At 51.7% G+C, this 288,358-nt stretch overlaps 4 protein-coding genes across 5 annotated transcripts; 3 read left to right on the forward strand and 1 right to left on the reverse strand.

Annotated features, from left to right (window-relative positions):
- The first annotated feature begins 16,384 nt into the window (after nt 1–16,384).
- Nucleotides 16,385–19,761, forward strand: LOC128277930 (protein G12). Its single transcript, XM_053016538.1, has 3 exons — nt 16,385–17,146; nt 18,527–18,699; nt 18,982–19,761. Exons 1-3 carry the CDS (start codon nt 16,753–16,755, stop codon nt 19,087–19,089), a joined length of 675 nt encoding a protein of 224 aa, XP_052872498.1. The 5' UTR covers nt 16,385–16,752; the 3' UTR covers nt 19,090–19,761.
- Nucleotides 19,762–77,950: 58,189 nt separating this feature from the next.
- Nucleotides 77,951–236,831, forward strand: LOC128279148 (semaphorin-2A-like). Its single transcript, XM_053017866.1, has 14 exons — nt 77,951–78,164; nt 146,005–146,092; nt 167,521–167,572; nt 192,550–192,618; nt 209,870–209,977; nt 216,033–216,170; nt 216,912–217,044; nt 231,557–231,913; nt 232,371–232,599; nt 235,264–235,600; nt 235,670–235,986; nt 236,052–236,160; nt 236,628–236,703; nt 236,773–236,831. The coding sequence occupies exons 1-13, from the start codon at nt 77,951–77,953 to the stop codon at nt 236,694–236,696; spliced, it is 2,220 nt and encodes a 739-aa protein (XP_052873826.1). The 3' UTR covers nt 236,697–236,703; nt 236,773–236,831.
- A 26,228-nt stretch (nt 236,832–263,059) lies between these two features.
- LOC128277808 (gamma-1-syntrophin) lies at nt 263,060–268,942 on the forward strand. Of its 2 annotated transcripts, XM_053016336.1 has the most exons (8): nt 263,060–263,131; nt 263,202–263,357; nt 263,877–264,035; nt 266,872–266,998; nt 267,350–267,490; nt 267,557–268,125; nt 268,209–268,412; nt 268,701–268,942. In XM_053016336.1, exons 1-8 carry the CDS (start codon nt 263,063–263,065, stop codon nt 268,809–268,811), a joined length of 1,536 nt encoding a protein of 511 aa, XP_052872296.1. In that variant the 5' UTR covers nt 263,060–263,062; the 3' UTR covers nt 268,812–268,942. The 2 variants fall into 2 exon arrangements, with proteins under 2 accessions (XP_052872296.1, XP_052872295.1); XM_053016335.1 differs by lacking the exon at nt 267,350–267,490 and having other exon boundaries at nt 263,063–263,131.
- A 4,239-nt stretch (nt 268,943–273,181) lies between these two features.
- LOC128267612 (mitotic spindle assembly checkpoint protein MAD1) lies at nt 273,182–275,837 on the reverse strand. Its single transcript, XM_053004492.1, has 5 exons — nt 275,719–275,837; nt 275,465–275,637; nt 274,290–275,394; nt 274,076–274,207; nt 273,182–274,011 (listed from the first exon to the last, which is right to left on the reverse strand). Exons 1-5 carry the CDS (start codon nt 275,762–275,764, stop codon nt 273,308–273,310), a joined length of 2,160 nt encoding a protein of 719 aa, XP_052860452.1. The 5' UTR covers nt 275,765–275,837; the 3' UTR covers nt 273,182–273,307.
- Nucleotides 275,838–288,358: the final 12,521 nt, after the last annotated feature.

Here is a 288,358-nt window from a genome sequence, read left to right on the forward strand (position 1 = left end):
GTTAAAAAGGAAAACAAGAGTGGGAAGAAATCAAATTTAATTTACACAAACCAGTCCGATGCGTTCTCAAAGCCGGCACCAATCAACGCGCGAACACGAAAGGACCTCACCAACTGCTCCGTCAGGGGACGGTCCAACGGAGCCACCGGACAGTACTTGTCGCATTATTATCAGCGGAATTATGAATAAACTCCGATAAATGTCCCGGTGCGAAACCAGGAACCACGTCCACGGGACCAGGCGAGGCCACCTTATGGTTGGCTTTGCATTTCATTGTTTGCGGCCGTCTCCCGGATCCGGTGCCGGTGGCTGGTTTCACATTCCGGGCGGATTGCGTACGCGCTTCGACCGCACCGGCAAAAGCAGCCAGAGAGTTGCAGTGACAGTAAACAACGGCATCGCTCGGCACTGGGCGGTAATCAGGATTCCATGTTTGCGTGCTGGCCGGTTTATCTCCCAGGTGTACTGCCAGGGTTCCGGGACCCCGAACCGACCGGAAAGATCAGCCCGGGCCGTTGAGTTAAATTGTTTCCCGACCAACGGTGGCCGCCTATTTACTTTCGGGATAACTTGCTTGCGTACCGGGGAACTCCGGGAAGCTAATTTTATGCTGCGTCCGGGGGGTGGCGGTTCGTGTGAACATGACCAAACATATTCTCGTATCTACCGCCGAGAAACCGGACGGGGGCTGTGCACGTGTCCCGGGCCGATGCGCCGGCGATCCACCGGACCGGGCGCGGGCCGGGGAGCAAAAACCGTTTGTCAACACGTTTTCTTAACCGTTGCAACGTTGTCCTGTGTGATTGCACCGGCGGCCCCCGGGTGGTGTAGAACAACTTAAAACATAGCACCGGGTGCCACACACGTCGTGACCGGGGCCGAGGGCAAACGAGCGCCCGGGAATCAATGCTTTAGAGCAGCTCTGCGCTCGTGACACGTCCGTCGACCGTCGAGACCGTCGCGTTTCCGTGTTGGGTTCCGTGTGCCCAACTATTATTGGCCATTAGTGCGAGGAAATCGTCCGACAGCGCTACCTACGTGTGTTCCGCAGCCGGTCGTCTTGGGCCGTGTGAAGAATATTGTTTGAAGATTTCTCTGAAAACCGCCAAAACCGAAGAAGCCCCGCGAGAGACGCATGTTGTCGAACGCGCGCGCGCATCGCTTCTCATTTGCGTCATCTCGTGACGGTAGAAAAGGCGCCGTGCCGTTGTCAGTGATTAGAAGTCATAATGATAAAAATTTATGCTACACGTTCTAAGCAATGTCCCACGGCAACGCACAAAAGGCCCGGCCTCCTCGAGTTGCTCCGCTCTGGGTGGGAAGCTCATTTCGGAGACGCTTACCATCCCGAAAGGGTACTCCCGGGGGTGTTTTTATTTCGGCCCGTAAATAGTAACGCCACATATGCTGCGGGCGCGCCCACACCGTGGCGTTTTACGGCTCGGTGGGCCGCGTTTTCGGTGCTTACGAACGGAACGAACTCGTCGCCATTTTTAATGACAATTAATGCCGCCACCGTTGTCGGATTGAAGTGTTTAAATGCTCAAACAGAGAGACATGTTTAAAGATGCTACACCGAGTATTTGAATGTCCTTTGGCGAAGAGTACCGTAAGATCCCAAGTAGTTTTGCTAATTAATTGAAGTAGTGTCAAGACCCAGGCACCATTGCCCAACAGTGATCCCCGAACCCGAACGATCCGCAAGAGACCACCGAAGGCGAGATGAAATTATTAAACCACACATCCATTAGATGTGACTTAATTCAATTGCCGACCGGCGACGACGATAAGACCGGCTAATTGTGCCCATCGTTGGTGCTCATCCTCAGAGTGGTGATCCTTTCGCGTGTTGGACAAAGAAGCCGGCGCTGATGGAGTAATAAGGAGCTCACCGTGACCCACCGGGCGACTCATCAAACTCGAATCGTCCTGACAGGACACGCGGACAAAAGGAAAAACGGGAGAAATTATCATCCTTTCTGGTGACGCGCGTCGTGCATTACAATGAGCTTGAGTGGAGACATTTCAAAAGCCGACCCACGAAGGAGAGAGAGAGAGAGAACTCATAAAACGGGGGACGCCGTAAAGCGCCCTCATATTCCATTAGGCTCAATGATCGCACCACCCCGAATGGGTCGCTTTCATGTCGCAACGCCAGCATCAGCGACTGGCCCTGCCATCTGTCCTGACCGTGTGATGATAATTTCTTGTGGGAATTGAACTTGATACCTCTTGGGCTGGCTGACGGGTTAACAATTAGCCACCAGTGAAGGCGCCGGTCAGAAGAGTTCAAGAAGAGAAGCACACAACTTTGGGCGTAAATCAATTACGGAGAAAGTTGAATATTTTCGTAATATTAGCCATCGAATATCACAATCGCCACACACCCGGACACCCCGGGGTTGTGGTTCCGGGTTGTAATACTTTTGAGTGCAATATTTCACCCACAACAACACCACTTTCGGTGGGTGGATGATTGGCCCGCACCGGCCCCGGGAACAGAAGGACCCTCGGTGGCATAAAACAAAGTAATAATCCCCACACCAGCGACCGGCGGAGGCTGAGAGATAAATAAGGGACAATGCTAATGCACCGACACCGGCCACCGCGGTCTCTTCTCGGGCCCCATTCAGGACGGGGCGAACCGGACGAACCTCAAACTCGTGTCGTGTGGTCAGTGTTTGAGGTTATGTCGTTAAAACGCCATAAAGCTCGGCCGCGTGCCCTCTGGCCGGTGGCAAAGAAATGGACAGCATGATCCGTACGAAGCACTTCATGCGGTATGCAGTTTTGTCGTCGTTGTGTTTTAGCACACTGGCCCCTTTTTAGGGCCCCTGTCAAGTCCTAACGGCCGGCCGGCCGGGCCCTGGTTTCCCTGCCACGGTCACATATTGCAGTAATGGGTTAATTAAATTTCGCATCCACCACCAGGAAGCGAAGCAAACCTCCGGCGAATCGGCCCTCCGTCGGCACACGGAATTTCCATACTAATGCTAATAATATGTTAATCATAGTAATTGATGTTGCTAAAGTTATCGAACGATTTCACCTGCTGCTCCGGCGGCGGACACAGTGCGTCGTGGTCGTGCGACCGAACCGAAGGCTACCAAAGCTTGTCAAAAGCCGTCCCCGGCGTCCATCCGGCTCTCGAATTCCCCGAAGCACGGCCCGATCGATGATTGATCCCGGTGATGCCAGCTCAGGTCCCTACGCCCACCCGGCCCCCACCCCGGGGGGCAACTCAGTCACTCGAAACGGTACACGCATCGTCAAACGCGTGCCCCCCACGTCCTGATTAAATTCCGAGCCCTCGGTGGCTCGGAAACTTTGCGCCCGTTCGGTACGGAAAATAAATTTGCCACCACGCATGTAAGTATGCAAATTAGGGGTCCTCGTCCTCGTTGCCGGGCCGCTATTTGCTTAGCTGGCATTCGGCGCCCGAAACGGCCCCGGACACATGTTCCGGATCGGGTCCCGTCTTCCGGAATGAAGCAAAACACAGAAGGAAAGCATAACAAGTGGGGCCGGCTCCGGTGGCCGCGACAGTTGGGATGCGAACACGCATCCTTTCGCATGGTACGCCGGTCGCTCCGGTCACCGAACAGCGAAACCGGACACAAACATCAACAGAAGCGGGGGTTTGAAGGTACCGGGTTGCTCGGGTGTGGGCGTTCCGGTGCAGGTCAATAGCCGTTCGATGAAGCCGCTAATGATGCTCCGCGGATGAAGTTCCGGTCCGCACCGCGTCGAGTTCGCGGCACGGCGTCACCGTGCTGCCTGCTATTTATCAGGCTCATTCTGGGAGTAATTATTTATGCAATTTCAGTTTCGATTCGTTTCGATTTGGGAGATTTTTACTGTCAAATAGAAGCAAGACGTCACATTTATCTGGATGTCGCGACGCTGGCCGCTGACATTAATTGATTGTTCGCTCATTTGTTCGGATCGGGCCACATCTCGGGTTCTAATCTTTCCTGCCACGTGCTACGGCGATTCAATTGCCAAAGAAAAGTCACATACACGGGGCTGCCGCTTCCTGCCGTCAGACTCGAACCTTATCAAATCAAAGACTCAAAAGTCAATACTTCAAAGCCGGCCGGCGATCCTTCCGCGCGGGGAGGGCGTTAGCAAAACATCCGGCCGGGTGGTCCGGGGCCGCGCAAAAAAGGGGAGTTCGTCCGGCCCGGGGACGAAACGGAAAAGCGATAGAAACAGTCGAAAAAAACGGACCCAGCCCGTCGGTACCCCTTGACGGAAATCTGCCGTGATGAAGGTAAATATTTGTTTTCCACGCACCGTTTCACTTTTAATCCGCCCAATCAACGTTTTCCCGCAGGGGCCCGGAGCCCGCTGTCCGGGACTTCCCTCTTCCCCCCAGGCCTGTCTAATGGATATCCGATTTTCGATTTCCCTCCCCCGAAGATGCCAACCCGGAGATGAGGGAGGTAGATTGACCGGCTAAGATGAAAGCCCTACCTTGAAACAATTACAAACAATCGATCAGAAGCGATTGTGTGCGGCGGACACGACGGGGGAACGCAGCCAGCCCAACTTCCGGTTCGCGGCCAGTGTGCAGCGGAAGGCGGAGCTGCCCGGATTCTCGGAACTAGCCCGGCCCACGGTTCACGGTGCCGTCGAACCCTTATCAGTTTACGCCACGTCAAGCGTGTTTGACAATTTTCGTTAAAGTTTAATCATGTCTACGGTTCGTGTTCCGGTCTCGGGAACCGGCTTACCACCACGACGCGAGGCCACCGTAAGTGGGCTGATTATGTTGGCGGTAGGGTTGCTCACCCCAGCAACAACAACAACAACGACGGCGACGGGACGAGGGCGCAAACCGACACAGGCGAGAACAACTCACATACGCCATCGGTTGGGGCAACCCAACCTATATTTACATGACAACATGTTGCCAGCATTCTCAGCCCACAATCTGGCCACCGCAGAGGGGAAACTGCAGAGGACTACAGAGGAGAAAAACCCAAGACACTTTTCACCGTGAACTCTACGGGAGGCCGTAGTTGGACCCCCTTTTCGGGAGGACTCATGGTCCCGCAAAAACTAATCCTGCCCCAAGCCGAGCCGAGAAGGATCGCAAACAAGGGCCACAACTTCCGTTGCGGTATGCGTCCGGGGGCCCCGAAGTAACCTCAAAATATGGTATGACACTCCGCCCGGCCCGGCAACTCTCCATTACTTATTCAAAGTGTCGTTCGGTGAAGATTTTTACAGTTATTAAGCCGCACGCTCTCGGAGCACGAGAGAGGACAACAAATATTCATGAAAATGGCTCACCGGATTTATGCTGATAACAAGAAATGAAGTGCATCGATTCGTTCTTATTGCACTTGATTTGAAGATATTGTGCCCATTTCGGTCGGGAACCTATTTGGAAAGTTGATGGAAAAAGCTGGAACCGTGCTGAGCGCTGTCGATCGGAGCAACAGATAGGGCGGTGATCCCTGACGGCGAACATTCGGCGCGAGGCTCGGTGGGCCAGTCGTTGGCCTCCCAGTTGACACCTTGCTAACATACGCCACTACACTTGATCCACACGTCCCCGGGGTCCCGGGCGCGCGCGTGTGTGAAGCGGAAATTAAAAAAAAACCCCACCCAATCGCGAACCGATGACAACGGTCCCGAGAACCTCACCGGGTTTTGGCCGCCGGGTCGGTCGGTCGGAAATAATCTCGCCCCGTTGACCAAACGTCGAACCCGGGGGGGGCTGTTCCTGGAACGGCAAGTCGATTTTGAAGCACGTCCCACTGACCGCGCGTCCGCTTCGTGGGACCGGAAATCGAGAGGGTCCCGACCACGAAACGAGATACCGAGAGAAAGAGCGAGAGAGACGAGTGTGGCCGGCGTTTTTCCGCCACCGCACCCTGGAGCGAAATCTGGGAAATTTTTATTTCAACACTGTCGAAACAAAGTAATTTATTTGCTTAAGAGGATTTATGTCTGCCACGTCGCCACGGAGCGCCGGAGGTCGTTGTGCCGGAATCCTCCGGCACGAGGTTCCGTTCCCGCCCGTGGTGTGTGTCTGTGTAGAACGCTTCTTTTTTCGAGAGCACCATCCCAAGAACTTTGCCGTCGATGTAGACAACACAAACGAAAACTACCGGAACCGGGAACGGGGGCCGCCCCGTCGGTGGTCCGGCCAGTTGGGCGTGAAAGAGTAACGGGAATTTATGCGACTCACAGCCCGGGAGCCCGGGACTCGAAACGGAGCGGCACCATCAGCGGTCGACACAGGGCGACGATTACCATAATGTATTTTTCGATTCCTCCTCACGGTACCGAAATCGAGACTGGGACTTTTTTCACGTCCGAATCGCGGGATCCTTATCGCGGAGAAAAGGGAGCCGAGAAAAGGTTTCCATCAAGATGGGGTTAATTATTGGCAATAATCTCAGCAAAAAATGTGTCCGTTCCGTGCCGGGTATTGGGGCGGGCCATAAATTATTGAACTAGGACCGGAAGGACTGCTGCGATGCAGTGCGCGATCGACAGTTTTTCTTAGCCTTAGTCCTACGTGGCCTACGCGCTTCAAACGGCATCGCGGAACGAAGATGCGTCGACCGGACTCAGGGCAAATGTCATTCGCCGCCGGCCCGAGACCAAAGATGAAAGCAAAGGTTCGGCCCGGGAGAAAGTATCTTTGATCTTTCCATTACCGGCAATCGGCAAACAACCCGACGATCCCGGCGAGTTTACGGAGCAAATAACTCGCCGAAAATATGGCGAGTGGCCCGGAGAAAAACAGAAACAGAATCTCTCAACTCCACGCCTGTGTGCCGAAGCTGCGGAAGGATTGAATATTTTAATTATATTCGGTACACTTTAAAGTACGGAGTACGGAGCGCCCCCGGAGGCAACACAACTCCGTACACAGTTCGCACAGTTCGTAACACAAACCGAATCAATTGGCACCGCGAGTGGCTTTACTTTGATGATTGGTACGCATTGTAGTACCGTTGCCGGGCGGCACTTGAACGGAAGCGGATATCATGTTCAGGTCGCGCCACTTGGGAGTCCCGAACCCGAGCCACATGTTGCCAATCGAGCACGGGCCTGTTGACAAGCGTACCGTTTATTAATAAACGGTATCCGGGACGGTGCGTCCATTATACCGAGGCGGCTCCTTCAAGACGGCAGGCACTGGTGGGCTGCCTTCGATTGCTGATTGAGCTGATCAAAGGAGCGGCATCCCCTGCCAGCTGGCGCCGGGCGTAATCTTTTGAAATTCAATTCTTGCCAAACCAAACATCGACTCCATTTGCATCGATTCGCTGTGCATACCGTGTGCCCTTTCCTTGCCAGCATGTCGCACCACGCGCTCCGTCCGTACGAAGCCATCTGGATCGTGTGGCGGCTCAACACAACACAACTCCACAGTCCTGGCGGACAAAGTTATAATTAATATTCATTCCGTTGCCTTTCATCATCGCGGGCTGGGCCGGGTCGAGATGCTAGAGCTCTCCTGGACCGGAGAAGCCGGAAATTCGTAGCCGGCCATCGGAGCACGATGCAACCACGGCCCACGCGGTCTGTGTGTGTGTGTAATAGTATGTTGCCCACAATCGCTGCATGATTTGTGGGATTTCAATTTGCATCTGCACCGGATCGGATGCGCACTCCCGGTGTCGGTCCTCCCACTCGGGAGCCCAGCGCCAAATCACTTCACACACGTCCTGGGCCCGCGGGCCGAATCGTTTGCCGGATTTTCCCGGAATCCGTATTCGATCGACGGTATCCGATGGGGCCTATCGGTGGCTCGGATGGTGCAACAAATGCACTCTCCGCCCGAGGCGGCTTAATCCTTCGCTTTGGCCCGAAACTTATGCTAAATACTGAAAACGAAGTGCAAGAAAGTGGCGGATTTGGTCCGGCGCCCGCGGTGCGACACGAATCAGGTATGCAAAACAAGATTAAAATTCTTCGACACTTCCGCCGCCGGATCCTAGTGGCCAGTGGACAGCAGGCCCGGTGTGCCACGTCGGAAGCCCGTGCTCGTTCGCTAATTCGCAATCAATTATGCATGAATTGTTCCGGAATCGCGATGTGCAGCGCGATGCAATGGAATTTGGGATTTGTAAGAATACTTTCTTCTTCATTAAAAACCGGGCAAGGGCCGAACCGGGAATGCGCCACCTAAAAGGTGCCGTTTTAGTTGATTGCGAATTTCCGGTGGCGGCCCGTAAATTTCCACCGGCGGACACTGCCGACGGTAAGCCTTTGTTGTGCGCAAATCGTACTCGCGAAAAACAATTATCGACAACTTACAATGGAAAATACATTAACGAAATTGGAGACCGACTGGGAGCTGACAAAGATCCGGTTCCCGGGTGCCGACGTTGTACGTTTTAATGAAAACTGTCCAAATCACCGAATGCCGAAACCCTTCGTGGAACCCTTCTCAAGGCGCGGTGTCTGAGCGTCTCCGCGCGCACCCTCTGTCACTCAATCCGGAGAACCGGGAGCCATTGACGAACCGTTTCCGGTTCGAATCGTGAATTTAGTTTAATTTATTTGAAAAAGGAATCATGCGCTCCAGAAGCAATTACAACCCGTCCCATTCGGCTTGGCTTTTTGGGCAAAAGTCCATTAGTTCGCTAATTAGGTGGTTGCGTTTATTAATCCCCGGCTGCCGGACACATAATTGAAAACCGGAGAACAACACGTCAACGCCTCAAGGGGGCCAATGGCTCAGGAGAAGCACTTCCGTTCCGGAGCTCAACTCTTTCGATTAGCATGTGTCAACTTATCACAATTACCGCCAACCTCATAATTAAGCCCAGTGGCACCCGAAAAAGTGCTCCGTCGAGTGCAACTTCTCGATCCACAAACTGCAACACACACACACAGTCACACGTTGGCATATCCGGCCCTGCTGGTGAGGCTAAAGGCCAAAGCATCGGTCGGTATGTGTCAAAATCGTTGCAAAGTTCACCGGGTTTGGATAGTGGCATAAACGTGCATAAATCCAGACTCCCACGCCAGGACAAAGCATACGGACTTCCCCCTGGACAGAGAGAGAGAGAAGGAGCTAGTGTGTGTGTTAAATTTAATCCCGTATGAAAATAGAAGTAGATTTGAATAATTAAAACTGACAGCGCCCCGTGTTGGGCTGTGTGTGGGAAGAAAACTTTGGCGCAGCAAAGTCGCAGAGAGCAAGCTGCGGTTGCTATGGTTGCATTCCCAGGTCCTGCCGCCCGCCGGTCCCTAAAATGGCTTCCCATAAACGAACAACATGCTCGAAGCGACCCATCCACTTCACGTATTCTGACATGGACCCTCTCGAGGCGCAAATCGGACAGACAGGCCCGGGGCAAAACTTTTCCTTTTCCCGCATGTGTGCGTAAGGCTCTCACACACACACACCCTGCACTCAGGACCATGTATTCCCTCGGGGCGGGGGGCTGAACCACCATAAAGCCTAAAGCACATAACACAATTAGCGAATGTAATTTGCTCTCATTACTTCCGTTTTGCAACACGTCTTTGCTTCTGCTCGCAGGTGCTTCTTGCGCCGCGCCGAGCCGCGAGAGGTGTCCCGTGGCAAGGAGCCCGAGGAATCGTTTGGCCAGGCCTTGTAGCCGTTTTGTAGTACCGTTCACGCGGAGGCTTACAGTGAAATGCCGCGTTGCCGGGGCCGGGAAAAGCATTTCGCTGTCGCAAACCATAAACCGGCGAGGTGCGTAAAACCGGAACCTGCGTACGTACTTTCTGCGACTGTAAGTACCACTCGGTTCGCCTTTGTTTTTTTGTGTGTTCTTCCTCTTTTCTGTCACAACCCAAGCCGCGGTGGTGTTGGGAGCCAATGCGCACGTACCCTTAAAGATAATTTGAAAAAGTTGTCTGTTTTGTTCCTAAAACAAATCTCAAGTACCAACAGAAAGCTTCTGTGGAAGTATAGGCCACAAGTCACAAGTTATGGGCTCGATTTTTCCGTGATCTAATTCAACGCTACCACTACTGATTCGGAGTATCAATCAGCTTACTAAGTCCTCGGTAAGCAAAGAAGTGGTTATGTTTTAATCGTAGCATGCTGAGAAGCACCTAACTTTCCACCATTTTTCCGTTAAATTGTTGCTCGTTTCAAGTGCCTTTTTTCTGTGCAAATCTTTGTCCAATTGTCTTTCCAGTCATCGGCTCCATTCGTCATCAGCCATAAAGCCTCCGCAGAAACATATCGCACAAATTCTATGTAGCTTGTTCTCAGGCGATGTTTTAGGCGATGAAATTCGGATCGAAGCGGTTTAACGTTAATAAACGAATATTCTTCTACTACTAAATATACTTTGGAAGTTTGTCAAAGAATGATTGAATTGTAGATCGAACAAACGCTTAAACATAAATTTATATTTTTTCAATTGCTTTATTCGCACAATGATAAATCGGAACCGATCGGTAGAACGATTACAATCGACCGCCCAGTCGGAACCGTTGCAGTTGCACTATCATCACAAACACTGCACGTCGCATCGCGTCGTCGAAAACACACAGAAATGGCCTTGTCCGCAAATCAAACATATCGAAGCGCTTAAATGTTGCCCCTTTTTTCCCTCGGCCGTCCAACGGCCGCCGGCATTTTAATGATGAGCGGCAACCGGTCGCCTCACCGGGTGCGATCGGAGTGTGCTGAGCGGCCTAGGGTTGCCGGTTTTTTTCTGTATGTTAAATATTGTGACATGAGCCCACCTTTTCAGCGCTCGGCACTCGGGTCCATTTGCGGGACCCGACCTTTTCCATTTTCGTTTCGCCGTCGCGGGCCCGTCACCCGAGGTCCATCCGTCCGTCCGATTGAGTTATGAGGAGAACACGGCTACCGAAACGCGGGTGGCCACAGGCGCTTGACCGCCCTCCCCACCCCTGGTCGGTGCAGTAATTTCGAAGGTAGTTGATGACATTTTAATGACATTCACATATTTCGACCGGAAACCGGGGCCGGGCCCCCGTGGTGGATGAGGCAGCGATAATCAACGGTAATGGGAAATGCGACACTTGCTCCACGATGCGTCACGCGTTCACGTGTCTCATTTCCCCCCCCGCCCTTCCCCATTCCGACGGTCCATCGAATCGGTGCAACGATCTGTGATGCACTTTGCACTGCAGATATCACTTTCCCGGCCGCATGTCCTGCCCGCTATCGGGCTCCACAATTTACACTAAATTTTAATTATTTATTTAAATCAAATACACTCCGATGGGCCGGCGGGCGGGCGCCCGGAATGGATGGGCGGCGTGCAGTGGACCAGCAAAATGGCCGTTGAATAATCATAAATCTTTCCCACGACGGGCGCACACACTTGACGCCCGCTGCCGCGCGTGATGGATTCCGCTTTGAACTCTCGACTACATTCCGCATGATAATTATTATTGATAATAAAATTGAAATGAAATACTCACGCTGGCTGCCGGTGCCGGGCCCTAGCTGAGAGGCTTCCGAACCGAAACTCTGGCCCAAAATGGTCCAAACATAATTTGAACCGTTCCGTTCCGGGTTTTTCCGAGTGATTTTCCTCGACACTTGGCGCTGGAGAGTGTTGTTGGGGCCACTCTGTTGATGTTAAATCGCGAAATAGACGACACCGGACCGCGAAATAAATAAACAACCGACCGAAAACACTTTATCTCACTTGTTTCAGGCAGCGCGATAAAGACCCTCGTGGTGGGTCGCAGATGTTGTGCGGTGCGGAGCACAAGCACAAGAAAGTCCTGCTCTCTGGAGAGGCCCCTCCGTCAGCGGAACGCAAAAGTTCTGAGTCTGCTGATTATTTGCTGTTTGGGGTCCGCGTCCGCTTCGCAAATGAAGACAATTTGAGAAAGCTTTCAGCGGTCAGGAAAAAAAGAGAGAAACCCCCCACCTCCCGACAAGCGCGGCTGGGGCGGAGTTCTTGCGGGCGAAGACCGAAATTATTTGTCGCCACGCCGGCCGGCTGATGAAGCTGTCGATGGAGCGGTGGAGTCGAAAGCCGGGCGCCAGCACGAAAACAATTTTGCTCGACGATATTCAAATTGCGTACGACCCTTCGGGTCCCAGTCCGGGTAACCGGCGGGCGGAACTGACGGGTGCGGAGGAAGAAAAACAAACCTTAAGACCGGCTCTCTGTTTTGCGCCCAGCGTCATCGTGCCCATTTTTGACGCACAACAGCCCCAGCCCCCGGCGAGTAGTTGTCGAAAGGAAGGATTCATTTGATTGTCGCTTCATTTGTGGTCTCTTTTCCACCCGGTTCCACCGAGCCCACCCAGCTGTCCAGCTTTTAAGGGATAAAGCCTCATTATAGAAATAATATGCAGGCAGCCTCCGGTGGCCCACTGGTGGCAAAGGAACAAAGCAACCCAGCAGTGGCTCAGCTGTCAGCTGAAATAGGAGACGAAGCCGAAGACAACGAATGCAAATGTTGGCCCATTTTTCAATTTAGTGCCATTTGGCGGTATGGAACATGAATTAGTTCCAGGGGCTTACGCTTCGTGAGCTTCTTTTGAACAGAAAACTTTCAGAAGGCACCGAACTGCACTGCAACGGACATGGAAATTGTTTTATGAAAATGCGTACCACCCCCGGGTGTCCAATTGATTTGGACGGCATGTGGAAAGATATCATCGAAAAAGTTTCTCAAAAATCCAAACCCGAACATGGAAACGAAATGGAAAAAAGCACCAAACTTTCCACTTATCACCGCCAACGGAAGGATCACAACACGAGCGCGGCGCTCGCGCTTCTAATCCCGTGAAAATGCACCCATCAAACTCCTGCTACTCTGACTGTTTATCGGTTAGCTTTTCCATCCGCCGTGCTCGGGGTCCGTCGTAAAAAAGTCCCCGACCGGTTCCGAAAGGACCGAAAACCGTTTTCCGAACCGTTGCTCCGGGTTGCTTTTGTTTCAAACGCCCAACACACACACACACGCACCCCAAATCCGTGAAAAATGGTATTATGCTTTGTGTTATTGCTTTCATTTTTGGCGCCTTTTAGTGCGTGCCACCGTCCCCGGTTGCCCCACACCCCGCCCCTGGGGTGCGGTTTTATGTCGTCCCCACACTCGGCCCTTCCAAGCGATGGGATGGATCCGATGGATTGACTTATGCCTGTGTGTGTGTGTGTGTGTGCTTCGAGTGCCGCTTATGTTGCCGGAACGAAATTGATGCGGGAAATGTGGAAATGGTAATGCGGTATTGAACGGTACGGGGCCAGGGCCGGGGCCATAAGTTATTTCGCCTTGGGCGCCCGACTTTTCCCGGACCGGGCACTTTTACAGCTTGTTGCGTTTTGCGGTTGTTACAGACCGAAGATCGAACGAACAAAGTCGGATCCAATCACCGCGGGGCACCGGCGAAACGGAGCCCGAAATTTATGAAATCCTTTTCCGCGGTACATTGCTTCTTCATTAACCTTTTTCCACTTTCTTCGCCGGCCGGCGGATACCTGCCGTCCCCGGGTTCCCCGGGGGGGCACAAGTTTATGCGCCACGCACCAACGGCGAGTGACGGAGCGGAGGGCAATAGATTTATGCTAAGGTGAGTGCTAAAAATATGATCCGAATGGGAAATTGGCCCGCACAAAGTAATGCAAATTGAAAAACCCTATTTGGCGATTTTTATGCTTTCATCAGCGACGCCGCGGTTACAACCCTGGCAAAGTGTTATTTTATGGGCCGCGTTGCCCGTTTTGTTTTCCCCATCCAAAAAAACCTGGAAGGGATTCGAATGGCCTGTGTTACTTCGCGGCTCATCCATAATACAACTCTAAATCGGGATTTTCGGAAATTGCCGAACCAAAACCAAACCGTGTTCAATTAAGTTTTATTCCAAGACAGAAAATGGCGCTTTTTGGTAATAAAAATTTCATACCACACGTCACCACTTCCGGAGTCACTGGCTCATCACTGGCTGAACGCCTGGCTGCTGAAGCGCTGCCATCGGCGTATTAGCACCGAATTCCGAAAATGGTTCATTTTCAACACTAACAACATCCGACTTGGGCCAACCCGGTGACAACGGCGGAAGGGGACAAGTCTGAGGAAAACATGACACTGCCAAAACCTGCCTGCCTGACGTCGTCACTCAACGGCAGGGCCCCTCCCGGAAGCGGGGCCACTTCACTAGGGCTAGGGCTGCTGCGCAGTGAAACAACATTCCGTTTCGGGCCGAAGTGTTATCGGCCGAAAAATTCGATTCTTCCATCGTTCAGCCCGTCCCCAAACACGGGGACAAGATCAACAACACTCACACACGCACTCACACGAACACACATGCACACACACACACTCGTGTTGTGTGGAAAATTGGGTAAACAAAAAAAGGAAGTCCTGGCCCAAAATTCCGCCACCAAAAGAGCTCGTGTCATTTGGCCAAAAAAACGTACGGAGTCGCTGCCGCATAATGAAGAAGATCCCCTGCGTCCGACGCCTTTACCGGCGCCCGAGCAGCGAAGAAGCGTGCAGAAGAAAGAACGAACCACTAGGCGCTAGCGCTCGGATAGGAAAATTTCATTTTCCAAACTTTCCACAGCCCACCCCACGGTACGGAACCCGAAACCCGGTTGCCAAAGCGATATGCTAACGAGAACTTCTGGTTCACTATTTTGTTTGGGCAATTTGGGGCGGGTGGCCCACCCTCCTTCCAACACAAGGGGCCCGGGAAAAGATGCTCGCCGGGAGAAAGTCTGCATGTGACCGGTCCCGGAGCCAGGGCAAGCCTCTCCCCCCGGTCCAAGCGAGTTGCGAAAGTTTCCCCTTACGAGCCCGAGGACTCCGCCTCCGCACACACACACACACACCGAGGGAGAAGGCGTCTAAAAAAGGGATTTTTAATGAACTTTTCTTAACAGCCTGTCCGCCACACCGGAACACGGAGCTGCGACACAAAAAACCTACGACGACGACGACGACACCGGCGAAGGGATCCGAAATTATTAATAGCGATAATAATAAAGGGACCGTGCTAGGCGCAGTGTTCTTCGGGTTTGGCCCTCATATGGGCCACCCACCCTCCTCCGCCACAGCACCCGAACCTGTATTAGAGTCGCCGAGCTCCCGGGGTCGATGATTGGGCAGCTGCTGACGCCTGACGTGGCTTTGGATGTTGGCCGGGGATCGAAAATCCTTTTCCGAGAAGGAAAAATTAACCCAACGCTCAACGTCATCGAACATGGAGTCTAATGGGGGGGCGGCCGCGTGTGCGCCCCTCCGCCTCCGGATTAAAAACCCGGGCTCTGGCCGGCGGTTTGAATGTTCTCCGTCAGTAACAATGAGTCCTGGGCGCCCGTGTCGGGGCACTGTGCACTGTGGTGGGCCCCTAAGCCAGCGGGCCGTGCGATCCGGGAGAGGATATCTGCACAGGACCTCCGGGTCGAGCTTCGTCTGGCTGAACCTGAACGGCGAACGAAGGTGATACTCAATTATGACGTTATGATTATTGCGGTTGCATGTGGAGTGGAATATTCAATTTCCCTTCCAATCGGACTCCGAGGCTCCGATGTTGTCCTAATGCCATTTGTTGCTTCCCCGCGAACGCCACCCTTCCCGGCGTGGCTTCCAAGGGATGCCGGATGCGGTGCGTGTGTGAAGATGGAATTAATTAATATTGGAAAGAAGCACCCGGCACGACCCGGCGTCTTTTGCCGCACAGCTGCCAAGGCATCGAGTGGCCTTCTGTCTAAGGAATCTAATTTAATTACGGCTCAAGAGTGCGGGGAGAGTCTTTCCAGAAGAAGGACACTCTCAACCGTAATACAAACTCTCGAGCGGTCTTTGCAGTGCTTCAGATTCAATTTCTTCATGGCTCAAGCTCGAAACAAACAACTTTCCATCGATTATCGGCGTTCGTTAGGGGCGCTGGCATTGCAAAGCTTGCCGTTGGCGGCCGTAAACCGTAAAAAATTGTGATAACAGCTGCGTGCCAGGTTTTTATGACTCACATAAAGCGCCCGCCCGACGGGAAAAAGTCCACGGTCGGACGGAAATCGGACATGCAGCGGCCTTCGAGCCCTGCATAAGCCCAAGATGCCCGGAGCCGGACGCCACAGTCTTATCGTAAATTGGATAATCGAATCAAACAAACGGCCGGCGGGGCTGCTACTTAACGACCTGGCCCAGCCGCGGGTGCCTCGTCGTCGTCGTCGACGACGGCCTAAACGGCTTATTTACCCAAATCACCCGAAACGGTCAGTTGATTCAATTTAGAGCCCAATCAACGCGGAACGCACTTGACGCGGTACCAGACGGTGACGTTGACGTCGGCGTCGCGATGTCTTTTTTCTGCGACTCTGACGTGCCGAGGATGCGGACCTCGGCACGACCGAGGGAAAGAGCAAAAAACTCACGGACCTCCCGGCCGGAACGCTCCAAATCGGTCGGTCAGTTCGCTTCGCTTCTCGTTGCACTGTGGTCCGAATCCAACAACGCCGGGTCCGTCTTCCTATCGGCACGATCTTCGGTGAGGACGCTCCGGTTGAGGAGTCAGTCATTATCGCGAGTGTCCCCGTGAGCATGGATCAAGCCCCGAACGGTCGCCGTGAGCCGTCACCGTCGCGTTTTTTACCGTGACTCTTCCGGGACCGAGCGCGTTAATTGGTGTTTATGCTGGCCAAAGCAAACGGACCACCGCAACAAAACCCCCGCACCGGATCGATGTAGTTTCTAGCGGAACGCTTTGCTCTTCCTCCAGTGCGCTTCAGTCGTCATACGGTGCAGTGATAGTGATTAGTAGTGGATCGTGAGTCGGGTCGCGGCCCGCACGGAAAAATGGAACCCTCGGCCATCTCGTTGGTGGCGCTGCTCACGGTAACGGTCGGGCCCGGGACGTGGAGCTATCGAATCCATCACCTGGAGCCGGAACCGCGCCACCATCTGCAGCAGGACCTGATGGATTTCATCGATCTCGTGCCGTTCGATGACGTGCAGCAGTTGATGCAGTATTACTACCACTACGACGCCGAGGTGGAGAACGCCATCGACTACGTCTCGACCGAAGACTACACCCAGATCCGGCTGGACATCGTGAACCTCAGCGAGGTGCGCAGCTTCCGTCGGTATCTGGACAGTATCGGGTTCAGCGTGGAGAAGATGTGGGCCGAGCTGAACCAGCGCTTCGACGCGGACGACATCTTCGTCGAACCGGACGAATCGCTCCGAACGTGTGAGTTTTGGGAATGGCCGCTAGTAAGGAGTGCAGCGAGCGCGTGTCAGTCAGCCAAAGTAACTCCATTATTCAATCACTCAGCGTGGTTCGCCGTTTTGTGCCACCCGTTCGAAACAATTTCAATCTAAATTGATTCCACAGACCGCCTTTTAGTGCCCGGCCGGCCGAATGCAACCGGAAGGAAGCGGACACAATTACTTGTGTCCCGCCCGGTCCCGCCCGACGTGGTAATCTTATTCTCAGGCGGCTGCGTAGAAGCGTGTCCCCTCCTTTGACACATTTCCGTTGCGTTCGACGGCGACGACGGAAGTCGAATCAAAGCGCCGGATATGTGGCCGCCCGGTGGAATGCACTGGAATCGAAATGGAATAATATTCAATTAAATTATTTACGATTTAATCCTTACGTCGGGTTGCCGAGGTCCGGTAGTGTGTGTAATTGAGGCCGTTGCATTTCATTGTGGTCGGATCTCGGTCTCCCACGAAGTACGACGATGATGATGATGATGATGATGAGGAGTGTTTTCTACAACCTCTGGCCAGGTACTAGCCAACCAATATGCGGACCGATAGATTGAGTTAAGCTGTCGTCATACAATTACGATTCGATAGTACTCGAAGTTTGCGCCGGAAATCTGTCAACAGTGTGGGACACAACGCTGGCCAATCGGTCGAATCCTTTATGGGCAGCAATATCGGACAGACATTTTTAACATTCAATGCAAGCCGTCTCGATGCTTAGGAACCGGATCTCTATCTTTTCTAAATTTTGTCCACCATTTTCCAATCGGTACTGCAAAATATGTCACCAACACCGTCGGTTCGGGTCAGGTCACCCTCAACCAGTAACCGACCGCAATCGCCATCGTGCGGTCTGCTCGGCGATCCTGGTTGATGACAATTTGCTTGATTGTATTTGATGACGCTGATGAAAGTTGTGACGATTGCATTTCGGTGCCAGAAGGCCCGGTCCGCTCTGCGTTGATTCGTTGCTTCGAGAACCGCAGCTCGCAGAAAGCTAATGAAGGCCGCCCGTGTAGGGCCCGGCGGCCACCGACACTCACATACGCCCGGCCAACATAATCCAGAACGTCGCCGTCCGCCAGAAGTCGGCCGAAGTGAGCGCCCCGAAGCAAAGTGTACCAAATTAAATTATTAATCAATTACTGTTTGCTATCGGCCGAGCCAAGTCAAGCCTCGCAATGGAACGCAATCAGTAATGGTTGCGCCCGGTCCCGATTGCCCGACCCGAGGCTGTCGGGAGTAAAAATCGAAAAACAATGCACTCCGGGTAGGGCACTTGGGGGCACAGGGTCCACAGTTCCCCCACAATCATAGCTGAACCCTGTCTGTCCTGTCCGTATCGTATCGATTGCAGTAAATCTCACCACCAGGGGATTGAACGGATTAGTCGATGACATATTGGCACTGCTGCCCCAGGACGAAATAATCCTGCTTTTCTTCGACAAGCTCGAAACGAGCGACGACTTCTCCCACTTTTTCGAGCAGATCGGGAGCGGCGAGTTCGAGAACGTGCTCAACACGCTGCAGGTAAGTTCCTGGGGCGGGTCTTCTTTGGGCGACCGGCGATAGTAAAATCAAACCCACTTCCACTTCCCCGAAGCCATCCACCGTCAATCAACGGGATTGATCCCTAAGCCCCGGGTACCGGGAGAAAGGCCACCTCCGGGCCAGTGACGGAAAATTGATTCTTGGGCAAAAGTTTTCCCCCCTTCCGGGGCCGGCCGGTGTTATGATTACGGCCATTTTGTGAGTCGTTTTCTGTGGACAGATTTTTTATTCCTTCTTCGGTTTTTTTTTTCCTTTTGAAAGTCTTCACAGCAGCTGCGGATACTACTCTGGCGACTGCAGCAGCACGGATTCGACATTCCCGGCTGGGTGCAGCTGGTGCAGAAGTATTTCAGTTTCAGTAGCTTCTGAAGCACGACAACAACAACAACACGCCCAAACTGCCTAAATTATGACCGTCGATTTAAGTGCGAGTTAATAGAGAGTTAATAAAAATCGAAATAATAATTAGCGACAGTGAAAGAAAATTACCACTAAACTGGGCAGCTTGGGCCTCACCCGGATACGTATCGTTTCAAGGCTACTGTGAATGTGAGGCCCATGGCTACCAGATGTAGATGGCCTGGAATTGTTCCATCATCCTTCATTTATTGTAATCCACTAATGTTCACACTCTTAGCCTTAGCCAAATCAATTGCCCCGACATCATGCTGGGCCATTATTGCGCGCCTAACAACCCGGCCTCAGGAAGCCATTAGAGTTGAAGGAAGCAAGAAAAAGGCAGCATTCAATTCCGTCGTTACCGGGATCGTGGCCCAAGCGGAGGGCCATTATTTTCGCTTCGCTACCCGCCATTATTCAGTTCCGTTGGCGTTGGTTGGAGTTGATCAAAAGCGCGTGCGACATATGACGGCATGGTGTTTGCGTGACGCAGCCGACCCCCGGGTTTAAACTGTTTACTTCCTACAAACACGCCAGACGCAACCAGCCAGCTGCGCCGGGCCAGGGCAAGAAGCATGAAAAAGAAACAACAACTCACGCCTCACGGGAGAGTAAACATCGAAACCCGGCCCAGCGGTGGCCCAGCCCACCACTACGTTGGTGTGTGTGTGTGTGTGTGTGCAATAAACACTACAAAACTCCAGCCAACCAAGGAGTTCACGCTATTAACCCGTATCTTGGCCGACCGGATCCGGATCCCCGTCAGATCGTTAGTTTCACGGCGGCACGAACTTCCAGGAATTAGTTGTGTGTGTGTTTGTGGCGGAGGCGAAGGATAAACTCCTGGTGCCCTTCACCGAGAAAGCTTTCTTCGGGCCGCGCGTAGCGACCACCCAGCTTCTTTTTAACACCCCCCCGGGGGGGGCGCTAGTTAGTTAGCGAGCTTAGTGCACCCTTTTTTCCCCCTTTTCCCGGGCGAGTTAATCCAGCCAGCATGCTTGTTAAGTCTATTTAACGGCCGCGCAACCTCGTGGCTGCTCGGGACCCTGTACTGTAAATCTGCAAACCAAGCGGGTTGCGACCCCTTTCCGGGCAGGGCAGGGCTGGCCCAATAAGCTTTTCACTCGCCGCTCGCCAGGAGAGTGCTCGAAGTGCTTGATTCAATTTATTATGCTTTGAAAAAACGAGGCACAAACGTGATGGGGCGGCCCATTGGGAAGTGTGCCCTTCTTTTAACGGCCAGCCACGACGACGCTCGCGCCACACAGATGTTCCCCGTCGCGATGCGCGGCGAGGATGTTTCCGACGGTGAAAGCTTCGGCTCGGTGGCCACCCGGTGTACGACTTTGTCTTTCGGTTTAATAAACTTTCGAAATTCAACAGTAAACAGGCAGCGGTAAATTAAACGGCGCACCGTCGGGCCGGCGGCCGGGAGAGCGAGCGGGCGGAGTTTTCCGATTTTCCTAAACACCGACAGCGGGCGCGGCAACGGAAGAAGAAACAAAAACCACACCAACAACAGAGAAACCATTTGAAGTATCGCAAATTAAACATTGACTGCAGGCGAAACGGTTCGGTAATGAAAATTATGCCACACTGGACCGGCTGGGTGGCAGCGTGGCGTGGCCTTGTTTTCCGGAGATGTCACCGAGAGACAGAGAGAGAGAGAGAAAGCCAGTATTTAATGTGAATTGTAGCGTGTTTGCTAAACAGAAATATTAACTTCAGCTCAGCAGCATAATTAAAAACACCGAACTCGGAGCAGGCAGATCCTCGTGACGGTGTTTGTGTTCGGCCGCTCGGTGCACGACATGTAAATGTCACTGAGCAAATTTGCCCGGCGCCGACATTTTCGTGAGGGTTGTTGGGCTGAACCGCGCCAGAGTCCACTTTTATACCGAGCACGAGGAATCGTTATGAGCTCGTTAAACATTGATTCCAGTTTTTGGCGCACGAAATCGGTGCTAATTGAAGGATAGTCCGGCCGTTTTTGCCAATTGACACGGGCATGAAAACAAACGAAACTCCGGTTGCATGTGGACCCTAAAAGGCCAATTTTTCCAATCGAAACTCGATGCCGCCCCAAAAGTAATCCTTCGATAACGAATTCACGACTCACGGACGGTCGCTTTGATCGGACAGGCCCGGTGTGCCGTTCGGAAAGCTTCGCAGAACGGCATAAATTTGACACGGGCCGTGCCCGTGACGATAAGTTTAGTTTCTGGCCGCATAACTCGTACTCGAACTTCTTCGGTCGGGAACGGCGCGAAAAAGGGCAAGTGACCCCATTTGCCGGGCCCATAGATAAAGTCCATTTTCTTCGACGCATATCCCGAGCGACCGGATTTGTGGATCTCCAGGTGCGCCCGGATCGACGAAATGTGAGCTACGGCATACGGGATACGAGGGGACATCCTTTTCACACTACTTAAATCTTCTCCATTTTCAAAGGGAAACTTTTTTTTTCACCGGAATCGGAAGTTCCGATACCTTCGGGCGTTTCGCTGGACGGAAAGTTATTTTAATTTCCCCGTTCTTTATCTGGAAGCGATAGGAAAATACGTTTTCCGACCGATGGGCCGATGGGGCATGTTGTGTTTCGGGGCCACTACCGGTGTGATCCGGAATTTATAACGGTCAGTTCGATCGGGACAGATCGGGGCCTCCGATTGCAAATCGCGGAGGCGATGAGTTGCGAGAACGGTCACCTCACGCCATCCTATTTGGTCCCGATCGACCCCAAGGACCCTTTTCACCGCCCCCGGGGGCTGTCGTAATTTTCCGAGGCAACGACGGCGATGAATTAACACACTGGCCGGTGATGATAAATTCCCGCACTGACCATCGGCCACGACGAATGCTTTTCGACACCTTTTTGGGCACGGAGCGAGCGGAAAAGCAAACATTTTCCTGAATGGACCAACACGCGCGCATTAGTCCGGCCGAGGCTCCGGATTCGAACGAATCCGGGCTCCCATGAGCACTCCGTGAATCGTTGACGCGCGAGTGAGGGCAGCAGTGATTGATTCCGAGCGTCAGCATCGATCGGCTTTCCGGTGGGGCCCCTTTTCAGTGTCCTTTTTCGGAAAATATTGTTAGTGCGCGCCGTCGAAAAAAACATTCTAAGCATCCGACGGTATTCAAACGCCAAGTGGCGCTCTCGCTCTATCTCTACTTCTCTCGATTTAGAGGATCACCCACAAATGTGAGTTAAATTGACTAAACGATGTTTCCATAAAGTATAACGTTTACTTGTTCTCACTCACTCGCGCTTTGAAGGCATTTTTTCCACTCATTTTCCGGGTGGCGGACCGAACCGAACCTCGCAAAAAACGCCGCCCGTGGTTGCCTCGCTCTGGGCTGGGTAGTTTTTTGAGGGTTGCCGGGTTTCGTGCCACATTACTGATGCTCCACAATGAAGGAGCCACAAAAAAGCCGCCACGAAGACTCTCCGGCCATTGCGGTGGGCATGCGGCCGAGCGTATAAAAGAGGAAAGCCCGAAAAAATCAGTGGCCACCAGCCTTTCAGCTGGCGGTGCTTTTTTCACTTTCGGGAAAGCTTGGCCAAATATTTATTAGAAACCTTGCGAACGGTTCGATGTCGAGGGTATGTTTGAAATTGGACAGAGTGAGCGGCCATTGAATCTACACACGATTGGTGATGTCTGTTCGGTGATGTTGAATGTTTAGAAACGATTCCAATAGATATCGCAACTAAGGAGCGTTTTCGATTGAAACAAATTCCTCACAACAAGTACCCTCAATTGAGACGTAGAGGACCGCTTACACCAATGGCATCTTTTTATACAAAAAATTCACCGTTTCGCTACATCCATTCAAAGTTCATAATGGAACATTCTTATTGCTGTCTTCGAAATACGCCAGATGAGTTTTGTGCGCCTTCAGGGATACAGTTACGTGACCAACGGTCCACATCCGACAGAAGTTTGTCACCACATCCGTCATCGGAACCGTGCCGCGCTGTGCCGGGACGGTGCGTTTTGCATCCAGCTCCGCTCCGGACCAGTCTGGACCAGGACGATTGCATTTCCATGCTGGCGTGTGCTGAACGAATTCCATTTCACGCTTGCCGCTCGAAGCCGTGGTCGTCGGTCCCCGGCGTAAACACCCGGGAGTGAGTCGATGTCGGGATTTACTGACGGGTGGCCAGGCCAGGGTTTTAATTTATGTTACAACGTCGCAACGGCGACACATAAATACATTTCCCTCAGGTGTCATCATCACACGGCCACACGGTAATGGAACCATTTGGCCACCACAGAGGCACTACTGGATGTACTGGTGGCTCTCTTTGCTGGATTCAATAAATGTCTGCTCGCGCGATGCTTATTGCTTCCCAGGAAAAAAAATAGTAAAATAATGCACAACATTAGCTACGAAAAAAAGCAAACGCAAAAGACGATTTAAATTAAACTCTTGCCCATCACGCGCGATACGGCCTCGGCGTTGGTTTTTTGTTTACTTCTCTTGTGCGGGCACTCTTCGAGTTTAACACGAAAGTGCATGAATAATGCTCACCGCGTGATTCGGTGGCATCAATAATAAATCCGTCCGCAGCAGCAACAGCGGCAACCCGGAGAATGCAGCAAAAATCGAATTTATGCTGCATATAAAGCAGCACCGGCGAAAGACTGGATTGTAAATTATTCTTTCTGCCCGGCTTCCGAACCGCCACCGCCACTGTCATCACCATCATCGTCATCATCGGCATGACGCACGCACCCGGCATCATCCCTTCTGATCCGCCGTCAGTTTGCACGGGCGGTCGCGAGTTGCGATGTTGCGATTTTTGCTGTGTGACAAAATCGGCCCGGGCCCTGGCCGGCGTGGGGTTCTTTGGGTGGAAAATCGACCCCGGCGTGGGTTGCCGGGTTGGGAAAATTTATTAAACTTTCGAGTGTTTTTAATTACAAATTGTCGAACAAAACGGGTGCTGGACGCGAGCCTGCCTCCTGCCTTCTCGATATCCCCCGGGAATGGCCGATGAAAGGGAGCGAAAGAAAACACACACAGCCTGTGCTTTTATTTTCACTGTTTTCGAATTTTAATACTGTTTATGCCTTTAGCCGGCATTTTTCCGCGATCCGCGATCGATCGATTATCGTTTTCCGCTGAATATTCATGTGGCTCGGTCGGCCGGCCGGGACCCTGCATAAATGCAGCTTACCTGCTGCAACGTCGGTGATGACGACGATGATGGCGACAACGAGCCACTCGGTGTGTGTGTGTGTGTGTGGGTATTATTGGATGTTTTAAAGTTGAAGATCCTGTAATTGAATATCGGTTATTATTACGACGTGTTTACCGTTCAAGGCTCGCTCGGGATTCCTCCGGAGGCTGGGTAGGCGAACGGCGGACGAGAGATTAAAAATGATTTCCCACCGAATCGAAACGGAATGGGTTGGCCGATTTTATTGCGCTTCGGAAATGGTGCACAAACAAACGGAACACCCCGCACGGAGCGCGACTGTTGAATAATGTGTTGAGTTTACTCACCGATATTTCAACACACGAGACCTATCTCCTGCGTCTGGGCCACAGGAAACGACCCCATACGTAACCCGTGACCAGTGACAACAGTGATTAATTATCCGGTCCGGTGACGAACGCACTCGCCGGGAAGCTGGCTGCCAGCGAGTCGACTTCCTCGAATTAATCTGCCCAGACCGGAGCCAACGAAGCCACCATTCTTTGCGTTTGATGTCGCTTCTCAAAGTGCGACTTCGGAGAATTTCCCGGAATTCCTTCGACCGGCATTCCCGAGCCAGTGCTGCAGTTCATAACTCGCAAATGCAACCTCCGTTTTCGAATGTCCGATTTGTTCCCGCGACTGGCCCCAGAAGGGAAAACAATTAATTACGGAACGCTTCGGACGTTAATCTACGCCGCGCCTTCGAGGAGGACACCCTTTGGCGCACCGTAGCCGGTGGCTCGTAATTTCCTCAATTTAATTTTTAATAACCTTCCACAGGACTCTCGGCAGGCAGGCAGGCGCAACGGCAACGGCAAATGATCAAACTTTTTAAATTAGCTTCCGAATTGTGGCTTCCGTTGCAAGAACCGTTACCGGTACCGTTCCGTCCCCGGGGCCGGGAAGATTGGAAAATAATGTGAAAAATCAACGTACCAAACGGTCCTCGGTGACGGTGTCCGTGCGGAAGGTCCTTCAACCACCGCAAACGGCCATTGGTCGTCCCCCGCAGCAGCATCGGAAGCTGTTCCGGTGCGAATGACGCTCTTTGCGCAATGACCAAAATGGAATGCCACTCGGATCGTGAGTCTGGTCGATTAGAGTGCCGGTCTCCTGCGCCGACGGGACCAGACCAGCTACATGCTATAACAACCTCGTGTGGATAATACAATGAATCAACATAAATCCGGATGCCGGCGGAGGAGCATCCACCCTCGATGGTGGCGAAAGCGTGACGAGATTTTAAAAACCGATTATCATCTACACGGGCCCCGGGAATGGGCTGCATCGTTGTTGTTGTGTGTAAATGCAAATCGTACGCAACCCACCGTACGGGGGTGGTGGTGCCCACTTTCAGCACCGAAATCATCGTTGTAATTATGAACCGTTATCAGCAGAACCAGCAGCAGGAATAAATATTTGAAACAACAGCCGGCACGGTGCAGCTCCCGGAGCCAGCCAGCCAGCCAGCCAGCAGCCCGAGATGGGAGTGAAGGATTACAGACAACATTTGCATTTCGCCGATCGACATGTTCGGTGGCGTAGTGGTGCCGGGACACGCGCCCGCGCCCGGGTACTTGTCGTGTTTGTTTTAGCAAAACGTGCAACACTGGCTCTGGTGCGCCCGGCATTCGTTTGCATTGCCAGGACGACCGCATAATCAGATTCCGCAAGGCGGCCACTGGCGGCGGGACGGTGGACATAAATTTTACACCCCGCTGCGGTGCGTCGGAACGACGGGCTGAACAGGGGGGACCTTTGCAGCATTATGCTGCGGGTGTACTCTGTATGCCAACAGTCGAACCTCGTACCTTAACGGTCAAACAATGCGGATGGTAACTTATGCTATTTGGGCAATTTAAAACCAACGCTCGGCTTCGGAAAAGGTTATCGCACTCGTTTCGATTACGTTCACCTTCCTCGGTAATCAAACATAACTCTCCAGCAACGCCCCAGATCAAAGCGGAGCCAATTACGTGCCGGGAGTACGGCAGTAATCGCAACATCGCCATGCTCGATCGACCGGATGGAGATTCCATTGCAACGGGGAAGTTTCATTTCCCGCCAATTCCAAACATTAACAACCAAACGGCAAACCGGAGAACGATGGGAAGCGTGTGGCCCCGGCAGCCCCATACTTCGGGCGCCGTCTTCACCGCAGTCGGCGCAGTCAAGTGATTGTCACTTTTGGCAGTTAATTTCCCAGACTTTGGCTTTGGCGCCGATTGACGCGATACGAGCGGAGGTGACATTTCAGTCGGCAACATCCGAGGTCTCACAGGAAGCCCAACGTAGAATTTTCCCCGACACAACGGTGACTCACGAACTGTGGATTTTTTTATTCACTTCACGCTTTTCTGGTTCGAGCAAGAGTCACACTCGATTTTTCGGAGGTTTTAATTTTCCACAATATGCTCCCTTATTTCGTGCTACATTTCCCTGCCGCTTTTGGTTTAATCTCGAGGCACACACACACATCACGCCATCCTGTCGTGTCTTCGTGATAACCCACCGTTGCCTAAAAAGAAAGCGAATCGTACTCGCGTCTAAATGCGTTACAGGGTTTCAAGTTCCGCCGCATGTGGCATAATGGAGCTACTTTCTCGGGCCCGGTCGTGCGTTGCGTGCGTCCCGTAAAAATCGGTTTCACTTTCTAGGCACGTTCGGCTGTCACCAGCACACACCGATATTGGCGCACTAAGTGGAAGTTGCTTCTTGAGCGACTTGGCCGAAGAAAGTTCTGCTCTGCGGCGAGGCTACCGACAGCGACAGCCAACACTATCCCAATTTGTCCACTCCGCCGGGGTTCACAGGATTGTGTAATGTAAAACAATATAAGGCCGCTTGATAGATTCAATTACGATGTCGCAACGTTCCGTCTTATGCTACAGTACACGAACCTAATCGAATCTGGATCTTTTTGGCATTTCAAAATCGGAATCGACCTAAACGGCCACCGACCACCATCAAAATTCGCTCATCGAATCACTGATCACCGATGGTTGTCCGGACAAACTTTCCACCATCCGCCAGTGGTGTTCCCGGTTCCCGGAACCCCGGAGAACTCGAGCAGGGAGCAAAATTGAAAAATTATCATCATCTTCATTGCCGAAACGGGTCCGCCGCAGCTTCACCCACCGTGCAACGGAATGATGTAATTGAAATCGCGACGACAAACTCTCGTTATGTTAATCGACACACACACACACACACACCGAAACAGAATTTGAACAATTTCAACAACTCCACCTCGGGCCATGCAAACGAATCGAATCGCTCTGCATGCATCAGGATGCACCCCGGATTTCGGTGGCCGGGCATACGGGTGGCGGGTGATGTGATTTTTATCGTTCACTCCACTCCACGTTTTGCGAACGACCGGAGACTTCCCCGGGAAAACTCCGCGCCTCGACCGGAGAGCCAAAATCCCGGACTTCCGGGCGGCAGCAATTTGAAAACATGCCAAACAACAAAACAAGCTTACGGGCGGAACCATTATGGAGTGTGTGTACCAACCATCGAAGTGTGTGTGTGTGCAGATGTTCCTTGTTTTTCTCCTTGTTCTGCTTCCGGTTCCGGGGTCCGGGGTCGAATCGCGAAATCCGACGGAAGGAGGTTTGTTTGCTCAACACATTGCCTCGTCGGGCTCGGGCTCCGTACGGTGCAGCAGCTTATCCCGTTCGGCCGGGAAGAGCCTTCTGTGCCGAACCTCAGGCTCAGGCTCGCAAAAGCAACGAACCCCGCCGAGGAAGCCGCGCTCGGAGGGTGTGGACAAGTGATAAAAACATGTCGACATGCTTCGACTTAATTAGTGCTAATGGTTGCTTTTTCTCGTCACCATTTTATATTTGTGCTTCCCGGCGTCGGCGGTGCCATCTCTGGGCAAACATACGAAGCGCGCTCCCGAAAATCCGGCTCAAGAGGTCCGCTCGCTGGTCTATAAATAAAGACTTTCCCCGAATGGTGGTCGCTTCTTGTCTTGGCGCATCGAAGCATACGGCGGCGCTATTGTTTAGCCTCCTCCTCGGTTGCCGCCTTCACGCGCCCGGGAAACAATGGACAAGACAAGACACCAGGGCCGACTGGTGTCTGGTGCGTCCGTGTGCGGGCGCTCCCGGGTGTCCTCTGGCATCTGTCAGCCGGGCCGCCCGGCAATGAATTTAGAGCCGAAATTTATTGTCACAACTTCTGCTGACAGCCCTGGCCTGGCCCGGCCCGGCGGCTTGGTCGGCGGTTACGGTCGTGTTCTGTGGTTTCGTCGAGAGAAACTTTGTCGTCGTAGGTCGATGTCCAAGGCGTCTTCGGGTTCGAACCCCCGAAAACTGGACCCCCCGAGAGATGAATTAGTGACTTACGCTTCCAATACCGCCAGGAGTTTCGGTCGGCGCACACACGCAACGCGTTGCGGAAACTTTTGTCCCAACTCACGGGCTCACGGGCGCAGAATTTGCGATGGAAATTACTTTCGCGAGCTGCGAAACGCCTTCCCGAAAGGGTGGCCATTAATATTTCACTCTCACATGTGGAGTGCGGCAGCTGACCAACGCAGGCGGCAGACCACTACGACGTACGGGCACGTACCGGCGGTCACCGGCTACCGGAAGTTGAAACTTTCTTCGGGGAAACTTTCGGAGGCGAACTCATTAACTAATTGAAATGTGACTCCAACGTGTCGAAACGCGGGGGGCGACGTCACGATTAAATATTCAATTAATTCCGGCCCGACTTTCACCGAAATCAATGCTCGATCCTCCGCCGCTTACCAAGTTGTAAACCGGGGCCCACTGCATTGATTAGCCAACGCCGGAAGATAGCGCAGCCACCGGAAATCGAAAGCAAATGGCTGGCTGGCCAATCTCTGGCCCCTAGGGCCCCTGCTATGCTAATGGGGCTGCCGGGATGCGGAGATTTAATGGCGCCACAACAGTTAGCTGCCGCTTTACGAGCGGACAATCGTAAAAATCGTTCCAAACGGCCCACCCGAACGGCCAAGTGTCCCGCACGACGATGTGCGATTTATATGCGGAAGGTACGTCGTTCATAAATAAATTCTCGACCTCGGCCAGCCAATTATCCGGCCGGAACAACGACCGGGCGGAGCAACATCGGGTGCAACAGAGTGGCCAAGACAACGGCAAGACACCGGCCAGACTTTCGGCACGGGAACTTTTATGTGGCGCAACCAGTGCACCCTGGTCGGGTCAGATCGGGGAGCACACAAACACACACTTCGGGCGAAAAAAGAAAACAATTAAACGAATTTATGCGGCCCCGGCCCGACCCACGGAAAGGATGCCACGGAAATGCGGTGGCAGGAAGTGAAAGATAAATTTATTCCCATTTAATTCTTAATTAAGATCAAATGACGATAATAGGATGGAATAAAAGATTTTTGTTTGCTCTGCGCCACTCTGCGCCGGCTCTGACACGGACTCGGGCCTCTTTTCGTCCGATTTTTGGGAGGAAATTAAATTAAAGTGAAAATCCGTTCCCCGGTTCCTCGGTTTTTCACGGCGATTTTTGTTGCTGCCGAAAGCGCCCAAGCAGGCCACTCACCCAATTTATGTCCAGCTTTAAAGGCGGCCCAATAAATAATTGGCCCCACGGCGGGGCGCCGATCGATTGCGCGGAAAGTGATATGCTGGCGTGTTAAGTGGGCGGCTGGATCGCTTTTTATGCGCTCCACCCACTAGAAAACCGGCCACGTGGCCATAACGCAGCGATTAATGATTCCGTTCGTGTTTCTTGTTTTCTTGTTCGTAGATTAAAATCGAAGTGCCTCGGATCGGAGCCACCAACTGCCAACGGCCAAGATGGCGCCTCGCGTCCGAGGAGTGTCCAAACTTCTGCCCAAAACTCGAATAAAAACTTTTCTTTTACTCAAATCGAAGCAGGCTTTTTGCTGCTGCCTTAAAAGCTACTTCGAGCGGCATCAAACGACGGCACCTGGATTCCCGGGGCGCGCTCTCAATCTTGGGCTCACTTTGAAGATTAACATTCCCGGGATCTCGACGGTGCCCTCGGCCTTCGTTGCAGCTCGGGCTGCTGCGCCGTGTCTGTGTGCGAAACAGTTTTTCGCAGTCCCCTCACGAACGGACCATTTTGCCGTACACAAATTCTATTCCACGACGGTTGCAACCCCGACGTATTGGCGTACGCCACGGCGAAAACCCATCGAAAACCGATCCGGGGCTTCCGGGTTACCGTCTCGCTCTCGCTCTCTTTCTCTGCTCTGTTTTGCGCGAAGAAGATACGCGGACCACGTGGGCCGAAAGAATTACATCACTTGGAGGGCATGAATTATTCAAAACATATGGCCACCGTCGAGTGGCCCGAGCCGATCGACTTTCGGGGTGTCTTTGGGGTAGATGATTTTTATGTTTCCCTAGCAGGCGGGCCCCGAGTTTTTCCTTCTTCCGGGCTGCATACATTTTGGGGCGCCCATCCGCCATTAGGGGCCAGCGCCTTCATCTCGTGTCCATCCTCCGATGGGGAGGCTCGGACTCGTATCTCATCATGGCCCGAGACCCGTGCAAACCGTGCAATATCCATTTATCTCTAATCAAATAGAGCCACTCGGCTCGGCTCGGCTCGGGGCTCGGCCGAACGCACCTTGCACCGCCATCCCGATTCAACGCGGCGTGCAACGTGCCAACATTTGCATAGCAGCATAAAGGAGCGCCGAGGGTATGCGTAAGTGAATTGGGCAGTTATCGGCACCACCACCACGGCACTTCACATCAAACTCGGCATCCGAATCCAAATATGCCTTCGGTTCGCTCCAACTCCAGCCATCTAATTGGTTTCCAAAGATTGGGCTGGGTTATGGAAAAACGCTCCTTCTCGGTCCGATACGTAAAACACAACTGCTGCATAATTTTTACTTCCGGCATATTGCATTGCCCGCCAAACCTTGGCGCAAAGTGCGCGAGCATAAACATAAATAAACACATGAGCATAAAATTCGACATTTAGCGGTGCCGGTGTGCGGTTAGCGCGAAGCAGGAAATATCCTTTTTGGGCCGGAAAGAAATGGAATCGGTTCGATTTCTTCTCCTCGGCGACCGGACGGATTTCGTTGTCGGGGAGTATCTGCAGCAGCACGTCGGAACGGCTACCGAACAGGATGTAAATGTGGCTCCACCCCCCCCCGGGCGGCTGTCGCGGACGATCATGTCGCCGGCGGTGGACCCCTCGGGAGCCGAGCAGGGTTATTTTATTAACGCGCTTTAACATTACCATTCCGAAGGAGAAGCGGAAATAAAGAACAAACCCCCCATTCGAGAGCCGGTGCGCTGCCTCGATCGGCACCCTCCGATACACGTTCCACGATGATGATGGTTCCGGATTTGCATATTAGGATTCATTTCGGGGCACCGTAGAAGCTTGGCGCCTGACGCCGACCGAAAATGTTCAAATTGAATTTTATTGACAAAAAACCCGTTTGAAGTTGATGATAGAAGAATGGGACGAAGAGACACTGGAGTGCCTCAAGATCATCCAGTGGCCCAAGCGAGCATTAAGGCTATCGTATGAAGATATTAATTTATTCCTAATGCTATCGGGGACACCGAGCAAAAGCCGATGCACCGAGCTCGCTGCGATCGAATTTCGTCCCTAAAAGGTAGCGCAGTCGAAGTGGTAAATCCCCGGAAAGGTACTAATGCGGATAGCGAAAAATGCGCCAAACGACTGTCGGCAAGCCATTCACGGGGTGCTCATACACGGTTTTCCACTTTTGCGGTTCGCTCCGGGGTGTAGTGCTTTGCCAGTAGTGGCTTGTCGGGTGAAAATCCGCCACCAAAAAGGGTGTCTTGTTTTGACGGCGAACCGGAAAGCGGATGTCGGAGAAGCATAAATTGGGAAACGGTGAAACCAACTTTGAGTTGAGCTGAGTAGTTTTGAATTTTATAGCTGATTTTAGGGCAATTCTTAATCCTGATTCGTGGGTCCTAATCCGTTGTAAACCACTGGGCGTCTCCATCAGATCACCGATCTCGTGGAAACGCAGAAAAACCTTCATTAGTTCGCCACTAAACGCCAAGACAATTGATTTAGAAGCTAGCAAGCATTCAAAAGTTGATGAAATTTGAAACAATTCCTGCTTTTTTCGGTTCGGCCACTAAGGCAAACGATAACTTGCCGGAAACAAAAGAGCAAAGTCCTCCCATTGTGTGTGTTCCCTTTTTGTTCTGGCGCGTTCGGAAGGAAAATTCGCCCGCCGAAAGCGCCGCGCCAATTAGGCCCATTTACAACGGTCCAACTACTTCCGGTGCCGGCGGGGTGGCGCGTCGAATGGTAGCCAAATGTTTCCATGCATCCGGGCCCAGAATGCCCGGAATGGAATGTAATTTTCGACCACCATTCGACGGGCCGCCTCCCCCCCCCGCCGCTTCCGATGCAGTTTTGTGGGACGATTGCCAAAAAGCAAAACTCATTAAGCGTTGCGAGAGAGCGCGCGCACGGGTCGCGCGTTAGCTGCAGCTTTGTCCGCAGCCTGGCTGTTGAAATCCCGGCACAAATCTTCAAGGAAACCCCAACCCATCGTCATCGCCACGGATCAAGGGAACGCAACCCACCGGAAGCCGATTGACCCCAGGCCGGCCCCAGGACGCCGGGGGTGGCGGACATTGGCGGGCATAGTGTGCATAAATCATGGCCCAAAAGTAGCAATTAATTAAATGAACTATGACTTCCGTATGTACAGCAGCGCGCCATTTGTTATTCGGCGGCGCAGTCGAGCGTGAACTACTTAGTTCGGCAACTTTTTCACCTTTCACCGCACCGTGGACACGGGCACTTTGGCAGATTTTCTTTGCGCCAATTTTCACTTACCACCCGGTGGGCCCGCCAGTCCTCCAGAATGGGCCGGAAAATAATTAGAAGTTATGTAAACCGCAAGTGGCAGCGGCTCAGGCTAATAAAGATGATGTAGGCCTGGCAACAGGAACTTCCCAGCTTGCTGGAGGCCACCGACACCGACGGTCGGTTGCAGGCCATTTGTTTTTCCCGGGGATGCTTATGGGACGTTTGAGGGAGCCAAAACTGCCGACTGGAGTACCGGCATTGACGGCTCACCTGGAGAGGCTATTTTTACGGTTTAACATCCATGCCATTTGCCCGCAACCGGGACGTGGCCGAAACAAGATGGGATATTTTTATGCCGACCGTAAATTTCGTCCTGATCACTCCGGGATCACGGTGCGCTCCATTACTATTTGCTCCGGAAATAGGTGCCCGAAAACGAGGCTCCCACAGCGATGCTTACAAATATATTGGATTATCTGCCCGGTAATCCTCCCAGGCGTGGCCCCCGGTTGGTCGGTACCGGTCGACGCCGTTCGGTGGCCATTTCCAGGCTTCCAATTTTTCCAACATCTATCCTTACCCATGTCACGTGTGGTAGAGACGCCCGGCCCGGTCAGCTACCGTTTACCGCTTCGATACCTCAAACGACAATGGAATTACAATATCGGCGGAGACTTAACGTGGCAATTGATCCATGACTACAGCCGCTCGCTATATTCGACACTAATCCACTTCATTCGGGCCCGGGGCGGGCCCGGGGCCACTGGCAGGCTCAGCTTAACAGCATTTCATTTGCAGTCCGGTAATATTCTTGCGGACCGTTTGTCTTGTCCAACGGTTCTGGCCGATGGCCGTGTGTTGTTGCCCGTGTGTTACCACATTGTACCATTTGTCCTGACCGAAAGCCGAGCCAACAACGGTCGAGGGCCAGAGCCAGCTTTGGGCAGCCAGTCCAATAAAGCAGTTCACCGTCCAGTGTGCGCCACGCCTGGAGTTGCTCGTCGTCGTCATCGTCGTCGGTGAAGATCCGCCCGCAGCAGCATTCGAACGTCTTTCGGGGCGATAATCCCCTGGAAAGGGCAAGGATGTTCAGCCCGACCGTGCATCGTAGGGAACACACGCACGCAGACGCACGCACACTCGCACAACACAATTGCAAATCGGCTCACAGCATGTTAACAGATTACGCCGGTAATTCTCTTCATAAAACCCCTCGGCGTCCGGCGATGTGCACATTCCTATTCATTAGCATTTATGAGGTGGTCGAGCACGGGCGTTGCAAAACGGGTCCGCTGCCGGTGCTGCCTACATCGGGATCATTATTTGCCATGTCCCGCCGAGCTACGGGAGCCCGGTACCGGCCACCGAGTTCCCGGTGGCCAAATCCGATCTAGAACAATATTCCATCAACAACACGGTACATGGTCGTCGTCGTGGCCGATGTTGTCCGCTGCCCTAGAAATCTGGAGTCCCGGTCCAGTTCCCACCGGACCCCCACCGGATGCGGCTCCACGGATAAGCCACCGTCGAACGACGACGATGGTGACGGTGACTCCATTTATCCTTATGAATCTACTGTTATGACAATCAAACTCACTTCTGGCCCAGTCCGGCCGCTTCTGGAGCACTCGGACTGCTCAGAATCATTTATTTTCCCTCCCGAACGATGCTTCCTGATCGGGCCCGAAGAAGCCACCTCGAAGACTTCGAAAGCCATCCTCGACGACGACGACGACGCAGAATCTCTGCGGAGCAACACTACAATTTATTTTATGTTTGTTTCGCTACGGCCCACTGGCCATCAACTGGCCAAAGGTCGGTCGGAACTGCCACCTCCCGGGCCGGGGGTCGTTCGAGTGCAGGGTCACTCCCGTTTCGATTAGACCGCCCCGCCATACCCCGCACGCCAGTGCCAGTATTTATTTACAGTCCAATCTAAAAATGCTACCAAGCCGAGTGGCCGCTGTCGAAGTGTCGTGCTGTCCGGACGTAGTTCGGACAGCCGGTGGCCGCCAACCAGGCTTCACCATTTTCGGTGGTCTCGCGTTAGCTCGCGCCGTGCACGGCCGTCCCCTTCGGGGAATCACCCGACCGGCGTAGAAGGAACCGGTGGAACACTCGAAACCCGGTCGAAATGCATTCTCACAGCGACACGCTGCAGTAAGGGCCATTTCGTAAATGAGAAAATGTGTTCGCCGGCCCCACCGATATGTGTTTCCGTTTTCATGACTTCAGCCGAAACCGGGCTACGGCCTCGAGCCGCTAGCTAATGGATATCGGGGCCAGAAAATGTTTTTATCCCGTCCGGCTGAAGCGTTGAGTGGCATTCAAAATTAATATTTAGCCCTCGGCGACAACCGGCGCAAGATGTAACCGAAACGGACCGTAATTGAATCCTGTTCCGTTCCGTTGTTCCAATTTGGGCATAATCTTGGGCCCAGCATTTCTTAACCTTCATCCCGTCCTTTGCTGCCCCTGCGAAAACCCGATAGAGTCACACTGACACAGTTTCTTGGAAATGTCCTTGAAGCTTTGAAATTCCAGATAGGTAAATTAAACTTGTCTTCCACAGGTAGCATTTGTCCATTAAGCCCGAAGGTTACGCAGACATCCGGTCACGGAAATGTTTCGGACACAAATCGTGAATGTTCGAAGTAATGTGTCCAATTGAAACCAAGAACCGGCGAAGGTTTCTCAAGGGCATCGCAATCTGATCAGCTTTTCAGTGTACTCGCTGTGTTTGCCCGGCTCAATATACTTTTAATTAAAAAACATAATTTCCTTTACCGCGGGGCCGGCTGGGCCTTTGATGTGCCCGCCCGATTGGCAACGTCGTGCCGTTGATATTCGCCTGGGTCTTCGAGGACTTTTTACTTTCTTTCTTCCGCTCGCTGAGTGCACTTTCAATTTGATGTTATTCTCATTAGCACCCGCTTCCGGTCCGCCACCGAGGGTGGCCCCGCAATCGGACATCATTAGTGTACTTACAGCGGTGGCCCACCGCTCGGGTCTCACTTCAAACAAACCTTCGTCCCCGTGGTGCTTATGATTGCGGAAATTACTTTGATTGATCTTGAGCGCGCGCGAAGGAAAGAAGGCTGCCCTGGGTCCGTCGGAGGGTCCGGGCCCGGCTCCCGGGTGTTTGGCCCAGCATTTCTTCCGCCCGGCCACATAATTATTTGCTACGCCTCAGCCGACGGTTACCGGCCGGCCTGTGGGGAGCAATCGGTGTAATGAGACCGAACGTTGTAGCGAAATGTTGTTGTTTTTTTGTTTTCTCCCGAAAGAATCTCTTTTCTTTTCCCCCGAACCGAACGCAACATAACACCCCGGCAGCGGGTGGCAAAAAAGTCGTTAAATTTCCTCAACTGTGACTTTCCGTATCCCATTTCTTCGACCAAAAGATGACGGCGCGGGGTCGTGGGGTGGGTCGGGTTCGGAATGTGCGAAAAGGCAACTGAATACTCTCACCTGCACGCTGAACTTTCTCAAGAGGGCCCCTGCTGGCCCCGCTGGCATTACGCTCCACCGGCCTCTGTCACCATCATCGGCATCAGCATCTTATACGATCGTGAAACATAACACCGCCACGTCACGTCACCACATTTAGGGACCTTCGTCGTGCCTTTTTGTGCTCGTTCGATGCAGCTGCTGCGGTTGCCTTCCTTATGCAGGCCGCATGTGTGACGCCGCTGACATCGAACGCTGGGGGATTGCATTTATGTTTTCGCCCGTGTCCTTTTATGGGTGGTGCAGCACTTTTATGGGGAAGAATTTCACGCCTTGTGCTGTGAAAAGGAACCGAAAAAATTGCAGAAAAAAATTCAAATCGACACGTCCGTTCCCATTTTTGACGCGTCGTAAACCGTTAACAGATGTTCAATGATGACAGCCGTCAGTTATCTGTCAGAACGCAATATTTAAAGGAGAAAGAGGACAAATATCATAATTCCTGGATTCCGCCTCGATAGAACTCCTCATCTTTAGAAAAGCAATCCAATCAGAGATCCAGTGTTCAATACTTCATACAAGTGAACCTGTGAGGTGCGGCCAAATCGTTACTAATGCAACGGAACAAGTAGTATGAGTCCGAAGGAGCAGCATCTGTAGTAACAGGTTCCACGCGATATTTTCTAGATAAGTTTTGACCGGTTTTACGATGTGGGGTCGAGCGTTGTCATGTTGAAAAGTCAGTATAATATGTCTTTTATCCCATTCATTAGATTTTTAAAGCTCACAGTACACCACACCTTTCATATCCCACCATATGCACTGTACAAAGGCTTTTTTGCGTTATAAATCCACTAGTTTCTGTTTCAATAAGCCCATCTAACTCATAGGGCTGTCAATTTGAATGGTTGTTTCAACTTTGAATCGTACGTCGTGCAAGTCGTGGCAGTTGTCGATTGTTTATTTAAATATCAACTTCTAAATGTAAGTAAACTTAATTAAAGGTATTAGCAATCCAATGCGCCTTCCATTAGTTTTACATAGGAAAACATCCTGTAACCAGCCTTGAACAATGCCGCCATTGCAACAAAAGAGCAAAAGAAAACAATGCCAACAACAATAAGCGGTACATCATCTCCCGAACCCAAATCCACACGGAGCGCCAAAATGTCGAGTCGACTCAAGCGATGTGGCCCCCCTTCCGACACCGGGAACGTAACGAGCGCCGTCGTGTCGGCCCCAACTGTCCCACAGGAGTCAACTCGATGCCCGCCGGTCGTGACTTTGGCGTGAAAAAGGGGTTACAATTTTCGCCAACCAAACCCGTACACACACACACACAGACAGAAGCCGCATACAGCAGCAGCACACCGCAGAAGATCGGAAGTGCGATAAGTCCCCACCCAAGTGGCGGTTTGCCTCGCGGTCACATCCGGTGGGTAGCGCGCGCGCTGAAACCGAAACGGATCGCGCACCGGTGCCCGCTGTGTGCTGTGAGCAACGGTTGCATAATTAATGCATCCGGCGGCAACGGCGGCGTCGGCGGCCACCACGTGGCACACGCGAATGCACCCCCTTTCCCGCGGGGGCGGGCAACATTGTAACCCCAACCCCAAAGCGCGCCGCGACCCACGATGTTGACTCGGCGATAACGAATCCGCCGTTCGTTTGGCGCAAAATGGAGATGCAACATGTGAGGGGGCAGGCAGCTGGGGTGGGTTGATAAGTGAAATGATACACTATTAGCGGGGCATTAAGCACACGTCGCCCGAGTCTACTAAGCCCGAGCGCGGCTCAGGCTTCCTGTGTGACTGCCATTTTTTGCCTCCCTCCCACAAACGGTTCCCGGTTATTGATTTGTACATGGGGGGGCTGCAGCTTGGGGCAGCATGGCTGCCCGGCGGGCGACTGTTTGCCAAGTGTCAGCACTTCATAACTCCCAGCGCCAAGCGCGAGGAGGCACAGGACAACGATGGCGATTATGACGAAATCGAACCGCTCTTGTCGCATTTGGATTATGCGTGAAATGACATCAACTGTCTGGAAAAGAAGAAATCTATTCATCGGTGATAAGCAAATAGAAGCCGAGTGTCGTCGTGGGTCGAGAATGAGGTTCGAACCGGTGATCGCTGCGTTGCAGGCAATCGCGCTCCCTTCTAGGCCAGCGAGACTTCCCCGTTCTGGTCGGGCTAACTTCCACCAAAAGACGATTGTATTTGCTTGATGTTTTTCTTTCTGTTAATTCTACAAATGTGTCAATGAACTCGGCCCGTTAATGATGTCAATAAACTCAACCGCACGCATCGCCGAGCATGTCCTTGGATGGAGAGAGAGAGAGAGATGTAATGAATGTCTGAACAAATAGAAAAAGAAACCATACTCCTCAGCAGTGGCTTTGTTTGCCGTGGCTGACGTTTTGTCATATGTTCGTGAAATCATCCGTTGTTCCCTTTGGCTGCCACCCAGACCGCCCTGTTTTGACAGGGCCTCAGCGCCGCGCCCCCCCCTCCGGGCCCGTTAAGCACACAGATAATGATTATTGTGTCGATAAATACATAAATTTTCACACTTAGGGCGTTAAAAAACACGAACCGTGCGCTCCCTGCGCGGCTTACACAATGAACAATAGCTTCTGGGGCCAGCCTGCCGGGAAGCCAGGAAGCTGGCTGGCTGGCTGGCTGGCTGGCTGGTGGTGGATTTTGTGCCACGCAGCCCGCCGAGTGCGCGAGTGAAAGAGGAAGTCCCTCAATGGGACTTCGAAAGGCCTCTCGACGTGTACCGAACACAAAATCATTTACAACCCCCCCCCTTCGGTGTGAGCGCAAAACGCGGGGTAAATTTTCGCACCACCACGCGGAGCGAGAAAAAGGAAAACACAGCACTGCAGCCGGAGCAGGAGCCGGGCACCGCGGAGATGCACCGCGGTGCTGCACTTTTGCATTCGCGCCACTGAAGGGCCGCGACGGCGACGCGACAAGTAATTGCTCCAAACGGCACCACTCGAAGCAACCACCGTCGAGCGCGGGCGAAAGGCATATCATCTGCACACACACGGGGGTGACATCCTGGCAAGAACATCCAACACCACCCGCGAGCTCGAGCGACCCTTCGAGCATAACAAGCGACACCCTTCCCGGGTGCATTCGGTGTGCATTCGGAGGAGTAGTTTGCTGTTTTGTTCCGGAACCCTTTTCGGTTCCTTTTCTTTTGCGTGTGTGTGTGTGTGGGTGTGTGCGGTGGCGTCCCAGCGATAGAGGGAACAGACAGCGCGCGAGGTGTGACTGAGTAACACTTCACGGCGCGGCAATTCGCTTATCGGCGACACGCCCGGTCCCTTTTCAGCCCGCGATCCGCCCGATACGCTCCATTTGTGGGCCCTTCGGCAGCGATTTTTCTTATCCTTTGGAGGATTAAAACGCTACAACGATGTGCGGCAATTGATGGACCTCTCCCTCGAGGAGAGGGTTGTTCCGACTGACTGCAATTGATGGTCGACGGTTTTAAAGCCAGAACTTATTGGCGTAATTAATCACTGCTGAGAGTCGCATAAAGGACATTGGATGGAATTAAGTAAAAATGAATGCACGCCAAAATCAATGCCTGGAGAATCGATTTCTCTACTTCATTCAGCTGCGCACCCACACACACGCGCGCGTTCGTGAGTAATCAGCTGATAGACACGAAGCGAAGCGTCCTGTGGCGGGCAAAACATCCCACACAGACCGTTGTGCCCGACCGTGCGCCGGGTGTGTAGATATGTGTACATTAACGCATCCCCCCAAACCGGTGGCCGAGCCGACCCAGGCCCAGACGGTACCGTCTGCTCTAACTTCCTGCTGCACTTGAGCTGCACAGTGAAATAAAAACGACAACAACTTGGAGCAGCGCAACAAAAACCGCCAGGAACGGCATGCAGACCGCGAGAAGGATGGAACTGGGGAGCCGCAGCCGGCCAAGTGGGTATTCATTGCCGCCGCGTGAAAGGCGAACGACGAACGGCGACACCGTGTGTGGGGACCTTCAACATGTGCTGCGCCATGCTGCTGCTCCGTTGTTTCGGTGCATGCTCCGAACAGTGTGCCACAAAGGCACGAAATCCTTAACACAATCAGCGGACAAGCTAAATGCAAAAGGAGTTTACATTGTGCCACCCTCTTAGTGGGGAAGCATGGGAAATTGATGAACTGATCATCTTCGTGCGACGTTTGCTTGCTTCGGTCGGTCGAATCGGACAACTCTATTTTAATATGCAGTTTAGAGGAGTGGACAATATTCTGAAAATTAATTTGTTCGCCTTAAACCGTCATTGTTATTAGATGTTTTTTTATTTCAATGATTTGAGCAAAGTCTTACTAATGTTTTCCAGTAATCGACGGCACATCAACTTCGTGTGCTATGGATACGAAAAGGTTAAGATATTGGGGTACGCTATAACATTAATCTGTGTAAAGTGGCTTCGGAGACGGGTTTTTTGGGTTATTGAAGGCAACTGAGCGCCAGTAAGTTGTGTAAAAAACGTATCTGTGCAATAAAAGCGAAATGGTGTCCGTACCGGTTTGTTGACAATAACACGTGATTTTGACAGTTCTATCTTGGCCCTGTGCAACTTGTGGTTGCATTAATAAAACCGTCTTCTGTCGTTTGTATAAAAAATCCAGCTAACAAGTAAGTGGATCGAAAGATCACAAGGATTTTTGACTGTACAGTGAGTAACAAAAAAGCCCATTACGTCATTTTTCAGTAAACGTCAGTCCGGTCTGTTGGTAAACACGGCTGTGTCAGTTTCGCCAGACGCTTTACCATTCGTCCCTCCGGGGGTAAGTTGAAACCGAGCCCGACCCGGCGGCCGCCTCAAGCCTCCCTCTCCCACGGAATCGCTCCACGGGACGAGAGTCTATGGCCGCGTCTGTGGCAAGAAGGCAGGGGGCAGCGGGGGAACTCGTCGCGCACGTTTCTCATCCCATTGTTCCGGGCGAACGAGGTGTGAGTAAGGACACACATGAAAAGGCTCGCAGAACGTGGCCGCGCACCCCAGCGACCACCTTTTTCGCGTTGCTCACCCGGGAAGCATGTGAGTGTGAGCGAGAGGGTGCGCTAGCCCATCGATATCCATTTACGAACACCTTTTTTCCATTCGGCGGCTGTCCTTTTCGTTCGCTCACCAGGTTTTTGCACACCGGCAACCGGCTGCGACACACACATGCACGAAGGAGGCCTCGAAACAACCTCTCCCCTAGCAACCTCCGATTTCCCCTAGCAACCGCGCTACACAGCTACTTACCGCGCGCGTATCCTTGCACTCTCTCTCTCTCGCTCTCTCTCTTAAGGTTTGGTATCGCTGTGTGTGTGGTGGTGGTGCCGTTCGTTGTTTGCAGATTTTTTGCGCAACAACCCAGCCCACCAACACACTCACCGTGTGACGTACGCACGCACACAGTGACACCCCCCGTGCGTCCTTGTACTCTTTCTGACGCACTCTCGCTCGCTCGTTCGCTCTCCGTCCCGCTCACGCTCTCTGGCGTGCTGCGGTGTCTGGCCTTACGGTGGTGGGGTTCACGTAACCCACGGCACAGGAAGCGTCCGATAGTCTGCTGGTGTCCTCGTGATTAGCCAATTCGCGTGCAGCGGAGCGCCTTTCGTTCCCATTTGTGACGGATTTTCACGAAACGGCACGCATTTCGTGAAACGGTCGCGGTGATTCAATCCCCGTGCCCCGTGAGCACACGGGTGACGAGGAGTTTTCGGCCCGAACCCGAAATGCCAAGTTTTCCGTGATACTGTATCGAGGAGTGTAAACAACAACAGTTCAATAAACGGCATTCGCTCGTCGGCGGCTGGTGTGTGTGTTTGTGTGGAGTGGTGAGTTTGGTGCAAACTTTGACAGTTGTGGACGGTGAAGGACCGAGGTGCGGAGCCCCTTTCCGTGAGCTTCCGGTCAGCGGTCCAGTCCAGGCCATCGAGAGCGTGCATTCGAAACTTGCCGGAGAGCGCCACGCTCGCTCTCGGTGGGCCACGGCCCCCAGGATCTCGCTCTCTCACCTACGCACCACCGCCGTGGTGAGCTGCACACGGACCGCAGGAGCAGTGCCAACCCGACCCATCGGCGGCTCCGTCAGTTGGCTTTCGCTAGTGGAGCGCGTTACAATCGCCCGTTACACGGCCGTGTCGGATTTGGGTGTAATTTCCGGTGTCCCACGGTTCCCAGTGTGCCCCATCAACGCTGCCAAGTGACCACCGCCAGCGGAACCGGAAGTGTGGTGCCGGACGGGCGTGGACAAAGCTCCCCTCCCCAGTGCGGATCCTACATCCTCCGCGGATGTGAATGCTCCCCAGCAGCGGAAGTGGGCTATTTGTGCGCATGATAACCGCCGCCGCCGCCGTCGTGTCAGTGGCCGTTTCTCTCCGGCGGCAGGTGAGAACACGTTGATTGGCAGGCTCTCGGAGCTAGTGCAGCACAAAAAAACGGATCGGAAAAGTGAGCTCACCAAGCCTGCTGTGTTGTTGCGGAATTTGTTGTGGTGGAAAATTCGGTGCTGACCGCTCACCGTTGGGGTGCTCATTTTCACCGAGTGCTCACCAAACGCTCTTCCGTGTTATCAGCCTTTGATCGAAAGACAGAGAGAGAGAGAGAGAGAGCACGCGCTGCAGCAGTCGTGAGAGTAACGAGTGAGCAGTGAGAAGGTGAGCTTCGCTTCGGGCGCGAGATGATTTAAATCGCAGTTCCAACACCTTCCAAGTCAATGGGGCGTCTCGCGCGGCGCATTGTTGGGGGATGTAATTAAACGTCAACCAAGCGTGAATTCATTAGTCCCCACGGGTTTTACGAGACGACGATCTCACTCATTTTTCTCATCCAATGAACGAAACATACCGAACGCATGGAACACATGGCAAAGAGTTGACATTCAAATTTTGCATGTATTTTTACCTGCTTTTCTAGGCTAAAGAAACTCTCAAAACAACCACATCGAAACCCGAACCGCGCTCCGGTTCACTCGAGAGCAGCTCACTCTCACCGCCCGCTGCTCACCATCGGAAGTGGCTGCTTTTCTTTCTATGCTGTCCCTCTCCGTCTGGCTGGCTGGCGGAACTTCCGAAACATTATCGAGCAGCACGTGAGCCAGCGGCGCTCTGGCTGTGCGCCACAACGAAAGCGAGAGGGACAGCAAAAAAAAGGAAGGAAGGACGTCAGTAGACGTCGCGCTGAAGTGTTGCGGATATCAACAAAACAAAAGGACCCATGCGCCCCGCTGCTACGCCCATCCGCGGGCGCGCTGGGTGGCGGTTGCGGTCTGGGTTTTGTTGTCGGTCGTTCGCCGCCGGTGGTGGTGTGTGTGCGCTGTCGCTGTGTTGGTATCGCACCGCTCGCTTCTGGCTTCTCGCGCCTTGTAACGGCATTTTCTTTGGCTCTGAGTTCGAGCAAGGTGTGTAGTTTCCATTCGCACAACGCCTTATAATGGGGTTTTCGGTTCCCATTGCGCGGCCGTGCCTTGGCTCCTGCCGACGACGACGCGCCAAATGATGGAAATTAATTGAACAGAAAATTAAGCTTTTCCGGCACGGGGCTCGCCCCAGGGAGGGGTGGGTCGGTGTTTGTGTACGGAATGAAAACAAATCCGCTGCTTGCGCGAACTCGCGTCAAACCGGGAAAAAGCCGGGAGTCTAGACAGCGGGAGGACTGTGAAGAAACTTAACGCGCGCGAGACGGTGGAAAATTGATTGATTGATGGATGGGGCCGGGTTGGCGCGTGTGGGAAGGTGGTTGTGAACCATCAACCTTAATGTTGCGGTGGGGGCGCAAATAAATCTAATTAAAATGTCACGGAGTTCAGCGAGGCGCGCCCGGTGGTGAACAAAACGGCCGCCATCACAATGGACCTTCGTTCACCACACATACACACACAGGGATGTGTGTGCCACATTCAGGGGGCCCCTTCTGATTTCGCACCTCACGGAGCCCGGGAAAACAAAACTCCCATAAACATAAATCGAACATAAATGGCCCCAAACACACACATATGCGCTCAGGCGGCCCGTTCCCCGTTCAGCCTGCCAACGGTAGTGACCTACGACGATACCTACATAGCGGAGCAGTTGTAAGACTTTACCCGATACACGGCCCGTGCCTTGCGAGGGCTTCGTTCCAGTTTCACTGTCGGTTGCCCTCCATTCGTTTTTGGTTGGACTACAGAAAAAAGGGTTAAGGCGTAGCAGTAACGGTCAGGTGAAAACAGGCTGCTTTCTCCCATTTCCAGTCGCACACGCACACGGCGAGGTGGACACGCACACACACACTGCACCGTGTACGCGCGGCCGGTACCTCCATTACAGCTGCTAATGGGTTCGAGGCTTAACGAAGTCGATTTTCACAGGTTGCGGTTATGGTTCGTGTGTGCGCGTTGTTGTTTTCCTTGTTGTTTTATTACTATGCCCGATGCCGTTCGATGGCCACCCCACACATCGAGCGCTAGCTGGCCATATCTTCGCACCTTCTGAGCCGTTTATATCCTTTGGGGGGCGAAGAAACGCACGGGTCGTACGCACATAACGCACCGCACGCGGGGGCTTGTTGGTGCGAGAATGCGATTAATGTACTGCTTCGGTTCGGTTCGGTTCGGTCGGTGCGTTCTTCGGTGCCCAGCACCAGGAGCGCCCTTGACGTGACGATGCTCTTGATCGATATTTTGCCCGATTTTGCCCCCTAATCCGGCTGTGCGTGTGTGTGTGTGTATCTGGCCAAGAAGTGTGCAAAGCCGGTGTTGAACGACGGTTCCCGTGGCCCATTTGGAAATTGAGCTGTCTGGAGACCGTTACATTCGCCCCCTTCGGGACGGGCAAAAGGTGCAGAAAATGATAATAGTTATTGGACCGTAATGGACCCCGAACGGGAGCGAAAGAGACGGCTCCCTATTGCTTCTTGGACATTACTTTGGGGCCCGAACCTGTGCGACACAGGTTCGCTTTCGACAGGATTCGTTGAGCTGCACCCACCATTGCATACTTTCAGGCGTATAATGGCTTCGCGCGCAAAAAATCGGAGCTCACGGGCGGACAGTCAACCGTGTGCGGCTGAATCGTTGATGGGAGCAAATATTGAACCGCGGGACCACGCTGCTGTGGCACGCCACATGAACATTGTTCGACCACAGTGCGCCCGATGGCTCATCAAGCATTGATGAAGGTTTTAAACTTTATCGCAACTTTATCGACCTATTGCTCTTCAGCTGGCCCATTGTTGGTTTGCATGAGGCATGAGGTGACCACTCCAGCTAGTCAATTATGCATTGGCCTTTCTGGTCCATGACTCTCGGGGATCGAATAGGGATAAAGATTAGCGAAAACGGATAATATTGGTCATGTTGCCACCTGGACTCGAAGTAAGAAATAACTGTGTCACTCCACCACGGTAACCTGCCGGTTGGCGTCAGCCTGGAACAATGGCCTTGGGAGACCCCACCACGGAAGGAATCATTATCCCTAGCGGCCGACCCTAGAAGCTAATGCGCTTGTAATAGCAATTTGTACATACGCAACCCTCGGCACGGACGCGAGCCGCACCAGATGAGACCCGAGCAGCGGATCTCCGATGTATCTGCCACGGAGAACATTAATAATAGCCAGACACACGCACGCACAGAACTTGGCATCGACGGAGTGAGGCTGTGTAAGAGGATTTTCGTGCGGTAATCGCAGCTTTGACGGCCTCGGAGTCGGACTACGCCAGACAAGGGCCGAGCATCCTTTTCCTCATTAACTAATGTGACTTGAAATGGGCCGGGAGTCGAGGAGTCGTCCCTCGCCATCAGGATTGTGTAATTGTGTTTACATTTCTTTCCCATTCCGGCTCATTCCAGGATCCGGCTCCGTCCGGTTGCCAATCATCATACATCATATTGCGACGCCCTCCTGTGCTTATTGCTTACTATCAAGATGATGATGATGATGGTGATGAGAATGATGGACTCTTGAAGTGACTCTTGAAGTCGAATCCAGCGCGCACGGGATCAACATATCCCTTCGAGAGTCGAGAGCTGGCCAGGAACCGGCTTGGAAACCATCACGTAACGTACGCGGCGGCAGTGATTAAGTACCCCACCCGTGTGTGTGTTTTGCAAGTGTTTGCGAACCTCGAAGTTGTTATCATTCTAAGACGCTCGACGGAACCGCATATTGCCCGAACCAAACATTGCACGGAAAAAGAAAAGCTCCAAAGGAAGAAAGCTCATCGTTGGGTTCAACTAATTTGCATATCACCGTCGTCTACATATCTACCGGAAAGCGCCAGCCCCAGCAACAGGACATCCCGGGACACAGGACTGGAAAAGGTACGGCATGAAGCACATCGCCCCGTTGGAGAGGGGTCCTCCGATCGATCATCCATTTATGGAGCCCTCCGACCGAATCGGGCTTATTAATCAAACAATCGATAGGCTCCTCACAAGGCACTTCATTTCCGAGTTGCCGGAATTACCGGAACGCGTTGCCCCCCACCTCCCAGGCAAATCTCGATGCTCGACGACGACGATTTGTGTGTGTCAACGAGTGGCCATCTATCTTTTCGGCGCCTTGCCACCGGGCCGCTTTCCCGCATTTTCTTCATTCGGTCTCACCCTCGCCGCGACATCGTTACCGCGACGACGTCGAGCATAAAAGCGAGCATAATGCCTAATATTTGGCCATTTGTTTTGATTAATACAACCCACGCGACGAAGACGACGGCGACGTTCGTTCTGTCCGCGCCCGGTCGCGCGTCGGTCGTTGATTAATCAAATTTAAAGAGCTTCCCGTTCGTCTAGAGTTCGCCTTCGTCCTGGTAGTAGTCGTCGCCCTCGTCGCCCAGGTAGCATTCGGTCGGGCGTTGGAGCGGTTCCAATTACCGAAATCACGAACCGGTCATTTCACGGCCTGCTGGCGGCGCTACCGTACCGAGAAATGTGTCGCAATTGACCTTTTTATGCTGATGCTATGGGACGGCGGTGAGTGATGGCCAGTGGCCGCCGGTGACCGGCCGGAATTTCGCACGCCTCCGACCGAGAGCGCTTCAAAGCATGCTGCGATTAATTGCTGTGTTTAGCAACATGATAGCCTTCTGGCATGCAATCTGGCGGCTGATCCTGGTAAAAAATCGGCAACTGATTTGCGATGTCGAACATCGCATTACAATCGCCGAGCAATTTAGGATTATTAGTTTCTTTCTAAGTTCAACGCAGTAATCACACGATAAGCTTGAAAGGGATGGGTGCGATTTTTAAACCATAATTTATGGGCCTTGCCCGAGTCACAGCTCCCTTTGTTGGCGACACACATCTTGCAGCCCATTTTTTTGGCCCATCCCTGCTCCGTTGTTGCGTGTCGCTAATGGGGATGAGTCATGATCCGGATCCGAAATGGAGCGGAAACGGAATCAACGGGTGTACGGCATCGGCACGGTATGCCCGGCCAAGAAGTAAATTGCTGACCCAGACCCCAGAGGGAAGTTGCTGCAAATAATTGGCGCTGTCGGTCGGTCGCATACTGCAGTGTGTCGCCCCGTCGCGAAGCCAGCGGCCCAGGCGACGGCCGGTCTGGACGGCCAGCAACGAATTCGTCCTTTTATGAATATTAAATCAAACGCATACAACCTCTTCGGGGGGACGCTGCGGGGCTGCGGTCCGTTTGTGCGATTATCGGCCAAATGAAAATCCCCGTAACTATTCCGCCTTTTTTGTGTGTGCTACTTTCATGTAAAAGCAAAATGTAATTATGGTTTACGCTGCCGACTAGCTGCCGGACTTCTGCATCTGCAGACCAGCGACGCTAAATCCAGAGCCGTTTCGATTGCGAAACGGCGCCGCTACTAAATTGCTCTCCGGCTCTGTATGCTTTGCATCTATTAACATACATTTTTCCCCGGTGTCGGGCCAGTGTCGGGCTTCGAGGATTCGGGATTAGTTCCAATAATGAAAACAACGCGCCGGCCGTGCCAGAACCGTATGATTAGACCGCAGACGATTAGAGGATTGGGTTGAAAATTATAATGCCCTGAAACGGGTGGCGGCCGACCCCCGGGGGTGCTCCAGATACCGCGGATCAGGGTGGCCATTAGGCTGGCGTTCAGGAGCTGATTACCATCGGGTACCGCGTTGGGTTAATGGGGTTCAATTTTGGGGCAAGTTTTCGGAAAATGCAATGCTTTTCTTAAACACACTGCAAATAGTTATTGAAACTACTCACGCCTGTGATCCTGAAGTGTAAATAACGGACTGGCTGGAAATGAATCCACTGACCAGCGGCTCACTGGGCGCCCCGTCACGGCGTCATACTCCGACCGGCCAGTGACTACTGACGATTTCAATCAATCTTATCATATGCAAATCGGACTGGGCCGCTGGACTGGATGGCAACTTCTACGGAAACTTTATGGGCCACACAGAGGGCAGTAGTTCCGTGTCCGGGCGGACGGACGGAAGTGGCCCTGACGGAGCTGCATGGCGCGTGGGAAAACTTTCTCGGGCCTTCCCGGCCCGAAACATTTCCATGTCGCCGTCCGATCTGTTTATAGTTTTTGAGGAGTGTTTAAAATGAGTTTGTACCCCTTGTACTTGCTTCACCATCCCCGCTATGGGACAAGAACTAACAACTTGCGCCGGGGTAAACCAAACAAGACCGCCGCCGCCGCCGGGCCGGGCCGGGCCGCCCAAGTTGGTGGGCCCAAGTTTTCCGGATGTGGATGACGGTTTGCTGCTGACTCCTGCAGCATACGTATCCCATCCCGGACGGACGGCATCCCCGTTCACATTTGCCCGAGATGATGGGGTGCGAAAAGTTCGTCTGAAGTTTTAAGGGCAGTATGTTCCTCTGGGTTTCTTTTTCCCCTTTTGCACCACACAGAAAAAAAACACCAACACGACAGAAGTTCAGCAGAACGATCCGCGCAGTTCGTTCTGGCCGATCGTTATCAAAATAAGTAGTTTGCGAAGTTCGTCTTCTTTCTTCGTGTGGCCAGTGCCCAGAAGGAACGGGGTTGTGAACCATATTTTCTAATGCACCCACCGTTCATGTTTAGGGCCCAAGGGCTCACCAGAGCTGCTGCTGCTGCTGACCCACACAGATGGTTGGTTGCCACTGAATTGGTTGCATCTCTCGATCTCCCAGAGCGCTGCGGAAGAAAGTTCGTTCTTTCTTTCCATTTGGAGTCACACAAATCAAAGGACTCATCAAGGATGGGACGAGGATTAAAACCGCTCGGATCGAGGTCAGTTGGCGATGGTTATCGCGGCGCCACCACAAACAAGCTGCGGGCACCGTAGTCCGCAACGCTGCGGATTGCTTCGAGTGTTTATCAACATCAACCCGTTCTTGGTTTTTCGTGTGTGACCGGCGTCTCTCGAACTCGGTTCCATGTTTCAAACATTAATATGCTCCCCGCATGCAATGCCGCGAGACCAGCGCCCGGGTGGGGGGGCGCATAAATCCAGCGTTTCCAAATTAATTTACTCTGTTGCTGAAAGGCCTTCGCGTTGGAGCTCCTGCGAAATGATGGATCACCAGCGGAGCCTCAGCCCCGAAACGATGGTGATAAAAGTTTAATGAATTCCTTGCCCCAACTTATCGGCCATACCAAGTCGCCATGCTGATTTGCCTTTTCTTGCGCGACTAAAACACGACTCCGACTTCATCGTCGTCGTCGTCGTCGGCTAATTGTAATTGATTGCCCGTGGGCGGCCGTGGACATGTTCGAGTTCGTCACCATGTAATCCACCTCGCTGCTCGCTCGCTGGAACTAATGTTTGATTCTTAGCCCAATGAAGGCAGCGGATTGAATCGTAACGGTCCTGGGTGGTGAGTTCGAAAATGCGATAAATGAAGGCGCTGTTGGTGAATTACACATGAGCGTGACCTGAATCTGCGCTGTTTGATTTACGACAACAATCGATGGGGTCCTGTGTTGGTCTTGTTGATGATCATCGCTCGACCGACAATCCTTTGGCGTAGTTTATTAATTTTCAAACATTTTTTCCTTTTCATTCTTTGTGGTGAACAAACTTTTGAAATGTGGCGCTTAATTGAATTTACATCCAGCAAACGGTACGACGGTTCGCGCAAGTATGTCTTATCCGTATCGTACCCGTGCCTCCGGCGCAGTCAGCATGAACTTGCGGATCAAACGGAACGGCGCGCCACATTCCGTTTCGGAACGACATCCAATTCATTAGGTCGGTGGCCGTAGTTTCCGCGCCAAATAGCTGGAAAACAGCAGCTCCGGTTCGGTTTTCTCATAAACGCGCCCCGCCCAAGCAGAGCGTTCCGAGCAGCAGGGTTTCTGCGCTTTATTAACCAGAATATGCCAGCCCTGACTGGCGCCCCGGAGACGTGCACTTTATGCTGCAAGCTATTTTACAAAGTATGTTTTGCTTCGCGGATGATTGACATTACTTGACTCGGTCGGTTGGCGTACACCAGCGAAAATCTCGCATCGTCTTGCAGACTCCACTCCGCTGGGAGGAGTGCTGCAAATGCAAGTTTTCCACCACGACGACGAGTGTGTGTGTGTGTCCCTGCCACCGAATGGCAATTACCGGCGGAGTTCCGTGACAAAAATGGGCGCCGAGGCCAAAATCACATCATGGGCCCGCGCGTCGACCAAACTTTGTGAGAGCTTTTCCCAATTCTGCACGCCGCAACCGTGGACTTCCTTCGCTCCGTCAGGCATCTTACGGGTTTCTCGGTCGGGCGCGAGCTTTCCCCTTTTTTTCGCTGCTCCCGACTCGCTGGCAGCCAATGATGGTGTTGCTCCGCGAAATTGGTTGCCCTACTTTTGGGCTTCCAGTGCCCGCGGGCGAAAGTTTCGGAATGTTGCGTCCACATTTTCGCACCGCCTTGTGTGGTGTACGTATTTTTGAATTTCATCCACCGGGCTTCAAAGTGAGACGCCGCGCACCGAGCTGTTTGATGGCAACCAGTGACGCTTGAGTCCGTTCCGTTTTTCTTCGTCCGCTTTTTTGTTGTTGTTTGCCGCGCCCCAAGAAGCGGTTTGTCCTTTGGTGCGTATGCCGTTTACTTTCCCCGCCCGCGAAGGCTCAGCGCGTGACGGGTGACGCACAATAAACGACAGCTGCCCGTGAAGCTCCTTCGTCCCAGGTAGGCGCCTGGGAGTCAGGGAGTTCGTTTGGTAAGGAAAATCACGTACTCGCTTTCTCATTACTTGGGCCCCCGCGTCAGGATGTGAGTCAACAAACACACGACGCGGCTCAACAACCGTCCTCCGTTCACCGGTTCTTGGTTGGTGCAGTTGTGATGTTTCATCAAAGCCCGTCAGGGACCAGCCAGCCGCTGGCTAAGCCCGCGATGCCGCGCAATATTCAGGAGGATCAAATAAAAAATCGATTAATCTCCCTCGGCGACTGCGGGTGACGTCTGCGCCCGGGACCAAACCCAGGCTCAGGGCCAGGCCCAGGCCACGTATTACGTATGCTGTGCACGGCTGGCGCACTGGATGGCTCGCCTGGCTGCTGCGAGGCTCGACTCGACGAGGGTTTCGACTCGAACCGGTGCCGTGTGTGTTTCGGTGTCGTGCAAGGATTCTGAATTTTCTTCCCCGCCACTCACACACACACACACACAGAGCTGACGCATCAAAGGGCACACGCGAGCGGACGGGCGAAGGCGAAAGCCAGAGCCAGCCTGTCGGTTTGGTGCACTTATGAAACTGACAGGTTTTCTAAACTAAATCCTTCCACCGAGTCAGCCAGCCAGCCAAGTCCTTTTTACATCCAAATTGCGGGTATTGTGGGGTCGTGTGTCACCCGCCACCGCCGCCATATTGCTGACGGCGATTCACAGTAATCGAAACGAATCAATCAAACTGCCAACCGCGCTGAGCCGGGACCGGGCCGAGCTTTTCGGGTGGCGAACGCACAAACACACACACACTGACCCGGACGGGAGACCTTTTTCCCGACCTGTCACCAGCAAATGCGTGCCGCGCGCGCTGTGCCAAACAGTGGTGGGTCAGCTGAATATTGGCATAATTTCTTGGGTACAAGAAACGCACGATTAATTGTCCATTTGTGTCGTCCTTTCCGGAACTGTGAACAGACCTGCGTTGTGGCCACAGTTATGGCACGCACTGTCGTGCCAAAAACCCGGGACACCCGGGGCCCGGTTGCGGTAGTCCGCACCCGAGCCGAGACCGTCAACAGATTACGATGGAGCATATTTAAACCTCCATCAACGAACTCCCTGGCCCTGGCCCGGCGACCCGTTTGCGCCATTTACATCGCCCCGCCACCCCCCCCCCGAGAGGCGCCCGCTCCGGGAGGGACGCTCCATTATAAAGACCAGGCGGCGGCAATCAATCATTTTTCACCCACTTTTCGGATTTAATTTTAATCACCAACTTCCTGCCGGTCTGCCGGTCTTTGTTTCCCGCCCGTGCTGTGCGTTGTGTTAACTAATCTATTGCTTCTCTTTGTGGCCCACTTTTCCACACAGGTTTAACCAACAACCCCGGAAGCCCTCTTCGCGCGTGGAGGGCCACTAGGAACACGGAACGGTCGGTTCGCGCCCCCGGAATTGAGTCCTTCGGTGTGCGAGCTTTGCGAGCGAGCGAGTGTTGCGGGTGCCGCATCGGGAGCTGGCTGGCGGCGACTCCGTGTAAGTCCTTGGCCAGGGTTTTGCGAGCTTATTTTGCAACAGTGTGTGGTAGCAGTGCAGCAGTGCTAAGTGGCCCGCAGTGAGGACGCTCGAAATCGAAACAGCAACCACCCCCAGGGAGCGAGCGAGTGAGTGGTGCTTGTTGTGTAGTTGGTGTAGTTGGTGGTTCCAGCCGCAGCGGGCCAGCAAAAAATGGCCAGCACCCGAGGCACGGTGAGGCGCCCGGCGCCGCCACTACGCTGGCTCACGCTGGCCATCGCCATCGGAACGGTAGCGTTCCGGCACCATCACCACGTCGATGCAGTCACCGAGGAACTTTCGCCAGGTGAGTGGAACGCCTGGGGCTGTCCCATTTTAAAATCCTGTTCCCACTTCGTTCTCCGTGTGTTAGCGTGTGTTTTTTTTCGTTAGTGAACCATTTTTCCCACCGACCAAATCGTGGGGAAATTGCGCGAAAATCGATCGCCGGCCCCGGAGCGCGCCATTTTGTCTGCACGCCATCACGCAATGGGCGCGTGTGAACCCGTCGCGGCGCGGCCCCGATGCCACGGAAGGGCACGTCTTCCACACCACGAACCTCTCGTGCTCCCCCCCCACCCGCGCTAGACGATGGTGATTGATGGTCTGCCGAACTTTGCCCTGAAATTGACAGCCATCGCATCGCAGGTCAGAGATTCAGGGGATTCAATTTTGGGGCCAGCCAGCCAGCCAGCCAGTGGTTCGGGCCTTGGGCCAGCTTTTAAACGTCGGACGGTCGGCCGGAGTCCATTGGAGTCCGGTGGATTGCGTGCGCTCGCCGTCAGAGGGCGCCGGCGGCGAGTGGATCGCATTCGCACACAGCCGCCCGTGGATTGATTTATCGACTTCCGAGTGCGGGAATAAATAATTCTTCCCTCGGCGCTCGACGGGATGGAGCAGCGCTGGGTGGAGCGACGGCTGCTGGGGTGCTCCCGTCCCGTCGTCATCAGCATCATCATCGCCGGGCTGGGCCGGGCCGGATCGATTGATGAATCGACAAGGTTACTGGTTTAGGCGCTGATTGGGATCGATGGCGGAGACGCGATGCTGTGCGCGATTATTACAGGATGTGTTTAAATATGCATATCGAATCGAGATCGTAGTGACACTGGCCGGCCCGGGGTGGTCGTAAATTTATGACGGGTGACCCAGTCAAATGTGGGACCGAGATTGGGGGCGCCATTCCTTACTGACCCCGATCTGACCGGGCGGGACGAGCCGTTGTTTGCCAAATGGCTCCCCGAGGGAAGATATTGGATTGGAACAATTTATGGAAATTAGCCCTTGGTGGGGTGATGAGCCTTTTTTGTGGTATCCCCCGCTCACGCTGTAACACTCTTACTACTAACTGGCAGACTTTAGTTTTCGGTGCGTCCCGGAGGCCCACCACGAACGCCGTGTGTGTGTGTGTGTGTGTGTGGTTTGAGGTGACATGACATTGATTTATGCAAACATCTCGGTTGTTTGCATTGCCGGACCACGCCGTGTTTGCACACAAGCGGGCGCCGTTTAGCTTGCCGTTAATGCTAAACCTTTTGATCGGCTTCCGGATTATCCGGGGCCCGGGGAGGAATACCCACCCCCCGCAGTAATCCTCGTTGACCGCCTCCGGGTCGGCAGTCCATCGAAGCGCATGATGTGGATACGTTTCTGGGAATTCACGGCGTTTTAAGTTGAAGTGGGGTGTGTGTGTCCACTGGGTGAGGTGGGTTACACGCTTCGATTTGCCTCGCATGAGTGGCTGACAAGTCCGAGGGACTGACCAGCTTCGAGAAAAGTATCATATTTCTCCCTTGGAACGCGACCGCGACCGACTATGTTTGGATGACACTTGAAGCATATAAATATTAATCTGCGCTTCTCGTCCATTGCTCGCTATAAAATCATTAACGCGCCCTAAACACACTCACAAACCCAGGGCTCGTGGAGTGTTGTGTGCCCTGCGAACAATGCGGCCCTCGTCGATGCCGGCCAAAGGATTACCACACACACACAGCACAACAGCGGACGGCTAACGGCCAGGCCAGGGCCCAAAAAGGGCCTCCCACAACCGGGCTGCCGAGGCCACAGGCCGCAAGCTGACAGAAAAATGCAGCAGCAGCAGCAACACCAACAACGCACACACACACACACGTCGGGACAAAATCCACCGAGGGACAGTTTTAGCTTTTCACACTTGGTTTTGCTTTTCTCGTTCGGTGTTCGGTTATGCTGCTGGCCACCACCACCACCGTCGGTGGGGCCCCTCCGGGTCCCAGCTGGGCTTGCATAACCTGCCTGTGTGCCTGCCTGCCGGCCTGAAGTGTGCACCGGGTGGGGCGGCCGCGCGCGCGTATGCTTCTTTTCGCATCGCATCGGTTTGGTTTAAGTTGCAAAACATCGGCATCGGCAGCGGCAGCGGTAACGGCAGCGGCATCGATCTAATGCCCGGTGGTAACGGGTTCCCGCGCCCGGCTCACCCCATGGGCCATTCGACGGCCATTCGTTATCCGACCGACGGAACGGCGGTACGCTTCTTATGCTGCCGCCGTGTGTGGTGCTGGAATCGCTAACAATCGGTTCCGTGGAAATGAGATGGAAAAGTTTCCAAATGCCTTGGGGTTTTTTGGGGGCGCGTCAGCAGTTGTTTTAAAATCGTAAAGTTGTTTTAAATGTTGTAATTAATCATTAGAAATGTTGCTCTGTAAAAGAAACAAAAACCTCAGAGTGCTTTTTAATTATGTCAATAAATTTATTATTATATTTTAATTATATGTATTAACTTTCAAAGAAATAGAACTCTGGAATCCGCGGTGTTTTTCCCTACACTTGCGATCTTTCAACTGATCGCTGTTGAGAGTGAGTTAAGTTAAAATTTTTGGGTGAGAAAGCTTTTCATTTCATTCACACGAATTCGTAATATACTTGTCGCCAAGCACTTTGGAATATTTCTTTAACTTTTCGACCGTGTTTATATGCCGCTTAGAGTCCATCCAGGAACTGATAGTGTTCATGATCGATCTTTTCCGCCAATAATGCATCTCTCACTCCTGAGATCTCACTACTGCTCACTGTGCTCACTTAGTACAGAGATTGGTCCTTTTCACTTTTGAGTTTATACAACCAAAATTTGGGATTAAACAACATCCATTCGACGTTGCGGCAGAAAACCTTCCGCCTCGGTCCGAACCCTCTAGGGAGGTCGCCCGCCGGCCAATTCCGGACCGCTCCGGTGGTACTTCTTTGGGTTCTTTTCTTTTTAATGTTCCTTTTTTTCGCCATCGCCATCGTCGTCGTCGTTCCATCCGCTTCGTTCCTGTTTTGGCTGCAGACAAAACGATCTGCCCGTAGACGGCCCGGCCCGGCCCGTCCGTCTGTCCGTCCGTCCGTCTGTCCGTCCGTCCGTCCTCGAGTCCTTAAAAGCCTTTTTCACACATGGTCGTAACGCAGCGCTACAACCCTTTTCCGCGGAAAGGGTGGCGGCGCATGGCACAGGGAGGGACAGGGAGGTAAACCACCCGTCCACGGGCGCGCTCCTCCTGGCCCTTCTCGCTCTGCCGTCGGCGGGGTGTTGCTGGCCATTGCATTGGCATTGTGCTGCCAGCACCGTTTCCGTTTTCTTCATCGATCCCGCCGAAGCACCGGTGGGAGTTATGGACGTGTGAGCGGCAACCACACACACACACACACACACAGACACGGGACGGTGGTCTGAAGTGCAGTCTACGGCACCGTCCGCCGGTCCTGTCTCGGTGGGGATTTGCTTGCCGCGCGCCACTAGTTTACGTATGCACACCATGCAGGCACACATACATCGGAGGCTCTCCGGGACTCGAAGGACACCATCCCGGGGCTGGGGGCGGGTGCTGGTGGGGTGCTGATGCTGGTGTAAAGACTCTCGACACACGTCTGCCTTACGACACGTTGCGCTCCGAAGCTGCTGCGGCTTCCATCGCCGCTTTCGGGCGCATCCTGGTCCGCCTCGTCCGCGGAACCGGCGCAGGCCAGGATAAGGCCAAAGAAAAGGATGAAATTTGAGGATTAATATCACATACCACATATCACACACTCACTCTTGGGTCTGGCCCCCGAGAGCGTAGTGTGGCAGTGTGTGAAGGGGCCTTTGTTGAGGTTTGAGACCGGGGCCGGAACGCCCAGGCCAGGATGCTGGAACCTGTCTAGTGATTCTGCGGAAAGAAGGGAGGAAAGAAAAAACCGAGGGGTGGACGAGCGATAAACCACGAAGACAAATGCATGAAATTACTGCCGGCCCTGGCGCGGTGGTGGTGGTCTAGGAATTTTAAAAGGTCTATCGGCTGTTAGTGCCTCCGACGCGTGGCGCCCCCTGGCGGCGGTGTGGCATCGCAACTAACTGCCGCTCACCCGAGAGGCAAAACAATTAAAATCGGACAATAAAATCGCACAATTGGGGTAGTGTTTAAAGTTTGGTGTAAACAAAACACCACCAGCCACCGGGCATCGGGACGAATGGAATTTCATAAAACAAATCATAAAAAAGCGGCTCACCGGAAGTGGCGCAAGAGAATGGCAAAATGAGTGCTGCTGATGTGTGCTGTGTTGTTCGTCGTTCCGTTTAGGTCCCCCCTTTTTTCCCAATGATATCATTACCACGGTGACACACGTATGTGAGGCCAAAGGCGTCGGTTCGACGTCATCTTTCGGCTTCGGATTCGCTTTTGTGCTGCCTGTTTTATTGCTCGTCCTTCCCAGCACCGGAGCACGCCATCCCTGTTCGGTTGCGGGTCCTTCTCGCTTTGCTGCTTCGGGACAGCAGGAACGTAAGCCCGGCGATCGCACAAAACGCGAAGGATTGTTTGACTATAGAGGTGGAAGTGTGAAAATACACTTGTGTAATGTGATACCAGTGACACGCTGGCGCGGCTGGCTCGGCACGGCGACGACGGTGCTCGATTTCTGGTGCTCCTGCGTCGGTCGGACATCTTTGGCTTCGTTGGCGATGCGTCGGCCTTCGCATTCCGTTTTCGGGTTTCTTGAGTGCGGTTTTTATATCCTTTGTCGAAACTCAAGGGTTTTGACAACGAGTTTAAGAATCGTTTCGGCATAAAACCGTTTGTGATTGATTTGCTGGTTTTAAATATTCAATCCATTTTTTATATTACATTCAAAAAATGGATTATGTTGATTGATTTGTTTGAGTTGGTTGATTGTTCCTGTCTTTTTTTAGGTTCATAATGTATTCGCGTTTACCCAAAATCGGGCGACATTTAGAAATTTTGTATCGGGAACGTTGAGAGCTTTTTCAAAATGATAAAATGGATTTTATGCGTCAACTCATCACTATTGGTGAGACTTGGGTTTATCACCATGATCCTGAATCAAAATAAGAGGCTAAAGAGTGCTGCAAACCAGATTCTTTGCCTTCGAAATGAGTTCGTATCCAGAAATCGGTCAAGAAGGTGTTAGCATTGGTTTTTTGGGAAGAAGGAGAAAATTAATGGAAACGCTGGGTGGTTCACTCGATTTCGTTACAGGTCTATCTATGTAAAATGTTTCAACGTGTTCGAATGAATATATAAATCGTTAGACAAAAGCCACACATGTATGTATCATCTAATAAGTTTAGATTTCTATTTGATCGGCACAGTGGTTCACTTTGTTAAAAGGCCAAACCGCGCAACGGGCGCCCACAGGAAGCCGTCATTAATCATCCGATTGAGTTCCGAAGCTCCCAGTAATTGAAGGCCCCGGCCTAGGCCTAATGAGATTCTTTTGAAGTGCGGTGTAAGTGCAAATCCCCATTACTAACCCCAAAGCGCGGCGGCCCACGATCTGGCCGCTCCACTAATAGAGTGCGGTCGCGGTCCGGTGGAAAAGCCTGCATTTTCCTGTTGATTATCTCGGGGTCCCACCCTTCTAACGATTACGTTAATTTGGTTCCGCTCCGCCGTGTGTGGCATCCGTGGGAGGCTTCAATTGTGTTTGGTTTTATATTTGAAACGGGGGAAAAAAATGGCGGAACGGATCATCAGCTGGCTGGTTGGCTTGTTTGCATGTCGCGCACCGGACCAACCAACCAATTACGACGCGAAAGGCAACAAGCCAGGCGCGGGCCATGACGTAAATGTGGCACTTGACAACAGGGTTGGTGGCCCACCGCGGGACTAATCCCGAAAGTAATCAACCGCCAGCCAGGTCCCCGTTCCAGTTGGTCCCCAGGTGGCGTCATGGCCATGGCAGACAAATCATCGTCGTTTGCCAATAATTTGGCAGATCGCACACATTCTTGTCGGTGTGTGTGTGTGTGCAGCCGCGGTTGTGTGTGTATGAACGTTCAGGACCCCCCCAAAAAGCTGACCAGCTCGATCCGCGCCTGGCTGGCAAATCAAATCAGCGAAAAAGCAATTAGCTTACCCAAACGGAATGTCCTGGCCCGGGAAATATGCTAATGAAACAAATAAAACTCGCCCAAAAAGTCCCTCGGCCGTGACGGTCGTGCCAGCGGCCCCCCGCCGGTTGATGCCGGTTGACCAATTGTCTTCGAGTCGAGGGGTCACCGTGAAAATGCAACCGATCCCTATCGTGAAGTCCTGGAAACGCACCATCCCCCGCCGACTAGGACCGGGACGGTTCCATCGTTCGGTGTGTGAGTGTGGCCGGATGATGTCCCGGCTTTTTTCCAGTCCGTCGCCACGCAAGTCCTCAACTCCCTCGGTACTTTCGCTTTTGAATCGTTGGGACTTCCAGCTCGCTGGACTCGAGCGAACTCGGGATGCATTTCTGCTGCTGCTGCACACACAGGAGGGGTGGGGGAGACTGGCCCCGGAACTGGCCCGGTGTGGAGGGTTCGCAAACATGCCTCCATCTCTGCGCGCGCGATGGACAATGGTCGAGATGGAATCGACCCCGCAGCAAACATACACACTCGACTCGACCCCTGCGACTGTCAACGCGGCCCGTAAGGGAGCGCTCGTCCGCGGCGTACGGACGCGCTTGGAAAGGACATCGGCCGTATCGGCTTTAACGCCCCGCTCAGTGAACGGTCGTTGCTTGCTCCTTGCACTTTTGGGGGACGCGCCCTGTGGCGCTCGTCTACGCCACGCGGATTCCGATGTCTGTGTACTGTCCGCTGGCTGTAGAAGCGTCAGGTATTTTGTAATAGAAATTCCTGCTTCCGAAGCGAACGGGCGGCTCCTTCTCTCCTGCGCAAGGCACGCGGAGGCCCCAGTCTCTGTTTACCTAGTCATCGCGCGTCGTGCGTTTCCAGCCGGGTCGGCTCCCAGACGAGCCGGCAAGGACACGGGGCAAGTGTGTCATGAACCGTCGGCCGAGAATGTCCGTGCCCGGGTGCTGGGGCCGGGGCGAGGCGATTCTATTCGTAGGCATGTTTACTGAGGCTCAATAGAGACTCGCCACAGGACACTTGTACTCCAGGCTCATGGCCGGCGCAGACCAGGGGAGATTCCAGAGCCCAGGTTGTGTCCTGAGGCAGAAGTTGCCACTTAACGGAATGGAACCCCCCAGCCGTCGGTGGGGATATATGAAAATTGATTTCAAATCTTGCTGGATCTCTCTCGCTCTCTTACTCCCGAACTGCAACATCCGGATCCGAGTGCTGTTTGCCTCTTTTCCACAAGTAGTGGGACATTTTTATGGTCATTTCTGTAGTGCTCGACCATGAACCGTTTTGGACGCTTGGAAACCGAAAGAAGTGTTCAATAGAAAAGACTTTAAATCAACGAGTTCCTTGAGGACGATTAAAGGTATCCCCTTTTCCCATTAATAGCAACAGACCGTACCGGCGAGCATGACGGCGGTGGGATTGGAAGCTGTCCCGCACACGCTGAGGAGGGTCTTAGAAGCCGGAAACCGGAAACGAAAGATCTGGCCAGACGGCCGGACGGCTGGGAGTGAGAAAAGAGAATTATTATTAAATTCCTCCTTGCAGTTTGACCAATCCCGGATGCTGGTTCGGACACTTCGAGACGAAATGAATTTGTAAATTTTATCCTCGGCCTCGGCGTTCCGCGTTTCCCGTGTGTGTCCCGGAGGAATGCTGACTTTCCGGGTGGTTTCCCCTGCATGCACTCATTCCCGGAAAGCCTTCGAAGGTTGGAAGTGCACAGATGGAATGGCTTCGAATCGATTACATTTCATTTGCGGTCGGCCAGCCCTGGGCCGGAAGATGAAAGAATCCTAAACCTCTCCGCCCTTTGCGCGTGGGGCCGAAGAAATTGGGCGAATGCTCATCAGACGGCCACATTCTTGGCTGGACGGGAGCTGCCCCCCAAAAAGGAGGGGGTTTCTGGTTCGGGGATGTGGGTTTTTCCAAAATCAAAATCCAACGCGGCCCCCGAATACATCGTCACCGGAAAAGGGCAACTTCTTGGCTACCGACACACGCTTCCATCCGGTGGTCAGCAAAAAAAAACTGAGCTGCCCACGACATGTTGCTTCCAGACAGTTCGTTGCGTTTGAAGTGCAGGGCCATGGGTTCGAGCTACCGAGCCCTTTTTCGAATTAGTTGTTTCCTTTGATAGTTAACGACATGACGTCCGAGCGAGTTCGTTGGACAAGTTCGAGTGAGAGAGAGAGAAACCACATCAAGGCTCGGAGCGGCCATGAATGGCCACATGACTCCACATGACGTCTGACGACGTTCGTTTCGGGGTTCGGCCCACAAAATGGTGCAGGATTCTTGTGGTTATGTATTGTTCCCCTAGATCCGTGTACCGATTTGTGAGGCTTTCCTCTGGATGGGCTTTTAATCTGCCATATTGATATTCAATAACTTAGCCATTCACAACAATTACTCAACTAGAACACGAGCGTTATCCGTAGTTTTATGAATATAGTGGTCTCGAGCATCAGTAAATTGCCTCAATAAGTTGATTTCAGGATCATCATGACCGACACAAGTTATTTATCGAAAATAATGAAGATTTCATAATTGAATGGATGAGTGTTCCCCGTACCTCTTACTAAATTGACAAATGATTCCTCTGTTGATCAGTTCTTGATTTCTGAATTTAAATTGATAACATTGTAAATTAGTAATCCTTAGAACCATTACTTTACAGTCATATTAGGTTGATAAAAAGAACTCCATTATTTTTGCGTGAATTTCAAAACATTATTGAGGATGTTTTCGATGTTCCGATTTGCGTCAAATATGCACCGTTTTGTTGGAATTACCTCACAAGTTAATGAAACAAACAAAATATAGATACCGAAATATCACTCGATATCGATCAGCACAGCCATCTACCGATAAAATATTGCATTTCTTTTTAGCCAACCTAATATAATTAGCAGTCATACTCAACATTGATTGAGATGCTCAAAAAGTACCACACAACAATCAAACTTTTCCACTAAACTTCGTCTACGTTACGGTAGAAGTTGACTAACCAGTCGCCCAACTTGCCACTCTGCTCGGTTTCTGCTGCAAGCAATTCCGGTGCTCTACACCTAACCCGAATCGCGGACACCTAATTTGGACTTCTCCTCGCCCGGGGGTCCTTGTATAATTCGCTCGTTTATGATGCCGACCACACAATTGCCCCGGCGTAGTAGTTCATCAGCCGTCGACCGACCACCAGCAGCAGCCGGATCGGATCGTCGGACCTAATCGCATCTCGGGCGAACTCTCGGCTCGATCTTTCCCTTTCAAGACGCGGCGCGGTGTGGTGCTCATTTGAAGCAACGCCGGGACCGGGTCGCCGCCAGTTGTGTCAATTTTCATAATGCAAATCGGACGGAATAAAATTTGAATTTTTATGCTACCGTGCAACATTTGTGTGGCACGCTTGCGGGCTTGGCGACGCTGGTTGAAGTTGTAAAAAGTGGTACTTAGCCCGCGCTCGACGACAGCGGGACATCTTGGCCGACCGACCCCGGGCGGCCGTCTTCCTCGGGCGCGAAACGAAACGACGGCAATGGCAATTAGGGGCACCTGTTGTCTGTGGGTGAGCCGCGAACTCCAATACCCGTCCCGTCGGTCTGCTTCGAAAAGTTGGTCCAAATCCAGCACTACTTCGTAGATCGACAGCCCCGCAGGTTGCAGTTATTGAAATCCGTTGCCTGCCGGCTCCGGCTCCGGATTTCCGGCTAGTTCTTGATTGCAGTTCGCTAAGGACTTCTGAGACGAGCGCCAGTGATTTATTTACCATTTTTATCACGCAAAGTGCAGCAACTCGGCGAAGTTCCGCCGCTACGTGGCCAGGTATAACTTCACGGGAGGGACTTCAGTTCCGGTCGAGAGGACCGATACGGAAAGGGACCGCCGGCTAACGGTGGCTAAATTTTGATCAAAATTTATGTCCAGGCACTTCCCGCAAGAAGGTGTCCTTCTCCGTTCACTTTTGGGGAGATCAATTTCTTGGCCCTTTTTTTTCGTTTCGCCCATGACTTACGGTAAATTACGGCCCACGATGCCAATTATTTGCACCCCTCGGTTAATAAAATAAAATATTAACTAGGAAATTATGCCCCCTGGCCACCGTGCCGTTCTGCGCCAAGTCAACAAGTCTCCTGCCCCTGTCCCAGGTCCGTCAGGGCGCCTAATCTCGCCGCCGACCTACCGGTTGCTTGTCTCACGTGCGCTTTACGAAATTTTTTTTCCACCGTTCGCGTCTTCCGGTCGTCCGGAGTGCCGGTCGCCGGAGCTCCTGCCTTGTAAGGAAGTCCGTCTTGTTGTTGCCGCCGCCGCCACTGTTGTTTGGCGTAATCATCTTCGGTGGCGCAACCTTTGCAACACTGACACTTCACTTGCTTGCGGGGTCATAAATTACTGGCGCGGCGGCCCGTCTGCCGCGCCGAGAACGTTACTGCCGCAGCGAGGATGTCGTTTTTCTTCGTCTTCGTTTTCCGCAGGGCGCGGATTTGACTGCGGAACGGAATCACATTTGACGGCGCTGAGAGATGGCACTGGCTGGGTGGCTGAGACATTTAGAGGTATTTGCATAATTCGGCGCGGTCGGAGTCGGACGGTGCGGTGAAATCTCCGGCCTTCCGGTAGCTGATGATAGCTACGTGTGATATGGCTTTTGGCGTGCCCTTCGGTTAAAAGTTTTCCCCCGTCATTGGGGAGTACGGGGTCCCACCTTTCGCTTGGTCATTTGAAACGACCACCGAGGAACTTCCCCGAGGACGAAAGTTCCGTCGAAAGTCGTCGTCCGGGCCGGGGGGATTGAGAATTGAAATGCGGCGAGATACTTGAGCGGTACGCTGCGGTACACGCGTGTCATGCACACGAGGCACTGCCACTCGTCACCACCAATCCCCCGCGGAAAACCCGGAGCTTCAGGTTCCGGCTACCGATACCACACCCGCCATATGTGGTTACGGGAAGGGGTCTACGTTGAATAATGAGACAGAGACTGTAAAGGGGTGCCGCGCCGTGACGATGATGGAATGGAAATTGTGCTGCGGGATTTGAGGTAAGTTCCGAACAACGTTTTACCATTACCACCACGCTCGGCAGAGGGCGCTGCAGTAAAACGTTGCAAAAAATCAACGAACCGAATCCGGGCGGAGGACATCGTCGTGGAGTGAAAGGATCGGGACCCCGGCAGGAAAAAGAAAAGTCCGCCACCCTAGATCCTGGATTTGACCGCAGAGTACGAGAGAGACAGCAATGGATATCGAATTTAGTTACTCATGGATTTTTAAGTAGGTCCAACTGCGGCATTCCGGTTTTGGGTCCGAAACTCTTCTTGGACCGACAACGGGGGATGTCGGCGTCGTCGTCGTCGTCGTTGTGGAGCTAATGAAATTATTCTGCGGCGACCCCGGGCGAAGTAGTTCCCTGAGAGCGAAGTGGTGTAGTGGGCAAAAAGTTTCAAGTCCACTGACCAGACACGTTACAATTAGGTATGAGTATCGGATTGCAACACGAATTGGCGATTAGGTGACCAGTTTTGGGAGTTCAGAATTTTACAACTGCACCGAAACAATTCAAACCGATTCGAACGATAAATCCAACGAATGCCAAATGTCATTTAGGAGATCAACACAATTTATGTTAACACGGAACCGAGCGCTATCGTTCGGTGATTTGTGCCCATTCCCAGAGGGTCTCAAAGTGTAAAGTTTCTGCGTGTCCCATGTGGCTCACACAGGACCTTCGCAGGGATCCCTGTGGTCGCCGTTGGTAACGTACACCGGTGGGCAATCAGCGTCGACAAGTGAAAAATAATTACCGCGCCCACACCACGACCGAGGAAAAGGAATGGCGCACGAAGAGCGCCGACACAACATCCGTCGGCGCTCTAAAAAACCAACCGACCAGAGACAGACACGCAACATAAATAAATTAACGTCTCCAAGGCCGACGAAGGATGGCGTCGGCGAAGCCTTGCCACCATTATGATGATGCACGTGCCGCCCGGCGGCATTCATGTACACGGGGCACTACGGTTTGCAACATAGTTTTTTTTATTCCTGGCCGTCTCGCCCGTTAGACGGATTCCGAGCACGTGCGCGCGGGGCCCATCAGAGCGCCGGGGTGTGCAGAGGTGTCGCGCGGATGGGCCCATTGCCGGGCCCATTTAGGGACCCGAGACCCTCACGGTTCGACCACAGGCGTCGGAATCGCGGGGAAGGGTTTCGGCTTGATCGGCAGCAGCCCGGCATTCAGCGAGCGTCCTTTAAATCAGCTTCATCCTTCAGCTATTTTCGCCATTTTGTTTGGCGTGGCTCACGCGATGAGTTAAGGACCGGGGCCAACCGCTTGCCTCCGAACGGTGCAAGATACGCCCGGGCGTATATTGAATTAAGAATAATTTGTCTCATTAAAATGGCAGCTCCGCGACTCTCGCGGGCCTCGGTGCATTGTCAGTGCCGGCTCTGTATCCTGGCGGCGCACTCTGACATTGAGATAGTCGTCGGGGTCCTGGAAAGGCAAATAGAAGCAAAAAGCCGGGTGAAAATAGCTCGGACTCGAAAATTGGCGCATCAGAGGTACGTTGCGCTCCTGCCGCGCGGTGGTTGACGTGTTGACCTTTGCAATTAGGCCGCCGCCTCAGTACGGGAGGAATAATTAAATTGAATTATACATTTTACGCGAGAAACCACTTTCGTTGGATGCGGTTGGCCACGGGACCGGGATTGACACCGGGAGAGGTTCTCGAGGACTCGTGAAGCGCACCTTCGCTCTGTGTGTGTGTGTCTGGGTAATGAGCATAATTTCTTTCTTCCCCGGACAAGAGTCTCGAGACCCGGGCCTTTTGCATAGCGGCCGAGCTCTAGTTGGTTGCTCGTTAGTTGGCGGGCAACCCTTCTGTGCCCCGCTCAGATTGGCCCAAAACCAACCCACCTACCCCACCGGGAAGGGCCTATTAAAATCCGGTTCGGGTGTGTCGGGCGATCGCATTCTTTTGAGCCATCCCCCGCCGGGGCTCAAAGTTTCCTGTTGTTCATTGAAAAACTTCCACATTGATCCCGTTAAGGACCCGGTATGATCCACATCATCAGCCGGACTTTGGCCCGGAATTATGGCGTTTGATGTGCAAACTCGCTCGACCACGTTGTTGGCGCCTCCGGGCAAGGTATGTGGGGCCTCTGCGTCGAACGGCAGATTAGGGATCGAGGTTTTTTTTTTGTTTCGCCCGTTAGTTGGGATGCAAATCTAAATTGGGTGGAAGCCTGGCAATCCCTCAGGCTCGCCGCGCGTTATCTGCCGGGCCTCTCCCCGGCAGGTTGAAGGGTACTCGTTCCGCAACAATGTTGAAACGGCAACGCGCCGATAGCCGATTAGAGATGTTTGCCTGTCGATTAAAATTTATCAACAAGCTGCAAAGTAAATGGAGTGAAAATGGAGAACGGATTCGCTGTCCGTACCCGTATGCTGTTCGCTTGTTTGGGTGTTTGTTTTTTTGGAACGCGGATAAAAACTTTGAGTCTCGTACGCCCGCGACGCGAAATCCCGGACCGTGAAGTGCATTAAAAGCGTATTTATTCACGCGAAACTTTCCCATCAGCGCCAGCACCGCCAGTATGTGTTCCCGGAAAACCAGCTCAGGAAAACCAGCTCCGGCGCTCCTCCGGCAGGTGTCCGGCATCCGTTTCACGCGGTTGGTTTCGGTGATCGGTTGGTTCGTTGTTCCAGGTTCGAAGGAGCAGGTTTTAAAGCACGGCACCGAATAAACAGCTTCTTCCGAGTTTCTTCCACTTCATTGGCAAACTTCTGGCAACACACACACACACACACGGGAAAAACACGGGAAACTTCTGCGCGAGAGATGGCCCGTGAGCCGGCGCTTTTTATTATGGGGTGGCCACCGCTTTTTGTGAGCCTCGAAACTCGCTCGTGGCGTGCGCAACGGCGCCGGCCATTACTTAAACTCACGTTCCTATTAAATTTATGTAAATTAGATTGTAAATTTAGTGGAATCTTTTTTGGTTCCTCTCCCGGGTACTCGGTGACCAGCCCACCAGGTGCACACGGGAAGGAAGAGCCACCGCACACTCACACACACAGACAGAGGGTGATAGGTTTTTGGCACACCATAACACCGGGCTAGGGGCCAACGCGGGGAACCGAAGCAAACAAAAAATCCCTAAAACTTACTTTTAATTTTCCCGAATGTTGCCCTTTTTGTGTAGCGCCCTGGTCCTGGCCCTGGCCCCTGCTGGAACACAATTGAATTTCTTATGCTTCACGTGTTGGGGAATGTTCCACCGCGATTTCTTCACACACACACACACACTTTTGGCCCGTTTTTGGTCAGCTTATAGCCACTTTCGGGCCGGGCGTGTTTAGACAAACGGGGACCACCACCGGGCGCCGGGGGTTCGCGTAATCCTGTCCCGGGGATGCTGGTTTTCCCGGGCCCAGGTTGATAAGAGATTTAATTTGCTTTTTCAGTGTCCGCCTTCGGGGTTTTTTTTTTTTCGGGGAGCTGGCCCTGGTACCTTTCTTTCGAGCAAAGGCAACGGATGGTCGCATTTCACGCGTCCTAGAACGCGTTTGATTGGATTTTTCTCGTGCGGCCCAAGAGCCGGCCCGTTCTCCCGGCTCTGGGTAATTGGAGAATGATTGGATAAGCATTAGTTCCCCGGGTAGTTAGTAGGTTAGGCCCTCGGTAGGCCCTGTCCCCGAGACCGGGTTCGGGAAGATCCGTGTCCTTGCGAAGCGATAAGACGTGTGTTGGGTCACCCGCCCGACGTGGAGCCGATAATGGAACTTTGCGCTGCGGATGCAAATCGGTGATAAACTCATTTTTGATGAACAAACACTATTAGGGCACGGTGCTGGTTTGCATTTTAATGTCCTTCTTGGTGGCCGTGCTTTTCGCGAAGGCTTCATTATGTAATTTTCTAATAGCGTTATGCTGCGTGGTTCTCAATTATGCCGATGCCGATGCATAGACATTTTCTTCAATTCAACCCAATCTGGGGTCCGTGGCTCCGGTCTATGGGTTGTTAATTCGAAACTAACGCTCGCTCGACTTGCAGGCACCGACCGCGCAGTTGCCGCCAATGCCGGCCACCAATTTAAACTCCTCCCCACCAAAGATCGCTGTGGTCGACGATAAAGCGGATTTGTTGTTTCTTTCGTTTGCTTTCCGCCGGCCGGACTTTGGTTGGTAATTTGTTGGAAACCAACCTGCCGGGCTACTTGGGCCTCTCGTTGGCAACGACTCTCGATGGGCAGCAGCCTACCGTACCTCTCTCGGCCGGCCGTTCTCCTTCGCTACCTGTCGTAACATCTCATTTAGCGATCTCGCTTCTTCTGTTCCGTTGGCTGCCCGGTAAGACTTCTTAACAAGATTCGAGTACCGAAAAATTACTTCTGTTTACCGAATTTCCATTTCGGCCACGAGTTGCGGTCCCGGGGAAAATGAAGGGAACCCCCCCGCTCTCGCTCTTTCTTGGTATGCGGAACCAGCGGCAGCGGCAGTGGCAGCGCCGGCGGACGCTGTGTGTGTACACATAAAAACTATTTTAATTAGTTTCGCTAGACGGTTTGGCAGCGGTAAGCTAGTTGCTGGCCCAGGGAAGACGGCCCCGGAACGGAAAACTTGTTTCGGAATCTTTCTCCTTCGAGTCTCCAAGACGGTCTCGATGCTGCTGCTGCGCTACTGCCCTGGAAAAGAACGGCATGTAAAGAAATTAGTTGACGGTGGAGCTTTCTTCTGGGCCGCAGAAACCGTAACCGGGTCGAAAGAAATTGAACGAACAACGATCACCCATTTAGCTTTTTTCTGCTTTGCTCTGCCTTGCGCGCCCCATTTGAAACCCCTTTTTATTTGGCCACGAAGGTTGTTGTGGCTTCTTCGGCGCTGTGAGGGTGCTTCGAAGGACTTTCGTGGCTCGGGTTCCGAAAACATGCCACCAACATGCCACGCGATGCAAATGAACCTTTAATTTGTCCTGAGTGGTTTGAAATTTTAATTTGCCGCCTCGTCCGAAGAAAGTGCAACTTTGCGGTGTGGTGCGGTGGTGGTGTTTTACATTTTCCGATTTTCCATGCCGTTCGTTGCTTCGGACGAGCCGGCGAGATGGACGTCAATGACGTTAAAGTTCACCACAAAAATGTTGCCCCGGATGCATCTTTAACGCGACTGTGAGTGCTTTCGTGCAATCTGCGACCGCGACGGGTGAAAGCCGGCTTTCTAGACAGACGGAGCAGTTCTCAAGATCCTGAGTGAAATGGGAAAAAACAAGCCATTAATTAACCGGAACCACTCGTGTGAAGCAGAACGCAGTCCTTGAATCGAAGCCGCTCCAGGGTTCTAGGAAATACTTTAATTCCACCGTTTTGCATCCTGCGCTGACTACTTTCCCATCTCGGATCCGGTCGCTCGGATAGATAGTTGACAAACTAATCAGTTCTTGCAAAGATGAAGCCACGCTGCACCTGCCTTTGGCGTGATTGACACACTTGGAATGGCGCTCGTTGGCAGCTTCTTGAAGTCATAATCTTCGTACCCAAGGAACGACGTCTCGACGAGCTGAATCCCCGATGAAGGTGCGCCCATCCGGTGGGGGGCGGTGTGCATAAATTTCTGCATATGCCCTAACCAAACCTGGGCCGCCCTGGGTGGCGACAGATGGGATTGACTTTATTGATATTGATGCCATTTTACGATGGTTGGCGCTCAATAGTAGATCCCCAGAACGACGACGACGACGGCGGCTTCCCATCCCGGACAGCCGATGTCGAAGACAGAAGAGGCGAAAGAAAAACCGGTGGGAAAATCATCGTCGCGATGGATGGATGGAAATTTCATTGTACCTTTTTGGTCTGCAACGCCGCAACCACTTGGGTGGCGTGTCGTTCTGTGGTTCAACCGAACGGAAGAACAGCAACAGTATCCGGGGTCCCAGCGGTCGGCGTCTGGTGTGAATTGATTCATATTCAATTGTGGCCAGCAGACTCTATCTTCGTTCGCGGCACGGTACCGGAACGGATCGAGTAGTTTATTCTTCCGGGAGCCCGGAGCATTGAGACATCATCGGCACGCTGGCCCAGGCGTTAGGGTTGCAGCAACATAACAAATCACACTGATGGCATCTTAAAGATTATTGCTTTTGAGGAATTTCCTTTTCGTCAGCTTCTGATCTTAGATAAGAAAGAAAAGTATAACACATTTCAAATGCTTCTTTCTCTGTTTTCAGGTGAGTGAAACGATTCATCAAAGTATTTTTGGGTTGCATCGCTGTTATGAACTCCTTTCGGTAAGTAGCTTAGATCACGTTCCGGCTGGCGTGGTATGTTTCCCATTTTCCCAAAATCGAGCAGACGGCCACTTCCGGAAATCGCGCGTGCAACACGTCTCATCGCGGCGTCGATGAACACCAACAGCGGCGTTCACCACGATGAATGCCATCTAATTCACCGTCGCCGACGGATGAATTTCCCTTTTCCGTGGTGAGAGAGCGCACATCAGCAGAAACATTCTCTCTCTCTTGCCGATCGGGTTTTGCGCTGAATTGCTGAATTGGTAACTTCAATCGGGTTTTTTCGGCCCTTGGTCAGGTTTGTCATCAGCGGGGAAAGTCACGTTCCAAGGTTCATAGTTGGGTTCATCGGTTGGGATTTTCAGAGCCACAAATATTTTTTACAAATTCCCAACTTTTGCCGCGGCCGGACGTGCGCTCGTGTGTGTGTGTGTGAGATAGATAATTTTACGTCGAATTTTTCTTTTTCCGTTTGTTTTATTTGTACCAAATGATGGACGCATAATTCGGTCTTTTCGTGCGTGCGTGCGTGTGCGCTGGTGTGTGTGTGTGCGTGTGTTGAGCCCATGGGGTGTGTGTGTTTGTGTACGTGCGTGCATTGTTTTGCTTTTGTTTATTCGCACCGCGATCCGATTTTGGTGAGTCACAATCGAAGATTCAGTTTGTGGTCTGCAAATAAAAACGTCAAAAAAGGATGTGGTGAAGTAGGCGACGAATTGAATTGATCGTAAAGCTGTGTGTGGTGATCTACGTCAGCACTGGCGGCCAGCAGCGTCGTCGTGTTCCAGATTCGGCTTCGAGACTCCAGCGATATACACTGTCGAAAATTTGGCCTCCCAGCGAGTTCGCTTCCGCTTTCGATAAGTGCAGCGAGGCGCGATGCACTGATAAATGTGCATCTCGTGCTCGCCTGTTTCGTCGTGTTCCTGCGGCGGCGATAAGTTGGCCCCAAAAACACAGTAACGAGCCAGCGGTCGTGAAACTTCACGCGAAAGGGTTTCACGCACGTCACACCGATCGATCGTTCGCCCCGTGCGTGTGTGCATGGAACCAAACGTTCACATTCACTCACACAACGAACAGCGAAATACTTTCCTACGTGCCTGTGTGTGTAGCAGCTTACGAAGGCGTCAAACCGGGCGAAAGAGACGGGGAAGGAGCGAAAATAAAACTAGTTTCTTCATCACCCAAACCGCGGAATCGTTGCTGCTGTTGCTGTTGTTGTTGTTGATCGCGGCGGCCGCGAGGATGTGTGAGTGAGACAGAGCGCGCCGCCGCGATCACCCAGCACGCGCGGCAAATAGTGTTTGTTTATGTTTGTATCGCTCTCCTGCTCGCACCGGCGAAGCCGTGTGGCACGCGAAAATGGGAAAAATGAGAAAAAGGCAGGAAAATAAATTAATGCCTACGTGTGTATGATGAATCCCGTCGTGCGGTGTGCCGCACACACGCGCAACGTTGCGGTGCGTGAACCACAACACACACCAGCGCAGCGCTAGTTGGCTTGGAAACCGAAACAAAGTGTGTTTTTTTCGTCTCTCACTTGGCATCCAAAATCGGTTTTACGACGACTCTGCTTGAACCTGTCAAAAGAAAACTCTTCTTTTCGAATTCGAGCCCATCAAATTTCGGCATGCTTAAAACAGGCCCAAGCCATAATTATGATGCGGCCAGATGCGGCGAGAAATTAGTGTCCATTGTGGCGTGTCGCGTCGCGTGGAGGGTGTTCTTAAAATAAAAAACGTTCAACGCGCCCGACCCGGCGCGTTCCATCCTTTCCGCGAGCGCCATTTTATGGTCCTCGCGTGGACGACCACGTTTCGACCATTTTATATGCGCTGGCCGGTGCGAACGGGGTGGAATATGTTGCATTTGAATAGTGTATCCTCTTCGAGCGGTTCGTTTTTATGTACGGGGCACAACGGCACTGCCACACACATGTGTGGCCTTTCGAGTGGGAAAACCTGTCCCCGGCGGCCGAGCCAACATTGTGTGCGGCTTGTGTGTGTTTCCCAATTTGGCCTCTCGACAGCACCGTCCGCGCGAACCGGTGGGGTGCTGCTGCTGGCTGAGAATCGGGGAAACGGACCGAAACAGACAACCTTCTTTGGCCTCGGAATTGGTAATATCGGTTCGCGGGGAGAAACAGAATTGGAAACAGAACTGATGCTACGCAGATGGAACGGCCTAAAACAAAGATAATAAGTCGAAGGGGCAAGAAAACCGAATGCCGCAGCCGCGGGCTGGAAAGAAACTGCTTTTTGTGTGTGTGCCGGGGGTTCGCGGAGAACCCGAACGAAATGACTTAATTCCGACCACGGGGCCAGAGGGTTAATGTGAGAGGTAAAAATGTCTCAACGACCGGTTAAAAGGTGTCGAAACACGGCGGATAGGATTGGAAACAGATAAACGGACGGATGAGTAGGAACCGAAACACAGTTAACGAGGCTTAAAGAAAAGTAATAAATGGAACCGTAATGCTGTAAACAACACAAAGGTTCGGGTTATAAAATGATGGAAAAAGAACTTTTCTGCACTTTGAATACATTTTATTTATTTGTAAGTTTAATGAAGCGACAAAGGGGGCGCTCGCAGATATTATTGTCGGCTTGTTGAAACGGCGGCCATGAAAGAACGCGGCCGCCATCAAAACATCAGGCCGCCACTCTGACAGCATAAATCTTAATTATGCCCACGATGGATGGCCCTTGACCACACACTCGTCGTGGGCTTTCATCATCATCAAACGGTTCCGCGCCGGAGCGCGATCTCTCTCCGTTCGCCGGAAGAATCTTTCCCGGCGTCCCGAAGGATGTGAGCGCTTTGTTGTGCAAAATTTCCATCTTCTGCGCGTTGATTTCGAGTGAACGATACGGCCAAAGAATGTCGCCACGTTGATTGCTGCGCTGATGACCGGCCACTCGAGGGGGCGCTGCGTCTTGAGTCCAATCCCTTTCGCCAGCATTCGTTCCTGGCGCTGTCTGTTTGCTAATTTTGGTATTCTTCATTTTTTGGCCAAGAGTTTTTATTCTGAATCACGGCCAAACGGGACAAACATATTTCGCCATCAACACTGCGGGGAAGATTGTGTAACAAACGGGTGATAATTAACGAACACAGTAAATGGAAAATGGTAAACACAAAGCGAACCATTTTCTTGCCGTCCCGCAAAGAAAGGTACCCCTGAAAAGTCGCCCAATTCTCCGGCAGCCCGGGAGAGATGTCCTTCACCGGCTCGACCGGTGGCGGCTGGTGTGAGTGACACTGCCGAAAAGAAAGTCCTTGTGCCGAAATTCCCCGCCGGTCGACGGTCGCGTTCAGTCCGCTTTCCGCTTTAAAGAGGCAACAGGCGAACGAGGACGAGCGCTGCCAGCGGCTTCCTGGACCCTGGGTTGCCTCTTGTTGCCGAGGGATCGAAATAAATGAACCGACGACCGTCCGTCCGACCAACCGACCGACCGACGAGAGGATGTGTTTTGGGTCCGGGCCCGGCAATCCGTGTGTCCTCGCGGTGGGACGAGTTTTTCGATGAAATGTCCCCGCAGGCAGGCAGCCCGCTGCCGGGACTCATCGTCGTCCTCTCTGTTTGCTATTGCTGCCTTGTTTGCCACCGATCGTTGCTGCTGCCGCTGCACAAAAAAACTGAGGTCCTTTCGTGGTGAACAAACTGAGTGCTAATTGAGTCCTTTCGGGGGATATCCTTCTGTTTAAAACGGTCCTCTTACTCTACCTTTGTTGTCGGTGAATGATTAAAAATAAAGAGACAAACTCACGGCCCGTGACACTGCCGGGGTGTGTGTGTGTGTCTGTAGGCGAGCTGCCGAAATGTTCCTTTAATCAGCAGCAATTTTCCACGGCAGTGGCACTGTCTGGGTTTTTGGGTGACTTCTTTTCGCCGCTAAGAAGGGCAAATGGCGGAGAAAAACACGGGCCCAGCAATTAATTGGGAGGACCCCGCACTCCGGGGTGTATCCGTTTTCGTTTCGGAAGAAATGCAGAAATGCGAAACGCCATACCTACCGAAAAGTGGCCTATTATTTTAAGGAGGCAAATATTGGACGCCAGACGGCATAAATTGTGCTGATAGCCGGGCCTTTCGCTTGGAACAGGAAAAGCAACGGACTCGTGGTATCGAACGTGATAACCACTTCCTGAGCAAATCCTTGTGGAAATTTCAATCAAAACTACGGCTTTGATACGGGATTCAAATACCGGATGGCCCTGTATCAATTACCGTGCCTTTACTGGGGAAGAACGAGATCGATGGCAAATTTCTTACCACAGTTTACGGTTTATTGCACCGAAACCCGACCAAACCCGGGCATGTTTGGTTAATTAACATTCGTCCCCGTTTGAGGCCAATTAACATGTTTACCCATCCACAATCTATCACACGCACCGTGTGTGCGATGATGGCAACCAATTAAAATACTGGCTCCGCGTGCCGCGAGTTATGATTGCGTTGGGTTAGTTAAATAGTTGCTTTAATTGGCCCGGTTTTGGGTCGTCATTCCTTCCGTGAAGATTGCTTAAAGTTGGGCTCAAATCGGAAGGCCAAAACAGCATGGCGCACCACGGGGGGACCACATTAATTTTTGCGGCACGATCTCCGTTCGAAGTGCTGTGCCGTTCCACATTCCATCCCCGGTTCGAACCACCCGCCTGACGGAGTCGGAGAGCGATCGATATTGGGACCCCCCAAACCCCTAGCCTGGCTACGACTCCGACCGGCAGGGAATAAATTTGTACTGGATCTGCTTTTGTTTTGTGAAGAAAACTTCTTTAACCTTCCGCCCTGGATGGGGGAAGGAACTTTAAACCCGTTCCAAAGTGGTGTCTGCTTTTTTCGGGTTCGATTCCGTTCCATGCAGATGTTCCCAACATGGGCGCTCCACTTCGAATCTGAGCCAGAGCGGTGCTGCGTCCACTCTCGGGTGCCCAAAGTATTTCAAAGTGTTTTATTCCGTCGCAGGAATGTGCACGTGGAAGGTTCCACGGTTCCGGAGCAACAGTGACCCGGCGGATGACCATTTCGTAATTAAATCGATATAAAATGTCTCTTTGCACTCATTTGGGGTAGAAATCTTCTGCCAAACCCTTTTTCGATTCGGGAGCCTTTCCTGCTTCTGCGGACTTCTCCGGACTTGATACGGCAAACTGAGGCCAACTTTTCGAAACACCCGCCCCCAGAGAGGTTCAGTTGTGACTTCGTGGCTCGATTCGTGGAGTGCCGACCGCCGGCACGCCGTCGTTTCCATGTAACCCGAGAGCGAAACCGGTTCTGCCGATACCCAGTGGTGGTGGTGGGCACATTCCACTTCGCCGCAAGAAAGGTTTGGCGGCTGACTCTCGAAGCACACAACTCCCAAGACAACCGATGAAGTCGCGGGTATTCAACTTTCAACCGCCGACGCTCCCGCCCGCCGTGAGTCACCCTGGGCCGACCAGCCAGCGTTCAACCAACCAGCTAACTTCTCGGCGCTCGGCGTCGATGTTGGGTGGCTTTTCGACGGGACCGACCACAAAAGCCCGATTCCTCCTTCTGCCCGAGGAGCAATCGATATGGAAACGATTTTCCACTGCAATCGCCGGTGGCGGGTTCCGTTGCCATGAATATGATTCGCCGTCGACCGGCCGGCGAAAAGCGGGAGTCGGACTGACTTCGATTTGATCTCTTTAAATCCACATTGCAGTTTGGCCCAGCCCCGGGGTCCCATCCCAGCCCGGTGCAAGTCTGAAACACTGAAGAGGAGAGCGAGCGTATTAAGCAATCCTGCCGCCGCAGCCTCGTAAACGAGCTGCTCTTGTTAGCTGGTCGTCCGGTGGCGGGGTTTCCCTCGCAAGCTGTTGGGCAAAATAGATTTATGTTGAATTTAAAATAGATTTCCACAACAACGAATATAGACATCTTCGTAACGACGTTACAATTCTAGAACTTCCAGTCGTCAGCTGGCGCCCCGGGAGCGGGAAGGCGAAGGAAAAAGTTAATATCAACAATAAGGTGAATCTTTGATGTTGTTGTGGAGCTCACGGAGCGCCGGCTTGCGCTGTTCGTTTCACACGAGTGCATCGCAAACTCCTCTGAAATCAAACTTTTCATTAGCGACGATGGTCTTGGATAAATTCTAATATCCTTCGCCAGGCCAGGCGAACCTTTTTAACCTGCCTGCCGGGGGCACTAAATTGCATTTCTAGCCAATATTAGTTTAGTCTTGAATTACTCGAGGTAATTTTCTTTCCCTTTCAAGGACTAACTCTTTTGCGTGACTCCTCCGCATGGTACGGCAGACTTCGGCAGGCGATGCACTTGTAATAATGAGGTGAAAAAATGAAGGCATGAAGGTTTCATGAAATGATTGCATTTGATTGGGTTTGCGCGGCACTGAATCCGGTGCATGGGCGGCGCATCCGTTAGACGATTGTTTGTGGAATGCAATCAATATTGGCCCGCTTGGTGGTTGTGATTTGATTGTACGTTCGTAAGGAGATGGTATTCCATTCCGGATAAGAGGGAAGGCTCCTGCGGATGATGAACCCTTTCGGAGCAATGCTTTGTTGGTATTTCCTAAAAAAAAATCTTTGTAGGAATAATTCAGAAAACTAATAAGTTTGCGAACGAATCTATTTAAAATGAAGAAATGTTGTGAACTTGATTGAAATTGCTCGAAAAACATTAGAACGACATACTTACCGGGGGCCTACTGCGTCGGGTAGTGTCTTTCGCTTCAGCGACTACGTGTTATTGCTAACCACAGTGCGGTAATATCGATTAATATCGTCTTCATTTCACTCCACAGTCGAAGGTTGTGACTGACGAGTGACACACAATTCGTATCGGTTAAATAATGAGTATCGTGTGCATTTATTGTGCGTGTTCAAGCCCTTTTGGTGAGTGAAGCAAAAGGGTGCGTGCGTGTGGTTATAAAATAATCCCCAGAAAGTTATAAAGTTCCGATTCTATTTTGCGCTGGAATCAGCGATTACGGCGTATCACATCGCGTCATCAATCAGCAGTGTAAGCAGTTCCTGTTTCAAGCATCCCTTGAAAGAATCAAATACAAAATGGCGTCTCCGAGAACTAGTGAATCGGTCCGCAGCAGCATCGGTGGCTGCGGGCTGCTTCTAATCACCTCGTTCATGCTGCTCCTACGGTGCAGTGCGGGGGATTATGAAAATACGTGGAATTTCTACTACGAGCAACCGTGCTGCGGAAGCGGCCAGTCGTCGAGCAACGGAATTGGGCTTAACGGCCAGCATCACCTGCGACATCACAGAGGTAAGGAATGGACGGCAAGGATCAGATCCTTCGATTCGCGTCCTCTTCATTTGGCCGTAATTGCCAGTAAGCTGTGGCGTAATCCACAGTTTTTGGCCAAACATGCTTCCGTTTAGCGTTAGTGGCAAAAAAAAAAACAGAAAATCCTCATTATCGACAATTTAATGCTGCCAATCTCGAAGCATTTGCCGAGAAGCTAAAAGTAATTTTATGACCACCAACCAACAACCCCTTTTCGGTGGATCACGGACCGGCAAACGTTTTATGATTTTTCGCCAGGTTTTCTGGCGATTAAAGCGACGACCGCCTCGGCTGGCCGGTCGGCCGGCCACCGCCGCTCCAATCTCTCTTCGCCTATCGTGTCTATCTCGTGTGGTTGATGATTTTTCCTTTACTTTTTAATTAGCATGCCGGCCAGCTGGGCTCCGAGACTCGGCCCATCCACCCACGGAGCGGTGCCATAAAAGGCTCTTTTCTGCTCGCTTTTGGTTCGTTCGCATTCGGTTTCTCGGAGTAGTCGGCGGGCAGGCGTCCTGGCCGTCGTTCGTTGAGCTCAGCTTTCGACGCGCCTGTCTGAATGGTACCATAAATTGACCAAAATGTTCCACAAGCAATCGAATCATGCTCTCGTTGTGTGCGAGGCGCTTGTTTAGCGTCATGACGAGGAGAGCGCTTGTTGCATCGGGCCAATAGAGAACAAGGGTTTAGGCACGAACGCCGGGAACGGCGCGCAAAGGAGCAGATTGCCCGGTGAAGGGGGCCCGCGCGCATATCAACGTCGAGCGCGGCCCGGCACGCTATCGTGCGTTTTGAGGTAACGTAACTTTTTAGATTGGCTGTAAAATTAAAATTTACAACCAATCGTAAACGTTCGCCCTGCCCTGTCCGTCCGCTCTTCGGGATGAATTGTTCTGGAGGTTCTGTGTTTTTTTGTTGTTTCGGCTAGAGCTTCCCGCGGAATATGCCGAACATTATGCCCGGATCATCGGGCCCGAGTCAGCGAGCAAGTAAATTAATAATTTGCCTAAAAGCCCACGGCGGCCCCGAAAAACCGCACAGCAAATGAATCGATAAAAGCGCCCGGGAAAAGGGCTGTCCTGACAGATTTTCAAACCCAACCGTTGGAACCTTTCCGTTCTGTGCTTATTTATGGACAAAGTTTTTCTTCGAATCCGTTTAATTAAATAGTGCAGATCCGATCATTTTTGGGCGATAACAAAAAAAAAGGAAAAGCTTATCACAGCGCCACAGCGCCTGTCAGCGCCGTCAGGGTTCGTCTCGCTCGAGAACCGATGGCAATCTGCCGACGTGGCCAAAAGTTCGATCGATCCGGAGCCGGCGGACGGAGTGAATCAAATTTCAATTTAGAATCGATTCCCGACGCCACAGATATTTGCAGATGTCATCAGTGTGTGGCAACGCCGGGAACGGGAAAGGATTCGTGTCCGCAAAAGCACAACTGTCACCACCGGGGCCATGTGTGCTGTTTGATTCCCATCGACACTTTCTTCTTCGTCCTGCCGGCGTCGTACGCTGAAGGGTGTTCCGATTGAATTTTGGTACCGTTAACCATTTTGTTTCCAGGCCAGCTTTAACTCGGAGTTCACGTAACTTTGCAAGAAGTTTTTAGAGGGCAATTCAGTAAGAAAACAGTGACGACGACCGACACCCGACAATCAGGACCCTAATTGTAAACGGTTTTGAGCCCCGAAATGGGAAGAAATCAATTCGTGACGATTTTGTTCACCCGAATCACACCGAGCTTTGCTTTGCCACGGCACGGGCGGCACTCTGTTCCTGGTTCCGTTGCCCCTTTCCACACCACGAAATGTGGCCGACCAAAAGGACCGATTTTCGGCAAACATTTCGACCCGGCCCCGGCCCGTCGGGACCAGAAACCTGTCCCACCGAAACGACGTCGGTGGCCTGTGTGTCGGGGGGCATTACGCCGAGGATTAGCAATTTGTTGATTTCCCGAGTTCCCGGTCGTGAAGATAGTTTCTCGCTTCGCAGCGTACCGGAACGTGCTCGCTGGTGGTGTCCCGGGTGGGTCGTAAAATATTGTCATTAGAACTTTTTCCCCGGGCGGATTTCGCGAAGGGTCAGAAGGCAGCATAAAAGGATAATTTTGGCACACACACCGATTCCCGCCGGGGAGTCGGTCGCTCTCTCCTTCGGCGATCGGTTTCGGTTTGTGTGTGTGTATGTGTGTGCGGCACGTTTCACACTTCGCGACACGTGTCAATATTGGATTGTGAAGTCCGGCCTTCCACCAACACACCCTTCCACTGGCGACTTTGGCCATCTTTTCGGAACCATTCGCTTCTTTCTTCCAATCTCGAATCTGCCGGCGCTGTCGGATTACGTCGGTAAACGAGTTTTCCGAGTGGTGAAATTAATTTCCATGATTTCTTTCAAAAGCAGTTCCCGGGTGCCCCGATCGATTGATGGGAGAAACATTTCACGATTGAAAATCGAAAAGAAAACCCGGAAGAGGGCCACAAGAGGGCTGCTGCACTAAAGAGGCCCTTTTCCCGGTCCCGCAGGCTGGCCCCTTTCGGTTCTTTGTGTAATCTTCGCACCAGGCCACGGCGGGTGCGCCATTGGCAATCGTTTGTCGAACATAAAAATTTAGAAAACAGGGGAACGCATGCAGCACTGTTTTTTGCGACGGAAAATCGGTCTTGAGCCTCCCGTTGGTCTCCTTGGTGGTGGCGATAATGAAGTTGTACGACGATGGGCGTGGGGTGGCGATGCTGGTCGATTTATCTTGCGATAGCCGACGGGATGTCAAATATCAATCGCGAGTGTGCAAAGAAGGGGACCCTGTGACTCAAGAGTGCGATAGGGGATAGGGATCGATTCGGGATCGAAACCCGGACAGAGAATTGCTTTCTTTGGCCCGCCTTATGTTGCTTATGTTGTTTGGATAGCTCGCGTGCCGTTGCGTGCCTGTGGCAGACGCTATAAATAATATTACTCTCTCGGTTGTCCCCGTGGTCTAGCCACCCATGGACGTAATACGGCCCTTCGGTGTCCGTAGAAATGAGAAGCGCTATACGCAATGCTCCATGATGGATCGAGTATAATGAACCGATCCGGGGCGTTCGGAGGGCCAACGGAATCATAATTCATCGGAAAACTATAAATACCGTTTTGTTTCAGTCGCATTCGGCGTGTGAGCCTCATTAGGACCCGTACCATAATTCATGCGTAAGTTAACACGCCGTGCGTTATTACATCTTACATGCCCGTTTTATTGTGGGGCCAACGAATCGCTTTTGTGGATTCTTTGCGTTTAGCACACAGTTGTTGAAATATTCGCGCTTTTTTCGTATCACTTTTACTGTTGCGCTTGTGCCCAACACCGTCGTCCTGCGCACTTTATGGTGTCGCGTTCTCCATTGGAGTGTCCACTTTCTTCGGTCCGAAGAAAAATGGTAGCCGAGCTGTAAATTAATTAACTTTACACGATAATACCCAAGAAACGCGAACGTGTGATACATTAATCGGGCCAAAGAATGGGCGTCCGCTGGCTGGCTGGCCGATTCGGCTTCCGAAAAGGTCCGAAAGCGAAAATGGAGCAAATTGATAAAGCGACCGAAAAAAAAGTTAAGCAAATATAATTAAAAGTAAACGGGGAAAATGGGAAAACACGCAACGACGCGTGGAGGAAGGGCACTGAGACGCCACATTAATTAATTCCCCGAATGGCGATCGAGCGCGCCTCATTTCGCTTTGCTCCGTTTGATTTATATCGAGGCCGAGGCCTTCTTAACCCTTCTGCTCGCTCTGACGGTGGCCAATCTGCCCAAGTCAGCTGATGGGAGGAAAGTGTTTGGTAAACTCCGGCCGTTTCTCACATCGGCGGAGCGGGCGGGATTACGGGGCACAAAAAGAAAGCCGGTGGGTTTTCGCGCGCCCCCAAGTGCGGGAAAGCACGCGACATCTCGCGCAAACACCACTCCATTTGCGCTTAAACCGGCATTCCGGGAGGGTTCTTACTTTGTTGGAGTCGTCGTCGTCGTCGTCATCGTCCCCCTCATGGTTTCTTCTGAGAAGAGGTTCCGAGCCGGCCATAAAAGTGTGCACCGAAGGAACATTCCGTAAGGACGACCGGCACACACACACACGTACATACCGTACCACAACCGGTTCGCGTCCTTGCGCGCGTGTAATGAAGTAGAGTTCGCTCGCCCTGAAAGGCCGCCTGGATGGCCGGGAGCATGAAACGGAGAAGTGGGGGACGTGGGCAGGCACGGTCCCCCTTTATGATATGCGTGTGTGTTAAGCAAAAAAAAAAACCACGCACGGCCCTAAAAGGTGTAAGAAGTGAAATCATATTAAGACGGATTTATGTTTCATGTGATTCCATCTCGCCCCCCGACCGCGACGCCGCCGCTTCTCACGGGCGCGCCGATGGCTTCGCTCGTCAACGGTCGAACGACATTTTTTTGTCGCTGCCTTTGACACCTTAAGTCAGAGACCCGGAGACGGTTTGCTTCCTGTTTCTCGCGCGACGGTGGGCGAAAGAAAAAAGGCCACCCCGAGTTCGGTGGCAGCAGAAACCGTGACGCGCACAGAACGTGTGCGCAAAATTACCATTTTGATTTGATTACTTTATTTCTGCTGTAATTCGGCCGTGGTTCGGGAGCGCCCCGGGTTCTGGCGATCCTGGCGGCTTAAGGAACGATCCCGTCGTATAACGGAGACGGCTTTATGATGGGCTCGTTTACACCTAGCAGCGTCTATTTTGGGTTTTGGTTTGTTTTAGAATACCACCAAAATGTGAAACGTGAAACCTCTTGTGGTTTGTTTTATTCTCTCGGTGGTTTGTATTTGTGTAGCAATAGACTTTTTAGATGATTTTGTTTTTATTATCTTTTGAGAGATTTTTCATTCATCTATTTTAATGAGTGTGTTTGTTCAATGTTTATTTGTTATTTGTTGGTCGGTGGTTTGATTTATTTCTTTGTTTATATTTTACAAAAATGGTTGGTTTCTTGTAGAAACTGTGTTACGGTTTTTATACTACCTGAGGTTTTGGATAGACCTGTCGTTTGTTCATTTTTGTTGGGTCATACACTTTACACTCAGTGATTCACACAATAAACTGCGATGGAGCACCCTCATGTGGGACAGCTTGTGGTATTTTGTTTGCCTTTTAGATGTGTTTTTATAAGCTTAGGGGTTTATTAGATCTACTTTATGTATAATATGGAGTTTTCTCATTTGATGAAGCATAACTTAGTCAGATTGGGGCATTGCACTTATGATTATACATCTGATTACGGCTGAATGAGTAGTTCGCCCGAAGGTTCAATAGGGTTTCTTGCTCTGTTTTCTCGTTGATTCGAAAGCCACCTCTCTTAAAACACGCATAACACGAAAAACGATCTTTCCGTTGAGCACCAGTCGCACCAGGGCAGCTCATAAACATTGGTTCCATATTTCCCCCCTGAATCGACTCGGAATGACTCGCGTTCGGGGTTTCCCTTTAATCCGTCCGTCGGCGCGCATTTCCACGCGCTTCCAAAGGCGCGACCAAAGCCAACACATTGACATTTTTGATGTTTTGGGACGGGTGTTTTTTTGTGCATAATAATTTTGTGAGCCACCCCCCGAAACCCGTGTACCGAACACGTGTGTGTGTGCCGCATGCCCTCACTCTCTGCTGTGGCTGGCGATGAAATGGAACCGGTAAATGGAAATTTATTAACCTCGGCGAGCCAGGTTCGATGGGATTTCGGGCGACGACAGCCGGGAAGGTCTCCCAGCCCAGGTTTCCCAGTCGGCCGTCGTCGGCTTCAAGAACGGGATTTCCCGTTTTTTTCTTGTTCGTTTTGGGAGGGCCCCAAGCTTACCGGCATGTGCGCCAACATGCCGACGGTGTTCTTGACTTTTTTGCACTCATTTTCAGCGGCCTCGGTGATCAGGCCGCCGTGCCGTGCCGTGCCGTGCCGCGCACGGGTAATGCCAATAAATTTTAATAACAAGAAATGATTTTATTAAAATAAATGTAAATTTAGACATAAATATTGCCAGCCTCAGGCACGGCAGCAACGCCTCTCAGCACCGTTTGTCGCCGTCGGAGCACACGCGGAGGTGGCGAAGTAAAAATAGCGCACCGGCGCGCGCTCCCCCCCCGGGGGGATTTTCCCTCCGGCAAATCTCCGCTTTTCACTTCAGTTCAGTGGCCGAAAAAAAAAACCGCATGTAGACACGCGAAAAACTTGTTGTGCGATGGAGATTGAAAATATGCTTCGGCCCGGCACGGGCGCGCGGTTCTCGCGAGCGATGGTGGTGCATTTTTATTTTGTGTACAATTCCGACCATTTTCCGGGCGAAGAAAATCGGCGATCTTTTCTTCCGGCGAAAGGAGTGGGTTTTGTGAAGGAGCGTCTGCCGCCATGGCGATCTTGGGGCGCGCGCTATGCGGTGCGCCATCAATTTGCCGGTGCAACATATTTGCAATCACGACGCGATGCGTTTTTGTTGTTTGTTTACCGTCGCGTGGTTTCGAAAATTTTATTGCGAAATTATTGCGCCGCAAAGAGAGTGCTGCTGCCGCCGCCGCCAACTCGCAACATAAAACTGGCTGCCTTCCGGGAAAGTGATTCCGGATGATACATTTGGTGGGTTGGTTTTTATTTGCACCGAGAGTTTCATTTCGTGCGCTAAGCGTCCCCAATAGTTGTGCGGAAAGATGCAGCGGACAGGCTTGCTGCTGCCGCCGACGGGAAATTGCAGGAAGCTTGGTTGGCACGATTTTGTTGACTCCTGTTACTACCACTGGCGGGTTCGCTGATAACGAGCAAAATGTTAATAAAACAGACCAAAGCACTTCACGACTTTTAAGTCGTTTTTTATGATTAATTTGTTTACCAAACTACCATAAACCATAACAGCCTCGATTCGAATAGGCCTCTGCGGTGAGGCACACTTCGCTTGAGCTACTTTTGTCTCATTACGTTACATAGTGGTTTCTTTTTCGCTCTTTTTGGGACTCCGCTTTGTCTTGGAATATGTTTGCAATTATGAAAACCAGGCAATTCATCTTTTCCCCTTTGGCAATTGACTAAAAACGTAGCAAAGAAAGCGAAGGAGAGAGGGAGAGAGAGAGAGGCGAGCTCTTGCACCTGTCAAGACTTGGTCGGAGGCCCTCAATCATATTTTATGCTCCTCTCTGTGTTGGTCCTTCGCATGGTTCTATTTCGCGTCCGCTGTTTGATCTTCACGGGGGCTCTCTAGACATTTCGGTTTAGGTCGCTGTGGGACCAGAGTTTTGGGCGAAGGTTAAGAAGATAGTCCCAAACAGACAAACACACACACACACACACGCTCACGGGCAGAGCGTCACGCGTGTTTGCCCCGTTTTTTAGAAGGTTCTGTCGTTCTGTCCAACGTACCTTTCGTCCCACCTTTCGAATCACACAGAAAGTGGAGAGCATTCGTCGTCGTCACCGCCGTTGGCCTCTGTAATGAAGTCATCAGGAATGGATATGCTTGGCTAAGCTCTGTTCCATCCAGGGTTTTCGGTCTCCGAGCTCTGTGCGTCTTAATTTGGTGTTTTCGCCAGCATTTTCTTCCCAGCATTTCCACCACCGGCAGTGTGTCCGCCCGTTGCGCGATCAGCAAATCCCGTAATCTTCGTGCGACGGTGGCGACGGGCCGCGGTGCCAGTGTAATTGCCGGTTCGTGTAGAGTCGCCCGGTGCTGTCCGTCGGTCGGTTGATGTGCGGAATTGGACGGAAACACCGGGACTTGTCCCGTCCGACCGAGCGACCGACACGAACACGCGCACCGCGGTCCGCGGGAACGGTTCTCTGGTGGGCATTCCGACCGCGCCGGTGTGTGACGAATGTTCGCACAACTTCATTCCGGGAGTCGCCACGGCGAGCCCCCCGTTTTCCACACAACACCACGCCACGGACGACGGCCAAAGTATAGGTTTCGCGCGCCGGCCCCAAACGTATTAATTAGCGTCTTGTTTTGGTGAAATGGCGCCGGAGCTCCGATGGTTCCGACGGAGAATTCGGGCGCGATGTGAACTCTTGAAGGCTCCAGAAATGGCTGTGGTTTGCTGGCGCTCCTTGCGACGGGTTGCTGGTTGTGGGCTTTCGAAGCCCGCCGGTGCTTTGCTTTGCAGCGGGCAGTATGTGGGAAGGTGTTGAGGTTGCGGGTTGAACATGGACGGGGTTTGTTGTTGGCATATTTGGAGATTTTAGCTTCTGCGGTCCACTGTGGTATGTGGTTCGTGAAGGGCACAGGCACGGGTTGTGTTTAGATTAATAGCTGCCTCGTTTGTTTCGCAAATGATGTGTGCTTTTTGCAGTACACGAAGCCGTTTCAAATGTGGAGGGCGTGGACTGCATGGGCTCTTAAGTATGGAGTTAATTTTTCGAACTGTCCGAGATGTTTTGGTTTTGAAATGTCCTTTCAGCAATCTATCAATCGACCCCTTCTTGTAGAGGGTATATTTATACCAATATTCTTAAAAAGCGCTGGTGTCCGGTATTGACATAGATGTTGATGCCAACCAGTAACTATACTGTGTTGCGAAATGGATCGATTTAAGTCCTCTCCGCAGTACAATATTGTTACATACATTTGAAACAGGTATTAAGCATTTTTTAATGTCACCCGTTCGTTCAAGAACATAAAACAACATAAAGCAACACAAAACTAAAACATAAACCGATGAACCAAAATGCATGTGTAAGTAATCAGTAACTTCATAGATAGGTAAAGAATTGATTTTTTTTTTCTGCAGCGGCAAAGCATTAGCAACTCGTTATGCAAATGCAGTCTACGCGTTGTTGTTTAGTTTCTGGTTCGCTATATGCCAGCGCTTCTTTCACCAGACATAGATGCATCGCTAGGGAACCAAAAAAAAACCGGCATCTTTAGCGTTAAAAAGTGTGTAAAAGTTTTTCTCGCATTCTTCAGCGAACACGGATCTCGCGCCTGGGCCCAGTAGATGAAGCCTTCCCTAGATGCTGGCAATGAAGAAAGGTGTGTGCTTTCGCGTATGTGTGCTCCCTCGGCACGGCCCTGGGCCCCGCGTTTTAGGACAACGGGCTTACGTTCGCCTCGCAGCGAAAGTATCGATGGCGGCGACGGAAAAGCCTCGAGAGGAGGTCTCGCGCTTGTAGTTGTAAACGGCTTTCGATTTTTTCTCTCGCTTGCTCCCTCCTCTCTCTCTCTTTCTCTTTTTTCCAACTCTTTCCTTTTGCCGAAGCTTCTTCTTCTCCCGAATGCAGTTATTTGGCTCCGTTTTTGCGCTCTCGGCATCCATCGAAGATTGTTTTTCGCCACGAAACGAAAGGGAAAACTTCATCCCACGCACACAGACATACAAACACGTGTGTGTGTGTGTGTGTGTGTAATTGCACTTGCAAGAAGGACCCGGTGCACTTTTCGAACGACGTTTCCGAGGCTCGCCTCCGGATTGGTCCCTGGGCCCCCCTCCGTGGACAGGTCCGCACCGCGAGGAGGACGGCCCAGGGAGTGCATTGTTTTCGGTGCACCAGCTCTTCACACGTGCGTGTGTGTGTGTGTGTGTGTGTGTGTGAGCTTGTATTGGTGCCGTACGGTGGAGTCCTTCGGAAGCAGCAATGGCCGCGGATTATATAAAAATACACGAAAAAGTGGAAACTCCATGTTTTTTAAAAGCGTGTTAATGTGTTGGTGTTTAGTGGGCTGTAACGAGCCTAGAAACTTGTTAGGATTCCTTCGAGAACCCCGAGACACGCCGCAGACACACGGTTCTCTGCCCCGGTTTGAAGGTGCCATTAAGCAGGGTGAAGGTGCTCGGTTCTCCTTTCCACGGTTCAGTTCACCAAATAGGCTCCGCGTCTGGGCTGTGCGGCTCCCAAATCTCTCTCCCCCCGGATGGTCCGATAGGACGGATGACTGCAGCATAATGGTGGCCACTTTTATGCACCCATTTGTTTGGTGTGTTGTGTCCCATGTTGCGTCTCGTTTTACCGGTCCCGTTTTTGGGAGGGAAGTACAGTAATGCTCCTCTACTACGCCATTTACGAAAGGAGTTTTTTTTGCCAATGCTTCACTTTCGCCTTATCCCCTGCCGAGGTCGTCTGCGGTGGCACGCAGGGCAGGCAACGGCCCCTCGCCGGGTGACGGTCGTCTCGCCGTCGGGGCACAATTTCCTTGCTCTGGTTCTGGGATGCTCGGGACCAAGAGGGCCAAGTGACACGCGTGTGTGCTCTGAATGCGCCACTCGTCGTCGCATGCATAATTATGCACCGATGCCCCTCGCGCGCGTGTGTGTGTGTGTATGCGACAGAAATTATGCTCCGCCCGTTTTGGTTGTTTGTTTTGCGGTGGTGCACCGACGATGCGTGTGCATCGGTGTTGGGGCAGGAAGCGAGAAAGGACTCGCCCCGGCGTATGTGCCGCTCGTGGTGCAAATTTTATGTAAAATCCCTCCGATAATCCCTCCCGTTTAACGGCGCCTCTGCCGCCGTGGCCCGGCGGGTGCACATGAATGCTGTCCTCCTCCCGGTCGGGGGTCGCCAAGTATCGGACTGCCATGTTGCTTGTCGCTTCGCTTCCTTTTGGCCTCTCGCCGATGTCGCTTACACAATTGGTCGTTTCGGCCATGCCGATGATGTTGATGAGGCGGCAAACACGTGTGAGACGTTGTGTCGCCATCATCATCGCTTTTTTTTTGCTTCTCGATAGCACCTTGGAACGCGCCGTTTTCGGGGCGGGGTGCACAAAGGCTGCGAGAAGGCTTTTCCTTTCGATTCGGAAGGCTTCCTTTCACGCCGGCAACCAGCAACACCTTCAAGGGACGAAGGTCCCTGATGGAGGGTCTTTCGAGTGGCCACCATCTCAGCCCGTGGCGGTTACAAAATGGAGTCATTTTGTGGATGCTTTTAGCTCGCGACAGTCTTTGGTGCAATTTCTGCATTCGTCTTAAGGTGTTTGAGGTGTATCGATTTGTATGAGTTTATCGGTAAACGGCTCTGGTTTGATTTGTTTTTCAACACTTCGCTTCGTTTTTAATTCTATTTGCACATTCTAATCGATTTGCATTATTTTATCCTTTTTTACACTGTATTTACATAGCCTTTGGATTTGTTTAGTTGTTCGTTTTGATGTTTGATATTTTGCTTTTGAAAAAAACACTCACTACTTCACAGTTTTACAAGTTTATCTACATACTTTTCCATGGTTTTTCGAATAGCGTTCGATAATCTTCTTCATTCCAGAGGCGCATTTTAGGGGGTCAAAGGTAGGGCATCTCCCTCTTGACCCGCTTGTGGGCCACTGACCACTGACAGACTGAAGTAGCAAAACATGCTGACGAAAGGACGAAAATAGTTTTGTGTAGTACAGCTAAACAACGGACAGCAACGGAAACGACCAACTGACCTTACAACCAGCAGCAGCAGCAGCAGCAGCAGCTCTAGATGCAGCCAACGGACCAGAATGGCGGCCTCGTTTTTTAAAGGACATTACCGCAAGCTGCTGTGGGGCATTTTATGGGTCGAAGCCTTTCGAACACAAACACCCCGGCTCCGAGTGTCGCGGGAGTTATGATGTGGCTTCGGTAGCCGGAACACGCGGGGTCTCGGCCCGGTCTCGTTCCCGATGCCCATTGTGGGTATTTATTGTTTGACCATGGCGCGGCATAGCTTCCGGGTCCGGCTGGTGGCGGTGGTGGTGGCCGGTCGCTTTTTATTGCCGATGACGGCCAGCGGACCACCGGTAAGAACACCGGTCTGCAAGACCCCGCCGGGTTTAGCGGTCCGTGTCCGAAAAGGAGCAACAAGGAGCCGACCGAGATTGATTGACGTGACTTCATCAAGCGCAGCGTCGCAGGGCGCATGAAATCGATCGATGCCGGCAGCAAACACATTGTCGTTCGCGGGAATCGAAACCCGGTCCCGAATCCGCGCGCTGTCGGAGCCAGCAGTCAATCAGTTGATGACGGAAGTCACTTATGTTCACCCGGTGGCGTCATTAGTTAGTCGCGCGGCGCAGAATAAATGTGCCAATGTGCAGATCTCTCTCGCTCTCATTCGGCCGAGGTCGCCAGGATCGATGATGCTGCTGATGATGATGATGATGATGCAACCCCAAAGCCCCGGTCGATGACAATGATGAGTGAGCGCGACAATGCACTGCCGCCCGAGACTGCAATTGATGTGTGTGCCCTCGAGTGGCGGAGTCTGTCTCTCTGTTGTGGCCATTGGCACTGCTGCTGCCGGTGCCGGTGCCGGTGCCAGTGCAGCATCAATTGCACTGATGTGCCAATTAATTTTGATTGATTTATATGCGCCGCGATGCACCAGCCCGAAGAAGATGTCGGACGGGACCGCCCGATGACAGGGGAGCATTTTTCAATAATTTAGCACACACTCGCGCTTTTCGAGGCCACCGAGTGAGAGCGAACTCATTTAACTACTGCCGGAAGTGACCGACCCGGAGGTCGGGCCGATTAATGCACTGCTAATGGAACCGCGCGCGACTAATGGGTTGATAATTACGACGTTCTGTAAAACGTAATGAAAATACCAATGAAGAGATATGGTACACTCCGCTGCGTCAGTCACGTTGACCTTCCTGTCATCGTGCTCGCCTAGGAGTTGAGCGGGCGGTTTGAGCAAACAAATAGTACCGGACCGAAGGTGCTGACATCGGATCACAACGTCTTCACTTTTGAGGCCACGGTGCGTCGTAGGCAGGGCGGCCTCGAAGGGGCCCGACCAATGCCACCAATGATTCGGTATCGATTTTTCCCTCAACTTTCGGTTTCTAGCGCCTCGCCGCCACCCCCCACGGAACCGGCCGAGTTCCTGAGACACGGCGCAGGCGAACGATACTAAAATTGATTATATTTTATTTATCATCACGTGACTGGCCCCATTTTTCGTGACCACCCTAGCTACTAGGCCCCCCCCCCCCCCCCCTTCCGGTCGGGGTGGTAAAAATTCGATCGGAACCACGCCGTGGGTCGGTCGAAAAAGAAACAGAAACGAATTGGAATAAAATAGGGATAATGGGTTTTGTTCGACAAACTAATTATGAATAAAAAATAAAGTAACTCGACGCGGGAAAAACTCGACCGGGGGGGCTGGTGTCCGTTTGCGTCGCGCTGCCGCGTCCATCGTTGGCCGCCCATTTTTCTGTTTCGTGTGCTGCTTCGAATGATGTCCCGTCGGCCGGTGGAGGTATTTTTCACAATAAAAAACGCCGGATACCACGCACCACGTTTGGAGGTGAATTTTATGATCAGTTCCTTGTTTTTTTCACCCCCCCCCCGGTTAGCCAAACCCCGCAAGGGGAAGGATAATATCACCCCGTTTTTGTTCTTTGTTGTGGCGGGTTGTGAGGACGTCATCCCGCGAACGCCCACAGAAGAGGATAAGTGGCGCCGGCTATTTGCAGGCATTAGGTATAATTAGTATATAATTATGGGCTCCGCGAGAGGGTGTATAATTTTAATCCTCACGCGTCATTACGCCGTCGTCCGATTTATGTTTCTGTCCGCCGATCCGTTTGTTTATCCAACGGCACGAACGGCTCATTTTGTGGTGTCATTAGTCAGTGTGTGGAAATGGAACTCTCCATTAAAGGTTTCGGAACGAACTGAGTTTCAAACCTTTTAAACTTTTGCTTAAAACTTAATTAATAACACCGACATCCATCGTAGATTGATTGCACCAGATAGTCGTGGTCGCTTTTTCGTTCCTGTGGCCACGGTTCGAACTGGCCGTTCTGGCACTAATTGAAACTTATGCTTCTTCCCAGAACATCGCACCAAATCTAAAGCACTTCACAGTTCGAGTTGCAAATTCATTTCCAACCCCGCTCCGGTGGCTGTGCCCGATGGCCCTGGTTCGTCCTGGTTTTTGGAAAAGGCTGCAAATTAACGGCCCTGCAAACGGCAGATCGAACGGCAATTGGCGCCCAGCTCTTTTGGGTGAGGTTAGAAATAATTTTCCGCGAAAGCGCGATGCTGCCTGATTGCGTTCGCTCGCCTGGTTTGTGTGCTCTGCCAACTGCCACCGCCAATCTGAAGATGCACTGTTACACACACACACACGCGGGCGCGAATTCAGTATACAGTTCCGAGGACGCGCGCTCTCTAATTTGCATCCAATTTTGTTGTTGCGTCTGGTCCGGTCCTCGAAACAATTGGCATCGCGCCCGGGTCTGGCCCGGTGGCCTGGTGGTCTGGGGTGCAAATTAATTTTGCTGCAATTAAAATTATTCTTCGCGAATATTACACACACACACGTGTGCGGGCGGGCAATACCTATGAGGAGCCGGACTGTCTCTCTCTCTCGCTGTGGGGCGTCGTTCTTTCGAGGACGCCGTCTCTGGTTCTGGAGCTCTCCCAGGCGAGTTGTTGAATGCCGAATACCGTTTCTGTTGGTGGTCCACTAATTACCGACGGTCCGGGACCGGGTCCAGGTCCACGGTTCGCAAATTATGATTATTGCAAGGTGCAGTGTTTATAGTCCTGTGGTCGTCCGGCTCCGGCAGTCGGTCAGGTGTGTGGTGTGCGTCTTTCGCCGTTAGGGTGCGGCCAGACATGTGGTCCTCGGGAACCATCACCACCGTATGTAGGTGCCAAATAATTGGAATTCGTGGGGAGTTTTAATTGGATGTGTTTTACGGTGGCCAGTAATGTGGCATTTTAAACGAAATTGCAATCGACTACTAAATCGCACCGTGGCGGAATCGATTTGTTTCAATTCTAAACTGTCCGCTTTCGGGGTCCGAAAGCGTTGACTAATTTTAGTTACTTCATGCAAACCTGTAACGCAGCAAAGTTTTAACAGCATTCTTTCTTCCTCTCATTGCAGGTTGGTATCATTCCACTCCAGCCAAATGGTGGCTCACCAGAGGTCCCATCAGTTTCCTGGCCGGGCATCATTCGTTAACGAACTACTTGACATCATTTCCGAAATAATTCCGAACCTACTTCAGGGCGCCCTCAGCGACAGTTAATATTGATATCGCTGCCAGCGAGCTTGGTGCGCCAACGACAAGCATCCACTTAGCGTCCGCCGTGACATTCGAAACTTTTCGAGCTCTAATTTCGGGCGACAATGTGCTATCACTGTCGGGTCATACTTTTCTACGTGACGAAAATTGAGCCACAATGGAACGGAAAGTTTGTCTAACAAAACTTGTGTTGTAACCGCCAATACTGTGGCATGTATTTGCTTGCGGAAAATTCCGGTTTTTCGGCTCCTCACGATCGGAGAGGACGCTTTCCTGGGGCGGGGATAAAACAGGGATAAAACCATTTAATCGCCTCGGGAAACCCATTGCTGTCCAGCGGCTCTCTCTCTCTGTCTCTGTGCTGCACAAACAAATTAATTATTAATTCTAGCATCGCTCGCCACGATGGATCTCGCCGCGAGCGGTTGGCAATCCATGGCACGGCCCGGAAAATTTCATCACCATCATCCGCCCGTTGCCGTGGGTAGCCAGAAGGCGACTCGGCATAATTTTGTGGTACTACAATTAATTATGATCAGGTAATATTAAATTTCCCCAAAGTGGATGAATGGCCAAACGAACCGAGCCCGGCGCTTCAAGGAGGACCAATCTCGCGGGCGAAGATGATTTCCCCGAATACCACTTGAAACTAACAACTGTGAATATTCCACTGTCGGCGTGTGGTTACGGAAATCACGGTTAGTTTGACGCCAACCAACAAATCCGATCCGTCTGGCGGAGCAGAAGAGTTTCCGTGGAAAACGCTCGAAATAGGTATTTCCGCGGAACCGATCCAATATTTTATTGCTATTTACGCTAGTTGAAAACAATATTGAGCGTTTCCCACCGGACTGTTGAACTCGCATTCAATCATTAGAATAGAAACTTGCAATGCAGAATAGTTGGGCCGTGGCATTCGGAACCTCTTGGGTCTGAATCGGTCTTGATCCGTAATTATTTTTCCTTTGCATTTCCGTTTCGACTTTCGGACTTTTCCGAAGCACCTGAGACCTATCGACTCGGCGCGTTGTATTTGTGTGCGTGTGTGGGTTGATTCGCTCGCTTAATGCCTTTGCCATTTCCTAATCCTTCGCTTGATGCTGCGTCGGACACAAGCAACCGGACGATGCACAGCAGCGCCCGTTGTTGACCGATGGAAGGATTTAATTTAATTAAAATAATTAGCGATAATTGGTGTAAATTGTGCAATTTTTCCTGCAGAGCACAGCGGTGGCGAGACCTTCTGTCCGCCGTTGTGTTTACCGTTGAAACGATAATCTGCGTTGTGCTGTTGAGTGCTACACGGAGCTACTAGACTGCCGCCCCCCTTTGGACACTATTGCGCAAATGCGGTCAGCGGCGATTTTTAGCGTTTTTGGGGAACGGAAAGTACCGACTTATAATTATCGCCCCAGAAGCGAAGCAAAGCGAAGCGTGTCCTGGGTGGAGCCGAAAAAGGCATGTTAGTTGGTTGTTTATTATTCGCTTCGCCCTCTGGGTAGCTCCCGTGTGCCGGAAACCGGAAAGGTTAAATGGCGAAAAGGATTAGCATAGGCCTGGATGCCCTAATAATAATGAATAGTGTAACACCTTCTGGTGGTGCCCCCGGAGGCCAGTTAATGACGCCCCCGGGAAAGTGGTACGTAAAGTGCCCCGAGTGGCCGTATGCCTTTTCGGGGAAGGATTATAGGATCAAACGTTAAGTTTCTGTTTTCGGGGTCTGTCCCAAGGTCGCACGGCTAGAGCACCGGCTCCGGTATATCTTCCGGTCAAACAAACAATAATTTCTGGGCTTAGGGCTTATCCCTAATCTAGCCTTTCCCGAACATTCATTTATTGCACGCGGCCCGACGGGGTCCCTATTGCGGCCGAGAGTTGTGCGGTTCTTAAAATACACTTTGATTTAATCAGCTTACGAGCGTCCCGAGGGAGCGCGGGAGCGTTAATATTTCAAAACGTTAATTATGTTTGTGCCTGTGTTTATTTGCAATTCAATCGAGGTTGCGTTCGAGGCGTCGGCAACACAAAATACGATGACAGATATGTTCATGGCGCCTTCTCACGATTCTGCCGACAGCGATGGCGACGTGATTGTGACGTGATACTTCGAAATTTGTAACATCCCTGAAATGCCTTCTCAAACACAAACGAGAGCCGCCGAGGCCCCGGTTGAGACGCTACACTCACTTGGTCCGCGGTAGGCCCTGTTATAGGTGTAACTTTGCGCGCCACCTTCAACCAGGCGCAGGCCTGACTTTGGTCTCCATTTCCGAATCCAGTCGCCGGTCCAGACTTTATAACTTATGTATAGAGTCGAACGCACCGGCTCGAGCCTCGGGTCGATGGTCGATGGTTTTATGTTTTATGTATAGCCATTACTGGTGCCGCACGGTGCCGGTAAATGGAAGGCCTATGCGTCGTCTCACGTGTTGCTGGCAACCCACCTGACCCACCGGGGAAGGTGTTCGGGCCAAGCCCGGGTCTTCGGGCAGAAGGGATCCAAAATGACGAGTGGATCCCTCGAGGTATCGCGACGGTCGGGGGTGCCTTACTTCCTCTACATGTGTCATTCCGGGCGGGCCACAAGAGATGGACACATCTCAGGCTTCATGCATAAAAGAAATCCCCGGATGCTCCCGGTGGCTAGCGTTTAGACTGCCACCGATCTCCGGCCAACCGGGTACTTCACCCGGAATAAACCGACTTCCAATTTCCGACGACGACGGTTTTTAATGCCCACCACAGCGAGAGAGAGAGAGAGAGAGAGAGAGCGAGCGAGGCGAGCCTCTGATTTATTGGTTGGCCGGTTGTCGAGAGGGACAGGTCCTTGAGTGACGCGCAGACCACAATTGAAGCCAGCTCCGTGTAATACCCTGCCTTAAACAACAGACCCACGTTAAGGGCCTACGCAACGGTGGCAACGATCCCGGAGCGCTCCAAAATGGCGTCGCTCCTTCTTCGGCGCTTTCACAGATCATTAAACCGAACCCCCCGTGTGTGTGTGTGTGTGCCGTGGTTGCCCAATTTTGCGCTAACCAATTGTTGCGAACCGGCGGGTTCCGGAAAATCGATCGCCCGGAAACGCCCGCCCGCCGGTCCGTCCGGGGGAGGGGTCTCGAACAGAATGCGTCTCCGTGACCGAGGGCTGGGTGTAAAATTCATTCGCGAATGGAATAGCTTGGCAAGAGGCGCCCGGCAAAGGAAGTGGATCGATATATTCCCACTCATCGCAGTGCTTCAGGTTGCCGCTCCAGGAGCCCCCTGCTCACACTGCTCTCGAACCCCTTTCGCACTCCGGTGTTAATGATTGACAGCTTTGCTAAACGATGAGCCACCCACTGCCTGCTGCTTGCCGCGGGCCAGGGGGCCCTATATCCTGTTGTGGCGTCGTTGTTTGTGATCCCACCCCCGGTTTGACACTGATTTTCCATCGCGAAGGAACACAACACTCATCGTGCATTGTGTAGAGCAGTGACGCGCCCAGCAGGAGCACGACGTTCCGGAGTGAAAAGGATACACGAGAGCCGGCGCACGGATCTCCTAAAAATATCCTCGCAATATGTGGCATACCCGCAGCGCGTTCGGTGGAGCGAGCGGGGCAAGTATTTAACACAATTTGCGGTATTCAAATGCCGTCCCGGCTTGGCCGGCTGGGCCAGGACCCCTCAAGCTCATACATCACTCGGATGGTTGCCGCGTCATTTGGCCATTGTAATATTTCCTTTTAGATGACACCATGAGGAGCGCTGGATCGGGATCCGGGATCGTAAAATCGATTGTCACACACGGACGACGGATACGGACCTCGTGGGAGCCCCTGGTTTGGCTCAAAAAAGGATACCCGGACCCGGACACGGCGAGAGATTCGATGAAGTGATCAATTAGATTGAAAGATAAATTGTTCCAACACCCGAACGGGGTCAGTTGACGAGATAAATCTTGGGTGCATCTCACCGTGTGTGTGCCATGTGAGGTCGATGAAAGTGGTCCGGGTCCGGGGTTGGTCCTCCTTCTGGCCGTGTCCTTGGCCAATTTGCTTCCCCGGAAATTCATTGGGAGCCGAGCTTGAGGCTCTTAATTAATTGCGAAGACAGCGCCGCATCGGCAACCCAACCGAAGGGCCTGTCCCGGACCACCATCAATATCGGGGACCCGGATCCGGAGCTGTGTGTTGATTGGAATGTGCTTCCTTATTGATTGATGAACTAGAAAACGACGGCCGTTGCGGGTGGCCCTTCCTTTTGGCCGCTGGGCGATACACGGCTAATGCAATTAGGATAATTAAGAAATGTGTGTCGAGTTGGTCCGCTCCCAGAGAGGCGGACAGGCAATTGTTGTGTTTTCTTGGAACTCCGTTCGGGGATTGGCAAAGCTTTGGCGCAAAATTCGACGTCAAGGAGCAGCGTTAACGAAATATTGACCAAGGACAAGGCATCGGCTTCTTCCTGGCCGGTGGCTTTCCCCATCGGAGAGCTAAATGTTGCAAATTAGTTAACCAGGCCGATATCCGGTTTGGAGCCAGTGTGGAGCAGCCGTGGAAAATCCTGTCGTGGAGCCAACCGGAGCGCCACAATAAGGGCGGTTCGCAGAATATCCTTGCGAAGCTGTGCACTGGCAAGCAGGCTTCGTCTTATCCTGTCTTGGCGTACGGCACGGGGAGTTTGAGCGTATTTAAATTAAAGGCTTAAACAATCTTCGCTTTTTTCGGTTCTTTCTTCTGGCTTTGCTTTCCCGGGATCGAGCCGAGCTCGAGGAGCTTCCACCCCGATAAAGAGCGATTCATCGGCGTCGTCGTCGTCGTCGAGGTCGTTATGTTGGTTTATGCTGTGCGCGATGTTTCTCATTCAGTTCGGAGGGGCAGGGCCACGCGGAGAGCAGGGCTTCTTGGCGTGGGAGTGTTTGGATATTTTGCTGAAATAATTACCAATAAAGCCGGTCGAGTGCTGGCACCACCGGGTCGTGTCCCGGCCGCCGCTTCTGTGCTGCTGGGCGTGTTGGGTGTTGGGAGTTGAAGAATTATGAGTTTAATTTTCAGATTTCGCTTGTAATGGTGGCGCGCGCGCAACGTGGAAATTTCCTCGCTTTCGAGAGCCTGTGCGGTGCGAATTACTTCAATCGTCTGTTAAATTCCCGGTTCCTGGGCTTTGCCGGGCCGTTTTTGCTTGCCGCCAACGTACACCCAGAGGGAAAGAGTTATTGTTGGTTAAAGTTTATTGAAATTGTTGGCATGATTTATGATCTCTTGCTGGCCGGGGTGGCGCCGACCTCCCGGGCTGGTTGTAGCGAATTTTCCACCGACTTTTCCGGGCGGAGGGGTTTTCTCTCTCTCTCTGCCCGTCGAAAGCACGCTGGTTTTATTGATCGCTTAGCGCGCAGCACGATGAACATGTTTCATTCGCGGCAAATCCTTGTTCTTGTTTATCTCTAGAATAATCCCAAGACCGTGAAGCGCTCAAAGAATCAAAAGCTACTGGTTCAGTCAAGCCGGTCCGCAGTGCATTAAACAGGCCGATCCGTCGGGCTCTGTCACGCACTTTGACAATCCTGTGCGCATTGTTTATTCAAAGATTTGTAATTTGTGATGATTTTAACGACCCACCCGGGTCGGGTTCCATCGAGTCGAGCGGGTCGTTTGCAGAATATCAATTTCGAATGCTTTTAATTAGTTCGGTTCGACGGGACGACCGGGACTGCGCCGGATCTGCGGCCGATGAGAGTACTCCCGGGGGGAGGGAGGAGCCGCCACACATATGTGACTTGCTCGGGTGGTTTTATTACTTCCTCCGCTTTCGGAAAGCCACCATCAAGGAAAGGTGCCGCTTCGCTCCTTGGGAAAGGACTGGCAATAACGTGGCACGTTTAAAGAACTTATGCTACACCAGCTCGAGTGGGGTTGGCGATGCGGCCGTGCGGGCGGAGCTAATGTTGGCTATTTGTATGTTGATGCCGTCGTCGTCGTCGTCGTCGTTGCCGTCAGCAGCGTTGTCATTTCATAACTATCAAGAGACGATTAATTAAAATTTTGCTTCCTTTACGATGCGGCGGCGGTGGCAGACGGTTCAGAAGTGTTTCTATTTGCCCAGCTTAGGCCCGCTCGGGGCGGAAGGGAAGGGGCCTGGCTGAATGTACGGGAACCGAGATTTTATACCCTCGCTCACAGCCGTCCTCGGTCGCTCCTGAGTTGACGGAAGACGTCTCGTGGCGTCTGGCGGAACAAACACAATGCGCACGGCCCCGAACACGAGGCGCACCTCCTTGAACACGCAGTTGGAATCATCCGCCAGCTCGGCAGCTCGACTCCAGATCCACGTGGAAACAATGGAACACATCAATCATTATGTTTGTCTCTCTGCATTTCGTGCGCCGTACCACCGGCACCCACCGATACCGGCTTATGCTGCGGGAAAGGCGAGCTCCCGCTCCGAAGGCATCCCGTTGTTGACTTTCAACTGCTGGATCTCCCCGCCCCCCGGGGGGCAATGGTGCGGGTGGGCGATGCGAAGACGATGCGACTGATGGGAACGAAAATGACAATTCAGCGAGAAAGCACTTCCGCATCAGTCGTGCACTGATGGCTCGTTGTCTTCGCACACTAAGAGCTCACAGCTTCTTACCTGTTGTCGTCGAGTGGAAAATGATCATTTTCTGGGTTCCCGAAGGAGCGCACCGAACCTCCCGACTGCTGAAGGTTAGGGTTGTCGTCGAGGTTTTTTATGTTTCGCCAGAATCCTAGAATCGCCAGAAAGACGACTGCAGGTCCCACTCGCTGCGTTGGCTTTCCGGCGGCCGGCACATTGCAAACCGACGGGAGGGCGACGGGGGCGCCCCCGTCATCATTACGGGAAAACATAACCACCAAACATGGCTCCACTCCGTTACGACCGGGGGGTTCTGAGGGCTGCCCCTGGTCGGGCGGGTCGACTCCCAATCGATCGATGATTGAACGGCAATGGAGACTTCTTCGACGTCGGTGACTTCCGAGAACCTTCCGCCGGTGGAAGAAGTAATCATCCTGCTTGTCCATTACATGGCCTGACGAGTGCTTCTCCGAGTACGCCTCCGGTTCATAATGCTTTGCTCCGAAATTCGAAAGACCCATCTCGTCGGCCTCTCGTTTCAAGACGTTCCAGGCTGTTCAAGACTTATAAAAAATCGTTCGCTTTGAGCCGCGAGAACCATTCCTTGAATAATGTAGATCGCACAAAAATGCGAAGTAATTCTGAGTCATTAAAGGGCAATGAAACACTTACTGATATCCTGATTCGGCCGGGGCCCTGCGACACGGAACACCCTATTTGCTCTAAGTTTGTTGACTGGATATAAATATCTTCCTTACCGTTCACCAAATTCCCGACCGCCGGCGACTGTCACCCGTTGTTATCCACTTCACTCGGCAGAGATTACGCTGTCGGCGGCCCAGCGGGCGGGTGTTAAGTCTTGTCTAGCTTCCTTCGATAGGGGTCGCATTACACACACACACACGCTCCATTGAAAATCAAACCAATCAAAATAAACCTCGAGAGAGAGAGAGACGGCGATCCGACGGAAGTGGCCGGAAGTCTTTCCGGCGGACAGCACACCCTAGACACGCGGGATACGGCCACCCGAAACTCAGCAATTGCTTTTCCTGTTGACATTTGCAACTACGCCCTTTTGCATGATTAAAGCGGGTGAGTGATTGAGTGAGTGTCCGGCGTACGAACCGCTTTTGCCGTCCGCTTTTTTATGGCCCCCCCGCCTGATCGGGGGCCGGCCGGTTGTTACGATTTGTCTTTGCTTCCGCGGGTCGTCGGTCTGCTCCCTGTCGCCCCCCAAAGGAAACAGTTGATCCCTAGCTGCTTCCGGTCCGGGGTCCGGGCGGTAACAACCCAAGAAAGTCAAAAAACAACCCCCAAACGCGATGTTTGTCATTTCTTTATTTTGAAGGAAAAGAATTAAACCGCCCGCCCTCCCTCCCCCCGCTCGAACTGTCGCTCGGCTCGAATGGGAAAAAGTCGGAAAAACTTTATCCCCGTTTTCGGTTTGAGTTCGGTAGTTTCGCTGGTGCGTCGTTTTTATGCTGCTCAGTCCCGGCAACCCCGCCAATAAATGTAGGAAATCGGTAATAAATGGGCTAGGCCCAAAGAGGGAAAAAGAACACCCAAAGTAACACCCGGGGGGCCGGACCCCTAGTAAGGGAAAAATTCGGTTCGGTCAGCTCAGCGGAGAGTGTGTAACATACGCTTCGTGCCCCGCACGCCACTTTCGCCCCGATTAGTGGAGTGGCCGGGGAAAATTCGGCACCAAAATACCCGGCCTCGGTCCCGAAACACGGGGTGCGAGGGTGCATATTGAGCAGTTTGTTTTTGGGGGGGGACCCGAGCCGACGATGGAAAGCGGCCGATAGTTGGAAAAGTCGTGGAAACTCCGCCGGCGTGTGAGACAGGGCTGAGTAACTTGGCCGGAATTTGACGAGAGCTCACCGAACGGTGCACCGAAACTTAATAAAGTAAAAATGACGCATAAATTTCGATTATATCATAAAATTGGGTGAGCTCACTAGGCACGTAAGCTAGGAGGGGTAGCTGGTAAGGAGAGGGACCCCATTTAGTTCCTGGTCCGAAATTAGGCAATGGAATCCTGCCACCGGCCGGCCACTGGGTGTTGGCGGTCGGGCACTGTTTAATGGTGGCGGTGGTAGATTTTTACGGCGCCTTCCGCCGTTCGGATTAGAAACATATTTTCGTGTCCACGGGATCGGGATCTAATAAGCGAAGAACGACCGACCGACCGGGGAAGTGAGGGGTTCGTTTATGTGCGCCACTGATGGAACTCCATTATTTTGTGTGTTTGCGTGAGGGCGGTGATATCCCCCACAATTTGTGCCGATTGCTCATCGGTTTTTGTGCGCCTTGGTGAGCTGGTGGCACCAAGAAATCAATCTCTGTGAGAGGGTCTCCGGTGCCGGTTCGTATCACCTACACCCAGGAGTCGTTTAGTCACCTGCGGTTTGGTCGTTTAATACTCGGTGGCTCGGAGGGCCCGGAATGACTAACAAAATGAGGGCGCGTAACGACGGCGGGGTTGCTGGTGTTTTCGGTCGGGTTGTTTGCTCTGAGTTTGGCTGATCGCGACCGTCGTCGCGATTTGCACCAACCTCAAATGTTTGTGATAATATTTACGATGACTCACGTCAAGTGGCGCTGCGAGGCGCTCTGTGTACATCGGTGGGTTAATTTGGTGAGGGAAAATCCTGTTCCAGTGAGTAATAAATTATCGGACTTCTGCGGAGCGCACATCGTGTTGCGAACATGACTGATTATGGCGACCCTGCTCCTGGAGAGCGGGGTTCTTCTCGACTCTTCGCGGGTGGACATGATAAAACCACATCAAGCAACTGCTATTAATCACACCCGGAAGGATCAAGCGCTCCCCGGGGGCACGATCCCAAGAAGAAGGGGTACTGTTCTAAAAGGTCAGGCTCAAGCAGCAGACTTACAGCCTTGGGGTGCGGACCCACCGTTCCTTGGCCACCGTCCGAAGGTCACCGTCAGATAGAGCCATTTTTTTTTAAAGTAGATTATTCACGAATTGCGTCAAATTCCTTGGCGATGGCACGACGCCGTTTTTGTTTGTGGCGGCCCGGGACAGGACGCGGAAAAGCCACCCTAATGAACGTGCACGCGCACCAACCGGGGAAAGAAGTTCTCGCGTCCCGCAATTTGTTTGCTTTAATAAATCAGTCACGTCGCGGAGGCGGTGGCGGCGCCGGTGGTGGCCTCGACGTCCGCGCGCGGTTAGGTCGTCATTTGCCGCTTTAATCAAAGCCAAAGACGGACGGAGCTTTTTTCTGTCTTCACCACCGGCCCGGGTGAGAATGTTTGCACTCCACCAACGAAACACAGGACACGGCGATGAAGAACGATGGCTGGCCACGTTTGGCTGGACGAAAATTAGGTCCCGCCCGCCCCAGCTCGGAAAACCTGATCCTTCCGAGCGGGACCGCTCGGACGAGAGGAAAGAGCGGGAAGCCCGGGAATGGTGTTCCAGATTTTTACTGCTGTTTGTTGTGTTGTGTTCTCGCTTTCTCTCGCGCTCTCTTTCGGGCCGTGTCCAAACTCATTTCCAGCACGCCGGAAGTGACGCCATTTTCTCACACCCCCCCGGCTACGGCCTGTGTGTGTGTGTGTTTGTGTGTGGCGCTTGTGTTTCGCTCTCCGTGAATAAATATTTACACTCGACAACGAAAGGGTCCGCCCGGTCGGTCGGCGAGAAATGAGAGGAAATTGCAGCTGGCGCTGGTGGTCAGTCTTTGTCTGTGAAATTTCCTGCCATAATGGCGTGGCGCGCACCAGGCAGGCACTGGGACATAATCCTTAATGCCTTTCCTGTCATCGTCCTCCATCGTCGGTGGGCGACACGCGCGACAAGCACGGTCGAGCAGAGGGCACGAGCTTCTTGCGGCCATCTTATCACGTTGCCCCCCCACCCTGCCCGGGCACCAAGTGCCGCCCGGTGATGTGCGGTGGGATGTCCTGCTGCGAGTGGCGCCGTTGATCAGAATTCAAATCTCGTCGCCGTGATTTGGCGGGAATGAATTTAATTTAAAATTCATCATCATGACATCGTGGTGCACAGTAGGGAGAAAAAGAGAGATAGAAGAAGAGAGAGACAGAGAGATGGCTCCCGTTTTTGGAGTGTTAAATCGTTCAACAAAAACCGGTCGTTCCGGAATTTGATTTAAAAATATTTGTCTCGGTTCTACAATTGTGGCTGTGGACGGAAACTATCTCTCTCACAAAAGTGCCGTTCGAGTAATTATGTTACACTACACCACGGCGCCACATGATGGCTTGGGCACACCGCAAAGTGGATGCACTTTTCATTAGTACGGTTGCCCCGTCGTAACACTAACCCACCGGCCGGCCAGCCGGCTGGCCGACGGATGACTTCTTGAGTAAATTAAACTACTTCATTTGTGAGTTATGCGCGGTTCTCGAGCTCTCGAGTCGAGAAATGTAAATGGCACCGCGCCTGCGGTGGCCCCGTCCGGGATGAAGTGCAAACAATTTAATTTTCAGCTTTGCCTTCCGCTGGCCTTTTTTGACACTTTTCGCCAGGACAGCCGCGCCAGGTCTGGTAGGCAGCCGCAGGCAGGTAGCGCAGACCCTGCGGCCACGGTAACATAGAGCAGCATAGTTTCTCGCGCGCGCAAAAAGTTTGCCAAATTGTGTGCTGTTGGTCCGGATGAGCCGGGCCTGGTGATCGCCTCTTCGGTGGTGGTGGTGGTGGTGCGCCACCCAAAGAAACCTAAGTGGCACTCGAGATGCCAACTGGCGCGTTTTTCGCCCACTTTCTCGGGCCATTATGATGATGCCATTTCTTTGGCCACGTTGATAGTCATGAGTTTTAGGTTCGCTCGCTGGCCGCTCTCCATTCTAAACCGCCGCTAAGTGGGGCAGAAGCGACGCCCGGCCCGGCCGGGGCTTGAGTAATGCGAAGGTCCGTCCCCGACTACACGAACCGCTTTTTAGTCTGCTAGCCCGCGCCGGCGGGCGGCGATGCGGCGATGTAAAGCATAAAAAAGTGGCCCGACCATTTGGCCCGACTAAGACCTTCCGCACTATTATTGACTGCGTGTGTTCCGGTTGTGCTCCGTGTTTTTCGCCCGGCTGCAGATATCCTTTCTGTGTGTGCCGACGATCCGGGTTTGGTTGTCGTTCGAAAACGGGGAACGATTTAATTTATGGAGCCGATCCGATGTCCTCCGGCCACCGGACGGCGCTGAGAAGCAATGACGGGCGGGTTATGCTTTTTATGTTGGACGACGGGCACACTGCGACGGAACGCGGGAACGTTACAGCCCGCCGGGACCGGATCGTTTGGAACGAAATCGTTGCAGCCGCCCGAGGAATGCTTTCTGCTGGCGAGTGATTTACGGTCGTTCGAGAGGTCGCGTCTCTTCAAACACACACACACACACACGGTGGAGTTTTACTGCCTTTTGTCACCACAAAACCCGGAACTTGTGAGCTGATGACAAAGTTTACTTAATGCTGTGATTAGTAATTGGTTTTTGGAATTGTTTAAATTAGGTCCTTCCGGTTACACTCTATTCGGAGGTGTATTTTTTATTGGGTTTTTTTACAATAAAAGTTCATCAGAAATAATGTATATCAGGAAGAAAGGAATCGGTGTTCGTAAAATTAAACTCATTTCCACCTCAGCGACGGTGTGTTCGGAACCTTAACATTGAAATGTGTAAAGGTCGCGGTTAAAAATGGAGAAAAACGGATCGATCCGGAGGGTGTTATAGAAGCAGCTGCTCGGGGAAACCAATTTTGCCGGATTACCGTGGATTCATTTCGGGATAAATTTAAATCGGGAATTATACGAATGCGCCACATCATCCCGCGGCCCGGAAGCCCTCCACAGCCCCAGGGCCTCCAGGGCTCCACAGTGGGTTAGGAAAATCATTTCCCAACCTTCGGCGCGCTTTTCGGGCCAGATCCGCGAGAGGTCGCCACAGAACGCTCCTGCGGTTTCGGTCGCGTGTAATCATCCTGCGCCAGAATCCGGATTTTGACGCCGAATTCCGTGTTCGCCGGCACGCCTAGACCACAACTTGTTAGCGTTCGGGCATTCCAGGGCACTGTCTGAGAGCCTCGCCTCGGTTGCCCCAATTTGCAGGCAGTACTTTTGCTTCTTGAGGTCAGCGTTTTGAAGTGTGTGTGTGTGTGGCGGGGTCTTGTTTTGCCTCGGCACGGAGCACGGACCTTCAGACGATGATTTTGCATAAGTCGACGGATACGGAGTGCGACCTCTCCGCTCCGCGGTTCCACACTCGACCGCCAGCACCGATTGGGACACTCCGGTGGAAGCCGAATATTATTTTTGCGGATTATAGGATCGCATATTTTTTCCGTTACCTGCCACGTCGAAGCAGCAGGCGATACTGTGGAAAGCATACTTTCGTCGAAAGCATAACCGAAAGCTCCATTTCGGTGGTCACCACCGCAAATCCCCGTACGCTGGCCGTCCGCTGGCCGACTGAAGCGTCCTTTCCACAATTTATCAGTGCCGCCAGCCAGCCCTGGGAGGTATGGTAAATAAAATGGAGCCAGGAATGGAAAGTGAATATGATGCCGACTGGATTACAGCTGTAAATCATCGGCTAAACTTTTCGGGGCTACCCACAGCCCGGTGTATGGTCCGGCGCGATTGTACGGTGTGACGGAAGCGCTGTGGCCGTATTATGTGCTTTCCAGCGTTCACCTCACGCAAGGAGGATATTTTGTGGCCAAACATGGCGCTCGGTGTGGGCTTTTTACTCTCTCTCTCTTTCGCTCAAAAGAGGTGGACATATTTCAAAAATGCAAATGCACGTGGATTATGAAGCTGCCAGCGGCGCCTAGCAGCGGACGGCTAAGCGGATACACGTTTGCGGAAGGTTAAATCTTGTCGTTAGCGTAGCCCGGCCAGCTGGACAGTGGTGAAAAATATGTCGACCGCTTTTATCTCGTGGCGTCAGGGCAACGGCATATGGTATGTTTCGAGCGTCAACCTCCCGGGCGCGAGCACGCTATCCTGCGCTGCGCGTCAACTGGTCGCTGCGTGGGCTCACGAGATACGCAGCGTAATAAGTCCTGTCACTTGGGTAATTAGCTTTCCGTCTTCTATCTGTCCACCGGCACAAGCCGAAACGTCTTGCCTTTTGCGAGTCTAGCAGGTGAAACTCAAGAGAACCTTGAGTTTGATATGATGCTGTATTAAAAAAATCTGGGATATAATATACTATTTTTACCCTTGAAGAACCAGTCGAGCGCTTGGACCGTATATTAAAACGTCTGCGCTTATCAATATTTATACTGTTTTTGTTGGAGTTGGAGGCAAATAGTACAAAAAATTTACATCATTAGCTTCGGTAGAATCAGCGATTTGATTCTGCCGTTAGTGGGGCAAAAGGGACTTCTGACGTTTTGCTTTTGCAAACAAATCTTCTCAAACCCATTCCAGTGAGCTGCAAAATGTTTTCTTTTCAAACATGCGATCTCAAACTGAAACCGCAAACCGGTTCCGCGTAGCGTCAGGACTTGTGGAGCGAACGCGAATGGAAGCAGGGAAACACTTCTCCTTTAAATCGACCACAATCTTCAACGCTCGTCTCGGTCTCATCTTTCGACACGATTGGTTTATTTTCATTCCGCGCCTCCACCAGACTCCAGCGTGTCCTCCTTCTCTCCCTGCTGGAGGGGCTTCTGGTTTCCAGCGAGCGGTCGGTTTCTCGAGTGCTGATCAAATAATGATTGATTTCATTTGGTTGGCGCATTTTCCTCGATCCGACGCGGCAAGGGCTGGTTATTTTGCTTTGCCTGCCTCTCGATAAATCTTGCCCGCCACGTTCGGCGGTTCGGTGGTGTACCGTGGCTTCAAGGGGTTTTCTGTTTATGCTTTTTTATGCTCTCCAACGCTACTCTGCAAATGTGTGGATAAGCAATGGAACTGGAGAGCGAAAGCAAAAAAAAAAAAAGGTTTGGTGAAGAAGGCCTACAACCGGCAGCCAACAAAACAAAGGCAAATTGTCGTCCTTCGTCCCACTTTGAAATCCATCCATTTTGTTTTCCGCTAGATTCGTCAGGGGCCGCCGTCAGACGCGGCCGGTGGGTGGACGGCGGGTGGTGGCTAATGGGAAGAAAATTTACTTAAAATCCTAATAGACTGACTCGCGTTTCGCGCGGAACCGGGGGATCCGCAAGACATCCATCTCGGGAGTTTCCGTTTTTCGTTCCCCCCTTTTTTCTCTGCCTTCGATCGAACCGTACTTTTTTTTCCGTGCCCCAAAACCGTCCCCGTGAAGGTGACGTGTCTGGAGTTAATGGACTTCTGTTTCGCATCGTGTCGACCTTTCGCAAATGGCCGTGGCCCCGGGAACGAAAATTGAAATCCCGAGACCAACGAAATTCCGTGGAACCGCGTAATGAAAGGATGTCAATCATCGTGTCGCTCGGAGAGTTTGACTGTCAGTTTCATTACACTTTAACCGTGTGTTCCACGTGTTGGATGTTGGATTTAAATTTTGCCTTCGATCGATCGTTTAAAGAAAATTGTACAGAATTTAAAAGAGCAAAATGAAGTTTTAATTTTTATTTTATTCACACTTAACACGGCACAGCGGTTGAGCGCTGGCGGGTTGGTGCGAGGAGAGTGCCCAACCGTGCGCCGACCCTATGCATTTAGCGAGCCGAAAGAGTGTTGTCGGATAAATCAGTGGGAAAAATACGCAAACGCACGCACTCAAAATATTGATTTATTTTGCATAATTTAACGAAAACATGCAGAACTGGCGGTCTCGCGGGGTGCCCGGGCTTCGCGCTGGACACACGGAACATGCAAAACGCATCATCCGCGCGCTGTATTGCTGTTTTAACGGTTCGCAAAGGCAGCACAGTTGTTTTATTCATAAATAATATTCACCGACCGTTGGGGTGGAGTCTGTGTATATCTCGCGCATCACTGGAAATCGAACGCACCACGGGAAGGCCAGACCCCCACCAGTTCCATCACGGCCTCCCTCTAATGGCCTCCCTGATGGAGGCGCATGGTTACCGCTAGGGAGTCGGTCGGTTGGCAACTGTTAAACGAGCAGCAACCGAAAGTGAATCGGAATCCGGTCCGGTGAGCGGTAGGAAATTGAAAAATTGTCGGGAAATCGATTATTAGCCAAGTCAGACGGTTGCGACTGCTCGGCTTCCCTGGTGTGGTGGTGTGTTGGTCTGCTGGCACCACCGCGTGTGACGTGCTGATCCGTTTCATAAATCCACCTGAATCCGTGCGCCGTGCAGCATTCAGAGCCAGGATTTTGAATATACTCCGCTGCCACGTCAATGGCCACTTTCAACCCGTCGGGCCGTCGGGATTGTTTTTATTTCCGACCCCCGGCCAGAACTGCGCACCATTTGTATGCTACGCACCTGCACGCGAGCAACTGCAGTCCGGGAAAAGGGTCTGCTTCACATTCATTATCGAGGGTTCTTTAATCCGCTGCAAATCGACGATTTTTATCAATTCCTCACCCTCCGCCGGATGGGCCACGTGAATTTAAAATCGAAAAGACCGCAGCTCCAACCGGGGGGTTGAAGTGTCCCGTGAAGTGCAGAGTGTAATCCGCTGCGCGCTGCCCCTAGAAGGGCTCTCGCCTGGCAACCGGCCGGCTGGTCTGGTGCGAATGGTCGAAGAATTTAAAATGGGAATGTGCCTTCGGACAGCACACACAGCGAATGGAATTCGTAACGCTTGAACACCCGGGCGTCCCGGGCGGGGCGCTGTAAATTGATTGACCGTCATATATACTCGGCTGTCCCAGTAGACGGCGATGATACTCTGTGTTGTTGAGAGGGCACATAAAAGTGCGACTAAACCCGGGCCGAGCGGTATTTCGAACAAAGACAAGTGGCAGCCGAGCCGTCGGGCAGCATAACCCGTCAATCAGAGACTGTCCGTCGGTCCGGCGGCATTGGATCTTCGACAACATTGGATTACTTTCACTCTGCGGCGCCCAAAACGATCGTTTGAACGCAGGAATTATCCAAAATGCCGCGCCTTCCCTTAGATTCATTTCATTTAGTTTTCCAAAATTCAAATAATTCCAAACTCCCGAACTCTGTCCGGGATAATAACCGTCGTCCCCTACGTTCGACGCATTCCGACATTTGCCTGCATTCTCCGGGGGGGATGTGGTTGCAATTTTATGTCTGCCCCAGCCTCTTCGATCAACACACGGCACGGCGGCCCTCTCTTCAAGCTGTCCGAGTACGTCTGACCGTTGGCGTTGATGCGTCGGAGCATCATCGTGGAAGCCACTACCGATGCCGAGTCAAGTGTGCTCGTTGAGCTGAGTTGTTGAGCATCCCAGGCCGGGCAGCAGAGTAGGAAGCGGCAATTAGCTTCAGGCTCCCGGAAGGGGAACCGACCACTTTCGGGGCCAGATGCCGCCGGAATTTTTCGTTTATCGAACAAAAAAGTAAATCCCGTTTCCCCCATCGCCGGCGTAGGTCCTTGCGCGCTGAATGATAAATTCATTTCACTCGCTGCTTTTCGCGATATAAAAAACCAAAGCATTAAAACCGGGGGTAGTTGAAATTTAAAACGAGAAAAAAAACGGGTCCTCGTCAGTATATCAATATGATGGCTGCCACTTTCTTGTTCGCTTTTTTTTTTTTTTTTAATGGTAACTTTCTCATCGCCCGTCAACAAGGACATTCCGGTGACGCGCTCGCGCACAGCCACACATCACTCACAGTGACCGCGGTGTCCGCACCAGAGGAGAGTAGAGTATCCGTAGTCATCTGTTCCGTTCCGTTCCGCGATCTGAATTTGCAATTTCAGTAACTAACCTTCCGATGTCCTTTTTTTTGCAAATCGACAAAGCGACCGTCCTCGATGTGCCGGCGGGTGCCTGTTTGTCGCACATTCCCGCTCTCTATATTTATGATCACCCTCACCATGCAGGCCACAGTGCACATTGTAGGGCGCATGTGTATCTAATCTAACCCATCTAGGTCCCTGGCTCGGTCGCGTACCGTGGATGATAGGTTTCCATCGATAGTGATCGTGGAACACCGGAAACAGTTAGCGGGTGTGGTGCCGTAGCCGCGAGAGCTCTCACCGATGCGGCCAATGTTGGCACGTTGTGCTACATAACAATAAATTACAGCACATTGGCGGTGGTGCACCGATGGAGTTCTCTGTCTGTTTTTTTTCTGCTTCTGCTTCTACCAAACATTTTTTACTTTCTCTACACCATTTTCCACTGGCTTAGGCCCGGACGGCGGACGTTGAATGCGGGTTTTTGCTCACTCGAGCCCGATTTTGCATTAAAACAATCACTATATCTTCATCAACTCGGTCCACGTCTAGTGAGGAGCTGTGGTGCAGCAGCGTGCGCTGATTCATCAAAGCAACCATCGGAGGGGATGGTCGCCTAATGAATGGTTGTCATTTATCTCAATCCACTGCCGTTGCCCCGGCCAAGAAGCCATTCTGTTGAGGTGCACGCATTCACGAGCCACTTTTCGTTTGGTCACAAATTTACCGCAAAATTAAATCCCGTTTCCTTTTTTTTTGCGAATATAAATTAAAAACAATGTCAGGCGGATCCCCGGGGGCCACTTTTGTGAAGCGGAAAACTTTTAGTTATAATGCCGCACGACTTGGAATGACCTCCGGGGGAGTTTTCGCCCATTTGTGGACAAAATCGATAGCCACCGCCGGGGGCCATGGAGCCATGGTCTGCAGCAATTTCGATTGATGAAAGGAAAACTTTGGCACGGCGTGCGGTCCGGTGCTCTGCTCACTTTGGCCGCCAGCCATTTTGTTGTTACCGAGAAACGTGTTTAATGGAAAACTTTTCTCCACCTTTCGGCGACGACGCGCACCGGTTCCGAGGATGGTCACCTTTTCTGTTGGGTGAGTTTTTCAAATTAAAAAAAAAAAGGAAAATGAGTGGCGGGTCCGTTCCAGTTCATCGGCGCTGGCAACATCGATCTATGCTCACCGAACCCGGTCGGAAGGTGGTTGGGTCGGTGGTTCCACCACCATCAACTCTTTTCATTGGGCAATGTATCACAAATAACTGTGGAAATTTTGGGTTCGGGTTCACATAAAGGGGGGAAAAGCTTCAAAACGCACCGGGATGGAAAACGACAACGAATTGCATTCAATTGTTCCGATTTTTCCGAGTGTCACCAGCACAAGACCGAAGCCCCACCATTGCAGAGAGTTCCATGGCGTGTTCGGTTTCATTTCTGCACTTCGATTCCGGTTCAGTGGAAAATCGCTTTTCTTTCTTGTGCCCGAGTTCTGCCTTCACGTTTCGGAGTGCCAGAATTTTCTTCCCTAGCGGAAATGATGCCGCTTCGTCGTCGCCAATGTTTGTAAACGCGTCATAACTTGGTGGTGGTTGAGGATGGCCGAGCGAACGAGAGAACGATTAGATTTTCCCGGCGTCCCGCTTTCGGGACCCACTTTCGTTGCTGTGGGACCGCTGTGAAAAGTGAGAATTCGGACACTCTCGTTTGGCAGAACGGGACAGAGGCCAAAGTGTGTGTTTATGATACTTATCAATGCGCTGGGAAGCGGTGAACCGTGCGCAAAACTTTTGGCGCGCTGATTTTAATTCACTCTACACGGACTCGATCGTGGGACTTTTCCGACATTCACAAAGGGCGGCAACTGCAAAGGCGTTTCCTCTGCGACATTGATTGGTGTCCACTTTTTTGTTGCCTGAGACTTTTGGTAGAAGAAAAAGATCTTAAACTGGATCTGTTTGAGGTTTTTGATAAGTTTTAATAAGCATTATTGAAATATTTGTTAATTTATCAATGTTTTCATGGCGATTGGTATGATTTATGTTTTTTTCCGTTTTCCACCAATTTGTACTGTCTTTTCCGTACATCCAAAATGCAAGAGCATCGCTCTCCGGGCACCCGCGGCTATCACGAAAACTTGATGCCGAATTAACGCAACTCAAGCACCGATGTTGAACTCATTTCGCATCGCAAAATGTTGTAGCTCAGCGTTTTTCGTCAGCAACCTGTGAGGTGAGTTGGTCCTCCGGCGCTTCAAAAATGAGTTGCGGTCGAGGTGGTGGCCAAACGCTTTTTGGCTTCTTGAGCCCCGATTCTCCAGCGTTGGGAAAATGTGTGTGTGTGTGTGTGGGTTGGTGGCCAACGGAAACTCTGGGCTTCCGATGGAGTGGGCAAGAAAATCCAGTGTGCTTTCCGAACTTTTCGCCCAGAATTAGCTCTCCCCATGTCTGTGTGTTTGTGTGTCGGGTGTTGTTCCTGATGGACGGATGGATGGACCTTCCCCGTGCCACCACCTCGTGCGGTCCGATCCGTTTGCTGGGGGTGTTTTTGTTTTTCTTTAGCTCACTTTGCGGTCAAAAAAGTTTTCTCCCGCAGCAGCTCATTTCGTCGGGGCTTTTTGGGGCGCCCGGGATGCTGTTGTGGATTCGCTTCGCCGCTTCTGACGCTGGGTTCAAAATACGGCGACGTGGCGGCCCCAAAGTGGGCTGATTGCTTGGCGCTTTCCACCGCTCGGACATGGACCGGACGTTGCACACCGCCCACCCACCGCCAGGACACCGGAAGAGGAAATCGAACAACAATTTGTTGGCGAAAGTTTTTCTTTCGCCAAAGTCAATACTTGAAAGTTCGCGTTTAATTTTAACGTCTCGCGGGCTTGGGATAATGTTTTTTTTTCTTCCTCTCCTCTTCTTGCTGATGGGAAGGTATTTCTCCGAGTGAAATTCGAAGCACCGAAAGTTGCTGAATGCAGAAGCCGGATAAGAACAACACAGTGCGCGAGCTTTATGATTTGCAAGGAATTAATAGTAATTTCTCGTAAACAAGCATCGGTGCTCGATCTTTAAGCCTGATTGTTCTCTCTCTTTCTCTCTCTCTTTGCAGGTAAATCGTTCAACGCAAGAACCTCCGAAACGTGGCCCGACACGCGGCATCCGATGCTACAGTAAACTGCGGACCTTGATTCGGTTGATTAAATATTCCATTTGGAAGGTGATCAAACAGAGCGAACACTTCGGGTACGCTGCTGCTGCTGCTGCTGCACTCGAAAGGAAGGCCGGTCGAATGCAATGGTGCATAACGGGGCCGACGAATTCGCCTTGTGCCAATGCACAAGGTGCCAAACTATGATTGTAAATCATAAATTTCAATATTTGCTCCACTCGGGTCTCGCGGGACCTCGAGCGCGAATCGAGCGCGCAAAACTCCCCTCCGATCGAGTGCCGCGATTCTGGAACGCTCGAAGCGGAGCATAAAACATAAACACACTCCGGAGAACGGAGAGCGTTTTGGAACGGATTTTTTTTTTCCACCGAGCACAATAAGAAAACGTTTATTTTCCATCATTTCCTTCGATTGGCAGAGCTTTTTTGCGGCCCGGTGTCCATTTTGTGTAGCTTCACCGGCGGGAGCTAGCGAACCAAGTTCTTAGCCCGCGCGGAGTCCCGACTTACAGTAGTTGTGCAGCACCGGATTAAAGGACCCCACGCCCACCCATCAGGATCGAGTGCGGCCTGGCTTGTGGAGTTTGGTTTTTTATTCCGTTTTGGGTTCTACATTTTCGACTTGGGCAAAACTTTTGCTTTCCCCAGTATCCGGCTTCCGGCAAGGGCCCGGGCAGCGGTGCTGAATGCGAGTAGCTCAGCGCAAGAAGCTCGCGATGCCGCGAGAAACAAGAAATCGTGACTTATGCTGTACGATGATGATGCTGCTGTAAAAGCATCGCGTTTCGCGCCCCTGAAGGAGTGAAGCCCTAGAAGACGGACCATGGCGCTGCAGTTGGTGTGCTCGGAATGAATGCATTCGCCTTGCAGCAGCAGCAGCAGCAACGGCAGTCTGTTTGTTGCGTGGCAAAGGAAGGGATGTGCATTCCTGCCTCTCGGGGTCGGCTCGCCTCCCTCGTTTCGTCCGGTGGTGGGGCTCGCCCGGAAATCGGAAATGGCAGCGCACATACTCTGCCCCACACGCGGCGGCGCTGAGTGCCGTATGCAGTCGGGCAAATAATACGATTTTCGCTCGAGTGATGATGTGACTTTTCAACTGCCGCGCCGAGGGGCGGGCCGCCGCCGCCACCTCTCTGCTGGTGTCCTTTGCGAGCGCACCTAACACCTTCTGTTTCTCGGTACCACCCACTCTGACCACCGCTTCCGGGGCTGTGTGCGCGGAAGATGTAGGAAGTCACTGGGAAATAGTTCTGGCGCAAAACTTGTAACTCCACAGCAAGTTCAGTGTGCGCGCACGCCCCTTGCTCTTCCGAAGCCGCCCGGGGTGAGCTTGGAACTCCAAATTGGAAATTCGAGACAGAAGTTCAAAGTTCGTGCAGGTGTGTGTGTGTGTGTGGGCAAACTGATAGAAAAGAAGGATTTCTTTTTATTACACCAGAATTGGCTTCCTGGCTCTCTGGCGGGCGAGTGTGTGCCCCGAACTCGACTTCCGGATGCTATGCTGGCGCAGCGCGCACCGCTGCACAGGAAGTGAGGTGTGAATTTTGTGCTCATCATGCTCCATTGACTCTCGCGCGGCAGCCGTCGCGTGTCCTCACCTGCAACGGGGGTCGGGACTTTCAATTGCGAGGTGAATTATTTTTAACCAAAATCCGGAATCAATCATCCGGCTTGTGACTATGCTTTGGGCGAGCTGTAGACGATGTTCCTATATTATGCTCGATTGAGATAGCCCAGTAAAAGGGTTTATGCCCTTACACTGTGTAAGGTTAACAGTGAAATATTTCACGACCTTCCAACTGTTTTTTGGATATCGATAAAAAATCCTTTTTCTGTATGATCTCTTTACTTAACGATTTGATGTTTCTTAAGTTCAAATTGCGACCTTTCGATGTTTAATGTCAGGTCGGGATTGAATCTTTTATTCCTTTTCATACGCTCCGCGAAAAGTATTAAAAATATAAGCTGTCACTGCCGCCATGCCCTATGTTTACGACTACTGATTGACTCACCTCGTGCCCGTGTTTGTGAAATATTAATCAAGCTACTAAACTGGCGCGCTCTTCGCAAGAAATGCACCTCGATCCGTCGGAGTGTCCGGTGTGAAAAAGGGCAACTGACGGCGACGGTCCGCACCGAGTGACATTCGCTTTCGCTGCAGGTTGTGATTAAATTTTCACAACTTCACTCTGCCCAAAGCTGAACTTGTCACGGCCGCATGGGCCAACCTAGAAGAAAGTGAACCACGGCGCAAGCGGGGCAAGTTGGCGGCGGACTGCGGTCGATAAATGATTGGTTGCAAACTCTGCCGTAAGTCCGTGGCCCCGGGTGACAGAAGACAGAAGTCAGAGCGGACAAAGCGTCAGTCACCCCTGTCACGCCGGTCTGAGTAATAATTACCCAGCCGCCGGACGACGGTAAGGACGGTGCCTCACTCAACTATGCAACGCGCCGGCTATGATGGGCCGACAGTTTGGGGTAAATCGGTGGTGATTGCGGTACTGCCCTGACCGGCGGCGATGGTGGGGCCTACCGAGAGAAAGAGAGAGAGAGTGAGAGCGAGCGAGTGGCTGGTGTCGAGACCGCCTGTCGAAGGGTATCAATTATTAAATTTTACACTTTTCCAACCATGACAACGGCGAGCGCCGGAGTAAAGCCGTCTTACGGTGACCACCCTTTTGCCCAGGCTAGATCCTATGCTCCACACGGGCTTGTGTGTGTGTGTGTGTGCGGGCGTACGTGCGACAAAGTTGGCCATTTCTCCCGCCGCCGCCGACGAGACAGGTTGCTGGTGTCTTCCTGCCTGCAGTCCTGCAGCTGCCAATCCGATTAGAGTCGATGAAAAATTAATTATCGGCGCAGGCCGAAGGTCCAAAGTGGCATGTGGCCACCGTCCGACGGCCGCCGCCCGCTATCGTCCTTAAATGGTGGAAAATCATTCACTTTAAAGCGAGCAACGCAAATGCTCTTACTGGGACCCGAGTTATGAGCAACAGCCCCAACGCACCGGTGGTGTGGAGATTAAGCCATTCTAACCTTTCGCTTCATTGCCAACTAGTTATTGCCGTAGGTCGCAATGGGTTACCGGGCCCGGTCGGAAAATGTGGTAACATTTTAAACTTTCAACCTCAACACCTTTCGCCCTCCGCCCCGAGATATGGTTCTGGATCGTATGTAACAAAATGGTTCATGAACAGGAACCATTCTCCGAGGCGAAACAATAAAAAGATGACACTAAAAACCCGACCCGGTGAGAAAATTATGACCCGATCGAATCGAAACCCCCCCCAACCCGCAGAAACTCGCAAATGTGGTGATCGCCTCCGCGAGAAAACCCAAAAACCATCGCCAACCAGCACCGGCAGGAGGGATCACATCGCAAAATAACTATCGCTCCGAGGGCTACGAGAAATTCCGTATCCCGGAGAATACGGGCGCACGGGAACACACCCGCACGGTTCGATTCGAGTTTTCCCGAAAACTATGCTATGCGCTGCTCCACCGCAGCGGAGACCGCAGCATTCTTCCGGTGTTCGGGATTAGCGAAAAACCGAACCAACCGGGCGGTGTGTGTCATAAATATTTCATGAGCCAACGAGCGACGCGCTCCGGGGCAAGTATTTGTCAATGTCGCGGATGGCGCTCTGTGTGTGTGTGTGTGTGTGGGCCACGGGAGTTCTTATGTTACTACCTTCTGTTTCGTTTCATAGCACGGGATAATTTATAGATGAGTGTAAAACTATTTTTTCGGCAGCACACGGCACAGTTTGGTGCTACCATTTGCTAGCCACGGTCGCCGCGATGCTGCGCTCTGCCCCGGGAACAAATAACCGGCTTCCGGAGAGCATCATCATGATGATGATGATGACGGTGGTGGTGGGCGGTTCGCTGTGGTGGCCCCACGCGAGCGCGGTAATGATCCTCTTCTTTACAGTGTCGTAAATACTTTTTGTTGTCGCTCGTCGCCCGCTGCTGTGTTTATCGTTAGACAAATTCGCTAACAAGTTGACAACACGGACCAGCTACTGGGGCTTTGTTATTTATGGTTTACAGTCGAGAAGTCGAAGGATCGAACTTTTCTAATGGAGATTCACTTGTAGATCTCCACACACCCGCACAGAGAGCAGAGAGAAGGGCACGAATGTATAGGGTCAGACACTGTCGGCCTGTAATCCATTTAATTGAACCTTCGCTTTGAAGCTTAACTGGACTGGTAAAATAGCTGGCGGCAAAAGTAGGCAAAGCGATGACGAAAAACAAAAGAAAACTTTGGTCAGCTTCGCACCAACAACAAACACGGCCCAAGCAAAGTGGCCCCCGGCGCAAACGTGTCCGAATATCGATGAGATTAGGGGCAGGCGTTCGGGCAGCGTGCCCGGGGTTTAATGGTGGGGCCTAATTCCTCAAAACAGAACGCGGCACACACCGTGCTTGCTCCGGGGACACCACAGAGTTTTAAAGTCCCGAACAACCGATCGACGGGGTTGTTTATTGTTGCTGAGATTTTTGTCGGCTCTCGGCACCGAAACTGTTAAACTAAAGCAGCTGTTTGTGTTTTGCTCTGTTTCCGTGTTTTTTTTCCTTGCAGAAATAGGCACTGGATGTGACCGGCCGCACTCCGAGGCACTCCGATTGGGGATTTTCCCACTTTTTCCGCCACTTGGGCCGGAGCGCTTAGGGTTCGGGAAAAATTATCCTAAATAAACAGAGTGGGACTTGGGTGGCCCGAGTGCGCTTCTAAAGAAGGAGAAAGAGAGACAGAGAGCGAGAGAGAGAGGGAGAGAAAACCTGTACCATAAGTCATCGTCTCGGCGTCTTGGCGTCTTGTGTTTAATATTTTTACCGAAACCGAGAGAGCGAGTGATAGCGGAAGGAAGGAACGAAGGATCTATTTGTGGCTCTTGGCCGCTCTCTGTGACGAAACTTTTATCATCACTCACCGGGTGGAAAAAAAAATTAGAAAAGGACGGTTGACGGTCGGTGGGTGGCTAATATGCTGGCCCAAAGGGAAGGGACCCCGAAGCAAGTGTCCATCGCGCGCCGGATAAACCAACACCTTGGCTTCCACCCGGCACCCGGCTGCCCCGTGTTCGGGACAACTTTTCGGAACCGAAATGCGCGCGAAAGAGGGAAAGAACAACTTCTTTCGCCTATTTCATATCATTTGGAGCATAAAGTCAAAAGCAATAACCAAACCCATTACGCTACCGCCACCCCCTCCCGGGTTCGCCACCACCCAAACCCACTGAGGAGAACCCGGATTTATGCCACCACCCACCCCCTGCCGGTTGAGTGCAGTAACTTCTGGGGCACGGAGGACGTAGCGGGACACAGCCGGGGAGGTTGCTTAGACCGGCGGCCGGGCCCTCATAAACCTTGTCGGGCCTTGTTATGGGCGAAAAACATCCCTAACCTGCGGTGGCAGCCCAACAACAACACACACACGCGCGCGCGCGGCCACACTCGCCCATTGGTGCTCGTCTTTTACCATTTCCCGGCTCAAAGCTTTTAAGCAGATTTGAATTTGAATAATAGATTTTTCTGTACCGTTGGCGTCGTCGTCGGGCTGATGCGTTGCGGGCCAGCACGGGCCAACGGAGGCATTTCCGGAACGCCGTGGCCAGTGTATGTCGCCGCCGCCGCGTACCCCCGGCGCAGCATAACTCCGGTGGGAAATGTTATGGAAGTGACTCCACCCAGCAGAGCGCGATAAAGATTCGTCGCCTTAAGGGTGGCCGCATTCGGGTTGGGTCTACCCTCTGGATTAAGAGGAAGTAAAAAGTTTGCTTGTTTCTCGTTTCGTTTGGTTTGGTTTTTTTTCTCTCTTGCCACACGGTCCATCGGGGCCCAGCCAGGATCCGGGTAAGCGGTTGTGTCCATATTTCCTTATTTCAATCAGATGCTTTTGGGCTGTTTCCTATTTATGCTGCCTGCTGCCTTTTGGGAACATATTTCGGCCGGCCGGCTCGGCTGCTTCTGTCGGCCCTGTTAAATGGTTTTTCTCACTCAGACGCAGCGCTAGGGGCAAAAGTTTAAAGCAAACCGGCGCGCCAAGTGTGGCCAAGTAAACTTTGGGATTATTTATTCGCCAGTGCACCGCTCCTGTAGCAGCCGGCGAGTCAGCGGCACAATCCGACTCCTGTCGCCCTCCTTAAGGGGTTTCGCTCGTTTCGGTGACAGAAGGCGAAGATATACCCCCCGATCGTAGAAAAAGCCAAAGATTTGGATAAGAACCGTCGTCTTGTGGCGTAACCGTTGTAACGCTTGCAAGTGAATGATTTATTTCGTGTGATGGAAATAAATAATAAAATACGGTCGCCACTAGCTTCGCTTCGCCCTGCTCTGTCGTCCGCCCCGGGGTGGGTATCTTTTGGGGACTCCTGGGTCTGGCTGTGGCATCGCAGCAATGATCGCAGGCAACACAGATGCAACAAAGTTGGCCAGTGCAGCGGGAAACGTCTGGTTCAATTGACTACGGTTTCCCAATTTGACGGCACTCGGCGTGACAGTACGGCCACCCGGGAAGGTGGACTACCATTTTATCTGTATTTGATAGACTCCCTGGAACGGACCTTAAATAACTCACGGTTTCAATCGGGTGGTCATTCATTTATAACCATATTTCGCATGGTCTTGGCTGTTGGTTTGCATATCTAAGACTATCGGATCGTTGTTCTGAAAGCTCTACCCAACAAAGACGCCGGATTCGTTTAAAAGGCGCCCAAGAAACAGCATTCCAAAGCCTAGAGTTTGTGTAAGTGATGCAACGCATAGAACGTTTCTTATGAAACCCCGTCCTAAAGCGGAAAGGATAACACGGAAAAGTACTTCAAAGGTGACTGATAAACCGATACGTGGCGTTGAAAGACAGACTTCCATTTAGCTTTCCCACAAGAACCATTGTCTATGGGTTTCAAAACGGGGCCTCTAGGCGCTAGGCACAGATCGGTCGTGTGTCGAAACACCCCCGGAACCTGTTGCTACCTTCGGTTACTTCCCGGGCAGGTCCCGACGGCCCGGAGCGCTATCAACATTGTCCGCACAGCAACAACACAGTGCACTTTGCCCGCTCCAAAGCTGAAAGCTGCAAGTCAGAAACTGTCTGCTCGGTCGTCGCAATGCTGCTGCTATTCTTGCGAGCTCAACGATACCTTTGTGTCACACTTTGCAGTTCCTGGAGTTGCCAAATTTAGAATCACCAATTCCCAGAAACAACAGGACCAGGAGCACCAGGAGAACTCTGGGTACGTAATTTGATCGGGTCTCCCCGTATGCGGTTCACAACACGGGACGCGGTTCGTGCGGCTGGTTGCGGGCACCACCACCGCGATTTGGGTTACTTTCGGAACTTTCGGAACCTCCGAAAATGCGCCTCTAATTCTGCGAAACACGGGGAACCCGCCAAGAACGACCTTCTACGCGGTGTGTCCGTGTGTGTCGTTAGTGTTTCCGCCTTCAGCAAGAACACTCCGGTGCTCCGGTGCCGTGGGGGTCGATTTAACACCGTTATGCATCGACAATCCTTCGCCGCCCGTGTGGTGTTGGCCATTTTGCCACCGCTCCTCAAGTATCAAGTTTTGACCGAGAAATTCCACGAATTGTGAAAGTTTACACCTCGAAGTCTACACACCAGCCATCCTGGAGCTGCCGGTCCCTGGTAACCTTAAAGCTGCACTCGTCCCTCGACCTGCTGCGGTTATGTCCAAAAGTCCCTGCTGCCCTGGCTGCCCGGCTGTCTGATATTCTGTGACACGGCGCGAAACATGAGCCGGTCCAGAAATTTAAGTAATTGAAAACCATCGCCAACACGGACCGGGTCGGTCCACACACCCCACAACACACGCCACACGGCACACGGTGGTGCTGCTGTCGGGTCCACCTGATCCCCGTCGGCTTTCAGATTGTTGCGTTCTGCGTGGCGTGGCCTTTTTTTGCATCGCTCCTGCCAAGCGGTAGTGTCCATGTTGTGTCAACTTTCGCCAACAGATCGTAGATAAAAGCCTTTCACGCGCCACCCGGACAAGAATGGGTTCGCCGAGTTTCTTCAGGACGCTGGTGCTGCTGCTGGTCCGCGTCCTACTTGTGACGCCATGTACGACAGTCCGGCATCCCGGTCTCCTCCGGTCCTATCCGTCGGGTTGCCTCTTCCGTGTGGCGTATTGTTTATGCTGCAGTCTCTCGCCAAGCCGGTGCGGACCCAACCAAGCTCCCTCCTGAACGGGGCCTGACGTTAACGCTCCCTATTCTAACCCTTTTTTTCCTCCCAACCACACCGGTCCGTGAAGGTGGCCGTGTGTGTGTGTTAAGCCGCTGTGCGTGTTAAGCCGCTGTGCGTTAATCGCTTTTCACACCGAGAGGAAAACATAAAAGTTTCGCGTTCCGTTTCATCAGCGTATCCGTTCCGGGATGGTGACCTTAGCGCAGCATGCTCCCAGGACGAGCTCCAGCTCCCGGGCCCGGGCTCAGTCGGGACCGAGGGCGTGCGCCACCGCTGGTATTAAAATATGGAAACACACGCAGGAAACTATTAAAACCGCACGCGCGAGATATCTGACGAGATATATACGTCGTGCCGTCTGGTCTGGCGCTCTTGGCATAATCAACACACTTTTCAATCGCTTCTTTGCTATTTGCTTGCGTGCGCTCGGTGCGTGCAAAACGCTTCGAATGGTGTCGAGTCCCTGGGCGACACGAGAAGATTCCCATTAGCATTGCTGCGGTTCTATAGCGCAGCGCATCGCTGCGGAACTGCACTAGATAACCCCAAGAGTTTATGGCACCTCGTCTGAAGCACATTTTCACGATTCAGTCCCCCGGCATAAGAACTCTGGGTCTCGAAATCGGTCGGTTGGTGGGTTGGTGGAGATCCTTGTGCTGGGATTTTGAAACGATTAAGCGTGACGCAATGTGACTCTTTTCGAACACCGTTGAAGCTGAAAGGCTCTACTGTGTGTACTGAACTGCGTCAATAAATGGGACGCAGGTTGAGCCGATATCGAGTTACAACTGAACATCACACACCGACGTGTCGTATCAACATGATACGACCCCGGCACTATAGGACAAGCGCTGGCTGTTGATGAGTGCTGAAGTACACAGTTTTTGCAGGGAAGTCTGGACGTTTCGCTGCCCGTTTCGTTGTTCCTCCGATTCGTTGATTTTGTGGTTTCCTCCGTGTCTGGTTCGCGAAGCAACGAAAGGACGGACGACGAACCCAGACGTCCGAATGCCCCGTTTCTGCATATATTCTTATGCAATTTTGGGGTTGCAAGGTCAAAAACGGACATCGGAAAACAAAATTCCAAGAATCGCGTGAGACCTTAGTGCCGCTGGGTCCGGTTTGCGAAAATCCGCACTCCAAACGCGTGATTGACGTGATGCCCAGTTTTTCGGCTGCCCGCTGCTGCTGTTGTTGCTGATGGTCTCAATTTCCTGCGAGCCAACATTCTGATAGGCTCCGATGGCAACCGACCGCGCCGGTGTAGCCGGTGTGTGAACCTTTCGCAGCATTTGCACATTATGCACGGCCGGGGGCCGAAAAGCGAGACTATCTTACTTTAAAATCAGCCAACCCTGCAGCCGTGCGCGGTGTGTGGCTGACGCGAGCCGCCCGGAAGCCCCTGGGGTGGACTATAATTATTTTGACATCGCACAGCACCATCACAGGTACCCGGTGGTTTCGAGTTTTGGCCAACTGCCTTATGATCAATAGCAGCTGGGTCCTCGGCCTCTGGAAGCTGACCGTTGACGACCTCTTTCGGACGCGCGCGCGCGCGGGCGCGCTGACCTGGAAAGTGTCGGATCACCACGAAAGGGCAATGCCGTGCTTGGGAAGCTGTTTTTGGAAGGAAATTTAATTTATGTATCAACATGAACCATGCTGGACCTAAAACCAGATCGCGAACGACCGCTAGGTCTAGGTGGTCTTGCCGGTCTGCCTGCCTGTGAGGTCTTGGAAGGTATCCTGCGAGTCGGCCGAGCCCGATAACGATAATAAACATCCCGGGCCTTGCTTCCGTCAAAGAAGAGCGTCGGTGGTGCGTAGATCGCTGCAAGATAGATTGGAGGTCCCTGGTCTGGGAGTTCGATTTCTCGTTGGCAATGTTGTTGCCAGCTCTGGCGGCAGCGAACACCCACGGGACCTCCAACGGGACCCCACCCTGCAACGTGCATCCATCAATGCCTTTTTCGGAGCAACCAAGGGCAGCGGTCGAATCGCGAATGCACTCAGGATAGAATGTACTGACGGTTGTGTCAACCTTCGGTGTGTAGGTCGGGACACCTTCGGGTCTTGGGTGCGCAGAGTGCAGATCAATGCCGAGCATAATTTATGTAGATGAATTACCGTGTTCCGTTGGGAGTTGCCCGGACTTGTCGGAGTGGATCTCGTTCATCACTATCAACGGGCACCGGGACGGGTGACACATTTGTGTTGACGGTCCGTTCGCATCTTGTTGCCGTACAGAGTGTCCGCTACGATTGAATATCTTTATCTGTTGGAGTCCAATTTTGCGATACAAGTTTTACCTTTCAATCACTGGTACAAAATATTGACAAAACCCCGGAAACGTTCGCGTGGTGCTCTGATGTGTCGTTATTATCTCACTGGCCCCCCAGCAAACGCCAATGGTTTCGTCAATGTCACCTTGTGTTAGGTATTTTAAATGAGATGTTTTCTGTCCGTGAGACCTCGGGCTCGCTGTTGAAACACTTATCAGGACTCCACACAGGCTCGCACGTCGCCGAACAACGAGTTTGACACAGAGCTGATGATGATGATGATGATGATGATGATGATGTCGGTGTCGGTCGGTGGTTTCGTTTTCAGGTCCACCACGCGGCGAATGACGACAGGTCACGTTATGAGAAGCGACGTGACGGAATTATGTCAAATTTGCGTGAACGCATGCTCGCGGGGAAAAGAAATCCCCCGAAAATGGGAAAAGGGACTCTGAATGTCACTTTTGGGGGCCCGCGCCCCTCCATGTGTGTGCGTATGTGTGTGTGTATGTGTGCTGTGCGATAAGTGGGAATGTGAGTTTCAGGCGCGCAACGCTCCGGGAAAACAAAGTGAAGCCTCAGCTTCAGCCTACGAAAAAGAAGCTGGCACATTCGCCGAAAAGGCACTTTAGATTTTTGACAGCCCAACTTGGGCTTGGGCTTTTTCTTCTTTTTATTTTGGAGAAAATACTTATATCAATATCCTGGCGTGTGCGCACAGGTGAAGCAGGCCTTATTGAGAGCACATCCAAGCGGTACCGCTTCGTTCCGGAGAAGCCGCTTTTCTTTGGTCGCTTCTTTTCCCGGGAAGATTATTTCAGCCAACTAACACACACACGCCACGTGTGTATGCAAACAGAATCACGCCTCGGAATCAGGACGACGTTTGCTGCTCCATCGCGCTCGCGTGCGTGTGTGTGTGTGCGCGTTTCGCTTGAGTCAACTTGGGTTGATTTGTTTTCTCACCCTTTGCCCGGTCTGTTGGTTGGGGGACTGAGGCCACCAACGGCGGTTGCCACAGTCGGCCATAATCATTGACAGCTCCTTCGGGCTCGCCGATCGTCATCATCGCCGTGTGACGATCGGTGTGCCCATGTTCGCTCAGAGCAGCAATATCTGAGCACAGGACTGGGACTGTTTGTGGTACGTGACAATTCGAAATTATTGCAGCTTTTCCGACGACGACGATGACGGGTCGGGGCCGGGTGGTCTGGTGGTGGATTGATTTTCCTTTGGGGCGCAAGTGGGCCGGACGCAACAGAAGGTACGACTTGAGAAGCCGAGAACCCTGTCCGTTCGCTCCGGGAGCCTCATATAACTCAGTGCTCTGCCAGAAGGACGACGAATGGGGGTTCATTTTTGGTCGTGTTGGATTTTTTTTCCCCATCTTGTGTGAAGGCCGCCGAGTGCGCGTCGTTATTGAAATGCTCAACCGACGGCGACACTGGCAAGAGTGCAAAGCAGCCCACTGTTGTCTCATGCTGCTTGGCCGTTTGTTTAAAAATCGTTCCTTTTTGTGCATTTATGTGGTGCCGAACTACTAAGGAGGGTCATTATCACTCTCTCTCTCTCTGGTTCGGTCTCAGACTGCCGTCGAATTTATGTTGTGCGATGTTCTAACCACCAACCAAGGTGTGCGTGTTGCCCGGTGCTAATGATGATAGATCGGCGCAGTTCTCTGCCGCTTATCCGGTATCACTAAATCGCAGTCAGCAACCGGCGACGGCGACGGCACTGCAGTATTTGTTCGGGGTTTTTGGTTCCCTTCTCACTCGCTCACACACCGGAAACGGCGCATATTTATGCAGTGTGTTATTTACACTGAACCGGTAACGCTCCAACCGTGAAATGGATCACGAAGGATCGCCCCGGGTATCGTGTTAATATCCATGGCCACGGCCACAGAACATGGCCGAGGAAGCGAAAACCACCGATAATATCCTTCCTTCCGGTTTCCCACCGGGCACACACACGTCGTTAGAATTGCTGCACCAATATTAGCTCTAGTGTGCGCGCAAATCCTGGTGGTCCCGGGATGCCCCGTTTGCGCCGCATCGATACTATTTTATTGCTCCTCTGGTTGCTTTATGTTGGCATTACTTCGTGCGAACTTTCTTCCGTTAATGTCGCAACATAGACAATTACACACGTCGTCCGGGCGTCGGGTCTGCGTGTAAGGTAGCCATTCATTTTCCGCCACCACATCATTTAATTGGAACGTGGCGCCCTGAAGGCAATATGATATGATGGCCACCGACAGCAGCACACTCGATGGCTCGATTGATTATGTTCTACAACACATAGTCCTTCAAATGCTGTTTGATGTTACGATGACGGCAACACACCATAACCATACAGTTTTTTATTGTTGGTTGATCGAACGGTTATTCTTCGAATTTTATTTTGAGCTTAAAGCATACTCGTTTTTGTTTTTGGACAATTCTGACGAAACGAAGCTTCATAGGTGGATTGGCTTTATCAACAAACACATTACCATCGAATTGAATTGAATGTTAAATTTGTTTTGCTGTGCTGCGCTCTGTTTGACTCCAATGAAAATGAACAAACATATTGCGCCCGACAGGGAAACGTACCGATAGTGAAAGCATAGCTCCTCTTTCCAGCCGGCCTTGAATCACCTGAACGTTCGCCTTAAATTGTTTTGAACGTAACCTCAATAAGCATACATCGTTCTGCAGACGATTGTTTTCACTTTCATATACCACACACCACCAGTGTCGGGCGCAGTTTCCAGGCGCCCGACGACGGCCAGAAAACGGCGAACGATTGTCGCTCTGATATTGTAGCAGCATCCAGCGAACCACCGAAATGCAGGCGCGCTTCCGGTTTCCGGCTGCCAGCGGATGGAATGTTATGTTGCACAATTTCATTTTAAATCTTCTCGAAACCCACCCCTACGGCGGCGGCGGCGGCGACCGGAGCCCCAGACGATCCGGTGAGGCCCGGAAAGAAAGTGAAGGCTGCTTTTTGGTTTGCATAAACACACACACACACATGGGCGGTGGTATGTTGCACCGAGAAGCTCCGTTTCCGTGCGGCGCGGTTGGCGACGAGAATTTTCCTTTGTCGACGACGACGACGACGACGTTGGTGGCTGGCGAATTTTTCGCCATCCAACATTGGTTTTTCTTTCTCCAGTGGTTAAGTTTTCGCTCCCCGTTGGCTCGTGAAAAATTCACGCATGTGATTTCGATATGAAAATTCGGGTTCGCTCGAGGTTTCTCGAGCGTCGTCGTTCCGTTGCAAGCTGGAAGCGCCCGGGCCCGGGCCTTTCGTATTAACAGTGTGCGGTGTGTTAAACATTATCCGGTACCATTTGATTGCTGCGGTTTGCCATGGGACTTTTTCTTCCGCCCCATGGTCGTCGTTCTCGGCGCCCGTTTCCTTACACACGAAGCACAACTGATGGAAGGAAGCGTTCGCTGGATGCAAAAGTCGAAGCCCTCTGTTGTTCCGTTCCGGCTTTTTCCGCCCATTCGGTGGTTTTCGCCAGGAATTTATGGTCGAATTAAGCTGCTCGTTGGCTGCTGGTTAGGACTGTGTGCCATGTTTTCACGACGTCGACCATACGTTGTTTCTGTCTTTTTTCGATTCGCCGTTGCTGCATTGGCGCTGCCGCAAATCCTGCCGAATCGGGATCGGGTTGGGAAAGGCCAACATTTTCCAATAAATACTGCAACACCGGGGGGCGTTCGTTTTTCCACGAAACAACGAACTACAGATCGGTCGGCGTAAATCTCCTGTATCTCCGCTAGGTTGCGCTCGCTTGGAAGGAATTTAATGTTTGGTCTTGGGTGACAGGTTTGTGGTGCGGTGCTGGCGGAAACTCTGAAACAAGAGCAAAATGCCAGCCACTAACACACTATGCATTATCTTTTCAAGTCGTCGTGTCGTCGACGACGACGACGACGACGATGACAACAGCCAGGGCGCATAATGAACGGAACACGCGGGCTCGGACGAATATCCTTTTTAATCCGCACCATTTCCCTCGACGAGGCGACCTATTTCCGTTCGTAGCCACCCAACCAGCCAGCCAGCTCCTTCATTACGGGGTCGTTTAGGTTGGAAAATTTATTCGATCATGTAAATGACACTTGAGCGTTTACACAACAGCTTTGCATCCCAAAAACCCATCAGCGGGGCCGGGAACGGCATCAACCGCCGTTCGCGTCACTGCGGCGGTCCACTCCCAGCGAAGGGGCATTAAAATCGGGCAAAATCGATGTTTGGAAGAATGTTAATTAGCATGTTAATCCCCGCCCTGCTTGAAGAGCGCACGCGAATCGCGGGCTACCAGGGACGACCGACCGCTCCGTCTCTTTAGGTCTCTTAGCTTGATGTAGCGCCGCCGTTAGCATAATAATGAACCCGTCGGCCAGCGAGAAGTGATTGAGAAACCTCCTCCCGTTTGACTGGACTGTTGTCGTAAATTTCGTTGGATGCGCCCGGCCACGAACCGGGCTCGGTCACGTCTGGGTTCGTGCAGTAAGTGATGTTTACACTACCGGCAGAGAGTGTGTTAGAGAGGGAGAGCGAAAGAGCGAGGCGCTGTTATGGCTGAACCAGGGTGGCCTGACGATTTGCCCACTTTGTGCTCACTTTGTCTGCGAGCTCAAGAATATTAATTTCTTCCACTCTCTCGCCAGGTTGTCCCTGTTTCGCTGTGCTTAAAACCTTCGGTGGTTGTGAGATTTTAGTGTGGCGAACTTAAAGATGGAGATGGCGCCCATCGGGTTACAGCATATTTTGGCAACGACACCAACCACCGCGTTTACGCTACCCTACGCTAAACAACATGTTCGTCAAGAAGATCATCAAGAGCTCGGGGCTTCCATGATGCAGCGGTTTTGTCCCTCACGGCGTCGTTATCCTTCGACAGCATCGCATGTAGAAAAGTGCAACATCTTGCTTATGTGTGCTGAGCTCAGACTCAGCAGCGGCGGAGTCGTGGAGCGTTGTTTGCACTTTCCATAATCCACACCCGATTCGTGGTGTGCCGTCTTGTTGTCGTCGGCAAAACAGACTCTTCTACGAGGGCGACGACGGGGGCGACGAAAGGCATTAAAAATTTCGCCAGACATGTTTCGACTTAATTAGCGTACCGCTAATGGTGATAGTTTTCGGCAGAGTGATTCGTCGTTCAACAGTTTTGCTCGGCACGATTTGCCAAAGGATTTGCGGCACTAAAAGCTCTGCGGGTTGCGCCGCTCGAAAGCAACAGACGATGATCCTGATGATGATGTGCGGTTGCGTGGCGTGCCTGATTTGCTATCATCGATGCAAGAGACGTGTATGCCACAGACGATCGCCACTTATTTTGATGCAGATGCTTGAGCTGTAAACAAGTTTGGCTTTTTGTTGTTTGAATCTTGAATTATCTTAAACTTATGCCTTCTTGTGTTAGGTTTAAAGTAAACACTTGTCAACACTCGTAAATATGAATCTCCTTCCCAAGTAAATCCGGTTGGGATTGGCTAGCAAAATAACTCATTATGCCACTGCCAATGCTGAGCTCATTTATTATGCCATTCCACAAATGTTTGTATTTTGTAGGCTCGTTTTATTTTTCTTTCAAATTTCCAATCCCCTGCGTATTTAGGCTGCCGTGTCGCGTGCTCACGACCAATTTTGTCTTCCAGCGGACGAAGACGAAGCCCCGCAGCAATAGAGCTCGAGCGGTGCTGGACTGGACTGCGATTATGATAAAAACATGTAAGGAGCCCGGGTAAACAAAAAGGAAAAACCTTGTCAGACGCTCGCATCAGTTTGGAATAATTGCGCTGCTGTCACTATGACTTTGGAGTGAAACCCACGGCAAGGAAAAACACCCAAACCCCTCCCACACTGCATATGGCGATGCAGTAAAACGAAGCTCGGAACGAAGACGGATACACACAGCACCACTCACACAGCCACACACGATACACGCCTCACCTGGCACGTAAGAAGCAATGGAAGATGGTGGGTTTTTCTTTTTCGGCGGTGGCTGAATTTTGTAGCATCTTTTTATGGCTTTGTCAGCTGGTGTCCCTTTCACTCGCTGGGGGAAATGGCTGTGGTTCCCCTTTATGGGACCCCCCATTCTCTCCGACCCCATTCTCCGTTCGTCTCATTAGGGCGCAGTGGCGTGCGAAGTTCTCGTTTCCGTGTCCGTGAGTTCCGGGACATTAGCGCACACCCGCCGCCACACCACACCCGATACCGTGCATACTCGTCGCATCGTCGCCGGGGCGGCAGACTTGAGCCGTTGGGTTTCGAGACTGGAACGCGAGCAAGTTCCTGCTCACTAATGAGTGTAACTAATAAAAGAAGATACAGAAACTCACTTCCTTCTTTAGTTCGTCAGGAAGAGTTCGAGCACGACGATGTTTACGACACCACACCGCGGACCACCCGCCTCGAGGGGATTCGCTTCGGGGGCCATTCCAAACTGCGCGTCTTTCTGTCGCCGTTTGCTTCAACCACATTCCTGCGCTGGCAATGGAGACGCCTGGTGGCTTACAATGTTTTTATGCGACTAATCCGCAGTTGTGCAATGAATGAAGCGATTGAGAGCCCAAAATAATGCGGAATATTTTTCAAAACTCCTTCGCGCCCTTCGCTGTGTTGAAACGTAACTAAATAAGTAATTATCCTGCACCGTTTCGCTGAATCTTTAGCTGATTTATTTTGGTGGCATTCCACGTACCGCCCTACTCGTTCGCCTCTCATCTTTTCACCATAGCGAGCCCACTTTTGGCTTGTAGGTTGTTAGTTTGTGGTGGTTTCCGAAGCACAGCTGCAACTCTGTTACCCGATGCAAGTTGCATTTGAATGCACTTTGCGATATTCCACCGGGGCTTGACCTCATCGGTGTGCTGTGCGGCTATTATCCGGCCAATGTAAACTCTAACCCCGTGGGGGTCGCTCGCGGATACGAGATGGAGACGGCCACCAGCACCTACCTACAGCACCACCACCTCCACCGACACGGGCAGAATGATTTTCGCATTAAATTAATTTGTAAACATTTTGCCCATTTCCTTCATCGTACGCCGGTTTCCTTCTTTTTCAGCCAGCGTGATGCAATCACATTAAGGTCAGCAAGAAAAGCGGTGCAGAACGTAGCGACGAACCAACCGCGCCATTTGTGGTGGGGCTGTTGGGCTAAAGCGAGTAAATATTTAATTTAATCTTCCGGCGAGACTTGGCAACTTCTTGGCTCGGGTTAAGCCGGTCGAAAGCCGAAGGGACCCACCGGAACCCGGAAGATAAAACAACCCCGGTTAGTGCAACGGTTTCCATCTTGAAATAGTTTATTTAATTTGTTGCAAAACCAAATCCGCGTAACGGTTTTTGCACGGAGAAAGAAACATGGCCGAACAAAGGTTGGTGTAGTTTTTGTCCAATTCTTGCCATGAAACGTGGCATAAAGGTTCTTCATCGGAGTTGGAGTAGTCACTAACGAGAACCACCGGGCTTGCGATGATGCCGTCATTATATGCGCTACCGAGCGATGTTGGCGTCGCTTTCGTGCTGTTTTATGAACCTCTCCCGGCTAACTTTCTGCGATCGTGAATGACAGTGATTTTCTGCACGAAATAATTAATTTTACAACCTAGACCACTCACGACGACGACGTCCTGCACTTCTGCTAACGTTGGTTTCTTTCTGTTCTTTCGTCCTTTCGCGCAGGTACGCCACTTTGACCCGCCAAACGGTGAAGGAGCAGACGAAAACTGTCAAGTTGTCAGATGGAGTAAAATGTGACATTGGCCGCGCGCTGCGCAAGCTAAATGGTGGACGTAGAAGGGTAAAGCAATCGAAGCGAACTGCTCTTTCACAATACTACCGATCAAACCGAGGCGAACGCCGAGCGATGTGTGGAAACCGAGAGACCCGATGGAGCCTTTTTTGCCCGATTCTCTCTCCGTCAGCATTGGCCGTGTAAACACATTTTCCTTCCGAGCTCCACGTCGTTCCGGAGACGAATCCGGTTCCGGAGAGAGGGCGCAGAACTGTGAACCCCCCTCCCCCCCCTTCTCAATGTTGCTGACTAACATCCGTCCAGGTGGACACGCCGGTTTGCTGTGTCCCGTTTCGCTCCATCAGGCGTGGAAATGGGAAATAGGCGACTGGCGATTCGGTCGGTGGTCGGTGTATCTAGTGCCGGGGTTTTTTTTTTCCCCCATTCAACCGTGCTCATCTGCACCGTCCGTCCGGAGTGAGGCCAGTTGGGTTCGCTATCTGCACCACCCACCTGTTCACCTGCGGGAACGGCTTCGGGACGCTCTCGCATTCCACTCGTACGCGTCGGTAAATCATACACCACCAGCCAGCCAGCCATCCAGCCAGGGCAGCTTCTTGCCGGGACAGAAATGGATGAAAAATGCTGCGCCGGTCGGTCGGTCGGTCGGTCGTGAAAGCAACAGCATAAAAGAACACATCCTCTCGCGGGTGACAGGACACGTGCGTGTGTGTTGGGATGGTTGGGCCGGAGGAAAATTGCTTTGATAGTGTCACTTCTCCTTCAAGGATGAGTAATTTTTCAATTTTATTCAATTTACTGCTCGCTTCACTCACGGTGGGCATAGGCCGCCGACGCACCGAAGAAGCAGTAGGATCCGAGCCTCTTTCTGAGGCCTTGTCGCGTATCGCCTTGAATGTGATAAATGAAGCCTTGACTTGAGAGGCACTGTTGGGTGGGCAAATGCCGCGTACCAACCGCGTTCATTGACATGCTCTGGTGGAAGACGAAAAAGTTGCATTTTCTTCCGTTAATGCTATATCAACTAGCCTGTCAGTAAAACGTTCGCAAAGTGTTTTTAAACATGCAGCAATTATGATGAAGTGAAACGGAGCGAGCACCACCACAAGCTTAAATGCTCGGTTCCAGCACTTGCTCGAATTGCAGTAGAGCATTCTCCACAGACAATACAACACTTTTCTATCGTTTTCCAGGTCAAATGTCAATCTGCTCCTGTTTATCTGCTTAATCACTTCAACAGTGTCCCTTTTTGTATCCCAACGTCCAACAACGGGCGAGCGGTTTGGATCAACGGATTGGCATAGATTGGAGCCCACGTGCTAACGAAGTGGACACCGGACTCGCAGCCGATTGTGCAACTAATTCTCGGTCACCATTATTCATCTTGCGACAGTAAAAGCTGCTAATTCCTAACTGGAATCAAGGCATAATCCATCTCAACACACACCCATACATTCACTATCTACAAACTGGAAATGTTGTGTCAGTTTTTAGTAGATGGCGAGAGACAGAGAGAGAGAGAGAGAGACAGCGAGAGTGCGGGGTCTGGAATAAATCACTTTCTTGTGAAGCTCCGATGAGAGGGACCATCTTCGGACTTCCCATTTCGGGGCAAACTCACAAGGCGGTCTGGTGATGACGGATACGATAACGATGGTGCGATGACATTCGAGATTATTGAAATAATCACGTGAACGACAAAAGGAGGGCACCGAGCGATGAACGGTGATGATGGTGATGATGTTGGAAAGAACAACAGTAACTATAATGAATTATGATTTAAATATTATGTAAATCACCTTTTAATTTATATTCATAACAATCGTAAGCCGGTGGATAAAGTTTTGCTAATCTACTCTCTTGCCCCACGCTCCGGCGCCTGGCTTCGGCTTGGCCTTCGCAGCTTTCTTCAAGCTGTGTTTCATCACCGACAGGGTGGCGGGTGGATAGCCTCAGGCCCGGCTCGGCAAGCGCTGTGGAAGGAGGTCTTCGTTCTTCATCAGCTCATCAGTCATATCAAGCAGAGGGCCGACGTGAAGACGGTGTTTGGGCATCATCTTGCTCTACCCGTGTGCTCTCGTCTCGGAACAGCAGCCGGAACTGCTGCTGCGAAGATCCGTGGTCCTTGTGCCGGAGAATGCTCCTACCACAACACCTTCTCGTGACCGTGTTCGGTTTATAACGCTTGAATGAATCCCTGCCGTACGCGTGTGGAGTGTGACAGAGAGCCCTTTCATCAATCCGGCTGTGCCGTGGTGCTCCGTTCTGGCCTTTGGTTTAGTAGTTTTCGACAAGATGTTAGATTAAATAGCAAATAAGAAAAGTGTCAAGTAGCGCGAGTCATTTCGAACGGCTTGTTGTGGGTGAAGCAAATAACTTTGCGTGGAAAGCGTATGCGATAGGATTAGGTTTAAGACTGTTCCTCGGTTTGAGTAGCTCGTACATGCTCCATACCATAAACTCCATCCGCCGGGCCAGATGTTTATAGGCCACCCGGAATGCAGCGCTGTTTGGAGCACGTACGACAAATGATCCACATAAATAAGCGTGATGATTTGTTGTGTAAATTCGCGTCACGAGTGCACTTTATGTGGGCTGTGGTGGTGCACTCAGCGTATACATTTCTTGCTTGCTGAACTCCCGAAGTCTTTCTTTGAAATGAACGATTGTGTTCCGGTCTGGCGAAAGCCTGGCACATGCTAGACGTTAAATTATTTCCTTCTCCGTGTAACATCACGCAAACAAAAAACCGGGAACCGCTTTGGAGTATGGGACGCCAAAAGACCTTCCACGGAGTCAATGAAACAATCTACCGAGGAGAGAGCGGGCAAAAAAAAAACAGCAAATTGAAGGAAGTCGTCGTCGGGGGGGGGGCGCACAAGAAGGGTTGCCCGCTCGGTTGCTCTGCGCAGTGCTAAATTTTCCTACATTGTGTAATTTTTCATAAAATTAAACATTTATGCAAATTTCTCCCAACAAGACCGGGCACCGTAAGGGAGCCGCACGGGCCCGGCAACCCCCGAACGGGGAGCATGAAAAAATCTAATAACCGACTGCCGTAATGAATGATAATGAGAATCGGAAATATATCATTCATATAAATACCGGCGCAACCCGCCGGGGGTCGATGGGCGTTCCGTGGCGCGCACGTACTCGGTTGGGTTCGCCAGGATACGGAACGTTCTTTTTTTTCCCAGGGCCAAAGTATCCTTTGTGTGACATTTGGTTCGCCTTCAACAACGTAAAATAGAGCAGACTGAATTTGCTAACAATTTTTGGCAAGATTTTTGCTTTCAAGTTGTATGTAAGACTAATTGGCGATGCTTTCTATAAATTTCGTATCGAATAAGGTATTGATATAATTGAAAAAAAAATCAAATAAAATTTGTAGTTTTCCATAACTACCATCGCCGTCGCTCGGTTTCACCCAGAACCGTCACCAAAGACTGTCATCAATTGTTGGACCGTACCAAACAACAACGGCAACGGCTGCGGTGGCAATCGATATTCGAATAAATTAAAATACCCTTTTGCGCCGTTTCTCTGCTCACCGAGCACAAACTTTGAAGACATCGGCACGGCACGACACGATGGTGGCGTTTCTTCGCAGGGGTTCGGCAGTCACCAACGAACGAACGGGAAGCAGCCGAAAAGTTGAAAGTCAATTTGGGTGAGTTTAACTTCACTTCCGGTTCCGCGGTCCGCGAAGGGCGGGGAATCCACGCGTGCCGTGCCGCGGTGGGCTCAGCCGGCGCTGGGGGTGTCGTTTATTGTGACCTTTCGCACCCGGTGTCTCGGTGGCGGAACGCAATCATTCTCCACAATCTATCAATTCCGACCGCACGCCCGACGAGTCCTGAGGAGCTGTCGCACCAGACCCTCGCACAATTATTCACTGGGCCGTGTGGGCCGTGTTCCAGCCAGTCGTGGCCAGATCCCCGTGAAAAGAGGCTCGCCTTTTCTTCGGGGGTTCGGGCCTTAGGGTCGCTCGAGCCGCACGCCACAGGGCACTACGGGCCGCAGGTGAAGCTCATATATTTACCTTTATTGCTTCCCTCCAGTCTGGGCCAAAGTGATTGGAATCGCGGATTTTGTCGCATCACCGGCTTCCCGTGTTACTTACCTGTCGGCGGCTCTTTGCTTCGATGCATGAAGCAAATCAACTTCCCCGTTGCCTATGGCAAGGCCCCGGAAAAGGGCGTTGGACAATTCTGCGGGTAGCATATTGCACCGCGCAATGGCATTAACATTCAACCTTTTTGTTCAGCATTTCTATTTAAAGGCCATGAAATCCACTTCAAAAGTTTAATTACGTACTTCTTGTTTGTTTGTTTCACGCTTCGAAAGTGTATCACCCCGGAAATACCAACTGGCGATCCTATTATGACACCTTCCAGGATCTTCCTCGAAATGTTTTCCGTGGCCTTATCTCTTTGTCGTGGAAAATTCCGGAATCACCAACGCAGAAACCCGGGAAACACTGCGTCGGTCTGTGATGCCTGTCTACGTTCAGCCACATCCCACCGAGGGCCATTGTTCCGCCCCCGGGAGCATTGTGGGTTTGTTGTGTGCTTTTGAAGGCCCACCCTGTAGCATTTCGAACGCTCGTTTAATTTGAGTCGCACATGTCACGGTATGTCCAATTCGCAAATTTAAGAAAATTTATTTGCCTTCACTCTGCGAAGGTCAAAGAAGGAACGGCACGAGCAGGAATGGCACACACCTACGTCACCGGTGGTTCGTGCACCGTAAACGATGTCTCGACACTCGAAACGATGCTCCGGGGAAATCAAGGGCTGAGCTGTAAAGATGTTTTGATTTTCTTCTGCCGTGACGTGTGCTGTCGTGAATAGAATAACCATTCACCATCGCCGGGCACGTGTTTGCAGCGCTTGCGTAGGGTTTGTGCTAAAATTTGCCAGAAGAAAAAAACGTGTTCCAATGAGCACACACGTTACGAAATGGATTGTTTGCTGTAGAAGCTAAATAAATTGACTAAATAGACGTTTGTGGCCCGGTCGACTACGCGTGCTGATGCCTGTGCTACTAATTAATTATTTAACCTGCTGATTATTTAAATCATTCCTCGGATTTGCTCATTTAACTATCAGACGCCAACGATTTCGATTGCGGCACCGGTCGGTTGATGAACAAACATGACCCTGCCATAATTCAATCAGGACACGGAAATGTTGAAAGGTTTTTTACACTCCCCATAATTCCGGGCGCCCTCAGGTGTTGTAACAATTTTCGCCACCGAGAAAATACGACCGAACCCTCGGGACGCTAAGGCACCAATTTGAGGGCGATGTAAATCATAATAAACGTGCGTCGATATTAGTGCCCAAATGTTGGTGTAATCAAAAATGTATGAACCCCGCAGGGACCTACGCTAGGGTGACTCTAATGGCTATTGGATTTGCAGGAGCGACACGTGCAGCCAGCGTAATTTCCTAATGCTGCGGAACAAAGCGCGTTGTTTTAATAAAACACGCTCCTTCGGTGCCGCTTCTGAAATTACATTAAAAGTTATTGGCAATCATTTCTATCGCCATTTCCCTAATAGATACATTTTTTAGCGGAATTTACAACCCGTTCAACAAATGCGCCGGCTACCACCAAATTTCATCTTTTAATTACGAAAGTAATAATATAAGCCGTTACCGTTAATGGAGTGGAACCGATCGGTGGTCAACCCGCTGGAGAAGCATCCTCAAAGTCCAGTTTTCCCTTCCAGGCACACTCCGCACGACTCGAAAGCGGGGCTCCATTAATCCTCGAGCCTTGAGCTCTCCCGACTTTGATGAATTAGTCTCCGGACCCGACCGGGATCCCGCTGACCCGCCGCTGTTCGGATGGTTTGAGGTTTGGCCGGCATCGGTCATCGGGGAGCGAAACCTTCGGTGCGCGTGTGTTTTTTCCCCGCTTCCTTCTAATGGACCAAAGTTGTAGGCATCGTTTGCCAAACGTTATCAAGGTGTCAGGAAAATCCTACTAAATAAATTCACTCCCATTATTTATTTGATGAAAAATGAAAAGCTTGCTTCATCCTGACAAAGTTTTAACACCGCCGGAGGGTGGCTGACTGACTGACGCCGTCGGCCGTCGGTCTGTAGGATCGTGAGGCGTGGAAAACGGCGCTCGGTGGAGGGCTCTCTGACGAAGGCATTAACTCCTGTGGCCCACTGTGTTTGACTTCATCATCGAGTGGTGACTTCGAAGCGACTTGGCTCGGTGATGGTCCCCGGGTCTTGGTTGTCCGACAATAAACACGACGACGACTGTGGTCAGGCGGTGCTGCTAGTCGGGAGCAGTAAAAATGTCACTCAATTTATTTGAGAATTAGGAAAGTTTTATTTTCTTGCCCACACACGCGTATGTGTGGACACGTCCCCTTTTGTGTGTGCTCGGTGGAGCACCGATCCCGGCTAATGTTGCTTTTGAGTGACATGGTTTTGTGGGTTCGGGGAACAGTGGTCTTGGTTCGGTTGGTTGGTGGCGAACTCCTAGCGATAGTTTTGCGCGCTCACCAATGGTCCTTGTTGTTAAGGAGTGGCCACTTCTCCGAACGGTCTAACGCAAATCCAAAGTCCCAGGCTTCGGCTCGGTGTGTGTTGTTTTATCAAAACCAACTGTTTGAGTTAAACTGTCGCCACCGAAAAAGTTCGGTGCGAAAACCCATGCGTTTATGCTTATGCGGCGACCGAAGAGGCAAGTTGAATGCGGACTGTCACTTCGTTTAACATGTCAGATAAATGGAATGGTGAATGTTCACGCCACTTGTCCGTTCTGTTTTTTGTCCGTTTGGTTGGCCTTTCCTCGCACCGAAAGAGCATGTTGATGCCTGTGCGCCAGAAAGTGCCATATGAAAGTTTTTCCTTTTATTTTCCAACGGTACACGAGTTCGTCATTTGGAGTTTCGTGGAAAAGCTTGGCCGGTCCGGGAAGTAGATTACGTAAGTTGCCGGAATTAGTGACAGGAAGCGGCACAACCGGGCAACCGGTGAAAGGATCTCGGGTCAACATCATATCACCATCCGGCAGCAGCATTCGTGTCAACGTGCCGTTTCACGGTACACAATCGTTAGCGGAAAACTTTCCTAAGACAATTGCCAATCTTTTCGGATTCCTCGGGCCCGGGCTAAAGTTTTCTCGAAACGTTGACCATAATGTCTCCGTCGACGGGACTCTCCAGCATGACATTGGGCCCTGTTTGGCTATCACTGAATTTATGAGCCGAGCTGGCTCGTGGGGCACGGGAACGTGTATAAACCTAAAAAAATGGGTCAAAGGGAAGGTAAAATGGAGCACACTGATATTTTTGTTTGTTGCATCATGATGGTTGACAAATGTGTAGTTCCTGTGATGCTTCCCAGTTTGGCACGATACTTGCTCTCTTCAACCCTGCAATTAACGTTGGCCCATGTACCTTTCAATCTGCTGCTGCAGCTTCGGCTGCTAAGTGCGAATAGCACTTTCGATAAATTAGCATAGCGACGGCTTTCGGAAGACAGTGTGCATTCCATTAATACCTTAACCCGGCCCCAGTGTCGGCCGTCCCGGAATGCATATTGCATTTTATAATCCTTCCACCGGCTCCGGTGAATACCCCCCCTTGGAGTGCATTCAATTAGAGGGCCCCGAAATGGCGCCGGAAATATGATGCTACCACCACTCGCTGCCGCAAACCACTTGGCTGCGCGTCATCTCGATGGCAGCAATTAAAACGGATTACCGATGGTTTCCGGCGCGCGCGACCGGAACCAAATCAACTGGAAAACTGTGTGCAATCGTCCACTGCATCCGGGGGACACGACCCCGGTTAGCTGGGGGTCTATTTTTCGCACTCTCGGTGTCCTTTGTTTTCTCCGACAGGAAGCGATGCGGTCCTATCACATCCACATTACACCAAATTTCGGGCGTGAGTGAAACAATTCACTCCGGTGACTCGGTGTGGCGGAAAATTGAATTTATTTGACGAAAGAAAGTGAACAGACAAAAAAGTGCGCTCACTAAATGTGCGGTAATTTGCGTTGCGTGTGTCTGTGGACGCCCCCGTATGCCTCCGTGTCACCGGATCCGCGCAGGATCGCGGATCTGTATTGTTTAACATTTATTTTCCATTTTTCCGGAAGCCCCAAAACGAATGCTGATTGTGTTCGTTCGCTGACAGTTGTGTTCGTTCGGAAAAGCAGATTATCTTCACTGTGCGTGTGCCAGTCTCTCTCTCTCTCTCTCTCTCCCTGGGTCTTTTCGATGCGGCCGCTAGATTTATCGCGGCTGTAAGCTCTCAAACACAAACACCGATTCGTACTCCGATCGGTCGGATGTTAAGTCCTGCCCGGTCGGCCAACAGTGTGCGCGGCAGCCGGTTGTGTTGGAACATTTCATTTTCATTAGTGTTCCAAGTATGATTAACAAGGTAACAATTGATATTGAGTGGTTTTAATGAACGGCGCGCGGGCGCGTCTGCCGCGGGCATTGTTTCCGAGTGCGAGTTATCGTCTCTGTCAATTTTCCGGCGCAATTGCTGCCCCGTCCCGCCCGTTTTTCCGAAGGAAGAAAAGAGACGGCCACAGCACGGTGGCGCTGTGGTTTTCTCTGTGCGGCCCACAACCGCCACCGTCCGGTGGGAAGTAATTAATCAAATGAAAATTATCGATATAATTGATTAACATTGCCACGTTTTGCCTGCCAGCGGACGGATGCAAGTAATTTGCATACAAATGCGCATTTGGCACACAGCTGTGCGCGCGTGTGTGTACGTAATCGGTTTGTGGCTGGCCCGGGCTGCCGACGCGTTTGGCCCTCTTTTTCGTGAAAAGCAATCCCCGCGCGCGTCATTAATCATTACTTAATCCGTGAGACCTGCGGTGCGGCTCACCGCCACCGCCGATCGTAGCGCCCTTTCCTTGAGGTCAAGCTGGTTGTTTTTAGTTCCCATTTCATTTGCCGACACAGTAATGACAGGCACATCCGTTTCCACTTAAAAGCCGGGGCCGAGGGCTTAACCCGGAATTTATTCTCGTTATTTGCCCGGCCAGTAGCGACGTTAATCGTTTATTAAGGAACAGATTCGCTGTTTGTTGAGGAAAAAACAACCATTCCATTTCGCGAGAAAAATCCTCACGGGAAGACGTGGGAGCTTCCAATTTGTTTGAATATTTAATGACTATGGGCAGCCGAAAGCCCCAAAGATGAATGTCAATGCCGATGAAGGCAATTGTTTCAAAACTTTCCTAGAATCGCAGCCTTGTCTTCGATGCTGGCGTGGAGCATCGTTCTGGGATTATCACTCGTCAGAGACAGGGAGCATCTTCAGTCGTAGACGAGATTCGCACACGCGTCAGCAACAGAGTGATACCTGCCCGGAATAATGAGTGTGGGCGCGTTGGGCCCAGCCCAAACCCATCGCTGATAGGGGGCCACCAAGGAAACGATGCTCGTGAAAAGTGAAAATCGAAATTTGTTGCCAAGTTGCTGATGGCTGTCCGCGTGTGTTGGGACTGCCAAAGGAAACTTACGGCTCTTCCGGCTCGGAGTTTGTTGTAACAGTCGGCCTTCTTAGCCCGTCTTTACACTCGGGAAATATGTTGGTGGGCTCTTCATGCACACATCCATAAATTTTCAGTCCCAATATTCGCCGCCCACAAAAATTCCATCAGCTGCCCGGCGGTGCGTGGAAACCGAACAAGATCTGAGAGGATCTGTCGGTTGTGCTTTTCGTTTTTTCTTCCTTCGTTCTATTGCTGCCAAAACGTGTAAGACACGCACGTCGTGAAAGCTCCGGAGCGGCCAAAACTTAAAAGCAAAATCCTTTGATAATTTTCTCCGAACCCAGCAGCTCCTTTCGGGCTCTGGGCACACGGCCCAGCAGCAGCAGCAGCTTTGGTTTCTGTTTTTGGGACGTGACGCCACGGCCTCGTCCTGGTGCGGGGCCTCCTTCACGCACGCACGTGAAGAAAACTTCATCTCATTGGCTTCGGTTCGTCTCCTTTTTTTTGCTGTTGCATGCTGCTGGAGGGAAATTTTTGGGCCACCCGTGTACTTCCTGCCCGGCCGTTTCCGGCTGCTCAGGTGAGGCGGAAGTGGAGACTCGAGAAAAGAAGAGCTTTCCGTATCGGCTCGTTCTCGTTCACCGTCAGCAGTAACTTTGTGGCGGTTCGAGCACGTCAATTTTGAGCAACTACCTGTTTATGCTCTCCGGGCACGTCGGTCGTATATTGACTATTTCATCTCACGATGAAAGTGCTGCCCATCGGAAATGCGCCACCGGCCGCCCCTCCCGGTCGTGTTTCCGTTCCATTTCGGTGGGTTTCGGAAAATTGGGAGCCAACAACTTTCGCTCGGCGACCGACCAGGACCGGCACCAGGGAGCTCCACGTGTCGCCCACCACCGAACGATGGTGGGTTGTTTGCTTTGTAAAGCTGCGAGTGGCAGCGGTGTGAGTGTGTGTGTGTGATACGCGCCAACCGTCAGTTTTCGCAACAATATAACACACTCCAGCAAACCGGAAGTTTGAGACGAGGCGCCCACAGCCTAGCTGAACGGCAAAAAGTAGTGGAGCATCCGGCGAAAGTCAATGATATCGCCTTGTCGGGCGCGCCAAGACAGGAAGAGGAACTGCCAAGAATCGTCGATAGTTGTTGGGACTTGGCTTGAGTGTTGGTTATGTGCTCCGCCTAATGGATTGGGACGCGATGCTGGGGCGCTGTTTTGCGCAGATCACCGTTATTGGCAGCAGAAAATTGTTTTCCCATAAATAGAAAAGAAACAGACGCTACTAGACGCCTGTGATGGTCGATGCAGTTTGCTTGTGACTAACGCTTTACTTTACTCGGTGAATTTAGTTCCGATATCAACGAGGCGTTTTGCACTTTTATTAATTGTTTTTTAACTAATTTGGCATTTACTTGAAATAATACTTTTCAATTTATCATATTTTTATATTTTACGATACTGTTTCATAAAACCATAGAGCCTTCTTAAGATGGGAGCTACTGCTGGCCCATAATTTGTACTTTCATGAAAGTTATCTTATGCTGGAAACAATTGAGGTGCTCTCTGGACTGTGCTCCAGAAGCCATCGTTTGCAAAACAAACACAAATCCCCTAAATGAGGCCAAACTGGTGCCAAACAATTTAAATGACACAACAACTAAACGGTTGTCACTGAGATGAGGCAAAAAGGGCAAAAACAAACACAGGCAAACTGTCTTCCGCCGTTTTGTTGCACTACGAATTGACAGTGTCGTCCTCCGCCCGGCGTCCCTGGGGTTGTTGCAGCGAAGATATGATAAAGTCCTGGTCATTTGTGGTGTCCGGTCATACTTCTCTGGACAACCGGACCGTTTGCCAAGTCGAGCAGTGTTCGAGATGTGCTCTTCCCCCACCGAAACAGAAACTTTTGATCGCGTCTCAAATCGTCAGCAACCACCATGCCGAGCCGAGGGTTTATCTTGGGAAACGCGCTTCACCGGAGTTGACAACGGCCAGAGAGAAAAAAAACCGCATCGGCAAAATGGCATCAGAAGATGGCTCAAAGTTTGAAGTAGTGCTCGCCGATGCCACGTTAATAAATGGTCGGTCATTTATCAGGCGGTCGGCGGCTTCATGAACCGCTCTCGAGTTTCCGCGCTGCGAGCAAAGTTGCTGAATTGAGTGAAGGCAAAAAGTGTGGACTCTTCGGAATCGGAAAGAGTCGGCGGGTGGGGCACATCGAATCAGCTTACGGTGAAGGCAGTGGCCACAAGATAAAAGACCTTAAACTCAAATTACACTTCTCAAAGCCGTTAAGCAAGTGGCGGCGGCGGCGGCGACGGCGTCTTGGCTCCTGCCACCGAGGGGAACACCTTCGTCTTCTAAGAAACACCGCACCGACCGCAAAGTGGAGTGAATATTTAATAATGAATCGAATGGATGCGTAAATAAAGGTCGGCGGTTTAGTCATCAGCTTCCTGAGAAAACGTCCTTCGTCGCACAAAATGGAAAATCGATTTTTAAAGACGGATTACAAAGTGAATACGGTTCCGAGTGATCGCTACCTGGAGCCGACGCCACTTTAAAGTCCCGATGATCAATGTGAGGGATCGGTTGTCAATCCCGGGATCGGTTTGAATCCCGGGATCGGTTGTCACTCAACCGGCCATGGTTTCGATTCCCGATACCGGTGTGACAGGGGGGTTGGCGCGGGGCTAACAATCCCGCCCGTAAAAATGAAATGTTAGAGAGAGCACCAGAGATTAACATTGTCTCTGGTGCAGGCCAAGACCGCGCAGCGGTTGTAGAGCCAATTAAGAAGAAGAAGATCAATGTGAGGTGAGATTACAGCTGGTTCCGGGGTCTGAGATTTGCCTTCCGGGCAGTCCACATTCCTCACTGCTGCGGTGCAACTTGTGCAGCGTTGCAAGGCATCCCTCTTGCTGCTCTCTGACTCCTTCAATTTCCATAATCGGATAGGGCGAGCGAATCTCCGGACGCAATCCGGACAGTTCCAACGGTCTTACCGTAGCCAGCTATCCGGAACCGGATATCGTAACCACACTTTAATCACAGTCTAGACGAGGTATCTCTTCTCTATTGCGAACGCTACATATGGTCGATGTGCCTGGAGTTTTTTTTTGCCTCGAAGAGTCCTTTTCTTCTTGTCCCGTCGATAGTATCGGGTGGTGTCCAACTTGCGGATAACTTACTTGTTACACAGACCATCCAACCGGCCACCCCCGACCGGTTCAATCACACATGAGAGGCGGGCTCGGATGGCGATTCGAGATTCTGTTTCCCGTTGCCGTGCCTAGGCGTTGAGGCAAAACTTTGCTCACCACCGAGTGGGCTGCCGGGCAGGGTAAACCCGAAGCGTCATCGAAATCGAAATCCAATATAAGACAATTCCCAGATGACGACTTCCCAATCACCCGCAGCACCGCAAGGGCACACACGCAGGACCGGACCCTTCGACTTCGGCACGAAGCTTGACCGTTGTTCGGTTGTAACAAGTCGCTGGTGGTCCTTAAACAACAAAGAGGACCATCCTCTTTGTCCATCCGCTTGGTGGTGTTGTTGCGTTGCGTTATTAGTACCGTTGGGGTTTCCGTTTATGTGTGTGTGTGTGTGTGAGGGAACGACTTCCCGACCCTACTACTCCACTCCATCGCCACCGAATGGGCAATATCTGGTCGAAAATAGCTGCAATTGCGGCGTTCCCAGGCGAATATGGCTTTTATGTCCTGTCCGGTCTGCAGCGGGGTCCGGTCGGTGCTGCACAGTCCCGGTGGTGGGTGGCAAGATCTGTTTTTGGGGTCATTAGATGACGCCCTAACCCTTATCCCTCCCGGGAGATAAGACAGTTGGATCCGATGGCGGAGGAGGATTGCGTCAATAGCGTAATGTGATTTCTTTATGTCTCATTCGCCGACGGAATGGGAAGGATTATTTCGTCCTTCTGCGAGGGAATGGACACCCTTGCCCGGGGCGTTAAGTGCAACCGAGGAACGAGGACGGGACCGGCACCGGTGCTGGAGGTTGACAATTGAGCGACTTCTTGCTCAATCATACTACGCGCCGAGCACTGGGATGGGTGGACTATTTTTCGTAGCGCTGCGGAAGAATCGCTTTCTTTAATGGATTCCTTTATTGAATTTAATGCATACCAAATGAGCCAGCGGACCACGCGGCCAGGAAAATGATAAGAAAGTAGGATCCAGGATAAGAACAACAAAGGGCACAGCAGGAAGGGCGAAGCATGTGCGGATTCGATCTGGCGGGAGTGAGAGTGCGATGGACACTAATGGATAAACGATGTCTCGCATTCTACGCGCCCGAGTGCGACTCCCGTCGAGTTTATCACCTTCGAACTCTCCAGTAAGATATCAGTGTTGTGCCGTTAATCAATTCATTCAATAATTAATGACCCTAGAAAATAAAGACAGCCCGAAAGAGACTCGTAGGGCGATCCAAGTCTCCTGTTTTTTCCCCATTCTTCTTGCGAGAGTCACTTTAATGTATGGAAGTTGCATACAAGTTCGACCGTCGTTCGGCACCGATTTATATAATTTTCGGTTTCTATTTATTGCAGATCACGTACGAGAGTTCCAGTGCGGCAAGTTCTACTACCGAACGTTCTACCTTGACGAGGAGCGAGATGCGCTCTACGTTGGCGCAATGTAAGTATCGGGCCAAGAGAAATCAGGGGTTGGGAAGGTACTTTGAATTCTATTCTCAAAGCGCAAAGCGACAGAAGTTGTCGCCTTTAAATGTTCCAACGTTTACACGCGCGTCCCAGGCGTTCCATTTCGTGTCGGTACCCAAATGTGGGTCTTGCTATTTAAATAGAGCATCTCTAGACCGACCGAGCCCCGTGACGCGAAGAGAACTGTAATTTCTCTGCGCCCTGTCCTGCGCATTATTATCATTTTCTGGCCACCTGCAGAGAACGCAGAATGCTGCAAATGAATGCCAGGGACAAAAAAACGGAAATTCAAAATCGATAGCAGCTCCTTGATTCCACTCCAATGCGCCGCACAGTGGCACATCTTAATGTAAATTAGATTTACCATACTTGCGCCACGCCTTTTTTTTTTTTCGTTGTGGCTCTTCGCCCCGATGTGCCATAAAAAGTCGACCAAAGATCAAAGGATGGCGACACACAACTACAAGGCGTACTGCTGCTGCTGCAATGCTTTCCAAGTCCACGTTCCGTTTTCCTCGAACCTCCAACATTTTCTATGCAATGGAGCGGAAACGCTGTCCAGGGAAAACTTTTCCCGGCCCCATTTGCGCACCGCTTGGTCTCGCTTTCTTTATCAATTTCGCCCGGAATGCAGTGATTTCGGTTGCTTCCTGGCGGCGGGTGCGCACACTACTAGAATCGCAAAAACCGATGCCGCGATGCCGCGATAAAATTAAGAATTCATAAATTGAAAAAAGGTTTTCCGTAGCGCGTCACGGTCCCGTTCCCGGTTTTCTTTCACCGCGTGATTTGAGAAGGCGTGAGCTGCGTGCGTGACCCAGACGCTAAGTTGCTACATTTAGCGACAGAACTTGGTGTTTTTATGGCGAGCATAGTGGCAGTAAACATCGACGCAACATTGGCTCCATTCGGAAGGGACACCGGGACGAAATAATGCAAAATTTACCAGACGATATCCCGTAGAAGAACTTTTTTTGTATTAAATAAAATGAAACTTTTTTTTGCAACGGCCCGTCTGAATTTGGAAGACGTTCGCCCGGGCTACGTAGCCGTGTCCACGGAAAACAAGCAGCATCGACTCCGGCGGTAGTGGAAATTACATTTCCTTCGCCACGTACTGCGAAACCCTACGCGGGCGGGCGGGCAGATCGTGCCCGTGCGCCCGCCATCATAATCAAATCTGTTAATTTTCAACTATTCGCACTGAATCAACTCATTATTCATCTACGGTTTTGATATTCTGGGCGCGAATCGTGGCGGGCGCGCCCCCAAGCAACCGTCTTTCTCCGTCCGAACGAAAGAAGTGGTCTTCCAACACTTTAAATCCGTTTCGTTCACGTCTTTGACACGTTTCCGTCCGTCGTCGGCGGTGGTGGTGGCGGCCGCGACGGCGACGTTGACTATCTGTGTCTTTCCACCCGATTGGAGGAGGAAAAAGCATCTCTCCCACAGCTTTTAAGTGCCGTCTGTTGGTCGGAAACTTTGTTACAGCTCGCCGTCTTCGTCGTCGTCGTCGTCGTTGCCGTTCCGAAGAAGTGCACAGTAACTGAGTCCTGTTTTGCACGGGAAACGCATCCCTTAACCGGGAAAAGACTGGACTGGCTGGAGCGTCTGGCAGAAAGGCACGACGTTGGTGGAAATTTTTTGCTGTTCTTTGGAAACGCAAGTTTTCCTAGGACGGGTCCACGAGACGGCGAGAACGGTTTCTTCGAAGGCGATTAAAAATCTACGAAAAGACTCATTAACAATTTTATTCAACCATAATTATATATTGCCCGATGAATTATTCGGGCCGGACCGAGCCAAATGGGTTTTCCATGGTTTTCCAACCCGTCGCCCGGTTGCGATCGGGGGTTCCGCTCCGAGACGGCGGTCGACATGGTTGGCCCCTGGAGCCACCGCGAGATACACGTCCAATTGAAATCTGGAGCCGCAGTTCTCGTGTCACGTAAATTTAGCATAAGGACCCCACGCGACGGGCGTCTAGGAGCTCCGTCTTCTGCAGTCCTTTCGTTTGCATGAAGAAACCAAAAAACTAAGACGCAACCCAACCTCATTCCGTCATAACTTTCACCGGCGAATCCAGGCGGGCTCCCGACGGAATGCAATTTTCTTGAAAACAAACTTTTCCCTCGGACGTGAATTTTTCATTAGGACATTTCGGGGCACAAAGATTTGCGGCCCAGCACACCGCTTGCGCTAGTGATTGAGAAAATCTGACTTGGAAAGCGTTTGGCTGACAGTTTTTGAGCCCCACTCACCGGCGGCCAGCGAGTGTCGGAATAGTGTCCTCTGTGTGTCATCCATTATTTACACAGCATTTTTGTTTTCCTCCCCGTGTGGGAGCGGATAAAGTTTTGTAATCGCGCACCGCGCGATGGGGTAGACACGATAGTCGTTAAACTGCAGCGCAGCGTTGCATAAATCATTACCGAATGTGACGCCGCCTGCCAGTGACAGTTTAGTTCACCTGCCGGTTGAGCAGCCGGTTCAGATGTTGGCCCAGCCTTCCTGAGGAACAGTAATTTCGGTGATCCGTTCGAGAAGTTTCGCGACCACTCTCCCGAAGACGTGCCTCTGGCGCGTGTGTGTGTGTGTGGTGGCTATGGATTGTTGAAATTCCGGTTGCGTGCGTCTTTTTTCCCTTTGAAGTCGACGTTACTAGAGCCGTGCCACTCGCGAAGGGATAGGACCGCCATGGAAACCATCCTCCCCACTCGGTGGCCTAATTGAATTTATTTTTAATTACACCATCGCACGTACTGCGGCCCCCGTACACGGCGGCGCACGTGTAGGGACATCGGGTCGTGGCGGGCCCCTTGCCACTTTATGGGAGGCCTCCCGACTCCCGTAATCCTGTTGATGTTGATTTTGTGAACATTTTATCACGCCAACGCCATACGCCGCCCGGTTCGTGACTACAGCCGGCTCGGACTCGGGCCCTTGGCCTGGTCGTCAGCCAGAGTGTTGCTGACGGGACCGACTGGTTGCCCGCTGCCGGAGTAGTAATTGAACTGCAAACAGAGTGCACTCCGCGCCGGCCAAACGCCGGCCGGGTTGCGTGTATGTCGTGTGGAAAATGCACTACGGTTCCTCGGCCCGAGATCACTATCCACACGCCGGATGGTTCCGGAAATAATTGCGAAACTTCCTGCCGATCGGCTATTGCGCCAAGCCTAGGGTGCCCCGTACTTTTTGTGGCGGCGGCGGTGCAAATTCTGCTTCTGGCGGCAAAAATTTCCTCGGGGCACGGCGGGGATAAAGTTTTCCGGCGGCCCCCGCCGGATCGGCGACAAAATCGTACATTTCCTCGACGACACACACACACGCACGCATGGCGGCAGCAACAATTAGTGTGTTGTTTCTGTGGCCCGCGTTGGTTGGTTGGTTCGCGTATCAAGATGGCTACACGGTTGTGGATTAATTGGGCCCAACATGCGCTAATGAGCGCCAATCTCGCCACAAACGCCTGGGCACGCCATCCGAAGCCATCGGTCGTGACGGTTTGATAAATGACTTAGTTTTATCGAAGTTGTACATTACACTGTGTTGTGCTAATACTCTGGCTGGCTGGCTGGCCGCCTAGGGCTCCTCGTGGGCCTCGGTGACTTATGGGGCGTCGCGTTCTATCTTGACGATGCTCGGAAAGCATAAATTGTACCGAAATTATGTTATTAAGCGCATTCGACACAAAACGCTGTGAGGGATTTCTTGGAATAAATTAAAATTTACAAGGCAGCTAACAAAAGCGATCTGTGGCCACTGGTTCCTTGAAGGACTTTTGAATTTAAGCTCAAACCAACGGGCTAAAATCCTGATCGCAAATAAGCCAAAGCTGCATTTCGGAGCTATTGAACAGTTGGTCTCAAACACTAGCCTTCGGTCGTATCTCTACGGCAACATTACTTTTCTCCACGTTTTCGTCAAACTTTGAGCTTGAAAACTGTTACTTCAGGTCGGCGCCCGCCCCAGGTGTATAGTACCACGCCGGCAAAGAACCCGGTTGGGCGACGAGGTCCGACGAGTTTACGGCAGAATCCTTACAGTTTATGCTTGAACGGAGCTCTCCGGTGGCATGCTTCGGAGAGGTTTCGCGAATGGGCACCGGGCGGGCCAAAGTCGCGGGCCGGTATAAACTTATCCAGACCTCCGAGGACCTCCGAGTCCACCGGGTTGCCCTAAAAGTTGTCTTAGTAAATGAGGAACCCACGTCTTCTGCGTCGGCGCTTTTTATTTCACTCGCCATTTTATGGACGAGTCTTGCGACCATAATCGTGTCTCGTGCTGGAGTGCATTTATGCAAAACCCCTGTCGCAACGCAGTAGATGGACGAAACAGCTTTTCGTGTGGCGGAAGCTTACGCGCTCGCCGTGTGTGTTACTTCCGCTGCAGTAATTTCCGGCTCCCCGGCGAGCGCGGAGGGCAAAAGCTTTGGCGTCTCATTTGTAAAATATGGTGATTTAAATTTATACTACACTCACGAATGGCGGAGGAACCATGTCACGACGCTGCACGTTTCTTGTGTCTGGTCTGTCTGTCCGGGTGATCGGGAGACGCTTTCCAACAGATTGTTTCATGCTTCTTGGCCACTTTTTATTACTTGATGGCGCCAGTACGCGCCCAACAACCAACACACGCTTTATGAGCGGTCGTAACTCGAGGCGGATTCTTCTGCGGGCTTGCCTGGCCTGTTTTTGCGGAGAAAGCGCGCCACCATTCAAAAGTCCTCCGGTGGCTCCTTTCGGGCATGCTGAGAGTGTCGTTCTCGGTCGTCGATGTCGGCGCAAATGGGTGGCCTTAAAAACAAACGCAAGAAGCACATTACGATGTGATAATCTGGGAGCCGAATAAAACTCGGATCGTTTTTGATTGTTTTATACGAGGCGAGTATGCTGCGCGATGATGATGTGCGTTCGGTATGTAAAACACAGTCCCCGAGACTTCCGTTTATGGGACGCGTGTGCGATTCTCTGCCGAAGCTGCCGGGCCATAAAAGGCAGTTCTGATCTATGATACGGTTCGCAACGTAAACAGCACATCGGCTAAATGATTTGAAAGAAATCTGTTACTTTCGAGCGAAACAATAAAAGGACCTGTTCGCTCGCAGGAGTTTTTGTGGTATCGCTTTTGTTCGAACTTTGGACGTAGTTCACTTCCCATTAGTGTTCTGAACAGCTTGTGAGTTCGTTTGATCCATCATCGGTCTTCACTGTTCATCTTTTCGGTCCCGCGAAAGTTTATGTGATATTCACACTTGCTCCGGTTATCGTATTCTAATTTTCTATTAAGCGCGTCAAAAGGATTTGCATCCAAAGTACGTTTTTCCTCCGCATTTCTATTCGTTTTCCCGGCCGACGGTCGGTTATTATCTTGCTCGGGAGATCGTTCGAAAAATAATTAAAATTACCTTCGTTAATACCAAGTCCCGGGGAAAGCCCGGGGAAGTCACGGGTAAAAGGGCATCCTGTTCCTGTCTGCGCGCAAAATGTGGAGGGATAAATAAATACAGGCCCCCGGACCGAAACAACCCTTGCCGGGGGATTACGGGAAACTCACCGGGCCACCGGTGGAATCAAGTTTCGGGTTTCTCCCATTCATCAGGACGGAAGTAGGCTCTGTGTGTAGTTAGTGTCTCGGTTCGTTTGAGGGTCTAGTTAGATTGGAAATTTTCGAAAATATCTCCACAGAACCGACGCACCCTATTACGGAACCGTGAACGGTGGTGGTGGCGGCTTTGTGGATGCTGCGTGGCCGTCCGGTACGGCGAAGCGACGGCAAACTTTGGCATCGTATCCAGTTTCGCAGGTGGGAGCTTTCCGGGAGATTTTGTTACCAATTAGAAGTTACGCTCCGTTGGTGGCTGCGCGAAAATAAAACATATCGATCTCTGGGACCGCGTGTGTGTGGCTTCCAATTTAAAGACGGCCCCGAGTTGCACGATGTGCACCGGAACCGCTCACAGATCATAGCGATTCATTAGATTTCACTTTCCGATCGATAATGGGACTCTCCCTTCTTTTGAAGTGCACAGCCTATCGGCTATGTCCGATCCGTAGGCCGGGCCTACAAAGTCACCCTTTTAATCAACATATTGTTCAGCCGGGCGTAGCAATAACACAACACTCTTCGAGGTTAACCCTTGATCCTTTTTGTGGCGGCCGTTCAATCATTTCCGTTGGGCCCACTGGGAAAAAAGGGTGACCGCTGCTGCAGGGCTGCTTTTCCCGTCAAACGCACCGGTAAACCGGAGAAGAAGGAATCGATTTGATAACAAAACGCCCGCACGTAAACCATTCCGGTAAGCAGGAAAATGGGCGGTATAAAATATGAACCCCCCGGCCGGCCGGGCAGAGAGCGGCCGCGCGGAACAGCGACGCAGGAAAAAGCTGCTACCAGCCAGCAACAAATGGCGAGGCTGTGTGTCACCTAGTTAATGGTGGCTCTCCGAGGTGGATGTGCGCGCACGAAATAAGGTGATAACGGAACGCCTCGGGGCCCCCGGGAAAGGATGGCTCGAATTTTCCTCCGCGTAATGGTTGGCTGCCTCGGGCGTGAATGCGTACGGTCGGTATCGGATACCGGAAAGGGTTTCACGGTGCGATGAATTAAAACTCCGCTTCGGTGGCTAAGAAGAAGTCCCTTTGGGGTTGGTGAATCCTTCGAAGATGGATCCTCGCGTCGGTTGGCACCGTTGATAAAGGCACAGCGCCAAGGCGTGCCGACGTAGGAGCGGGCTGTAAATTTCATGTCGTTACCATAAAACATCGGCACCCAGGACCGCACACTCTGAGATTAAACGCGTAGAGTAAGGATAACTCAAGAAAGAGTGTACAAAAGTAAATTTGTGGAACATTCCATGTGAAAACGGCACCCCTTGTTGGAGTTTTGAAGTGGAAATCGAACGCACATCATCAAACTCAACGGTGACGTCGTGGCGGATCTGTGGCGCAGGACATGCGTGTGAAAACGGACACACGCTCCTAGTTCACACCACGTGTGAGAGAGAAGGCGCCCGGCTCTGCCCGAGTCCATTATCCATTTCGTTGGGCAGTGTGTAAATATTGCAAGCAAATTTCCCTTAATCTTCTTGCTCCTCAAACCTGTGAAGCACAGGCTGCACTAATGAATACAAATCGGTTTTCCGCGTCTGCTCCTTCCAGCCTGTGGCCGGCCGTCGGTGGAGTTCTATCGTCTTAAAGGATGGTGGACCATTTGTGGATCGGTTTTTCCGGTTTTCTTTCCATACTCGAACGCCACCTCTTCCGGGGCCACCACCACTGTAAGGAATGGCAGGACATTTAAACGTTTGAACGACAGGTACAGATCGTGGCGCTCTGCGCACCTGCTCTCGCTCCGGTGGCGTCCGGAAATGAACGTTTGTTTTACTGCAGACAATGTTGATTTTCCTTTCTGCCAAACGGAGGACGCTATCTTCGGAACGTCGCGCTAGACGTCGGTTGCCAAACCGGATGCCAGTTGCCAGTTTGCCGGCATCCTCCTTACGACGGTGGCCGGAGAGATGTGGTTTCGGGTCGCACAAAAACGGTATTTAATGAAAATCTATTCACTTTCTCCAGGACGACATTGTTGCCAGCCAGGAGATAGCTTGCTTTCGGTGGCTCCCAATCACAATGATTCCCGTCCCGCGCCGCGCTGGGCCTTTATTAAAGTCGACTGTTTCCTGTCTCTAAAGCACACCATTCGGAAATCTTTTGGCCACGCGTGTGTTAAAGAACGGGATCGTTAATTACTTCCTGACGGCCTTTCTGTCGGGCCGGGCCCACAGAACAGGGCAGTTAAGAAAACGAAAAATAAAATCATAATCCTCGTGAAGCTGTGATTATTTCTTTTTGATGATTTTGATTGCCGAAGTAGTAAATCTCTAGGTCCGGATGTGTTGGCTCTTATTGTGTCACAAAAAGCAACAGCATCCAGAAAAAAAGCAGTTATCACTGCCCGCCGCCGCGCGTCACCTTAATGCTGTTTGACAGCCTAAGGGCTCGATAAGGATCTCCGAAAAACGCCCTGATGGAGGAAGGGTGCCAAAACGAGAGCGCCGCCGCCGCCGAGAGAGATAGTTCCTGCCGGATGTGAGAATCAAATCGCATTTGGCAATAATCACTGGCCGTTTGCGCCCCGAAACCCCGAAAATCCAAAACAATGTGCAGCAACAGACGAGCGCAAAGCGAGACAGGAAAAAAGCCGTCACCCGAGCGGGGCGGGGCGACAAAGAGTCCTTAAACGGATTAAATGATCTCGGGAAGGGCGATTGTAGTAAAGCACAGGATTTACACAGCAGGACTCGTCTGTCGCACACGCCGCCGACGACGACCCCGGGTCTGTTATCAATAGCACTCAATCTTTTCCTCAACTTCAGCGGGAAGATATGGTCGGCTTCAGATGCGCGCGCCCTGCGCCGCCTGATGGTTTTATTTGGCTCCTAACGATTTCGGACATTGTGCTCGTAATTGCGTTAGGGCGTGTTGGGAGCGTTGTTTCGTTTCGGCCCCGGCCCGGAGTCTGCTGTTGGGTGGGTTTTTCGTTTTGTGTTCGCTCTTTTTAAAACTGGTTTCATCATTTAGCGCCCTCCCTGTCAAAGGTCACGGGCCCGGGGATTTCCTCGATTCGTTGAGAGGTTTTTGCGGGCACCGAACTGGAATCGTTTGCTTTAGATCCTCTGCCCGGAAGTGAAAGAAGGGAGTCTGACCAGAAAATCGAAGCCCAAAGATTGAGCCCCGAGTTTCGTGATCGATGGACCAAGCCCCGGGCTTCGCTAATTCGATTTATGCTAATTTGATGATTTTCAATATTCTTCTTTTGAGGCTCAGGAACCGGGCACGAGGCAGCAGTGGTAGGCCGCATCCGCTCACGCCAGCTGCCACGTCGCTCATAATTGAGAGTAGATTTTATCAATTCCATCTTCACACATCGTCACTTTCGAGTCCCAAAAAGTTTGGTCCATTTGTTCGCATTTCCCTATTCACCGTGTGGCCCCTATTCAGGTCCCGTGCTCCCGTGCTGAATTGAAAAGGAAAAAGGTTGGCCGATAGGAAAAGTAAGTGATGGAGTATTTCCGCATGGCTGACTTTTGAGGCGCGTCCTTACGCTGACTGTGCCGTGTTACTCCATTAGTAGCGATGATCGGAACAGTAACAATAGCAGCGCACGGTGTGATGATGGACGATATTCCGGCGGGGTGGGTACGAGTGACGTTCGGATACGAGTACCGTAACGATCATATTATCGATCGAAGGAAGTTGCTTTATGATGCAAATACAACCTTCTCAGCAAATAATGTCCTGCCTGTTAATCTAGTCCCCGAATGAACCTTGGTATGTTCTCCTTGGGTCCTTGCAGCCGGGTCCGGGGCTCTAGCGGACCGCCGATCTCGGCGGACAGCTTCTTCAGCTCCACTGGCTAGCATTGTTTAATTCCGGTCTCAAGTGTGTCCGGGCGACGAAGTAATTAAAACTTTCCGATGCCGCCGCTGCTGTTGCTGCCGTGCTCTGTGTGTGTGTGTGATTTTGTATCGTAAAGCACGCTTTCGGGGTGTAAATATGGGAACCGGTGGCACGGTGTAGTGAAACCTGGAAATTGCTAAATAGCTAAAGTTGAGCCATAAATCCTGTTCCACGTACCCATAAAGTCAGGTTGTGCGGGACAGAGCCTTGAAATGAATCCCTCGCTACTACTATTGTACGGACCCGCTAGTGGTCGACGGTACCATGACTCGGAAAGCACTCGGGCTGACCTTTTCTCTGAGAGGCCCTTCTGGCGTCCATCGGCATTCCCATTCGCCCTCTTCAGAGCCCCCTCTTATCCCGTGTGGCCAGTGAAGAGGATTCAATTAAAATTTGCTTCAAATTGGATTATACACGTCAAAACAATAAATAAATTGTGTCCGCCGTGATCGGTGGAAACCGTTGGAACTCCGGTCGTCGTCGTCGTGGCCTGGGCCCGGAGACCGGAAGGAAACGGCATAGGGAGGTGCTTCGAGTGCGCCCCGTTCCATTTTGCTTTGGCTTATGATGGAATTAGCGGCGAGCAGTCCACTACGGGGTGTTTTCTGGCGAAGGTAAAGGTGTAAGGCCCCTTTTCTTGAGCGCTGAGAACGCATTGCCAAGGGCAGCAGCTGTACGTTTCAAATTAAGATCGGGTTCCATTGCGCTGTAATTTCTGTGATTGTCACGACCCCATAAAGTGTGTGCGTGTGCGAGAGAGTGTTTGTTCTTTGGGAAACCCGAAGGGTCAGTGCCAGGAAGGGAGGGCCCAATTAGGACCCGTTTTGCAGCGGTTGTGCAGGGATCGGACATTTTACGATTCTTGAAAACTCAATTACGCAGAAAAACGATTACATTTTCTTCTGTCGCTGGCCGTGAGTTCGGTCCAATGTATGGAACTGTGGGCCGCCGTTTTTTCTTCGTTTTGCCTTCAAATTTACCCATAGAAGTGTTGAAGCTATTTAGTCTGTTGTTTCTTTCGCTTTATTTGCAGCCATCCCACATTTTTAATGTGACGTTCACATTTGATTGTTTTCCAAATCAATTTTACCGTAAAAAGATTTAAAGCCCCTTTTCTCCGGGACGTGCCCAACGTACGAAGTTAGTCAACTTTTCCTTCCTAAACGGAGCCTGCAAACGTTACGCTTCACTTCCTGATTGCGTATTTGATTTATTTATGTATTACCAAATCTTCAGGGTCGCATTTATCTACTTCCATTTCTCGCCCTTTGCCCCATCACCGAGCCGGCAACCGGCAACGCTTCCGCATCCTTCCCGGGGGTCAATTCCCTGGTGCATGATACATTTTTTCCAGCATCCAAACATAAAAGCATCGGGCGGTGCGTGCGTTTTATGACACAAACACCCATTTTGTTGTTTCGCTTTTCCGCTGGGGCGTTGGCCAAAAGGAAAAAAAGGACGAAACCGAATCCCTTAGGTATGGGCCAAATGTCTGCAACAAATAGAAACGTCATTGAATTGTTAGTCAATTGGATTATTCATCTGTTTTGTCCTTCGGGTTTTTCCCGCTTCTCGAGCAAACAAATGTTTGGAGTTTTCACTTACGCAAACCGTGAGAATTAAATATTGACCAGCCCGGTTGAGGGTCCAACACGTGTCCTCCGGGAGTCCGACTCGCCGTAGTTGTCCGCGCTGCCGGTTCCCTACAGACCTCGCGCAATAAATTTAAATAAAAGCTGTCCGTTTTGACAGTCCAGCTGGCCGGCCGACCAAGAGTGCAAAAGTAATGAGCGCGCCCCCGAATCGCGAAAGTGTCGCATTTAGGAGAGCGCGGCATTTACTTAGCGCCGCCACACTGCGGTACACCGCCTCCGCCGCCGCCGCCGCAGCCATTCGACTTCGACTAATTTGTCTTAACGAATCAGTACTCGCTGATCCATTTCGGAATGAAAAGTTTCCACCCATTTTTGCCCTATTTCACGGGCACCGTTCGTCCTGCCGTTCGTTCTTATCCGGTGCTTGGTCTGTGCCCCACACCCCCACTGCTCCACTTGCCGAAAGGTGAAGATGACGTCCGGAAGACAAATGGAGTTTTCTGCGGCAAAGCAAAAGAAAACCCGACAACGCTACCAACGCGGAAAAAGCGCACCGGAAATCCCTCAAGGAGGGGACGAAAAATTTTAATTGAAATTTATGACAAATTCTTCCACCAACACGCCGCCCTGGAGAGATCGTCCACCGTTTCTTGGTTCCGAGTGTTGTTTTTTTTTCGCACGCCCGGTCCGCGGCCAGCCACTACTCCCAATGGGGTGGGGGGGTTCGCGGCCCGCTCGCGTGGGTTCTCGCGTAAATTGGATAAAAGCAGTCAAACTGAAGAGGATATTCATGTCGCGTCCTGGGAACCGACCAAAAAAAAAAAAACACCCCGCCTGGCCACGATGTTGTTAAATATGAAAGACGGCTTCTGATCCCGCCTAGTGGCCGGTCGCCACTAGACGTAGGGTCACACGGTGCCAAAGGCGCGCGGAAGGTCCGCCGTTGGAAGCCAGGTGGGCCATTCATTTTCCATCACTTTTCAGGGGCGGCCTTTTAAAGGACATTTCGCGGACACGACACGGTTGCCCATTAGGTTACCCATGGAAAGGCTGCAAATTTATTTTAATTTGTCAATCCTGTGTTGTCCAGAAGCAGGTGTTGTAATAGCAATTGCCAGTGGCTTCTTTGTCGGCTAATGTTTGCTCTCAATCATTAATTTGGGGGATGATTTGTCGAGCAGTTTTAACAGTTGAAGTTGTTGAGTTCTCACTGTTTTTTGGGGCAAAATACTAAAGCCAACCATGACACCCATCCTTGAAGGAAGGATAATACAAAGCGGCTCTGAAAATAGGATCTCGGATACTCGTGGAAAAGGCTCGCGCTCGTCCGCCCCACGACGAGAGAGTTGTAATACGCTGGGGAATCGTTTCAATTTTCTTCACTTCCGTGTTTGTGGCCGGTGAGTTGGAATAAAATACGGGAAACAAATAGGTCGAGCTGAATAAAATATCAACTAACGACCGGCGCGCCGTGGTGTGCGATCATCACACCGGACGGCGGTCCGGTTCCGGGTTTTCCACCAGCAGTAAAGCCCCGGACCGGACCGCACAGTAGTTTGCAGCATATTTTGTCAGGTTAAACATCGATTTAGCGTAACACGTAACACGTACGGAGCTTCTGCACCGGCGAGCGGCGCACCAGAGACACGACCTAACGAGATGGTGTGTCTGCATGGCACGGTGGGCGGTTATTTGCTCACCGAAGCGAACCATGAAAAATTAACCTTCGTTGTGGGCAATCTTCTTGGGTTCCATCCCGGGATGCGAGTACCTACCGGGCGTAGGGCCAGGCCAGGCCGGGCCCGGTACCGAGCGTGATACACTCCCGGGCAGAAAAAAGGGTTCCTGTGGACAGTCGGGGATGGTGGAGCGAAAGAAAAAATAAATGGCAGTCTCATCCGAGCGCCTACACTGCGGGGTCGCCCACGAGCGCCCCACCGACCAGGCGGGTCTGAAGGGATACCGAAATATATGACCCCTTGGAGATTCATAAACGCAATTATTTGCGCTTCCACACTCACCTGTCTCTCGGCAGCTGTTGAATACGGTCGAAGGGCCGTTAAAACAAGCTCCTCCCGGGCAGGCGAGTATTTGCACACACACATGGCGGAGGTTTCGGATTAAGACCCCCCGCAAAACGGGATGGGATATTCACCCTCGGCTGCGGTTGAGTGAGGCCAAAGGTAAGCGCCTAATAAGACATGCTTCAAATAAATAGCCAGGGATACTACAGGGCGGCACTACTGGGAACCGTACCGCGACGCCATCACCCGGGTTACGCTTTCGAGAGGAATCCTTTTACTTCCGATGTGATCATTGGAGCTCTGCTCAGCCTGTCAGCCTGTCCGGATGTCGGGCTTGTGCCGCCACAGGCGCTCTGTCAATTTCCCAACTGCCATCGCTTAATTGTGGTGGTACACTCTCCTCTCTCTCTCTCTCTCTCGCAACCGGGTCGCTCTCCGACACTAACCTCAAATAATCGTTAATCAATTAGTTTGTCCCCCATCTTATGGTGGGACAAAATCTTAAGACCAGAACGTCACGGCCTCTCTGGCACTACGTGGAGTGTCCGTAATCGAGTTTACTCTTCCATTAGCTCGCTCCAGGAACGTCACTTTTGAAACCTTCTTCAACCCGGTGGTAAAGTGCCCGAACGCAGCCCAGGACAGGATGCGCATCGAGCGCACGCACACACACGCGATGTAATAAATAACCCTGATGGTGGCCCCCCTGGAGCCGGTGTTTGGATCGAAGAATCTCAAGAAGAACAATCGGGAAGAAGTTTATCCCCCGTTTTTGTCCCAACTGGTGTGCCGGAAGTATCGCATAGAATGGATCACCCCGGGTCCCTTCGAACGGTCGTTAGAAAATGAAAGTCCAACAGCCCCCGAAATGGGGGCGATCTTTCTATAGTAAACAAATAATTTATTATCCTTTTCGCCCGTTGTGTTTGCATTTCCGGGGCGTCTTGGTGGGAGCCCGTTGTTTTTCCGATTGTCATTTTTATCATTCCCCACCATCCGCCAGGGCGGGCAGATGGTTTTTTCCTGGACGAAAGCTGGAAAAGATTTCGGTGATAAAACCCCCGGCGCAACATAACATTTGTCAATTTTGCGAACATAAAAGTCGCATTTTATGCGCCGGCCGCGCCGGGTGGGGGACGGGTACATTTAGTAATTTTTGCTGCCAAACAGAGCGAAGATAGATTGCTGATGGTAGAGAGAGAGAAAAAAGAGTGGGATTTTGATGTATTGTAATTTTTAAATTAGGTTTTTGTGTGCGCCTATTCGGGCAATCCTTTTTTATGTCCCGGATCGGTCGGGAAATCGGTTCTGGATAGTTTTCCACCCGAACAGCTTCGGATTGTGGACAGAACACCCAGCTTTGTCCCGGGTCGTTGCGTCAACACAGGGATTAGCGGCATTCGGATACGTCCAAACAACGAGCGCAACGAACACAACACGCTGCCGCTGGTGTGTGCAATGTTCATCTAGGAAGCCAATCGGTTTTCCGGTTCGGCACCTTGCTTGCGGCGGGCCGGGATCACCGTGCCCCAGCCAACCAACCGTACGTGTGTGTGTGTGTGTGTGTGCAATAATCAGCAACGCCGGTGGTGGCACCAACATTCAATAATCGCCCGAAACCACCTTAATCAAACCATAAAATTATAATTGCGCTATTGAGTTTCCCTGTCGATTGGCACCAATGCTCCACTCTAATTGGCGCACTGGAAAAGTGCACATTGTGTTGGCCCGTCGGCAGGAAGTGCCGCGTTCTGGCGGCATAAATATCGCATCCTTCCTGTAAGCGACAGAAAGCCTTACTGCGACGGAGACCCCTACCGTGGCGGCGTGATGGTAGGATGCTTGCGCTTTGCGCAAGCATAAATTGCTTTACACCACCACACGAACGGGAGTCCACTGGAGGCGAACGGAGCGAACGGAGAACGCGCGGGTTAATTATTGAGAAGGATTATTTATTCATCGATTTGCGATTGTTGTTTGTGTGCTGCCTTCCAGCGGCCAATGAAGAACCAACAAGCATCTTTCACGGGTTCACCGGCCAATGACTGCCGGGTGTTCGCACCGTGCGACTAATTCTTACATCCTCAAACTACAGATGCATTCTACTGATCTGTCTTCGCTTAACTGCTGTGAACTCGAACGTTTGAACGAAAGAAAAAAAAAACGGTCCGCCAGATGCAATCCACCGTTCATCATTTGCATTCGACGCACTCGGGTCGCATCCAAGTGCAGTGGAGTGGGTTTGTAATTTGATTAAATTTTTAATTAAGCAATTTTCTCGCGTTTGCGTTGTGACCGGCCAATGAATAATGCACACTATATGTAAGGCACTTGTTGGCCTGTTGGCCGGGATAGGCGTCGTCGGGATTCAAAAGCAATGCTTTACACGGATCACGGCCTTCACATAAAATGCCCGTTTTCCAACAGTTACTAAGCATTAAATAGGATAAAAACAACATAACAAAAGAAGAATGGCCAATGCTAGCTCCTGAAGGACGCATTGAGCCAATAATTAGTGATAAACCGTTTTCCATGGACTTTCAAACGCAACTTCTTCGGGCCCGATAGCAGTTTGGAATGTGTCGTCCCCTGAAGAGCTCTCGGATTCAAGGATTAGTTAAGGTATTCGTTTCATGATTGCACTCTCAAATCGTCGTACAAGACCAACAGGAAGCAGGTTCATTGTTTTACGCAAGTCCTTGCAATCCTTTTAATTATAATTCCAAGGAAAAGTACTTCTTTGTATCGCCGAAAGGCACAACACCATACATGAAGCTGCATGAATGAGTGCCCTTGACGCAACCGGACGCTTAAACAAAGGTCCTTGAAATAGACTCGGTGCTTAATTCCATTCGCCAGAACGGGAAATCGCCGCAAGCTAGCGGAAAGGGCCGTGATCGATTACGACTCAGCCTTCCGTCATTTCGCCCAGCGGCGTGGAAAGTAAGCAGCGAAATCTGCCCGGCAGGAAGAGGGATAAAATACTTATTACAGCTAATAAATATTTTATAAATTCTGCAAATAGATAGCCCACCGCGATGCCGGTAGAGGTTCGGTAAATTACACAGACCGCACACACAAAGAGAGGCTTCAAAGGGGCGGACGATTATGTCCCTTGGTGCCGGGCCGGTTGTTTCAGGTCCGGACACCGCAGACCGAGAACACTGCCCCGTCTCGAGTAGAATTAGCAAACGGATGGAAAGCTCACGTAGTTCGCGTAGCAATATTTCGATAAATAATTCATAAAGCCCACCGTCGGGCCACGGAACGCCACCCATTTCTTAAGCAGCAACAGCAGAAGCGCCAGTGTTTGCTCGGCGAACCAGTTGGCGAATTGTGGCCCCGCTGGCTAAATAAAACCGACCTTTGTCTGGCGGGTGGTTCGAAGAATTTCGGGCGGGTTTGGCTGTAATTACGTCTTGGTTTTTCGGGGTTTTGCTATGATTTTCCCCCGAGCGCCGCAAGGTGAATGGCCGATCGCATTCCTTAGCGTGAATCCTATGCCCAAAATAGGGATCGATTCCGTGAATCAATACAATCTGTTCAGGCTGCTGTTCAGAAAATCGCTTTCGAAATCGGACGGAATAATTTTGATACACATTTCAAACACACAAACAATTATACAGGTCCTCGACACGTGTGGACCTCTTTGAGGGCTTGCTACTTGCACTCCCTCAATCACGGTATGATAAATGAGGAATCACGTTCACGTTCGCAATCGCCAATGACGGTGTACGTACACTCTTTATTAAATTTGCTGTTTGTTCAGAAACTAGTTCAAACCGCACACAGCAACAAACACATAACTTACAGGCCTCTGAAGGCCACCAAACGCACGTTACGTCGGTTTCTTGTTTTTTCATGCTTTTCTTCACCTTTTCGTATTGGAAAACTAGTTCCCTAGCCGGGGAAAATCCGGAGAACGATCAATTTTAGCACAGATTTTCGCAATCGACTGCCACCGGAGTTCTGCGTCGAAGTCGGGCGAAAGGTTTCGCGTGAATGGTGTTGTACAAAATGAAAATGTCAAAGCAGAGGCCCACCGCCACCGCCACCGTTGGCCAGCACCGAAAACATTGCCAAACCGAGCGAGCCCCGGGCGAGAGGGTAGTCAACAAGCGGGCAGCAGCTTTTATCGAAAGTAAAATCGCCGTCCGTCTTGGTGCCCCCGATATGGTTTGCGCCAGACATGCCACGGGGTCCTGCGCCATAAACCTGATGTGTGGTGGCCTGAGGGAGGGCCCGGGGGGTCTGCGTGTCCCCTTCGGTCCTTCCGTTCCGAGCGGTTGGTGATGCGAGTGAATTAAAATATGTTTTCCACTCGATTAGCATCAGAAATCATTTCGCCAATTCGTCGACCGACGTCGTCCTCTGGACGGGCGAAGATTTTCGGTGTTCCGTTCGGGTGGACCACCCTTCTTTAGGTGAGGGGGGGAGACAAGAACCGGTGGCGCTGGCTGCTGCGCGGGGAATTCAATAAATTTTATGCTTCGACTTTTACTTGCATCCGGACCGGGGCCGACTTTTACGGCGCGCGTGCCGACTTTTACCATGTGTTCCGTCACACCATTCCTGATATTTGCCGAACTTTCCCTCGAAGCTGAACCCGGTCCCAGCGCTCGTTTGGTGGGTTGTGTAATTGAATTTTCCGCTACTTTCGGGAAGGGAAAATAAATTTCACCACCACCGGGGCCGGGGAGTCGTGAAAAGCGCCACGACGAGTATGACGTTTAGTGAAAGTAAAGATTTGTTATTTTCTGTCCGACCGATTCCGGACCGGACCAAAAGAAGAGTCCCGAGGCCCGAAGGGTGGAATCAGCTTACGTCATCGATGGACTCCGAACCGTAACGCCACCAGGCAACGCAACCGGAAACGCTCTCGCATCCTGAGAAAAACGGAAAGAACAGTCGCCTGGCCCTGATTTCTGGCGGCAATTAATAACGTTCACCAGCGGAACACTACGTCCGACGGGACGCGGTACGCTACTTGTCGTCGATAATTGACAATTGACAAGTGGGAGTTATATTTAATCCGCGCTCTCGAAGATGAGCTAGGCACAAATCAGGCCCCCTTTCTGTCTGGTCATGACAATCATTAATTATTGGACCGGTAGGCTCTCAACACTCCGCCACACGGGCACACGGAACGCGCGAAGTACAGCTAGTCGAGGAGCCTGAGACAACTTGGCGACTTTTATTGCGCCCACCACCCCGCGGGGAAAACTTCAAAGTCTTCCCGGGAAAGGCCGCATCTTCAAGTCGCGCAAGCTCGCGATCCTTACTCTCACTGTCCTGCGTGATGAATGGGCCGGAAAGTTCGGAATTGCAAACCACTTTGGATGGCGCGCGCGCGCGTCCGCTCGCGTGTAATGCCATCGTGATTTATAGGCGGAGGCTGTGAAGAGAGCCAGCAGATCGGTGGCCCACACCATCCATCACGATGGCACACGCCCGAACCCGTCCGCCAGCCCGCCCGCCCGCCAGGGTTCGAAGAATTATCGATACAATCTGTTGTTCACGGGCTTGCTCCGGGAGGTCCCCAGCCCGAGGTGGGCCACCCGGATGACGGAGTATGTGCGAATTAAATGTGTTCCCAAATTTACACCACCTTCCGGGTCGGCGCGGCGCAGGTCCATAAACGCACAAATCGCATCCGATTGGCCGCGCCGGGTGCCCGGAACGGTGTAAATCCTTCCTCGTCCTCAGAATGGTTCTAATTTTAGCCCTGAACGCCCACAGACAGGCACGGTTGGAAGGTTTGAAATATTTGGGCCCCATTCCTGGGAGCTGAAGCGAAACAATGTAATTGTGTGTTTAACAGTGGCAGCATACAGTTCGACGCGCGCGGTGCCTGAACAAGTCATGCGGCTGAGCCTGATGCGGAGTGCGTAGGGACGCTAGAGGTGCGCCACACTCTGGACTCTCTGGATGGTAATTTCTACAATTTCCTGCTAAATGTAAACGAAAACAAAAGCCATCGCAAACCGACCGGATCTCCGGGACACGACAATGGATGGACTCGGGACGACCCGCAGAGGACCCACTCGATGTGCGGCCACTCAGGACGACTGACGACCGCCATCCACCATCGTCCGGAGCACTCGTCCCCATCATGGGCGGACAATGCGAGCGCAGAGCGCATAATTCAATTTATATTTATGCATTTGCATCTGTAAATATATGTGCATTTCGCCCATTTTGTTGTCGGCTTTCCACAGATTTATATGAAGTGATTATTTAATGTACGGCCCCGGCCGTCGGTCCGTCCGTCTGTTGGCCATTGGCCGGTGGCCCAGGAGTGTGCGTATGGGCAGCGAGCGAAGCGGGTCCTGGGCTCCAGGCCAAGTGGCCCGTGGCCATCCATCTCTCGGCCTCGGCCTGTGGCTGGATCAACTGGACCGGAGGAGGCACTTACACTGCGGTAGGATTACGAAATGTATTAACGTACCGGCCTCCGGTCAACGGGAAGCCATCGACAAGCTTCTGCCATTTGCTGTAAACCATAACATCCATTGGTTATTAATGTCTGGCTGGTTCTGGTGGTAAGTGGCCAAAAAAAAAAAGAACCCGACCCGTTGCGCTGGATGGACACATCCGAGTTTAAGCCGAGCACTTTAAGCGGAAACATTTTTGCCGAACTGAAACCTTCAATCGGCTTATCGAATCATCGGGCGTTTCTGCGATCGGTCGTGTTACGACGCTCGGTGTCTGGAGCAGAGCAGGTCGTAAATTTTAATACAACTTTATAGTCAGCGAGCGGAGACGCTGGCGCATGCTGGCGACTAAGCAGCGGTAAACACGCGGCGCCGGGAGCTCCGCGGACTAACTTGTGGTTGCTTTTAATTGAATTCCTCCGACTGGACGCGGGCGGCCAATCCGATCGATCGATCGCTGGTGCTTGGCCAGCACAAATTTCTCGCACGGACATGGCTGGCTGCCGAATAGTTGCCGCCATTAATTGCGCACATTTCTTTATTCTGGTTTGGTCTTGACGGTGCTTTCTTCGCCACATCTCACAACACACACGCCGCCGGTGGCCGGCGGTGGTCAGCTATTGATTGCTTGAAGTACGTGTCTGGTTTTAGAAGTTCGTCTGGAGCCATGTAACATGCTGCACACAGACACACGGGCCCAGGAAGCTCGAGGCGAACAGGACTTCCCTCGACTTGCTAGCCAATTTAAGGGCGACCGAGCGACTGGCGTAGACCCAGCGTTAGCTAAAAGAAGGGATTCACGAGTTTTATTTGCGACCTCGTTACGCTGTCTTGTTGGCGGTCGTAAAGTCGCCGCCGATCGCGGTGTGTGCGTTGTTCCGATAATCAATTTGCTCATTAGTGTGGAGTCGCTTAAATTGTATGCCTTTCCGGCATGCGCAGATTAATTGCTCGTAAAAAGTGATGTTTTAGATAGAAACTAAAATGGTGCACTCATCGCGCTCCTCGTTGATGAATGTGACGCAAATCAACATTTCAACAACCTTTTCAAATGTGTGCCGCCGTCCAGCTTTGTGGCTGTTTCTTTGAACCCCATCGTAAAATAAACTTCCTGGACTGCGTTCAAGGACACCTCTATTTGCCGTTCGTACGTACGGGTGAAAGGGAAGACCAACGAGTGCAACACACCGATCGGTCGATGCATCCGCAGCTCTCGTCGGGAAAACTTTCATCGTGATTTGATTAAAATTTTCCCCGTCCCATTCCGGGCGTGCCCGAGAACCGTCGATGACTTTCCGCTTAACCTTCCGGACCAGCCCGCCACTGAAGTGTGTCGAAAGCCGCGGCTAGCGGAGTTGTGGTGATAGAGAAAAATGGTGAAAAATCGCCACCAAAAATATGATGCAAAAAAAGGCACTGCGCTCCGCGGCTGTCAGAAAGCAAAGTGACTCCGTTTTTTTTTTTTTGGCTCTGCACTTCGTTCGCGAACCGTGAACGAGCGATGGAACCGGAAAAGCGGTGTTCCCCGGATATTAGTGAAAATACGCGAAGCGAAGTGGATGGCAGGATCAGCCGGAGCAGAACCAGATCCGTGGAATGAAGCGTTCCGCAAAAAGTGCCATCTTCTTCAATGCGATGTATGGGAAACTTTATCCCGTTTTTGGGGTTTTTTCGATGATTTCCAAACCTGCAAGTTGCACCCATATTCCTGTTGGCCCTCACATCGACACACGGTTATTTGCTGATATTAATAAACAATTATGGCGTTTTAATTTAAGCTTTATTTTACGCTCTTTGGGATCGCTCTTAATCACTCGCGGCATTCAAAATGTATGCGCAATTTTCATCTCTTTACCCACTAACCGTTTTTCTATTCTTTTGTTTTCAGGGATCGCGTGTTTAAGCTGAACCTGAAAAACGTCAGCATGACGCTGTGTGGGGTAAGTCAAAAAATTCCCCTCGCTGAGCCTTCCCATCCCGTTGATTATTCGTAGTGTAAAGAACGGTAGAAAACTTTTGGCAATTTAATATAAAACAATCGACGTCCCGTAGTGGATGTGTATCCTTGAATAAGCAAATAATGAAATAAAGGAAAATTCATCTCCTGAAAGAAACGGCCGGCAGAGACGTGCCCCACCGTGCCAACACAGCGGGTCACTCCACCGGAATCCTCCTCGACTGCACCGGGAAAGTGTCGCTCGCAGCCAAAAGAGTTGAGCGCGAAAGGCGACGCGTAGTGTCCAAATTTTTCCGCCGGCTACGGCGAAGAAAAAGGAAATTGTTGTAGCAAAGCGTGAAAATGGCGACGATAAATTAGATTTATGATTATTGTTATTGTTTTCGCTGAGCGACCGCGCGACACGCTGCCAGGAAGACCGTCTTCGTCTTCGCCATTCTTTGGCCGACGCGCGAAGGGCGACAACTTCTCGGTGCCTCGGTCGTCGGTCGGAAGGGTTCCGGCGGCTTCAATTTCCACCACCGAACCGGGAAATGGCGCGGTGTTGGGAAGCTGGAAAAATTTAAATTACCGGACGTGCCAGCATGTTTTGGGTACATTTTTCGAGTGCGATACTCTGTGTTGGCTGGGCGTGACGAAAAGGCGTGATCGGGCGCTCGCGAAACGGAAGCTGTAATGGGGCAAATTATTCTCTTTCTCACTCGGTGCACCGTGGTCAAGTGCAGCCGTCAGTTGTGTATCATTTTGGTGCCCGGCTCCGAAGTAAATTACCGTCTCCGGGTGCGACGGTGCTAGGAGCCAATCAACATTATTTTATTGCTCACTTCGCATCACACCAAATCGAATACGCTTGTGGAATTGGCCAAATTATGGCCGTTCCGGTTCGCCCTCTAAAACACGCCCGGTGGGAATTTGTGATTAATGATGGGGACCTCTTCAGAGCGGGCCGGCCATGGCCATGTTCTTGTTGCTGTACCGACGACGGCTGTACAGCGCAGGCCATTCCGCTATGCGTCATCGCCCACAGCAACTCATCCGCAGCCAATGTTTCCGGTTGAGGCCGTTTGTCTTAAACACCATAGCGGCAGGCTTTTCATTTTGTCTCAGAAGCGCATAAATTCTGAGTTCGGGCTACAAATAACAATTTTTCAAACGCAAATAATGTTGTCCATGGGATGTCGGAAAATCCGTGCAAAAGCCCAACGCCACACACACAAAAACATTAAAGCCAGACTCTAGTGAAAAGTCAAACAGATTTCCTGCCTTAAGTCGGTAACATATTTAATGCCTTCTGCAAATTCCCGCAGCCTGCGGCCGCTTCGAAAGAGGGCCGCCCGTTAATCGATACAAAGCCTACGGGCGTGTTGGAAAAGTCTGCCTTTCTCCCAAAATCCGCGGGATTCCGGTATCCCGGTACGTTGCCCCGGTTCACGGTAGTAGGGGAGAAAATTGAATACCAGCCCGTGCATCGGATTGGCACGCGGGGCATGGCCGTACCACCGGCAGCACCAACACCACCAGCAAACGCCCACATTATCCGTGTCCTTCGCGCCGTAGAGTAGACTGTCGACACTGTCTCGAAAGTTTGGCTGGCACCACATATCATCATCCTCTCGGCGCCCCATGCCCCGTCGTGTGTATTTTCACTTCACAAAAGGGAAATTGACTCTCCCGTGGAGAGTGCTATCGCGCGCGCCGCGGAAACACCGAGCCGCCGAGCCCCCCGAAGAGGATGTTTGCTCATTTTTCATCAATAAAAGCCGAAGGAGATTAGATCAGGACCGAGGCGATAAGTGGCATCAAACGGCGGGGATGGCAACAGGAGAAAAAACCCGAGATCGGGAAAGGGGTTCCAGCATGTAAAACATCGTCGTGTCACCCCGAAACGAAATGGCGTAGAAAATGGAACCCTGGAACCACCGAAATCTGGAATCCATCGTTGCCAAGCGAAAACATTAATCCAAAAAGCAAATCTATGCTGTGCACTCTCTCTTTCTCTATCCCTCTCTTTTTCTCTCTCTATGTCTGCGTCGTCAAAATCATCCGCAAGGCGCCCGACAGACACCGACAGGCGACGGCTTAGAGGAAGCGCAACAACTACGCTCCCCGGCGGACGATGATTTAAAATCCGAACGAACTATTTTTCAGCCCCGAGCATCCACGGGCACGGGGTCTGTCACAAGGACCGGTGCGCACCCGCCGCCGCTGCCATTTTTTTCCCACTACACTCCTCTTCAGTGCATTTTAAGCCATTGTAGAGGTTTTGGGCTGGGGGGGCGCTTGGGGAGTGAAACCCATCAACGGGTGAAATATGTTCTCCCGTTCGCGGTTCTCCGAGTATCCGATTTTGGAGAGCTCTGACATACCCAGTGCCGCCCAATTTTTTACCTCCATCCGCGCGGCCCGTGGAAAGCTTTAAATCCTTTATCGATGCGCACCGCGCGATTCGCTTTCGATTCGGGGCTGTGACGCCGAAGCAGGACCACGACGAGGACGAGACTTTCCGGGATCCTAAATAGGATCGCTGGCCCAAAAAAAGCCACCGGTCGGGCCGGCGCACTCGTATTAGACATATTTTCCGGAGGGGTAAAAACGTTGGATGCCGTGGATGGCTTGTTGATTCGATGGTCCCGGGTGTGTTCTCGCCACCGCACCCGGTGAGCTTGTAATTGGCGCAGATGGGGCTTTGTAAACGATTAACTTTTGAATGGCTGCGCTGTGTTGGCGAGTCAATTGACTGTCGTCTCGAGCCTTCCGGTCCATTTTTTTGGTTCGCTTCTTCTGCCAAACGATGGCATCCAGTCGGCTTGTGGTGAGGGATTAAGCACAAATCGTTAGCTCAGAGAATCAGTCATTTTTTTGACGCCAACCTCTAGTGCATTGTGAAACACGACCAAGTCCTCTCAGTCGTCTGGTTACTCGCTGCCTCAACAGAAGTCAGTGCACAAGCGAGAGCCTTCTGATCTGTTTATTTGTTTGACCTCTCAGATGGGCTCAGGAATCAAGAATAGTCTATTTATATAGCAGCACTTGATCGTAACTCTGGGCGCACTGAGCTGTAAGTAAGGTTTTGATGTCCTTGACGTCCATTCGAGCTCCTCAGCACACCGAGCACCGCCCGTAATGGCAGACGCATGAATCTCTATTGATTACTTGAGCTTATAAATGACTCAACATCGATAACATTATCAAACCGGCCTACACGGCGCTGCCTACTCTGGAAGGAAGATGTTTCCCACGGATCCCGAGAGGCCTGCTGGGCGCTCGGCAGGACTCACGTTCCTTGTGGCGATGGTGGCCCAACACTTCACCACCAGAATGCTATAATAGACTACCGCCGCACCAGCTATTTGGTGGAAGCGCGCCCAATGGTATGCCTACCACCGTGTTCTTCTTCCCCCTGGCACTACGTCCCACAGCCTAGCTAGCCAGGAGCAACTTGGCCACGCAAAAGATATTGAATATTGCTTTTTTCGGAACACGCTTTTCTCGTTCTTCTCGAGCGCGCGTCGAGCGTCCAGATCCAGGATATCCGGGGTTTTGCTGCCCATCATCACACGCTGGGTTTATTGGCATCGCGCGACCAGTGTGTGTGTGTGTGTGTGTGTGTGTGTGTGTGTGTGTGGGCTGCCTTTCGGGGGAGTAACTTCATTCATCGCCCACCGTGTGGCGTGTGAAACGTGTTTTTCACGCAACAAACTGCGTCGTCAGTGAGGAAGATTGCGCACTCAGCGGGAGACGATTTGCCGGGTTCTTGGCGTGATAGCCTGACATTAACTTCTCTCCCGGGTCTCCCGGGTGCGGGGAGGGTCCAGCAAATCGGAGACGATCTGAAGATTTGCTCCGAATTACAGCCGATCCGTTGCGACCATTTTTTGCCGTTGTCTGCCGCCTCGACGAGCTGATGATTGAGATCTCTTTTCGGCGTGTTTTTCGGTTTGTCTCGTCCGTCGAGCTGATACCACATTCATTTTCCAATTTTCGCACCTCCCAACAACTCCCGGCACCAACCACGACACTCCGGCCCCGCCACTGCGACGAGACTCTGGTTGATGCTGTCGATCGTCGGCCATTTGGTGGCTCGGCCAAAGTGAACCGATTTTTGGGTGATGGAATTTCGGACGGACTCTCGTCCTTTTTGTGGGGCTCAAATTGATTGACTCGGGGCGCGGGCGTGTGTGTATGTGTGTGTGTGTTATACATTGCTCTGGACAAATCGTCCTTCGTCCGTGAATGGCCCGAGGGGCACTGTTTGTCTACTGGTTAGTGTGTCTGTTTGTCTGTAATTTCAACCGGAAAATCGATACGGGATCGATGGTGACGGGGTTTTTCTTTCGTTCTGCGGCCTGCGTCTGCCGTGCATGCTGATGAGCTGTGGCCCAAGCTGCGCTGGCTCCAGCGTGTGAGACACACGAGAGATAGGGAGACACAGGGGAGCTTAGCCACCGAAAGTACTTATCCTTCCGAAGCCAACTCAATACCTACATTTATTTGCGATCCGAACGAAAACGACGATGATGCTGATAGCCGACCATCAACATTCAATCGCTGCGCAGCAGCCAGACGTATGTATGTGGTGCCAGCATGTTGCTGCTGCCCGTTACTATTGCCCGGGCGTCCCAGATCGCTTTGCAAATTGTTTACCCGGCCTTTTGGGCGTGAGCGGAATATCTCGTCCTTTTATTCCGATGCCAATGTGCGTGTGCCCCGATATCCTTCCCCGAGTGAACCAGCCAGCCGTGCCGTGTCGTGCCGTGTAGTGGAAGAAATAAATAAATTACTGCCAACTACTGGGACTACCGGAATGCCGTAACAACCCCCACCCGGGCCGGCCGTTATTGATGATTGGCAAAATTTAATTACCATTTATGATTTACGATTCAAGCCGATCCCCCGATGATCGAGCCCACTCCCAAAAGAGCCATTTAAATCGATGTGTCCTGGGCCGTGTCCTGTGGAATCGTTAGCACACAACTCGATGCCACAAACGTTTCCATCCGGCCAGACCATGGAGTGACTGACTTCATCCTCCGGCCCAGGTACGGGTCCCCGTGCCGATGGCGGCGGGCAGCAGCGCACAATCGGTTAGCTTTGCCACCGGCAACATCCGGGTTTCCGGGTTTTTCTCCCGGCACGGGAAACTTTTCCTACGATATCTCGTCTAATGAGTGCAAACAAAAGAGCGGGGATTGTTGTTCAGTTCAGGAAACAACTAGCCGTGCCGCTTCCTCCCGCTTCGGTTGGTACTGCGGGCCGCATCCGGCGTGGACAGGTGGCAGAAGTTTTTACACGAGCACCATTCGACCGGTTTCCGGAGTCCTTCCGAGGAGGGACAGCAGCAGCAACAGAGCAACGTTCGTTAGAGGTCCGTGTGCCGTGCCGAAAAAAGCGTTAACGTAGCGATTGTTCCGGTGGCTTGATTTCTGTGGACACAGTTTTGCCTCGAACTTCGAATTTATTTCGTATCTCGGCCTCAGCCGTATCCGTTTTCGGATGGTGCGGGTTTTGTACGGCAACCGGTTCCGGGATGGTTCGTAATTTACAGATTTTATTAGAGGTACCGTTTTTTGCTGTAAGTGGGTAGGACCTCTCCGGTTGTGCGGAGCTAAATTTACTTTGGGATTGCTTCGTTAGCGTGTTCTCAGTTGTTGTGATAAAAAGCTTCTAATTTACGGTCTTGCCGATAAGGGCCCGATTTGTGGGGATCTCGGTCGCTTAGCATCCCTTAGTTCGTCAATCAGCGCGCTGTGATCTGAACATTTCCACGGTTATTCAGCATTTTCGTTGCATTTTCCCATCAATTTGTTTGACACAAAATGGACATGCCGCATGCCGTCCTCTGCATTGCCACGATTTATATCGATGACATGACAGAGCGGATGTCCTGATTGAGTGTAGAATGTTTTATCTTTCATTTCAATTTGCGCCACTTTTTTGCGGTCCCCAATTTTCACACTCACTCAACAAAATCAGCAACTCATCATCGGCGGCAGTGGCGGCGATGGGCAGATTTGCGTGCGGTCGTCCCCGTAGCACGCCACATCATCCCTTCACGAACACTCCTCGTTTTTTTTGGGTCATATTTTCCCGAACGAATCGAACCGAATGCAGAGCGGTGTTCCTGAACGCAGGCAAACGGACGGATTGCCGTGGGCGTGAAAATGAATCGCAAAACGAAGGAACAGATCAGCGCGCCACGGGGAGAGCGGAGGCAGAGTGTGTGTCATCCGCAGCAGCGGACCATCGGACAGAGACCACTCCGGAACTCAATCGCTGCGGGGCAACCCGGCGCCGGAACCGGCGCACGCGGACCGATGTAAATTGATCGAGAAAGGGCCGGAAAATGCGGACCCACCCACCGAGAATCGTCCGAGGCGGCGGGTGGGTCTTCCTTTCGCTCGTGGCGATTTTCAACCGCCATTTTTCCTTCTTCTTCTACCGGTCCACGGCACACGGCACCGGCGTGTCCGGTAGATTGGCGCTTGTCGTCGTATTGATCCAAGCCGATTGATGTCAACCCAAACCTCCTGTACCCTCCTGTTTCGGGTGGGTCGTCTTTTATTATTTTTTAATGTGCACAAAAAAAACCACCCGAACCCTTCAGCGCGGTCGGAAAGGTCCAACCGCAGGCTGGATGTCCTGCCGTCCTGCCCCGCGGCTAGTGCGCGGTGTTGGTAGTTATCAGTAGCAGGGGCAGCGGCAGCAGACAGCACAAAATGCTTGCGGCTCTCCCGGGCGCATTCATTTGTTGTTTGGTTGGCTCATCATAATCACCGGTCGGGTCGGGAAAAAGGGTCGGAAAAAGGGCCCGGCCAGCGAGAGGGGGTTGTTCTGCAAGACAACCGCAACGATTGCGAATTTTCTCTGCGGCAGTGCGGTGAAAAGTTGGCCGGAAAAACTTGCTCTCACCCTCTCTCAGGGCCCCGAGCGACCCTCTACGGAGAATCAAAATCCATGTTTTCCACGGAAAATCGGTTGACACATCGCCTTGTGCCGCAGTTCCGGTTTTTGGGCGGAAAGAAAGAATAAAATATGGCTCAAAGTTTTGAGCGGACAGAGGCAGCCGAGAGCGTTTGATTGATCTGACGTCTGACAACACACACAGAAGGACACCGAGCTCTCGATCGCACAGCCCGTAGCAAGTGAATGGAAAATCAGCATAATTTAGAAGAAAAAACCAACAGTGAGTCATTCCGGTGGCTCGCTCTTGCATTAGGGGATGTACTTTAGCTCGCGGCTAGGACATAATTATTCATTCATCTGTTCTACGCGCAGCAACAACATCTGCAAGGTTTTTGGTTGGCCCGTTGCCTTTGGTGTCTCTAATTTGGTTTTAATGAAGACGAACAATCATCATGATTCGTTCAATTAAAAGAAGCCCGAAAATATATATAAACGCATCAGACAGAAAATAGAAAGGTGAGCTAATATTAATTTTGGAACAAAACATTTTGCGTAAACCAACTTCCAATTGGATTTTCACAACCAATTTTAAGGAGTCCTTGGCCTTAAAGCTCAGCTTGCTCGCTAGGGGTTTCGGAGCATTGTAACTATCGTACAAAAATATGCTAAAACCCGTGCAACCGTTGATTGGCCATCTGTATCAGTTTGAAAAAATTTAATCTATACAATATGCGGAACCCTCGGCTGTGAAGAAGTAGCCGAGTCTCCTAAACATACGTGCACTCCGCGGGAGGGTTTTTATGATTTATTTGCCGCCGAGACACCGCAGTGAGCAGTGTCAATTCACAACCTCACCCGAGAGAGCAAAAAAAAGGGCGCCCGCACCACTCGCCACCACCAGAGATCGAAATCGTGAAATGGAAAATATAGATATCCGAATAATGAAGAATGGCAGTCGGAAATGAGGTTTTCCACTATTGCCTGTTCCGAAGGGGCCGCCGCTGCTTGGTTTTGGGTGGTCTCGACGCTGTGCGTGTTGCCGCGCTTACTTCATCGATGTCGACAGTTTTCCTTTTCCGCCACACCGGAACTCGGAGAGAAAGGAAAAAAACCCGTCTATTGCCTCGAAACATTCACCACACGCTATGGCCGCGCGCGGAGCGTTACTGTGTGCGTCGGGGACTGAAGTCGAGTGGTTTTTTATGGGTCGCTCCGGGGTTTGGGGTACCCATTTTTTGTCCCCCTTCCTGGTTAAATGTTTTGTTATAGTTACGAAAATGTTGTTGGAAAATATGACAGCTGGGACGCCATCGGCGGCCACGTCACGAATCGATCACTCGAAGCGCACAACCACGGGGGGAAACGCGACGCGTGCAGAGCGTTGATTTGCTCCGATTTCAATTCCAATTACGGTATGCCCTTCGCCGCGATCACATAAATAATGCCACCGAAGGAAGGGTGCTTCATTTTCGGAAAGTATTCTAAATTTCGCACAAACTCAATCGCCCATTTATTTCTTCGCTCGGAATGCGGAATGTGTGACATGATAAAACGATAAGCATGACCCCCCCCGGGGCATGACGATTCCTGGCCGGAAAACTGCTGAGTCTGGGCCACAACTGGAGCGCTCCCGGTTCGAGAGCATTGCGGGCACACTCCGGCCCCGCAAACCAGCTCTCCATAAACGGGCGGAAAACATGGGAAATTAACTCCATTAAATGGCGAATCTAAACCGCTTATCTGCGCCGCTCCCATTACAGGAAGTCGTCCGAAGAAAATCATTTTCGTAAACAGCGCGCACGGCCGACAAAACCCCGGCAGACAGGTCCCCGTGACCGGGGATAATGAAGCTATTTCGGTGTTCGGGGCCGTCACTAGAATCTTTTGCGGTAATACTATCCCTCCCTCTCTCTCTCTCTCGGGCGCGCACGCGAGCACCAGAGAGATAGTCCTTGTGCCTGTCCCGGGCAGTAAAACAATCTCGTATCGTGCACAGTCATCAGTTTTTGAAGTGTGAATTTATAAACAATTTTCGTCGCACTCGCCCGTGGAGTGGCGTGGAGGACCGTAACGGGGCTCTACTGGTGCTGCGGGCTAGGTGTGACCATACTTCGTCCCAACTCTGTGGCCCCAAAGTTCTCCCAGCACCAGCGGCGGTGTGGATGCGGTTTCATGCGAGTGAAACCGGCGACCGGAAGTGAGATATGCCAATGTTGCTGTGTTTGGCCGTCATCCGACTCGGGGCTTTCGGGACCCACCCTCGGGGGCCATAAGAGCCGGGTGAGCCGAGTGTCCTGTGTCTGCAGACGAAACGGAAATGTTGCTGTCTTGCCGCTGCCTATCTCACCGGCATCCGGTGTGTCCTGCGGGACAGTGGTAGGTGCCCGTCGGTGAAGTCTATTTATCATCTGTCACAAAATGCTGACATAGGGAAATCTCATCCGCAGGTCGGGCGCCGAAGAGAATTCGTCCAAAAGAAGAGGAAAAAAAACCAAAACCAAATGCGGAAAGATCGGTTTTCCTCCTCCGACGGTCGTGATTGTCCCGGCCGGCCCCGTTGTGGCATCAGGAGTTGCCCCGTGTAGCCGGAACAGATGTAAGACAACTGATACGGTGTCTGAGGCGCCTCTGAGGGGCATTTCGGTCGGAATAATAGAATAATATTTAGATAGAATTTAAATTAGCAACAAGGCGGCGGGGGCCGCGGGCCGCTCTCGCACCACCCACCCTTGGTGGCAGAGTTCCGTTGGGAAATTCGGGGCCCCGGGAAAAAAAATCATTTCCCGTCGGCTAATGTGTATGTTGCCGGCACGTCCCCTCGGCCCGGCTCGGCTCGGCTCGGCTCGGTGTAGAAGATCAAGAAATCGCTCGAGAGCTGACGCTGATGAACTGGGATGTGGCAGCTCGGATTTCGCCGCAGGGCCCCGCGCGCCGGAAGACCACAAAACGGTTTACGAAACCGTCGACGGTCGGTGGGCGATGGGCGGTTATGGCCGACAGCGTAGGAGGAGGCCAATTTTCCTCTCCGTCCGCCCACTCGATCTGCACTCGCGCCCTTGGCCGCAAAATTTGTTATTCCGGAGTCCTCACCATCTTTACGTTGATGCCCGGGGCCGCGGCCAATGTTGGCGAGAAAATATGATGTGTTCATTGTGCGTGAAACGATGCGAACTGGCCATTCCCCGGCGGCGCCGCATAAAAAAGTATGTTGCGTTATTCTGCGTCCGTTCGGGCAGGAAGCGAAATTCGAGACGCAACAAACATAATGCGTCCTGGCGAGAGAAGTGCGGATTATTGAAAACGAAATGTTAAAGATCCTGTACGGGGTGGGAGCTGACGTCGTCGTCCTTTTCGGTGGCTGCCAGGCATTCTGACGAACCTCTAATAGCGCTCACTGCTCTCAATCGCTTTCGTCCAACGAGTCGGCGGAAAACACGCGAAGGACATCCGGGCGCTTCCTTAAAGCATCGACCAGAGGAAACTCTGTCTCTCTCTCTCTCTCTGTCTCTTGCACGGGTCCTGTGGCCGTGCGTTTGAAGTACGCCCCGTCTTAAGTGGCATTATGCCGTTTGCGTGTTTACTGACGCGCTCCATAAATAAAAGATGACTCAAAATATTTACACTCAGCGAACGAAGCAAACAGGATGGCAAAATGTATCACTCGCCAGCTGTAAACGACGCTGATGGTGCGGCGACGGTGGACGATGAAAATGGGCATCGTTTTAAGGATATTTGATTTCGCTCACCGGCAAGCGCGATGGCGTCGATCGATTCCCCGCTCAGGAAGATAAATGCGAAATTAGCTAAACGACTACACGGCAAGGTTCATTGCGTTCTACGTCAAGGATCAGGACAGTCGGGCCCGCCGGAATGTCGTTCCGAATTGCCCTTATTTGGTGATACCGTTTCTGTTGGTTTTTCCACGCAGCATCGTCGTCAGCCGTGGCGGCCGATTTCCGTTGATGGCTGTGATTGATTTTTTGACACATGCTAAGAAGCCGCTATCCGCCGCCAGCGGGCGTCTTTGATTCGCGTGCTCCGTTGCTCCGTATTTATGATCTCGTTCTAATCTCGTTACAATCAGTGTTGCCGTTTGTTTGTTTGAAGTCGCTGATGGTCGCCCCATCCTCGAAGCGACTTCAAGGACCGAACTGCCGGGCGAGGGCCGCGCCCTCAGCGCCGAGACAGAAAAAAACCTAGATCGGGATCATAATCATTCCGGCGAGCTTAATGAGATTAGCGCTCAGAAAAGGAGGGTTCCTTTCGCCGCATGCCCGCTACACACCCGAAGTGCAGCATCATCTTCTTGTTGCGTCGTCGGACGTCGGAAGGGCATATAACACGATCAGCGCCGCGCCAGCACGCTGAGGATGTTCGATTTTGAAGTAGATTTCCCCCGGGAGGGAGTCGCCGACCGACCGAACCGGGATTTCCGGGAATGCGTGCGAATGAGACGCGAACGAACGCGCTGTTGTCGGTGTTCTTTCGACACTTGGCGCTAATAATGACAGAGTGTGCCCCGATATGTCGGGCGCAGCAGAGTCGGAGCGCGCGAATCGGAATGGGTTTTAATAAAAACTCCTCCATCCAACAATACCCGGGCCAGATGGCAGCAGCACCGGGGAACCCCTTTTTGCGTACTCCAAGGATGCCCGATGCGAAGCAACCGAAACCGAGTGGCGCGCATGGAAATGAAGCCCGCCAGGGACGTTTGCGGAATGTGCGTGCAGGGAATGTGGAATTAAAGTTGATGTGCTCCGTTTAAGGGTTGATTAGGTCGACGGTCACCCGGCAGTAGCAGGGCCCGGGGAAGGAGAAGAAACCCACGGCGCGCCCTTCGTTATAACTGCTGCAACGGAGAAAGATAAATGCGTTTACCTTTTCCCGCGTGTTTCCTGGCACCGTGAGGGCTCGCGCTCCCTACATATGTGTGTAAGTTTCCTTTGGGGAAACATTAAAAACCGGTTGCGAGTGCTTGCCGAGGGCGCACGGAATGAAATCGAAATCAAAAAGGCACAGGGAAACACAGGAGGGCCACCGGGCCACCGTAAAAGAGATAAATGAAAGAAGACCGTGCCCTCGGGGTGGGTATTTAATGAGATTTGACGTGTTCGCCCGCGAAAGTACCCCGGCCCGTCACCTTTCATTTTTCATTGCGTTCCGCCAAACTTTGCTACATTTTGTGCAACTTTTGATGAAATATTCAATCCATGTGCCAACCCACCCGGGCCGTGTCCTGAGGGGAGGGTGCCGGAATTAAAATCTATTGCACACGGTGGTCCTCCTTCGGTGATGAGCCAATATTTGAAATCAATTATTTGTCCTTAATTTTGAGTTTGTGATAAACACGCCTTCACGCCGCTTCGTTCATAAATATTTTGCTCACGTACGCGAATGCTAATGCTCGTTCTCTTTCTTCTGTTTCAGGTGAGTCAACGGAACCTCGGTTCTCGGCCACGGGATTTAGGCTTCAACGTTCCGTAAGGGTTTCAGCAAAACGAATCCAATGCTTGCTTGCGTCAGTTTTTATGCCTAACTTTTAATGTAATTTCGCCCGCCGTTATTTTATTATTATCGTTGACATGTTCCCGGGGCCAACACCCGGCTGAGGCCGCTTGGCACACCGATGAACGAGCCTTTAATGGGTTACGTTCGCTTGCTCACTCCCGACCGGAGCCGGAGCTCTGTGTCCGTCCGTCTAAATTATTTTAAGTGCATCTCAACCTGGGCCGGGAATTTACTTTGCCAAAAATTTAAACAACTTCACCACGGGGCCATGGGTGTTGCCATTAGGACGGGTACGGCCTGTTTCGTCCTGTTCCTTAATTAAATCTTTCCGGCGCTCTACCCTCGCCCGGCAGAATGTGTGCTGTGTCGCAACTGATTATGCTCATCAAATTACCGAAAAAGCGTTGCGATGATTTCGGATAAACCTCACGTGAATAGGATGGCTTCAAATTCGGCGTACGGCTGGACCGAGCGTTTGTTGAACACTCAATTTGTGCGGTCCTGGCCCGCTACAGCGATGATTTTCTCTGTTGGTTTCTGTAACTGTGTAGTTTTGACACCCGACTTGCATTAATATAGTTATTAAGATTAGCTATTAAAACTAAGGACTAATGAGCCCAATGAGTCCATGCATCCTCACTCAACAAGCTCAATTTGGCATAGTCTTGTTGTCCTGTTCTTTAAAATGGCTTCACCTGGTCGGGCCCCCTAGTGCGGACAGCGACAGCCCGAAGATGGATGCCAGAATTTCGCAAAAACGCCATTGTCGGCCTCGTAATAATTATCTCCACATCTGTCCCCGGCGCCCTGGCTCGGCGTCTAAATGTCCTTTCCTTGCCCGGGCAGCCATAGCCTCCTGCCGCCCCACCTCCGGCCGGTGCATGCCAAGAACACTCTCTCATCAAAGGAAGTTGCCGTCCACGAGCCACAGACACAACCGAGCCGAGGTTCCTTACATCGTTTTATTTTTCCCGCACCGTCCGTTTCGACGGTATGTTCCCGTTATGTTTTATTTATCCACTTCAGCCAACCGTGGACGCCGCGTGGCATCCTTTTGGGAGAGATTAGGTCCTGATTGCACGTGTCCTTAAGAGCACGCCGGCGACGGCGACGGCGACGAAGGAGCGTAAACAGCGTGTACCTAGCGCCCGGCGGTGCGTTTGGCTGCTTTCGCTTTTTCATACTAACGACGTAATAAGCAGTTTGTAATCCGCTCGTCAACCCTCTCCGCGACGGCGCTCCCGTGCCGGGTTCGGTCGTCTGGGAACGTTTCCTAATTTGCCAAACATGCCTCCCCGAGCGCACATCACGGCGCGGTCCATTCTCGGAGTTGGCGTGGATCCACCGAGCGCGAGCGCAAGATGAAGAAATGCTGCCTTGCTGCGGTGTCCAGAGAGCGCGCGCGAGAGGTTAATGATCCCCCGGACATTCTTGGGCGTGCATTCCTTGAGGTAACAGACGACGCCCAAAGAAGCCACGGGGCAGTGGCGGGGCACAGTGCAACTCACCCAAGGACTCACGGCAGCACAACTAATTCATTTTTCATGTGTTCCCCAGGACATTCGGCGAGTAAGGTGAGGTGGCCTCACCTTACAGATTTTGACCGCCTGGCATGTTACCGAATAAACAAAAATGTTTCAGTGAGATTGAAGGCGAACGGCTGCTTTATGGCTCGTGAAGCTCGTGAATAGTGGATGGCCGTAAAACTTTTGTGCCAAACTACCTGAGTCTGGACTGTCTGCGTCTGGTCGTAACCGGCGACGTCTCTCTTTGTGCGGGACACGTGCAAAAAAGCCCCAGAAACTCTCCGTCAAGTGCACTTACGGAGTGTTTATTTCCCTCCGACTGCTTCCGACCTACCGAGCCAGCCTTCTCACGAATAACACAAAGTCATCGGGGTTGTTGCCGGCGGAACCTAGCGAACCGGCGGATCATGCCACCGGCGGACCATGAATAGGTGGGATATCCTGCGAAGATCTGAGCGTGTCGGAGTCGGGCTTCTTGGCCGTACCGATCTTTCCGCACCCGTGGGAACGGAGCGCGCAATGCATTTTACTAACGTTTTATTTTCGTTCCCGGCCATTTTTTTGCCGTAAGCAACACGGACTGCATCTTATTTTTCCCAAACACTGGCCGGAAGTAGAGTCCTCCCGTCCAATTGCACTGCCCCCCGCCGGTGGGTTGCCCAAACTCTCATGTGTCCATTTGTTGGTCCAGCGCGCGCCAGAGGCCAACGGATCGATCCGCTTCTAAACGCAATCGTTCTCCCTCGCCAAAGATCTCCATCTGAGCAGCTGCGTGTGTGCCTCACGGGACGGTAAGCTCACCTCCGGAGGCTCACCACCTTACCGAGGCGAGACCGAACAATTGTTATCCGGAAGGAAGCGGGAATCCACAGGAAACATCTTTTTCTCTGTTGCCAGCTGCCGGCGCAAAGTGCAGGACCCCTTTGCTTCCGGCGGTGTCGCTGGCAACCGAAGCAAACGGACCCCGACGCTAAGCTAAGCTTCTTGAGCTCGCCGAGCTGAAGACGATTCCGTTTTGCGCCCGTGAGGTGAAGTGCGGATTTCTTATCCCTAGCCCCCCCAAACCCAGCCGTCGCCGGGTCGGTCAGCTGGAAGAAGCTTTTCTTTCGCCCCTTTCCGGCTGGTTGGACCGCCGGCCACTCCGAAGGATATGCAAAAGGAAATGTTTTACCGTGCAAAAGGAAATGTTGACCGGACGGATCCTTCGGCGTTTTTATGGTATCCTTTCGCTCGCTCGCTCGCTCGCTCGCTGCTGGCTCTGACATCTTCCGGGGATCTACACCCTGCCCGGATCATCCGGGGACTGCTTCGGAAGGATACTTTCGTGGACCACCGGAAGTAGCCACCTTGCCTCGACCCGCGATTATAAGCCATTGTGGTGCCCCCGGGCAAGGTGCCGTTGGTGCAAGGTTGGCTCTCTCAAGGCTTAGAAAACCGGTCAGCCCGGTGGGAACCGTATCGGACCGAAACGAAACGGATCCAAAGAAAGAAGCGCCTCGCCGCGGGTGTTCCTTAAAATTGCACAAGAAAAGAAGCGATGCGATGCTTGTTAGTCTTTGGCCGTTTTTTTTCGTCTCTCTTTTTTATAAGGAGCTCCTTGCAGCCACCGACGGCGACACGGCGAGGTCCTTTGTGTGTGTGTACGTGATCCACCGCCAAACGCGCGTGATACAGCATCGTTATCCTTTGCGCCTTTGATGAAGGTGATTTGTTTATTCGTAAGCAACTAGTAAACTTCTCGAAGGTCAGGACTTGCCCAGACCAGACCAGACCAGAGCGGTAAAAAAACAGAGAACCGACCGACTCTGCCCGACAATGGAAGGCCCCAGTTGAAGGCTCCTTGGCGTGGCTATTAATTTTGACTGAGTGAGCTCTTATGCGGGTTCAATGGAGCGAAGCTGAAGATGGTTTGGCTTTTTGACGGCTCTTTTCCGTCCGACGGACACGCCGGCTGTGGCTTGTTAGCCGACGGCTGGCCGGTTAAATTTTGCTGATTCTTTTCTATTGCCTGAACGAAGGCTCAAATGCAAATGAAGGCTCATGATGTGCGCTAGCAGAGCCGGGATAGTATGTGTCAGGACTCGGCCGCCTACAATCATCTTCAACCGCAGGATCGCCTTATTTTAATCTCGGTTTTGTTTTTTATTGAAACAGACCACACTTTAAAAGCTTCTTCATGCGCCACCGAAGCTCTATAGCCGCACGGTGAGACTATCATTGTTTGATTCATCGTCTTCCCAGCACAGAATGCACGTCCCTGTGGTCCGGAATACCAAATTAATCTTTCAGAACGATTCGGCGTTCGCTTTAAAATATCTCTTCACTCAACCGTATCAAGCCCGGCCCAACGCCCGGTATCCTACGCAAAGTGTCGCTCTCGCTCTCGCTCCGTTTGGAGTGCGTGTAACCGCACCAACAACGTGCAACACCACCGCAGATACCGCAAGAGGATGTGAATATATCAGAGATTATTCCGGTCCGACGGACAGCGGCGGACGGCACACAAAAATAGGGCCGCCCCACAGCCCAGGATGCTAATATTGGTGGGGTTTTAAACGTTGCCGTTCACGATCATTGTGCACGACGACCACCTCCATTGTGTCGTCGGGCTACAGTGCGTGGTTGGGGAGGGCTATTCGCAAATTTTGCGGAAGGTCTGAACCCCCGAAAAATGGTGAAAATATGAGGTTGCCACCACACAGGAATGATGGTCGAGGGCAGCAATGTTTGAATGCTGGATTCGAAGAATTTTTGGGGGATTTGAAGACTTCTTCATTCCACTGGTTGCCGGCTTAGCAGTTGGAGCGTTTGCTTTCACTGTGCCACTGTACGCATGATGCATAAAGAATTCAAATCCTCAAACCAAGAACCGAAGGACGATTTCATGCGGGGCACCGTTTTAAGAGTGCGCCAGGGCCGATGTGCTCTGATTGGCACCGATTACTCGCACGCACACGAGAACATTTTTCCACAATTACATCACAAATCAAATGGTACGAAAGTGAAACTCCCCACAGAGTGAATCCCCAAACATTCCCCAGTATGGACTGTGGAAGCATTTACCAGTGCTCTCTATTTCCGGATGGCACCGCACAGCAACCCACTCAAAGCTGGTTGGATTAACTGAAAATGATAAAAGCCTCTCTTGTGGGCGCAGAGACAGACGCGGGTGTTCGCCCTTGAGCAAGGAGAAAAACTCCACCACCCCGGCCGGCCGGCCGGCCTCCGGGAAACCACCGAGTGAAAAAAACGGCGACCCTCCAAACACGAATAATGGAAAGTCTCGCGAGTGAACGATAATAAATTTAGTAGAAAATTTTAGCTCTTTTTAGCGCCAGGCTAACCAACCGACTGGGCGGGTTCTATGCTGACGGCAGCGGTGGCGGCGGCGGGCCCCTTTAGCATATCGCACATGTTTGAGTTCTGGCGAAAAAAGCGAAAGCGGCCCAAACCAACCAACATCCTTTCACTAACCAACCGTAGCGCCAAAAAAAAAACGAAACCAAACGAAAAAAGGCCATATCTGTGGGTGCGTCTGTGTGTGACTTTGGGATTTTCCCGGCCCGGTTTGACTTCGCTGGGCCGTGGGGGCACAGGTCCATTTGCCTTTCACTTTTTTCGGCGGAAAAGCCTAACTTCAATTGTAAATTTAAAATTTCATTGTTTCCCGGGTTCCCGCTTTGTTTCAACAGCGCCTCACACACATCGATCGGGGGTTTTTTTTTGCTTGAAAATTGATTATTTTCGGCTTATAATGACGGGCCTCCGGGAAGGGGTTGATTAAGGAAGCATCAAGCTTATGCGCGCGCTCGCCGTACGTGATGTTTTCCTTGCTTCCGATGAGTCCCCGGTGGTGACAATGGGCCCGTTGGAACTCTCCTGTGTGTGTGTGTGTGTATCAGGGGCACCATTTTTGGGCGGCCAGCAGCAACCCCTTTCTTCACTTTCGATTTTCGTCCTTCAAAGCGAAATGAGACGCGCACAGAAAGGAAGTGCGAAAACGCCTAACGAAAGTCCTCTCTCGAGTGCTGCCCGGGGGTTTCGGATTTTAAGTTTAAGGGCCGTCTGAGTGGGGGGGTCGAGTCGAGTCTCGAGCCAAATTAGGACGTCCGCCGGTCGCTATCTTCCTTAGGTTTTTTTTGTTGTTGCTTTTTGGAGTGTTCTGCCGCGTCGGCCTTCATCGGTGTTCGGCGCCAGAAGGGAGAAGTACCGACTGAAGGCCTGGTTTTTTTTTAGTCCGACTGGCCAAACAGGATGTCCTGCGTTTTTAGAGCCTTACGCAAACACCTTAGCTGTTCTCCGCTGCGATGCACTTCATCGCTTTCTTGTGGCTTGCTCACTCGCTTTGGGCGAGCTTTTTTGGCACAAAATCTGGAACTGTTTTATGCTTAGCTACAAAATCGTTTGTTTTGATTTTAAGTTTTTGTTGCTGAATGTTCAACAGCAAGTATTAGCTCAATCAATTTCCTTTTATGGTATTTTTTCGCGACGTTTGCTACACCTTAAAATGCTTGATCGATGCGTTGGTAGCGTGGCTACACTGAACCCACAGACCCCTTTGAACTTAATTGAAAATGAATTTTTAAAATGTGCTTTTCCCACACACGGATGCCGAATACCTTACGATGATACTTTACGAATTAAAATAGAAACAATTTTAATAAATGAACGAGCAACATCAATGGCCGGCACCCACTTTTAATTTGCATTCGATTGAAAGCTCTGCTCGGCAGCATTAAAAGTGCACCACTCCTGTCGAACGCCCGCACCGACAAGATGCAGTTGCACAACGGAAAAGCTGCATTTATGCTGTCAATAGGACTCGTTACCCTACGTTCCCGGGAGAACCGGCTGACACAGTGCTAAATCTAAATGTCAATCCGCCCAACCCAGCACACATCGCCACTGTGGCTGTGGAAGTTACAGTCAATCGAAGGCCCACCGACATGCAAATGAAGCATGCTTGATTGCTGATGCATAATACACGATGAAGTCATTGCCCCGCGCCGGCCTTCCTCTCGGGTGGAAAAAGGACCCCACCAGCCGGCCGGCCGGCTGAGCCTCCCCCACAGTTGAGGGCACATTCAAACTGGGGCCGGCTGTGAAATGTGTTAATTATCTATGCGTAATTGCAATCCCAACTTCTGGAGACCCCAGTCTTGCCAGCCCACTGCCCCGGGTTGAATAAAGCTTTCCCGTGGCCCCCAGCCGGGTGTCCCGAAGGAATTCGGCAGCCCATTCATTGGACATCGGTTGATTTCCCACCCCTCATCAGCTCAGGAGCCGCCGGAGTTTAGCAAATATTTGCTCTCGTCTACGCGTCCTCGGTCTCCACGGCGAGGCCCGCCCCCGATGTTAATGATGAAACCGCGCGCGCGGGTTGCGAGCCGAGGGTTTAATTCAATATTTTATGCTCCGCTCCGCTCCGCTCTGGTCCGCCCCTGCGTGTGTGCGTCCCGAAAAACATGTAAATCATAATTTATGCTGATTTCTCTGCGACACAGTTCATAATAACTGATTGCTCCCGGAGCGCGGCACGGTGGGTTGGCTTTTTATTTCCCGGCAAAGCTCTCCCGCGGGCCCCGGTTGTCAAAATGAGTTTTACGGCCGAGATTCATTAGTATGTTTTCCATTTTTTATGCCCCCATTTGTGTGTGTGTGTGTGTGTGTGGAGGATCTTTGCGGATTTTTCCCCCCGTCTCGCTCGCTCAGGTTGCGAGCGCACTCGTTTGCGATAATGATAACATAAATTTGGACAGGATTTCACCTCTCTCGGTGCCATCGGCCGGATACCTGCACCGTTGGTTAGGCAAATCGCATGGTAAGCTACGGGCCCTAACCACCCAGGTTTGCGCCGCCGTGTGGTGTGAGGGAGAGAGAAAAACTTTCGTTTCACGAGCATAATTTGCGTGCCGGAACTCGGAAAATTCCATTAAACGAAAACGATGACGGCGACACGGTGACGACAACGACAAATGCGTGCCATTTTGTGTGTCTCCGTCGCTCAGCAGCTCGATCATATCTCCGCGAACTCGGAGGATGTGTGGAGGATGCATTTCTGTTTTTTCAGCGATACTTTTAATGCGACAAGGAAACAATACTCCAACCGAACGACCGACCCCGGATTAAAGTATCGCAGTGGGATCGAGTCAAATTTGTGGGGGAAGGAGCGTTACGAGTTTCGGTGGCCTGTTATAGGTGAGCGATATACAATTTCATGCCATTTGCCTCGCTTACATCAAAGTCGCACCCGAGCAGCCTGACGCATGACGATTCGGATTTGGCCTCGGTTCGGATTGCTGGCCGAATTCTTCTTATTCGTTTCCCAATGTCTCATCTTGTGCAACTTGTTTGCATAAATAAATATTAAAAGAAGTTCTTGGAAATGGCAATAAAAATGTTTCCGAGTTGGATTCCTGAACTTTCGGCGCACACTTGCACGGGAAACAAATCGGCAAGTAAGCGAATCGACGAATCTTTTCATGCTGTTCCGGTTTTGTCGTTAATGAAAGTGGACGAACGACCGGCACTCAACATTTAAATTATGCCGCAAATGGAATGCGTTTCGGGCTTACGCTCCCGCAAATCGGTGCATCGCGCGCGTAAGCCTCCCTATAAATGGCGCCCGGGATGGTACTTTGCGTTCGGCGTGGCGAAAAATCGTTGCCCAGCGAAACGCGTTAGCGCAGCCATCGCAAACATGGCCCCCCGTCCGTTCGGGTGCCAATTAAATCCTCTTTTCCGAGCAGATTACACCGCGCGTGGTGGTTACGTTTAAATAATTGTGAATAATAAAGCTTCCCGTTTTATCGAGGGAAGCCCTGTCGGTCGCCCGTAACGTCCATCAGCTCCCGCAGTTGTCGTCCTTTGGAGACAAATATGTTGAAATTTTAATCATTCCTAATCCGATCACAGCGAACCCACTTCCCCAGGAGGGACTCCTTACGAGCAAAGGACTCCCCTTTCTAGTCTCTGATGCGTAACATTCGAGGCGACTGGAAAGCGGATTTACAACAGACGGCCACTGTGTCCGGTGTGACGAAGGTGTCGCCGGTTCTTTCAACACTCGGAATGTCTCTTTCATCAGGACGGTGTTGAGCTTTCAATAATTAAGCCGCCCCTCGGCCTCGGCCTCGACCGTGCGTTTCGCAATCCGGTTGCTTTGATTAATGGATTATGTTTTGACACTTCTTCAATTTTCGCATTTTATCTGATCGCCCTCGATGGTGGTGATGTTGGTAATTAATTATTTGGCCCACCACCGGAGGCCACCTTATTTGGAGGCCGATGATTTGAACAAATTTCGTTCAACACACTCCCGGCAGCCCGTTTATCTGTTCCGAAGTCCCCGACAAGCCTTTGCCCGCACTGTTTTTCGCAAAAACGGGGAGCGTTAAGCCCCCCGGGGGGCTTTATCTTTACTTCGTGGGAAATGGAAAAGACGCGTGCGCGCCCGGGGTCCTTCTGCGGGTGGCACGCTGCCGCCCGAGTGTTTCGGCATCTTTTGGGCAAACTTTGCTCGAAAGTGCCACCGGGCACAAGGAACACCTTCCGCAGTCCTACGCCTTGCTCGGAACCCGAGACTTCGCGCCTTGTTTTTCGGCCGATGCTTGCTCACTCCTGCCACTGATTGCGATCTAATTATTTTGGCCCTCTCGCCGGACCGATGAAAGGGGAAATTTTATTTTCCTCATTAAACTGTCAGCACACGCATCGCTCTTTTCTTGTGCGAGGCGCAAACAGGCGCAAAAGAGGTCCTTTTTCGCGAGGTCCCAGGCTAAAACAGCGTAAAGTGCGTTCTCGAGCAGCACACGCCTACAAGTTCGGGAAAAGAGCGCGCCCGGGGCAGGACACGATGCCAAGCTCTAGTCTTCTGGTTCGCGCTTATGCGTGTTGTTAACGGATCGCAGTTAACCTGTGGTGCTGGCGGGCTGAAAATGAACAACAAGAGAGGCCTCCGCGCACAAACATGTTGTTTCCTGCGAATGTCGCTTTCACTTACACGAAGTTGGGCGGCTGGAAACGGTAGAACCTACAAACCAGGACCTCCGGACCGGAGCGCCCCATGTTCCGGTGTCTGTTCCACAGGCGGCAGGCGGCAGCTCGAAATTAATGCGTATGCGTAATTAGAAAGCATATTTCTTCGGCACCATTTTGGGGTCGGGTGGCCGGGTCTCGCCAACGGCCCAAGGTAGACAGGTTCGCAATTTGCAACGATTGTTAATCACAATCACATCTAATTAATGATTTCAATTTATAATCCCCACGAGAGGCTTTTGGCGGGCGCACGCATAAAACTCGTGGAACATTCCTGTTCGTCCCGCCCGTCGATACTTGGCTTGGCTGACAAATTAAGCAGAGAGAGTCCTTCCGGTCCTGACCGACTCCAGCACCCACAGTGGCCAAAGTGTCACGGTGCGTGTCAAAGTTTGGGTGCCAAAATTTGTTTCTAATTTAATTCCGATTTCGCCGGCGGCCAAAAAGTGCGGAAAATTTCTTCACCAACATTGGACCTGGACGCTGAGGGTGTGTGACACCTGTCTTGGAGCGATGTAAGATCGCGCCGCCACTTCCATTTACACGTTTGGATGTTCTCTGAACGGTTTTTCTATCCCGTTTTGGGCTAATTTTTCATTCCAACCCTCTACAACAACTCAAACTGAACCCAAGGTTCATCATCGTGTCGTTGTCGGTGTCTACCAGGGGTGGCAGTGGCCCGTCCCCTTTCCGCCCGATGCCCGCGAAACATCTGCTTGCTCGCGGCGCGCGAGTTGTTGAACACGAAATTCCTAATTTCTAATCGCAAATAAATATTCAACAAACGGTACAACAAATGTCGCTCGCTCCGTGTGCGCGGGTTTGGGCCAAAATATCAAACGCCCTCAGGGACACGGCGCATGTACCACCCACCCTAGTGCTGGGTGAAGTTTTCCCAAAGTCCCGGGCCCTTTAAGAAATCCAAGCCCAAGGAAGGGTGCGCAAAGAACACGATTTTAATTAGTGTCAGCATTTGTACAAAGTTTTAATAAAGTATTCGGCGGCGGGAAAACCGGGTGCGGTTTCCAATGCCAGGAAACTCCTGGCAAAATGTTCCTCACGCAATGCCGTGAATGGCGTGAATCCCAGGCCCGGAGATTATTTTTATTTCGGAATTATCGAATCGCCGTTGCCCGTTCGGGGCTCCCTTCGCAGGACCCGATTTTAATTAAATCTCCACTCTCCGACCGATTCGCGTCGAAAGGGCGCGGGCAGCACAGCAGGGCCGGCCACCCCGCGCCGGTGAACGTGGCTGGCATCGGAATCGGCAACAAAGGCGTCGATTTCGACAGAAGTTTAGATTTGTTTCCGGATAAATGTAGTAAATAAATCAGTTGGGCGGCGTCCTGCCTGCCAACCCTGCCCGGCCAAGTGGCGGAAGTCGATGTTGAGTAATGTGCGATTTGTGCTCGACGTTTGGCGTTTTGCGAGTGAAATTAATGGGACACCGATTAAAACGACGTAACCGGCCCATTTGTCGGCGTGACGGTGCGTGACGGATGTAATGTGCTGTTAAACATCGCACACTATTCGGGCTTATCGGGTTTTCGGTAATGAGCCCATGATTGGGATACATTTCAAGTGTTTTGTGGCCCGCTTCGACAGATGTCACCGCATGCTGCGTGTGTGTGTGTGTGTGTGGCTTTCCTGTGGATGGGCTTTAAATCTCCCAACATCGCGCACCGCACACGGAGCGTAACATTGATTATGACACGCAAGGCACGCCGGATACGCTCTGTCAACATACTTTTGAAAACCCCCAAAACAAAACAACCCCTCCGACCGGTTGTTTTTTGGATGTTGGCCACATACAGAACCCCTGGTCGAGCTTATGTCAGTTAGGCCTATCACGGTTAATGGCCATTCGGGTGGAACAAATTAACGGTGCCGCCGTTCATCGCGTCCCCTGCCGGTGAGGTGCTTTTCACCGAACCAAATCGTGTTCGGGAGCGGGCGGGGACGAAGGTCACAGGCACGTGAATAATGCTGGAGTAATGCTAAAAATTGCACACACCGGCAGCCCGTGCTGCCCGGGTTCCGGGCTGCCGAAAAGCCGAAAAGGTTTTCACTCAACCGATCCATCGGAACCCCCGCCGGAATGTTGCCAGTCGGTGGAACCCTTTCTGTGTGCGCGGGCGCTTCGGAGACATTTCCGGCGCTCACCGAAGCATGTCCTGCCGGGTGGAGCGGTGTACCACCGGAGGTCGGTGGCGATGATGATGGTGCTGATGATAATGGTGCTTGAGTAGGTACGGTAGAGTAAGTTTTAAAATTTAATTAGCTACACTGATTTATTGTAAATTACCTGTCAATTATGCACGAACTGAGGAATGGGGAGAAATAGGGAGTCCTTTTTTGTCCCACACTTGCGGTCTGGGGAGCTTCAATTTTATAAAGATGTGTCGGAGTCTAATGATGTCGAAGCCAGTTTGCTAACGAGCGTCACCGCAGCGGTCATTTTTTGAGCAATCAAAAGATGGTGGTTATAAAACAGTGGACGAACGAATATTTGAAACACACACATTTCGGTGATCAATTTCTATGTCATGGCGTCGTGCGAGAGTATCCTGAATTGAATAATGAACAGTGTCCTTCTTCATCAAATGCCATTCCACGAGAGAGAGATAGAAAAACAAACCAATCTTTGTCTGTCGGTCATACGACTCGATTCAATTCATAGACCCTGCTCCCAAGTGGGCAGCCCAGCGTCCCCGCGGGAGGCATGCCAACCGGGTATGCTCAGGTGCCCATTAGTTATTAGTCTGTTTGTTTATTTGCCAACGCCCGGGTAAACAGTTCATCTTCGTTAGCCGTTAATTAGCGATGACATTGCGTTGCGTTCTCCCACAACCAGCTCTGGGCCGAAGCGGAGATGATGGATTCCTAGATTAGGATTATGCGGGTTAATGCAGTTCAAGCTCTCCCGGGTTCTCGGTCGAAGCAACTTTAATGAGATGTCTTTTTCCTTCTTCTCTATCCATTTCAGCGCGACAGCATCCAGCTGGATGCGACCAGCTCCGACGTCCGCAACTGCGTCTCGAAGGGCAAGAGTGAGGTAGGTCCGGCCAATTCATCTTCAGCCGCTTCAGCTGGGAGATTACTTTTATTTGATTACGTGCTTTAAATTAAAATTGAAACTTTGCTCCAAAGTTCCATCAAAGGGACGACAAAAAGAAAGTGATAATCTTCAGCGGGACTTTTAATTGGCTTATCGCGTTACTGGGCCCAGACTTGTGACATTAAGCATCCGACAATAATTGATCGCCATCAAATCTACGGCACAGGTACGGCATCTATATTAAGTGACCATCCTGCTGTGGGCGACGCACAGACAAGTGGCAGTAAGTGCCTGTGGATCCTGGGCGCCTGCATTCCATTATTCAAAGCCCAAAGAATAAGTACCCCTGCCGGTTACAAGCCACAAGACAATCGGATGTAAGTTGTTTCCCCCTGGTTTCTTTTTCTGGGGTGAAATGGTTTAATTCTTTCCCAGGCCCCGAGACAGACTCAATTGCGTTTCACCAGTACTGCCAAGAAGAGGTCCGAGCACTGGGTAGCAGCCTGCGGCTCTTCGCACTTTGAATCAGTGCACCGGAGCAAATAAATTGCAATCTGTCGACCATTTATCTTCCTCGAAGAATGGAATATGGCCGGGTCGTCTTGTTCGGCGGAGGCGGAGGCGGTCGGCCCGCAGATGGGCCGGGTCTCCGGGTCGTCTGAGAAGATGCTAAACTTTATCTGGACGGGCGGGTGCCGTGGTGTCGGTTCGATCCGCTGAACTTTAAAGCAGCAAGGCAGTAGGAGTGCAGTGGAAAACTTTTTCCCTGTGTGTCTAAAACGCAAAGAGAAACAAACGACGGCCATCCTTCCGGTGGACCTAGACCGAGAGCCCTGCGGGTGACCCGGTGGACCTGCCCTCGCCCCTCGTGCTTGGACTCCTTTAATAGGTGCGAACGGAATAATTCTTCGCAACACGGAGCAGCCATTTTTTTGCCCCACCTAGCGTCGGCTAGCAGACGGCAGACGAAAGAAAACCGGGATGGATGGGCTCGCCCTGGACGTGCCATCAATTGTCCTTTTTAATGTCGGGGGGATGTCGGCTAGCCAGCCAGTAGGGCTGCGCGGGGCTCGGTTCAGTACGGTAATAATATAAATTTTCAACCGAACTTTCTCTTCTGGATGCTCCAAGAAGTTTCACCCTTCGGAGCTCCAAGTCTTGGAGCGGCACCGACCGGGGAACGAGTTGCGACACACGAAGATACAGGTCCCTTTCCGTGTACATGTCGCCTGTATCACTTTAAAGAAAGAAGAAGACTTTTGTGGACTTCCCAGGGCGAGGGTTTGGATGCAAACCCTGACAATGGCCTCGACTTTCGCCGGCCGGAACGCGAAAGTGGCTCCCCCGGAAGTGGTTCCACCAAAGGGCACAAGTCGCAAAGGTAAACGTTGTGCGCACCACTTCGAGTGGGGCGAGATTGCGTGTGGCCGCCACCCAAAGTTTCGCCTCCTGTGACGCAACGTAACCCCACCGAGAGCTGCTGGCACTTTGTTCCCGGCCCGGCCCGGCCCGTAATCCTTTCCCCAGGATTGAGGAGGACGATTTAGAGGAATTTACTTGGTGTGTGAGCGTGCCCGGGATGTGGAATGTTAAAATATTTACTCAATTGTCTCGTGGAATTTATGGTACGATCTGTGCTAATTTATGTGCCTATTCGCAAATACCACATTTCGCTCAGGAAGAACCGGTCCGCAGCATACGCAGCCACTGACAGTGCCACTGACTGTGGCTACGGATCGGTGGCTTCGGCGTCGTGCCGGTCCTCGCAGTATATGACATGCGCAACGCCGGGCCATTGTGTGTGCCACGTGGGAACGGCAGGTGAGTTAGATATGTGGACACTTCAAGGAGACACCCCGGTACGCTTTGTCACCTTGCCGGAGCGGCGGCGGCGGAGGACGCCCAGCGCTGTACGAAGACGTTACAATGAGCTTGTCAGTTGGGCGCCGAACGGTTCGATCTGTCACAGGAATGTAACACGTCGTCCCGTCGCCCGCTTCATTCGGTGCCAATCTATCGTCCTCTCTTCTGGGCTTCCATTCTGGGTCCATCAATCGAGCTCTTTGTTTGCCCAATCATGTCCAAGGAAAATGTTTCCGTATCGGGCAAGATTGGCACTAAAAACATAGGGTCACCAACTGCAATTGGTCAACTGCGCAAATATCTCTGTGTGTTTGTGTTGTACCAATAGTCGTAAGAGTCTTAAATATTCTAAACCGTCCATGATACACTCTGTCTATTGTCCTTTTAATGGCCCAACTTCAGCGTCCACCGCCAGCTCCGGTATGAGTCATCCCTCGACCGTCCAGTCGGATTTCCCCATTTGCTTGCTGTTCACGAGCCTGTGACGTGTATGTATACTTTCTTATGCGTTCCGTTCCGTTTCGGGGGCTAGGGTTATCTCGTTGTCGTCATCTTTGCTCCGGGCTCGATATCTGCCGCCGAATGGATGTGGTGCGCTTCCTGTTGGCCTCTGGCCCCATTGGAAACCGATTCGTGAATCCCATTTCCGGTCGAGACCCTCGTCGAAGTTGCGAAAGAATGGGTACCATTCGAATGGACAGCGCCTCCGAAAGTGGACACCGAAATGAAAATGTTTTTCTCTGTCACCACCACCACCACCCGGAACCGAAAAGAATGGACGCGGACGGACGGGTTTTCGCCGTCAGCAGTTTTGGAGGAATTTTGTGCAACATCTCGGTTCGTGGTTCCTCCGGGTTTCGCGCCCGTGTCGTGTGTGTCCACTAAAGAAGGACACAATCGCCGGGGCTGATTTTCATACAAATTTGAATCGGAAATGGCCGAGCGAGCATAACAGGATACGGCGAAGAAAACTCTTGTTTTGGGCCGCCGAAGGATTGGACATCGCAGGCGTTATCGCCTTCGCTGACGTCCATTTGCCCGGGTGTTGGTGATGTATGGGGTGCGTTTGGTCATTGCGCCGGGGCACATCGTCTGCAGGGCACGGGTGGCACAACTAACGTCCGACCGGAACCGGATTGCAACCGGAAGAGAGGGGATCTATAAAATGGTCTTCAATAAACCCGACCGAACACCGCATACGGATTTAACTGTTGAAAACTTTGCTCATCAAAATCATTTACAGCCATCGCTCTTCGCTGTCTATCGGTTCGAAAACTCCATGCTGTCGATAGCTCTGTGAATTGTGTGTGACTGTGTCCAGAAGGTCCTCTGCTGTCAGAGTTCCTGTTCCCCGTTCCAAAAACAGTCGTCACCAGACCAGAGTGATAGCCTCCGGTCGGGTCCGGTGGTGGTTATCCTTTGCTCGCTATCGATTGCTGCTCGGGGAGAAGTTCGAAGCCAAACTTATCACATAAATCGTGCCCCACTTAGCACACGCACACGGGCACGTTCTTGGACGGAGAAAAATGTCGCGGTCTTAAGAAGGGAACGGCCTGAAGCGACCACAACCAGCACCACCAACGGGGCTAATGGAAGCCGGTGCCCTTCGCCAAGTTTTTGCCGAAAGAGCGAAACAAATTTATGAACTACCAAATTGAAAATTATTTCCCGATAAGCAGCAACAGCAGCAGTGACCCCGAACGCCCGCGGACGCGCGCGCAGGCGATGATGGAATGAGCCGAGGGTGCCATCGGCCAAAAGTTAATCATGTTGGACATAAATTACCACACCGAGCGAACGCACCACTGCTTCCCACTCGGCGGGGCAAATAAATGGATAACCTCCCGAGGACAAAAAATATAGGCAACATAATTCCGTGTTTTGTTCAGCGAGGCACCAAATCATGTTTTCGGGCTGGTCGACTCTGGTTCGTCCAGTGATCGATTAGAAATGGATCGATTTGGCGGCGGGCATACTTTGATTGAGATGCCTATTTTTTGGGGGCGGTGCTGAACAACATTAGCATTCGCTGTGTGGTGGCCGAAAGTTTATGTTACTTTGCCGGAGAGTTCCTTCGATTCGATCGGCATTGAATTGCGCATACGGTCGGCTCACCCAAAAATAGTTGAACCATGTTAATGAGATGAAAGAAGTGGCCCCCTACTACGTCCTACATCCTAGACCCCCGTCCGTTTCGATCCCTTTCTCCCTCTGTGTGTGATGTGGTCCAAAAGTTTGGCGGTAGCTCTCGGGAACCAAAAAATGTGTCGTCCCTAGCTGCCTGGGTTGTAATTTACGGAACTTTGCGTACCCGTAATGAAGTTGACACACGAAGCGAGCTGTTTTCCGATCGACAGTGGCCTGCCTCTTCCGAAATCCCGTACCCGTAACAAGCTTATGTTCGAGATGTTTTTGGGCAACATTAAATTCCTTTCGGTCCGGCACCGGGGGTCCTCTTTTGAGGGCGACATTTTTTGCGTACATACTTGAAAGTTTGTTGGTCGTGCATACGTTCGGGCAAACAAAATATGAGCTAACGCTATTGTTCGAGCCCCGGGTGCCTATCCTATTACCCTAATGAATGCCTTCCCGTGTGCTTTTTTAACGGAAACCCCCCCGGTTGATGTGAATCGAACGAGGAAAAGTTCGACTTGATTTAGCTAACCGTTGCCCTGTTGTAAAAGGTGGTTGTTGCATGAAAATACTTTCTACGCAAAAGAGACCCCATCGGGGGCTCACAACTCACGGGTGAGTGGTCTGAAAGAAATCTAGTCAAAAGATACATAAACATAACGTAAATCACCTCAACAATTTCGTCGGTACCACGCGTAGGTATCTTCCACCTGACCCAAAACGGGCGATGCATGAGGATGGTATGCAAATTTGTAAAATATTTTAATTATTCCACTCCGATAAAAGTGTACACCCCGGTACAAGGCGAACAGGAGTCCCCGTGTGTGCGTGTGTGTGCGTGTGTTTTCCGGCTCGGCTGACCACGCCGCACCACCGGGCGTCCGGTCGTATTGTTGTGTACACGAGCATAAATAATTTCGATGTAGGTCAATAGAGTAGACCCAGCCGCCGGGCGCGGGCACAAAAAGGGCCGACATGTGAGTGGATATTTTAAAATTTGGTACAACACAAATTGCAGAAATAAAGCGAAACGAAAAGCGCTGTTATGTGGGTCGCAAAAAAATCGCGAGCGCATCGTGAGCGCTCTGCGCTGATACAAATGTAAATGATGGTCCCTACAGGACCTCGTTGCTCGAATGATGAAAAGACGAGGCGGACCAAGGGTTGGTTTGGAACCACCACTGACCAACAAAAAAAAAACCGCCCGAGAGTGCAATGCAACCAGAAATGCGCGGTTGTAAATGACACAAACAATAGTGAATGAATAGATTCGTACAACACACAACAACGCGAGCCGGTTCGCGATAGGAATAAAATGTTGCGAGTTTATTCATGAACATGTAAAAAGGGAGCTGAGCTTTTGGGAGCAGACATTGGGCGCCGAGCCCATTATTGGGTGCTTCACAATGGGAGGATTTTTAGTTGTGAACAAACAATATTACACAATCAGCATCACCGCGATGGAGTGTAACATTATTGTGCCCATGTTCTTCGGGCCGATTATTTGCTGAGCCGATTCTGCATATCACGATTCATTTGTTAAACAGCAACTAATCGTTGAAATGCATTCACATGTTCTTTGTTTAACCAACCAACCGGTTCCTAGTGGCTCAAAAAAAAAACGGACGTAGCGAGCCCATGAGGGCCCGTGAGTTGAATAATGCCGCGCCTGCCGCTGCTGCTTGGGTTGTTCTGCTCGGTTACGGAATAAATTTCAAATACCTTTCGCAGTCGAACGACGGACCGGCGGCTGCACATGAAAATCAATTTACCAGCATGACTGGTGGGAAAACAACCGAGGTCCTTCGGAGGACGACGCTCGGAGGAAAAATGCGTACGGGCGAAGTTTTGCCTAAAATTCTATCCATTCCCCACGTGGGCTGCGCGAAACAGGGAGGGCCACGCACGGTCGCCAGGACGCGCCACATCCAATCACCGACCGGAACGGAACCGATCGTGGCCGCGCGCACGGCCGATGGGCAAACTGTGCAAAACTGGGTAAAATTAAACAAAAACCTGCTGGGCCATGCACGAACGAACGAGCGCACGCACGGGAACTCCGGTGCGTGTCCTACTCCTATCGCTGGCACAGAAATTGGTTTAGTTTTCCCGGCACGCACACGGGCCGAGTCCACACTCTGGAATGTTGGAGAGGAACCCGGGGGGGAAAAAAATTGCGGGAAAATCATGTTCGTTCTGTTCGGTTCGGCCGGTATTTTATCTTTACACCATGCGCATTGTTTTGGGCCAAGCTCTCGAGCATCTCGGCACCCGCCGAGTAGGCAGACCGGCGATGTTGAGCATCATCGCGGGTGACGAACCTGTGTTCTGTAAAAAGGAACGCAGAACATTCTTCGGTGGCCGACAGGTCCTCCGACCAGGTTCGCACCAGGAAAGTTGCTGATTCACCAGCAAATTGCTTGCGCGCGAGAGTAGATTGGCGCATGCTTAGGTTGGCACTAACGTGTTGGAGTTGGTCCTCCGTTGGTATGGTGTTCCGGGTTTTCAATTGCCGGGCCCTGGAACAAATCATCCGTGGGACACCGCCCGAGTCTGCCGCCAGGATGCCGTTATCGGTTGAAAGCGTTGTGCAGCTCAGAAGTCATTAAATTCATGTTTTTTTCAAGCGTTACAAGAAACTTTAAATCACTGACGACTGACGACACCGTAGACCGCGCCGCGCACTAATGTGCCATTTGTGGCCCCACAATAATGCCCCACTCGGGCCTGTTTCGGGGGTCCGGTGTCCGTGGCGTGTATAATTAGCCGGGCGCAATCCATTCGAACTTTCCGAAGTGCGGAACAAATTATGCACACGACCGTCGGGGGACTTTCGGGAGTGGCCCGAGCCCGAGCGGCGCACGAATCACGGAAACACTCGAAGGACACAGCCTGGCTGGCTGGCTGGCTGGCTGGCTGGCTGGTCGCCGTTTCCGTAGTCTAGTCACGCAGCCCTCCACGGTCCACGCGGCAATTTGTATTTGTATCGCCTCCCTTGGGCCGCTCTTTTAGAGTGGTTGGTCATTAGCGGTCGTTGACAAGTTGTTACAAGAGCTTTCGTGTCGGGTGGCCACTGAGTGGCCGTCGGTGTGTCTCTACAATATGTTGCAGATAATCGCTTCCTCTCAACGATATTGAACGCCGTTTAAATTTCCTTCGATGCTTCGGCGATGCCCCAGATCCCCCTTCGCTTGGTTAAATCTCGCGCACGCAAATCGGCGCTAGATTGAATCGAAATAACGTTAAGAAGGGCTGCTCACCTTCAGGGTTTCCCGAATTTGGCGAAGTTCATTCGCAAAATACGAAAACGAGTTTCCCGGTCTCGATCGGTCGTTGGCTGTTTTTGGCGCACATTTCAATATCAATTCATCATCGCGCGAAGGGTCCCCGGGTAACACATCACTTCGCGTGACGCTTGATGTCGCAACGAACGCCGCCCCAACTCTGGCGGCAGAGTGTATCAGCAACGGAAAATCTACTATACTCCTGTCGTTAATGCAACGAAAATTGTTTCACGTTTTCTTGCGCGAAACTGTTGCTGTGCGTGGCTGTCGTTGGCAAGGCAAGAAGGAGCTTATAAAGTAATTTCATGATTACGCAAAGATCTCGGTGCCGGTGTCCTGGTGGTGCGAGTTCTTCTTCCTCCTCTCTGGCTGGCTGCGGCATGCCCGTAAGCCATCAATTTGCGATGTGATAAATTACATTTCTCCATCGACCTCCAGCGCTCTCTGTCTCTGTCTCCCTCTGAAGAAGGAGGAATTGGTTCGCTCTGCGGCATCGTGAAACCGTCAATGCCGGTGGCTTTTGGGGCAGCATAAAAACAAACCCACATGACAGCTAAATACGCGCCTTGGCAGAAGATGAAGCAAATGTTGGCCAAGTAGAGGCCTGGCCCCGGCCTGCTAATATTGTTTACTCTGGCCCCGTGCGCGCACGGGTGATGATTCCGCCGGCTTACGAGCTCCTCACACTCGTCCCAAGACAAAGCAATTCTTTTCGTGGCAAGCCTCTCACCGCAACGCTAAGCAGAGTTGGGAAGTCATGACGAATAAGTTGTGCAACGCAGGAAATTATGGCGTACTGCAATTATCCTCCGAGCGTGGTTGATTAAGAAGGCCGGCTCTCGTCAGACGATTTTAGAAACGGTTTGATGGAACATCTGCTCCCGGGGTTTGAAGAACCTGCGTACGGGTTGCGTGTGTGTGTGTGGCTTATTGCTACAAGATTGACTTTTTGGTCCTCCCTGTCGGGTGGTTCGACGCTGTGCACATATCGCCGTGGCTGTTAGAAGGAGTCCACTAATTCCTAGTTCCAAAGTTGGCTGAACGAGAGCGGTGGCGGGCCCGGAAAAACTTCTCACAAGGCCCGGCCTGCGGCAATTCCGCAAGCCGATTAGCCGCCGGCGCACGGGACAGGCTGTGCGGGCCCGTGACGAAAGAAGTTAATTATGAAATTTTTCAATTTATTCCCTCTAAGTGGTTTTCTTCGTCCTGAAGATGAAAGATTATTGGGCCAAAGTTGTATCATGTGCCGCCGTGTTTGAGGCCTGGAAGAGAGAGAGAGCGCGCATCGGCACGAAGCTCCAGTGTTTTGGGCTAAATTTTCCCAGAAGAGGATTGTGGTAAAATTATGAATCAATTGACGGCGAAAGAATCCGTACACATGCCCGACCGACCGGTGCGGGCTTGCCGGAACACGCGAAACTAATTAACGCACTAATGAAACATAAATTGCACGGGAAACCGCGTGGAAGAAAAAAAACGCACGCCCGGAAAATGGGGAATAAATTTTCCAACGTCGGGTCGGTTGTGGTTTCCGCCTTTTTTTTTGTCTCGAAAACAATCTCCACTTCATTAATCATCGCACGGTAATGTAGTGTTTTGTAAGGCATCCCGCAGGATTAAAATTTTACCATGCCAGGCCATGGGCAAGTAATTTTAATCTTTGGCCCCTCAAAAAGGTAATAAATTAACCGAAATTGGCCCCTAGAAAGCTATTTCGTAGCCTCTCTTGTGCGGTGGTGAGCCGATGAAAGCATTGCAAAATGTCTGCAGCCAACAGACATCTCAGACTCGCATCCTTCAACTTGACTCCGGCATTCTTCCAGCTTTCAAGCATGCCTTCGTCGGCAGAGACGGCGATGCTGTCTCGCCAGTGCGTTGCGTTGCGTTTTCGAAAGTCAAGTACTCTTAGGCTGGCAAAATGGACCAATTTTTCCTCAGACCAGATTGAGCGTCTCTAAATAAATAACATATTCCATAAACAAGAGCCCGTGACTTATCGAACATCCTTCGAAAATTGGCTCATACCCGAACGCCCTTTTTTTTGGCTTCCCGACAGGTGCCTACCAGACGGGACCGTTGTTGAACGAATTTGACATCGACCGTCACTCCCGCAGCTCTCTCTCTCTTTTTCCATGGCGGCGACAAATGCAACCCTTAATCGATTTTCCTCCGTCCGAAAAATTTCCATCCCAAGCCATTTGCATAATCTTGAGAAGAGTCTCGCTGTTAATCGTGCAGATCCGTCTCGGGATCGTCTGGAGCGCTGGAACGTGAAACCAGCCCCGATAAGAAAATGTGACGCGAAGAACGTGAGTCCTTTGGAAAGGTCACCGGTCGGTAACTTGAGGCTGCCTTTACAGCCAGAAGGACGAGTTGATGGCCGAGCTGCTGCAACCGGGCTCAGAATCCGATGCTCGGGGTGCATTCTCGTCTCGCATCGTCGATCTTCGTCGCTGCCGGTGTACTTAGGGTTTCCTTTCATTGTTTCGCTTCGCTTTTATGTCGGCGATCGAACTTCGGAGGACGCGCCGGACGAATGTCTTTCAATTTTGTTTGATTTTTTAACTAAATCTCAATCCCGCTGCTGATTTATCATCCCATTTCTTCCGCCATTTGAAGGACATTCGGTCGCCCCGGGGGCACTCTATTACCCGGGCTACCACGGGGTTTGTTTTAAGTTCCATCCGGAGTGCAGTCATGTGAGCCACGACGACGTACATGTTTTATTTCTTCGCCCAAGACTCCGATTCATCCGATCCGTTCAGGGTTCGATAGCGCATAAATCCCTTCGCTGCTGCTGGGGGACCCGCTTGTGAACCGGGTTTTTACTGGCGGCAACCCCGAAACGGAGCTCTCAACGAACGAAGGATGATTTCGTTTTACAGTTTTCAGCTACAGAAATCAGAGATCGCTGAGATATATTTGCTCGCCCTCCGGCCCGCCGGGCCCATGATGTTTGTTGTCATAAGGGCTCGGCTCGGTTGAGTTAAACCAATACCCGCGCCTCATCCTTGTCGGTCCGTCCCGTTCCGATGGATGGATCCCGTTCTAGGCGTACCACGTCACCCAACTCTTTAACTAACTCCTTTTTGACCTCGAGCCATCTCGAGCTTTCGGAATCCAGAATGGGTCGTTTTGCGACATGCGACGTACGCCAACGGTGCTGGTTCGTGATTTCACGTGGGATTTTAAAGAAAACCATCCCTTCAGTTGGCGCAAACCATTCGGTCCTCTCCGTTGGTCGACATAATTTTTGTGTCTTAGCACGTGTCTTATCCGTTGGATCGCTCGATGGATGGAATTGGGCGCTTGTGCCGGTGCCTTTCAATTCGGATCGGCGCGAGTCCTGCGATGGCAACGACCATTGTCACCACTCGGCTTCTTTCTGTAATCACTTGTCTGCCCTCGGAGAAACATGTTACGTAGGGGTCAAAAGACAGCATTTCTTATGCACCCGAGTTCCGTGCGCCTCACAAATAATGCACGCCCGGGGGGTTCACTAATGCTAGACTTTTAAAAAGACATTAAGGATCACCGGCGGCCCTCAGCCGACGGAAGTGCATAACTCGGTGAGACTAATAATATTCGCCATTTTCGCCTTCCTATCGGCCGGTGCCATTCAATCGCTCACCACGTTTTCGAACATTAGCATTACGATGTGCTAATGCACCGTTTGCGTGTTTAATTAAGTGTACAAATAATGGAAAATTGCGTCAATTTCCCGGCGGGCGCGCGCGCGCGGCAGATCGGGTGTGTGCCGGCGGCGGGTGCGATGAGGGCAATTTATTTTCGCCCCCTTTTTTTCGGAATATTCCTGTGACGAACCAAGCGCACCCAGTAATGACCCGCAATGTATCGGCGGACCGGACGGTGGGGAACGGCGTTACTTGAGCAAATCTGACAGCCAGCCCTGCAGCTAATATAATATGGTTTACTCCGCCCCTCGGGATGGCCCGATCGATTGGTGGCGTCGGCGCGATGGGGTGGAAAATTATGATGTTGATATTCTGACATCCATCAGGAGAAACTACTTCTACGTGCAACGACCAACCCGACCGCGGCACGTCGGGAAGAAAACTTTCTCCAGCCAAAGCTCTGCTGCCTCTGGTTGTTGATTTGTGTTATATTGTTGCGCGCAACTTTCCAGATTTCCTGTCCTCCCCGTGGCTGGGCTCCAGAAAACAAAGCCCGTCTGTTGCGGGCGGCGGCGGTGCACGTCAAAAAACTTCCCGGAACTGACGGGTGTATTGGTGCACCGGGCATTCCGGGCAACTTCTTACGGGCGCGCCCCGCGGCCGCACCAAATCCAAACTGTCAAAACATGGTTTGACGTAAACTTACAGCCTTCGCAACACTTCGTTTCGTCCTTTGCTGTCGATTACAATCACGTTCGAGCGGTGGGTTTATTCTGGGCACCCCCTTTCCCAGCCGACACCCATACTTTGTTTGGGCCTTTTTCTTTTTCCAACTCCCTACACGGCTCTTGGACGGCACTCGCTTTGCCAGACGTCCCCGTTTACGTTCGCGTTTCAATTACTTGAACCACTGACACGGAGATAACGGAGTTTTGTCACCGGGCGAAGTAACAGATATTAAAATGAAAAATTTTCTGCAACTCGTTGACAGCACTCACACACACGCCCCCCGGTGGCCAGCCCGCACAGGTGTAAAAAATGCGATCCAAGTTGATAAATCTTCCCCGGGATAGCGAGACCGTGCTCTCTCGGAGCAGCAGCAGCAGCAGCGTTGTGTTGCGAATCTGAAACGTCGAGTGTCCGCCACGGCAAGCATTAGAGGCAAAAGTTTAATAACCATCATAAACAGTTGATGCATGCAGTCGTCGTCGTCGGGGAGTCGAGTCGAGTTTCCAATTTCCGGAAGCAATAACTCAACCAATTCGTGGTGTGTGTGTGTTTGCAGAGCTCCACCGGTCCACCAGATGATGACATGATCATCGTCCAGGCACAATAAATTGTGCCAAACCTGCTGGTGGCCGGAGCGCGCCATGACTCGGTTTGGGCCCTTTATGACGATATGAATTGCTGGTTTGGTGGACTTTTTTCCCGGCCAGTGGAATGTGATAGTCACCACCCGCCAAAGTAGTGTTGACAAGGCGCAGCGCAGAGCGTGCGCACATTATTTATCGTACCATAAATCGTTTCCTGTTTCAAAATCGCACAATACGCACCATTTTGCTTCACTTGGGTGTTGCTATTTTACATCCCAAGACAGAGACAGAGATCGGGAGCGGCCGCGTTCGGGAAGAACATGGAGCGGAATGAACTCTTGCTTCTGTTTAATACAAGTCGGGAAGTCGGTCACAGGAATGTCCCGGTTTTTTTTTTTGGAAATCGTTTTCGAACATTCCGCCGAACTTGGAGAAAATCGAATTCCGTAACATAATTCTTGCAATGCAACGACCCAACTATGGACCGCCCTTTGTGCAGTGCAGCGCAGCAAATACAGTGCGCGGTGGCGGTGGCGGCGGCGACGGAAAACAAATCCGGAAAACGGGAAATTGCATCCATTTTCCACGGTGATCGAGTTCGAGAGCGACGCGCAGCTCTAAGTGTTGATGGGAAATTCGCAACAACAAAAATGTGTACCATCCGACTCAGTGTGTTGTGTGGATGCAATTTTCCACGTCCTCCGAAACACAAGTGGACAAACACAGCTGCACCCCGCGGCACCCCAGTGTCCTGGATGCCTGGGCGCGAAGCGAAGAACAATTTCGCTGACGATGCTGGTGGTGGTGATAAAGGTGGCGAGTTTATTTATGTGTGGTGCGCTCTCGGTGGAGCCACCCCGCGGTGGTCCTGATTTATGCTCCGGTTGCGCACTAACTTTTGCATTACATCTATCGAAAGTTCGCTCGGGCCAGTTCGCGGCACTGGCAGCTTAATTTTTGCCTAGCCCAAAGTCCGGCGAAATAAAGCCGTCAACATGCAGCAGGGCGGGCGAGCTTTTTTATGCTTCGGAATCTAAAATTAACTGTGAATTGGATCGCGAGCCGAAAAAAAACCGAAGAAGCTTCTCCAGCTTGGGTCAGCTTTCGGGGGGCCCTAGAGGACGCGAACATACGCGAGCTTTACTTACCGTGTGGCGAACAGTGGATCACAATAGGGCCGACCCCGGGCCGGTGCGACGGTGCGCGAAGTAGAGTAATTGAAAAACGAATTAATCCATTAGTGCCGTTCCGTGTAGCCTTCGGGTTATGGTTCGCGGCTTTTGGGGTTTTCATTCCGGTCGCCCGTTCACAAAGCATCATAAAAATGTGCACCAACCTGACGTTCCGGTTCCGTGGCGAAAGGTGTTGCCGATGAGAGAAATGCGAACTCTAATAGAATCCGGTACCGATTTTCGCCCGATACCCGGCCCGGCAGCAGTAGTCACGGCTCACGGATATAGTGTCCGGTATCGGGCAAATATTTGACAAAGTTTTCCAATTTGCGACCACCGCCGTGTGGTCGTCCGAGGCGAACGGAGCGGACCGTGTGTGTGTAGTCCGAAAAAGAATGCCGACAGAAAGTACTTTTGTATGTTTAAAATTCCCGCCCGATCGGTGACGGATCGGCGGAATACTCGGTGGGGACCCGGCGGAACGAACTAAACACCTCACGATAGTCTCCGATGTACGCCTTTATTCGTGCGGTGTGTCAGGGCCGCCGTTTCACCGTCTCGTCCTTAGCGCAACATTGATTTATCGAATGTAATAATCGTATCGAAGTATCGCCAAAGGCCGGGGTGGCTAGTCCTGGCGAAACATATCTCACGGTCAGTAGTCCCCATTATTACCGTGAGTGGCCCTGCAGGTGGGTGAAATGAATCGAGAAACGATGTCTCACGGAGAGAGAGAATGTATCTGATCTCTGATAGATGAAGGAAATAAATTTTGAGCGGCGGCTAGACTTTTTTATTAGATTTCCTCAATATCGCAACTCGATCATGACCGGCTGGCCGGCCGGCAGTCGTCATCTCTCTTCCGGTGTCCGATATCCACCGCAAAGTTAAGTGATTGGCCCCCGCCATTTGATTGAAGCGCCCACGGCACGGTAAGAATGGAATCCGAAATTAGTGTTGACACATTTCGATGCTCGTTTGGTTTTGAGAGAAGTTAAAAAGCGGTCGCCGGTCGGTCCGTTTGAATTTATTGGTTACAATTTTATTCCCATATCGTACACACCGCCTCGGACCAATCGACTTCCGAATGGATGGACGCCATCAATCACATCGCGCTCACGGCGTGTGTGTGTGACTCGCTTCTTTGAGCTTTTTATGGGTGCACTTTCTCCGTCCGTCGAACGAACAGAACCATCAATCTCTTGGCGGGGCCTGACTTGGATGATTATGACAATGATTACAGCGGACAGCACAGAAAAACCATAACTTAGCCGGACAATAAACAACCCACCGGGCGGGGAAAGATATCTTTGTTTGCAAAACAGCAGAGTCGTCTGGTCGCCCCCTGCTTCGCTGGCCTATATCAGCCTGTGGGCGCGGCTTCTCCGGTCCAGGATGAGCGACGCCACAGGAACAAACGCATCCCGCCGCTCGGTGACAGTTATTAGCTTCGTTCTGATTTTTATGATTATTGGTTTAATGGGCGCACACACGGGGAGAGAAAATGAGTGGACCGTTGGGCTGCAGCAATTTGTGATGTGGGCAGAATCAAAGCCAAACCCCCGGCGGCCCCAGAGTGATTCGATTTGGGCGGGTGGACCTTTTCGAACCCGGCAGTAGCGCGATGGAGTCAGTAAAAGAATTATGGACCGGGCGGGCGTCGTCGTTAGTCCCCTTCTTTTGGAAATAATCCGTCTTAGGGCGGCCGGAAAGAGGCATCCTGCACGGCGCTCTCGGACCAGAAAAGCATTAGCCGCTTGTAAAGTGATCTCCGGTCCATTTTCTGCTCGCCGCCCGGGTCCGAGAACTCCGTCGCCTTGACGCGTTTTGTTTGACTAATAGATTTACTGTGATTTTGATTCAATCTACGCGCCGTCGTTGGCGTTCGCCTAAATGAGTCAGGATTAAAGGAGCAGCAGCAGCCCTTGGGACGCGACTCATCAGCGGGCAGAGACTGTCCCTAGTACATATTCCGGGCCGTTGTGACTCATGTTTCTTCTGCGATCCCCCGACAACGGAGGCGCTTTCTCCGGGAATCGCTAATGTTGTTTGGCCAAACCATCAAATCGGTCCCCGGAAACCGACAGGGGTCGCCATATGTTTCTTACGTGGAGAATGTGTCTAATGGCCTATGGATTCGCAACATAACTCACATGTCTTACATGAACTTACACTCTTCGTCTATGTATCCGAAGTTGCCCTATGATCCACAAATGGATAACAATTTGTTGGAACTTTATCGCTCAACGTGTAGTTGTTCGATAAGTTTTACTATTAAAGTTACACAAACCATCACGGCGGTCATCGTCTACAGGAGTCCGCATTGTCAAGTCCATATTATTGGACAGACATACATTAAAGTTCCTGTGCCTTCCGGCCACTGCGCTAGGCAAATAAAGGGCCGCCTGAGCACGGACCGGCAGAGCAGAGAGGGGGCCCACGAGTCCGCGCCATCACATAATTTAAGTTACAATCGCACAAAGACGGGCCCTCGATTCCTTTGGGAGAAATAATTCTGCCGAAGTTTCTCGTCTTCCGCCACTCGACACGCCACTACACAGTGCCACTTCGCAATCGAACCCCCGCGTCGCCAGGCATAAGTGGTCGTTCCTTGGCCCGGTTCGCGTGTGAGCTCACTTTCTATTAGGTAAATTGCACATATCAAGTTATTAATTGTTAAAGTTATTACTATAAATTATCGCACAATCTTCTGGTTCGCCCTGGTTGGCTGGTGGTGGCCGCCCCGTTCCCGGTGCCTCGAAAGTTGGCCGCAGCTGTTCAATTTATGAGCGCGCGAGCGTGTTTGTGTGCGACGCGACGTCGATGGTGCAAGTGACAGCGCGCGGCACTGGCCCCAGAGCCACGAAGGGACACAGAGAGCAGCTTTCCGTTTTTACCTTTCTGACGGATCCCGTGGGGTCCCGTGGGACCTCGGATGGCGCTGCTGCAAGTGCTCGCTCCTGTGCGAAACTACCGGCCACGGGCGGCCAGGAACTACTGCTGATGCTGATGACTAGAAACTTCTCCTTCACTGCACGCCATAAATTCCGGCGTCAATATTCATAATTCTCTGCCGACTCCTGCCGACGCTGCTGCCCAGGAGTCCCGGCGTAGCACTGCGACCACTGTCTCAAGAGCGCCCGGCTCGCAAGACACTCGAATGATGTAAATCGTATCGCGCGCGCGTCCCTGACGAGCGTCGTGCGCAGCCAGTCATGATCGCGCACCGCACCGGTGGAGGCGCCTGGTTGCGCCTGGTTGAGACCTTTGTGCTCTCTGGCTCGTGGTCGTGGCAGCCGGCAGGAATTGGCACATCTTGGGCAGGTAAGGGGCCAATCGAGAGTGCGCAGGCCGCATGATTCGTGCATCTGGTGGTGCAGCCGGGCGGAAACAATGCGGGGATTTATTGAAGTTATTAGAGAAAGTATAATTTATATTTATCGTACTTTGGCGCTTGCAACATATTGCACTCCGGGGCGCGGTCCCGTCAGGCCGCGTTTCCCGGCCGCCCTGCGGGCAGCTGCTGGTGCCACAAATGGTGCTGCAAAGCACTGCGCTTAGAGTGTTGTTTATTGTAGAAAACTTTCTCTATGACACGGAAATTTCATCCTTCTCGCGTCGCCCGGCGAAGAGGAAAAAATCTGTGAACCGAGCGGTGTGTAGATGCCAAAGTTTCAATGAGTCCATCAGGGGGCTGCAGGCGAAAAGAAAAACGGAATCAATTTTAGGTTATTATGGTGGATCCAAGGGCTTTAGGGCCCTGCTTGAAAGTAGCGAAGCGAGCCTTCCTTTTTGTCCTGCCAATAGTTGCCATATTAAATTATGTTTAAATTATCGCCTCCTTGCAGATGTTTGATTGCAAAAACCACATCCGAGTGATCCAACCGATGGACAGCGGAAACCGTCTCTACATCTGCGGCACGAACGCGCACAACCCGAAGGACCTGGTGATTTACGTAAGTATTAGAAGAACGTTTGTTAAATTTCAGTGTCATTCGCCACGCGGCGGATTACACAATTCAAATTAATTATTAAACCTCTATCGAGGCTACGGTTTTGCGTAATTTTTTGGGAGGACCCACCACCGATTGGGGTCTGGGTAAGTCGAAAATGCAATTAACATTTCGCTGGAAGGTCGTGACCGGACGCCCCATCGATACCAGAGTGCGGGCCGCTCACTGTCCATTAGCGAGTGCCATCAGAAAGGTACTCGAGTGTAAGAGTCGCAAAAGGTTTGCTGGGAAGCATAAACATAAAGGCCAATCCTCAACCCTCGGTTGATCGCATTGTGGCGATTTTCAACCGTTCCTTCTTTCGTTCACACTCTGCTTCCGGTTTTAAAAATGAATGGAATAAAAGGGCATCGCATCGCGCGGTTCTCTTGCTGCTCTCCGCTCTCCGTCCTGCGAGTGTTAAGCCATTGTCAACGGCCAGCAGCATCGCCAGCGGAAAACGGACACCGTATCATAATGCGCGAGGACGGCGCCGTTTTCACGCCCCTTTGACACCACACAATCTTGGGTGCGTCCCAAGAATGTACGGCACGGCCGGTGAAAATGGTTTTTAATATCGCAGGAGGTTCAGCGCTGGGTGGAAAAAGGACACCCGGGGACACGCGCTTTATGGTGCACCGCTATTAGCGCATGGGCGTGTACCCGGTGTGGTGGCTTCTCTCGCAACATAATCCGTCACCTGAAGTACAAAAGCCGAAGAGAAGGACAAAGTGGGTTTTGAAAGGTGACGCCCTATTGTTTTTTGATGTTGTTCGTTTCTTGAACCCCTTATTTGTAAAGTATTACCATTATCATCGGCCAACATTTTGTGAACTTTCTTTTTGCACCTTTTCCGCTAAGAAAACATTTCACTTTTCTTGTAAAATAATGAATGTTGTACGAACAGATTTAGAAGAGGTTTTTTTACGTTGATGGGATTATCCTTTTGTTTCTCCAGAAAACTTTCCACAATCTCTGTGAAGGTGTGAAACTGTTGAGAAGCGGATAATTATTCAATTATGCGGCACCGGTGTAGTCGCCAGCAGCAGTTTGAGCCGGCCGAAAGTGACAATCTTGAAGCTATACCGATGACTATCTGCAAACGATGGCTTTCGTAGAGCGTGTCCCTGCCAAAAGCATCCTTAGGGCACGCGCCACACCGAAAAGGCTGCCAGCCTATAGAGGCCGCACTGCGGCCAGCCTCCGTTGGGTCGTTAATGTCATTTACATTAAATTAAATTACAAAATCCAACTCATCAGCACACCAGCACCTTCTTCCAGCAAACGGTCGGTGCGGTCGGTTGGGTGGCGTCCTTTTGCGTTACGCGGGCCAGCGACATTGCGACATCACTATAAACCGTTAACGCCCGACCTGTCAACATCTATCAAAGATTATAGGCTCATGAAACGGCGGCTCGACGGCTGCGGCGCATCAATGTACCCATTTCCCGGACCGCGTGCTTCATTTGCGTGCTCCACCGAGTCCTGTGGAAGATTTTTAAAATCATCGTAAAAGCAGGTTCTCCGCGTCAAACATCACTTCCTTGTAACGTAATTTTCGTCTCCGCGCCCCCAACCTCGGGCGGCTCTTATCGCGGGGCAAGTGTCGTAATCTTCGCTGCTCCTTTCGTGCCCGATTCTGATACTAATCGTTCCTGGGACAACGCAGAGCAGCGACATTCTTCGATATTGGGCCGCGGATCAGAGGGTAACTCTAAAAAAGTGCAGCTCATTTTCATCATCGCGTGCCGATTCAGGGCAATGCGGTTATACCGTTTCCGCCTGTGTTCCTGGGTTTTTAATAGGCTGCGAAGTAAACCATAAAATCAAAAATCTAATTAAAGAGCGCCTAGAAGACTATTTTTGCTTAAAATCCCCATTAAAAATCGCGTTAAAGAGTTTTCCCTACACTTTACAATACACACTTTTCCTTCGCCCCATTTGGGAGGGTTTCTTAACACTAGATATACCACCGTTTTCAATATACCTATTTATACCAGACCAGTCAAAATGACTGGTCATGTGAAAAATTGCTTTTTATGACTTCAAGTGTTAAAAAAAAGTCTATAAAAAAATTAAAACAAGTTTAGTAATGTTAACTGTAAACGATAAATGGATTTGTATACATTTTTATATAACAGAAAACATTTAATTTTTATCACTTTGTTGGACACAATTTCTACATAAGAACGTTATCTACTACGTTGCCGAACTACATAAGAATGCCTTCAATTTTGCTTGCGTAATTTTCCACTTTTTCCCCAAAACTCTAGAGGCTTCTAACTCTGTACAAATTCGTATATATTCCAAAATAATTGCACACATCAATGGTCTGGAGTGCCCAATCTACTGCCCAATCATATTCTGAGCAACAATTGCCCTTTTTGGCCTAAATTTGTTCATGGAATAAGGGACCAGTCATTTTGACTGGTCATGGTATAAATCTCCAAAAAAAAAAAAATTTTTTTTTTCCAACATATATAAAAAAAAGTTTATTTGTGAAATGTATTCTATGCTTAGAGCTATTAAAAGTCATAACATCATTTGGGGAAAAAAAAATTACATGTAGTGGAAATTTGCCATTCAAACTGCCCGACCAGTCAAAATGACTGGTGTGGTATATCTAGTGTTAAAGAGATTGGCTTTGGCGTTTGCCCGTTAAAGCATTCACTCTCGGTGTGGTTCCGGAGGCTGCAGGCCCACAAAATGCTGCACCGCCCTAGGGGGCCGCCCGCAAGGGTCCCGGCTCTAATCGATAAGCGCTTTGCTAACGGCAACATTATCGTATTCTTACAGTCGATTGCATTCGTAATTGATTTTTGAAGCGATGCGTTTCGAGTGTTGGGTCGTCTTTAAACGTTTACCAGCGTGGGGGCCCCATGCTGTCGGTACGTTTGTACCGAAGGGGAGCAGGAGCTTATCAGAGTGCTGGAGGGGTCCGACCGAGTCCGACCAACGCCACCGCCCAACCCGGCACAACCAGGTGACTTCATGGCACTCGAGTGGCTCAAAGTCAATCAAGTGGAAAAACTCGGAACACTCTCATGTTGTTGAGACCGATTCCGTTGGCTGCTGGAAAAACGACGACTGTTTCTAGAGTGTTCTGGTTTGCTTCTACCGACCCATGGCTGCCGTTCTGTAAAGGAGCACGTTACGAAACGGCAGGCCATCCTGTGGCATATCGAAGAGAAGGGTAAAGGAGTTTTTGTTTGTTTTTTTTTGTATTAATAAAGAACCCAATCGTAGTGCTGGAAAAACTGCGAAGCTAATGTAGTGTAAATAATTAATCGCTTACGCTGTCGCCGGCTGACTCGTAATGACTTGGGTCCAAAACGGAACCGTCATTCGCCCCCTGCAATCCGGTGGCCATTTTCGGTGAGCTACTGCAACTTGAAACTCAAATGGCTGATTCATAATCTTATGCATTGTTACCTAATTCGAAAACTCGTAATAAAAACATGTTTCGAGAGTTTTCAATTTCACGACTGATTGAACGTGTAAAAAGAGCGCCATAAAAAGCGGAGTGCCCGAGTGCCGCGAGTTTGGGCCACAAATCAACGCATGCTTTGTGTGGCCCCTTGGAATGTTAATAAAAAATGGGGTAGTCGGCCAACGCGAGTGGCGACATATTTTTTCCGTGCCTCACAGCATGCTGCGACGCGCACAGCTCTCACTCCTACTCAGCACGGTGCCGGCGTTGACGTTTGACTGAGAAAGTGACAGCCGCCGTCTGCAGCCGACGGTGATTCATAGAGGATGCAGTTTTCAATTCATCACCGACCACTGTCACTACTTCAACCGTCCATGAATGAGCCTCTCGCTGCGAAGAATGAAAGCGCCTGGTTTGTTGGGCCGCTAAATTTATGGTTCAATCTGTGACGAGTGAAACGCACTCCAAACGGTTTTCATTGGCTCTCACTCACGGGTGACTCTTAAAAACGTCCACAAGCCGACCGAAATAAGAACCAAAACCACGCGCGCCAGCGAGCGCCAGCGAGCCAATCAAATAATTACTCCCAACGCTCGAACTGATGAATCATAAATCACTGATGGGTTTTGTTTTCTGCAAACTAAATAATGTTACAATACGCAAAATACGGGACCAATAAAAGACGGGAAAAATCTATTTGCACCGCCTCACAGAGCGGTTGATTGCAGCGAAAATATTGTCGGCTTGCAGAGCTCTGATTGGTGGTGTTTTGCCACTCGAATCACGCTCACAAAACGGTTTCCGAAGCCTAACGAACATACGGGTGCGAAAGCCAGAGCAAACAAACATTTGCACCACGAAAGCCTGGCGACATTGAGGCCTAAAAATTGTCACCCAAAAACCACCCCGGCTGCTGTCGCGCTCTGGGGACTTGGAACTTTTCTCGGCGCCAGTGCGAATCATTTAGCCGTCGATTTTAAATGTTTGTGTTTATTGAAAACAAAATGGCGTCGGTGGCCAACGGTTATTTTTGAAGGGCCAACCCTATCGGGTTCTTTCGGCCGGCCGGCATTGTTTTAAAAAGGTGCACCGAAGCATTGTGCTGTTTGCGAGAACTCCCGGAAACCCGGACCTATGAATAACTAAAACAATTCCACTCTGATTGAGCCTGTTTTAGTGATGGCGGCGGCGGCGGTTTTTTTCTCGCTGTTTACCCTGTTGGCCGGTGCAGGAATTTAATGTTTTATTATTTCAATTTTTCCAATTCATCATCGAGCGGAAAAATAAACAGCCGCAGCAGCGGAGCAACGCGCACACGGGCGGTCGGCGGTGGACAAAATGCTCCCCTCTTGAGCGCTGATTTTCCCTTTCGGGTGCATTTTATGTTGTTTTATGCTTTTTGTTTCTTTTTGTCCACTCCAACAAAAATCCCTGCGCCACACGCGCGGCTTGGATTGTGTTGTTCCTAGCAGCATCCGAACGTGCACCTATTATCCGGAAAACATAAGAAAAAAACAGCGCCGAGCCGGCTCGGCCTCGATCGGAGGGACTGACTTTTGGTTCACGGTTCGTAACTAAAATTGCAGCCAGATTTGTTTGAAATTCCATCTAATATTTATGTCGCCACGGCCCTTTGGTCCCCGCGTTTTTTTTGTTGGAAAAACCGACACACACACACGCGGGCGCCCCATAATTGGTGCTCACCGCGGAAAGCCCTTAGTTACTCGGCTTTCATGCACTCGCATGCCCGACCGGACCCCGGTTCGGTCATTTATTCATTGCTCGGCCCGGCAATGGTCAGTTTTCTTTGTGATGAATTTTCACTCACCGCGCGCGCCAGTTTGTCGCAATTTTCCACCGGATCAAGTTCGATCACACACTCGCCCCAAAACGAGAGTAATGGCTGTAGTTGGGACCGTCGCCATTTTTTGTCGGACCACCGACGTTTTTGTACTCACTATGTAATCAATACATATTCGATTTGGAGAGTCCTTCTGCACGGTCCTTCCCTGTTTGGTGGCCCGGGAGAGTGTGCTTCGGGACTCTGTGTCAGATTTTCCCTCACCCCACCCCACCCCGCCAGCGGGCCAGCAATTGGCAAAAAGTACAATCCACCATCGACAACAATGACACAGCCGGCAAACGGCAAACCCGAACCATTCGTCCTGCTGCTGCTGCTGCTGCTGCTGCTAATCCGGAAAATTGATCACTCGCCGGCCATTTTGTTGGAAAATTTATAAACTTTACCACCGCCGTCGACGGCGCACGGCGCTTTGTTCCGTCGCTTTGTTTTGCCATTTCACATTTTTGGGCCTCGCTTTCCATTCCGTTCCGCTCTCGCGGGTGGACATTTTTTTTAGTCACTGCTTAGAGGCCTCGTTTGGCTCGCAGCGGCAGCAAAAGGCCCGTTTCGTTCGGTTCATTTCGTCAGACTGTCCTTTTTTGAAGGGGGTGATGGTGGTCCGAATTTTTTCGTTTTAATTTTCGCCCGTAGCCCGTTGATTTACATTTGGCGCTTTATCAACGATATTCAATAACTTTTTTCACGATCTGTGTGTTTTGTTTTTTTCCTTCTCGTTCTTCTTGTAGTCTAACCTAACGCAGCTGTCACGGTCGGAGTACGTGCCCGGCATTGGGCTGGGCATTGCCAAGTGCCCGTACGATCCGTACGACAACTCGACGGCGATTTACGTGGAACAGGGCAATCCGGGCGATTTGCCGGCGCTGGTAAGTGACAACGAAAGTGCTAACAATTACATTTAGAGAAATGAGGAAAAATACCACAAATGCTGATGCTGATTGCTGCCTTCAACGGACGAGAAACTTCAAATCCATTCATCTCCGGAGTGCAACCCAAGGCAAAAGGTGGCCACCGTTTATCATTCGCACCAAGATGCACACCACAGTCAGCAGCATTTTTATCAATGCACCACCGTGTCGTCTCACCAATTTATGCATCCTTGCCCGTGCGCTAGCCCTCGCCGGCTAATAATGGCCAAATGTCAAGTCAAGTGAGAAGAGATCCGAAATCCGAACAACGAAAGAACCTCTGCACGTGACACACTTTCGGTTCGATCCTTCCGAACCGTGTGTGTGTGTGTGTTGTCATCGGGACGCGGGGCCCGAGATAAGCCCCAAAATATAGCGAACGAGCGCTTCGCATCGGTCGCCGGGTGTAACAAAGGCGTGAAAATGGGTCCCCATTTTCACGCCCCATTTTGCCATTTGCCGAAGGATGCCGCCGTCACTCGCTTATCGGCGAGGCGTTTCTGACAGCACACTTCTCGCCGTCGGTAAGGGAGAGAGCAAGAGCTTTCACTCTTGCCTCTTGGCGTCACAGGAAAAATAAAAGTGTTGTGAATTGATTCATGCGTTCGCGTAAACTAATTTTATTACTAACTTTCCGACGCGCGCGCCATTTACTGTTGTTCACAAACTCAACTCACTCTCTCTCTCTCTCGGTTGCAGTACTCCGGGACGAATGCCGAATTCACGAAAGCCGACACGGTGATATTCCGCACCGATCTGTACAACATGACAACTGGCAAGAAGGTGTTTAACTTCAAGCGTACCCTGAAATACGACTCCAAGTGGCTTGATAGTGAGTATAATTTATGGTCTTAATCTCTCTAACCGCCCCGCGTTTGCTGGTACCGCTTTCAGGTCACCCTCGGGTCTCTGCCGTGTTCCGTCTTCGGTCCTGTTCGGTTGCGAACGGTTGGTCCGTATGAATGGTGTCTGAAGCAAACCTCCTCCCGGGTTCTGCGCGCTCCGAGGTCGCTTTGTCGCATCGTAGAGCAGAAATGAGAATTCGCCACCAGACGTAGCAGCGCCTGCCTGCCTGGTGAGGTGATTCCTCACGTATGGCAGCAGCAGCAGCATCGGTTGGCACCTTCCGCCATGCGCCCGAAGATAGTAGGCAAGGTTGGCAACCATCGGCTGCAAAAGCTTAATTTCTCTGGCTTCGCTCGGGCGGCCATCGGAGCAGCCTCCGGGTGGCCTGTCAGAGATGCTGTAATCAGCCCTTTTGTGATCCTGGCCGCTGGCTCGTCGGCTCCGCTCTAGCTCTACCGAGCGGCTTGAAGAATGTCCCGGAATCCTTTTGCTGCCTGCCTGCCGTACCAGCCCAAGATTGCCACCATTTTTCTACCGATGCTGCTTCTGGTGGTCGTTTTTCTACGCCACTCTGTGTGTGTGCGTTTTGTTCGTTTGCGGTGAGGTAATTTATCAATTTGTACACCGGATTGTGACAGGCCCATGAATGCGCCGGTGCCCCATGCGTATGTGTGCGCGAGTGCACGGACCTCATCTTTCGGAGCATCGGCAAATCGGGGCGAAGGGCTACTTTCGAGGGCTGGGCAAAGGCACGTTCCTCACGGTGGCTGGGCATACAAATGAACACAGTAATGGGCCACCACCACCCAGCCGGGTGGGGGTCGTCACTTTTGGGCTCGGCAATGTCTTGATGTTGCGGTTTCCGGTCGCCACAGCCACAGGCAACCACAAACCGGTCCTCCGGGTAGCGGCCGGTGGCTGACGTCCTCCACCCAAATATGTCGGCATCGGGCGAACTTTCGGCCCGACCGAGCGCCCGATGTGTGTCCGGCCCGATGTAATTAACTGCTAATGACGTGTTGCACTGGGCCACCCTGGGCCGCTCGGTGGGGATGGTTATGACGAATTCGCCCCAGAATCCTTTACCAGACGGGCCTAATTTTCCGAAGGCACTCGACTCGGTAGGCATGGGCTTAAGCCCCATTTTGGCAGCGGGGCATTGTTCGAAGTCAGTGATACGGTTTAAAAGTTGAGTAAGCGAATTTACACGAGCACGACTTTAAATTGAGGCGCCCGACCGCCCGGGTTTCTAATACCCGGCCGGCCGCGTTTCTTTGAAAATCCCGAAGAAAAGGGATTGTGTAAATTTCAATTTCGCGTCCCGCGCTGAGGCGTCGTCGGGTGGGCGCAGAGCAGAGCACTTAAGATTTTAAGTCCTGAGCTTCTCGGGTTTCTTCTTTTGTCCTTTTCTCGCCCTTCACAGCAATTGTGTTCCGTCCATCCGATTTTGGGTCCGGCCCTCCGACTTCTCTCACGCGCCCAGTCCTGCGGAGTGTCCTGCTGTCCCGCGGGTAGATAAAAACGTGGCCAAGATTGTGCAATCATTTGAAGTGGTCTCCGGCGTGACGAAGAAGCGCACGCGAGAGAAAGAGAGAGATCGGAAAAAAGCTGAGCCCAAAATTACTTTCCCGACTTCGTCAAATCGTCCACGCCGCGCCCGCACCGTATTCCGTATCTTTTTCCTCATTAGGTTTCAAGGGGGAATGGCGGCAACCAACCCACCAGCGGCGGCCACAGACTGGAAAGTGCCGACAACCACATTAAACGGGGTTTTTTCATTCTTCGGCCCAAGAATAATTTACTCCTTTCGATCCCGAAAGGACGGGAAACGGCAACGGTCTTCGACGGGGCGATCCTGGAATGGCTGCAAAGCGTTGAAAATTTGCTTTAATCATATTCCTCTCAGCTTCCCAACCGCTCTGTCGGCCGGCCCCCGGCATGGACCATGGATGACCATTGACATCCATCTTTGCAATTCAAATTTGTTTCACCACCCGATCGCTCCGCTGCCTCTTCTTGGGGGGCCCGGGTAGTTAGTTGCCTTTTCGCACAATTTATATGCAATTAGAGTGGGACGCATGGGCGATTGCGGGGCAGCGCAGCATCGCGTTCTTTTGAAGCCGACATCGAAAAAAACCGGACTCCGGCACCAAATTGCCGGCCACAATCAACACTGCTGCGAGTAGATGGGCGGCTGCGTCAAAGGTTGATGGGCATTCGGAAACCGTATCGGGCGGGTTGCTGAACGTGGGTGAGTTGGAGCAAGGATCATCAGGATTATTTTACCGCATTTTTTTGCGCTGCGAATGGGAGCCAAATATCATTGATTCTCGAATCCTACAAAAAATCGGTTCCGATATCGACGCTAGTTTAGTAGGGGGCCTTCGGCAAGAGTTACCACCCTTTGGCACACTGTTGCTTCCATTTGTTTTTCTTTATCTCTTACAGAATGGTCTCCGGTCGCCGGGCTCCTTGGCCGACACGACGAAGGGCGTTGTTTCTTTTCTCTCGTCTCTTTTTTTCAAGTCCGTTTGAAGACAAAAAAAAGGAAGGGTCCTCGGCCGGCGTAGGGCGAGGGAATGATTTGTTCCGGGTCGCCCTATCTATGTGCTAACAAGTATCCCCGGGGAGTAATATCTATGCAAATGGGGGACCCTTCCCGCACGAGATGGGCCTTAAATTAACTCGAGATGTATTATTTTCTATTAAATTTTATTTTCCCACTTTTGTCCGTTGCCGGCGCGCCCAGGCCAGGGCGGATGTGTTTAGCTTTTCTCTTGCGCATACACACAATCTTACGGCTCGAGCAATTGCCTTCTTCCGGTTATTAGATTTGCACGTGCGCCACGTCGGTCACCGGCGCACCGCCATTTTTTGAGTGAAACTTCTTATGAGTTTTTTCAAATAATGTGGTGGAAAAACAATCCGGCCACCCACCCTTCCGGGCCGCTCCGGAATATCATTTCTATTTTCGTCGCACCTTCAACCAGAACCAGCGCGCCACATCTTTCGGCGGCCAGCTGTTGCAATCTGGGCTCCCATTTTGGGCTGCGGAAAATGGAAAAAAATTCGTCCCGAAAACGAAAAAAGTAACTCAATTATGGTTCCCTGTTCCCGAGGGCCGCAGTCCAAGGCGCCGCTGTCCGAGGCCGGAGTTTGATGGATTTTCCAAGCGACACCTTGCCGCGGGCCACTTTTGATGGTGACGGACAACGATCATATTTAGGTGTTTCTCGTTGTGTGATTTTGGCGACAAAATCAGTTCATGTGACCATTTTCCCCGAGGGTCATTAGGAGGACAAATTGGTCCTACAAAGAAGAGGAACGTGACGTAAGCTAAATTTGACGCTCGGTGGAATGTAATGTTTCCGTTTCGGCGCTTTTCGTAGAATTTTGTTTTAAAAAACTTTAGAAAATTCCAACGGTGGGTCGGGTCGGGATGAAACCCGAGCCCCAGAACCCGAGGCACAGGTGAAAGCCACATTTCAATGTAAAGTTATTTGACCCACCGAAATGGCCAAGCCACGACAAGACCATTTGTGGTACGATATTAAAAGTGCCGCGCGACATCTTGCCGGAACCGGAAGACACGAAACCATGTGTTGCCATCCCCCAGGATGGCTCGTTTGGACATCGAAAAGTAATGACACGACAGCAATATTCCACCTTTTAATAGGGGAGCAATTTTTCACGAGCATAAACAAGGAAGAACCCAAAAAATGCCTTTTGCCTTTCCTGTTGTTTGTGCGGCTTGATTGATCTGACTAGCGATGGGGTACGGTCACCGACCGGACACAGGGAATCATTTTGCAAAGCAAACCATCTCTTCTGACCATAGGTCAACATTATTAAAAGCGGAAGATTCCGCCGCCCATTCCGTTCCGGCGGATCCATTAGAACCTGCTGGTGGGCCTTCTCACGGAAAGTGCACTGACCCGTGTCCGGCCGTGCTTCTCATCCATTATTCACAGTGTCCGCATGCTGCTGCAGCATGCTTGTCCATGCTTATCTCTAAAAAGCCTCGGCCACGATTGAGAAAACTGCCGGTAAGCGGGTCGCTGACTTTTGGGCTGGCGTCGGTCAAACCGAAAGCACCGGTGTCCAGTATTTGCACTCGTCCCCTCTCGGTATGTGTGGGACACGCGGGTCAAGAAGCCACTATCCTGCCACCCGCATCAGCACCGCGCTCGCACCGTTTCATTCGTTCCCTGTCCCTGGAGGAGTGTTGGGCACCCGTGAATGTTCGCACCATTCTGATTTGTTCAGACGGAGCATAATAAGAGCATAAATGAAACGAATCAAGCCTTGCCACATTGCGCAAATATTAAAAACTACTCCCCAGCCGACTGACGCTTCTTAAGCCCACCCCTGTGCACGTTAAGGAAAAAAGGACCCTGCACTCTCGAAACACGCACACAGGTGTCGAAGTTCCTCGTGCTGTGTTTTCTGTTTGCTCCGAGTGTGTCAAAACGATTCCATTACTTCTCGCCCCGGTGCAGTGGGGGTTCCACGTCCCGTGTTGCAGGCAGTTAATGCTTGGGACCGGTGAGCGCCGGTGTCAATTTGACTGCAGCGTTCGCTTTGATACATCGCCCCGTCAAGTGGAGCCGGCGCTCCCCTCGGAAAATTGACCTCCCGGTGCTGGTGTCGAGAGGAATTTTAGTGTTGCTAAGAGAAAATGTAAACTGTCTTCGTTTCTGCATCGCATCGGCATCGGGGTTAGCTCGCTTATGCATTCATGCTGCTGGCTGGCTGGCTGCCGGTTGCCGTGCCGTGTCCTTGTTGACGAAGAGGTTGACAAACACATTTACGCTTTTAGTCGAGCGCCGTCGTCGTCGCCGTCCGAGGTGTCGGTGTCCCTCGATGGGCGTTAAACCCTTTCGCCGAGTACTGAATCACTGCGCTGCCCTCGGCACGTAAACGCGCGACACGCCACACGGCGGCGTGTGTGAAGTTTGCGGGAAGAACTAGTTTTCCCATCAATCGCAACACCCTCTAGACACACCGGCACCGACCCCGTTAGTGCTGATGCATCACCATCATCATCACGAAACTGTTAAAAAGCTCCAGGGCCCTCGAGGGCCGCCCGGCCGTGGCTCAAGCTTTTCGAGGAGATGATGTTTCTTCACTGTTTATGCTCGACACCATAAGCCGGAGCGTGCACAAGGGGTCCTGCCGGTTGTGGGTGGTTTCCGCTTTCCCTGCCGTGCCCCGGCTGACGGTCGGCGCTTTTTTTCTGTTGCCTTTTGCGAAAAAATAGAAATACCCACTTCAGCGCACCCAGCTGACCTTATTTGCATGCTGATTTTTGTTTGTTTTAGAGCACCAGCCTGGTGCTCCGTGGTCGGGCTCCTCTATCGTCGTGTTTCATCATCGCGCTCGGTGCAGTGGGATCTATTATGCAGCAATCTCAGGTGTACGTAAAGTGAAAGCTTCCCGTTTCCGTGGGGCAGGCGACTTACTGCACACTTTGCTCACTGTTTACACTCCCACAAGAGTAGTTTAACTCGGTTGCCAGCCAATAGACAAGCGGGCCGCCGCCAAGGGGGTTCGGAGTAATTTCTCCGGTACTTGTGGCACAAGGGTTTCCCCATTTTCTTGAGCTTTTTTTTCATGGAATTTGTAGTGATTTTGCGCAGGTTTTATGATCGGGCCCCCGTGATCGATTCTCGCTTTCTGCGCTAACGCGCGGGCACTCTCGAAGGAATTTTAAAATCGGTTCCATATTGCGCTCGGCTGCCATGCGATACATTAAGAAGCTGCTGGCCCTGACGGAAGCGGCACAAGTGCTGCATGTTGGCGCAATTTGCATGAGAGATTGAGTTTCATGTTGCAGGTTGCTAAGGTGATTAGGATGTTGCCGTGGAAGCGTTCATCGAACACTAAAGTAGTCAAGATGTCGGCGTCGATCGATCGAACGTTGTAATAGAACCGAACAGAATTCAGCATCCTAGAATGGACCGAACCGTACTATAGCCAACCTAAACTATCAGCGCCAGTAGAAACGTTTGCATTTTATACTCTGAACAAGCCATAATAAGAATTTAGAGCAATAATGCCTTCCAACAAACGGCAAACTACAAACAAAACGTGAAATGTGCTCAGGTAAACGTACAGATGCATTCCGTCTTTCCGATGCCATTTTGCTGCACTTAGTGCTGCACTTTTCAGCCACCACTTACGACAGCACCCACCGGGAATGAGCTTCCAGTGTGCGCCGGAAAAGGAAGTCCCATTTTCGAAGAACAATTCCCGTTCCCGGCAACACTGGAAATGAGACATCCTTCTCGACGGCGGTGGACGGCACTTCACCCGCAGCCGCGTGGTGTGAAAAAAGTCAAATTTTGGATCCACTCGCCGCGGAATCTGAACGGAGCACGGGAGCAGGAAGAAGTGAGTGATGGCAAAGTGGGAACAGGGCGAAAAAAAGGCTCAACCGCAAACATCCCCCGGCTTCCGCCATCATTAATGCCCGTTGTCGTCGGGGTGTGTCGTTGAGTTTGTCGTTGAAACGTAATAATCGTAATCATAAAAATTATTCCATCCATTTTTCCGACATAGTTTCGCGAAGCGACCGTCGGTGGCGGTGGCACGCGGTTAAGTGATTTTTTCACGCTCTCTCACGCTTTGGCGTACACAGGCATTATCATCGTGAGACGCAAGGGTGCAAGTGGGGCGGTGTCGCGGCGGCGGCATCTTGTTCGCGCCCAAGCGGGACCGGGACACCAACGAACCAACTAATGGCAGTAATTGTGTGTGTGCCTGTGGTGTTGAAGTATTTTAGTGTAATTTCGTGCATTCTTCTGTGCACCGGAGCCCGAGTGGCTCTCGGGAAAGTTGTGCGAGCATCGCACCGTTACAACCTATCCGGGGACTCCGCACAGTGCAGGGGTTTAGTCTTCATTCCGTTCCGGAGCCACCAGGCGCCTCCATCAGCATTCAGTGATGGTGCCCCTCGAAAAAAAACCCTAAAAATATAAACTTTTGCAACACTCTACCAATTACGGGGAGCTTTGAAACTGAGAACTGAAAATTAGTTTCCCAGCTCCTGCACCGGAAAAGGTGTGAAAAGCCATGAATTAATGCGCGCAAAGTATTCTCGGGCCACCATTTTTCTTCCTCAAGCTGGTGTCGGTGGCTTACCACGATAAGTTGTGGGCCCGGTGTACACTCCAAATCGGACCGAACCCGAATCCTGGCGAAAGAAAGGACGCAAAACTTTCGCATCCAATAAACTACGATTATTTTAATCAGCGTCGCGCGACAACTTCGCTCCGGGATCGGGTTTTTGTGCGCCAGCGAATCTTTTTTCCTCCCGATACTTTTCCTCTGTTTTTGGCTGGGTGAGAAAACTATTTTCGAAAACAACTTTAAGAGGTAAATATCTCAGGTTTGTGTGTGTGTGTGTGTAAACCGATCCCCACGTCGGTTCCGTGGCCGAAGGTGGAAGCCGAATGATTGGAGTTTATAATCTTCTTTATCGATGAATTTGTGGCAACTTTTCGGATCTCTATAATGTCGGCTCTCGGTGGCGTGCTTCCGGTGGCGACGCCCGACGAGTGTACAGCACGGAAAAACGGAACGAAAACTTTCGGTTTTTCTTTGGGAAGTGTGAAAAAATCGGTTTATGCAAGTTGTCTGTGCCCGGCTCGGGGCGGGCAATCTTTTGTGGGAAATTGAAAAACTTCGCTCCAACCAACCGACACACACACACCGGATGAGATAATATTTCGTCGTTCGATGTGCCGGATCAGTGTCCTGATCCTCTCTCGCGTGCTCTCTCTCTCTCTCACACACACACACACACAATGTGGAGCACCGATTTTGGCGCTCTGTCGGTTGTTGATTGAAGACACGCAGATGACGTGTTGGTTTTCCATCGTCCCGAAGCGCCAATTGATAAGAGGACCTCAAGCCGGACCCAGACGACGCCTTTTATGTTGCAACGCCCCATTACTATGATAATTTCCGTGTCCGTTCGATGCATTTTTATGCCCCTTTCCCGTCGACCGACCGAACGGCCGCAGGATGGCCGTACGGTGTGGGGCGTCCCAAGCCGCTCTCGTCCTGTGCACCGGCATTTAGCATACTGCGGTGCGGGTTTTGCAATATGCAACGGCCAACGCAAGAGAGTACACAGCGGTGCTTATATTTTCGAGATGCATCTTTCGTAGTACCGGCGCGACACTTATTGGAGCATCCGGTGCTGCATCCTTAAACGATTTTCTACTTTCGCCACGAAAGCGCCCAGGGGACGGTGGCGTGGAGTGCCGTGCCGGGGAGCAGGTTTCAATATTCCGTTTAGTGCCACGCCAGGCACCAGCCATGCTGTAATGACACTTACAATGTATTCCTGCAGCCACCGCTAATGTTGCCATCCGGAAGGCAATAACACGATGCGTTCTGTGCACCATTCGCTCGTAATATTGCTTTTTCATCCTTTGCGTGTGCCGTCTGGTGTCTTGAGTGGCTCAAAACGTTACCTTCTGACGAACGTTGCTTAAATATTCCATTGGCTGGCGGCTGCACACCCCGATGAAGCAATTCCAGCGCTCGGACACAAGACGGATGCGGACCATCGTACGCCGTCCGCACTTTCGGTATTAAAAATTCTCATCAACCAAAACGGAATTTCAACTGCGGACGACCAATTCCAACCGCTAACTGCGGACACTCGGCGTCCCAAAAAATAGCAACCGTCGACACACAGCGCACATTAAAAAGCATAATCAACGGACAGAGCCGCTCCCGGCGTATGTGTCGATTCGTTCCGGCCGTCGCCGGACTGAAGGAACCCGCCGCTCCTGTAGCTGCGTGTTGTTGTTTCGCCGTCCCGATTTTTTTCTCGCTGTTTTGCTGACGCCCCGACGATGGTCGTTGACCATCTGCTGAGTTGTCGTTTCGCTTATTTTATTTATTTCCAGCCAAAACGGCCAACTCGCTGTCGTTGTCGCCCGTCGGGGTGTCCTTTTCCTAAAAACCCACACGGCGGAGTGGGCAGAGTTTGCGATTTTTCCTGTTTGTGCAACTGTTTTCCATTTACACTTTTCCGACCGTCGGAAAAAAACACGCGCACACACACACACATCCCTCCGTCGTTCCATTTCGGGTCCACTAATTTCTCGTTCGTCGTGTGTCGTTCATCTTCATTTCGTCTGTGGATCCGCGACGAATCACCCGATTCCGTGGCCGGGCAAAAAATGGCCCACCAAAGTTACGCCTTCTCCGGAGCCGTCTCCCCGTAGCGGTGCGTGCCGCTGGAAAGCGAAAGTGTCATCAGCCACTCCGCACGCTTCCGGCTTTTGCCCATCACAGTAGCTTGACCACCAAAAACCGAAAGCAAAACGTGAGCTTCGCGAAACGAGACAAACTCTGGGCCGGGAAAATTGAAAATGCATTCCCGAGACTGGCCCCACGCAGAGCAGGGTGCCGCCGCGCAGGTTGGTTCGGCTTTCCCTCGGCGAAAATGAAAGTTAAAATAATTTATGGCACGTTCATAAAAATAAAGTTTGGTGCGCATGTACATAAATTTAATGGGAAAAAAGCCGTGCGCCCCCCCCGGGGGGCTAGGTAGCTTTCCGCGTGTGTTCCCCCGACGACGACGGTGGCTACTTTTGGGGTCGACCGGTGCTCGTCGCGGCCCATCGCTCGGTGCGGTCATTTCCGGAAGCATGCGGAAAATTTGCGTTTTCTCCGCCCGACGGCGAACGGGCGATGAAGAAATAAAATATTCCATCTCCCCAAAGCGGGAATAATGCCTCTTGCTGGCTGGCCGATGGTCAGTCAGGTCCCCACGAGAGCGACTCCTAGACGCGCCCGCCCTGCTGCTTCTGCTGTGTGGCAATCCTGGAGGATACAATTTTTAATTAACAGACTTCCTACGCCACTCTCCTGCTGCAGACTCGACCACGGCGACGCCGACGACGAGATGCTGCTGCTGGTGCTGCTACGGAAGACTCTGTTCATCTGTTTCGGGTTTCCGTTGGAAAGTCATCATAATAATTAATGACTGCAGAGCGCGCGCGTGCGACTCCTAGCTAGTCTAGTGTGTGTTGCCCGTTGGTGGTCAGTCGCCGTTCAGCCGGCGTGGTCTCGGGATGTTTATTACATTTCCCCTCGGTTGCCATGAAAAGACGGGGATGATGTCGTTTGTCGCGTTACGTACTGCGTACTGTCATCGTTGAATTCTTAATGCGCCCCTCAGAGCGAGGTGTTTTCATTCCACTCATTTGTAGTTAAAGTTTGCCAAATTGGAATCCGAGAAATGGCCCCGTCCTGATGGGCACCGATGCACTCCATTGCATATTGAGCCTTTCGCTCAGCGCGCAAACATCGGTGCGGGACACTGATCGGCCATTAAACTGCACATTTCCGTGCCGCAACCTTTTTACTGGAGCGTTTCAAACATTACCTTCCACTCAGCGGATGGTTGGTTAAACATTCATGAAACGACCGGGCTGCAAACCGGCGCGCCGTGCGGCGACCGCCGGTGTCGGAGTTTCCCGGCGGGCGCCCGGGTCTCCACCCCGGGAGGTTAATTAAAAAATCGATGGAAAATTTTCGGCACTTTTCTTTTTTATTAAATTACTGTGTGCGCGCGAGCGATGCTGTGGCGGAGAAGATCCCTCCCCGGCCGGGGGGTCGAAGGAAAGTTTCCGGTTTAGTTACGAAAAATCGCGGCAACCCAAAACAGAGAGAGAGAGAGACCTCTCGGGGGAAAATATGATAAAATCTGACAGCGCTCCGGGGGCAGGTAAAAGCACGCTCGAAGTGGCACCAAAAAACGAACGGGACACACATTCGCCGGGAGGGCCAAGATGTGGACAAACTGTGAACAAGGGAGACAGTTTTCCCGGGCTTGGGTCTGCCTTTTTTGCCGCTAGTTTCACCTCCGCGGGACCACTCGCAGCAGGTGCAAATGAGAAAGGACACACCAAGTCTTGATAATGCTATCAAGGAGCGGACCATGTACGGTGCAGACGAAAAAAAAGCGGGCGATCTATAAAAGTCTCCAACTAATGAAAACGTAGAAAGAGAGACACCGGAACGAAGGCGGTCGCTGCTGATTGAAGCTAAAAGCCCCACCGTTTTTGCCCCATCACACACACACCGGAGAGCAAGGTCCGCAAAAAGTGACTTCAGAGTTCCGCTTCTATAAACGCCACGTAATGTGAGTTCTGGGAGAATTATTTTTCCTACACGTCTATTAACTGTACATCAATTGGGGGCGCTAGTACCGTACGCCGACCACGCTTTCCCTTTTCCTTGCGCTCCAGTGATCCTCCGGTGAAACGGAAACCTGGAGAAACAAATTGAACCGAACGGCCCGTCACGGCGCGACGCACTCCGCCGAGCGGGCGGGAAGACGGCGCGAAAGTGTCTCTCAAAAAACTCAATCAAAGTGTAATAAAAACAAACGACGGGCGCGACGCTCGGAAAGGGGAACGGAACGGGCGTCATGTTCTGGTATGTCAATGGGCGGAACGCGTCGTGAATCCTTCCTTCTTACTTTCTACTTTCAACTTTCCGAGCCCGGGGGTCGTCAGTTTGGCGAAAAGTTTCTTGTACGACAGGACTTTCGGATAGGGTGGCTGCAGTGCAAAGGACATCAAAAGTGGTGGCCAAATTTCAAGTCAGAAACAAGGCTGTTCTTCGTCCAAGTATTGTTCGAAGGTCTCAGATTTGTAGTAGAATGCCCAAAGAAACTGGGCTTTCTTCACGTGCGCCACATTTTGACAGCACTGAGCTGCACTTTTCTCGCGGCGTATCCACTCAGGGTGAAAGCTTATAATCCATTAAATGGCGTCTAAAGATCCCGAACAGTAGAAAAGGCCTACATTAAGCGTCGGTATGTCTAGTTTTTCCGCATAAATTTTCTTTGCTTCGAATACAGCACAGTTATCAGTTTGTTCGCGCGCCAAATCCTTACTGAGAACGAAACTCCGTTACAGCATCTTCGCAAGGTGCGTGCTGCTGGTGATATTAAATTCCTACACAAGCCTTTAACGCACCTCAAATGTGTCTCTGCGCGTATCGCCTCCGGAGTGAACCATTCAGCTCTTCGCAGCGCGACTCAATTTAATCATTGCCAACCGATGGGAGCGGAGCAAGTAACCGACCTCCGTTCTCGGCGGTGGTATTTTCAATTTATTTTTCCACAAAACGCGCGCGCCCACATTTCCACCGCGTGGCTCGCAAGTGTGTCTAATTGAAGCGCCTCTTTATTGCACCTCACTCCGTCGACTCACGCGTTAAGTAACACCTCACAAGGAAGGTCCTTGTCCGGGCTCCACTTTTCCCGGTTTTTTGTGTGTTCCACTCACTGTTCCCCCGAGGCGCGCCTTGAAAACGAAGGCAAAATCACCGACACCTTTTTTCGCGCCTACGGAAGCCACGTTGAGCACGGAGCACGCTCCACGGTCCTTGTCGTCCTGTCATCCGCGCTGCGGTTCCGTATCCATCGAGGCCGCCTATCTGCATCGTACAGCATTACTTTCTCGTTCTGGTGTCCTTTTTTTTGCGTGTGTCTGCCTGCGGAAGGTATTTAGCCAGGTGTCCGCTGGCATTTGGCGCTGCCGACATAAGTAATGAATTTTGAGCATCACTTTTGGGACCGACCTCAAGTTCAGTTGGCTTTCTTTTCAACAAACGTTTCGTTTCGTCCCGTCAATAACGTCTCGTTTCCCCGCAATCTATGCCGTGTGCGCAAACCACTTCTCAGCATCCGCCGGGCCGAATTAGATACCCGACGAAGAACAACAACGGCCAAATATTCCGCGGTTCCGAAACGTTCCGACGCATCCTGGCGTGTAATGTGACCCCTTCCAACACCGCGGCAGCACGCATCAAATTGCTGCGGATCGTGCCTCTACACGTACTTCGTAAGAATGTGGCCAAAGAGTCTCTGCCGGCGTGTGTGTGTGTGTTCCACAAAGTTCAACCTCGTCCTGGGATTACGTATTTTTCCATGCCAACGTTCGGAAAGCACGATATAAAGACTCGTACTCGTGGCAAAACTTTCACCGAACGACCATGGGGTGTTTTATAACCTCCACATATTTCGTTGCCGAGTCCCGGCGTCCCGATTACCGGGCTTCCCGGGACCAGTTTTCTTCATGAATTTTAATAATTTCTCTGCTCCGGTAGAAACGAAGAAAGAAGTCCGGCGAGTAATTAGTTGGAGTCGGCCGGACTTGGTGGGACCACTCCGGCACCACCGGGCTCCGCGTGCGTGTCTTTTCAATTAGCGTCTTGAAAAGCGCCGGAAAATTGTGGGCAGTCCTCGGGCCGGGCCGAGTACACCGAGGGCCCACGAGTGAGGCTTTCGGCTTTTTCTAAGGTAAATTAAATGAAAAGTCGCTGCTTTCCCGAAACTCGGACCCTTGTTTTTTGGCGGGACCTTTGTGTTTTGTTGTTGCCATTTGACGGCCACTCGAGACCAGCGTCCTGGGCCAATTTGTGGCCCCGGGGCACCACCCACCAAAGGGTGCCCACTTGAAAGCAAAATTAAAACAAAAATCTTTGTCCAAAACGGCGAGCTGCAGTTTCAGCCGTGGACCTCCTTTGATCTGGAGTGCATTAAAAACTGAAACCCGAGTATCCTTCAATCATAAAATTAGGTCCTTCGTCCCCCCGGGCCGGGCCGGCGCGGAGCTGCCAAAAGACGCCGATCGCCGGCCCCGGGCGTTGATCGTGGCGAAAAGTTGGAGCTCGGACGGATTGTGAAACAAACCGTAATAATCCACTCAAAAGAATAGCGTGGGTACCGCTTGTCCACACAGCCAGAGGAACCCCAAATCCTGCCAACCAGCCAGCCACGCTGCCTGCCGGGAACGAGCAGAAAATTTGCTCGGACAAATCGGGAAAAATGACCATCGAGCAACTTTTCATTCACAGAGAAGCAGATGGAAAACTTGTAACTTGTTTCTCGTCCAGTTCGCCTTCGAGTTTTTTTTTCCTTTTTTGGGTGCCTCTCTTGGTTTGGCAACTTTCGAATTCGCACACCGTTACCACCCCGCCGCTGCCGTTGCCGCCGGGCCCGGTATTGTGCGGACATTTTGTCGCAACTTTCCCGGCTCTCGGCATTGGGCGGCGCAAAGTTTTTCCATTCTCTCGGTGGGCCGAATTTTTTCGAGCTGCCACGGACCGGTTACGCTTCTATCAACCGAACGATACGATACATTGTGTCCGCCAAGTGGCGTGCCGGGGGGGGCGCCAAGATTTGCCGGACACACGGAACTAGTTTGCTGCCGCGGGTCCATAACTCAAAATTTCGCCACCAACTTTTGCGGGCGCGCAAAAGACGAGCTAGTCGGTCGTCGGTTCGGGTGAAAATTAGACTCATATTTTGCATTTTGCATCGTGTTGGTAGAATTTATAGAAGGAGAAAAAAAGCTGCCGGAAGCCTCCCGGGGGTCCAGCACCGTGAAAGAATCTGTGTTGTTTTGCGATCGACTTCACTGTACATCTTTCTTTGTTTTCCCTTTTTCCACTTCCAGAGCCCAACTTTGTCGGCTCGTTCGACATCGGCGAGCACGTGTACTTCTTCTTCCGGGAGACGGCCGTCGAGTACATCAACTGTGGCAAGGCGGTCTACTCGCGGGTGGCGCGCGTCTGCAAGAAGGACACCGGCGGCAAGAACATCCTCAACCAGAACTGGGCCACCTACCTGAAGGCGCGCCTGAACTGCAGCATCTCGGGCGAGTTTCCGTTCTACTTCAACGAGATCCAGGACGTGTACCAGCTGCCGTCGGACAAGACCAAGTTCTACGCCACGTTCACCACCAGCACCAACGGGCTGGTCGGGTCAGCGGTCTGCAGTTTCGACATTAACGAAATTCATGGCGCCTTCGCCGGTAAGTTTCGGACAGTGAGCGGAACGCTTCCCAAACGCCTCCGTCTTTCTTTCTGTAGACAGTTCTTGCGCAAGAATCCGCTCACTTGGCGCACGAAAACCGCCGCGGGTGCCGCCGTGCTCGCCGTGCGAGATTGACGTAACGCCAGGAAGTATCCGGGACTGCCTGCGTTGGGGTAAATCCCCTCGCCGGTCGTGTGTTGCGTGACAGCTGTCACATGTCGTGATAAGACGAGTGTCACGAAGTGTGATTTACTGCGAAAATGGAAACCACCGCACCGGCGGCAGTCCCCGGGATCTGGATAAGGCGAAGGCCTTCCGTCAAGCGCCAACGTCTCCAACGTCATATCTCGCTAATATCCTTGCGGTCATTCATTTCCCTCGTGCGCGCGCGAGAGAACTCACCTTACCTACCTACCTGCTTCCGCTTACCTGCTGCTTCCATTGATTTCCCACAGGAAAATTCAAGGAACAGGCCTCATCGAACTCCGCCTGGCTGCCGGTGCTGAACTCGAAGATCCCCGAACCGCGGCCCGGTACGTGCGTCAATGACACGTCCACCCTGCCCGACTCGGTGCTCAACTTTATCCGCTCGCACCCGCTGATGGACCGGGCGGTCAACCACGAGCACAACAATCCCGTCTACTACAAGCGCGATCTCGTCTTCACCAAGCTCGTCGTTGACAAGTAAGTACACTCGCGGGGGGCTCGCCATCCCGACCGACCCACCAAAAAAACAGACGGCCACGTCGACGAGGACCGCAAATAGCAATTTCAATTTCACGCTCCAGTATCCCAGCTCCACAGCAAAGCGCGTCCCACACTACGGAAGCGTTCGTTGTAGTAACTCATTACTACGCGAGCTCATTGTTTGTAATCCATCCGCGGCAATCGAATGGAACTGAATGGCACCGAAAACCTTTCCGCTTCCGGCGAAGCAACGGTTGCAAATGAATTGGTCCTCGGTCCACGATCCGTGCGCGCTCGCGGGGATCCCACAAAACAATGGCCGCACAACCGCACAAAGTGATGCAAAAGGTGAAACCTTCCGTAGCTGAAGTTTGTGTCCGCGGTTCGCGCGCCGCAAGGGTCACAAGCCGTAGCCGGATCATGTGCAGCATTCAATGATTCGGAATTCTATTTTTCAAGTGCGCCCGTGGCAACAAATCCTTTTTCCGTATCGGGCGGACACATCGCCCGTCCGTTTTGAATACGGGTCAACCATCACCACCACGGATCCACAACGATTGGGGTCAACTCGGACGCCGGCGATATGGCAAGCACCTAATGCATGATTGTTGTTCAACTGGTTTCGAGAGAAATGAACCCGAAAAAGGACACTCCGCGGTTTCGTTGGGCGATGTTGCGTTCGGAGCCGGTGCCCTCGGCTCGGTCGAACATCGAACTGTGGCCCACTTTAAATTCCGCTTCATAATTAAACAAACACGAGCGCAGCATGCAATGTAGCAACATCACGGCGAGCGAGTGGGCTTTCAATCAATCTCGACAACTACCCGCCGGGCGAGAGGACCGCGTGCACTCATATCAATTGCTCGTGCGTTGGTACCTGGTGACCTGTGTGTGGCGCTCTCGATGACACTAATTACGGCAGATGAAACCCCCGTGCACTCGTGGGCGTATGGGTATACGATTTCACGAATCGCGCACTTTTCGATGTTCATCGAAACACCGGATAATTGGCGTCCCACGCTAAATCGAGAGCTAGCCTAGCGGGTGGCAAGTGGGCCACTTTTAGGGTTCCATTCGGTGCACCACACACCACCGCGCAGTGAGCCTTATTACGGGACGCTCATTTGAAAGGAGTTCAATAAGCTGTCACCCCAAACGGCGTATTGTTGTACGTCAAACAATAGCCGCACCTAATGAAGCCATTTAAGCATTTTGCATTTTGTCGAATGATTGAGTGCATTAGACCGAACCGATTTGCTCATTTTTGAACCCCAATCATGGGCCCATTATCCCGAAGTTTCGGTGTATCCACAGAAACCGACCACAATGACGGAATACCAGGTGGAATTATTAATTTACAAACGCAACGCTTACGCTCGAAATGTTTTTATTTGCCACAAACCGCGCGGTGGGTTTATATGGGGGAGAAAGGTTTTTCCCCACAAAAACAGTATCCTTTTTTAATGCCCGCGCGTTGTGGAACTTTTGCGTGCATCCGTGTGCGTTATTGTGTCCCCTCTGCACCACCTGCGGCTGCTGCGTGTCGCTCTGTGTCCGGCGAAGAAATCCGTTTGCGGCTTGTCCCGGGTTGACGGGCTCAGGACGGAGCGCGCGTCAAATGTGGGGCAAAAAAAGGGCAAGCATAACTATAAATAATAACGCGGTAGAGTAAACTTTTCGCCCCACGACCGGGTCGGATGGAGGTTGCACTCGCGCTACCATACTCTCTTAATCCACTCAAAGGACCTGCAACACAGACACACACAATGCACATGCACACGTCCACATGACCGCGCTCATTATGAATAATTAATTGCAGGCAAAAGCCCTGCACACACGAGAGGCGCCCCGCACGGCAACCTTTGGGGCCACCTGTGCCAACGGGCCACGCTGCAACTGCAATTATAAGCCTCCGGCAGCTTTTTACAGCTCCCTCCGCCCCGGTGTGGTCAGTGCAGCATGAAAAAGACCACAAACCAGAAAGAAGCGACGCGACCATTGTGGGTCATTCGGTGTGGCCACAGATTGCGTACGGAAAAAACGGATTTAAAAAATGCGATATAAAAGCGAATTGTAAAACGCGACGCATGGCCCAAAATGTCGATCACAGCGCGCGGCCCTCATCGTCGTCGGGTTTAAAACGGTTTAAAATGCTTGCGGCAAACGTCAATTAGCGTCTGCTGCTGCCGCCTGTAAGCTTTTAATAAAACCCACGTTCCGTCCGACGTGTCCTGCGGAAACGGAATCGATTGGAAGGGGCGCAAACGGGGGGGCACGAATTTCGGCGCAACATACAAAGTGTCTTCTTCCGCAGCCCGCTAATGACCCAATGAAGGGCCACTCGTTGTGGGGGGCAATTTTATGAAACCACCATGACTCCAAAAAACCCACACATGTGGCCATTGTGAAGGTATTAATTCATGCATACCAGTGCGGCCACGCTTCACTACGCGCGGGGCTCTCTGTGTGGTGCAATCAGTGCGGCTAACCACAAAATCCGATACCGCTTTTTTGCGCCCCGCAGGTTGTGTTGGGTTCGACGAATGAAGGTCACTCCACGCGCGCCACGAGGTCATGGTTTAGGGTTGTTTGCGATTAGCGATTTGTGGTGTGAATCCGATATTAAAGTCCTGTCACACCCCGTACACTCGTCTATTGCAGAATTAAGATCGAAATACTCAGCCAGGAGTACATCGTGTACTACGTCGGCACGAACGCGGGCCGGATCTACAAGATCGTGCAGTACCTGCGGAACGGCGAGTCGAGGTCGAAGCTGCTGGACATCTTCGAGATCGCCCAGAACGAAGCGATCCAGGTGATGGAGCTGAGCCAGAAGCGCCAATCGCTGTACGTGGCCACCGACTACCGGGTGAAGCAGATCGATCTGGCCATGTGCAACCGACGGTACGATAACTGCTTCCGGTGCGTGAAGGATCCGTACTGTGGCTGGGATAAGGACACCAGTACCTGCAAGCCGTACGAGCCAGGTCTTCTACAGGTATGCATGCATCCGAGGGCCTCGCTTTTTGGCCTGACCGTCACTGATCATGACGCTTCTCTTGCGCAGGATGTTGGCAACGAGACGTACGACATTTGCGATACGAGCGTGCTGAAGAAAAAAATCATCGTCACCTACGGCCAGAGCGTCCACCTGGGGTGCTTCGTGAAGATTCCGGAAATACTCAAGGACCAAACGGTTACGTGGTACCACCACTCGAAAGAGAAGGGCCGCTACGAGATCAAGTACAACCCGACCAAGTACATCGAGACGACGGAGCGCGGCCTGGTGGTGATCTCGGTTAACGAGGCGGACGGTGGCCGCTACGATTGCCATCTCGGTGGGTCGCTCCTCTGCAGCTACAACATCACGGTCGATGCGCATCGGTAAGTGTTTTGGCCCCTTTGCAAATTCCAACTGTGTGCAATAACGGCGCGTTTGTGTTTTTCAGCTGCACGCCGCCGAACAAGACGAACGATTACCAGAAAATCTACTCCGACTGGTGCCACGAGTTCGAGAAGTACAAATCGGCCATGAAAACCTGGGAGAAGAAGCAAGCAGTAAGTACAGCGTTTTACGAGTAATCGCTCACCCCCGGCGAGGGATCATGCATGCAATCGCGCCGAGGGACGCTGACGGGTTTGACCACCCTGCCGCTCCCTCACCGCGCTCTTTATGGGGAGTTAATACTGCCGCCGAGTTTCGTCGGCGATAATGTCCTAGCGTCGTCGTAATAAGCGCGCCGCGTCGCGATCTATTTTATGGTATATGGTGTGCTTTATTGTTATCGTCAACCGCTTGTCCTTTGATATCTGCCCTGCGTGCGGGCAAAATATTTCCGTTTTTACGATCCATTTTGAAGTGAACCGTTGTAAAACCCCGTTCGCGTTGTTTGATGATGGATATCGCAGTTGATTTCGCGACGGCAAAGAGGTCAAACATGTTTATGGGGTTCCGAAAGGGCAGCATAAAATCAATTTGATGCGTCGCCTGATAGATCCTGTTGTGTTCCGCTTTCCCTTTGCAGCAATGTTCCAGACAAAACTACAGCAATCAGCATCCCAACGATGTGTTCTCGCGAACTCCCAACGTCTGATCTTAAGGTAAGCATATGCGGGGCTGGTTGGTCTCACCAAATCGCGTTACTAAACGGCTTCTTGTTTCCATTTTAGGCGCTCTCCGTAAGTAGCGACAAACGTTAGACCATCGGGCGTCGGTGGTTTCTCTGTGAAACCCGCAAGCGACGTGACTACGCGTGAAGTGTACTTCTTTCACGCCGCTTCGGGTGAACGCAAAAACAAACCGAAACCGATTGAACACAAGCAGAACTGATCAAATAGTGTAAAGTAAGGCGAGTAACTTTTTTAGCGAGCACTATAACGACGACAACACACTAACACTAAAATAGCAGCAGACACACACATAAAACAGAAGGCAACGTCGGATGTGATGCGTAACCAGTGTGTGCGCCGGGGGGCGCGAGGGCGGCACGAACGCAAGGATATCAGACCGATTTTTGGACGCCCGTGAAGAGGACACTAATCGAGTAGCGAAAGCTTATTTTTATATAATTGTTGGCATAAGTTTAGTTTCTAAGTTAGTGAGAGAAAGGTAGAGTAGTGTTCGTGAAAGGGAACGTGTAGAATTGGGACGCCGAGGAGAGGGAAAGAGAGGTAAAGAGTAGAGGAAGAAGTATTGTGTGAGTAACAATAATGTGACCGTAAACGTGTCCGTCAGCAGACGAATCTCGTAGCTATGAACAACCAACACTCTCAGTCAACTGTTATTAGCTGTTAGGTTTAGCAAGAACGACCAGGGAGGCGCACGTTTCACGTTTCCCCTCGCTTGTGGGGGATAAACGGAAGTATTAATCGATGCGGAACGCGGAACGGGAGAGCCACCCAGGGGTCTGAGAATCGGATCGAAAAGATTCCGGTGACCGTCTTTTTTAACAACAAAAGTATTTTAAGTTTTTAAACCACACTCTGCCACAAACCCGCATACAAAAAACTGTACACAGCGAACGCAGCACAGTTTTTGTGCGGAAACGTATTCAAGCAATAAGTATGTTTATGGACAGGTAAACATGTAACCCGACTCGCCAGCATCGCACGGCGGCTTGGGTGGGCGCCGCTATACTCACTTTGTCTTGCTGGCTGGCTGCCAACTGAGGCAAGGCAATTTTTCGATGTCCAACGTTCAGTTTCCAGGTACATACCAGATGCCGAGGAGAGCGGCCCAAATACCGGCCCGTTTAGAGAATAAGAAAACAAACCCGCTGACCTATGGTTGCAGAGGACGCAGCAGAAATACGGGACACGCAGCGAAGACGGCTTAGCAATCCCTAATAAATTACGTCGAGCTTTTCTAATTAACTAAAACTAACCATCTAAACCAGCATATGGAACCAGCGGAGTGTACTCTGGAGTAAACATTTGAGCAAGGCGCAATTTGAGCAGACGCAATCGGATCAACCATTCGAGGGGACTGCGTTAATGGCGGGCCGAATATTTTGTAAAACCATCTCTCCAATGCGCGGTAGAAGAAAGTGACTGTCCAAACGGCGATTCGGTGCTGCAGAGCGTCTCTAATCTTTAACCAATCGGGGAATCAGCCATTTTACAAAACAGATGTAAATAAACCGTAACGTCCATTCTTACTTACTGTAACCCACAGCTGATTTGGTTAGCTGATCGTGACTATTCGGCGGCGCGTATTTAATGGCCCTCCTTTTGCTTGCCAAGCGTTGAACCAATTTACCATTTTTTTATCCTTTAATTTAGTGAACGTTTTCCCGTTTTATGATATTTTCCCCCTACCGATAATTTCAGTATGGTTTTAGTTAATTATCGACCACCTAGCTATCAATTGACCCCATAATGACCATCATTCACGTACAACGAGTAGTAAAATGAAACGGAAGCAAATATCAAGAGCGAGAGAGAGAGTGAGAGGGAGAGAGAGCGTAAATATTGATCCTGTTAACATGTTTTTCCTCACCCGAGCGTTATCATTGAAGTGGTAGTGGATCAACACAACCGCTTCGCCCCGCTTAGTCGACTCCCGATTTCCAGCGATCCCTCTCGTTGTCCAGCTCTCTGACACTCTATGCCCGAAAAGTAACATTGTAATAACCTGCAACGCTTCATATGCTTGATCATCGTACTCAGCCACACGAAACAATAAGTCCATTTGCAGACCAAGAGTGTAAAAATAGCAATCACAAATTTACAAAGCGACTCTGTCCAAACACAGCTGCCCCGTGGCCAGCCGCGGGAGGAGGTTTGGCTTGTGGCGCGCCGCAATAACGACTAGGTAACCACAGCGCTACAGCCACCAACCGCGCCCTCGTCAAACACGCAACTACTAACCAGATAAGTGAAACATAGAGAGAGAGTGAGAGTCATTAACCGTCATTACACTGAGCAAACAAAAACCGAACCGGAAACGTTAACATAAAAACGCATACATACTCAACCGAACGAGTCCAGCACTACAGTCCAGAGTGGTGGCGACAGAAAGGCAATTCCGTTCAGGGCGCGAGGGAAGCAAACGAGCCATCAACTTTGTAAAAAGTTTAAACTCCCGAATGATATTCAAAACTATATAGAAACCTAGAGATATAGAACCGGAATGTAGAAACGAATCCTTCAGCAGCGCTAGACGGATTCCCTACAGGATGGATGTGAACACTGCAATAGACAGCCACGGAGCGGAAAGCGAACAGTGAACTAAAGTAGTTTTAAATACAAAAACACACACACCCATACATATGCAACCGGAAGTACGAAATCAGATAACAATCAAACGAAACGGAAGTTAGAACAGGGCGCGGAACCGATTGGCACCGTGTGCGGAGTGCGGAATGGTGGGATCGAGACGGGGAAGTAGCTGTACTAGAATAGCAGGGTGACTGTAGCAGAAAGTAGGAAATTGTATAAACCGGACGTCTCAGACACAAAAGCGAAACGAGGTAAGGCGGAAGGCCTTGGACCTCCGATAAGAAGTTGGCAGCATTATATCAGACCAGAACCGGAGAGTGATATCGCCATCACGGTGTGTTTGAGAGAGTGTTTGTTTGATTTGGTTTTTAACAAATGGAGCATTTGACGTTCGGCCACGAAATTGAGGCTTTTGGGGGTGTTTCGTTCCGATGCGACATGTTAAGGGCGAGAAACTCTACTAAACCGACTGCTAAGAGAGTCAATAGTAATCAACGCGCGACAAACGCTTCCGTGTACAGTTATTGGTACGAAAAGCAGCATTTAGTGTTTGTAAATCATTCATATAGCTCAACAAAGCTGCGTGCACGAGTACGCGTAAACAAAATGTCAGACTTCCGATCCATGCGAGTTCGATTGAGTGAAGCCGCGCGCGGTCTTGCTGAGCGGTGTTTGGTTGCAATTCCGGCCGAAAAGGAGAAAAACCCATGAGTGAAACAGATCCCGAGCTGATCGAGAGATGGTTCGTTTGCAGAGAAAGGCAGGGAAACGGCGGGCGGCGGGTGGTAAATGTACAGTTTTCTTTCTTCTGCAACGACTGTAACCGTCACACGCGGAACACTAACCACTAAACACAAGTTTAACCATTTAATCCTGCGCAATGCTCCCGCGCGCGCTAACCCGCCCAAGGAACACTGAAAAGAGAGCAGCGGAGGCAGATATCTCTCATATTATTATATACAAAAAACTGCAAACACACACATTTTAAGCCCAAGTCCTCTCTCCTCTTGAAACGATTTCCATTTGAAACGAAACAGAAACATCATGAGAACCATGAATACCAGCAACAGCGGCCGCCGACACACGGGACGTTAAAAATGCAAAGAGCGTTTTGCGAAACATTAGTAAATAAACAATTGAAAAATTGATTAAGAAAAACTAACCCTTTTTTACGTTTTCTATTCGTGTTCTAATTTTACTAACAAAAAAAGCGCTTTCAAAGGAAAGAAAACTGTAGTTGGAGCAGTTTTCATGCAGTCAGTTCGAGCACTTTTGTAGCTTCCAGAGCGCATGCTCGAAAAGCGCCATCGAAAGCTTTCCGAAGCTTCGGAGCTGCTTTCTGAAAGCATCGTGGAGATCGAAAAAGCGTTTCACAGGGTGTTTCGAATGGAAGTCGAAAAATCTTTGAAAAAAGTTTGATCTTTAACGAATTATGTTAAATGAAATGTTAAATGAACAAATTAAATGAAACATAAGTTGGACCATCAGAAACATTTTAAGCAATGTTTTGAAGTTCACGCAAAAAAATTAATTTCTTTTTAACCAAAAACGATTTCAACTAACCATTTCGATTTATTTTTTACTTTGTTACATTATTTGCATTTAATCTATGACTTTCTATCAAGGAATAATGATAAATCTTCATCATCTAATAAGTATATAAATTATTTTTATCATTTTCATTTCAACTACTTTTATTAGCATCATTCGGTCTGAATCTTGGTAAATTTAATATGTTTAGTCGGTTTCATCCCTCTAGCGCTCTTTATTAAATCTTTTAAAGGTAATCTTTTTTTTAAACTATAATATGTAACAAGTAATAATGTGTATGTGGAAATGGAAAACTAAACGAAAGGCGAAGAAGATGGAAAAACGAAGAGCCGTTTTGTGCTCTCTGTTTTGATTCCTTCCTTTCGTTATCAGGTGTTTCCCTTTCTCAATCTCAAGAGAGAGCGACCAGTTTGTCTCTCCCAGTGCCACCAGAGAAGCCTCTCTCTCTCTCTCTCATTCGCTCTCCGGGCGGTTGGCTCTCTCTGGTACCATGCGTACCATGCGCACCGCAGATCCGCTGATCAGAAGCTGCGATATCAAAACAACAGCATATTCCCAGCCGTGGCCGATTGAATGACAGGCCTAGGAAAACGTGCCGCAGAGAGCAAGCCTTCCGCGGACTCGCAGAGAGACTTCGATGCGAAGCTCAGCGCAGCTGGTTCGAGCCAGCCGTTCATTCGACAGTCGCACGTTCTGGAGATCGGGTGTTCCGCGGATTGGCACCGGACAAAGGAGCGCGTGTAGGAGTATGTCACATGCGGTGGCCAGTGAAAAGCCTGCCTGCGACAGGTGCGTCGCGTCATTAGATAGGAATTAGTGCTCCCCATCGTTCTAGTGTGACGCTCTCGTGGCCAGAAAAAAGCCCGCTTTGTGTGTGGGTCCCGAAATTGAGCGAATTTCATCGATTTACTGGATGCAAAATCTTCGCTGCGCCCCAGTAAGGAGTGTCCTTGCGTGCGTATGTGTGTGTGTGCGGCAGTTTGTGGGGGTGTGTGCGCAACCGAGAGAAAACCCGAACCTCACGTTGTCAGCCTTGCCGAAAAAAAAGTGTGCTGCAAGAAAACCCTGTGAGCCCCAACAGTATATTGGAGCAGTGAGCAGCGCGCGTGTGAACGGCTAGAGAGTGAGAGTGATAAGAGCGCGCTTGGAATCCCGAAATTCGCTTGGTGAGAAACGGACGGTGAGAAGGCGGAAACCCAAGGTGAGCAGCTGGAAAACGTACTCATCGCCCACCGCGTTTGTAAGGTCCCCGTTTGTCCCCGTCCCCACAAATCCTTCCTCTCGCAAACGCGTTGCTCTTTGGCTCGCCTTTAGCCATTTGGAGCAAAGGGGAGCTTCCTTGCGGGGCGTGCGTTTCGACCGAATCCGACAAATAGCGATTCTGGCGGACGGCTGCGTGTTGCTTTGCGTCACTGTGCGAGAGTTGTAAGGGTGACCCAGAAACAAAGCTAAAGCAGCAGCAGCAGCACCCGAAACGCTCTGGGCTCTGAAGTGGATAACCTTGGTCGGTTCCATACTTGGACGGATTCATCCCGCACTCGGCGGCCGCTTTAATGGTAGCCCCGACCCCGTGGTTCCACTGCGTGAAGTCCGTTTTGTTTTTGCGTTCGCCTCGCTTTTGGGCTGCGTATGCGGGCCGTGCGGGCCACTGCAGTGACACCACCAAAAAAGGGGCTCTCCGTCGACGCCACGTCAAAATGTAGCAACAAACGGCCAGGCGTCGCCGGGCGCCACCACAGCCAGCCGATCCAATAATCGTTAACCGAATTGTTGTGCAACTTGTCTCGTTTTCGCCAGCCTTCGTTTGAGGGGGCCGCGGATCGAGTTAGAGCGCGCCCGTCTTGGGGCGACACCCGGCGAGAGACGCACGTACGTTTTGCACTCTCACCAGCGGGGTAAGTGCTGGGCGTCGTAAAACCGCGGGGAGGGCGCAATAAAACATTGGCCAAATTTCGACTCCCCGGTGATGCCCGGGTTAGGGCCCATTCCGGGACACCACCGCATCACAGCATCCTTCCAATAATGAGATGTGCGTCCGGTGCCGGTCCGTGTCCCCGTTTGCCGGTGGCCCTGTGCCCAAAAGCCAGCCCGTCACTGCAGAATCTGGGTCAGTTGTGTTCTGGCGACGCCACCCAGCGTTACAAGGACTTCCGTTCGTCGGTGATGATGATGACGATTTTGCTGACGACGATAGTAGTCTTTCTCAGACCGACACACTTGAATGGCCAACAAGCCAGCTGCCTGAGCCTCTACCGTGTTTGCCCAAACGGAGGACAGGACTCATTCCGCTCAGCGAATGCGGTCAACGGAAAGTAAAACCTCCGGTGCACACCGGTGGACCTAAAACCGGATCCGGTTGCGGATAGAGGCTGAGGGGGGGGTTTTGAATAAACATAACAAGCACCAGCGGGCGAGCATCATCCCACCGCAGGGCCTCTTGCCAGCTGATTTTTCACTTTCCTCTTTCTTGACCTGGGCCTCCGGGGGCCAAGGGAGCAAAATGTCTTGTGTGAATAAACAAACGTAAGTAACTCGAGGATGGTATTTTTCCATTACGCTGCACAAATTCGCCAAGACACGCCTGTCGTTGTTGGCCCGTGGGCGACTGGGATCAATGGGATTCCGTGGAATCGTTATAAATTGAAAATTATGTGCAAAAACCACGGCTCGGCTCGGTTTTTGTTCTTCAAGCGCGCGCGCGCTCTCGTGTGCTCCTTGACGCAACCGACGGGAGGACCCTTTCCGGATTGTCATGCCGACATAATTAATAAATGTCTCATTTCCGGTGCCCTCTCAAGCCCGAGAAATGAAGCACCTATTCTGGGCACCGTGGGCATCTAATGAAAAATGGCAACAACAAAATCGAAACAAAAAACGGACCATTCGTCACCCGATTCCGATCGAATCGCCACGCGGGCAATATGAGAGAAAGGAAATAAATCTTCCAACATCGCTTCTGCGGCACCGGCCCATACATCATGCGCCTGGCCCGGTGGTGGCCAATTAAAAACGATCACCCATCCAACGATCTGTTACGGGTGTTCCGGGGGGTTATGTTTCTGCCGTGTGTCCCCCCGGCATCCGCAAGCGGCAATCATTTCCCATTAAAAGTTATCGGTTCGGCAAATAACTATTGTTTGTGCCCGGTGCGCCCGATATCGGATTTCATGGTGGTGGTGCTGGTGTTTTATTACCATTCGTCCTTTGAATCCTTGCCGGCCGGTTGCCTAGCTGGCTGACTGGCACTGGCAATCGGGAATAGGGAGTAGGTCCTTGAAGGATCTCTTTTCACTGCTGTGGCCTAGTTTCACTTCACACTTTCGGGTCCGCACTGGTTCGCTTCCAGGAACCCAGGGTGGCATCCTACCGAGGGCGAACGAGGATTCAATTACATAATTTCGTGGCAATCGATCTGCCGGAGTGAAATATGCTGCCCCCGAGAACCCTCAACTGTGAACCTCTCGTCTATTGACACTGCTGCGGGTGTGAAATGGCCCACGGCCCTTGGGCCGGCCTAATAATTATTCTCCATTCGTCTATGAGGTTCCCAGCTTTTCGGCTTCGGTAAACAATGCGGAAAGTTGGTGATATATTTTTAAAAGCGCTTTCTGGGAACCCAGATTTCGACGACTAGCACCACATTCTTTGGTGTCTTCGGAGTGACACGGCACGCCGCTCGTTGGTATTCGTTTCGTGTCGCTCCGAATGACGGGCCACCCCGTTGGGTGGCACATCGTCGTCAACGGGATCCCCCTAACGGGTTCCGTGGCAATCACGGCGGCCGAAAACAGATTTGCATCGGATATTATTTGAAAGTCGGTTCCAGGAGGGCTCGAGGGCTCGTTTTTGTCACCAACTGCTGATCAAAGCTGCACCAAAATAAACAAACCGTATTTCGAAACACACTCGCAGACGCCGTACGATATCGTCAGCATGTGTGCGACGTGTCCATTTGGATGCCGGACCGATTTCAAGTGCTTTCGAAACCAGATGACGACAACGACGGCACTTGACTCGAGATCGGCAGACCCCCCGTTGGCAGACATCAATCCAACTCCAACCCAAATTCCATCTTGCGAAATCGGGGCGGCCCGATCCGGGTTCAAGCTCAAGCTGAAACCCCGGGCCCAGTTGTGGTCTTCAAAATATGTTTTATGCATCCCGAGAGTTCTTCCCAAAACAGATTAAACACGCAGACACGGCGCTGCGGCCATTGGAAACCCAGGTCCCGTTAATGATAAGGAAATAAAACGAGGGGGTCTAATGGGCGCATCGGTTGAGATTACCAACTGGTTCGATGGCACGTCCCTCGGCGGGGGGGGCCACGCTTCTCACACACTAGACACACCAGATAATGAAGTCCAATCTCGCGCCCCGAAAAAAATACAAATCCCAGGCCCAGTCCCAGGCACCACAATCTCGCACGCGCATCATAAACATATCCACAGACTATCCGTGTCAGTTCACGCCGGATCTCCAACCCCGTGCCCATAATAATATTCATATGAGCGTTGGCCCGAAAAGGCCGAAAACGAAACAACGAATCCGAACGCCGTTGACCTGAATGTTCTTATGTCAGGTTCTTCACCGGACCGAAGAAGCATCACCAATTTATCTTACAGAAGCCGCACTCCGGAGTCCGCGTGAATGATGCATACGATTAGATGAGCTCCATATTTTCACTCCGCCTCCGGGGCCCGTGGGGCCGTGTCGTGTCAGTGGAATGCCAAAATAAAATATTAAACGCAACGCGCGAGGAGAGAGCCGAAAAGGAAGGAATGCCCACAACCCGCCGGCTGACGGCCGGCCGACCGGACGGATGGAGCATGAAAAATTGAAGCCCCTCGGATGCGCGGTATTTTAATCTCGGCCGTTATTAGTTCTCTTCGGCGCACCGCACCGCACCGCGTAGTGGCTTCTTCTTCTCGTTGGTGAGACGAAGCCCCGAAACGAACGCAGATCGAAACGAAATCTCGGTGTATCGCACGATCATTCCGGTAACATCGTTTACGGTCAATCTGTAAGACCCCATCGGATGAAGCAATATTTTTCTTTCCGACTCCGAACTCCGAGCTCCGGGTTTAGGCCTCATTCGGGGGAGAGGGTATCTTCTCCACCCAGGAGGACCCAGGCCCCAAGACTGAGTTTTAATCTCACAAAGCACTTCCACAAACGTTTCCGTTTTTTTGCTGCTCCTGGCCAGGGTGCAGACGGCAAACGTCACTTAAGTGCACGCTACAATCCATTGTTCCGTGTCGGAGTTGTGCATCATCCGACTGACGGGGCGCGAGCGCACCCGCCGAAGGACATTGATGTGGATCGGCAGCGGGAAGGAAGCGGGCACTATTTTCTGTGCTTCGAGCGAAGGACACGACGACAGTGTGCAGCTGACACAGATCCGGTATCCTTCGCCGACTATCCGCCTCGATGCAAAACAAACGCCGACAACGCGAAGGTATTAGACGCCCGGTTCCGGAGCGTCCGGATCTAGTCCGTATCTGTCACGTTGGACGATGGTTGAGGACACCTAAGTTGACCCGTAGATTGAGAAGTATAAAACTGTGCCCGCTTCTGTACATCATTATACGGTTGTAACTCGAAGCTCTGTCAATTCAACTTCTGTCAAAGTCTATCCCGACTTCTGCACTTCTTCGGTCTTCATAAGCAATCGGTTAGGTGAAACAATATGTTTAAATTGAGGAGTTTCTTTCTCTACCTTCTAAATTGTTAATTTTCTTTGCACGTGAATAACGAGAATAAGTTTGGATTAGTTTGGACCTCATTAGCAGCGACACACACAAAAAAAGTAGATTATCGTTACAATTAGCTTTTCCCTACGAAACGGAAACGGCAATGCTGGAGAGAATCTGGCGGGATGTTTCAAGTGGCTGTGTTAATGAAGATTTATTCTCATCCAAAGCCACGGGGAACCAGCAGCAGCTAGCGCGGTGCGGCCACCGTTAACGATGTGCTTTACGCGAAAGCCTTATGACATTACGCTGGAAATGAGAACTCTCATCTTAGGCCGGGCGAACCTGAAGAGAGGGCCAAACCGGGCCATTTAATGGGTGACTCTTGAAGCGCACGTTAACGAACAGGCCTGGTTTGGTTAATAATTTTGGGGTCCTCGTCGGTCGGAATTGGTTAGTGTTTTATGTGAGAGAACGGGCATCGAATTACGACGGCGCACAGCACAATTATACATTGTAGCACCGTAGCAATTGTCTACCCGACAGTGGGCCGCGACCGGGTTTAAAAATAAACCCTGCCGCTCCATATGACATTATGTCATGACGATTGTGGAAAATTATGCGAACGACTGGCGGCAGCAGCATGATGGTGAACGCGGCCCTCTGGGAGGTTCAAGGCTTTTGCATTGACAATTCCGCCTGGCAGGGGAATTGATTGGAATTCGTAGTTCGAGCGTTCGAGGAACAAGTTTTCTAGGGCCACGGCAGAAAAACAACGGCAAACAAACCTCTTCAAGACCTCGACCTTTTCGCTTTGCGCTAAATATAGCCTAGGGCTTACGGCGGCACTCTATGGGGCTCTCTTGGTGGCTCGTTGGTGGGGGGACGTATGCTGAGGCTCGGCCGGGTCGCAATGTACTGTGATGTCGGGACATTTTCCCCGCGCAGTCTGTCGCATCCGGCCGCCATGGGTTTCCTTCGGCTCCCTGGCGCCGTCTGTCGCCGTCTGTCGCCGAGTCGTGAAATTAAAAATTGTCGATGAAGTTGTCGGTCGCTGGAAACAATAGAAACTCCAGAACGCTTGCACCGGGGGAGGTGACTGTGCTAAACCTACCGTGCGCCTTCAATTTAATGCAAATTACTGGCACACGGCACTGGCTGCTTTGTGTGTGTTGGTTAGTGTACAAGTTCAATCAACCGACCCGTTAGGCCTTCGGGTCTTGTGATGGAAAAGTCTTCGAATCAAATTATTTTCGCCCATGCAACAATGTGTGCCGACTTCCGGTGTGTGGCGTGGCCGGCATCAACATGATTGAACCACCCCACCCCACCCGGGGCGGCTACACGGACGAAGGAAAAAGCATTTCTCTTGCGGCCATTATGCTGAGTGCAAAGCATGGTTTCTCGCTGCGCCATTATGCTTTCCCACTACACGGCCACTAGCACTACTGCGCCCTGCACGGAATGGCATCAAATTTTGAATCCGAAAATTGGTGGCCTAGGCAAATAAACCGGAACCGGCACCAGCACTAGCAAACGCCAGCGAAACAGCACACCGAACATGGTTTCTGGTGTTCCTTGGTCCGTGTTCGACACACACCGCATTCGCTCACTATCTTTTGCCATCATCGTCACGTGTTTGGGGTCTCTCCGTGAAGGGTGCTAAACAATTTAATCTTTTCCACCCAACATCGGCGGCCGGGCACTTTTTATGAAGCGATTAATTTTGTCCCTGTGTGTTGTTTCGGGCGGGGTAACAACGGCATGTTGACCACCGATGGCGCTCGAGCACAATACACGTTGCGTGAGCCCGCGAAACATAAACAATGGAGCATAACCCGGGCTTGTGGTCATCATCATGCACATCGTGGTTGCGGCGCGTGATGATAATTCAGCCTGTCAAAGCCGGCCTTCCCGGGGGTCACATAATGAAGGCTCTGCCTAAGCGGCAGCGGAGCTCAAATTCAAATTCACGGGCTTCCGTCTGCAGCATCTCGTGTGAGACAGAGACAGAAAAAAGGGAGTCCTTTCGGCTCGCCGTCCAAGATGTCCCCCGAGCACTGGGCACTGCACTTGTGCTTGGCCGGCCGCGTTCTTGCCCGAGAGAACATTAAGCCACTCCGAAGCACCGAGTTTGGGGCACATAAATCTTGCATAAATTATTCTGACGCGCCCGGCCCGGCGTGACACGACGAGGCCCGCGAGGACAGAGCGGAAAATTTATGGATTTCATAAAATGTCGTACGCTCTGGGTGTACTTGGCCCAGTTTTACGGGTGCCCTGCCTCTGCCGCACGGGTGTTTCATCTTGTAGCGGCCCGAAAAGTGTTACATTTTGTCAGCTGGGTTTACCGCGGGCACCGAAAGCACTCCCCCCAGGCGGCTCTTATAATCTCCTGCTAAAGGACACTTCATTTGGTCGGAACTGATACTTCACGGCTCATGTGAATGAGCACGTAACCTCTCCCGGTTCGGTACAATTATCGCGAAAAAGCAATTTCGTGTTCCCCATGCGACTCCTCCGTCCGTCGGCTGGTTCCAATTTTGTTTCTTAATCAAATATTATTTCGTGTGGGTTGGCCTCTCGATATCGCACCTATTGAAAACACACAGCCCATTTCAACACCTGAGCTCCGGAGGCTGTGAGGCTGTGCCCGTAAGACCCGAGACCCGGAGGAGCCCGCTCAGTGCGAGAGCCGTCTAATAGCCAGCGTCCCCGTGGGTGGCATCGAAAAGTGCATTAAAGTGCATTTCAATTATAGCCCCAACGGTGCAGGCTGCACCAACAATGACGCGCGTACCTGCCCCGCCGTGAGCTGATAATTCAATTCCTTTTTTTCCTTCGGTTCCATTACGACGACGACGACGACGACGACGACGACGACGACGACGACGACGACGACGACGACGAGACAACAATGACAAATGCCAGACAAGAATGGAATATAAATCTGTACGGAGGGGACCGGTTATGCTGCAAGCCACCCCACGTGTTGGGAGGTCAAATTATTTCCCTTCTTTTCTGCTGCCCACCCACCCATTTAGGGACCAACCCACGCAAACGACCGGGGCCCAAAGTGGAGTCAATAAAGGGCGAGCAAATGGTGCTAGAAAACACTCGGTTTAATTCTGATAACAAATATTGAAATACAATTTTGCTCAGGGCCACTCACAGGCCCTGTGGCAGGTGTCTGCGTGTGTGTGTGTGTGTGCTGAGTAAACGGGTTCGACAAGTGCCGTGCGTTGTGGGCTGGTGAGGTGAGGCCAAACAGGACCACCACCAGGGGGTTCCACTGGACCGAGATTTCGGCTCACCATCGACCAGTGAGAGACAGGGGGGCCGAGGTGAGCCCATGAGAAGCAACAGGCCGATCGGCAGGCCGCCACACGGCACGGTCTGCATCGGCTCTCGGTATTATTCCACAACATATTTGCCCATCGACATACACATGGGGCGGCAAACGTATCTTTTTCCATCCGAAACCCCTTCGCAACCGCGCTCCGGGGCTAGAAGTGACAGCTGGCAGTGGCTTGTGCAATTGGCTTTTGGTTGCTTGGATTGCTCTCGGCTCTCGTCTTTCACACCGCAGCATACCGGAGAGCTTCCTCCGTACGCATGCTGCGATTAGACATTTGACATTTCGTACATCACTCCCGGTGGTGTGGCCTCCCGAGCCACACATTAATGAGTCGCTTTTGACAACTTATCAGCAGCGTGTAGGTAACTGGTAACATTGTTTCGATGACACATACCCGGTACGTGGGTTGTTGAATATTGGATGAGGCTGACTCAATCGGACCTCCCGGCCGGGGGCCTGAGGGTCGCCATCCCCAATTAACACGCCGGAGGCTCGAGTAGACAGCAAAAAAAAGCCGCCAGGGTCATTAGGGGTGATTAAAGCATCGTTGCTTAGGAAATGAGTAAGAATTGTACTCTAGCGCGATGACGAGGACCCGACCGGGAATTCCAACACGACAGAAAATCCCGCACTTCATCAACAAATTGTTGAATTAATCAATCGCAATTCTTAGATTCTGGCACAAACGCCTGCCTCTGATGAAGGCTCCACCATGGTGGCGATGGCCATCGTATATCGGTGGCACCCCCGGGACTCGATTACAGACACCGATCACGTGCTGTGGGCTGCGAGTCAAGGGCCATTTGTTTGCATACGTGATGTGCCAGTGGCGGCCCCGAGCAGTCTCGGTCCCCTGGAGACTGGAGCGTGATGGAAATTCAATGAAAATCGGGTCTTATCGCTCGCTGTGCAACGTGCCAACTCAGCGATCGGCCGTGTCAATCGGGACGGGCAATATTTGCTCACTTGCTCACTTGCTATTTGCGGCAAAAATTGCGGTCTTCTTGAGACAATCCAATAATTGTACTTTACAACACCCGGAGTGCTTGTCCACTATCGGGTTTTCCGGTTTTCAGATGTCTCACCAATTTGATTATTCCACGATCTGCCAACGTTTCGAAGAGAAAACATACAATTTGCTTGCCTTGCTGCCGGTTACGGATCGATTTTGGTTCCGAAAAACGGGTTCGCCCTCACCACCACGGCACGCCATATGGCGTGTGGGTCCACAAAATATTGTGGTTGTCCGCAATATTTTCGATTTCTTCTTCACTTTCGATCCCCACGGAAGACAAGGCGGTCTGCCATACGTGTGTGTGTGTGTTTGTGTGTGTACGTGACCAATCGGATTTAAGATGGTCGGTCCGACGGAAGGAAGTCCCGTGACGTGCTCCATGCCATACCATGGACAGCATAAAAAAGGATTTGGGATTCGGGACAGGACACTACTCACGAATACGAATACTGTAGCCGTGCTTCAAGCGATCCACATTTGTGTTTTCCGCTACACGAAGGACCCCGTTTTTGGGGTACCTTCGTGGGGATGGATTGCCCACGGTGCAGAAACTCCACCACGTTGTGTTTCTGCTGGTGGCCATCGCGTAATCATCGTGGCCTATCGGAAGGATCTCATGAATTTAAACCACAAACTCTGGGCCGGTGTTCTTACGCACACGCCTGGGCCCAGTGCACTTGCCGCACGTTCTAGTGTGGCCATTAGCCGTGGCAGCACGTAGCACCGCGGGGGCCAGCGAACCAGATCAGCTTACACCGATAAACACCTTCTCTCGACATTTAGCAGACACACGGCACACATGCATTGCATAATTCTCACTCCGGCGAAGTGCCGAGACCTATCTCAATCCGATAAAGCTCCACCGGGGTCCTGGAACGATTGGTGACGCACTGATCTGGATGGAAATCTGCTCGGTGTCCCGCGTTATTTATGGAGCGGGTCCACCGGTCCAACACTGTTGCGCCGCGTGAAGCCATCAAAATAGCACCTGCGAGACGACGGTGGCTTGGTCGGAGTGGAAAAGTTGTGCACCGTGCAGGGTGGCCACCGCCATTAACTTTGTGGTGCTGTTTGACAAGTTGCCAGCGAGAGTCGATCGAGCTGTAGCTGGAGCTCCACTCCTCGCGGGCGATCTGGAATTCTTCCCACAAAACGCGTCTTAAACAACCTACGCAGCGCTCTCGGACCGGACCGACCGACACCGAGCTGCAATAGAAATTAGATCTCAGGGGAGTCGGTCGACCGCTACGGTTCGGTTCGTTACGGATCCGTCGGCGTATATCGGTGTTCAGCACTCTCCCTCGGTAATTGAGTGTTAATTTTCGTAACTCGCCCAGAACATTTCTGCTCCGGAGATGGACATTACAATTAAATTTGGGTTGGCCGCTATTGGCCGAAAACTTCTAGCGCCGTATTCGATTGGGCTCGTGGCTAAGGTTTGATTAACTCGGGCCGTCCAACTTTGCGTGAATCTTTCATCACACCTCCGAATTGGGTTGTTCTTGGCGCGGTGCGTAAGGAAAACTGGGAAGGAAACTCTGGCCGTGTTTGGGGAGCCCCGATTCGGCGAAAGCTTCTAAACCCTGACCTCCTTTTCGGGACGAGTAGGCATAAATCTCAATCGCTCCCCGTTGCGGTGGAGTGTTTTTCTTCAACTGCCTGCGCTTGTCATCGGCCACGGGCAGTCGCTCCCGTCAGGGCGTGTTTGTTTTCCCATTTTAGGCCTACCGAAGGGTCGAGGCCCGTCCGAAAGAAAAATAGATCGGTTCCTGAAGAAGAAGGTGGTGGTGGTGCGCACAATAACAACCGATCCGTTAAATTATGATGTTCGCAGCCCTTTTCTAGCCCCTTTTTCCGCCAATCGATTGCGAGCCGTTGTTTTCTTGCCGGCGTGTTTGTTGTGTGATTGCTTCCGACGATTTATCCACTGCTTAGCTTTTGCCGAAGATTGCCAAAAAAAAGGGTCGGAAAATTGCTGGCAACTGTTGCTGGCTCGCTGGCTGGGAAGACCTTGAACCCGGCACCGGGTTGCGAAGTTTTCCCGAACGATTGGCAATATCCTTTCACCTCTCGATTAATCACATTTCCAATGCACGGGGTGCGTGCAATCCGGGCTCGCGACGGAACGGAACCGGAAGCCAACTCGTTACGCGAACGAAATGAGTTTTGAAAGTAGAGTGGCCGCGCAGCACGTGCGCAGCAAACAACCCGGCCCGGGATGGCGGCCCTCCATTGGCCACTATTTATTATCACACTCAGGATAAATGATTGTGGGGTTGGGATTTAATTAACAAAAACACGGACTTGAGTTTGGCAACGGAAGGACCTCGACTTAGTACCCAATCAACGGTGTAATCCTAACGAGATTCCCCCCGATTCTGCAGTCCCAAAATCCCAGCCAAACCACTCAAAATAATGCACTCCTTGTGACGATGATTCGAAAAATCGAAACGTATTGAAGCCTGCGAAGCCCAGGATTTCCTTCTGGGGATTCCGGTTTGAGCGCTAAAGCGATTGAAGCACTTTCGAACGTGGTCGATTGAGGTCACTTTTTTGTGACACTTCCTTCAAACCCGGTGACGGACGGCGAACTCTACTGCTGATGGTTCCACGAAAAAAGTCCTGACTGGCTGGCGAAGAACGCACACGCCGTTCACCGTTTGCCACCCAAACGAGGTGAATAATTCGATTATCACCTTTCGATTCGACCGTACACCTTTTTCCGACTCGACTCTCGGGCAGTCAGGGACGGATTGGAGGTTATGGTTTTTCCCCGAAACTAGCTGATCGCTACGAAGCCAAGAAGCCACCAGACCTTTTTCCAGAGGAGGCCACCTTTTTTTCCCACCAGACAGGTTGACGCTCTTTGATGACAATATTTACTCTGTGACGGATTTTTCGGAAACAAGTGACACAGAAAAACACTGTGACACGGGCTAATGAAAATGTAATGCTCCTGCGAGAGACAGGCATATGATACACGGCCGCACATTAATTACGGACGGTGGTTTTCCTCGACGAGTATGCTTACATGACTGCCAGGCGTACGGTTCATCCGACCGAATGCTGTGTGCCTTGAACCTCGGTTCCAGGAGGTTTACAACTTTCGGAAAGAGCAACAATAGAAAGTAAATAATTTTCCATTTATATGAAGATGATGATACAAAGACCACCGAAAGTGAATCACAATGTTTCGGTTGCGTAAAGTTTTTGGGACGCTGAAACCTCACCCAAACTCTGTGGGTCTTTGGAGCAAAGTTTGGTTTTCAAAGAAAATGGCCAACTTTTCCCGAACACACACTGTAACTAAATCTGCTTTCTGCTTTCCGCCGGTTCTGCACTCGCTCCGAGCCGTCGGCCATTAGCAGCACCGGTGCCGGTGCCCGCCCGTCAGATGTCGACCGACTTATGACGCGCTGACTCCTGCAACTCTCGCGCGCGCGTCACGCCATTAGGGATGATTATGATTACTCCGGCAGCAACTCTCCGGCGGGAGCCGGCGGCTTTGCATAAAAGTTCACTCTCGCCTCGCAACATTTGTTCTGCCTCTCTAAGTGATAATCCTAAGCATGAACTTTATCCTGCCCGTAGGCGCAGGACGCGAACGCGTGAGTTCCACGCCCGGGCACCCGCCGCAAAAGTTTTCTCATATCAATCTGGCGGAGTTTTAATTGAATGAAGTTGCGCGCTTCGCGCCAATCAGCGAAAGGTATTCGCGAAAAATGTTAACGAAACAAATATAAGCACATCATTTGAGCAATCGTTTGGGATCTTTAAAATTGGAACCCATCTCGTTTAATGTGCTGACTTTCTGCTAGCATTCAACCCGCCAAGCTGAGCCGGCTATCATCCGCAAGCTCAGCCCACCATTTTCTGGGTAATTTACAAGTGTCCGGGTCGGATCTCTCGGATCTCGCAACCGACCGAAGCTGGGGTTTGACTCGATTACATCTCGCAATCGCACTCACAGCGATCGGCCCTTTTATATCCCCTGTAATACCCCTGGGGACGCTGGGGCAAGAAGGACTTTTTGTGCGTATAATTCAAAGTTGATACCGATTCGTGGCTGTAAGCTGTGGCCGGCGCCAAACTTTTCATCCAATTTCGGGGTGGCGCCAGCGATGCAAAAAACCTGCCACAGGTCCCGAGAAGACCCGGGTCGAGTCAACAAATGAATTCACCGTTTCCGCAGGACACGTTGCCTTTGCGGGTTGGAAAATCTGTAGATCAAAACACGAAACAAAGAGCAAAATCCCCGAGCAAGACGCTGTTTGTGTACGGGCGTAGGCCGAGCCCCTCTTTGTGTGTGTGTGTGGGTGCAGGATGCCTTCAGGGCCCGAGATCCAACAGAGAAGCTGACAAACGTTTCTTCAACTCAAGAAGAACTCTGCAGCTTCCTACCCATGCATTCGGGAATTTCTAATCGAGAGACACAGGTCCTCTGCTCGGTCCGCTTGGGGCGACTTTCGCCGACGTTCGGCTCGCCTGTTTGTCATTCCCATTCTGCATGTTGACATACAATTTATTTAATAACACGATTCCAACGTGCTCGGTTTGTGTTTTTGTGGCGTCCGGAATGAAATGTCAGCAACGCGAGAGCAACAAGCGAGCGAAGTCGCGCAAAGTGAAACATCTCATTAGCGCTCGTCAACTCGGAGCGTCAAGCGGCTCACTAATTACGCGCACAGGAAAGTCCCAAAGTTACACGGTAGCCGAACCCGAACGAGAGACCGAGAAATGGCCACGACGAAATCGTTGCCACATGTTTTCGGGCCGTTTCTAATCGGATTAGATAACGCACCGCGTGCGGGGCTTTGATGTGGGCGCCCATTAGGGGTCAGCCGAAGGCAAACATGATTATGTTTTATGCTTCGGTGCTCCACGGGGACGCGGCAAACGGTGGGCGGCTACAGTCCATTAGCAGTTCATAAGATGGTGGCCAGAGACAGGTGGCAGGGCGCTTTTGATATGAAGTGACGATCCGATAAACGAGCCGTGGTCGGGGTATCGTGGCCACGCGATACGATACCCACTGGCCGTTAGCCAGACGCATCGAGCTGCTCGATCACTGATAGCCATCGCGGCCCAACGCGGCCAGCGTAGGGATCATTCCGACGGGCCGTTCCAAAAAAGGGACGGGACTTGAAAGTAATCCCTAGGGCCTTTCTGAAATATGACCTCAGCGTCTTGCCCGGCCCGGCCGTGGTCGTCGTCGTCGTCACCGGTGCATCTTAATCCGCTCTCGTGGCTCATTATTCATTCATCAGCTACACCATGATGCCCGCGATGGATGCCGCAGGCGAGATGGAGACATGAAGTCACGGCTTTCGGATTCGATCGGGCCTCCGAAGTCGAATCGATTCCCCGCGCGGCGATAGTCATATTTTGATGTTAATTTAATCCCATTTGCGTACAACAAAGGGCAAGGCAAGGGGCGCTCCGGTGGCCCCAGGAAAGCCGCACCACCGCCCCCGGCGTGGCCCACGCGCAAAACGGTGCGCGTCCGTCCACGCATCTGTCGATGAAATGCATCGGCGCATGTCGGCCATCAATCATGGGCGTTGGGGGCGCGCGCCCAACATGCATTCGTTATCTTACTTTCACAGCCAGACCACCCCCCTTAAAAAGGGGCTGATGCCCGCGGGGACACCCACCACCGCGTCGTCATATCGGTAAAATATCGGAGACGAGATTGATTACTTCTTGACTTCGCTGGCCAGCGCTGGCCCTTGTGTGGCTGTGGCTTTAATGTCAGACGTTGGCCGTTTTGCTAAAACGCATCGCCGCAACCGTGGTCACTACCACCGGGCACCCGTGTGAATCGTGGTTTTGCACGCTCCGCACGTGATAAATCCTCAGAAAGTAGCTCCTCCTCGGGGGACGGCCAAGGTGTACATTGTATCCGGCCCGGGCCCGGGGCGAGGGGGGACAATTAATGGGCTTTAATGCTAAATCCAGTGGCACTCGAGTGATGCTCTGAAGTGGCCACTCAATCACAGGGTCGCAGTGTGTGTGGCGGTGTAGATGACGAGGGGCTTTCGACTCGACTTCAATTGCGACTGCACAGCGCCGCCGTAAATGTTTGCTTTGCAACCGAAAAACACGGCCATTTTTGGAACCGGTTAGTGAGCGGCGCGGTTCACGGAATCACGGATTGCTTGGTTTTATCATGCTAATTGCAGTGCGCCGAGTTGAATGTTTGACATTCATTTGCATTTTCCCCGCGGTTCCGGATCGCCATAGCAACGGCTGCTTATTATGGCTTATCGATTGCCGGAGCTTTCGCGCAGCGAAGTTTAGGCCTCCTTCGATACACCTCCTTCTGGTGTGGTGACGACACAGCGGTCAATAAATCCTGCGACTAGCGTCCGTTATAAAACACTGACTAAACACTGATCCTCTATGAAATATTGGTTTGTGTTGAAAATGAACACATTTTAAGCAAACAAAAGGCTTGGACAGGCATTCCCACCGAAGATGTTCTCAAATCGAGTGTCCCGAATAAACACAACTGGAGCACGGGGCCGGTTGACCAAACATGTTCAACACAGGGTCCACAAAGGTGTCTTCCCAGCCAATCGCACCCATAAAAAGGAGCATAATTTTTTGGCCAACATGCATCAACATAAATCCCTTCTCGTTTCGGGTTTTTGGTGGGAACTAATCTGTCATCCATCTCACATGTTGCGTTCCGCGATGGCGAAATGAATAAGTAAAGCAGCAAAAAAGGCGCAATGGCGCATTAATTCTTAATTCAACATGATTGATCGATTTTTCGACTCAAAATAAACACACACACACACATGAATCGAGAGGTGTTCGGACGCGTTAGCGCTTCTAATCATATTAATCATGTACTTTCAGCATCAATCAAACGCTTCCCGAGAGTCTCGCACGAACTGGAATTATGTATGGAAAGCACTCGTGAGGAACGGTAGACGGTAAAAAAAACGGAACCCTCTTAAACGCGGCCGCCCCGGGCCCCGGGACACACATCCAGCCCCGGTTAGTCCGTCTGCCTTTACGCGTACGGTAGGTTATGTAAATATGATGCTGCTGCCGCCCCTACTTGAATGCTTTGAATTATGTTGCCCTTGTTTCGGCTCTCTTACTCGCTCCTTCGATGCCCGTTCCCGGACAATGTGTTCCCGTTTTTTTTCCTACTCTCTCTCGCTCTCTGGTGGTCCTTGCTTCTTTAAATTCGTAAAGTGTTCTCGTTCGCAGCTCGGCTCGTTGATGAATTAAAGACGTAAACGATTCGGTGGGTCGGCGGGCGAAAGATAACAAACACAGGCATAGCATTACAGTGGGTCCGAAGATGCCCTGCTGGTGGCTGAATTTTCTCACCCAACGCGCCCGCGCTCACTGTTGGCGCATTTCGGGCGATCTCGGTTCGAGATACGGAACCGACCTGCCCTATACTTTCCCTTCTTGCTCCTTCGCACGTTCGCATCTTCGTTGTATTATGCTACCGGCGTGAGGAGGAGGCGCATCGCATCATTATGCGAATGAGACCTCCCGAGACGGTTCGATCGCGCGCGATATTGATTCAACTGGTTGCACCCGCCATCCGGAATAACTCGGCGCAAACAGGCATACGAGCGGCGTTGTACGATCCGGCGAAGAATTCGTCGTGCTAGTCTCCTTGTTGAGGCCAAAAATTTAAATTCAATGACCACAAAAACGGAAGCGATGCCGGCGTCGAGCTAGGAATGCGTAATGCATCTTAAAAAGGCGCAGGCCACCGTCGGATTCGGGAGGGTATAAAACTTAAAAGTTTATCGCTTTTGCGGTGAATAATTTGAGTCCCCGAAAATGACTCTCCATGAGAGCTTGCGGGGTCCGTTCTTGAGGAGCCGATGTAAACAGCGTTCAAATGTTGGACTTTCAGGTTGCGTTACTCACTCACGCAGGCGGTACTGTTCGCCGGAATTAAATTGCCCTCGACACGGCCCAGACAAACCACCGACCGACCGGCCGGGGAGATCCGGTCGTGCCAGCTGTGTCCATCTGTGCGTTTGATACGTGCGTTCGGAAAGCCGTCTGTAACGGAAACCGTTTTAAAATTTATGGAATCAACACAGCAACAGTATTCGCTGGCCCAGCCTGGGACAGACGGACCCCGCTGCTACTCCAAATATGTGTGCTTCCCACGAAAAGGGGTCCCAAAGGGTCTCGCCCCGGTTGAATTAGTAATATACATTGCCGTTGCTGCTGCTGCTGCTGCTGCTGAATATTATTAGGATTTTTATCTTGACAAGCAAACCGCGCAGGGTCCAGCCGTGTTCCGGCCCCGGAAATGTGTTATGCTTTATGCCCCTCGGTTGCGCTCGGTTCTCGGGGAGTGTAAATATTACGCTGGTGCCTTCCACGCTCTGAAACAACAACAGGCCCCGGGATTCGCTCCGGACCAACGCCGGTACGACCGACGCCGCCGCCCCCCGGAGCATAGAGAAAGTGGCCTTTTTTTGTCGTTCGTTTGTTTCACTTTACTTTTTATGATGCCCTTTGTGCCGTGGCGTTGCTGGCTGACTGGCTGGTTGGCTCTCTGGTATCGGTGTTGAAACATTTGTTGCGATCTTTTTGTGCGATGATGTTGCGCTGCGGGTTCCTCGCATGTGGCCACCTCGCCTGCTGCAGCGGACCCGTCGTGTGCATCGTGTGCATCATCATCGACGGGCGTCGAGCCGAGGCGTCGAGGCGAAATGTCACCCGGATCGATACCGGGCGGGGATTGGCCATGGTGCTTGGGCAGAAAAAATCATGATGCTGTGAGCGGGCAAGCGAAAGATCAACAGCGCGATAGGGCGTGTGTGTGGGATGCGCGAGAGACGGTCCGCGCCATTAGAATTAGCCGTTCGGCGTGCCGTGGTGTCAACGATGCTGTGGCTTTGGGTTGGCTCAATTTTCCAAAGTGGGACCACACTTTGGGGACGCTAATATCCCAAAGTGCCCGCCTTACAATGGATCTCGCTCTCGGTGGATCTTTATTTGTTCACACATTACAAACAGCGAGTATCCTTTGGCCCCGACCCAGCCGGACGGAACGGAAGTGGCAGCTCGGTGAGTCCTCTGCCCGGAGGCGTGTGCCGGTTGATGACGCAGTCACGCGCCCGTGTTGCTGATGGTGTGCCGATGATAGTGACGGTGCCTGTGGCTGCCCTACGCCAACGTCGGATGACCCAGAAAGGGGGACCCGGAGCGACCGGTCTATCATGTCGTCGCGCGAGCTCTTCTCATAATCAGCCACCCAGCGGACCGGCGGGACTACGCTCGCCATCGGACCGTGACGTGCTGCCGTGCTGGTGTCGCCCGGCTTTTATGCACTCTGCACTCTGCACTCGGTGATGCCCCTGGCTATTTGATGCCATCGCGTCCCGGTAATAAGAAGGGAGCCCGGGGGCGCCACACATAATCGAATCGAAATTATTTTTCATGCTGCAGCAAATGTAATTTGCTGCCGCCTTACTTTCCATCGGTCCGCCTTTTTCATTCATTTTCTCACACAAATCTTTCGGATGGCAACTAACTAGGCAACCCGATGCACCCGGGCCGCCGCCGTGCCGTGCCTTTTTCGGGCCGAGATGGCGGTTGGTCGCTCGGTCTTGTGCCGGTTTGCGAAACTGCACCGCGGTTCCACTCGACCTACGCAGCACTCGAATCGAATCGAATTGACAGCGTGCCTCAGCCAACAGTTTGCCCTGGGGGGCGGTTTGAGACCCCGATCGGGAGTTGTGGGAGCCTTTCTGTGTTTTGATCCCACTCAGCGAGACATCATCGCTTGCTGATGCTTGCGAAACTCTTCGACGTGCGGCGGATTGTGCGCTGCGCCATCAGACACGTCGATGGCGCTCGGTTATGATTCGCCGGGCCGGGGCGGGGCGGGTTTGTACATTTTGCTGCCAATCTTGCCCGGCAGCTGACAAATTCATCGATGCAGACCCGGGGCCGGTCCGAGCGCGGGTCCTCGTTTGCGAAGTATCATTTAGCAAATGGATGAGCTTCTAATCGAGCTCGATCTTATTGGCCCGTCTCGAGCGGCCGAAAAAAAAGGCCACATTTGCCCTGAACGTGAAGCATCCTTTCTCGGAATCGGTTTGGTGGGTCGGTTTTATTTTTGAAGTCCTGTTGTGGGCTTCGCAGGAAAAAAAGCGCAAAAGGCGAGCGCCAATTGTGCCCCGGAATCTGCGCCCGAGAGCGCCCAGCAGGAGGGCCGACCGTTTCGATTGCCACTGCCTGGCCGCACCCAGTCGGTATAAATTTCAAAAAAAAAGGGTCCACCAGCCAACGGCTGCCATATATCATAAGCCACCGGGCCCCGAGATAACGAGACGAGATGGGAACGCGACTGGCCTCATCCGAGACGCTGCAACCTTGGAGTCTCCCTGGGACTTGGGAAGCGCACAGTGAGGAAGCGTTGAGAGCCCGAGAGCGTTGCTACAAAAAGATGGCTGTTTCAAATAAACGGAGTTTTATGAAGTTTTCATGGCTAAGACAACAACAACAGGGGTCCCCCCCTTCCGGTTCCCTTTTTTGCGGCCTATTTCTTGTCAGTAAATTAAATTGGATTCTGTTTCGCGATTGATGGTTCGGGCGCTACGTAGACGGGCTTAGGTTCCCAAACGAGCATCCATTCCATTCAAGGATGCATGGCTCAACGTGGCTTTTCGATGAGCTTTCGGGAGATCGAACGATCGCGAGTTAAACTCCCGACGGGCATTTGCGAGCCTGCCAATCCCGACGGGGACGATTAATCGTTTGTGGCCAAATTAATGTTTGTGTACGGCTGCCATCGTCAGCGATTGAATTTTAAATGTGTCCTTAATTATCTCAGCCCGGCCCCGGACCGGATTCGCTCTTCTCGGGGCGCCTGGGTGGGGGCGACAGGAACACGCGGTGATAATTGTTCGCCGGCAGCAGCAGCAGGAGAGTAGCAACAGCATAATAATGTTATGCACGAACAAGTCAATCGAACACGCTCGCGGGCGTTGGGGCCGGTGAGCATTTATGTAATTTTTAATTAATTTTCAATTACACTCGCTACAAACGAGCCCCCAGCCGGGCGCGCGCGCTCTCTTGTCGAAAAGCGTGTTTGATTATTAATCTGCCCGAGCCCTGAGTCCGGAGGAGCCCACGGAGGAGTGTGTGGCCAGTTTCGTTTCTCGTTATTCGTCGGGCTGGCGGGCGGGCGGTCAGGTCGTGCAAAATGCGGCTGCGGCCCCCACCAATAACATCTTAAGCTGCGAGGCGGCACTGGCCTCATCAACAGCAGCCAGCCAGCGAGGAGCCTGGCCCGCAGAGTGCGCCTCCCCTGGGTAGTCCTGGGTGCCCGCCGAAGACGGGGGCCCACACGGCAGCAGCCCGCACCAGCTAATAATGATTATCAAGATGAATTTCTTGCCATTAAATCTACGAGCTAGTTTTGTGCGCGAGCCCACGAGCCTTTCGAGGTCAGTTCGATCAGCCAGCCAGCCAGCCAGCGGGCCAACCAGCATCATCCGCAAGAGAAATTTGCGCTCCGCGCTCTATCCATCAACACACTTTAGTGTAATTATTCCATTCATTTTCCATCGCGCCATGGCGGGTTAATGGGCACAGGGACTTGGCTTCCTCTCTGGCACAGAGTATTAGTTAGTCAGTCAGTCTGGGGCGCTCCCTTTTTCGGAGCGCAGAAATTAGCTGCAGAAACGCTGGGCAGTAATCTATATTTAATCATTGCACGCGCACACACGGAAACGGGCCGGAAGCCGTGGGCCGTGGAACTGTGTCTGTTTTGAACTCCCAGCCGCCCAGCCAGGCCAGCCCAGGCCTGGTTTGGCTGATTGGCTCCCGAAAAGTCGGCCTGCAAACTCTCGGTGCACCACCAGCGATGGCGGGGCCGGCTGATGAAAAATTCACCAACTTTAATCAGTTTTCTGGGCGGTGCCCTGAACCTAACGGTAGAGAGAGGAGGGCTCGCCCGCACAGTCCCTGTGTGTGTGTGTGTGTGTAAAAGTTTGCCCATAAAATTTTAATTACAAACCATCGTCGATCCATAACGCGCCCTCCCCTAGGTCGGGGTGCGCGCGTGCTGCCCTCAGGCTGCGTGTCTAATTCCTTCCGCTCCGTCTTTTGCCACAGCAAAATATGAAGATCAACGCCACCAGCAGCAAGATGGCCACACCGATAGAAGAGAAAGTTGATCAGAATTTGAAGGTAAGTGCGGGCGCCGACCAACCGACCGTCTCCTCCTCCGATGGTTCTGCTAATTCCATCTCTCTCTCAGACCCGCACCGGGATGGTGATGATAAGCGATGGCAAAAGCAAACCGGAACTGGCCAGGCTGCATCTGTCGATGGAGATGATCACGATCCAGAAGCAGGACACGACGACACCCGCCCCGACACCGACCAATGCCACCCATCCGCCCATCGAATCGAAGGTACGTGGCCAACTCCGGATCCATCAAGAGTTTAACAAAATTGTTTAACTGAAATTACTCAAAGCCATCACCGGGAGATTTCGGGAGCGGAATTTGGCAATCGAATTTGCACGCTCGATTCGGCTTGCAAAACTTTCGCGTGATAAGACATGGCAGCGACTTCCAGAGGTCAGCTCTTCTTGCAATCTCGCTACTGCCCCCGGGGGCTATCGGAGCACGCGAAGCACGCGAAGCCTGCGATGGCCACGATCTCGGCGCTCGGTTTATCGGTGTCGGTGGCCCTCTAACTCCCCAGCGAAAGGCCACCACCTTGCTTCGTTCGGTTTTCGGGGCGGCGGCTAATTATCGCCCGGCCAATGTCGATTGTCACGGTGGCGCCCGCAAGATAATTCTAATTGCCTAATGACTCTGGCCTTTCTTGTGTGCTTTCTGTGCACGATTATGTAGAAAACGGGATTCTTTCTGGGTTCAGTTGTTTGACACTCTGCTCTGCTCTCTCTCTCTGCGTGCTCCACACAGGAACGGATGGTACAAATCACGCGCCAGAAGGTGGGCGGCCTCGGTCTGAGCATAAAAGGAGGCGCCGAGCACAAGCTGCCGATCCTGATATCGCGGATCTACAAGGACCAGGCGGCCGACGCAACAGGTCAGCTCTTCGTCGGCGATGCCATCATCAAGGTGAGTCTTTTGCTGTTAGTTAGTTCGGCCGGTGTCGGTCCTGAATTTTTACCACACTGTGAATGCCCGGAAAAACGTCTTGTTGAGGTCGACCCGCCCGAGGGACATAAACTTCGATCAAACCGCCCCATAACCGGTGCTACTCACGCGTAAAGTTTAAGGTTTCCCTCTTCTGCGTATTAAATGTATTGTGTCCTGAGCAAAAAAAAAACGCACAATCAGAAGCATTTATCATTCGTTTTCGGGACCAAGGACCAGCCATCAAAATGGAGAAAAAAGTACGGTTTCCACAAATGTTTGTAATTATATTCGCGGAAAATAAATATGGCTGCTGAAGGGTCCTTGCTGGCGAACCCGGCCGGCGAATTAAAAAAACACAATTCCGAGTTCTCCCAAGACCTCTCCCAAGGCCAGCCTCGCGAGCGTCAGCCTCGTTCATTGTTTCGGAACCCTCGGGCCTCGTGAGGCTTACAAAAACAAGAGCCGTTTCCGTTCTCCGGCTCCCGAATAGGTTTTGGGTCCGTGCCCGGTGAGTGAGAGCCGCGTTTACCGTAATGAAACTGCCTCTCGAGAGGCCCCTTCTTTCCGGAAGGCAAAATTGTGGTTAATCCCTCAATCCTGTACGCGGATGGGTCCGGATGTCCGGGCCTCCGCACGATTTCATCGGTTTATTTTTCCCTTGTTCCGACCAAACCAGGTGAGGATCTGCTCCCACACAGACCGAGGTTCCATTTCATTTTTCGATTTCCATCTGCGCTGCGTTGGACCTGTGGCCGGTGGCGGCCCTTTCATAGCGCCTGTCCGTGACAGACAGACCCGGGGCCGGGAGTAGCGCCAGCTACGAATTAATTAAAAGGACATTTTAAAAACCGAACCCGTAAAAACAGGCATGACAAATTAAACCCGTGTGACAGTTTCTGTGTCCGACCCCGACGACGAGCACCAGGCGTAGGATGATCAGCATGAAACGGAAGTACCGGAGCACTCCGGTACTTCCGGCAGAAAGTTGTCCGCCGAGTGTTTCGGTTACCGAGAGAGAGAGAGTTATCCGGTTAATGGATATCAAAATAGGGGAAGCTTGTAAAACTCTTATCCTTCCGGGGGACCCCACGGATGGGTGGATTCACATAGAATAATAGATGCCCCCCGTCTGCTGGTGTTCCCTTTTTTAATGGGTTACCCATAGCGCGAGCGACCCCACACGATACGGTGTCCCTGGGCGGAAATTACTTCCACTTTTAATTACACACCGGCCATTTCAATCATCGTCACCGTAACACGTTACAAACGCCTCGCTGAGGGGAGCGGTTGATCGGTGAATAAAAGGGGATCCGATTTTATTGACTTTAGTCCACACTCGGCCACGGGCTTTTCTTCGGGCACACACACAAAGGACCAAGGCAGCCAAGGACCATCGACTGTGGCACACTGGTGACTGTTTTTCATGTGTCAATCAATTTGGCTTTCGGTTCCTTCGGCCCTCTGCACACCGAAAACCACGGTGCAAACCTTGACACACACCACATGTCCTTGCTGCTGCTGCTGCTGCTGCCGGGATGAACCGCACCGGAACCGGTGACAAATGGTGGCACTGTCAGCTGCCCACTGTGTGTGTGTGTCGTGTGTCGTGTGGTTTGTCCGGTGACGGCGCAACAGCACTTTAATTAAGTTAACGTACGACGACTGTGTCGATGATAGGCCCCGATCGGGGGATGAATCCGCAGGATATAAATTGACATCACGGCTCACTTCGAACGCAGCATGCTGCCGCTAATTAGGCGTCCGGCCGTCGCCGAGGCCACATAATAAAGACCCGCCTTCGGCTTTTGCGTTGCCCGGCCGTTCGAGTCCTCAAAAAAGTGCTTGTTATCAAACTTTCTTCCGAAACACAAAATGCGAGGCCGATGCGGCGCAGGTTGGCACAGGATTTTGTTTTTTTCGTCGAGGTTTTTTGTCAACTTTCATCGTACGCCGAACACCGAACGGGAACCCTGGTGTGTCCCCGGAAGGTGTGCAAAGTTCAAGCAATGTTAATTAGATTTCTGTTCACCTTCTATCGTCCGTGTCCGCTTCAAGGACGAACTCGTAGAAGGCGGTCAGACGGACGGTCTGAGCTTTTTCTAGGGGGACGCGTTAGCTTTCAGGCTTTTTCTTTTTTGGTTCGTTGCAACGGCGGTTGCTATGGCGATGGGCAGAAGTGTCAGTCAAAGTTAAACCGCGCGCGAGCACGAGCAATTACGTTAAAAATGGTGGCCATAAAAGTGAAGGAATGAATTAAAAGTAGAGGTGTGCTCAGCAAATGCTTCATTTTTTATTCAAATTGCACCTGCACCCTATATTTGCATTGCAAGTAATTAATTGTGCTGCGGCAGTGGGGTGGCCAAACGGCTTTAAGGGGTGAACTTCCCGTACACCGAGGATCGAAAGTTTGTGGTCAGCTAGTAAAAAATTAAGGAAAGCAGGGTGCTCCCGAGCTCAATGAATCCTTTTCAAGCATGTTGCAGTGACCAAAATCTAACATGGTGTCCACTGTGCTGGTTGACAGGTTCCAAAGCTATAAATTTTACGAAACTCTACCACATTGTGTTAACAATGTCAAAAACTCTTCCAAAGTTCGATTGCCCTAATGGAAAAAGGGGTAACTTTCCCAGCAGAGTGTAAAACAGGGGAGAGAACTCAATTTGAGGTCACCGCCAACACCACCACCACCAAACTCGTGCCTTTGTTGGCATCGGTGCAACGCGGCGATTGCACCGCACAGATCCTCCGACTCGGAGCTCGCTGGTCCATTCCATTCCAGTTCCATTACTGTTCTCCCCCGCAAATGTCTTTCCAGGTGAACGGCGAATACATCACGGCCTGTCCGCACGACGACGCCGTCAACATCCTGCGGAACGCCGGCGACATCGTCGTCCTGACGGTGAAACACTACCGGGCGGCGACACCGTTCCTGCAGAAACAATGTAAGTGCCGTGTGTAAAGAGCGGTAGTGAAAGCGAAAAAACGAAGCGCCCGGTCATTCCCGGTGGCCAACACGCTGAGCAGTAGAAAACGAGCCACTTGAGCCTTGGTGTGTCCTGGTTTCGCGAACCCGAGTGTGGATGGAACTGGCTGCTGCTGTTGTGCGGCGCGGCGCTTTTTTAATGACACTCCAGAATCGTTGGTGCTGCACAATTTTCGCTCCCCCACAATCCCCGGTCGGTTGGGCTTGGGCGGAACTAAAGATGAAAGGGAGATTCGGCGCGCATTGTTTTTATTTCGGAATTGTTTTCGTCCCGTTTTAATTTTTTATCACCCCCCGCCCGCGTTCGCAGTGAGCCGAGAGACGCCGGAATCGGACAATGATGCCACGTGTGCGGAGCTGAAGGCGGACGAGAACTGGCGGTCGGTCAACGGCAGCCGGCCGGTGTCGATCAGCTCCGAGCCGGAAAACCGATGGATCGACCTGGTGTCGGGTGAGTGTGGATCGGGCGCCGGAAGTGGATCACCATAAATCAACCAACCCTTGGTTCCATTTTTAGTTCCGCTGATGATGGCGTACGTTACGCGGTACATTTACGGCACGGACAAGCTGCGACCGAACGCGTTCGAGGTGCGCGGCCTGAACGGGACGACGACGGGCATCATCCACTGCGACGACCTGGCCATCCTTAGCCAGTGGCTCAAGTACATCACGGACAACGTGGTCGGGTTGACCAGCCTGCAGATGAAGCTGTTCAACCGGAACTTCCCGGTCGGCGAGCGGATCGAGTACATGGGCTGGGTGAACGAGGGCGTCATCAACAACCACATCTCGTGGCAGAGCTACAAGCCACGCTTCCTGGTGCTGAAGGGCACCGAGGTGATGCTGTTCGACTCGCCGCCCCTCAACGTGTCCGGGCTGACGAAGGCGAACGTTGCGTACAAGGTCTACCAGACGATGTTCCGCGTGGTGAAAGAATCGGAGACGGTCGACTCCCGGCAGCACTGCTTCCTGCTGCAGAGCTCCGGCCACGAGCCGCGCTACCTGAGCGTCGAGACGCGCCAGGAGCTGCTGCGCATCGAGAACAGCTGGAACGCGGCGATAGTAACGAGTGTCATCAAGCTGGGCGTAAGTAACCCTCAGCATCCATTCTGCCCCCTTCGAAACGGAAGCTGACCTTAACTCTTTTCGCTCTCGCTCCGTTTCGACAGCGGAAAACGTTCGCCGTTTCACACCACGGCAAAACCGGAGGCCTTACGCTCGACTGGCAGGCGGGTTTCTCGCTGACCGAGGGCGCCGACGCGGCCGTCATCTGGCAGTACAAGTTCTCGCAGCTTCGCGGCTCCAGCGACGACGGCAAATCGAAGCTCAAGCTCCACTTCCAGGACCACGAGACGCGCACGATCGAAACGAAGGTGAGACCCGGGCCCCCCCCGCGTTGAGTTCCGTTCCCGTTTTTCCGTTGCTCGCCCCCCGGCCCACGATTAGATTGGTTTTCCTTTTTTTTTTTGAATTGCGCTTCGTTTGTAATTCCGTGTCCGGAGACCGAGTTCCGTGCTAATTTTTGTCTTCTTTTTTCTCTTGATTCTCTCTTCCCATTTTTTCGCTCTCGATCCGCCCCACGCCTCCTACTCCCGCCCCTGCTTGCACACACACATGATCACACCCTTTGACCCGACCCGGCCCGACCTGGCGGCCACCAGGAACTCGAGTGTCATGTGCTGCAAAGTTTACTGTTCTGCATGCATGCCTTTCTGACGGCCAAAGTCGCTTCCGTTGATCCCACCTTTCTGAGCTCGATCCAGCAAGCCTAAGGGGTGGGAGACCCGTAAAAGGTAAGGTACCAGACGGCCCGGCCCCGGCCCACCCGGCCGCCATTAATCGACTGAACGACCCGGATCGGACCGATCGGGACGACCCGAGCGTGTGCGTGTGTGAGCTTAGGACCAGGATGCGGCACCAGGAGTCAGTGCATCAGAGAGCTTACGGAGAGAAACAGAGTCCGAGGGAGACCCGAAGTGGCCACCGCCAGAAACCGTGCGCGGGTCTTCACGATATAGCGAGGTTTCATTCATTGTGATTGTTGCACAGTTTGTTCCGTACTAGGAAGAGAGAGATGGAGAGAGACCAGGGAGTCTTACGTTTATTTCTTAACGGAGCAGAGTATCGGCAGGTTGCGGACAGTTTCGGAAGACCCGCCGCGCATCGTAACCGGCCTGTTTTGCAACCTCTCCAATCGATCGACCGCAGCTGACCGTGTGTTGGATTTAAGCTTGTTCTATGATTAGTGTTTCCATGATTTTCACCGTAAGTTGGCGAGGATCTCCGACAGAGAAAGAGCGAGACAGAGAGAGAGCGACAGAGTGCGAAGCAGAATGGAAATCTGCGTGCAAAGTACGTTATTAATGCCGCGCCACTGATTGATGGCAGTAATTTGAGGCGCGGCGAGGCCCACCCGGGAAAACCGGCCACAGGGACCGGGTCGCGTGAATGTTTTACACCTTTCGTTCTACGGTTTGTTAGATTCAGCATGAAATCGGTGGCGGTGGACAATCCGACCCGGGCGCTGTGTGATTGTGGAACGGAGACCGGTTGTGATCCAATTATTCACCGATTTTCCTCTCCGAGCCGGACACGAAAGCGGACACACGTACTCTTTAAATTAAAGCTGACACGCCCCGGGCGGATTATGCGAGCTCGAATTTTATCTGGCCACACACGCCGCCACACGGATCGGAGCAATTAGTGATGTATTAGGAAGGAAGAATTAGGAAAATGGACTCAAAATAGACAAATCGCGAGCGAGCAGATGTAGCTTATGAAGCCCACCAAAACTACCGTGCAAACAAGGGAACTGTGAGGACAAACACACGATGAGAGGCGCCGAAAAGGCTTGGACCCATTGAGCGGAGCTGTATTACGGAAAACCAAACTTTAAACCGATTGTTAGCTAGCGCCACGCGGCTCCACTACCCCACAGCAGCAGATTACGAGGGAGAAAGAGAGAGAGAGAGAGAGAAAAACTATTTAATGGCACCCAACTAACCCACTTAAAGCCCTACGAAGCTCCCTTATCAACACCTCCCTTACAGTATCAAACGTATTACTCCGACTATAGGCAGACCGACCGGCGGCCGGTCCAAATCAAACGCAAAAATGTAAGGCGCAAATAGTATTGTAACCGAACACACACACACTCTCCGATTCCGGCACGCACGCACACGTCGCAGAAACTACTAGGCAAACAATTAGCACAATTAGAAGAAATGGTTTAGAACAAACCACCCGGCCAAGTCAGCTCTAAATGCGTAAAATGGGCACAACAAACACGAGACGGACGAGCATTATTAGGGAGAGGCCGACTGTGTGGTGGACCGCGCCACACAATCACACGACCGCACGTGAGTCGCTTCGTCGCATGCATTTTCACGATCAGTTCCCCGTTGTTTTCACGGAACACGGAAGCTTTTCTCTTTCTCTTCTCTATTGTTTTACCATTTTTCTACTACCTTTCTGCTACCACTTTTCGCTCTTTTCCCTATCGGTTTTTGGCACCTTTCTTCTTCTATCGGTTTTCTATCTTCGCCCTCTTTTTCGTGTCCTCCTGTTTCGTGTGTCCTGTTTCGGTTTAGATTTAGTGAAACGGATCCCGGATTATGACGATGGCGACAGTGACGACGACGACGACGGATCGCTCAAAATTAAAACCCCATTTTTCGATTGCACTCGGGCACACCGGAAACCGCGAAGAGGCCAAAGAAAAATGCGAACGCAATTACTTTTATGTGTCTTATTGGCGCGTTCGCTTGCATATCACAGATTGCGCATTGCGTGCCCCTGAAAAAAAAGGTGGCAGGTCCTTTAAGCTTTATCCGTTGTTGGAGCGCATGGAGAGTTAGGAAAATTTGTCCACCCTTTTGTCCGTTGTTGCGAGTGGCTAGTTTTGGTGCTTGTTACGAATTGTTCCTCACAAAACGAAGCAAACGTTCCGTTGTTACACTCTATCGTTAAAAGACCCCACCCCACGGGTCGGTTGTTTGGTTTCGGACCCAGCTCTCTCCCCAGCGTGTCCAGAGTTCCGACGAATACTTCCCGGGCCCAGCCCGCCGCGAGTGAAATAGGAAAGTTCGCATTGAAAAAGCGGGGTGCGTTTAGGGAAGGTAGTGAATTGAATCAAAATGCGCGCTCTGTGTGGAAAAACTGGAATCGAAAGGTTGGAGTTTTAAGGCACAGCATAGATTAGGCTAAATGTAGCAGATATATTATTGTGATTATTATTAATTCAATTAGATATACAAACACACGCACACACACACACATATACAGACCACTATTACTTGCCCTTCCTACGCGATCTCTATATATTTATCGAAAAGTAGTGTCGTCTCTACTTAAAAACACATATAATATATTTACACACACGCAAGCGATCGCTCTGAGTGGCATCTGAGGCATTGCTTCTTGCCCGTCGTTGACCTCCTCGTTTTCGGAACTTTTCACGATCGTAGGAAAATTCACACGACACACACGCACACCGTTCATCCCCGATCAGCCGATCTTTCTCGCATCTCTCGCACGTTCTTCGAATGCACTGCCGGCCATTTTAAGCAGCAGGAAACCAGGATATACCAAAAAATGACCTTTCGCGTGAGGGGAGTGAAAAACGACGGAATGGAAAGCGCGGTCCGTGGGAGCTCTCGAGCGGAGGAAAGCACAAAATCAAATCAAAACACTAGCATTAACGGGTAAGCAGGGCAGTGTGTGTCCGCGTGTGTGTGCGTACAGCTAGGTTTATTGTACATTTGTTTCCGATTTCTACGCTTTGTTCACGTTTCCGCGTGTGGTGCCCGTGGCTCGATCGGCCGGCCGGCCGCACGGCAGGAGTTTAGGAAAATTAGGCAAAAACTATTCAAACACTCAACCCAACCCAGGAGGGCCAGAAAGGGTGTCGTTTGTGGCCCGAGAATTTACTCACCTGTTCTTCCTTCCTTTGTCGCTTTACGTAATCCCGGCGCCCGATTGTCAGGGGTGAGCCAAAGCCGGCGGAAACAATTTGAAAAAGCACGAAATATAAGACACAACTCTGAATTCTCACAACTAAAAAGCTGGGACCATTCGTAGCGTACCAAACATCCGAAATGATGGCCTGATGGCCCCGGATAAACCATGCCATTAAATGGCGCCTTCTCGATCGGGTAAGTAATGCGAATTAAAATCGAAATTCGAAAGAAAGATCGACGCGTTGCCACAGGGGGGATCGATCACGCGCATTTGCAGCAAAGCATCGTTTGGCTCCGCCCATCGCACGTTCGGGCACCGGTTGGTAGAGCGAGAGAGAAATGGTGATCGTACTCGCGGGCAGAACGAGACAAGTCGCTACGCTGCATGTGCTCCTTGTCTCGCACAGGTCGCGTTGGCTCCGCCCCCAGAGCTTGCTCCTACCAGCTCATGGTAACCTGTTACTTTCGGGGTAAAATCTTTAGCGGCCGAGACGAGTGCGTCGGGCCACGCTACCTATGGTCAGGTCATCGTCATGCTACCCTGTTATTTTCGGGGCACTTTTACGGGGCACAAGTTTTGGAAACTAAAAGTTGTATGCAATGTTGCGTGCAAGGTTGTCTGCAAGTCACTGGTCCTACCAGTCGCTCCTGCTCCCCTCCTGTGACAGGTTTTCGCAAAATTTGGTTCCGATCCGGAGCGCTCGAAAAACCGGCCAAAGTAACAGGGTACGATGAAGCAGGCGAACGTAGCGCCACAGAAACGGTTCCGACGCTTTAAAACGCTTCCCAAGACATAAAGCATTTTGATACGCTTCCCGGGACACGGAGCGTTGCAAAACGCCTGCTGTCTTGGGAAACGTTTTCAAGCGTCCGAACCGTTTCTGTGGCGCTACCTTCGCCTGCTTCATCGTACCCTGTTACTTTGGCCGGATTTTCGAACGCCGCAAATCGGAAGCAATTTTAACGATTTTTGACGAAACCGATGCCGAATAGAATGGGATTTAGGGAAATATTCGCACGTGCCGTGCTGTTTGGGGGCACTATTTTCGTAAACATGTTGGCGAAACCTTTCGTCCTTTCGGTTGTAAGCAAAGAAAAAGGCGAAACAATAGAAGTGAGCATTCCAACGTTAATTCTCGTTTTATTTCGTAAATGTTTCGCTCCTCACACTCGTGTAGTTCACCCGATTATTTCCACTTCGCGATCTTTAACGTTTCTTTCGACCCCCCGCCCGCTTACGGAGACGCGGACCCCGCGGTCATTGGACACCTTGGAAAGCCTAATCCTATCGCAAAACGGCGCGCAGTCCCCTAGCTGGCCTCTACCATGATCGTGGTCCGCTTGAAGAGATCGAGCGTGAGTGTGCTGAGAAACGCGGGCATCGAACCGTGCGTGCCGAGCTGACCGTCGACCTGCTCCTGAAGCGTCTGGCCGTAGCGCGAGGCCAGCATGTTCAGCTTGCCGCTCGTCTCATCCAGGTGGAAGTTCAGATAATCTTCCTCGCTGTCCGCGTACATGCTCGTGATGCGGTAGTTTTTGTTGCTAACCCGATCGACCCGGTAGCCGAACAGCAGGTAGCAGACCTCGCGGAACTCGAGCGCCGCGCTCAGATACTTGTCCTTCGTCTGCTGGTTCTTCTCCTCCAGCATCAGGACCATCGCCCGCAGATTGTTCAGCTCCATCACGTTCAGCGTCATGTTGCTGTTCGAAACGGTCGCCTCCGCGTGCCCACGGTCGTCGGTCGTGGTGCCCTGCTCGAGCGCACGAATCCGAGACCGCAACCGTTCGATTTCCGCTTGCAGCTTCTCCACGGACGTTCGGTGCAGCTCAAACGCGGCCTCCGCCGGACTTTCCGTGAGCCGCACAATCCGTACATTCATCCGAGCACGCAACTGGTCAATCTCCAGCTCGAGCTCCTGCTTGCGTCGACGCACCATGTCGTTCTCCGCGCGCAACGAATCGATCTCCTTGCGCAGCTTTTGGTACTGCTCGTTGGTCAGTGCGTTGCAGACTACTGGAATTACAGGGATCACGGATTAGCGGACCGTTTTCTGCGAAAAGTGCGGGAGATTACTTACCACCCTCAGCCGACGATTTCTCCGACTCCAGCTTCTGGAGGAACTCTTGGTAGTTGGCGAGCACTTTCTCGAGGTTCTTGATGCGCTCCTGCAGTTGCTGCGTGTCTTGCCCTACAGCGATGGACTGATTCACTGCAAAGAAAAGAACCAAACGACAGAATTAGTACCCGTGCCACCAACTAACCACGCCTGGGTCGTCGGAACAATTCCATACTTGTCAGATCCTTCTCGTAGCTGTCGATCAACTGCTTCATGTAGTCCCGCTCGCCGATGATCAGCCCCAGCTTCCGCTGGGCACGCTGGAGAACCATCTGGTGGTGCTTCAAACTGCGCTTGTATTCGGCCAGCTGGCCTTCGAGCACTTCGTTCTCCGCGCGCAGCTTGCCGATCGCCTCATGGGCCTTCTGTTGCCCGGCCATCACCACCGACTGTTCACTCGTGAGGATCACGTCCTTCTGCAGCACCGCGGCAATGTGTCGTCGGATAGCGGCCGGTGCCGGTGCGGTCACCCCGTTCACTCCTTCCTTCGGTGAGTAATCGAGTCCGAGCTGCCGCCATTCGCGCAACTCACTCTCCAGCTCTTTCACGCGCAGTTCCAGTTCCGCCGTTTCGCCCTCGCGCTGCGTGAAGCGATCGAGCCGTGTCTGCAGGGTGGCCACCTGTTCCTCGAGCAGCAGCTTATTGCCGATCAGGCCGCGCAAGTTCTTGAGTTCCTCCTTGAGACGCGCGTTCTCGCGCTCAAGATCGGCACAGTTGGCCAACCGTGACGTGGACACCTCGGACAGCTTCTTCCAGTCTTCGTAGCTGCCGACCTCGTACTCGAGGTTCTTGACGCGCGATTCCGCCTCCTCGGCTCGCATTACCGCCTCGTCCAGTTCACGCTTCGTCTGATCGTACGCGTCCGCCTTCGACTGAAGCGTGTCGTTGATTTCACGCGTCGCATCCAGCTCCTCCTGGACCGCCGCCAGTGACTCGCCCAGCTCCATCACCTTGCCTCTGAGATCGCTGATCTCGCCATTCAGTGAGCCCGTGTCACAGTTGTACCGCGCCTCCAGCTGCTTGATTTGGCTGTGCAACCCAAACTGCTGATCGTCGGCCGCCTGCTTCAGTTGATTGAACTGATTACGCGTCTTCACCAGTTCCTCCCGGGCCGCGTGCTCCCGCTTTCGCACCGCCGACAGGTGCTTCTCCAGATCGGTCACCTTGTTCGTGGCGTGCGATAGCTCCTGCTGGAGGGACGATATTTTGTGCTGATTGCGTAGCTGCGTCGTCGCCATCTCCGTGTTTTGGTGCTCGATCTCCTTCTTCAGCACGGTGATCTGGAACGAAACCAATCGAACGAAACCGTTGCAGTTTTTGTGTGCTTTTTGGCAACGCACCGAAACCTACCCTTGAGCGTGCCTCAATCAGATCGGCCTTCATGCGGCGCGTTTCCCACGGGCTCTGAACGATCTGGGTGGTGGTGTGCGCGGTCGACGAAAAGGATTCGCCACTGACGTTGTTGAGTGTATCGTTCGCCAAACCGCTTGACCCCAGGCCAGAAAGTCGCCTCTTCTTGCGATCTGAAAGCGAAAGACAAACTGTGTGATTGGGAATCGGCGCACACACACCAAACCGATCACCGGGGCGTGAAGTTTACTCACTAATCTCGAACGACGAGTTGGAATCGAAGTGGTACCGGCTGTTCATGTTGGTCGGCGAGATGAACGTCGAAAGGCCGAACGCACTGGGCGCATCGTCGCCATCGCCCGTTCCCGTGGCGTTCGATTCCATGGCGACCGTTTCGTAGACCTAGCTGGAGGAGCGACCACCGGAGCGGAGAAGGATCTTAGTAGGCGTTCACTCTGAAACACTAACTTCCAAATAACATGAAGCACACCGCAACAAACACGAGTGTGCAAGCTTCCTCACAACGCTAACCGCGTCACAAACCAGCATTCACAAAATGGTGGCCACGATGGCCAGTGGAGTGCGGCGAAGAGAAAGCCGGCTTTAAATGCACCGAAAATAGGAATCAATCACAAACGAATCAACGTAGAAAACATGAAAACGGTCCAAAAACCCGGTCGCTTTATGTTCTTCTTCTTCTGTTTGCTTTTTTGTTTGCTTCGTTTTCCAACTGACGTTTGCTGTCAAATTGGGAACAAAATTTCCCGTTTCAATTGCTTTGAGAAATATTTTTGGCAACACTGCCAAAGACGTCACTTCGAATTACAACCGAAAAATTTAAGAATTAGAATTAGCCATATTTTCTTGCATAAGCCGAAAGAGCCATATTTTCTTGCATAAGCCGAAAGAGCCATATTTTCATGCATAAGCAGAAAGAGCTACATTTTCTTGCATAAGCAGAAAGAGCCATATTTTCTTGCATAAGCAGAATTTTACCGCGGACGCCAACGGCTGCGTACGTTACTTCTTGCTAACGCAGCCTACACGGTATTTGAATTAGAATATTAAGCGTTGTTGCTCCGGTTTACGTGGAGCCCAAAGCTATGAGGATTTCGCAAGACCGCAATACAAAATGTGTATTATGTTCTTACATACAGTAGGAGATTACCCCGTAAAAGTGAAATGTGTGCGGTAAATTGACCACTAGTTTCGTCTACATTATATCGCCGCATGGGCGCCCACTCGATACACAGCGACATTCAGCGAGGTTCATTAAATTAAACTAATATTGCGTACTTCACCCGACGTGGCAATATCGCCCCAACATAAAAGGTCACCTGCTCACCAATCAATTCAGGTGGTCAATTCAGGAAATTCCCAACAAACCAAACAAATGAATACGAGAACCGCAGGACACAAGGCAAGCACCGGGTCCCGGCAAGCGGTGGAATGTGAAATCAGAGCTCCGTCGGACTCGACATTCTCTGTCCCGCGGCCCGACTCAAGCACCCGCGTTGCGCTCCGTTCGCGCTGAAATGTTTATTAAAATGCTGATAATAATCCGATTTGAAATTTAATTTTCGATAAGCCAAAGCAATAGATACCGGGAGGGGGCCCGTCCTGCCAGAGCCAGTCTATGAAGCTCGGGAGCGGTGAATGTTTTTTGTTGCTCATTCGAATGAAAATATTCCTTCTCGCGACGCACACTCCGTGCCCAATGGCATTCCGGAGATGCCGGGAAGCGTGACGGAATGTGCGTCGAGCTTTTGCTTGTTGAGCATCGACACGAGGGCAGCGCGCATTGTGTCTCATTATTGCCGCCGAAAGCAGCAAGACACAGTAGTAATAAATGAACGAAAAACACGCCAGCTAATCCACCGGCGAAACAGGTTGGAGAATGGCCAGCTCAGGAGATGACCGGTAAGAACCGTTTAAGAAGAAGGAATTTTTGATATCATTTTTGATCCTTTTTTGCCGACGACCGTCGATTGTTGCTTCACGGCCTTAAATCTGCTCTGAGCTGGATTAATTTATAAAACACTCCGTGCTTGGGCCCCGCCGGCCTGACGTTGCCGACCGATCGGATCCGGATTAGGGGCCAAGGGAAATGCTAAAACGGAACAAGCAATCATGCCAAGCGTCCATTGCCCCCTCAAAAGGAAGGGTGGCGGCTGGGTTTCAAAAAGGTTTCATAATTGCGTGTGTATTTGGCACGAATCAACCTGATGAGACGTCCCCAAAAAGGGCAAGTCGAATAAAAATGAGCCCTACCGAAGATGTTTCACCTGAAACGTTGCCCAAAAAAAAACGGAACCTTCAAGGTCATCGCAAACAGACCCGAGCGACTAATAAATAAATCTTTTCCCCGCGGGCCATGCTCCCAGCTCTTGCGTTTTCGTCTGTCGACGCCCGCAATACTCCCACATTCCACGTTCCCCGGCTGGCAACGGTCGGGCCCGACTTATTGCGGGTTGTGTTCTGTTGCGCATCATTTGTCACCGGCTTTAAATTTTCCGACCCAACCAACCGGCCCGCGGTGTGTTTGTGTGGCCGGTAGGTAATGATGGTAGGTTTTTCGTGGAAGTGCCACTCCGAAAGGAACCCTAAACGCAACGTGCATTTGTCAGCTGGGGAAACGAATGTCGCACGGGTTGGGTTAATATTTTCCGGCTCTGGGACCTTTGGTATCATTTTCAGTTGGTTTTTTTTCCCCCTGGGTACGACCAGGAGATTCGGATGGACGAATGCTCCTTTTAGGGTCGGCGCTCGAGAAATAATGACATAAAACGGACCATTTCTCTAGGCTCACACCAGTAAGAGAAGCCCCAAAAGATGCACCTCCCGGCAGCAACAGCATAACAAACGCGCATCAACAGCCTAACCTTGGCGAGAGCTGGGACCACGACCAGGCAGTGATATCGCCATCGTGCAGCCACCGGGCCGCGTTCTAATCGGTGCCAAACACACGCACCAAGAACTGCGATCTCTTCAACAGGGCCATCTGGGGAGACGATGTGACCAGCCAGGCTGCGAGAAGAACCATTCCCAGATCGGTCCTCTCGCTCCGAACTTGGGGGTTGTATATTTTTTCACCCAACCACCCAAGAGTGTTTGTGCAAGTTTTCCCGGGGCCCAACCACCAGACGGCTGTGGCTGTGCGAGAGAGCACGAAGCTTTTACGTTCGCTGACGCGAGGATCGATCGCACAACTACCATAGCAGCAGCAGCAGCGTTGGCTGGCTGGCTGGCCGGCGGTTGTTGTCGACTACTCGCGCTGCATAAAAGCTTGCTTTCCGTCGTATCTCGTGGCGACCGGTCGTCACCACCAGCTGTGTGGCGGCGCCCTGGTGGCAATACTACGGGAGTTGTACGCACACCAACACCATCGCACGGTGGGCCAACTTCGACCGCCGCCGGGACCCGACACAGCGGGTTCGATCCGAACCGAAAGTGAAAACTTCACTCCTTCTTCTGCAAGGAACTCGACGACAGAGAGAGAGAGAGCGAGTGTGCAAAGCTACTGGAACAGAGAGCTGCTGCTAGACAGAGAAGAAGGCTGTCTAGAGTGAAATAGAAAGCACCCGGGCCGATCCGAGCGTGGGAGGACGACGGACGAGCCTCCGCCGCCACGGACGATCGATTTGTGGCAGCAGCACCGAACGGTCCCCGAAACCCGACCGAAGCGGCGGCCGAGCCCGAACCGGGCAGACCCCGAACGGGAGCAGCAAAATGGCGTTCGGAGAGAGTTTTGACCGAGTGGCAGCGGCCGACCGATTGCAGTGCGTAGGCGGTTGTCGTGGACGTAACCACCACGTGCTACGGGTCTGTTTGCACGCACGGTAAACTACTACTTCCCATCCCAGTGTGTCGTTTCCAGCTGCTGGCTGCCTCTTTTTTGCGTTTCCTCCATTACTACTACTACTACGACTACTACTACTACGGGTTCTGGTCCCTTTTGCGCGGTGGGTGGTAGGCAGCAACAGTCACACGAGCGACCGACGGTCATCAATCCGGTCGCGACGCCTTTTGACAGTGTGAAATCCGTGAAGCAGGTCTATCCTTTTTGTGGTGCCGTTTAATGTTGTGAAATTGTGAGTAGAACCGAACCTCCGCGGTTTGTGCGTCGTGCAAAGAAGCCCGTGAGCCTGGAGCGAATGGCGCCCTCTCTGTGTCTATTACGGCCAGGCACGCAGTGGAGTTCTATTGGTTCGTTTGCGGTACACGGCTCCAAGTCTCAGCAGCGTCGTGTGCCCTACAAAACCAGAGAACAGTGAAAAGTGAAACGATGGCAGGACCGGTTATCCCGGCTAGAAGATGAACCTTACCGTGCGACGATGCGACTTAATGAAGGCCACGAATGCCCGATACTTCGTCAAGGTCCCGTGGAGACGAGTTCGAGGTCCCTCCGGGACCGAGGACACATGCAGCCTGCCGATGGTCCCGATTTCCGTTTGCCCGGGGCAACACGTGCACACGTTCGTCCTTCGAATGCACACGACGCGCTACGGAGACAGGGCGCGCGTGCTGGGTAGTCCATTTTGCGTCGCCCGACGTTGGCTTTTGTAGCGGTTCTGCAACAGAAACATGAAGTACAGAAAGTTCCGCCATTAACATAGATGGCGATGGTGGATGGTGCGCTTTTTGCAGCAAGTCTTAGTCTGATCAAGTAGTCTTAGATTACAAAAACCGGATTTAATTTTGTCAAGTATTAAGTTGTGGAGGTTTTTTTAACGAACTTAATAACACAGGCGCTATAGAAAAATAAGATTAAATCCACGACGGTGGCTACAGGAACAGCCGAGCAGCGTGCAACAAAAGCAGAAGCAAAGTACCTTTTCAACTTTCAGACAACATCCCGCCGGAGAATCACGGCACAGAGATTAGTCCGACCAAACACTGCACCACAACCAGGGGAACCCAGGGCGCTTGGTCGCTTCGAAACGTGTTAGGACACGGTGACAACATGCTGCTGCTGCTGCTGCTGCTCTTCATCTGGAGCTCAGTTTTGTCAGTTGACCTAATTTTCAGTCCGTTTTTTGTCTTCGCCATCAGTTTTAGTGCACCACCAGCCGTTTTTCGCACCATCGCATCTCACAGCCCACAGCCTGTGTCAAGTGTTTTATGCGCTCCCGACCCAACCACCCCCCAAAGCTTGCGTGTGTGTGTATGTGTGTGTACCAGTAGTTTGTGGGAACAGCAACCAAACAAAAATGGAAATTGAAACATCTCCCCAACGAGACGAGTTGGTCCTGTCAGCAGTATTCGGTGTTTGCTTTTCAACACCCCGGAGCGGCGGGTCTTCTACCTTTTGTGCTGTGTTGTGCCGCCTGCACGACGAAGCCGGCCGTAATTGGTTGTGAGTGTGTGTATGTGCGCGCGTGTGTGTGTCCGTAGGTGTGGAGTATTGATCGTAAGCGTCCGTTTTCGGTGCCCGTAACTCCCCCGGGGGGTGGGTGTATCACCTTGTAAGTGGGAAAGCTCAGCCTACCACCCCAGTTGAGGTTCAGGTTTTTTCTGCGCTGCAACAAGATCACTCTCGTAACGACGAGTAACGAGCGAAAAACGGTGGCCATTAAGGAAAAGAAAGAGAGAGAGAGGGCAAGAGAAAATAAGAAAAACACAGCACCTGGCCCCGAGCGGCTGCCGGCTACCAGAATGCCCGGAGCAGAACCTAGCAACGCTACAGCAACAACAACAACTAGACCGGTGCTCGCAGCGCAAACAGGAAAAACAACCTTCTAAAGCATCGCGCGACGGTCGACGGCGGCGAAGACGACGACGGGGCTGCCTCCTGTGTGGCGATGCGCTCCAGGACAACGGCAGCCGTCGCTAGGAAGTGACTTTGATTTTCTTTCCGGCTTTCGAGCAAATCTCCCCGCTTCCCGCCGCCGCGGAATTTGATACGTCGGCCGACCATCGAGAAGGTGAGTAACGCACCACAACCAGTAACAAAACAAACTCTCTGCAACGCTATGGCAGCGGAACGGAGCAGGCCGCGCCAGGGACGTTACGTAAGGAGCCACACGCATCAAACGCCGGCCACCATACATGGAGGGCGACGAGAATACACTTTTGATGGAAAAAATCCTCCAAAACTCCGGCGTCGGACTCTAATGGTGAACGGCGAGGTTTAGAAACGCATCCTGCTAATATTAATTATATGTTCGCCCTCGAAGCGCTACTGGACCGTCACCGTACGGTTTACGTACATTGTTGCGCAAGCCGATCACCAATCTACGGGTTGTGTGAGTTTTTGTTTCTAAGCGGATTTCCTTTTCGAAGGAATTCCAGCAATTGGCCTGTGTCATTGCGAACTTGTTTTGTTTCGCGGAACGCTGTGTTAATGGGGCGTGCAACATATCTGATCCTTTCGGGCCAGCGACTTTTGTAGCCTTCAACAGCGTTATCTTCGTTCGCAGAATGGCGAATGCAAATGAATATTTTTTTACAAAAACATAAATTAAACTTCATACGCATTTCTACGTATGATAGAAAACTCGACATTTGTTCTGCACTATCCTCGCTAAATAGCCACTTTTCGGTTTGCGAAATGAAACTGATCAAGTACTCTGGGAAAATACATAGTCTCACTTTTACGTCCTTGACCAAGGCCCCACAAGAGTTCACAAGAACCAACAGTTAGACAGAAAACCCCAAGATGCCCCACATTGGATCGGCGAAAGGGATGGATTGAATTTTCGATCGAAAAAATTACTTACCCGTGCCTGCGATGCTCCCCCACGTACGCCAGGCCACCAATCTTCAGGCTCCACACAGGCCGAGGTGGTCGAAATCGAGTTCTCTTGCTGCGATGTCCGTGTGGTTCCCCTGTGTAGCGCCCAAAATGCTTAACGTACTGCGATGTATTTCCCGAATTTCCCCTACCCCATGCGAAGGGCTTTCCCAAAAGTCCAGAGAACCGAAAGGGCAAGAAACTCCCCGTTAGACCCGTTGCAAATGCTGTCTTACTCGGCGCAATTTCGGCGAACGGATTGCGAAGGGCTTTTGTTGGCGCACCGAAGCCTTGGCGAGGGCCGATGGATGGATACGTCGAACTTCGAAAGAGCTACAAATGGAATTACGGAATTCTAACAATGTCCGGAACCACATCGGCATTCCGCTCGGGGGGTGGGGGAGACCGGGGAAGATTGTTCTCCAACATCGCCATCGGTTCGATTTGGTCCACACACACAAAGCGCACCCTGTACGGGGAGCGTGGGGATTCTGTCGAGTCGAGCCGGCCGAAACAAGCCGCCGGCAGTGCACTACGAAGTCTGTGGCACCGAGTGCCTTAGCCCGTGCCAGGACTACTGGAACACACTATTGTGCTCGCAGATAGTGCAGTGGCGACTGTCGGACTCATGCATCGGATCGGACAATTTGAACAACAAACAGGAGGCGAATCGGAGACCATTAAAGTGGAACTGGCAACCATGCACGTGGACAATATTGTAAGGATACTTTTTAGAAAAAAAAATACGATATGATTTTGGGCGCAAAAAGGTTGGGCAGCAGTTCATAAACCATAAAGGGTAGAGGACCACAGGTGCAGACGGCCCAAAAGGGGCAGCTGGCGAACTAATGGCCCTTTTTCTGGGGGTTCTCCGAATCGCACCAATCCTGGTGGCTGGTGAGCTAATGTATTTCAGGGCTACTTTTTCAAGCGGTGCCATAACAACACACGGCCCACGGTTCCGCTTAACCTATCAAATAGGGGTGGACCATAAAATGAATAGAAGACCAACCGACAACAATGAATCAGCCGGCCGCCCGTTCAGATTCGGTGTATGACGGCATCGGGATCAAGCTCGTTTTCGGTCCCCGAAACGGAAAAAAGACAACAATACGGCCAAAGCATATCGGCTCCAATCGGACCGGATTATCGAACGGGGTTTCTATGCCACTCGATGGTTCGGCGGGTGGTGCGGCGATTATGGCGGCCGGCGGTGGAGTTGTGATTAAAAGGTTTGCCTCTCGCTGCCACTCGGCTTCCCGGGTGTGCGAGAGAACGGTCCCAGCTCGATGTGTCTAGCAAACTTCTCCGAGACGCTACGCTACGAGACGCTCCACCACGCATGTGACCTTCGTCGCTCAGTAACCCTAACCTTCGGAAAGCATCCGTGGTCGCCGTGGTGGCTTGCAGTTGTATGTTGCCATCAGCCATCTCCTGCGAGAGACCGACGACCGCAGAAAGGGGCTTCGCCAGAGAGAGAGAGAGAGAGAGAGAACCGAGAGCCGAGAGCCGTTAGCCGAGAAGGATCTCCCAAAGAAGAGCCCAAAAATTGAAGTGCCTTCGAACCTGGGGTGCTAAAAATAGAACCATGTCCCGTGCGCCACCAGGCGCCTCCATCATGCGGTCCGTCCGGTTCCGCTCCAAAAAGGACGCAGCGGAAAGTTGAACGCTTCGTCCGAATGCCGAATTTTATAACACGGGAACAAACGGACGTTACGGGATCGATTTTCGTACCATTTGCCACCACGGTTGGTGCGAGCTTTAAGGACTCGGACTTACCTGTGAGCGTCAATCCATCGACCGCCGTCTATTGGAAGCTTTCGGCCCAGCTCACACTCATTTACTGCTCATGAAGGACTGAAGGGTGCAACTCTAGTTTACTTGCACCTTCTTTAGTGAAATGGAAGGCACAAAATTCCGAAATACTGGCCTAGAGAGTATCGCGTAATAATCGTGGCGTGGTGTCATTTGTCAGTGTCATTGTGTCTCTTCTCTTCTTCTCCGGACGTGGACGATACGAAGGGCAACATAAAATCAACCTCGACCAACCTCGCGCGGCACCAACACGACACCGAACACACAAACAACCGACGATAGGGACGTCGGTCGGTCGGTGTGTTTGTGACTCTTTAAGCGGTTCGCAGGTAAAACGCGCCCACCACCAGCAACATTACCGTGAATGGCTTTTCCTTTTGCGGCGTGCCGCTTTTTCCGCCTTTTCCCGACGCCACCCTCCGGTGGAACGTGAGCCAACGGAGCGTCCTGTGACGCCTTTGATGTACTGACGCCATCGCTCTCTCCCTTTCTCACCCGAGGTGGGTGTGGAAAAAAATCACCCCAAAAAGGATCCTAATCGTCGTTCCGTCCCGATCCCTACGCACGATCGCTGCGGTTGATGGTGGCACGATACGGACCACTGTCCCGGACCACCCCACCCAGCGAGCCAGGGTGGAGGACGTTTTTGGGGTGGAAAGTTTGTTTTTCTTTTATGATTATTGCGTGCCCCCAGCACAACCCAGCACCAGGGGCACGGCCGCAAAAAGCAAACCCAACCCGCAAACCAGGCTTTCGAGGCACGTCCTCGTCGCTCCGCGTCTGGTGAACCGTGAAGGTGGAAAATGTGGGAAATTGGGAAAATTTTGAACCCGCACCTCGCCTGCCTCTGACACATCGCGACGCCCGGCGCGTTTATGCTACGTCAGTGGGTGGCAGTGTGGCTGCCAACGGATCCTTCGGCGCGACGTGGCACGCATATAACGATCGGCGGCAGCAACTGTGCTCCACCTCCTCCAAGGACGGTTAAAAAGTTGCTTCCCTCGTGCTTCAGAAAGCAGCTTTAAATTTGGCCTGCCAATGCCAATGCTCCATGCCATTGCTCATCGCATTATGTGTGGCCTCTGATGCCTGTAATTCGATGAGGATAAATTGATTCCATCCTGCTGCACGGTCTCGGGTGGGACTCGGGCAAGAGGAGCTAGAAACACGCGCCCTCAGCGCTCAAAGCTTTAGTTTCGGGGAGCGATATTATGAAATGTGTTCGAAATTATACGATATTTAATCAAAGTGGACTTTTCTACGTTGCTGGTGTGCGAAAAAGGGACAAGCCGCTCTGTGGCATTCTTTGCATCTTTTCTACGAAGAATGCCACGGCCACAACGACAACGGCCGTTTGCTTTGTCACGATCCCATACAAGCCCGCACGCATGTCCGTCGATGGAACGAATAACCTTCGCCCGGGGTCGGCAACCGATGGATCGAATGATTTCATGAACTTTTTACATCTTTTTGGATGTCAAAAGAATTTGACTAAGCTCGCGGCCGGTTGGGCAACGGTCTCGGAACTAAGCGCTGTCCTGTCCGCTAAAGATGCTTACAACATGTGGGCCACTTAAGGGACCATTACAACCGGTTTACCGGACTCCATTCGCCGATGGAGACGCCTGGTGCTCGACACTGTTTTAATGGCACATCATCGGACAACCGACGCTCACGAAAAAGCCTCATGAAATGAGTTTGAAAACCTCACAATGGCTCGTATTTCGTACTCAATAATATCTCATTACACTACCAGCTAAGCCACCGGACCGCCTCGATCCTTGCTAGAGCCGCTTACGAAGCCACCTCTGCGCCGTGTCCGGTTCCGCAAAACGGCCAACTTTTCGAGCATATTGAAAAATATCCGCTAATCCCGATCCGCTGCGGAGCCCGGAACCGTGTGCATCATTTACGGGCGCACGACAACGGATGTTCGCGTGTGAAAAGCATGAAAAATGGATAAAGTTTTCGGTGCTTCACAGTTTCACGAGTCGAGGGCGCACTGATATTGGCGCGGTATTGCTGCCGAGAAGCAGCGCGCAGTTTTATGATCAAAAGAAGAGCTTGGTCGTGCAATATGCGATTCTGGGCCATTTCAAAAGTTGCCAATGTACCATTCCGAGCCATCTCTGTGTCGACGCAGCGGGCTATTCATTTACGTCGTTTCAATTATTCCAACATAATAATGATTAATTAGAATGGACTCCAAAACGGCGAGCGAGAGATCGCCTTTAATTGAAGCCTTAGAGGACCCCGGGTGCATTCAAACGATACCTACGGAGAGTGCCTAGTTTAAAGTGAAAGAGTTGACAGAACTGAGCGCACTTTGACAACTTCCTCAGATGCGAAGGGGGCAAAACTTTTCGGTCCGTAGGATTTTGTAACTTTCCTCGGGCCTTGGACTTCACCTTGGTCTTCGACCGCCGGTGAGCGAGATGTGAAACGATGTGGCAGTCAACTTTTGTCGCTTATTAAACGAGCAAACGAAAGAGAAAGAGAGAGAGAAAGAGAGAGGGAGATAGTGAGCCTGCCCGACATGTTCCGTGCATATTGAATTTCGAAACGTGCAGGATTACTTTTTCACCATCATTAGCATACCCAGGCGTCGTGGCCGTCGTCGTCGTCGTCGTCGTTCCTTAACAGGCCAGCGAGCGAGCGCACCAAGACGGCAGAGAGTATCTTTCAACGATCCTTTCGAGAGCCGCACAAGGATGCACCCCACACGGGTAAAGGCACGGGCCCTGTCTGGCCGCGCGCATACACCTCGGGGAAGGTAAAAAGACCAATCTGCAAGCCCCGGCCACCGGAGGGTATCGAGTTTCGAGCCGGCGAACGTGACATGGTTGGTTCGGGCCCGTCCCGCTCCTTACCAGGCGATTAGCGGCCACGAGGACGACGACGACGACGACGAGGTGCTTACAGTGTGTCGGTCCCCCCCGGGGGGGCTAACTTGTGTCCGCCGCGCGCTAGATTGATACCAAGATCTCGGATTATCGGAGCGCCACCAGTGCCGCTGGCGGCCGTGGCACGCAAACGGATGAATACTAAGCATATTCTGCCACGCTCTCGCCACGACGACAGACATTGGCATTCTTCGGTCCTATGTTCCCGTTCCCGTTGCTCGGTGCCAGCGTCCCAGAGCACACAATGATAGTTTTCCAATTTGTCCTTCTCCCGCGGACCGCTTTCGGCAAGACGCCAGCCGGTGGAGCCAATCGGCCAAGGCTACGGCCAGGCGGCGGCCGGGCACATAAGTACCGCGCGTTTCGCATTGGACAATAGCCGAGTTGCGGCCGAGGACCGAAAGACGAAATTGATTATCCCGGTTTGTGGCCGTTGTTCATCGAGCACACGGGCCGGGCACACAGAGACCGTATGTTTGTATCCGGATTTTGTTGGTCAATTCGCCAGCCCAGGCTCATGCCGATACGGAACCGGCCCGGATCCGGTCTCGTTTTCGTTCGCTTTCCAACTAATATCGACATCGGCGTCTCGGGCCACGTGCCAGCGATACCGACATATGCGACGCTCCAGTTCCAGTGTCGTTCCGTCCGACAGCTGGCGTTATTCCAGCGCCGTAGTCTTTCTTTTTGGGCGCCCAGCTTGATAGACAGTGACGGCCACGCTCTTTTCAAGCATCTATTAGCCCATTTTTTCGTAGTCGGCCGGCGAAGCGTGCCAAATGGAAGAAGCTCGGGGAACAAAGGACAAGTGAGCCGTTTTGCTGCCCTCAATGTTCTGTCGAGACAAGATTTTTGGACAGATTTCGATACCCCATGTGTGTGCGCGCACGGACACAAAAACAGCTCATCCGAAGCAAGGAAAATTGTAACGAAATTCTGTGACTTACCAGGCGTCTCCATTCGTCTCCGGTGACCATCTCGAGCGACATTTCTTAGCTTCGTGGCTCCGGTTGTATTTCGGCCCCTCTCAGGGGATTCAATTAGGCCGATTCGCCCGGGACGGCCCGGGGGTAAACGGGCCCACACTGTTCAGACCTTTGATCGCCATTTAATCGAACCGCAAAAAGCTCACAAATCAGATGCAATACTTTGGGAGAAATTCACCATAATACGCTATTGTCTTTTTAATAATAAGAGAAATCATAGGAAAAAAAACCCTCACACGATTCGTGACGCCCAATACGGGTCTTCATTAGAAAATAGGATTGGACCCGATGAGAAAGGCTCAATGCTGCTGCTACGAGTGCGAGTGTAACGAATTGTGAGGAATCAAAAAATCAACACGTAGTCCTCGGCGACACAAAGGACCGTGAACGAATTTCATCATGCGTTCCCGCAAACGGCAGGTTTCCAGCGAACATTGCCACGCAACGGCACAAACAC

Source organism: Anopheles cruzii, chromosome 2 (genome assembly GCF_943734635.1).
Source record: "Anopheles cruzii chromosome 2, idAnoCruzAS_RS32_06, whole genome shotgun sequence".
Classification (NCBI taxonomy): domain Eukaryota; kingdom Metazoa; phylum Arthropoda; class Insecta; order Diptera; family Culicidae; genus Anopheles; species Anopheles cruzii.

Coding starts and splice junctions, on each gene's coding strand:
- LOC128277930 (XM_053016538.1), top strand. CDS start 16,753: ATGGAACCCTCGGCCATCTCGTTGGTGGCGCTGCTCACGGTAACGGTC. Junction 17,147..18,526: donor GGACGAATCGCTCCGAACGT/GTGAGTTTTGGG, acceptor TATCGATTGCAG/TAAATCTCACCACCAGGGGA. Junction 18,700..18,981: donor ACGTGCTCAACACGCTGCAG/GTAAGTTCCTGG, acceptor TCCTTTTGAAAG/TCTTCACAGCAGCTGCGGAT.
- LOC128267612 (XM_053004492.1), bottom strand. CDS start 275,764: ATGAACAGCCGGTACCACTTCGATTCCAACTCGTCGTTCGAGATTA. Junction 275,395..275,464: donor TGATTGAGGCACGCTCAAGG/GTAGGTTTCGGT, acceptor GTTTCGTTCCAG/ATCACCGTGCTGAAGAAGGA. Junction 274,012..274,075: donor GAAATCGTCGGCTGAGGGTG/GTAAGTAATCTC, acceptor CTGTAATTCCAG/TAGTCTGCAACGCACTGACC.
- LOC128279148 (XM_053017866.1), top strand. CDS start 77,951: ATGGCGTCTCCGAGAACTAGTGAATCGGTCCGCAGCAGCATCGGTGGC. Junction 216,171..216,911: donor CGGGCGATTTGCCGGCGCTG/GTAAGTGACAAC, acceptor TCTCGGTTGCAG/TACTCCGGGACGAATGCCGA. Junction 217,045..231,556: donor CGACTCCAAGTGGCTTGATA/GTGAGTATAATT, acceptor TTCCACTTCCAG/AGCCCAACTTTGTCGGCTCG.
- LOC128277808 (XM_053016336.1), top strand. CDS start 263,063: ATGAAGATCAACGCCACCAGCAGCAAGATGGCCACACCGATAGAAGAG. Junction 268,126..268,208: donor CGAGTGTCATCAAGCTGGGC/GTAAGTAACCCT, acceptor CCGTTTCGACAG/CGGAAAACGTTCGCCGTTTC. Junction 268,413..268,700: donor CGCGCACGATCGAAACGAAG/GTGAGACCCGGG, acceptor GGCGGCCACCAG/GAACTCGAGTGTCATGTGCT.